Source organism: Oncorhynchus masou, chromosome 10 (assembly GCF_036934945.1).
Source record: "Oncorhynchus masou masou isolate Uvic2021 chromosome 10, UVic_Omas_1.1, whole genome shotgun sequence".
In the NCBI taxonomy this organism is placed as follows: domain Eukaryota; kingdom Metazoa; phylum Chordata; class Actinopteri; order Salmoniformes; family Salmonidae; genus Oncorhynchus; species Oncorhynchus masou.
The window spans coordinates 52,728,823-53,017,180 of NC_088221.1; the positions used below are offsets into that span (position 1 = coordinate 52,728,823).

The 288,358-nt window shown below is 44.2% G+C and overlaps 5 protein-coding genes across 15 annotated transcripts in view; 2 read left to right on the forward strand and 3 right to left on the reverse strand.

Annotated features, from left to right (window-relative positions):
* The window catches only part of dip2a (disco-interacting protein 2 homolog A), a 238,573-nt gene extending 195,762 nt beyond the window's left edge, over nt 1-42,811 (forward strand). For all 7 annotated transcript variants that reach the window (XM_064976987.1, XM_064976988.1, XM_064976991.1 and 4 more), the window contains 13 exons: nt 43-166; nt 4,928-5,049; nt 16,281-16,392; nt 18,723-18,832; nt 19,184-19,314; nt 19,545-19,713; nt 19,866-20,036; nt 26,877-26,938; nt 27,375-27,432; nt 28,859-28,933; nt 34,349-34,523; nt 37,054-37,177; nt 38,268-42,811. In XM_064976987.1, coding sequence (XP_064833059.1) covers nt 43-166; nt 4,928-5,049; nt 16,281-16,392; nt 18,723-18,832; nt 19,184-19,314; nt 19,545-19,713; nt 19,866-20,036; nt 26,877-26,938; nt 27,375-27,432; nt 28,859-28,933; nt 34,349-34,523; nt 37,054-37,177; nt 38,268-38,520 — 1,686 coding nt within the window. In that variant the 3' untranslated portion in view covers nt 38,521-42,811. The remainder of the gene's footprint in view (nt 1-42; nt 167-4,927; nt 5,050-16,280; nt 16,393-18,722; nt 18,833-19,183; nt 19,315-19,544; nt 19,714-19,865; nt 20,037-26,876; nt 26,939-27,374; nt 27,433-28,858; nt 28,934-34,348; nt 34,524-37,053; nt 37,178-38,267) is intronic.
* A 14,405-nt stretch (nt 42,812-57,216) lies between these two features.
* Nucleotides 57,217-66,742, forward strand: LOC135547030 (neurexophilin-2-like). The gene is made up of 2 exons (XM_064975596.1): nt 57,217-57,261; nt 65,708-66,742. The coding sequence occupies exons 1-2, from the start codon at nt 57,217-57,219 to the stop codon at nt 66,503-66,505; spliced, it is 843 nt and encodes a 280-aa protein (XP_064831668.1). The 3' UTR covers nt 66,506-66,742.
* A 29,102-nt stretch (nt 66,743-95,844) lies between these two features.
* Nucleotides 95,845-179,193, reverse strand: LOC135547742 (speckle-type POZ protein-like A). Of its 4 annotated transcripts, none has more exons than XM_064976998.1 (11): nt 178,902-179,193; nt 149,518-149,638; nt 129,862-129,983; nt 129,562-129,713; nt 128,943-129,070; nt 113,175-113,352; nt 109,108-109,163; nt 108,860-108,982; nt 99,132-99,274; nt 98,991-99,044; nt 95,845-96,912 (listed from the first exon to the last, which is right to left on the reverse strand). In XM_064976998.1, the coding sequence occupies exons 2-11, from the start codon at nt 149,593-149,595 to the stop codon at nt 96,768-96,770; spliced, it is 1,179 nt and encodes a 392-aa protein (XP_064833070.1). In that variant the 5' UTR covers nt 149,596-149,638; nt 178,902-179,193; the 3' UTR covers nt 95,845-96,767. The 4 variants fall into 4 exon arrangements, with proteins under 4 accessions (XP_064833070.1, XP_064833072.1, XP_064833071.1 ...); XM_064977000.1 differs by lacking the exon at nt 178,902-179,193 and adding an exon at nt 160,172-160,675; XM_064976999.1 differs by lacking the exon at nt 178,902-179,193 and adding an exon at nt 151,348-151,533.
* A 70,436-nt stretch (nt 179,194-249,629) lies between these two features.
* LOC135547740 (histamine N-methyltransferase-like) lies at nt 249,630-263,227 on the reverse strand. Of its 2 annotated transcripts, none has more exons than XM_064976996.1 (7): nt 263,076-263,227; nt 262,831-262,934; nt 262,649-262,701; nt 262,247-262,354; nt 261,891-262,021; nt 254,240-254,333; nt 249,630-250,200 (listed from the first exon to the last, which is right to left on the reverse strand). In XM_064976996.1, exons 1-7 carry the CDS (start codon nt 263,085-263,087, stop codon nt 249,848-249,850), a joined length of 855 nt encoding a protein of 284 aa, XP_064833068.1. In that variant the 5' UTR covers nt 263,088-263,227; the 3' UTR covers nt 249,630-249,847. The 2 variants fall into 2 exon arrangements, with proteins under 2 accessions (XP_064833068.1, XP_064833067.1); XM_064976995.1 differs by having other exon boundaries at nt 262,795-262,934.
* Nucleotides 263,228-281,428: 18,201 nt separating this feature from the next.
* The window catches only part of LOC135547741 (histamine N-methyltransferase-like), a 9,701-nt gene continuing 2,771 nt past the window's right edge, over nt 281,429-288,358 (reverse strand). The window contains exons 3-5 of the mRNA XM_064976997.1: nt 286,865-286,995; nt 283,546-283,639; nt 281,429-282,541 (exon numbers count right to left, since the gene is read on the reverse strand). Coding sequence (XP_064833069.1) covers nt 282,180-282,541; nt 283,546-283,639; nt 286,865-286,995 — 587 coding nt within the window. The 3' untranslated portion in view covers nt 281,429-282,179. The remainder of the gene's footprint in view (nt 282,542-283,545; nt 283,640-286,864; nt 286,996-288,358) is intronic.

A 288,358-nucleotide genomic window follows, 5' to 3' on the forward strand; every position in this document is an offset into this window, starting at 1 on the left:
TAAATAATTGTTTAACAATGGTACCCTGATGTTGTTGTCCAGGGCACGGTGTCCAGCACTGCTTCCTGTCTGCAGCTGCAAAAGCGGGCAGAGCGTGTTGCCATGGCACTGATAGAGAAGGGACGCCTCAACCCCGGAGATCACGTAGCACTGGTTTACCCTCCAGGTAATTACACTAACTTCTAACCCCTGACCCTCTGATAATAGCTCTCCAGACTGTTATACATGCTACTTGTTCTCTGTTGGTATCTGATGGTCTCTAAATCAAATCAATTTGCATTGGTCACATACATGTGTTTAGCAGATGTTATTGCGGGTATAGCGAAATGCCTGTGTTTCTAGCTCCGACAGTGCAGTAGTATCTAACAAGTAATATCTAACAATTTCAAAACAATACAAACAAATCCAAAGTAAAGAAATAGAATTAAGAATATGTAAATATTTGGACGAGCAATGTCGGAGCGGCATAGACTAAAAGAGAATAGAATAGTATATACATATGAGATTAGTAATGCAAAATATATGAACATTATTAAAGTGGCCAATGATTTCAAGTCTATGTATATAGGGCAGCAGCATCTAATGTGCTAGTGATGGCTATTTAACAGTCTGATGGCCTTGAGATCAAAGCTGTTTTTCATTCTCTCGATCCAGCTTTGATGCGCCTGTACTGACCTCACCTTCTGGATGATAGCAGGGTGAACAGGCAGTGGCTTGGGTGGTTGATGTCCTTGATTATCTTTTTGGCCTTCCTGTGACATCGGGTGGTGTAGGTGTCCTGGAGGGCAGGTAGTTTTCCTCTGGTGATGTGTTGGGAAGACGGTACCACCCTCTGGAGAGCCCTGCGGTTGCGAGCTGTGCAGTTGCCATACCAGGCGGTGATACATCCTGACAGGATGCTCGCAATGGTGCATCTGTAAAAGGTGGTTGAGGGTTTTCGGTGTCAAGACAAATTGCTTAAGCCTCCTAAGGTTGAAGAGGCGCTGTTGCGCGGCTGGACCATTTCAGTTTGTCAGTGATGTGTACGCCAATGAACTTGACGCTTTCCACCTGCTCCAGGTGCGGTCCCGTCGATGTGGATAGGGGGGTGCTCCCTCTGCTGTTTCCTGAAGTCCACAATCGGCTCCTTTTGTTGACGTTGATTTCCTGCCACCACACTCCCAAGGCCCTCACCACCTCCCAGTAGGCTGTCTTGTCATTGTTGTAATCAGGCCTACTACTGTAGTGTCGTCTGCAAACTTGATGATTGAGTTGGAGGCATGCGTGGCCATGCATTCATGGGTTAACAGGGAGTACAGGAGGAGGCTGAGCACACTGTTGAGGATCAGCAGTCTGCTGAGGTGTTTCCTACCTTCACCACTTGGGGGTGGCCCATCAGGAAGTCCAGGACCCAGTCCAGGACACAGTTGCACAGGGCGGGGTTCAGACCCAGGGCCTCGAGCCTAATGATGAGCTTGGAGGGTACTATGGCGTTGAATGCTGAGCTATAGGCAATGCACAGCATTCTTATTTGGGTCTAATCTTCTTTACTGGGCTCGGGTGTTCTCTACTGGTCTCTGGTGTTCTCTACTGGGCTCTACTGGTCTCTGGTGTTCTCTACTGAGCTCTACTGGTCTCTGGTGTTCTCTACTGGTCTCTGGTGTTCTCTACTGGGCTCTACTGGTCTCTGGTGTTCTCTACTGGTCTCTGGTATCCTCTACTGGCCTGTACTGGTCTCTGGTGTTCTCTACTGAGCTCTACTGGTCTCTGGTGTTCTCTACTGGGCTCTACTGTTCTCTACTGGGCTCTACTGGTCTCTGGTGTTCTCAACTGGTCTCCGGTGTTCTCAACTGGTCTCTGGTGTTCTCAACTGGTCTCTGGTGTTCTCTACTGGGCTCTACTGATCTCTGGTGTTCTCTACTGGGCTCTACTGGTCTCTGGTGTTCTCTACTGGGCTTTAAAGCCCAGTGCAAATACATAAGATGTGACTCAACGGTCTTAAGGAGTATTTGAACAGTCAATCTCATGACGTTTTAGAACATCTCATGTTGTCTGTTGGAGTTTCCAAGATTCAACATATTACGTTTAGCTCAAGTCTTGCGATAATCTATTTAGCCAATCAGAGACCAGTGCGCTAACGTTCCGTGTTTAGATGAGCAGAGAGCTACCAAGACAAGCAGCTAGCTAGCTAGAGAAGCAGAGAGTTACTTAGACAAGCAGAGAGCTACCTAGACAAGCAGCTAGCTAGCTAGAGAAGCAGGGAGCTAGTTAGACAAGCGGCTACCAAAGGGAGACAAGCAGAGACACACACGAGCAGCGAGCGAGCAGCCTGGATAAACACTCACTACCGAGTTCCAAACTGCTTCTGGTAGCAATGTCAGCACAAGACTAACCTCAACCCCATCAAACACCTTTGGGATGAATTGTGTCACGAACCGGCTCAAAGCCCATAACAAAAGGGAGACCACATGGAGATAAGGAGTAACAAAACATATATGTATTAAATAAAGTAAACTAAGTACAATATACAATGGTGAGTGTTTTGCATGCATGAATGTGATAATGCAGGGTATTGAAAGGTGCCAAAGCAAACAACCAAAAGCGACCACTATGGGGCGGCAGGGTAGCCTTGTGGTTAGAGTGTTGGACTAGTAACCGGAAGGTTGCGAGTTCAAACCCCCGAGCTGACAAGGTACAAATCTGTCGTTCTGCCCCTGAACAGGCAGTTAACCCACTGTTCCCAGGCCATCATTGAAAATAAGAATTTGTTCTTAACTGACTTGCCTGGTTAAATAAAGGTAAAATAAAAAATAAAAAAACACAACAAAATCTAGAAAGGTGTCTGCATGGAGAGAGTCTCCTCCATGAATGGGGAAGTGGTGTATTTATGCTAGGACACACCGGGCCCAGGTGTTTAATAAGGAAACAAGAACAAAGAGAGAATACGGCAGACAGAGTGGGCTGGTCGTCACCCCCCCCCCCATAGAACCGGGGACCAACAAGGACCCCGGAACAACATATCGACCTCTGCATCCCCAAATTGACACAGCCTCTGCGTCCCAAATTGACGAGGGGGTTATGTGTTCACACTTCCACTTGCCCCAGCCAACCTCCTCCTCCCCAGACCTCAGCAACCTCTGCGCACAGGAAGCAACGTTTAAGAGGAAAGAAGAACACAAGACCAGGAGGGAAAAGACAGGAAAGATAGAACATGACAACCCCAAACAATGGTCAGTCAAGTAAACATTCAGGGTCAGGGCACAAAAGACCACAACAGCTACAAACTCCAACGAAAAGAACATCAGGGTCCTTCTTAATTTTTACAACGACTCCCAACGATTCATAGTCACTTCCCAACGTAGCAGAATTTCACTAATTTCAATCATTCAACCTTGTAGTGTTCAGTGATCTTCAACAGCTGTTCTTTAGTACATAATTCTAACAGTTCCTCTGATGAAAAGCGAATGAACTCGTCTACATAAGAAAACATAGTCATAAGTAAATAATCTTGCTCAACCTGTCTGCTGAGCACATCAGACCACAACCAGAGAAATGACAATCACCCTGAGCACCACAGAAGAGAGATGAGATACGGAGCTTCCCCAAAACCTACAATAACTCAACCCTAGTCTTTGATTTGCGGTGGGTATTTACGCACTGTATCCCGCTGGCAAGAAAATAAAACTCCCCAGCATGCTGACAAATTCCACCAAGCCACAGATGTGCCCCCGAGACAACTGCTCAGTCCACAGACACCACACAAAAATAACAAACATTTATCCATGCCCAACATATTTCAAAAATGAAACAAGTCGCTAAGCCTATCAGGGGAAAGGGCTATAGGTCCGGGTAGCAAGTTCCACTACCCTACCCAAATCTCCCACTTAGGTACACAGCCGATTTACTCACATCCTCAGACCAATGTCCCAACAGCAAGTAGAACAAGAGTTTCCAGGCTGGGCAGGGCCTGAAAACTAACCATTATACTCTCTCCAATGCAGCACACAAACAAAACAACAAAGGCAACCAATACTGGGCCCATCAAACTCAAACAAACAAAATATGCAAACCAAACACCTCCACGTTCTCCCAAACCAATACGTTCAAATATCCCGGATGAACACCCACTTGTCACAAACCGGCTCAAAACCCATAACAAAAGGGATACCACGTGGAGATAAGGAGTAACAAAACATATATTTATTAAATAAAGTAAACTAAGTACAATATACAATGGTGTGTGTAATCAATAGTGTGAGTGAGTGTTTTGCATGCATGAATGTGATAATGCAGGGTGTTGAAAGGTGCCAAAGCAAACAACCAAAAGCCACCAAGATGCACAACAAAATCTGTAAAGCTGTCTGCATGGAGAGAGTCTCCTCCATGAATGGGGAAGTGGTGTGGTGGGACACACCGGGCCTAGGTGTTTCCCATGTAGCTGACGGCCCTCCCAACTCCGCCCACCAGCATCCTAATAAGGAAACAAGAACAAAGAGAGAATACGGCAGATAGAGTGGGAGGGTCGTCACAATTGGAACGCCAACTGTGAGCCTGGCCTAATCACTCAACCTGAAGCAATGTTCCAACATCTAGTGGAAAGCTTTCCCAGAACATTTGAGGCTGTTATAGCAGTAAAGGGGGGACCGACTCCATATTAATGCCCATGATTGTGGAATGAGATGTTGGACAAGTATGTCCACATACTTTTGGTCATGTAGTGTTGCTAGCCTGGCATGCTGACCTTTCTAACAAGACAAAAACTGTACCCTGTTTCTGGTGCATGTATTTCATGAAACCTGTTTGTTACAACAAGTGGCAACTTTTGACAAAGTTTCCTCATGTTAATGTAAAGAGGCACCCTTACTGTGGAAACGGTCTCAACTGCACGTCTTGATTTGAACTGGGTTTAATGGTCTCTAATGGTCTCTTTGCCCTTGTCTCTCTCCAGGTATTGACCTGATCGCTACGTTCTATGGGTGTCTGTACGCTGGCTGTGTTCCTGTCACCGTCAGGCCCCCTCATCCTCAGAACCTGGCCACCACCCTGCCCACCGTCAAGATGATTGTAGAGGTACACAGCTCTCACTAACATGGCCTAGCCTAATCTCACTAACATGGCCTAGCTTAATCTCACTAACATGGCCTAGCGTAATCTCGCCAACATGGCCTAGCCTAATCTCGCCAGAATAGCCTCGCCTAATCTCGGCAGAATAGCCTCGCCTAATCTCGCCAGAATGGCCTCGCTTAATCTCGCCAGAATGGCCTCGCCTAATCTCGCCAGAATGGCCTCGCCTAATCTCGCCAGAATGGCCTAGCCTAATCTCGCCAGAATAGCCTAATCTCGCCAGAATGGCCTAGTCTCGCCAGAATAGTCTCGCCAGAATAGCCTCGCCTAATCTCGCCAGAATAGCCTAATCTCGCCAGAATGGCCTAGCCTAATCTCGCCAGAATGGCCTAGCCTAATCTCGCCAGAATGGCCTGGCCTAATCTCGCCAGAAGGGCCTGGCCTAATCTCGCCAGAATGGCCTAATCTCGTTCAGAATGTCCTAATCTCGTCAGAATGGCCTAATCTCGCCAGAATGGCCTAGCCTAATCTCGCCAGAATGGCCTAGCCTAATCTCGCCAGAATGGCCTAGCCTAATCTCGCCAGAATGGCCTAGCCTAATCTCGCCAGAATGCCTGGCCTAATCTCGCCAGAATGGCCTGGCCTAATCTCGCCAGAATGGCCTGGCCTAATCTCGCCAGAATGGCCTGGCCTAATCTCGCCAGAATGGCCTAATCTCGCCAGAATGGCCTAGCCTAATCTCGCCAGAATGGCCTGGCCTAATCTCGCCAGAATGGCCTAATCTCACCAGAATGGCCTAGCCTAATCTCGCCAGAATGGCCTAGCCTAATCTCGCCAGAATGGCCTAGCCTAATCTCGCCAGAATGGCCTAATCTCGCCAGAATGGCCTAATCTCGCCAGAATGGCCTAATCTCACCAGAATAGCCTCGCCTAATCTCGCCAGAATGTCCTAATCTCGTCAGAATGGCCTAATCTCGCCAGAATGGCCTAATCTCGCCAGAATGGCCTAATCTTGCCAGAATGGCCTAGCCTAATCTCGCCAGAATGGCCTAGCCTAATCTCGCCAGAATGCCTTGCCTAATCTCGCTAGAATGGCCTAGCCTAATCTCGCCAGAATGGCCTAGCCTAATCTAGCCAGAATGGCCTAATCTCGCCAGAATGGCCTAATCTCACCAGAATAGCCTAGCCTAATCTCGCCAGAATGGCCTAGCCTAATCTCGCCAGAATGGCCTGGCCTAATCTCGTCTGAATGGCCTAATCTCGCCAGAATGGCCTAATCTCGCCAGAATGGCCTAGCCTAATCTCGCCAGAATGGCCTGGCCTAATCTCGCCAGAATGTCCTGGCCTAATCTTGCCAGAATGGCCTAATCTCGCCTAGAATAGTTTAGCCTAATCTCCTAGCCTAATCTCGACAACATGACCTAGCCTAATATCCTAGCCTAATCTCGTCAGAATGGCCTAGCCTAATCTTGCCAGAATGGCCTAGCCTAATCTTGCCAGAATGGCCTAGCCTAATCTCGCCAGAATGGCCTAGCCTAATCTCGCCAGAATGGCCTGGCCTAATCTCGCCAGAATGGCCTGGCCTAATCTCGCCAGAAGGGCCTGGCCTAATCTCGTCAGAATGCCTGGCCTAATCTCGCCAGAATGGCCTAGCCTAATCTCGCCAGAATGCCCTAGCCTAATCTCGCCAGAATGGACTAGCCTAATCTCGCCAGAATGGCCTGGCCTAATCTCGCCAGAATGGCCTAATCTCGCCTAGAATAGCCTAGCCTAATCTCGCCAACATGACCTAGCCTAATCTCCTAGCCTTATCTCGACAACATGACCTAGCCTAATATCCTAGCCTAATCTCGTCAGAATGGCCTAGCCTAATCTTGCCAGAATGGCCTAGCCTAATCTCGCCAGAATGGCCTAGCCTAATCTCGCCAACATGACCTAGCCTAATCTCGCCAGAATGGCCTAGCCTAATCTCGCCAGAATTGCCTAGCCTAATCTCGCCAGAATGGCCTGGCCTAATCTCGCCAGAATGGCCTAATCTCGCCTAGAATAGCCTAGCCTAATCTCCTAGCCTAATCTCGCCAACATGACCTAGCCTAATCTCCTAGCCTAATCTCGACAACATAACCTAGCCTAATATCCTAGCCTAATCTCGTCAGAATGGCCTAGCCTTATATTGTCAGAATGGCCTAGCCTAATCTTGCCAGAATGGCCTAGCCTAATCTCGCCAGAATGGCCTAGCCTAATCTCGCCAACATGACCTAGCCTAATCTCGCCAATATGGCCTAGCCTAATCTCGCTAAAATGGGCTATCTTAATATCCTAGCCTAATCTCGCCAGAATGGCCTAGCCTAATCTCGCCAACATGGCCTAGCCTAATCTCGCCAACATGACCTAGCCTAATCTCCTAGCCTAATCTCGACAACATGACCTAGCCTAATCTCGACAACATGACCTAGCCTAATATCCTAGCCTAATCACGCCAGAATGGCCTAGCCTAATCACGCCAGAATGGCCTAGCCTAATCACGCCAGAATGGCCTAGCCTAATCTCGCCAGAATGGCCTAGCCTAATCTCGCCAGAATGGCCAAGCCTAATCTCGCCAGAATGGCCTAATCTCGCCAGAATGGCCTAATCTCGCCAGAATGGCCTAGCCTAATCTCCTAGCCTAATCTCGACAACATGACCTAGCCTAATCTCGACAACATGACCTAGCCTAATATAGCCTAATCACGCCAGAATGGCCTAGCCTAATCTCGCCAGAATGGCCAAGCCTAATCTCGCCAGAATGGCCTAATCTCGCCAGAATGGCCTAGCCTAATCTCACCAGAATGGCCTGGCCTAATCTCGCCAGAATGGCCTAATCTCACCAGAATAGCCTCGCCTAATCTCGCCAGAATGGCCTAGCCTAATCTCGCCAGAATGGCCTAGCCTAATCTCGCCAGAATGGCCTAGCCTAATCTCGCCAGAATGGCCTAATCATTTACATTACATTTAAGTCATTTAGCAGACGCTCTTATCCAGAGCGACTTACAAATTGGTGAATTCACCTTCTGACATCCAGTGGAACAGCCACTTTACAATAGTGCATCTAAATCATTTAAGGGGGGGGGGGTTGAGAAGGATTACTTTATCCTATCCTAGGTATTCCTTGAAGAGGTGGGGTTTCGGGTGTCTCCGGAAGGTGGTGATTGACTCCGCTGTCCTGGCGTCGTGAGGGAGTTTGTTCCACCATTGGGGGGCCAGAGCAGCGAACAGTTTTGACTGGGCTGAGCGGGAACTGTACTTCCTCAGTGGTAGGGAGGCGAGCAGGCCAGAGGTGGATGAACGCAGTGCCCTTGTTTGGGTGTAGGGCCTGATCAGAGCCTGGAGGTACTGCGGTGCCGTTCCCCTCACAGCTCCGTAGGCAAGCACCATGGTCTTGTAGCGGATGCGAGCTTCAACTGGAAGCCAGTGGAGAGAGCGGAGGAGCGGGGTGACGTGAGAGAACTTGGGAAGGTTGAACACCAGACGGGCTGCGGCGTTCTGGATGAGTTGTAGGGGTTTAATGGCACAGGCAGGGAGCCCAGCCAACAGCGAGTTGCAGTAATCCAGACGGGAGATGACAAGTGCCTGGATTAGGACTTGCGCCGCTTCCTGTGTGAGGCAGGGTCGTACTCTGCGGATGTTGTAGAGCATGAACCTACAGGAACGGGCCACCGCCTTGATGTTAGTTGAGAACGACAGGGTGTTGTCCAGGATCACGCCAAGGTTCTTAGCGCTCTGGGAGGAGGACACAATGGAGTTGTCAACCGTGATGGCGAGATCATGGCTAATCTCCCGGGAGGAATAGCCTAGCCTAATCTCCTAGCCTAATCTCGCCAGAACATGACCTGGCCTAATCTCATAGCCAATGATAGGAGAGACAACATGACAGAGCCTAATATCCTAGCCTAGAATCGCCAGAATGGCCTAGAACAGAGCCCTGGGGGACACCTAATCACGCCACCAACATGACCAATCCAAGCGTAGCCTAATCTCTGGAGAGGAGGATCTGATGGTTCACATGACCTAGTCTAATCCAGACAAGTGAGTTAGCCTAATATCCGAGCCTAATCCGCCTTGAGAATGGCCAGGATCACGCCAATCACGCCTGGGAGGAGAATGAGTTGCCTAGCCTAATCTCGCCAGAATGGCCTAGCCTAAGAATAGCCTAATCTCGCCAACATGACCTAGCCTAATCTCCTAGCCTAATCTCGACAACATGACCTAGCCTAATCTCCTAGCCTAATCTCGACAACATGACCTAGCCTAATCTCGACAAATGACCTAGCCTAATCTCGCCAGAATATCCTAGCCTAATCTCGCCAACATGACCTAGCCTAATCTCGCCAATATGGCCTAGCCTAATCTCGCTAAAATGGGCTAGCCTAATATCCTAGCCTAATCTCGACAGCATCGCCATGGTCGCCAACATGGCCTAGCCTAATCTGGCCTAGCCTAATCTCGCCAACATGACCTAGCCTAATCTCCTAGCCTAATCTCGACAACATGACCTAGCCTAATCCCGACAACATGACCTAGCCTAATATCCGAGCCTAATCAACATGACCAGAATGGCCTAGCCTAAATCAACATGACCAGAATGGCCTAGCCTAATCTCAACATGCCAGAATATCCTAGCCTAATCTCGCCAGAATGGCCTAATCTCGCCAGAATAGCCTAATCTCGCCAGAATGGCCTAGCCTAATCTCCTAGCCTAATCTCGCCAACATGACCTAGCCTAATCTCCTAGCCTAGTCTCGACAACATGACCTAGCCTAATCTCGACAACATGACCTAGCCTAATATCCTAGCCTAATCTCGCCAACATGACCTAGCCTAATCTCGCCAATATGGCCTAGCCTAATCTTGCTAAAATGGGCTAGCCTAATATCCTAGCCTAATCTCGCCAGAATGGCCTAGCCTAATCTCGACAGCATGGCCTCGCCTATGGTCGCCAACATGGCCTAGCCTAATCTCTCCAACATGGCCTAGCCTAATCTCGCCAACATGGCCTAGCCTAATCTCGCTAATATTAGAGTAATCTCGCCAGAATGGCCTAGCCTAATCTCGCCAACATGACCTAGCCTAATCTCGCCAACATGACCAAGCCTAATCTCGCCAACATGACCAAGCCTAATCTCCTAGCCTAATCTTGCCAACATGACCTAGCCTAATCTCCTAGCCTAATCTCGACAACATGACCTAGCCTAATATCCTAGCCTAATCTCGTCAGAATGGCCTAGCCTAATCTCACTAATATGGCCTAGCCTAATCTCGCCAACATGGCCTAGCCTAATCTCGCCAACATGGCCAAGCCTAATCTCGCCAACATGACCTAGCCTAATCTCCTAGCCTAATCTCGACAACATGACCTAGCCTAATCTCGACAACATGACCTAGCCTAATATCCTAGCCTAATCTTGCCAGAATGGCCTAGCCTAATGTCGCCAGAATGGCCTGGCCTAATCTCGCCAGAATGGCCTGGCCTAATCTCGCCAGAATGCCTAATCTCGTTAGAATGTCCTAATCTCGTCAGAATGGCCTAATCTCGCCAGAATGGCCTAATCTCGCCAGAATGGCCTAGCCTAATCTCGCCAGAATGGCCTAGCCTAATCTCGCCAGAATGGCCTAGCCTAATCTCGCCAGAATACCTGGCCTAATCTTGCCAGAATGCCTGGCCTAATCTCGCCAGAACGCCTGGCCTAATCTCGACCAGAATGGCCTGGCCTAATCTCGCCAGAATGGCCTGGCCTAATCTCGCCAGAATGGCCTAGCCTAATCTCGCCAGAATGGCCTGGCCTAATCTCGCCAGAATGGCCTGGCCTAATCTCGCCAGAATGGCCTGGCCTAATCTCGCCAGAATGGCCTAATCTCGCCAGAATGGCCTAATCTCACCAGAATAGCCTCACCAGAATCTCTAATCTTGCCAGAATAGCCTCAGAATGGCCTAATCTCAGCCAGAATCTTGCCAGAATGTCCTAATCTCGACAACATGATGGCCTAATATGCTCTAATCTCGATAACATGACCTAGCCTAATCTCGCCAGAATGGCCTAGCCTAATCTTGCCTATGGTCGCCAACATGGCCTAAGCCCAACATCTTGCCAGCCAACATGGCCTAGCCTAATCTCGCCAACATGCCTAGCCTAATCTCGCTAATATTAGAGTAAGCCAGAATGGCCTAGCCTAATCTCGCCAACATGACCTAGCCTAATCTCGCCAACATGACCAAGCCTAATCTCGCCAACATGACCAAGCCTAATCTTGCCAACATGACCTAGCCTAATCTCCTAGCCTAATCTCGACAACATGACCTAGCCTAATCTCGCCAACATGACCTAGCCTAATATCCTAGCCTAATCTCGCCAACATGACCTAGCCTAATATCCTATGGCCTAGCCTAATCTTGCTCAAATGGCTAGCCTAATCTTATCCTAGCCTAATCTTGCCAGAATGGCCTAGCCTAATCTCGACAGAATGGCCTAGCCTAATCTCGCCAACATGGACCTAGCCTAATCTCTCCAACATGACCTATCTTAATCTCGCTAGCCTAATCTCGCCAACATGGCCTAGCCTAATCTCGCCAACATGGCCTAGCCTAATCTCGCCAACATGACCTAGCCTAATCTCAACATGGCCCTAATCTCGCCAACATGACCTAGCCTAATCTCGACAACATGACCTAGCCTAATATCCTAGCCTAATCACGCCAGAATGGCCTAGCCTAATCACGCCAGAATGGCCTAGCCTAATCACGCCAGAATGGCCTAGCCTAATCTCGCCAGAATGGCCAAGCCTAATCTCGCCAGAATGGCCTAATCTCGCCAGAATGGCCTAATCTCGCCAGAATGGCCTAGCCTAATCTCCTAGCCTAATCTCGACAACATGACCTAGCCTAATCTCGACAACATGACCTAGCCTAATCTCCTAGCCTAATCTCGACAACATGACCTAGCCTAATCTCGACAACATGACCTAGCCTAATATCCTAGCCTAATCTCGCCAACATGACCTAGCCTAATCTCGCCAGAATGGCCTAGCCTAATCTCGACAGCATGGCCTCGCCTATGGTCGCCAACATGGCCTAGCCTAATCTCTCCAACATGACCTATCTTAATCTCCTAGCCTTATCTCGCCAACATGGCCTAGCCTAATCTCGCCAACATGGCCTAGCCTAATCTCGCTAATATTAGAGTAATCTCGCCAGAATGGCCTAGCCTAATCTCGCCAACATGACCTAGCCTAATCTCGCCAACATGACCAAGCCTATTCTCGCCAACATGACCAAGCCTAATCTCCTAGCCTAATCTTGCCAACATGACCTAGCCTAATCTCGACAACATGACCTAACCTAATCTCGACAACATGACCTAGCCTAATATCCTAGCCTAATCTCGCCAGAATGGCCTAGCCTAATCTCGCTAATATGGCCTAGCCTAATCTCGCCAGAATGGCCTAGCCTAATCTTGCCAGAATGGCCTAATCTCGCCTAGAATGGCCTAATCTCACCTAGAATAGCCTAGCCTAATCTCCTAGCCTAATCTCAACAACATGACCTAGCCTAATATCCTAGCCTAATCTCGTCAGAATGGCCTAGCCTAATCTTGCCAGAATGGCCTAGCCTAATCTTGCCAGAATGGCCTAGCCTAATATCGCCAGAATGGCCTAGCCTAATCTCGCCAACATGACCTAGCCTAATCTCGCCAATATGGCCTAGCCTAATCTAGCCTAAACATGGCTAGCCTAATATGGCCTAGCCTAATCTCGCTAAAATGGGCTAGCCTAATATCCTAGCCTAATCTCGCCAGAATGGCCTAGCCTAATCTCCTAGCCTAATCTCGCCAACATGACCTAGCCTAATCTCCTAGCCTAATCTCGACAACGTGACCTAGCCTAATCTCGACAACGTGACCTAGCCTAATATCCTAGCCTAATCACGCCAGAATGGCCTAGCCTAATCACGCCAGAATGGCCTAGCCTAATCTCGCCAGAATGGCCTAATCTCGCCAGAATGGCCTAGCCTAATCTCCTAGCCTAATCTCGCCAACATGGCCTAGCCTAATCTCCTAGCCAAATCTCGACAACATGACCTAGCCTAATCTCGACAACATGACCTAGCCTAATATCCTAGCCTAATCTCGCCAGAATGGCCTAGCCTAATCTCGCCAACATGGCCTAGCCTAATCTCGCCAACATGACCAAGCCTAATCTCGCCAACATGACCAAGCCTAATCTCCTAGCCTAATCTTGCCAACATGACCTAGCCTAATCTCCTAGCCTAATCTCGCCAACATGGCCTAGCCTAATCTCGCCAACTTGGCCTAGCCTAATCTCGCCAACATGGCCTAGCCTAATCTCGCCAACATGACCAAGCCTAATCTCGCCAACATGACCAAGCCTAATCTCCTAGCCTAATCTTGCCAACATGACCTAGCCTAATCTCGACAACATGACCTAGCCTAATCTCGACAACATGACCTAGCCTAATATCCTAGCCTAATCTCGCCAGAATGGCCTAGCCTAATCTCGCCAGAATGGCCTAATCTTGCCAGAATGGCCTAGCCTAATCTCCTAGCCTAATCTCGCCAGAATGGCCTAGCCTAATCTCCTAGCCTAATCTCGCCAGCATGACCTAGCCTAATCTCCTAGCCTAATCTCGACAACATGACCTAGCCTAATATCCTAGCCTAATCTCGTCAGAATGGCCTAGCCTAATCTCGCCAGAATGGCCTAGCCTAATCTCGCCAACATGGCCTAGCCTAATCTCACCAGAATGGCCTAGCCTATTCTCGCCAACATGGCCTAGCCTAATCTCGCCAACATGGCCTTGCCTAATCTCGCTAACATGGCCTAGCCTAATCTCCTAGCCTTATCTCGCCAACATGGCCTAGCCTAACCTCGCCAACATGGCCTAGCCTAATCTCGCTAATATTAGAGTAATTATCAATAATCTTACCCACTGTCAAGAAGATGGTAGAGGTACACAGCTGTCACTAACATAACTATGGGTGACTTTGGCGATGTCATTTACAAAATAGCCTCCAACACTCTACTCAGCAAATTGGATGCAGTCTATCACAGTGCCATCCGTTTTGTCACCAAAGCCCCATATCTTGTTATGGCTGCAATCCCAATACCGGGATCGATATGACAACTGCCAGTGAAAATAGAGGGCGCCAAATTCAAACCACAGAAATCTCATAATTACAATTCCTAAAACATACATGTGTTTTATATCATTTTAAAGGTTATCCTGTTATTAATCCCACCAAAGTGTCCGATTTCAAATAGGCTTTTCAGCGAAAGCACTACAAACGATTATGTTAGGTCTCCACCAAAACCACAATAAGCACAGCCATTTTCCAAAAAGCAGAAATAAAGATAAAATGAATCACTAACCTTGAATTATCTTCATCAGATGACACTCATAGGACTTCATGTTACACAATACATACATGTTTTGTTTGATAAAGTTCATATTTATATAAATAAATCTGAGTTTACATTGGTTTATTAGATTCACTAGTTCCAAAAACATCAAGTGATTTTGCATAGCCACATCGTTTCAACAGAAATACTCATCATAAATGTAGATGGTAATATAAATTATACATATGAAATCATAGATATACCTCTCCTTAATGCAACCGCTGTGTCAGATTTCAAAAAAGGTTTACGGAAAAAGCAACACATGCAATGATCTGAGCCTGCTCTCAGAACAGAAGCCAAATTAGCCGCCATGTTGGAGTCAACAGAAACCAGAAAATACATGATAAATGTTTCCTTACCTTTGATGAACTTCATCAGAATGCAGTCCTAGGAATCCCAGGTCCACAATAAATGCTTGATTTGTTCGAAAATGTCTGTTATTTATGTCCAATTAGCTACTTTGGTTATCGCATTTGGTAAACAATTCCAAAGTCACAAAGCGCGTCCACTATAACGTGACGAAAAGTCCAAAAGTTCCGTAACAGTCAGTAGAAACATGTCAAACGATGTACTGAATCAATCTTTAGAATGTTGTTTACATATATCTTGAAGAATGTTCCAACCGGTGAATTAGAATGACTTCTGATGACCGGTGGAACACAGGTCCTTCCCCTGTGAATGCGCATGGTGTAAGAATGGTCAACTCGTGGCACTGGTGACTATTTCCTGTGTCATTCGACCCCCCTTCACATTAGAGTCATCAGAAAACATTCTATTGACTGTTGACATCTAGTGGAAGGCGTAGGAAGTGAAAACTCATCCATATCTTGCTGTAATTTCAATGAGAAGCTTGGTTGAAAATCTGCCACCCCAGAAAAGAAAAAAAACAGGAAGTGGAATTTCTCAGGTTTTTGCCTGCTATATGAGTTCTGTTATACTTAGACATAATTCAAACAGTTTTAGAAACTTCAGAGTGTTTTCTATCCAATACTAATAATAATATGCATATATTAGCAACTGAGACTGAGGAGCTGGCTGTTTACAATGGGCACCTTTCCATCCAAGCTACTCAAAACTGCCCCTACAGCCATAAAAAGATAAACTACCCACCACTGCGACCTGTATGCTCTCGTTGGCTGGACCTCGCTTCATATTCGTCGCCAAACCCACTGGCTCCAGGTCATCTATAAGTCTTTGCTAGGTAAAGCCTCGCCTTATCTCAGCTCACTGGTCACCATAGCAGCACCCACCCGTAGCACGCGCTCCAGCAGGTATATTTCACTGGTCACCCCCAAAGCCAATTCCTCCATTGGCCGTCTTTCCTTCCAGTTCTCTGCTGCCAATGACTGGAACGTACTGCAAAAATCGCTGAAGCTGGAGACTCATATCTCCCTCACTAACTTTAAGCATCAGCTGTCAGAGCAGCTCACAGATCACTGCACCTGTACATAGCCCATCTGTAAATAGCCCATCTACCTACCTCATTCCCATACTGTTATTTATTTATTCTTGCTCCTTTGCACCCCAGTATCTCTACTTGCACACTCATCTTCTGCACATCTATGACTTCAGTGTTTAATTGCTATATTGTAATTATTTCGCCACTATGGTATATAGACTTTTTTTGTGTTATTGACTGTGTTTGTTTGTTCCATGTGTAACTGTGTTGTTTGTGTCACTGCTTTGCTTTATCTTGGTCAGGTCGCAATTGTAAATGAGAAGTTGTTCTCAACCTTACCTGGTTAAATAAAGGTGAAATAACCAAAATAACACTGTGTGTGTGACAGGTCAGTAAATCGGTGTGTATCCTGACCACCCAAGCAATAATGAAGCTGTTGAAGTCCAAAGAGGCTGCGGCTGCTGTGGACGTCAAGTCATGGCCGATGGTACTGGACACAGGTAACAAACCCTCATTTTACTCAATCTAATTGTATAAGTCACATGCGCCGAATACAACCGGTGTAGACCTTACAGTGAAATGCTTACTTACGAGCCCCTAACCAAGAATGCAGTTTATAAAAATAAAAAAACATAAGAAATAAACAAGTAATTAAAGAGCAAAATAATAATAGCGAGACTATATACAGGGGGGTACCGGTACAGAGTCAATGTGCCGGGTCACCAGCTAGTTGAGGTAATATGTACATGTAGGTAGAGTTATTAAAGTGACTATTTATAGATGATAACAGAGAGTAGCAGCAGCGTTGAAGATGGAGGGGGGCGTGGCAATGCAAGTAGTCTGGGTAGCCATTTGATTAGATGTTCAGGAGTCTTATGGCTTGGGGGTAGAAGCTGTTTAGAATCCTCTTGGACCAAGACTTGGCTCTCCCGTTCTGCTTGATGTGTGGTAGTAGATTGAACAGTCTTTGACAATTTTTAGGGTCTTCCTCTAACACCGCCTGGTATAGATGTCCTGGATGGCAGGAAGCTTGGCCCCAGTGATGTACTGGGCCATTCTCACTACCCTTTGTAATGCCTTGCAGTCAGAGGCCGAGCAGTTGACATACCAGGCAGTGATGCAACCAGTCAGGATGCTCTCGATGGTGCAGCTGTAGAACCTTTTGAGGATCTGAGGACCCATGGCAAATCTTTTCAGTCTCCTGAGGGGGAATAGGTTTTGTCGTGCTCTCTTCACAACTGTCTTGGTGTGCTTGAATCATGTTAGTTTGTTGGAGATGTGGACACCAAGGAACTTGAAGCTCTCAACCTGCTCTACTGCAGCTCTGAGAATGAGAATGGGGGCGTGCTTGATCCTCTTTTTCCTGTAGTCCACAGTCATCTCCTTTATCTTGATCACGTTGAGGGAGAGGTTGTTGTCCTGGCACCACACGGCCAGGTCTCTGACTTCCTCCCTATAGGCTGTCTCGTCGTTGTCGGGGGGAGGTGTTTAGTCCTAGGTTACAGGGGGCGGCAGGGTAGCCTAGTGGTTAGAGCGTTGGACTAGTAACCGAAAGGTTGCAAGTTCGAATCCCCAAGCTGACAAGGTACAAATCTGTCGTTCTGCCCCTGAACAGGCAGTTAACCCACTGTTCCTAGGCCGTCATTGAAAATAAGAATTTGTTCTTAACTGACTTGCCTAGTAAAATAAAGGTAACACACAGAGATTGTTGATGAGCTTTGAGGGTACTATATGGTGTTGAACGCTGAGCTGTAGTCAATGAATAGCATTCTCACATGTCCAGGTGGGAAAGGGCAAAAGAGATTGCATCAAATGTTGGGGCGGTATGCAAATTGGAGTTGGTCTAGGGTTTCTGGGATAATGGTGTTGATGTGAGCCATGGCCAGCCTTTCAAAGCACTTCATGGATATAGATGTGAGTGCTACAGGTCGGTAGTCAGCTTGAAACATGTTGGTAGTACAGACTCGGACAGAAAGAGGTTGAAAATGTCAGTGAAGACACTTGCCAGTTGGTCAGCGCATGCTCACAGTGCACGTCCTGGTAATCCATCTGGCCCTGCGGCCTTGTGAATGTTGTCCTGTGTAAAGCTCTTACTCACATTGGCTGCAGAGAGCTTCATCACAGTCTTCCGGAACAGCTAGTGTTCTCACGCATGTTTCAGTGTTATTTGCCTGGTAGGCTTGTGTCACTGGGCAGCTCTCGGCTGTGCTTCCCTTTGTATTCTGTAATGGTTTGCAAGCACTGCCACATCTGTCAGAGCCGGTGTAGTACGATTCGATCTTTGTCCTGTATTGATGGTTCGTCGGAGGGCGTAGCAAGATTTCTTATATTTATTTATTTTATTTATCCGTTATTTATCCATTATTATAAGTTGACTGAGAATTTGCAGCAACGACCTGGGGAATAGTTACAGGGGAGAGGATGGGGATGAATGAGCCAATTGTAAACTGGGGATTATTAGGTGACCGTGAAGGTTTGATGGCCAGATTGGGGATTTAGCTAGGACACCGGGGGTTAACACCCCTACTCTTACGATAAGTGCCATGGGATCTTTAATCATTTAATCATTCGCGTTGGGCTCGTCGGACTTGTTAAAGGAAAAAAATAATTCTGCCAGTCTGTGGTGAGTAATCGCAGTCCTGAGAGACGGTAGCGGCAACATTATAAATTACAAAATATGTTACAAAATAACACAAATAAAAAACTAAAAAACATTCGGTTGGGGGCACGTAAAACATCAGCCTTCTTCTCCGGCGCCATTGTTACATGCTGCTCTGGACTGTGTGTGAAATCCATCCCTCCAAACCTATTGTTATTCTCCCAACCCCAGACGACCTCCCCAGGACGAAGAGGCTTCAGATCTACAAACCTCCCACCCCAGAGATGCTGGCATACCTGGACTTCAGTGTGTCCACCATGGGCATCCTGGCTGGAGTCAAGGTAAACTAACCCCTGACTGTACCTGGACTTCAGTGTGTCCACCATGGGCATCCTGGCTGGAGTCAAGGTAAACTAACCCCTGACTGTACCTGGACTTCAGTGTGTCCACCATGGGCATCCTGGCTGGAGTCAAGGTAAACTAACCCCTGACTGTACCTGGACTTCAGTGTGTCCACCATGGGCATCCTGGCTGGAGTCAAGGTCTGACCTACAACCTACAGTAGTTGTTCTGTTAGAGGGACCTGGGAACAGACTGTGTACTATCCATACTGTACACTGTTAGTTTGAGAGGTACTACCAGAGAGACTGTAGTGTGCCACCAGACAGTCCTTCTGTTATCTCTTCCTCCAGATGTCCCATGCTGCCACCAGTGCCTTGTGTCGCTCCATCAAGCTGCAGTGTGAGCTGTACCCGTCCCGCCAGATAGCCATCTGTCTGGACCCCTACTGCGGCCTGGGCTTCGCTCTCTGGTGCCTCAGCAGGTAAAGGACATGTACAGTGAGTGCATCACAATATTTTGGGACTGTAAACTAGCACAGTTAGTGCTCATGTGGTGAAGCAGGGAGATCCTGGTTCTCTCTCTAGAGTTGAACAATAACCTGGCCTCTCTCTCTCTGTCTTTCTCTAGTGTATACTCTGGCCACCAGTCGATCCTGGTTCCTCCTCTAGAGTTGGACAATAACCTGGCCTCTCTCTCTCTGTCTTTCTCTAGTGTATACTCTGGCCACCAGTCGATCCTGGTTCCTCCTCTAGAGTTGGACAGTAATGTTTCTCTGTGGTTGTCAGCTGTCAGCCAGTATAAAGTCAGAATCACATTCTGCTCTTACTCTGTCATGGAGATGTGTACCAAGGGCCTGGGGACACAGACTGAGGCACTACGGGTTAGTATGCACTCACACAGGCAGGAATCACACCACACACACTCACACACTGTCTGAATTGCTTCCTTTTCTTTTCTCTTCCCTGTGTGTGTGTGTGTGTGTGTGTGTGTGTGTGTGTGTGTGTGTGTGTGTGTGTGTGTGTGTGTGTGTAGTTGCGTAACATAAACCTGTCGTGTGTTAGGACCTGTATGGTTGTAGCAGAGGAGCGTCCTCGTATCACTCTGACCCAGTCCTTCTCTAAGATCTTTAAAGACCTGGGCTTGTCTCCTCGAGCAGTCAGCACCACCTTCGGCTGCAGGGTCAACATGGCCGTCTGTCTGCAGGTGAGTGCAAAATAAAGATTAGATTGATATCTGGCTTTTAGAATTGATTTGTTCTGTTTCAACTCCCATTTAGTCTTTAATGGAGACAATATAAATAGAGGAGGATATTGTGTCTGTGGTTGAGATGTACAGTGTGTAAGGAATGTATTCAGACCCCTTCATTTTTTCCAACTTTTTTTATATTGCAGCCTTATTCTAACATGGATTAAATATAACTTTATTACTTGTAGAAACGTTATCTATCCAGCTCTGTCCCTGTGGAGACGTTATCTATCCAGCTCTGTCCCTGTGGAGACGTTATCTATCCAGCTATGTCCCTGTGGAGACGTTATCTATCCAGCTATGTCCCTGTGGAGACGTTATCTATCCAGCTATGTCCCTGTGGAGACGTTATCTAGCTAGCTCTGTCCCTGTGGAGAGACGTTATCTATAGCTGTGGAGCTCTGTCCCTGTGGATGTCCCTGTGGAGACGTTATCTATCCAGCTCTGTCCCTGTGGAGACGTTATCTATCCAGCTCTGTCCCTGTGGAGACGTTATCTAGCTAGCTATGTCCCTGTGGAGCCGTTATCTATCCAGCTATGTCCCTGTGGACGCTATCAATCCAGCTCTGTCCCTGTGGAGACGCTATCTATCCAGCTATGTCCCTGTGGAGACGTTACCTATCCAGCTCTGTCCCTGTGGAGACGCTATCTATCCAGCTATGTCCCTGTGGAGACGTTATCTATCCAGCTCTGTCCCTGTGGAGACGTTACCTATCCAGCTCTGTCCCTGTGGAGACGTTATCTATCCAGCTCTGTCCCTGTGGAGACGTTATCTAGCTAGATATGTCCCTGTGGAGACGCTATCTATCCAGCTCTGTCCCTGTGGAGACGTTATCTATCCAGCTCTGTCCCTGTGGAGACGCTATCTATCCAGCTATGTCCCTGTGGAGACGTTATCTATCTAGCCCTGTCCCTGTGGAGCCGTTATCTATCCAGCTCTGTCCCTGTGGAGCCGTTATCTATCCAGCTATGTCCCTGTGGAGACGTTATCTAGCTAGCTCTGTCCCTGTGGAGACGTTATCTATCCAGCTCTGTCCCTGTGGAGACGTTATCTATCCAGCTCTGTCCCTGTGGAGACGTTATCTATCCAGCTATGTCCCTGTGGAGACGTTATCTAGCTAGCTCTGTCCCTGTGGAGACGTTATCCAGCTGGTTCTGTCCTTTGTTAATTTGCTGGCTGAAAGGTAGGGCCTGCTGTTTTTTTTCTCCCTTTGAAGCCAGACGTTCCCCTCACAGCTCCGTAGGCAAGCACCATGGTCTTGTAGCGGATGCGAGCTTCAACTGGAAGCCAGTGGAGAGAGCGGAGGAGCGGGGTGACGTGAGAGAACTTGGGAAGGTTGAACACCAGACGGGCTGCGGCGTTCTGGATGAGTTGTAGGGGTTTAATGGCACAGGCAGGGAGCCCAGCCAACAGCGAGTTGCAGTAATCCAGACGGGAGATGACAAGTGCCTGGATTAGGACCTGCGCCGCTTCCTGTGTGAGGCAGGGGCGTACTCTGCGGATGTTGTAGAGCATGAACCTACAGGAACGGGCCACCGCCTTGATGTTAGTTGAGAACGACAGGGTGTTGTCCAGGATCACGCCAAGGTTCTTAGCGCTCTGGGAGGAGGAAACAATGGAGTTGTCAACCGTGATGGCGAGATCATGGAACGGGCAGTCCTTCCCCGGGAGGAAGAGCAGCTCCGTCTTGCCGAGGTTCAGCTTGAGGTGGTGATCCGTCATCCACACTGATATGTCTGCCAGACATGCAGAGATGCGATTCGCCACCTGGTCATCAGAAGGGGGAAAGGAGAAGATTAATTGTGTGTCGTCTGCATAGCAATGATAGGAGAGACCATGTGAGGTTATGACAGAGCCAAGTGACTTGGTGTATAGCGAGAATAGGAGAGGGCCTAGAACAGAGCCCTGGGGGACACCAGTGGTGAGAGCGCGTGGCGAGGAGACAGATTCTCGCCACGCCACCTGGTAGGAGCGACCTGTCAGGTAGGGACGCAATCCAAGCGTGGGCCGCACCGGAGATGCCCAACTCGGAGAGGGTGGAGAGGAGGATCTGATGGTTCACAGTGTCGAAGGCAGCCGATAGGTCTAGAAGGATGAGAGCAGAGGAGAGAGAGTTAGCTTTAGCAGTGCGGAGCGCCTCCGTGATACAGAGAAGAGCAGTCTCAGTTGAATGACTAGTCTTGAAACCTGACTGATTTGGATCAAGAAGGTCATTCTGAGAGAGATAGCGGGAGAGCTGGCCAAGGACGGCACGTTCAAGAGTTTTGGAGAGAAAAGAAAGAAGGGATACTGGTCTGTAGTTGTTGACATCGGAGGGATCGAGTGTAGGTTTTTTCAGAAGGGGTGCAACTCTCGCTCTCTTGAAGACGGAAGGGACGTAGCCAGCGGTCAGGGATGAGTTGATGAGCGAGGTGAGGTAAGGGAGAAGGTCTCCGGAAATGGTCTGGAGAAGAGAGGAGGGGATAGGGTCAAGCGGGCAGGTTGTTGGGCGGCCAGCCGTCACAAGAAGCGAGATTTCATCTGGAGAGAGAGGGGAGAAAGAGGTCAGAGCACAGCGTTCATCCACCTCTGGCCTGCTCGCCTCCCTACCATTGAGGAAGTACAGTTCCCGCTCAGCCCAGTCAAAACTGTTCGCTGCTCTGGCCCCCCAATGGTGGAACAAACTCCCTCACGACGCCAGGACAGCGGAGTCAATCACCACCTTCCGGAGACACCTGAAACCCCACCTCTTCAAGGAATACCTAGGATAGGATAAGTAATCCTTCTCACCACCCTCCCCCCCCTTAATGATTTAGATGCACTATTGTAAAGTGGCTGTTCCACTGGATGTCAGAAGGTGAATTCACCAATTTGTAAGTCGCTCTGGATAAGAGCGTCTGCTAAATGACTTAAATGTAATGTAAATGTAAATGGTAGGGCAGTGTGAGCAGAACCAGCGGTGTCGTTTGACTTAGCAAACGAGGATCGGATGTCGTCGACCTTCTTTTCAAAATGGTTGACGAAGTCATCTGCAGAGAGGGAGGACGGGGGAGGTGTGAGGAGGATTCAGAAGGGAGGAGAAGGTGGCAAAGAGCTTCCTAGGGTTAGAGGCAGATGCTTGGAATTTAGAGTGGAAGAAAGTGGCTTTAGCAGCAGAGACAGAGGAGGAAAATGTAGAGAGGAGGGAGTGAAAGGATGCCAGGTCCGCAGGGAGGCGAGTTTTCCTCCATTTCCGCTCGGCTGCCCGGAGCACTGTTCTGTGAGCTCGCAATGAGTCGTCGAGCCACGGAGCGGGAGGGGAGGACCGAGTCGGCCTGGAGGATAGGGGACATAGAGAGTCAAAGGATGCAGAAAGGGAAGAGAGGAGGGTTGAGGAGGCAGAATCAGGAGATAGGTTGGAGAAGGTATGAGCAGAGGGAAGAGATGATAGGATGGAAGAGGAGAGAGTAGCGGGGGAGAGAGAGCGAAGGTTGGGACGGCGCGATACCATCCGAGTAGGGGCAGTGTGGGAAGCGTTGGATGAGAGCGAGAGGGAAAAGGATACAAGGTAGTGGTCGGAGACTTGGAGGGGAGTTGCAATGAGGTTAGTGGAAGAACAGCATCTAGTAAAGATGAGGTCGAGCGTATTGCCTGCCTTGTGAGTAGGGGGGGAAGGTGAGAGGGTGAGGTCAAAAGAGGAGAGGAATGGAAAGAAGGAGGCAGAGAGGAATGAGTCAAAGGTAGACGTGGGGAGGTTAAAGTCGCCCAGGACTGTGAGAGGTGAGCCGTCCTCAGGAAAGGAGCTTATCAAGGCATCAAGCTCATTGATGAACTCTCCGAGGGAACCTGGAGGGCGATAAATGATAAGGATGTTAAGCTTGAAAGGGCTGGTAACTGTGACAGCATGGAATTCAAAGGAGGCGATAGACAGATGGGTAAGGGGAGAAAGAGAGAATGACCACTTGGGAGAGATGAGGATCCCGGTGCCACCACCCCGCTGACCAGAAGCTCTCGGGGTGTGCGAGAACACGTGGGCGGACGAAGAGAGAGCAGTAGGAGTAGCAGTGTTGTCTGTGGTGATCCATGTTTCCGTCAGTGCCAAGAAGTCGAGGGACTGGAGGGAGGCATAGGCTGAGATGAACTCTGCCTTGTTGGCCGCAGATCGGCAGTTCCAGAGGCTACCGGAGACCTGGAACTCCACGTGGGTCGTGCGCGCTGGGACCACCAGATTAGGGTGGCCGCGGCCACGCGGTGTGGAGCGTTTGTATGGTCTGTGCAGAGAGGAGAGAACAGGGATAGATAGACACATAGTTGACAGGCTACAGAAGAGGATACGCTAATGCAAAGGAGATTGGAATGACAAGTGGACTACACATCGAATGTTCAGAACGTTAAGCTTACGTAGCAAGAATCTTATTGACTAAAATGATTGAAATGATACAGTACTGCTGGAGTAGGCTAGCTGGCAGTGGCTACGTTGTTGACACTACACTAATCAAGTCGTTCCGTCGAGTGTAATAGTTTCTACAGTGCTGCTATTCGGGGGCTAGCTGGCTAGCTAGCAGTGTTGATTACGTAACGTTACGTTAAAAGAACGACAATAGCTGGCTAGCTAACCTAGAAAATCGCTCCAGACTACACAATTGTCTTAGATACAAAGACGGCTATGTAGCTAGCTAGCTACGATCAAACAAATCAAACCGTTGTACTGTAATGAAGTGAAATGAAAATGTGATACTACCTGTGGAGCGAGGCGGAATGTTGACCGGGTTGTTGAAGTTCAATTCGGAAGACGTTGGCTAGCTGTTGGCTAGCTAGCTAGCAGTGACTCCTACGTTAAGGACGACAAATAGCTGGCTAGCTAACCTCGGTAAATTAAGATAATCACTCTAAGTCTACACACTCTAAACTACACAATTACCTTGGATACGAAGACAGCAAAGACAACTATGTAGCTAGCTAACACTACACTAATCGAGTCGTTGAGTGTAATAGTTTCTACAGTGCTAGTGGACGTTAGCTAGCTGCTGTGCTAGTGGACGTTAGCTAGCTGCTGGGCAGAAAGCAGTGTAGACTACGTTAGGACGACGAAATACGATAATTACGCAATTATCTTTGATACAAAGACGGCTATGTAGCTAGCTAAGAAGAAATTGCTAAGATTAGACAAATCAAACCGTTGTACTATAATGAAATGTAATGAAAAGTTATACTACCTGCGGACCGAAGTGTAGATGCGACCGCTCGCTCCAACCCGGATAGTTGTTTACTTGGTTGTATAGATGGCTGTATGGATGGCTGTATAGATGTTGTTTACTTGGCTATATAGATGGTCATTTAGATGGTTGTTTACTTGGCTATATAGATGTCCATTTAGATGGCTGTGTAGATGGTTGTTTACTTGGCTATATAGATGTCCATTTAGATGGCTGTATAGATGTTGTTTACTTGGCTATATAGATGGACATTTAGATGGTTGTTTACTTGGCTGTGTTGGTTCCACTTTTCTGGGCTCTTATTTACTTAACAAATAAGGAACACTCAAAATGTGCACTTGTAAATCATAACAATTTGAATCAAAATACAGCTGTAGACAGAAGTAAAACATCACACATACAACTGATGTCTCTCCTGAGTTCTGCAAAATAGGAAAAGTCCAAGTTACTTTTAATGTGCTTGCAGTCAACCCCTAGTGATGTAACTGCCTACATCAACACCTTCTCCTCCTTAGACCTAGCCCATGCATATAAAGTTATACAAACCTGCAGGAGAGAGCAATAGTTCCCTGAGTGCTCAGCAGTAATTTTCCACTCCCTAAGTTACTTTATAGTGGTATGTCTGACTAGTCTCTTATCTCTTTCACTCGCCTGCAGGGTTCTGTGTCTAGGAATCTCTTTTAGCCTTGAGGCGTTTTCTCACGGACACCCTGTTTTGACTGCAATAACTCGCACATCTCTCAGACCGTTTCTTATAAGAGGCAGAGACTAGAAAAGAACTGTGGACCAGTATTAAACCTTAAAATGAATATATATATATATATTGCTAATCTGTAGTCCAGGACCCTATAAATGTAGTGGGGGAGGGTCTTATAGCCCTTCCCATTCAATTAATACAACATAAACATAATCAATTATTATAATACATCAATCGTTTGGTGCAGCCCCCATCATGACCCCATCAGCTGTATTATAGATGGCCATTTAGATATTTGTTTACGTTGGCTGTATAGATGACCATTTAGATGGCTGTATAGATGGTTGTTTACTTGGCTGTATAGGTGGCCATTTAGATGGCTGTATAGATGGTTGTTTACTTGGCTGTATAGATGGTTGTTTACTTGGCTGTATATATGGCCATTTAGATGACTGTGATGGATGGTTGTATACTTGTCTGTATAGATGGTTGGTTACTTGTCTGTATAGATGGTTGTTTACTTGGCTGTATAGATGGTTGTTTACTTGGCTGTATAGATGCTTGTTTACTTGTCTGTATAGCTGGCAATTTAGATGGCTGTGTAGATAGTTGTTTACTTGTCTGTATAGATGGCAATTTAGATGGCTGTGTAGATAGTTGTTTACTTGTCTGTGTAGATGGTTGTTTACTTGTCTGTATAGATGGCCATTTAGATGGCTGTGTAGATAGATAGTTGTTTACTTGGCTGTATAGATGGCTGTTTTGATGTCTGTCTCCCTGCTTTGTCAATAACTCTCCCATCGCAGTGATATCATCAGCTTCCACTTTCCCGCCATTCAGTACTGGGTCTGAAGCATCAGGTCTGTCATGGTCAGAACCAGCTCTCTGTCTCTCCCTGTGTTGTTCACACCTGTCTGTCTCTGTAGGGTACGTCAGGACCAGACCCTACCACAGTCTACCTGGACATGAGAGCTCTGAGACATGAAAGGTATGATTCCACTGACCTCACCTTTACCTCACTATATTATATAGGTCTTTATGTCCAGGACTATATTATATAGGTCTTTATGTCCAGGACTATATTATATAGGTCTTTATGTCCAGGACTATATTATATAGGTCTTTATGTCCAGGACTATATTATATAGGTCTTTATGTCCAGGACTATATTATATAGGTCTTTATGTCCAGGACTATATTATATAGGTCTTTATGTCCAGGACTATATTATATAGGTCTTTATGTCCAGGGCTATATTATATAGGTCTTTATGTCCAGGGCTATATTATATAGGTCTTTATGTCCAGGAAGGCCTTAAGACCTGAATTACAAAAACAAATCAGTTGATTGGCTAATGTTGTGTTGTGTAATCTGATGTGTTATTGGTTGACTAATAACAGTTATTGTGTGTGTGATATCACCAGGGTTCGTATGGTAGAGAGAGGCTCTCCACACAGTCTGTCTCTCATGGAGTCTGGCAAGGTAAGACACCTACCTCATGGATAGATTCTTATATTATACTGGACTGAAATATTTAGTGTTTGCACTGTGTTATCTGATTGTTGTGTCAACCAGATCCTACCTGGGGTGAGGGTTACCGTAGTAACAATGTGATGTGTTACACAGATCCTACCTGGGGTGAGGGTTACCATAGTAACAATGTGTCGTGTTAAGCATACCCTACCTGGGGTGAGGGTTACCGTAGTAACAATGTGTTGTGTTAACCAGATCCTGCCTGAGGTGAAGGTTAGGGTTACCGTAGTAACAATGTGTTGTGTTAACCAGATCCTTCCTGGGGTGAAGGTTAGGGTTACCGTAGTAACAATGTGTTGTGTTAACCAGATCCTGCCTGGGGTGAAGGTTAGGGTTACCGTAGTAACAATGTGTTGTGTTAACCAGATCCTTCCTGGGGTGAAGGTTAGGGTTACCGTAGTAACAATGTGTTGTGTTAACCAGATCCTGCCTGGGGTGAAGGTTAGGGTTACCGTAGTAACAATGTGTTGTGTTAACCAGATCCTTCCTGGGGTGAAGGTTAGGGTTACCGTAGTAACAATGTGTTGTGTTAACCAGATCCTTCCTGGGGTGAAGGTTAGGGTTACCGTAGTAACAATGTGTTCTGTTAATCAGATCCTTCCTGGGGTGAAGGTTAGGGTTACCGTAGTAACAATGTGTTGTGTTAACCAGATCCTTCCTGGGGTGAAGGTTAGGGTTACCGTAGTAACAATGTGTTGTGTTAACCAGATCCTGCCTGGGGTGAAGGTTAGGGTTACCGTAGTAACAATGTGTTGTGTTAACCAGATCCTTCCTGGGGTGAAGGTTAGGGTTACCGTAGTAACAATGTGTTGTGTTAACCAGATCCTTCCTGGGGTGAAGGTTAGGGTTACCGTAGTAACAATGTGTTGTGTTAACCAGATCCTTCCTGGGGTGAAGGTTAGGGTTACCGTAGTAACAATGTGTTGTGTTAACCAGATCCTTCCTGGGGTGTGTAACAATGTGTTGTGTTAACCAGATCCTTCCTGGGGTGAAGGTTAGGGTTACCGTAGTAACAATGTGTTCTGTTAATCAGATCCTTCCTGGGGTGAAGGTTAGGGTTACCGTAGTAACAATGTGTTGTGTTAACCAGATCCTTCCTGGGGTGAAGGTTAGGGTTACCGTAGTAACAATGTGTTGTGTTAACCAGATCCTGCCTGGGGTGAAGGTTAGGGTTACCGTAGTAACAATGTGTTGTGTTAACCAGATCCTTCCTGGGGTGAAGGTTAGGGTTACCGTAGTAACAATGTGTTGTGTTAACCAGATCCTGCCTGGGGTGAAGGTTAGGGTTACCGTAGTAACAATGTGTTGTGTTAACCAGATCCTTCCTGGGGTGAAGGTTAGGGTTACCGTAGTAACAATGTGTTCTGTTAATCAGATCCTTCCTGGGGTGAAGGTGGTTATCGCCAACACAGAGACCAAAGGACCTCTAGGAGACTCCCACCTGGGAGAGGTGAGACAAATTCTACAGGTCATATTACATGGCTATATGTCCCCTATCTGTCCTACTATGAGGCAGATGTATGGCCCTGGAGGATAGCTATGGTATACAATACCAGTCAAAATTTTGGACACCTGCTCATTCCAGAGTTTTTCATTATTTTAACGATTTTCTACATTGTAGAATAATAGTGAAGACATCAAAACTATGAAATGACACATCATGTAGTAACCAAAAAAGTGTTGAACAAATCTACATTTATTTGAGGTTCTTCAAAGTAGCCACCCTTTGCCTTGATGACAGCTTTGCACACTCTTGGCATTCTCTCAACCAGCTTCATGAGGTAATCATCTGGAATGTATCTGGAATGTATTTCAATTCAATTTGAAAGTTTCTTGAACTGCAGTCGCAAAAACCATCAAGTGCTGTGATGAAACTTGCTCTCATGAGGACCACCACAGGAAAAGAAGACCCATAGTTTCCTCTGCTGTAGAGGATAAGGTCATTAGAGTTACCAGTCTCTCATCTCATGAGGACCACCACAGGAAAAGAAGACCCATAGTTTCCTCTGCTGTAGAGGATAAGGTCATTAGAGTTACCAGTCTCTCATCTCATGAGGACCACCACAGGAAAAGAAGACCCAGAGTTTCCTCTGCTGTAGAGGATAAGGTCATTAGAGTTACCAGTCTCAGAATTTTGACCCCAAACTTTTGAACAGTAGTGTGCATATAAACTCAGCAAAAAAAGAAACGGCCCTTTTTCAGGACTGTCTTTCAAAGATAATTAGTAAAAAGCCAAATAACCTCACAGATCTTCATTGTAAAGGGTTTCAACACAGTTTCACATGCTTGTTCAATGACCCATGAACAATTAATGAACATGCACCTGTGGAACGGCCGTTAAGACGTTAGCTTACAGACGGTAGGCAATTAAGGTCACAGTTATGAAAGCTTAGGACACTAAAGAGGCCTTTCTACTGACTCTTAAAAACACCAAAACAAAGATGCCCAGGGTCCCTGCTCATCTGCGTGAATGTGCCTTAGGATTATCCAAGATGGCGTAGCAGTCGGACATGTGTTTTGTCTTGTCCCAAGTAAATATAGTTTTCTTCCTCGTTTTTTTTCGTATAGATTTCATATATATTCTAATCTCACTTTCAATCTACAGACTGAATATACTCTCCTGCATCCCGCCTCATCCAATGTGGTTAGGATCTGCTATTTTTATACTTTAGAACCTGAACCCCCATCAGAAGCTAGCCAGCTACTGGCTAGTAGTCAGTTAGCCACTTCTAGCGGTCTTCACTCTTAACTCAGACACAAGCAAGCCTCCGCTTGGTTAATACCTGCCAGTCTGCACAGAGCGATATCAACCCAGAGCATATCGGACTGCTTTTTCTCTACCACATCTCCAGATTCCTACCGCAAGCCCTGAACCTTTACACCGGATCATTGCAGCTAGCTAGCAATCTGAGTGGCTACCTCTGGCTAATGTCTCTGTCCCGAAACAAGCACCAGTTAGCCTTGAGCTAGCCTCCCTAAAACACTTCAGCGAGCAGGCCTTTCTAATCGACCTGGCCTGGGTATCCTGGAAGGATATTGACCTCATCCCTTCAGTAGAGGATGCCTGGTTGCTCTTTAAAAGTGCTTTTCTCACCATCTTAAAAAGCATGTCCAGTTCAAAAAATGTAGAACTAAGAACAGATATAGCCCCTGGTTCACCCCAGACTTGACTGCCCTTGACCAGCACAAAAACATCCTGTGGCGTTCTACATTCACATCGAAAATGTCCCCCCCCCCCCCGATTTGCAACTTTTCAGGGAAATCAGGAACCAAAATACACAGTCAGTCAGGAAAGCAAAGGCTAACTTTTTCAAACAGAAATGTGCATCCTGTAGCACAAACTCCAAAACGTTTTGGGACACTGTAAAGTCCATGAAGAATAAGAGCACCTCTTCCCAGCTGCCCACTGCACTGAGGCTAGGAAACACTGTCACCACCGATAATCGAGAATTTCAATAAGCAATTTTCTACGGCTGGCCATGCTTTCCACCTGGCTACCCCTACCCCGGCCAACACCCCCCACAGCAACTTTCCCCGAGCCCCCGCTTCCCCTTCACCCAAACACAGACAGCTGATGTTCTGAAAGAGCTGCAAAATCTGGATCTCTACAAATCAGCTGGGCTCGACCCTCTCTTTCTAAAAATGATCTGCCAAAATTGTTGCAACCCCTATCACTAGCCTTTTTTATTTATACGTTATTTTACCAGGTAAGTTGACTGAGAACACTTTCTCATTTTGCAGCAACGACCTGGGGAATAGTTACAGGGGAGAGGAGGGGGATGAATGAGCCAATTGTAAACGTGGGTTTATTAGGTGACCGTGATGGTTTGAGCGCCAGATTGGGAATTTAGCCAGGACACCGGGGTTAACACTCTTACGATAAGTGCCATGGGATCTTTAATGACCTCAGAGATTCAGGACACCCGTTTAACATCCCATCCGAAAGACTGCACCCTACACAGGGCAGCCCTACACAAGGCAGTGTCCCCAATCATCATATTTATTTTTTTAGACCAGAGGAAAGAGTGCCTCCTACTGGCCCTCCAACACCACATCCAGCAGTGTCTGGTCTCCCATCCAGGGACTGACCAGGACCAACCCTGCTTAGCTTCAGAAGCAAGCCAGCAGTATGCTGCTGGCATATGGGTGGTATGCTGCCTGTTCAACCTCTTTCATATTGTCTGAGATCCCCAAGGATTGGAAAGCTGCCGGGGTCATCCCCCTCTTCAAAGGGAGAGACACTCTAGACCCAAACTGTTATAGACCTATATCCATCCTGCCCTGCCTTTCTAATGTCTTTGAAAGCCAAGTTAACAACACAGATCACCGACCATTGCGAATCCCTCCGTACCTTCTCCACTACGTAATATGGTTTCTGAGCTGGTCATGGGTGCACCTCAGCCACGCTCAAGGTCCTGAACTATATCCTAAGCTCCATCGATAAAAGACAGTACTGTGCAGCTGTCTTCGTCGGCCTGGCCAAGGCTGTCAATCACGGCATTCTTATCGGCAGATTCAATAGCCTTGGTTTCTCAAATGACTGCCTCACCTGGTTCACCAACTACCTCTCAGACAGAGTTTAGTGTGTCAAATCGTAGGGCCTGTTGTCCAGACCTCTGGCAGTCTCGATGGGGGTGCCACAGGGTTCAATTCTCGGGCTGACTCTTTTCTGTGCTGACTCTTTTGTGCTGACTCTTTCAATGATGTTGGTCTTGCTGCTGGTGATTCTCCATTCCACCTCTACGCAGACGACACCATTCTGTATACATCTGGCCCATCTTTGGACACTGTTTTAACAAACCTCCAAATGAGCTTCAATGCAATACAAAACTCCTTCATTGGAGTGCAGCTCACAGATTGGGTGCAGCTCACAGATCACTGCACCTGTACACAGCCAATCTGTAAATAACACACCCAACTACCTCATCCCCATATTGTTATTTATCTTCTTGCTCTTTTGCACCCCGGTATCTCTACTTGCACATTCATCATCTGCACATCTATCAATCCAGTATTAATGCTAAATTTGAATTATTATGCCTCTATGGCCTATTTATTGCCTTACCTCCCTACTCTTCTACATTTACTGTACATACATTCTTCTATTTTTATTTTATTTTGTGTTATTGACTGTGCGTTTGTTTGTGTAACTGTTGTTTGTGTCGCACTGCTTTGCTTTATCTTGGCCAGGTCAAAGTTGTAAATGAGAACTTGTTCTCAACTGGCATATCTGGTTAAATAAAGGGTTATATATATATATATAATTACCTGGTTAAATAAAGGGTTATATATATAAATACCTGGTTAAATAAAGGGTTATGGTTGTATATATAAATATCTGGTTAAATAAAGGGTTATATATATAAATACCTGGTTTAATAAAGGGTTAAGGTTATATATATATAAATACCTGGTTAAATAAAGGGTTATATATATAAATACCTGGTTAAATAAAGGGTTATATATATAAATACCTGGTTAAATAAAGGGATATATATATAAATATCTGGTTAAATAAAGGGTTATATATATAAATACCTGGTTTAATAAAGGGTTAAGGATATATATATAAATACCTGGTTAAATAAAGGGTTATATATATATATAAATACCTGGTTAAATAAAGGTGTAATAAAAATGCTGCAGGGAGACATGAGGACTGCAGATGTGACCAGGGCAATAAATTGCTATGTCCGTACTGTGAGATGTCTAAGACTGCGCTACAGGAAGACAGGACGGACTGCTGTTCATCCTCGCAGTGGCAGACCACGTGTAACAACACCTGCTCAGGATCGGTACATCCGGACATCACACCTGCGGACCAGGTACAGGATGGCAACAACAACTGCCCGAGTTACACCAGGAACACACAATCCCTCCATCAGTGCTCAGACTGTCCTCAATAGGCTGAGAGAGGCTGGACTGAGGGCTTGTAGGCCTGTTGTAAAGGCAGGTCCTCCCTCAACCGACATCACCGACAACAACGTCGCCTATGGTCACAAACCCACCGTTGCTGGACCAGACAGGACTGGCAAAAAGTGCTCTTCACTGACGAGTAGCGGTTTTGTCTCAACAGGGGTGATGGTAGGATTTGCGTTTTTCGTTGAAGGAATGAGCGTTACACCGAGACCTGTACTCTGGAGCAGGATCGATTTGGAGGTGGAGACTCCGTCATGGTCTGGGGCGGTGTGTCACAGCATCATCAGACTGAGCTTGTTGTCATTGCAGGCCATCTCAATGCTGTGCGTTACAGGGAAGACATCCTCCTCCCTCATGTGGTACCCTTCCTGCAGGATCATCCTGACATGACCCTCCAGCATGACAATGCCATACTGCTCATTCTGTGCGGGATTTCCTGCAGGACAGGAATGTCAGTGTTCTGCCATGGCCAGCGAAGAGCCCGGACCACAATCCCATTGAGCACGTCTGGGACCTGTTGGATCGGAAGGTGAGGGCAAGGGCCATTCCCCCCAGAAATGTCTGGGTACTTGCAGGTGCCTTGGTGGAAGAGTGGGGTAACATCTCACAGCAAGAAATGGAAAATCTGGTGCAGTCCATGAGATGCACTGCAGTACTTAATAATGCAGATGGTGGCCACACCAGATACTGACTGTTACTTTTGATTTTGACTCCCCCTTTATTCAGGGACACATTATTCAATTTATATTAGTCACATGTCTGTGAAACTTATTCAGTTTATGTCTCAGTTGTTGAATCTTGTTCTGATCGTACAAATATTTACACATGTTCAGTTTGCTGAAAATAAACGCAGTTGACAGTGAGAGGACGTTTATTTTTTTGCTGAGTTTATATATATAATCTTCCCCTGTCTCTCTGCTAACACCTCTCCATCTTATTGTATCAGGTGTGGGTGAGCAGCCCCCACAATGCAACAGGTTACTACACGGTGTATGGAGAGGATGCTCTGCATGCGGACCACTTCAACACCAAGCTGAGCTTTGGAGACACGCAGACGGTCTGGGCCAGAACAGGATACCTGGGTTTCCTACGACGTACTGAGCTAACCGACGCCAGCGGAGGTTAGAGTCCAGACATCAGATCAATCAAATCACATTATATTTGTCACATGCTTCGTAAACCAGTGTAGACTAACAGTGAAATGCTTACTTATGTCTCCTTTTCCATCAATGCAATATTAAATAAATGTAATAAAAAATAGAACTAGTGACAGGAGGAATATAGTGACTAGGCAACGAGATAGATAATAGACAGTAGCAGCAATGTGCTGTAAGTAGGGGCAAAGGATAGATAATAGACAGTAACAGCAGTATACTGTAGTTGTAAGGGTAAAGGATAAATAATAGACAGTAACAGCAGTATACTGTAGGTAGGGGTAAAGGATAAATAATAGACAGTAACAGCAGTATACTGTAGGTAGGGGTAAAGGATAGATAATAGACAGTAATAGCAGTATACTGTAGTTGTAAGGGTAAAGGATAAATAATAGACAGTAACAGCAGTATACTGTAGGTATGGGTAAAGGATAGATAATAGACAGTAATAGCAGTATACTGTAGGTAGGGGTAAAGGATATATAATAGACAGTAATAGCAATATACTGTAGGTAGGGGTAAAGGATAGATAATAGACAGTAATAGCAGTATACTGTAGGTAGGGGTAAAGGATAGATAATAGACAGTAACAGCAGTATACTGTAGGTAGGGGTAAAGGATAGATAATAGACAGTAATAGCAGTATACTGTAGGTAGGGGTAAAGGATAGGTAATAGATAGTAACAGCAGTATACTGTAGGTAGGGGTAAAGGATAGATAATAGACAGTAATAGCAGAATACTGTAGGTAGGGGTATTGGAGGCCATGGCCATGGAGTCCAGTGCGTGGCCATGGAGTCCAGTGCGTGGCCATGGAGTCCAGTGCGTGGCCATGGAGTCCAGTGCGTGGCCATGGAGTCCAGTGCGTGGCCATGGAGTCCAGTGCAAGATAGTTAGTTCAAAAAAGTTAGTGTTCAGTGCAGGTAGTCTAGGTTAGCCATTTGATAAGCTATTTAGCCGTCTTCTTCAGCAGTTTTATGGCTTGTGCTAGAGAAGGTTGTTCAGGGTCCAGTCGGTTCCAGATTTGGTGCATCTTTACGGCTTGCCCTGCGGGTAGCAGAGAGAACAGTCTATGACTTGGGTGGCTGGAGTCTTTGACAATGGGCCTTCCACTCACACCGCCTGGTATAGAGATCCTGGATGGCAGGGAGCTCTGCCCAGTGATGTACAGGCCATATACAATAGCCTCTTTAGCGCCGTCGCGGTACGGTACCTTGCAGTTGCCTTACCAAGCGGTGGTGCCACAACTAAGGTCGGAACTATACCAGTTTTGCAATATTTTTTTCCATGGCAAAATTTAAAACACGAAGCGAACCAAACATGAAGCAGGTTATTATTATTATTTATTTTTTTGCCCACACTATAGACGGCAAAATCTGTCCTCAAGACTAGTAAAGGTCTGTTAATCCAGGACTAGTAAAGGCCCAAAGTTACAGACTGCTATATCAGTCCTCTAATACAGGACTAGTAAAGGCCCAGAGTTACAGACTGCTATATCAGTCCACTAATACAGGACTAGTAAAGGTCTGTTAATACAGGACTAGTAAAGGTCTGTTAATACAGGACTAGTAAAGGTCTGTTAATACAGGACTAGTAAAGGTCTGTTAATACAGGACTAGTAAAGGTCTGTTAATACAGGACTAGTAAAGGTCCTCTAATACAGGACTAGTAAAGGTCCTCTAATACAGGACTAGTAAAGGTCCTCTAATACAGGACTAGTAAAGGTCTGTTAATACAGGACTAGTAAAGGTCCTCTAATACAGGACTAGTAAAGGTCCTCTAATACAGGACTAGTAAAGGTCCTCTAATACAGGACTAGTAAAGGTCCTCTAATACAGGACTAGTAAAGGTCCTCTAATACAGGACTAGTAAAGGTCCTCTAATACAGGACTAGTAAAGGTCCTCTAATACAGGACTAGTAAAGGTCTGTTAATACAGGACTAGTAAAGGTCTGTTAATTAATCAAATCAAATTTATTTATTTAGCCTTTCGTATATCAGCTGATATCTCAGTGCTGTACAGAAACCCAGCCTAAAACCCCAAACAGCAAGCAATGCAGGTGTAGAAGCACGACTAATACAGGACTAGTAAAGGTTTACCTAGAGGAGAGTTAACAAACATTAACAATGACCCCTACTGACGTTAACCTGTTCCAACACTATTCTAGATTACTGAGAAGAGACTCCTATACCAACACCTACTGTACTCAGACACCATTCAAATCATATCAAACTTTCTTTATCATGTGCGCCGAATACAACAAGTGTAGACCTTACAGTGAAATGCTTACCGGTACTTACAAGCCCTTAACTAACAGCGCAGTTCAAGAAGAGTTAAGAAAATATTTACCAGGTGGACTAAAATAAAAAGTATTAATTTCAAGTAACACAACAATAATGAGGCTCTATACAGGGGACGCCGGCACCGAGTCAGGAAGTAGTTTTTGAAATGCTGTGTAATATCTAGTTCTTATTGGACGTTGCTAACCTGTGTTGCAGAACGTCATGATGCTCTCTATGTGGTGGGGTCTCTGGATGAGACATTGGAGCTGAGAGGGATGAGGTATCATCCCATCGACATTGAGACATCCGTTATCCGCTCACACAAGTGCATCGCTGAATGGTGAGGCACATTAATCTATACCCACATTTCTGTAGTCTTACATCTACACACAAGAGACTCTAGTCCCACAACTACACACAGGAGACTCTATAGTCCCACATCTACACACAGGGGACTCTATAGTCCCACATCTACACACAGGGGACTCTATAGACCCACATCTACACACAGGGGACTCTATAGTCCCACATCTACACACAGGGGACTCTATAGACCCACATCTACACACAGGGGACTCTATAGACCCACATGTACACACAGGGGACTCTATAGTCCCACATCTACACACAGGGGACTCTATAGACCCACATCTACACACAGGGGACTCTATAGACCCACATGTACACACAGGGGACTCTATAGTCCCACATCTACACACAGGGGACTCTATAGTCCCACATCTACACACAGGGGACTCTATAGACCCACATCTACACACAGGGGACTCTATAGTCCCACATCTACACACAGGGGACTCTATAGACCCACATCTACACACAGGGGACTCTATAGTCCCACATCTACACACAGGGGACTCTATAGTCCCACATCTACACACAGGGGACTCTATAGTCCCACATCTACACACAGGGGACTCTATAGACCCACATCTACACACAGGGGACTCTATAGACACACATCTACACACAGGGGACTCTATAGTCCCACATCTACACACAGGGGACTCTATAGTCCCACATCTACACACAGGGGACTCTATAGTCCCACATCTACACGCAATATACAGATTAACTCAGAGACTCGTGATATCTTTCAATATCAGGTGTTGTGCAGCATGTATTCGAAAATTATTTATGTAAGGTCAAACTTGATCAGTTCTATATCAGACCACTGAACTCCTGTCTTCCCTGCCTTCCCCTTTTCCCGTCTCTCCTCCTCTGTCTCCCCTTTCTTCCCCTGTCTCTCCCCTGCCTTTCCCCGTCTCTCTTCCCTGCTTTCCCCCATTTCTCTCCCCTGCCTTCCCTGTTTCTCCCCCTCTCTGTTCTGTTTTTACTTGCTAGTAGTGGAGCTCACACTGTTAATGCTGACGTTATAATCTGAACTTCTCTCCCTCTCCTCCCTGTCTCAGTGCTGTGTTCACGTGGACCAACCTCTTGGTGGTAGTAGTGGAGCTGTCTGGGTCAGAGCAGGAGGCTCTGGACCTCGTTCCCCTGGTGACTAACGTTGTTCTGGAGGACCACTACCTGATAGTGGGTGTAGTGGTGGTGGTAGATCCAGGGGTTATACCTATCAACTCAAGAGGAGAGAAACAGAGGATGCACCTACGGGATGGCTTCCTGGCTGACCAGCTGGACCCCATTTATGTGGCCTACAATATGTAAACAACAACATATCAACAAGATGTAAACACCTGGACTCCGTCTATGTAACATGTAAACAAAGGAGGAGGAGGAGGGAGAGCCGCTCAGAGAATGAGAAATGGACTATGGACCACACAGCAGAAACCTCTTGGTGTCTCTTTCTCCCTGTTTGAGTCCCAGCAGAATAGTGATGGGTCTTGGTGGGGCTGTACAGTCAGAATAGTGATGGGTCTTGGTGGGGCTGGACAGTCAGAATAGTGATGGGTCTTGGTGGGGCTGGACAGTCAGAATAGTGATGGTCTTGGTGGGGCTGTACAGTCAGAATAGTGATGGGTCTTGGTGGGGCTGTACGGTCAGAATAGTGATGGTCTTGGTGGGGCTGTACAGTCAGAGTAGTGATGGGTCTTGGTGGGGCTGTACAGTCAGTATAGTGATGGGTCTTGGTGGGGCTGGACAGTCAGAATAGTGATGGGTCTTGGTGGGGCTGTACAGTCAGAATAGTGATGGGTCTTGGTGGGGCTGTACAGTCAGTAAAGTGATGGGTCTTGGTGGGGCTGGACAGTCACAATAGTGATGGGTCTTGGTGGGGCTGTACATTCAGAATAGTGATGGGTCTTGGTGGGGCTGTACAGTCAGAGTAGTGATGGTCTTGGTGGGGGCTGTACAGTCGGAATAGTGATGGGTCTTGGTGGGGCTGTATAGTCAGAATAGTGATGGTTCTTGGTGGGGCTGTACAGTCAGAATAGTGATAGTCTTGGTGGGGCTGTACAGTCAGAATAGTGATGGGTCTTGGTGGGGCTGTACAGTCAGAATAGTGATGGGTCTTGGTGGGGCTGTACAGTCAGAATAGTGATGGGTCTTGGATGGGTCTTGGTGGGGCTGTACAGTCAGAATAGTGATGGGTCTTGGTGGGGCTGTACAGTCAGAATAGTGATGGGTCTTGGTGGGGCTGTATAGTCAGAATAGTGATGGTTCTTGGTGGGGCTGTACAGTCAGAATAGTGATAGTCTTGGTGGGGCTGTACAGTCAGAATAGTGATAGTCTTGGTGGGGCTGTACAGTCAGAATAGTGATGGGTCTTGGTGGGGCTGTACAGTCAGAATAGTGATGGGTCTTGGATGGGTCTTGGTGGGGCTGTACAGTCAGAATAGTGATGGGTCTTGGATGGGTCTTGGTGGGGCTGTACAGTCAGAATAGTGATGGGTCTTGGTGGGGCTGTACAGTCAGAATAGTGATGGGTCTTGGTGGGGCTATACAGTCAGTATAGTGATGGGTCTTGGTGGGGCTGTACAGTCAGAATAGTGATGGGTCTTGGTGGGGCTGTACAGTCAGAATAGTGATGGGTCTTGGATGGGTCTTGGTGGGGCTGTACAGTCAGAATAGTGATGGGTCTTGGATGGGTCTTGGTGGGGCTGTACAGTCAGAATAGTGATGGGTCTTGGATGGGTCTTGGTGGGGCTGTACAGTCAGAATAGTGATGGGTCTTGGTGGGGCTGTACAGTCAGAATAGTGATGGGTCTTGGTGGGGCTGTACAGTCAGAATAGTGATGGGTCTTGGTGGGGCTGTACAGTCAGAATAGTGATGGGTCTTGGTGGGGCTGTACAGTCAGAATAGTGATGGGTCTTGGTGGGGCTGTACAGTCAGAATAGTGATGGGTCTTGGTGGGGCTGTACAGTCAGAATAGTGATGGGTCTTGGTGGGGCTGTACAGTCAGAATAGTGATGGGTCTTGGTGGGGCTGTACAGTCAGAATAGTGATGGGTCTTGGTGGGGCTGTACAGTCAGAATAGTGATGGGTCTTGGTGGGGCTGTACAGTCAGAATAGTGATGGGTCTTGGTGGGGCTGTACAGTCAGAATAGTGATGGGTCTTGGTGGGGCTGTACAGTCAGAATAGTGATGGGTCTTGGTGGGGCTGTACAGTCAGAATAGTGATGGGTCTTGGTGGGGCTGTACAGTCAGAATAGTGATGGGTCTTGGTGGGGCTGTACAGTCAGAATAGTGATGGGTCTTGGTGGGGCTGTACAGTCAGAATAGTGATGGGTCTTGGTGGGGCTGTACAGTCAGAATAGTGATGGGTCTTGGTGGGGCTGTACAGTCAGAATAGTGATGGGTCTTGGTGGGGCTGTACAGTCAGAATAGTGATGGGTCTTGGTGGGGCTGTACAGTCAGAATAGTGATGGGTCTTGGTGGGGCTGTACAGTCAGAATAGTGATGGGTTTTGGTGGGGCTGTACAGTCAGAATAGTGATGGGTCTTGGTGGGGCTGTACAGTCAGAATAGTGATGGGTCTTGGTGGGGCTGTACAGTCAGAATAGTGATGGGTCTTGGTGGGGCTGTACAGTCAGAATAGTGATGGGTCTTGGTGGGGCTGTACAGTCAGAATAGTGATGGGTCTTGGTGGGGCTGTACAGTCAGAATAGTGATGGGTCTTGGTGGGGTTGTACAGTCAGACCAGGAAGGCAAGGGACTAGATGGGACTGGAAGAGCAGGCAGGGGACTAGACTGGAGGAGCAGGCAGGGGACTGGAGGAGCAGGCTAATGCCAACACTGTGGAGGAGATGGGAGGGACTGATTGTTTATTCCAGCTGGGTTCCTTTAACAATGTTATGTTACAATTTTATATCATACACTTATTAATACTTTATGGCATGAAGAGTTGAAGACACATTTCATGTCCTCCTTCGTCTCAGTAGTCCATTCCAAAAATAACTGTTGAAACAGTCCAAAACAGAGAACTTTAACGTATAAAATATGTCATATATTATTCCAACACTAATTGTTTCAGACTTCATGTAATCAGTTGATACTCTGGCAAAGAACATCATTGGAATTTAACATGATCAACTTGCCACATGTTTTAAATGAGGCCTTAAGTATTCCCAGATGCCTGTTCCTGTCTGATTTTACTTGTGTTGATGTGAGGCAGCTGGTTGGCTGAGGAGGAGGTCAGGTTGAATGATTAGCCCTTGTGCACGTCCCAATATCTCCTGAAGTGTGCGCTTGTTCACTACTTCCCACAAATCTAAAAGCATTGTATTGGTGGAGGCATGGTCTACTGGGAGTTTCCACCGTATTTGTTATACCAGTCATTTCCTTTCTAATCAGTGGAGGGATGTGAACACGTTCACACTTTAAACATTTGGAGTATAGCCCTTCTCTCTGTGTGGCTGAATACTCTTTCATTGTTTGTATCTAGTGGAATCTGGAGGTATTTTTGCTGAATATATTATGAATAAAAAGCTCACAGATCACATGGAGCCATGGGGTCTGATGAGGGCCAGGCGGTGACATATTACATGATTCTCTCAGAAGACTTCTCTAATGAGTGAGAGGTTGCAGTACATGTTGTTCCTCTACTGTCATCCATCATACCTGCTATGTTAAGACCACTCCTCTGTATCCATAGTGCATCCTGTTGGCCCAGGCAACAGCCTGCTGTAAGTATGTGCAGAGTTATGTAAGTTAATAGTATTGGGCCCCAGATAGAGCCTCTTGCTCTGGGTACATGGTTCATGTGTGGGAAGAGACTGAAGATGTTTCAGATGAACCTCCTCACTAACCACATATTAACATGTTACTGTCTGAAGACAACAGAACAAAAGGAAAGAAGCCGTGTAATATGTATTGTATGAACACTGAGGACTGGCTACTGCAGGGAGGCAACACCCTGGGGACTGGCTACTGCAGGGAGGCAACACCCTGGGGACTGGCTACTGCAGGGAGGCAACACCCTGGGGACTGGCTACTGCAGGGAGGCAACACCCTGGGGACTGGCTACTGCAGGGAGGCAACCAAGCAACACCCTGGGGACTGGCTACTGAAGGGAGGCAACCAAGCAACACCCTGGGTACTGGCTACTGCAGGGAGGCAACCAAGCAACCCCCTGGGGACTGGCTACTGCAGGGAGACAACCAAGCAACACCCTGGGGACTGGCTACTGCAGGGAGGCAACCAAGCAACCCCCTGGGGACTGGCGACTGCAGGGAGGAAACCAAGCAACACCCTGGGGACTGGCTACTGCAGGGAGACAACCAAGCAACACCCTGGGGACTGGCTACTGCAGGGAGGAAACCAAGCAACACCCTGGGGACTGGCTACTGCAGGAAGACAACCAAGCAACTCCCTGGGGACTGGCTACTGCAGAGCGACAAACAAGCAACTTTCTGACAGACTGTTCTGATGAATGGTGACATCTGTCATCCTGGAGATATTTTGAGGACATTCTGTTTGTGTAAAGATTCACGTGTCTATGGTTTGTTGTCATTATTTTCACAACATGCTTTCTTAATAAATACAATACTTTTATCACATGATGATGTTTATACTTGGAGACTGAAAACCTGATTAATCAATTGTAGACTAATGGTGAAATGCTTACTGACCCTTCCCAGCAATGCAGAATAATAATAGAAACAAATAACAACACAACACATTTAATCTAGTAAAAATTGCCTGTTTTAGGTCAGTTAGGATCACCACTTTATTTTAATAATGTGAAATGTCAGAATAATATTGGAGATAATTATTTATTTCATCACATTCCCAGTGGGTCAGAAGTGTACATACACTCATTTAGTATTTGGTAGCATTGCCTTTAAATTGTTTAACTTGGGTCAAACGTTTTGGGTAGCCTTCCACAAGCTTCCCACAATAAGTCAGGGTGAATTTTGGCCCATTTCTGACAGAGCTGGTGTAACTGAGTCAGGTTTGAAGGCCTCCTTGCTCGCACACTTTTTCAGTTCTGCCCACACATGTTCTATAGGATTGAGGTCAGGGCTTTGTGATGGCCACTCCAATACCTTGACTTGGTTGTCCTTAAGCCATTTTGCCACAACGTTGGAAGTATGCTTGGGGTCATTGTCCATTTGGAAAACCCATTTGTGACCAAGCTTTAACTTCCTGATGATGCTGCCACCCACATGCTTCACGGTTGGGATGGTGTTCCTAGGCTTACAACTCTCCCCCCTTTTCCTCCAAACATAACAATGGTCATTATGGCCAAACAGTTATATTCTTGTTTCATCAGACCAGAGGACATATCTCCAAAAAGTACAATCTTTGTCCCCATGTGCAGTTGCAAACCGTAGTCTGGCTTTTTTATGGCGGTTTTGGAGCAGTGGCTTCTTCCTTGCTGTGCGGCCTTTCAGATTATGTCCATATAGGAATCGTTTTACTGTGGATATACAGTGGGGCAAAAAAGTATTTAGTCAGACACCAATTGTGCAAGTTCTCACACTTAAAAAGATGAGAGAGGCCTGTAATTTTCATCATAGGTACACTTCAACTATGACAGACAAGATTAGAAGAAAAAAATCCAGAAAATCACATTAGGATTTATGTGCAAATTATGGTGGAAAATAAGTATTTGGTCACCTACAAACAAGCAAGATTTCTGGCTCCTGTAACCTGTAACTTTGTTAAGAGGCTCCTCTCCTCCACTCGTTACCTGTATTAATGGCACCTGTTTGAACTTGTTATCAGTATAAAAGACACATGTCCACAACCTCAAACAGTCACACTCCAAACTCCACTATGGCCAAGACCAAATCAGATACCACCTGGAGCGTCTCCCCTGACACATAGACATCTGGCTCAGTAGCATCAGATACCACTTGGAGCTTCTCCCCTGACACATAGACATCTGGCTCAGTAGCATCTGTTGCCCTCTTTGTGAAGAACATGCAAACAGTTTTTTTCACATTGAGATGCAAACACGAGTCACTGAGCCACTTTGTAACCTGGACCATTACAGTAGTGAGTTCTTGTGCAGCTTGTTGTTTGCACATATATCACTGTATCATCTGCATACACTTGAACTTCAGACCCAGTACAGACAGAAGGCAGATCATTAATGTACAGGCTGAACAGGAGGGGTCCCAGTATTGACCCTTGGGGCACGCCCACATCATAGCGAAGAGTGGGCGACAGCTCATTGCTCACTCTGCCTTCAATGTATGATTTCATCCATCTCAAGGCATTGGGGGAAAAGTTGAACTTGGACTATTTTGTGATGAGAATCTCATGGTTAACAGTATCAAAAGCCTTCCTTATCTCCAGAAACATAGCCCCAACAACGCCCCCTTTGTCCATCTTGGACTTCACATTTTCCAGAAGAAAGCTGTTGGCCGTTTCTAGGTAGTCTGGATAGTCTGGGAATTCTGGATGGTTTGGAATGTCTGGGTGGTCTGAGTATTCTGGATGGTCCGATTGGTCTGGATAGGCTGGATTGGTTGGTTAGACTGGATATTCTGGGTGTTCTGGATGGTCTGGATTGGTTGGGTAGTCTGGATTGTCTGGGTATTCTGGATGGTTTGGGTATTCTGGATGGTCTGGGAAGTCTGGATGCTCTGGGTATTCTGGATGGTCTGAGTAGTCTGGATGGTTTGGGTGGTTTGGATAGTCTGGGTGGTCTGAGTAGTCTGGATGGTTTGTTTGGTTGTCAGGGTATTCTGGATAGTCCGGATGGTCTGGGTAGTCTTGATGGTCTGGGTATTCTGCATGTTTTGGGTAGTCTGGGTAGTTTGGGTTATCTGGATAGTCTAGGTAGACTGGATGAACCCCACATAGCCTAGTTCCTGGATGGTTTTTCCTAGGTTTGGATTTCTGGAGTTTTTCTAGCCACCGTGCTTCTGGATGTTTGTTTGCTGTTTGGGGTTTTAGGTCTGGATTTCTGGGTACAGCACTTTGAGATCTCAGTATTCTGATGTTTTGGGTATATAAATAAATTTGATTTGATTTGATTTAGTCTAGGTAGACTGGATGGTCTGAGTAGTCTGGGTGGAGTGGATGGCTTGAGTTGTCTGGGTGGTCTGGATAGTCTGGATTGTTTGTGTAGACTGGATTGTCTGGGTAGTCTGGATGGTCTAGGTATTCTTTATGGTTTGGTTAGTCTGGATAGTCAGGATGGTCTGGATTGTTTGGATAGTCTGGATGGTCTGAGGGGTCTGGGTGTGAAGTCTGGATGTTTTGGGTAGTCTGGATCTTCTTGATAGTCGGGATGGTCTGAACTGTCTGGCTAGTCAGATTCATCTGTATAGTATTGATGGTCTGGATGGGTAGTCTGGACAGTCTGGATTGTCTGAATAGTCTCTATGGTTTGGGTAATCTGGATAGTCTGGATGGTAAGGATGTTCTGGATGTTTTGGTTTGTCTGGATAGTCTGGGTAGTCTGTTTGGTTGGGTGGTCTGGATGATCTAGATAGTTGGGGTAGTCTGGATAGTATTGATGGTTTTTTAGTCTGGATTGTTTGGGTAGTCTGGATGGTCTGGATGGTTTTAGTAGTCTGGATGGTCTGGATTGACTGAATGCTTTGTTTGGGTATTCTGGATAGTCTGGATGGTTTGGGTAGTCTGGAATGTCTGCTTATTCTGGATGGTTTGGGTAGTCTGGATGGTCTGAATGGTATGGGTAGTCTAGATAGTCCGGGTAGTCTAGATAGTCCGGATGGTCTGGATAGTCTGGATGGTTTTGGTTGTCTGGATATTCTGGATGGTCTAGGTAGTTTGCATGGTCTGGGATGTCTGGATGGTTTTGGGTAGTCTGGATGGTCTGTATGGTTTGTGTTGTCTGCATTGTCTGGGTATTCTGGATGGTTTGGGCTGTCTGGATGGTCTGGATAGTTAGGATGGTTTAGGTAGTCTGGATGGTCCGGATGGTTTGGTAGTCTGGATAGTCTGGATGGTTTTGGTAGTCTGTATGGTCTGGGTAGTCTGGATGGTTTGTGTAGTCTGGATGGTTTGGGTGATCTGGATGGTCTGGGTGGTCTGGGAAGTCTGGATGGTCTGGGAAGTCTGGGTGGTCTGAGTAGTCTGGATGGTTTGTTTGGTCGTTAGGATAGTCTGGGTAGTCTGGATGGTCTGGGTGGTCTGGATTGTTTGTGTAGACTGGATTGTCTGGGTAGTCTTGATGGTCTGGGTATTCTGCATGTTTTGGGTAGTCTGGATAGTTTAGATTGTTTGGGTTGTCTGGATAGTCTGGGTAGACTGGATGGTCTGGGTGGTCTGGATTGTTTGTGTAGACTGGATTTTCTGGGTAGTCTGGATGGTCTAGGTATTCTTTATGGTTTGGTTAGTCTGGATAGTCAGGATGGTCTGGATTGTTTGGATAGTCTGAGGGGTCTGGGTGTGTAGTCTGGATGTTTTGGGTAGTCTGGATCGTCTTGATAGTCGGGATGGTCTGAACTGTCTGGCTAGTCAGATTCATCTGGATAGTATTGATGGTCTGGATGGTTTGGGAATTCTGGATGGTTTGGGTAGTCTGGATGGTTTTGGTAGTCTGGATGGTTCAGGTAGACTGGATAGTCTGGATGGTTTAGGTAGTCTGGATAGTCTGAATGTTCTGGATGGTTTGGGTAGTCTGTATGGTTTGAGTTGTCTCCATTGTCTGGGTATTCTGGATGGTTTGGGTTGTCTGGATGGTCTGGATAGTTAAGATGGTTTGGGTAGTCTGGATGGTCTCTATGGTTTAGGGTTAGGGTTAGGGGGAGTGATGATCTCTACACCAGTCTCACAACTCAATCGCTGGTTGAAAACGTTTTTCTGACACTCCCAAAAGATAGAATTTGTAGATTTTTTAAATTTTTTTATTTAACCTTTATTTAACCAGGAAGGCAAGTTGAGAACAAGTTCTCATTTACAATTGCGGCCTGGCCAAGATAAAGCAAAGCAGTTTGACGCATACAACAACACAGAGTTACACATGGAGTAAAACAAACATACAGTATAAACAAGTCTATATACAATGTGAGCAAATGAGGTGAGAAAAGGGAGGTAAAGGCAAAAAAAGGCCATGGTGGCAAAGTAAATACAATATAGCAAGTAAAACACTGGAATGGTAGATTTGCAATGGAAGAATGTGCAAAGTAGAAATAAAAAATAATGGGATGCAAAGGAGCAAAATGAATCAATTAATTAAATACAGTAGGAGAAGAGGTAGTTGTTTGGGCTAAATTATAGGTGGGCTATGTACAGGTGCAGTAATCTGTGAGCTGCTCTGACAGTGCTTAAAGCTAGTGAGGGAGATAAGTTTTTCCAGTTTCAGTGATTTTTGTAGTTCGTTCCAGTCATTGGCAGCAGAGAACTGGAAGGAGAGGCGGCCAAAGAAATAATTGATTTTGGGGGTGACGAGAGAGATATACCTGCTGGAGCGTGTGCTACAGGTGGGAGATGCTATGGTGACCAGCGAGCTGAGATAAGGGGGGACTTTACCTAGCAGGGTCTTGTAGATGACATGGAGCCAGTGGGTTTGGCGACGAGTATGAAGCGAGGGCCAGCCAACGGGAGCGTACAGGTCGCAATGGTGGGTAGTATATGGGGCTTTGGTGACAAAACGGATTGCACTGTGATAGACTGCATCCAATTTGTTGAGTAGGTTATTGGAGGCTATTTTGTAAATGACATCGCCGAAGTCGAGGATTGGTAGGATGGTCAGTTTTACAAGGGTATGTTTAGCAGCATGAGTGAAGGATGCTTTGTTGCGAAATAGGAAGCCAATTCTAGATTTAACTTTGGTTTGGAGATGTTTGATATGGGTCTGGAAAGAGAGTTTACAGTCTAACCAGACACCTAAGTATCTTTTTTTATTTACCTTTATTTAACTAGGCAAGTCAGTTAAGAACAACTTATAACTTATTATTTTCAATGACGGCCTAGAAACAGTGGGTTAACTGCCTGTTCAGGGGCAGAACGACAGATTTGTACAGCTTGGGGGTTTGAACTTGCAACCTTCCAGTTACTAGTCCAATGCACTTAACCACTAGGCTACCCAGCCACCCCAATTTGTTGTTGTCCACGTATTCTAAGTCAGAGCCGTCCAGAGTAGTGATGTTGGACAGGCGGGCAGGTGCAGGTGGCGATCGGTTGAAGAGCATGTATTTAGTTTTACTTGTATTTAAGAGCAATTGGAGGCCACGGAAGGAGAGTTGTATGGCATTGAAGCTTGCCTGGAGGGTTTTTAACACAGTGTCCAAAGAAAGACCAGAAGTATACAGAATGGTGTCGTCTGCGTAGAGGTGGATCAGAGACTCACCAGCAGCAAGAGCGACATCATTGATGTATACAGAGAAGAGAGTCGGTCCAAGAATTGAACCCTGTGGCCTCCCCTTAGAGATTGCCAGATGTCCGGACAGCAGACCCTCCGATTTGACACACTGAACTCTATCAGAGAAGTAGTTGGTGAACCAGGCGAGGCAATCATTTGAGAAACCACGGCTGTCGAGTCTGAGGATGTGGTGACTGACAGAGTCAAAAGCCTTGGCCAGATGAATGAATACGGCTGCACAGTAATGTTTCTTATCGATGGCGGTTAAGATATCGTTTAGGACCTTGAGCGTGGCTGAGGTGCACCCATGACCAGCTCTGAAACCAGATTGCATAGCAGAGAAGGTATGGTGAGATTCGAAATGGTCGGTAATCTGTTTGTTGACTTGGCTTTCGAAGACCTTAGAAAGGCATGGTAGGATAGATATCCTATGGCAAAACGCCATAGGATGTTTTTGTGTTGGTTAAGGGCAGTCAGGTCTGGGGAGAACCAATGGCTATATCTGTTCCTGGTTCTAAATTTCTTGAATGGGGCATGCTTATTTAATATTGTTAGGAAGGCTTTTTTTTAAACATCCAGGCATCCTGTACTGATGGGATGAGATCAATATCCTTCCAGGATACCCCTGGCCAGGTCGATTAGAAAGGCCTGCTCACTGAAGTGTTTCAGGGAGCGTTTGACAGTGATGAGTGGAGGTCGTTTGACCGCTGACCCATTACGAATGCAGGCAATGAGGCAGTGATCGCTGAGATCTTGGTTGAAGACAGCAGAGGTGTATTTAGAGGGCAAGTTGGTTAGGATGATATCTATGAGGGTGCCCGTGTTTAAGGCTTTGGGGAGGTACCTGGTAGGTTCATTGATAATTTGTGTGAGATTGAGGGCATCAAGCTTAGATTGTAGGATGGCTGGGGTGTTAAGCATGTTCCAGTTTAGGTCGCCTAGCAGCACGAGCTCTGAAGATCGATGGGGGGCAATCAGTTCACATATGGTGTCCAGAGCACAGCTGTACTCTTTCTGGGACTCACCCACAAACAGGGCCAAGCCTGGCCTGTTGAAGAGTGATAGACTCCATCCTAGCTGGAGGGGTGCTCTCATCTTATCAACTAACATAGATAGGGCTCAAACTCCACAATGAAATAGAGTGCAGGCCAGGCAGCAGGCTGTTAGCCTGCCTGCCAGCTTAGCGGAGTCTGCCACTAGCACGGTCAGTGTAGTCAGCTCAGCTATCCCCATTGAGACCTTGTCTGTGCCTCGACCAAGGTTGGGCAACACTAAACATGGCGGTGTTCACCTTAGCAATCTCACTAGAATTAAGACCTCCTCCATTCCTGCCCTTGTTGAAAGAGATCGTGATACCTCACATCTCAAAATAGGGCTACTTAATGTTAGATCCCTCACTTCCAAAGCAGTTATAGTCAATGAACTAATCACTGATCATAATCTTGATGTGATTGGCCTGACTGAAACATGGCTTAAGCCTGATGAATTTACTGTGTTACATGAGGCCTCACCTCCTGGTTACACTTGTGACCATATCCCCTGCGCATCCCGCAAAGGCAGAGGTGTTGCTAACATTTACGATATTAAATTTCAATTTTCACAAAAAAATATGTTTTCGTCATTTGAGCTTCTAGTCATATAATCTATGCAGCCTACTCAATCACTTTTTATAGCTACTGTTTACAGGCCTCCTGGGCCATATACAGCATTCCTCACTGAGTTCCCTGAATTCCTATCAGACCTTGTAGTCATAGCAGATAACATTCACATTTTTGGTGACTTTAATATTCACATGGAAAAGTCCACAGACCCACTCCAAAAGGCTTTCGGAGCCATCATCGACTCAGTGTGTTTTGTCCAACATGTCTCTGGACATACTCACTGCCACAGTCATACTCTGGACCTAGTTTTGTCCCATGGAATAAATGTTGTGGATCTTAATGTTTTTCCTCATAATCCTGGACTATCGGACGACCATTTTATTACGTTTGCAATCGCAACAAATAATCTGCTCAGACCCCAACCAAGGAGCATCAAAAGTCATGCTATAAATTCACAGACAACACAAAGATTCCTTGATGCCCTTCCAGACTCCCTCTGCCTAACCAAGGAATGTCAGAGGACAAAAATGAGTTAACCACCTAACTGAGGAACTCAATTTAACCTTGCGCAATACCCTAGATGCATTTGCACCCCTAAAAACTAAAAACACCCTGGTATACAGAAAATACCCGAGCTCTGAAGCAAGCTTCCAGAAAATTGGAACGGAAATGGCGCCACACCAAACTGGAAATCTTCTGACTAGCTTGGAAAGACAGTACGCGTAGTATCGAAGAGCTCTCACTGCTGCTCGATCATCCTATTTGTCCAATTTAATTGAGGAAAGAACAATCCAAAATGTCTTTTTGATTCTGTCGCAAAGCTAACTAAAAAGCAGCATTCCCCAAGAGAGGATGGCTTTCACTTCAGCAGTAATAAATGTATGAACTTTGAAGAAAAGATCATGATTATTAGAAAGCAAATTACGGACTCCTCTTTAAATCTGCGTATTCCTTCAAAGTTAAGGTGTCCTAAGTCTGCACAACTCTGCCAGGACCTAGGATCAAGGGAGACACTCTGTTTTAATACTATATCTCTTGACACAATGATGAAAATAATCATGGCCTCTAAACCTTCAAGCTGCATACTGGACCCTATTCCAACTAAACTACTGAAAGAGCTGCTTCCTGTGCTTGGCCCTCCTATGTTGAACATAATAAATGGCTCTCTATTCACCAGATGTGTACCAAACTCACTAAAAGTGGCAGTAATAAAGCCTCTCTTGAAAAAGCCAAACCTTGACCCAGAAAATATAAAAAACTATCGGCCTATATCGAATCTCTCATTCCTCTCAAACATTTTAGAAAAAGCTGTTGCACAGCAACTCACTGCCTTCCTGAAGACAAACAATGTATACGAAATGCTTCAGTCTGGTTTTAGACCCCATCATAGCACTGAGACTGCAATTGTAACCTGTTGTGACTCGGGGGCAGTATTTTCATTTTTGGAAAAAAAATGTTCCCGTAGTAAACGGGATATTTTGTCAGGACAAGATGCAAGAATATGCATATAATTTACCGCTTAGGATAGAAACCACTCTAACGTTTCCAAAACAGTAAAAATATTGTCTGTGAGTATAACAGAACTGATGTTGCAGGCGAAAGCCTGAGAAAAATCGAATCCGGAAGTGCTCCATGTTTTGAAAGCGCTGCGTTCCAATGAGTCCCTATTGAGCAGTGAATGGGCTATCAACCAGATTATGCTTTCTACGTATTCCCCAAGGTGTCTACAGCATTGTGACATAGTTTTACGCATTTTGTTTTACGCAATAGCCGTAGGCGGCTACATTGCGCAAGTGGTCACCTGGTGCCCCCAGAGAGATTCTCGCGTAAAATACAGAGGTAGCCATTACTCCAATCGGTCCTACTGAAAAACTAATTGTCCCGATGGATATATTATCGAATAGATATTTGAAAAACACCTTTAGGATTGATTATAAACAACGTTTGCCGTGTTTCTGTCGATATTATGGAGCTAATTTGGAATATTTTTCGCCATTTTCGTGACTGCAATTTCCGCGCGATTTCTCAGCCAAACGTGAAAAACAAACTGAGCTATTTCGCCTACAAAAATAATATTTTGGGAAAAAAGGAACATTTGCTATCTAACTGGGAGTCTCGTGAGTGAAAAATCTGAAGCTCATCAAAGGTAAACGATTTAATTTGATTGCTTTTCTGATTTCCGTGACCAAGTTACCTACTGCTAGCTGGACAAAATGCTATGCTAGGCTATCGATAAACTTACACAAATGCTTGTCTAGCTTTGGCTGTAAAGCATATTTTGAAAATCTGAGATGACAGGGTGATTAACAAAAGGCTAAGCTGTGTCTCAATATATTTAATTTGTGATTTTCATGAATAGGATTATTTTCTAGGGATATTTATGTCCTTGCGTTATGCTAATTAGTGTCAGGCGATGATTACGCTCCCGCATGCGGGATGGGGAGTCAGTAGAGGTTTTAAGGTGGTAAATTACCTTTAATGGTGTCAGACCGAGGCTCTGCATCTGTCCTCGTGCTCCTAGACCTTAGTGCTGCTTTTGATACCATCGTTCACCACATTCTTTTGGAAAGATTGGAACCCCAAATTGGTCTACACGGACAAGTTCTGGCTCTTATCTGTCGGAAAAATATCAGTTTGTCTCTGTGAATGGTTTGTTCTCTGACAAATCGACTGTAAATGTCGGTGTTCCTCAAGGTTCCGTTTTAGGACCACTATATTGTTTTCACTATATATTTTACCTCTTGGGGATGTCATTCGAAAACATAATGTTAACTTTCATTGATATGCGGATGACACACAGCTGTACATTTCAATGAAACATGGTGAAGCCCCAAAATTGCCCTCGCTGGAAGCCTGTGTTTCAGACATTTGGAAGTGGATGGCTGCAAACATTCTACTTTTAAACTCGGACAAAACAGAGATGCTTGTTTTAGGTCCCAAGATAAAAAGAGATCTTCTGTTGAATCTGACAATTAATCTTGATGGCTGTACAGTCCTCTCAAATAAAACTGTGAAGGACCTTGGCATAACTCTGGACACTGATCTCTCTTTTGACGAACATATCAATACTGTTTCAAGGACAGCTTTTTCCATCTATGTAACATTGCAAAAAATCAGACGTTTTCTGTCCAAACATTATGCAGAAAAATTAATCCATGCTTTTGTCACTTCTAGGTTAGACTACTGCAATGCTCTACTCTCTGGCTACCCGGATAAAGCACTACATAATCTTCAGTTAGTGCTAAATACGGCTGCTAAAATCCTGACTAGAACCAAATAATTTGATCATATTACTCCAGTGCTAGCCTCCCTACACTGGCTTCCTGTTAAGGCAAGGGCTGATTTCAAGGTTTTACTGCTAACCTACAAAGCATTACATGGGCTTGCTCCTATCTGTCTTTCCGATTTGGTCCTGCAGTACATACCTACACGTACTCTACGGACACAAGACGCAGGCCTCCTAATTGTCCCTAGAATTTCTAAGCAAACTGCTGGAGGCAGGGCTTTCTCCTATAGAGCTCTATTTCTATGGAATGGTCTGCCTACCCATGTGAGAGACGCAGACTCGGTCTCAACCTTCTAAGTCTTTATTGAAGATCTCTTCAGTGGGTCCTATGATTGAGTGTTGTCTGGACCAGGAGTGTGAAGGTGAACGGCAAGGCACTGGAGCAACGAACCGCCCTTGCTGTCTCTGCCTGGCCAGTTCCCCTCTCTCCACTGGGATTCTCTGCCTCTAACCCTATTACAGGGGCTGAGTCACTGGCTAACTTGTGCTCTTCCATGCCGTCCCTAGGAGGGGTGCGTCACTTGAGTGGGTTGAGTCACTGATGTGGTCCTCCTATCTGGGTTGGTGCCCCCCCCCTTGGGTTGTGCCGTGGCGGAGATCTTTGTGGGCTATACTCGGCCTTGTCTCAGGATGGTAAGTTGGTGGTTGAAGATATCCCTCTAGTGGTGTGGGGGCTGTGCTTTGGCAAAGTGGTTGGGGTTATACCCTGCATGTTTGGCCCTGTCTGGGGGTATCATCGGATTGGGCCACAGTGTGTCCTGACCCCTCCTGTCTCAGCCTCCAGCATTTATGCTGCAGTAGTTTGTGTCGGGGGGCTAGGGTCAGTCTGTTATATCTGGAGTATTTTTCCTGTCTTATCCGGTGCCCTGTGTGAATTTAAGTATGATCTCTCTAATTCTCTCTTTCTTGCTTTCTCTTTTTCGGAGGACCTGAGTCCTAGGACCATGCCTCAGGACTACCTGGCATGATGACTCCTTGTTGTCCCCAGTCCACCTGGCCGTGCTGCTGCTCCAGTTTCAACTGTTCTGCCTGCAGCTATGGAACCCTGACTTGTTCACTGTGTGTTCACTATTATTTGACCATGCTGGACATTTATGAACATTTGAACATCTTGGCCATGTTCTGTTATAATCTCCACCTGGCACAGCCTGAAGAGGACTGGCCACCCCTCATAGCCTGGTTCCTCTCTAAGTTTCTTCCTAGGTTTTGGCTTTCTAGGGAGTTTTTCCTAGCCATCGTGCTTCTACACATGCTTGCTGTTTGATGTTTTAGGCCGGGTATCTGTACAGCACTTTGATCTATAATGGATGGATGGTCTGGGTAGTCCGGATGGTCTGGGTAGTTTGGATGGTCTGGGTAGTCTGGATAGTCTGGATGGTCTGGGTAGTCTGGATGGTCTGGGTAGTCTGGATAGTCCTGGTGGTCTGGGTTGTCTGGATGGTCCAGGTGGTCTGGATGTTCCTGTTGGTCTGGATGGTCCTGTTGGTCTGGATGGTCTGGGTGGTCTGGGTAGTCTGGATGGTCTGAGTAGTCTGGATGGTCTGGGTGGTCTGGGTAGTCTGGATGGTCTGGGTAGTCTGGATGGTCTGGGTTGTCTGGATGGTCCAGGTGGTCTGGATGGTCCTGTTGGTCTGGATGGTCCTGTTGGTCTGGATGGTCCTGTTGGTCTGGGTGGTCTGGATGGTCTGAGTAGTCTGGATGGTCTGGGTAGTCTGGATGGTCCAGATAGATTCTCTACAGATTACTTTCTATCAAACTTTGTTTGGATAGTGGATTGTCTGGATGGTTCTTGTTCCCCTGTGGTTGGAAGGTAGGGTTGGCTCGTGAGAGACAAATTCTCGGAGAATATTATGAAAATAAATGTTTAGATTAATTTTAGCCTTAAGCTGAAAACACCCAAACTTGACAGACTCCATCCTAACAGATCCACAGGAGATCTGACAATAGTTTCTATCGCTTTCCTTTTTCCATGATGGTACATGAAGGATCTACATAATATCCCCCTCTTTTCCCATGTTTCCTTATCAGCAGTCCAAACCAGACACTGCCAAGTCTACTGCGCCATCTATTGGTGGGATGGTATAATGATATACTACAAACCAACAGCTTTACTATACCACATGGTGGTGCAGAAGACACACCAATATCTGGTTTGATCATGCAGTATATTCATAACTACAGTATATCTCAGTGGTTCATAGATCAGAGTGTGTATGAACGAAGACCTCACTATTATTTAGATCATTGTGTCTGACATGAGACAGACTTCCAAAAGACATCAGGTAAATATGTAAAACATACTGGCCACAGTAATGTGTTGGTCCAACTATTCTGATGTTATCTGAAATAGCCTGGACCGACAATATAATGGGCAGACAGGCTAACTGTCACACTGTTACAACAGTTACAACCTTTAAGTGGTTGAGATATTGTACTCATATAGGCCACTTCTGGATATGGAATATGGCAGGAGTTCTGGAATATGGCAGGAGTTCTGGAATATGGCAGGAGTTTTATTAGTGATCTGAATCAAATGTGTCATTATGACGGTACAAAAAAAAACATGTATTTTTTTCTCTTTGTATTATCTTTTACCAGATCTCATGTGTTCTATTCTCCTACATTCTATTCACATTTCCACAAACTTCAAAGCTTTTCCTTTCAAATAGTATCAAGAAAATGCATATCCTTGCTTCAGGTCCTGAGCTACAGGCATTTAGATTTGGCTATGTCATTTTAGGTGAAAATGCTTAACTGACTTGCCTAGTTAAAAAAATATGAAAACAGACGTAAATAGCCATACATGCAGAAACTGAATGGGTTAATGGGTTAAAGAAATTGATTTGATCCTAAACAGAAGTTGAGAACCATGACATCTAGCTCCTTACATGCTCAATTCCTCCTAGGTAGACTTCAAAGGGAGACCTTTTTCTCTCCATGCACTCAGACAGCAGAGCGAACCTCGGAACATGGGGCAGATAGTACGCATTGTGACAACTACAGGGGAGAGCATATCCACAAACCGCGCACTCCAGATTGCAGTAGTAAGTAGGTTCTAGGTTCTTCAGTGCAACACCGGGTTGTTCTCTGCTGAAAAACAAAATTTCCCCAAGACAATGTGTAATGGCATTATGACATTGCTGCTTGGGCAAATATATAAATACATTTCTTTTAAGCAGATGCAAATCGGCTTCAAGGCTGATTTGTCTCAATCAAGACACTGAATACAGTCACTGGAAATGTATTTGGGCAGAATTCTCTGTTTTTTCCCGGATAGAAAATAGGTTTCTGCTTCAGAACAATAAACCCAGTTAAGTCTGAGCACTGTGGTGACTGAGGAGACTGCTTGCCCGAAGTGCATGGAGAGGATGGATTCACTGTCTGTTCCGAATTGACGGAGAGAGCCTAGCCTACTGCATTGACAAAAAGGTAAGGTGCATTTTTAATGTCTTTATAGTAATGCATGTAGCTTATTCATACACAGTTTGCAACAAATATTGCAAGGATATTTTTACTCAAAATGTATTTATGAGCATAAGCATTCAAACTCAGAATACTTTAGTGTTTCTGCTTATTATACCATGAACGTTATGATTGACAGTAATGCCGGGATACATATGAAATGCCATGTGGTTATCATTTTTAATGATATTATGACTCTATATCTACAAAGTGTTTGTCTGTGTATCCTCCACAGCTGATGGCACTAATGGCATCCTCCTTTCCCAAAACATTCCGAAGGGGATTCCATGGCCATTCATCCTAAATAAAGTCTGAGAGCAGAGAGCAACCATGAAAACACCAAGATCATTCCTGTTCATTTTCCTCCTATATCATGTGAGTTCTTTAATATAAACTAAACTGTTTTTTCTCGGGTATGAGGAATAGCCTACAGTCACAAATTTCATTATTTTGTTAATTTAATGCAATCTTTTCAAAGATAGTTTAGGATCTGATTAGTATGATTTATCTGCTAAATAAATCAACTGTCAAAACACTTTGCAAGACATGGCAAATACATGCAAAAAGATATTCATGCAGGTGACATTAAATAGGAGTTAAGTTTCAAATCAGTACATTATTTTAAAGCATACTTGACAATGTTTTTACACACCACCTCCAAAACAAAATAAAAAAGTATCTATTCAATATATTCATATAGAGAAATAAAGACTGGCCCCACTGTGACTGTGCTATAGAGAAATAAAGACTGGCCCCACTGTGACTGTGCTATAGAGAAATAAAGACTGGCCCCACTGTGACTGTGCTATAGAGAAATAAAGACTGGCCCCACTATGACTGTGCTATAGAGAAATAAAGACTGGCCCCACTGTGACTGCTATAGGGAAATAAAGACTGGCCCCACTGTGACTGTGCTATAGAGAAATAAAGACTGGCCCCACTGTGACTGTGCTATAGAGAAATAAACTGTGACTATAGGGAAATGGCCCCACTATGACTGTGCTATAGAGAAATAAAGACTGGCCCCACTGTGACTGCTATAGAGAAATAAAGATTTGCCCCACTGTGACTGTAGAGAAATAAAGACTATGACTGAGAAATAAAGACTGGCCCCACTGTGACTGCTATAGAGAAATAAAGACTGGCCCCACTGTGACTGTGCTATAGAGAAATAAAGACTGGCCCCACTGTGACTGCTATAGAGAAATAACACATTCAGGATGAGTATAGGCTATACAGTAGAAGTATATTTAATACAATTACAATTATAACTGTCATTATTTATAAATTGTTGGAATTAATCTGTGTCGATAAAGTTGAATTTCATATAGCAGACCAATGGGGACAGGCATGGTCCACATGAACATATATAGCAGAGCTATGGGGACAGGCATGGTCCACATGAACATATATAGCAGAGCTATGGGGACAGGCATGGTCCACATGAACATATATAGCAGAGCTATGGGGACAGGCATGGTCTACATTAACATATATAGCAGAGCTATGGGAACAGGCATGGTCTACATTAACATATATAGCAGAGCTATGGGGACAGGCATGGTCCACATGAACATATATAGCAGAGCTATGGGGACAGGCATGGTCCACATGAACATATATAGCAGAGCTATGGGGACAGGCATGGTCCACTTGAACATATATAGCAGAGCTATGGGGACAGGCATGGTCTACATGAACATATATAGCAGAGCTATGGGGACAGGCATGGTCCACTTGAACATATATAGCAGAGCTATGGGGACAGGCATGGTCTACATTAACATATATAGCAGAGCTATGGGGACAGGCATGGTCCACATGAACATATATAGCAGAGCTATGGGGACAGGCATGGTCCACATGAACATATATAGCAGAGCTATGGGGACAGGCATGGTCTACATGAACATATATAGCAGAGCTATGGGGACAGGCATGGTCCACATGAACATATATAGCAGAGCTATGGGGACAGGCATGGTCCACATGAACATATATAGCAGAGCTATGGGGACAGGCATGGTCTACATGAACATATATAGCAGAGCTATGGGGACAGGCATGGTCCACATGAACATATATAGCAGAGCTATGGGGACAGGCATGGTCACATGAACATATATAGCAGAGCTATGGGGACAGGCATGGTCCACATGAACATATATAGCAGAGCTATGGGGACAGGCATGGTCTACATGAACATATATAGCAGAGCTATGGGAACAGGCATGGTCCACATGAACATATATAGCAGAGCTATGGGGACAGGCATGGTCCACAAACAACACCATTATATCCAGAGCTATTGGGACAGGCATGGTCTACATGAACATATATAGCAGAGCTATGGGAACAGGCATGGTCCACATGAACATATATAGCATGTGGGAATCATGCGGGAATCATTTTAGAAAGAGAGGGTCCAGATTGTCTAGCCTGGCTGATTTATAGGGGTCCAGATTTTGACGCTCTTTAAGAACATCCGCTATCTGTATTTGGGTGAAGGAGAGATGGGGAGGCTTGGGCAAGTTGATGTGGGGGGGGGGGCAGAGCTGTTGACGGGGGTAGGGGTAGCCAGGTGGAAAGCATGGCCAGCCGTAGAAAAATATTTATTGAAATTCTCGATTATCGGTGGTGACAGTGTTATCGAGCCTCAGTGGAGTGGGCAGCTGGGAGGATGAGCTCTTATTCTCCATCGACTTAGCAGTGTCCCAGAACGTTTTGGAGTTTGTGCTACAGGATACAAATGTCTGTTTAAAAAAGCTAGCATTTGCTTTCCTAACCAAGTCCTAAAGCAATGGGACACCATCAATCGTTCTCAGATTATTACCAATCCCACAAGGTATAATTTTTAACATCCAGAAAAGGCTACTCTTATTGATGTTATCCTCACAAACAATCCTAACAGGTATCAGTCTGGTGTTTTCTGGAATGACCTTGATCACTGTTTTTACAGCCTGTGTTCGTAATGGCTGCTCAGTGAAACGACCTGTCCTGACTTGTCATAGACGCTGGCTAAAAAACTTTACTGAGCAAGCCTTCCTTCATGAACTGGCTTCTATAAGATGGTATAGAATCAGCTTGATCCCCTCTGTCGAAGACGCTTGGACCTTTTTTTTTTTTTTTTTCAGTGGTATTGTTAACACACCCCCATAAAGAAAATGAGAATTAAAAACAGGTTCAGCCCCTGGTTCGACCGTGATCTTGCAGAGTTACTCCTCCTCCTCACAGCTGCCCCTAGAAGTTGATGATGTGGTTGTTACTGACAAGAAGCACATGGCTGAAATCTTTAATCGCCACTTCATTAAATCAGGATTCCATGCCTCCTTGCCCATCCAACATTTCCTCCTCTCGCACCCATTCTAATGCTACTGTCCCTGATGCTTCTCTCTCTTTTTCCTGTGCACTGCTACAAAGATTCTCCCTGCAGACAGTCAGACAGTCACAGACAGTCACTGAGTACGAGGTGATTAAGGAGCTCCTGAAACTTGAAACCCTTTCTTCTTTAAGGTTGCTGCCCATATCATCGCCAAGCCTATCTCCAACCTTTTAACCGATCTCTCCTTTCTGGGGAGGTTCCCATTGCTTGGAAGGCAGTCACGGTTCGTCCTTTATTTAAAGGGGAGATCAAGCTGATCCTAATTGTTATAGGCCTATTTCTATTTTTCCCTGTTTATCAAAAGTGTTGGAAAAACTTGCCAATAATCAGCTGACTGGCTTTCTTGATGTCTATAGTATTCTCTCTGGTATGCAATCTGGTTTCTGCTCAGGTTATGGATGCATCACTGCAACCTTAAAGGTCCTTAATGATGTCACCATTGCCCTTGATTCTAAGCAATGTTGTGCTGCTATTTTTATTGACTTGGCCAAAGCTTCAGATACGGTACGCCATTCCATTCTTGTGGGCCGGCTAAGGAGTATTGGTGTCTCTGAGGGACCTTTGGCCTGGTTTGCAAACTACCCCTCTCAAAGAGTGCAATGTTTAAAGTCCGAACATCTGCTGTCTCAGCTACTGCCTGTCACCAAGGGAGTACACCAAGGCTCAACCCTAGGCACCACACTCTTCTCAATGTACATATGTACGGTGCATTCAGAAAGTATTCAGACCCCTTGACTTTTTCCACATTTTATTACGTTACAGCCTTATTCTAAAATGGATTAAAAAAACAAACATTTCCCTCGTCAATCTACACCCATAATGACAAAGCAAAAACAGATCTTTAGACATTTTTGCAAATGTATATAAATAAAATGAAATCACATTTTCATAAGAATTCAGATCCTTTACTCAGTACTTTGTTAAAGCACCTTTGGCAGATATTTAAGCCTGGAGTCTTCTTGGGTATGATGCTACGAGCATGGCACACCTGTATTTGGGGGGTTTTTCCCATTCTTCTCTGCAGATCCTCTCAAGCTCTGTTAGGTTGGATGGGGAGCATTGCTGCACAGCTATTTTCAGTTTTCAGGCCTCTCCAAAGATGTTCGATCTGGATCTGGCTAGGCCACTCAAAGACATTCAAAGACTTGTCCCGAAGCCACTCCTGCATTGTTTGGCTGTGTGCTTCGGGTTGTTATCCTGTTGGAAGGGGAATCTTCGTCCCAGCCTGAGGTCCTGAGCACTCTCAAATCAAATTGAATCAAAATGTATTGGTCACATACACACGGTTAGCAAATGTTATTGCAAGTGTAGCGAAATGCTTGTGCTTCTAGTTTCGACAGTGCAGCAATATCTAACAAGTAATCTAACAATTCCACAACAACTACCTAATACACACAAATCTAAGTAAAGGAATGGAATAAGAATATATAAATATATGGATGAACAATGACAGCGCGGCATAGGCAAGATGGTATAAAATACAGTATATACATATGAGATGAGTAATGCAAGATATGCAAACATTTTAAAGTGGCATTATGAAAGTGACTAGTGATCAATTCATTAAATTGGCCAATGATTTCAAGTCTGTATGTAGGCAGCAGCCTCTCTGTGTTAGTGATGGCTGTCTAACGGCCTTGAGATAGAAGCTGTTTTTCAGTCTCTCAGTCCCAGCTTGGATGCACCTGTACTGACCTCGCCTTCTGGTAGCGGGGTGAACAGGCAGTGGCTCGGGTGGTTGTTGTCCTTGATGATCTTTTTGGCCTTCCTGTGACATTGGGTGCTGTAGGTGTCCTGGAGGGCAGGTAGTTTACCCCCAATGATGCGTTGTGCAGACCGCACCACCCTTTGGAGAGTTAGTTTGTCTGGAAGCAAGATCTCGGTGTCCATGACGTGGCTGGTGTTCCTTTTGTAGTCCGTGATTGTCTGTAGACCACATATGTCTTGTGTTGAATTACGGCTCCACTTTGTCTCTATACTGACATTTTGCTTCTTTGATTGCCTTGCGAAGTAAATACCTACACTGTTTGTATTCAACCATACAGTATTCCCAGTCACCTTTCCATGGTTAAATGAGGTGGTTCGTGCTTTCAGTTTTGTGCAAATGCTGCCATCTATCCACGGTTTCTAGTTAGGGTAGGTTTTAATGGTCACAGTAGTGACAATATCTCCTATACACGTCCTTATAAACTCACTCACCGAATCAGCGTATTCGTCAATGTTGTTGTTTGACGCAATACGAAACATATCCCAGTCCACGTGATGGAAGCAGTCTTGGAGCTTTGGAATCAGATTTGTCGGACCAGCGTTGAACAGACCTGTGCAATTGGGTACTGGACTTCCTGACGGGCCGCCCCCAGGTGGTGAGGGTAGGTAACAACATCTCCACCCCGCTGATCCTCAACACTGGGGCCCCACAAGGGTGCGTTCTGAGCCCTCTCCTGTACTCCCTGTTCACCCACGACTGCGTGGCCACGCACGCCTCCAACTCATTCATCAAGTTTGCAACGACACTACAGTGGTAGGCTTGATTACCAACAACGACGAGACGGCCTACAGGGAGGAGGTGAGGGCCCTCGGAGTGTGGTGTCAAGAAAATAACCTCACACTCAACGTCAACAAAACTAGGGAGATGATTGTGGACTTCAGGAAACAGCAGAGGGAACACCCCCCTATCCACATCGATGGGACAGTAGTGGAGAGGGTAGTAAGTTTTAAGTTCCTCGGAGTACACATCACAGGCAAACTGAATTGGTCCACCCACACAGACAGCATTGTGAAGAAGGCACAGCAGTGCCTCTTCAACCTCAGGAGGCTGAAGAAATTCGGCTTGCTACCAAAAGCACTCACAAACTTCTACAGATGCACAATCGAGAGCATCCTGGCGGGCTGTATCACCTGTAGTACGGCAACTGCTCCAACGGTAAGGCTCTCCAGAGGGTAGTGAGGTCTGCACAACACATCATTGGGGGCAAAGTACCTGCCCTCCAGGACACCTACACCACCCGATGTCACAGGAAGGCCATAAAGATCATCAAGGACAACAACCACCCGAGCCACTGCCTGTTCACCCCGCTATCACCCAGAAGGCGAGGTCAGTACAGGTGCATCAAAGCTGGGACCGAGAGACTGAAAAACAGCTTCTATCTCAAGTCCATCAGACTGTTAAACAGCCACCACTAACATTGAGTGGCTGCTGCCAACACACTGACTCAACTCCAGCCACTTTAATAATGGGAATTGATGTAAAATATATCACTAGCCACTTTAAACAATGCTACTTAATATAATGTTTACATACCTTACATTATTCAACTCATATGTATACGTATATACTGTGCTCTATATTATCTACTGCATCTTTATGTAATACATGTATCACTAGCCACTTTAAACTATGCCACTTTGTTTACATACCTTACATTACTCATCTCATATGTTTATACTGTACTTGATACCATCTACTGCATCTTGCCTATGCCGCTCTGTACCATCACTCATTCATATATCTTTATGTACATATTCTTTATACCTTTACACTTGTGTGTATAAGGTGGTAGTTTTGGAATTGTTAGTTAGATTACTCGTTGGTTATTACTGCATTGTCGGAACTAGAAGCACAAGCATTTCGCTACACTCGCATTAACATCTGCTAACCATGTGTATGTGACAAATACATTTGATTTGATTTTTGATTTGTTTTTCATTTGATTTACGTCAATATTATTCTCTGAGGCAACCCGGAACATATCCCAGCCTGCGTGATCAAAACAACCTTGAACCGTGGATTCCGATTGGTCAGACCAAAGTTGAATAGTCCTTAGCACGGCTACTTCCTGTTTGAGATTCTGCCGATAGGAAGGGAGGAGCAAAATGGGAGGTGTGTTCAGATATGCTGAAAGGAGGGGGGGGAGGACCTTGTATGCATTGAGGATGTTAGAGTAGCAGTGATCCAGTGGTTTTCCAGCACGAGTGCTTCAGTTGATATGTTGATAGAATTTCAGTAGCCTTGTTCTCAAATTTGCCTTGTTAAAATCCCCAGCTACAATAAATGCAGCCTCAGGATACATGGTTTCCAGTTTGCATAAAGTCCAGTGAAGTTCCTTGAGGGCCATCGTGGTATCAGCTTGAGGGGGGATATACATGGCTGTGACAATAACCAAAGATAATTCTCTTGGAATATAATACGGTCGGATTTTGATTGTGAGGAATTCTTGGTCAGGTGAGCAGAAGGACTTGAGTTCCTGTATGTTGTTACAATTACACCACGAGTCATTAATCATGAAACATATACCCCCGGCCTTCTTCTTCCCGGAGAGATGTTTATTCCTATCTAGGTGGCTGTACAGACTCCGACAGCAAATACATACCGAGAGAGCCATGTTTCTGTGAAACAGAGTATTTTACAACCCCTGATGTCTCTCTGGAAAGCAACCCTTGCCCTGATTTCATCAACCTTGTTATCTAGAGACTGGACATTAGTGAGTAATATACTCGGAAGCGGTGGGTGGTGTACAAGCCTCTGAAGTCTGACCAGAAGACCGCTCTGTCTTCCTCTTCTCCCTGGCAACGTTGTTTTGGGTCAGCCTCTGGAATCAGTTCAAATGCCCTGGGTGGTTCGGACAATTTAATGAATATATATATATATTCATTAAATAAACACAGATGTATTAGGGATGATTTAAACATACATTTAAAAAGACTTCATGTGGCTTTATGTTCTGGGTCCATACATACAGGACATGTTAAGAGGTCAAAAATGCTAGAATGAAGAGCGAAACCGGAATGAGGAGTCCACTTTCCCTCTTTTCAAGTTATGGTCCGAATATCTCCTTCTCTTCCTAAATATGAAAAGATGTTACAACCTGCTAAATCTTGATTTGTCTAAATAACACAGGAACTACTGCTCATTTTATCCTACATGTCCCATTCAGCCGCATTCAGCCCATTCAATTGTTTCACGAGAGATTACTCATAACGTAGTTTCGCATAGCCACACCTCCAAACCACGTTGTTGTCACTTATAGTGGGTCTCTATTTTCATTATTTGAAATTGAATATTATTTTGCACATACAGATGTAGGATCTTAATTTGAGACAGTTTGCTACAGCAGGAACATAATTATGCAGCCACAGAATGTGAATTATTATGTGAATTATAGTTAAGGGACATTTTTGTAAGGGTTGATACATTTTTTGTTAGGGCAAATCAAGTCTGAAATTTCAAAGTGGAAATGACAAACTTTTGAATCTTTTTAAAAACTCAAATACACTATGTTTGCATTTCCTGCTCTTCAGGAAAATTCTCAGCAACAAAAGAGTGATCAAATTAAGATCCTACATCTGTATGCATCCAGTTACTATGCTGTCTGGAATAATATGGCACAGTTCATGTCCTCTAACCTTTCCCTCTGTGTCTTTTTCTTTGTTTCTCTGTAGGTGTGGTGCAGGAAAGCCAAACAGCAGTTCCAAACAGCAGCAGAGACAGAGCTGATAGAATGGGGGGAGGGGGACCATGAGGAGGAGTTCTCCCCCAGCGGAGCCGGGGCCAATCCCAGAGTTCTCAAGCCCCTGAGGTTGTTCGCTAGGGGTGTCCCTGGAGCCCCCGGGGCCGTCGGGACCCCCAGCCTTAAACGCAACCCCATCAGGGACATGACATACCTAGAGAGCATGGAGGACTTCTGGGATTGGTTATCCAACCGGACAGATGTTCAGGCCAGCCAGGCCAGAACCAAGCGACGACCCATCATCAAGACAGGCAAGTTTAAGAAGATGTTTGGCTGGGGAGACTTCCATTCCAACATTAAGACTGTCAAACTCAACCTGCTGATCACCGGGAAGATCGTGGACCACGGTAACGGAACGTTCAGCGTTTACTTCCGCCATAACTCCACTGGCCTGGGGAACGTGTCGGTGAGTCTGGTGCCGCCGTCTAAAGTGGTGGATTTTGAGATATCTCAGCATTCCACACTGGAGACCAAAGACTCTAAAGCTTTCAACTGTCGTATCGAGTATGAGAAGACGGACCGCAACAAGAAGACGGCTCTGTGCAGCTTCGACTCCTCCAAGGTGTGTTACCAGGAACAGACACAGAGCCACGTCTCCTGGCTCTGCTCTAAGCCCTTTAAAGTCATCTGCATCTACATCGCCTTCTACAGCGTGGACTACAAACTGGCGCAGAAAGTTTGCCCGGACTACAACTACCATAGTGACACTCCCTACTCTTCCACTGGCTGAAGGTCTGCCGGACTACAACTACCATAAGGACACTCCCTACTCCTCCACTGGCTGAAGGTCTGCCCGGACTACAACTACCATAATGACACTCCCTACTCCTCTACTGGCTGAAGGTCTGCGAGACTACAGTGACCATAATGACACTCCCTACTCTTCCACTGACTGAAGGTCTGCCCTGGTCTACAGCTACCATAATGACACTCCCTACTCATCCACTGGCTGAAGGTCTGCCGGACTACAACTACCATAATGGCACTCCCTACTCCTCCACTGGCTGAAGGTCTGCCCGGACTACCATAATGGCACTCCCTACTCCTCCACTGGCTGAAGGTCTGCCCGGACTACAACTACCATAGTGACACTCCCTACTCTTCCACTGGCTGAAGGTCTGCCGGACTACAACTACCATAAGGACACTCCCTACTCCTCCACTGGCAGAAGGTCTGCCCGGACTACAACTACCATAATGACACTCCCTACTCCTCTACTGGCTGAAGGTCTGCGAGACGACAGCGACCATAATGACACTCCCTACTCTTCAACTGACTGAAGGTCTGCCCTGGTCTACAGCTACCATAATGACACTCCCTACTCATCCACTGGCTGAAGGTCTGCCGGACTACAACTACCATAATGACACTCCCTACTCCTCCACTGGCTGATCCCGTCTGTAGCATGTACCTGGATCTCCCTGAGAGTTAGTTTGACCAAGTATGACCAACCCTGTTTGACTTTTGATAAGAAAAAGTTTATAACCAACCCTGCTTCTGTTCCGGTTGACCGTTGGCCCCGACCGTTCTGTTAGTTTGACCACAATATGGCCTACCATTCTCTTCGTTTGAATACAATATGACCAACCCTGGCCAAACGTTCTGTTAGTTTGACCACAATATGACCAACCCTGGCCAACCGTTCTGTTAGTTTATCCACAATATGACCAACCCTAGTCGACCGTTCTGTTAGTTTGACCACAATATGACCAACCCTGGTTCGATTGGCCAAGCCAATCCTTCTGTTCCTCCTCCTCATCACCACAATGTGTTCTTAGTAAATCCCAGTCCATTAGAACAGTCCAGGTGTGTGATAATGGGGTAGACCATAGACTCTCACTACTACATGACACCCTGCAGATCTGTACAATGTCAATGTCAAATCACTTCTCAAATCACATTTTAATCACATATACAGTTGAAGTTTACATACACCTTAGCCAAATACATTTAAACTCAGGTTTTTACAATTCCTGACATTTACTCCTAGTAAAAATTCCCCGTCTTAGGTCAGTTAGGATCACCACTTTATTTTAAGAATGTGAAATGTCAGAATAATAGTAGAGTGATTTATTTCAGCTTTCATTTATTTCATCACATTCCAGTGGGTCAGAAGTTTACATACACTCAATTCGTTTTTTATAGCATTGCCTTAAAATTGTTTAACTTGGGTCAAACGTTTCGGATATCCTTCCACAAGCTTCCCGCAATAAGTCGGGTGAATTTTGACCTGTCAGGTTTGTAAGACCTCCTTGCTCGCACACACTCTAAGTTCTGCCCACAAATTTTCTATAGGATTGACGGCCACTCCAATACCTTGACTTTGTTGTCCTTAAGCCATTTTGCCACACTTTGGAAGTATGCTTGGGGTCATTGTCCATTTGGAAGACCCATTTGCGACCAAGCTTTAACTTCCTGACTGATGTCTTGAGATGTTGCTTCAATATATCCACATAATTTTCTCATGATGCCATCTATTTTGTGAAGTGCACCAGTCCCTCCTGCAGCAAAGCAACCCCACAACATGATGCTGCAACTCTCGTGCTTCACAGTTGGGATGGTGTTCTTCGGCTTGCAAACCTCCCCCTTTTCCCTCCAAACATAACGATGGTCATTATGGCCAATCAGTTCTATTTTTGTTTCATCAGACTAGAGGACATTTCTCCAAAAAGCACGATCTTTGTCCCCATATGAAGTTGCAAACCGTAGTCTGGATTTTTAATGTCAGTTTTGAAGCAGTGGCTTTTCCTTGCTGACTGGCCTATCAGGTTATGTCTATATAGGACTTGTTTTACTGTGGCTATAGATACTTTTGTACCTGTTTCCTCCAGCATCTTCACAAGGTCCTTTGATGATGTTTTGGGATTGATTTGCAATTTTCGCACCAAAGTACGTTCATCTCTAGGAGACAGAACACGTCTCCTTCCTGAGCAGTATGACGGCTGCATGGTCCCATGGTGTTTATACTTGCGTACTATTGTTTGTACAGATGAACGTGGTACCTTCAAGCATTTGGAGATTGCTCCCAAGGATGAACCAGACTTGTGGAGGTAAACAATTGTTTTCTGAGGTCTTGGCTGATTTTTTAAAATGTTCCCATGATGTCAAGCAAAGACTTTGAAGGTTGTCCTTGAAATACATCCACAGGTACACCTCCAATTGACTCAAATGATGTCAATTAGCCTATCAGAAGCTTCTAAAGCCATGGCATAATTTTCTGGAATTTTCCAAGCTGTTTAAATGCACAGTCAACTTAGTGTATGTAAACTTCTGACCCACTGGAATTGTGATACAGTGAATTATAAGTGAAATAATCTGTCTGTAAACAATTGTTGGAAAAATTACTTGTGTCATGCACAAAGTAGATGTCCTAACAGACTTGCCAAAACTATAGTTTGTTAACAAGACATGTGTGGAGTGGTTGAAAAACGAGTTTTAATGACTCCAACCTCCAAGGACATGTAAACTTCCAACTTCAACTGTATATAACAACATGAGTTATGGGAGAGGTGTCTGATAACAATAGAAGATACAGGGGTTATAGGAGAGGTGTCTGGTAACAATAGAAGATACAGGAGTTATGGGAGAGGTGTCTGGTAACAATAGAAGATACCAGAGTTATGGGAGAGGTGTCTGATAACAATAGTAGATACATGAGTTATGGGAGAGGTGTCTGATAACAATAGAAGATACAGGAGTTATGGGATAGGTGTCTGATAACAATAGAAGGTACATGAGTTATGGGAGAGGTGTCTGATAACAATAGAAGATACAGGAGTTATGGGAGAGGTGTCTGGTAACAATAGAAGATACAGGAGTTATGGGAGAGGTGTCTGATAACAATAGTAGATACAGGAGTTATGGGAGAGGTGTCTGATAACAATAGAAGGTACATGAGTTATGGGAGAGGTGTCTGATAACAATAGAAGATACAGGAGTTATGGGAGAGGTGTCTGATAACAATAGAAGGTACATGAGTTATGGGAGAGGTGTCTGATAACAATAGAAGATACAGGAGTTATGGGAGAGGTGTCTGATAACAATAGAAGATACAGGAGTTATGGGAGAGGTGTCTGATGACAATAGAAGATACAGGAGTTATGGGGAGTTATGGGAGAGGTGTCTGATAACAATAGTAGATACAGGAGTTATGGGAGAGGTGTCTGATGACAATAGAAGATACAGGAGTTATGGGAGAGGTGTCTGATAACAATAGAAGATACAGGAGTTATGGGAGAGGTGTCTGATAACAATAGAAGTTACAGGAGTTATGGGAGAGGTGTCTGGTAACAATAGAAGATACAGGAGTTATGGGAGAGGTGTCTGATAACAATAGAAGATACAGGAGTTAGGAGTTATAGGAGTTATGGGAGAGGTGTCTGATAACAATAGAAGATACAGGAGTTATGGGAGAGGTGTCTGATAACAATAGAAGATACAGGAGTTATGGGAGAGGTGTCTAACAATATACAGGAGTTATAGGAGAGATAACAATAGAAGTTACAGGAGTTATGGGAGAGGTGTCTGGTAACAATAGAAGATACAGGAGTTATGGGAGAGGTGTCTGATAACAATAGAAGATACAGGAGTTATGGGAGAGGTGTCTGATAACAATAGAAGATACAGGAGTTAGGTGTCTGGTAACAATGGGAGAGGTGTCTGATAACAATAGAAGATACAGGAGTTATGGGGAGTTATACAGGAGTTATGGGAGAGGTGTCTGATAACAATAGAAGATACAGGAGTTATATGGGAGAGGTGTCTGATAACAATAGTTAAGATACATACATGAGTTATGGGAGAGGTGTCTGATAACAATAGAAGATACAGGAGTTATGGGAGAGGTGTCTGATAACAATAGATGATACAGGAGTTATGGGAGAGGTGTCTGGTAACAATAGAAGATACAGGAGTTATGGGAGAGGTGTCTGATAACAATAGAAGATACAGGAGTTATAGGAGAGGTGTCTGATAACAATAGAAGATACATGAGTTATGGGAGAGGTGTCTGATAACAATAGAAGATACAGGAGTTATAGGAGAGGTGTCTGGTAACAATAGAAGATACAGGAGTTATAGGAGAGGTGTCTGATAACAATAGAAGATACAGGAGTTATAGGAGAGGTGTCTGATAACAATAGAAGATACAGGAGTTATGGGAGAGGTGTCTGATAACAATAGAAGATACAGGAGTTATAGGAGAGGTGTCTGATAACAATAGAAGATACAGGAGTTATAGGAGAGGTGTCTGATGACAGGTACAGGTTTTGGACAGATATACAGTTCAAAAGTTTTGGTCACTTAGAAATGTCCTTGTTTTTGAAAGAAAAGCACATATTTTTGTCCATTAACATAACATCGAATTGATCAGAAATACATTGTAGACATGGTTAATGTTGTAAATGACTATTGTAGCTGGAAACTGCAGATTTTTAATTGAACAGAGGCACATTATCAGCAACCATCACTCCTGTGTTCCAATGGCACGTTGTGTTAGCTAATCCAAGTTTATCATTTTAAAAGGCTAATTGATCATTAGAAAACCCTTTTGCAATTATGTTAGCACAGCTGAAAACTGTTCTTCTGATTAAAGAAGCAATAAAACTGGCCGCCTTTAGACTAGTTGAGTATCTGGAGCATCAGCATTTGTGCGTTCGATTACAGGCTCAAAGTGGCCAGAAACAAGTCTATTCTTGTTCTGAGAAATGAAGGCGAGAACTTGCCAAGAAACTGAAGATCTCGTACAATGCTGTTTCCTACTCCCTTCACAGAACAGTGCAAACTGGCCCTAACCAGAAAAGAAAGAGGAGTGGGTGGCCCCACTGAGCAAGAGGACAAGTACATCAGAGTGTCTAGTTTGAGAAACAGACAGTTGAGGACTTGTGAGGCGTTTGTTTTTCAAACTAGACACGCTAATGTATTCCATTAACATTTGTTAGAGAGGGGAATGATCAAATACTCCAAGTTAAAATACTTATTTTCTGGAATGACAACATGACAGTGATCATGGAGCAGATAACTAGCGATATTGTGAGATATGACATGAGGTGTGTGGGGTCGTCCTGATGTTACAGTTCTGCTCTCAAGGACACACATGCACACATGCCCCTGAGAGTTATTTCCCCAAACTCTCAAAACAAACTCTCAAAACACTGACAATAATAAAGACAGATGGTACTCTGTCCGCTACTCTGTCCGCTGCTTTTCCTCTTCACACACTAGACTGCCTCCAAGGCAGAAGGATAAAGGGATTCTATCACCTCATGTAATGTACAGTGCGTGGCAAAAGTATTCAGACCTCTTCGATTTCTTCACATTTTGTGTTACAATGCGAGATTAAAATGTATTTCATTGTCAACAATCTACTCAAAACAGTCTGTCAAAGTGTAATAAAAATGTGATAACTAAATATATGTTAATTGCATAAGTATTCAGCCCCTTTGTTTCGGCCTAAATTAGTTCAGGAGTAAAATTTGTCTTAACAAATCACATGGACTAACTCTGTGTGAAATCATAGGGGTTGACATGATTTTTGAATGGCTAACCCTTCCTCTGTCCCCCATACATACATCTGTAGTGAATGTCCCTTCCTCTGTCATACATCTGTAGTGTCTAGTATGACTAACCCTTCCTCTGTCCCCCATACATACATCTGTAAGGTCCCTTAGTCTAGTAGTGAATGACTAACCCTTCCTCTGTCCCCCATACATACATCTGTAAGGTCCCTTAGTCTAGTAGTGAATGACTAACCCTTCCTCTGTCCCCCATACATACTTCTGTAAGGTCCCTTAGTCAACTATTGAATTTCAAGCACAGATTCAACCACAAAAACCAGGGAGATTTTGGAAAGCCTCATAAAGAACCACAGTGAATGGCTAACAATAAATCAGACATTGAATATCTCTTTAAACATGGTCATGTTAATTATTATGCTGTGTATTATGTATTAAACCACTCAGACACATCAAAGATACCGTTGGACTTCTGAACTGAGCTGCAGGACAGGAGTGAAACTGCTCAGGGATGTTACCATGAGGCCATTGGTGATTTTAAAACAGTTAGAGCTCGATGGCTGCGATGAGAAAACTGAGGAACAGAAAATAAGAATACAAAACAAGATGTATATATTCCAAAACATGTTTTGTTTCAAGGCACTAAAGTAATAATGTAACTACAAAAAACAAGGCAAAGGGATTCATTTTTTGTCCTAAATACAAATCCAACACTGAGTAACTGCCTCCTTATTTTCAAACATGGTTGTGTTTGCATTATGTTATGGGTATGCTTGTCTTTGGCAAGGACAAGGGAGTTTTTAGGATAAAAATAAATGGAATAGAGCTAAGCACAGGCAAAATCCTACAGGAAAACCTGCTTCGGTCTGCTTTCCACCAGACACTGAGAGAAATTAATCTTGAGTGGCCAAGTTACAGTTTTGACTTAATTCTGCTTAAAAATCTATGGCAAGATTTGAAGAATTAGGCAAAGAATAACGGGCACAATTATTATTGCACAATCCAGGTGTGCGAAGCTTTTGGAAACACCCAGAAAGTGAGAAGTAGAGGGAGGGTGTGACAGGGGCAGATGTACCAGAAAGACAGCTTTTGGAGACTGACCCAGCTGTAATCACTGCCAAATGTGTTTCGAACATGTATTGATTCGTGGAGCTTAAAAATAAGTATTTCACTTTGACTTTACAGAATATTTTGTGTTGACTGCTGACAAAAAAATTACAATTAAATGCATTTTAATCCCACTTTGTAACAATAAAATGTGAAGAAATCCAAGGGTTATGAGTACTTTTGCAAGGCACCCGATGTCAATCACTGGAGTCAAAGACATGTTGGTTGAGTCTAAAAAACTGTAAATTAATCTCTAACATTATACAAATGACAAGAAGTGTATTATAATGAGCAAACTAAATCTAAGTTAATCTATGTTAATATTTTAGTTCTAATCCTTTGTGCAATGCAAAGTGTGTTCTATATTTGTCTGTCTCAGTAAAGATATAAAATATATGTACAATAAATTATGTCCATTTCTTTTTATCTTTCATAAATATAGATATGAATTGTTCCTTAGTTTGTGTTTGGCAGCAATATTAAGTAGACATAGTCACATGTTATTTACTGCGGAGATAACATTAATAGTTATTAATGTTTTATTTTTATTTCTACTTTGCACATTCTTCCATTGCAAATCTACCATTCCAGTATTGTATTTACTTTGCCACCATGGCCTTTTTTTGCCTTTACCTCCCTTATCTCACCTCATTTGCTCACATCGTATATAGACTTGTTTATACTGTATTATGGACTGTATGTTTGTTTTACTCCATGTGTAACTCTGTGTCGTTGTATGTTTCGAACTGCTTTGCTTTATCTTGGCCAGATCGCAATTGTAAATGAGAACTTGTTCTCAACTTGCCTACAAGGTTAAATAAAGGTGAAATAAAATAAATAAATTATTTGTTTTTCTGCGTCATCTTGTTTCTAGTTATTGTTATGTAAGATACACTATATCCTATTTTCTAAGTCAAATGTTAAATATTTACTTTAAGGGATTGTTTTATAAAAATTACATACCTTAAAATCTATTTAGGTTTTTATGACATTAAACATGAACTTAGCACACAGAATGAGGTGGAATTGGTTATTTTTCTGCTTACTGTAAACTATGATGATTTCTAGCAATGGTGTATGTTTTATTTTATTTGCTATAAATAGGTGTCCAGAAGAAAGGTGTGATGAACTCCATACATTATATCTTCCATCAGGATGATCTGATTCCTCTCAGACAGCACAGCCAACACACAGCGCAGCCAACACAACACAGCCAAAACAGCACAGCCAACACACAGCGCAGTCAACACACTGCACAGCCAACAAACTGCACAGCCAACACACTGCGCTGCCAACACAGCAGAGCCAACACACTGCGCTGCCAACACACTGTGCAGCCAACACACTATGCAGTAGTTATGTAGGGCACCTTAAGATAAAAACGTAATATTCAATATCGATATGTTAGACTAAATATTAGCACTACACACTCTGGTGGATGATAACCTTCAATCTGGATAACAACACAAAACAAATCTTAAGACTAGAGAAATGTATCGACAAATATTACAAAAACAAGTAACACCCCAACATTTTACCTTTATTTTACTAGGCAAGTCAGTTAAGAACAAATTCTTATTTTCAATGATGGCCTAGGAACAGTGGGTTAACTGCCTGTTCAGGGGCAGAACGACAGATTTGTACCTTGTCAGCTCAGGGATTTGAACTTGCAACCTTTTGGTTACTAGTCCAACGCTCTAACCACTAGGCTACACTGCCGCCCCTGACAGAGAGTAAGACAGGGGAACCTATTTCAAAGCGAAAATGTGACTCTTCTACAGACACAGATGATTGAATATTTTCCCCACTGGGAATGGTAAAGGTCGAAACCGATCTGTTAAAATCAATAAATGACAATATACTTGAATGGGTATCCTTGAATTAGTCAGTAAGGATATAAAAGATTTGAAGGCCTCGAGGTGAGTGATGAAGAAGCTGCGACATTGGAGAAAGATACAAACCAGCTAAAAGGGACAGTCAATAAGATTGAAACCGAAGTGAATGAACTTAAAAAGTTCAGAGACACAAAGATGGCTATATTAAACATTACAAAGTTATTATAGACGAGGAAAATAATGAAACAATTCTAGCCTGGTTATGGATTGTAATAATACAACAAAAAATATAGCTTTTCTATTTATCTTCACATATAACTAATTGGAACACAAAAGCACTAATTCAACACGGTGAAGATAAAAACTCAGTAAACAGAAGGCACAGTATGTGTGGATGGTGTGGTGTGTGTTTCTTTTATGTTTGGGAAAGTGTGGCGGTGAGTGAGAAAGGAAATGTTTGCATATCCCAGAACCAATGTATTGCTGTGAGCCGGGGTGAGAGAGAGCTTTCAATGTTGTTCAGATGATGGATATACTTTTATAATGAATTATACATTTAATTTATTTATTGTCCTATCATGGGGAACTCATTTTTTTAAAGAAATTATACATGTAATTTATTTATTTATGATCCTATGTTGATGGAACGGTCCACAGCCCTATACCCTAGACACCCACCTGAATGACCCAGATACTAAGGAGAAGTCCCTAACTGTTTTATGGTCCTGCTGTAAGCGGTCTAAAATGCAGTCAGAGACCAAGAGCAGCACTGCCCCGTCAAGATTCTGAGCCTGCTTGGCAGGGTTGGTCCTGCAAAGCCAAAGCCCCCTAAAGGGAGAGCATAATCTACAAGGAAATTCTCAAAGCTGCTAATGAGAAACTTGACGACCTTGTACCGAGCCGGTGGGGATTCCGGTGGGGTGCCCCCACACAGGCAGTGGCGGTGCTGGCAACACTAGCTGTAGTAACCCATGGAGAGGGGGTGACACTCAGACATTCAGAGAGGGGGTATATTATTGTGACCCTGGTGGCACAAAATCCGACACAAAGTCTGACTGCATGGAGATGCTTGGGAATATGGACAATAAGGGGGACCGTCTTGTGGGTGTTTCAGGGAAAGGTGTGCATTTGACCTCCATCATCTAGGATGTGACAATGGGTAATAAAATCGCTCAATTTCTGCCCATTTTTTTGCAAGGTTTTGCAGGCCTTCTCATACAGCTGCAACTGTAAATGCATTTGTAAATCAGGACCTTTCTTGAGTTTGGCTCTGGGATGGTGCAACTGTTGAGAATGTGAGCCTATGGTTGTGTGGGGGGAAAGGGTTGAGTGTGTGTGAGTGTGTGGGTATATGTTCGTGTCATGTCTTTGGCTATGCCGGAATAATTGCTATGACATGTTATTCTATAAAATACTTTCTCCGTAATTAATATCACCTGATTGAGCTAATCAGGTAAATGTAATTAACTAGAGAGTCAGCACCACAAAATAATATTTATAGAGCTGTTATCTTCCGAATGAACTCTTAAAGATTTAGCAATATATTACATCAATAGCAGTCAACATTAATCGTCTTCTTACTTCAGTCTCATATTCTGAAAGTTGTAAATTTTTGGTTATCTGCAAGAATCCTGGCTAACAATCAGCAATACAAAATTGTGTTTAATTATTTATGTACTAAATACCTAACTAATCACACAGATATGGATGTGTATTATTGTTTGTACAGATGAACGTGATATTCAGGCGTTTGGAAATTGCTCCCAAGGATGATGTCTTGGCTGATTTATTTTGATTTTCCCATGATGTTAAGCAACGAGTCATTGAGTTTGAAGGTCGGCCTTGAAATACATCCACAGGTACATCTCCAATTGACTCAAATTATGTCAATTAGTCTATCAGAAGCTTCTAAAGCCATGACATCATTTGCTAGAATTTTCCAAGCTGTTTAAAGGCACAGTCAACTTAGTGTATGTAAACTTCTGACCCACTGGAATTGTGATAAAGTGAATTATAAGTGAAATAATCTGTCTGTAAACAATTGTTTGAAAAATTACTTGTCATGCACAAAGTAGATGTCTTAACTGACTTGCCAAAACTATAGTTTGTTAACAAGACATTTGTGGAGTGGTTGAAAAACTAGTTTTAATGACTCCAACCTAAGTGTATGTAAACTTCCGACTTCAACTGGAATTGGCATATATATTAATCTTACAGAATTTCCACGTGGGCGAGGATATTGGAAATGTAATCAAAGCCTACTAGATGATACATTGTTTAGAACCAGGACAGAAGAATTTATAACTGACTTTTTCAGACTTCGGTACAGAGATCCCCTTACTGTATGGGACACTTTTAAATGTGCCTTTAGAGGCAATGCAATTCAGTACTCATCCTCATATATAAAACAAAAGCAATTTAGATCAAAAGAGTCCATATTAACAAAGGAAATTGAAGGACTAACAGTACAGTTAGATAGCAATAAAAACTGTAACCAAGAGGCACAGAATAACACAAATACACGGAGGAACTAATTCAAGAAAGATCCAGTGTAATATATTATATAAAATAAAGCAAACTGGGTGGAATATGGAGAAAAATGCACCAAATTATTTTTCAGTCTTCAATATAGAAATGCTTCCAAACGTTTTTTATTGAAACTTGTTACAAATGATGGAGTCACGCATGATTCACCGAATGATATTTTGAAAGAGGAAGTAAAATTCTTTAAGAACATGTTTTGGTTTCAGTCTCCATCTCCACTAACTGAAACTAATTGTCTGGATTTTTTTCCTTATAATAATAATGTAAAATTAACAGCTGTACAGAAAGACTCATGTGAAGGCAAATAACAGAGGAGGAACTTCTTGATGCAATTAAAGCCTTTAATGATGGGAAAACTCCAGGGCTGGATGGCATACCAGTGGAAGTTTAACAAACCTTTTTGTGATATACTCAAAGGACCGTTATTAGCATGTTTTAACCACTCCTATGTAAATGGTAGATTATCGAGCACACAACAAGGTCTGATATCATTATTACTGAAACAGGACCCAAGTGGTATATATAAAGATCCAGTCCATTTAAACAATTGGAGGCCCCTTACACTTCAGTGTTGTGATGCAAAAATCCTAGCAAAATGCTTAGCAGATAGAATTAAAAAAGTATTGTCAGATATTATTCATCCTAATCAGACAGGTTTTTTTTACATGGACGATACATAGGAGATAATATAAGACTAGTACTGGAGACAATAGAATATTATGAAATATTGGGGACACCAGGCCTGGTTTTCATAGCTGATTTAGAAAAGGCTTTTGATACAGTACAACTGGAGTTTATATATAAATGTCTGGAATATTTCAATTTTGGGTTTTTTGGTAAAACTATAAGATGGGTTAAAGGTATGTATAGGAACCCGAGGTGTAAAATAGTAAACATCTCAGAAAGTGGTGATAAATAAAAACAACCAATTTCATTTAAGGACCGAAAAACTGACAGCTGTGCCATATAAATTGCAAAATAGTTGGGAAGAGATTTTCGATGTACCATTGTACGTGGTTTATGAATTGACAGGCAAAACAACGCCGGATTCAAAACTTCAAATATTTGAATTTAAATTACTATACAACATTCTTGCAACCAATAGAATGTTATGTATATGGGGGATACAATCTTCCCAGCTCTACAGATTCTGCTGTGAGGAGGCAGAGTCATTAGGTAATTTATTTTGGTCACAAGTCCAGGAATGGCTGAAGAATTGCAACATTTGCCTAGAACTAACGCTGCAGATAGCAATACTGGGAGATTTGAAAAGCCATAGTCAATCAATAATGATGTTTAATAAACACATTTTTTATTTTTTTATTTACAATCTGTAGAAGCTATGAGAATAGAAAGGTTCAGTACTCTTGTCAAGTATCACAGCACAGTTGAAAAGTATATTGCAAATAGAAATCCAAAATGGATGATGTTGAGAGATAGATGGGAGGGGTTGAATGGAGCTGCAGGGTGGGTCTAATAACAAGATAACCAATATAAAACATGCGGGGTCTGTAAAATGTATATAGGTTCAGAAGTTTTGTGAAATAACACAGTTACAAATAAAAATCAAACTGGATGGACATCAGAAATAGAGGAAGGACTAAAAACAAACAAAATATAACTATTGTAAAATAGATAATACAGTTGTCTGCAAAATGTGTGAAGGATATTTAATCTGAAGGAAGAAGCCTAAGTGTTTATTAGTTTACTCCAATTGGGGGAAGGGTGGTAGGGTTTGGGGAATAATAAAGGTATATTCTAAAAAGGCATGTAATGTCCTTATAGGTATGTGTATGTACAGTGGGTAGAACAAGTATTTGATACACTGTCGATTTTGCAGGTTTTCCCACTTACAAAGCATGTAGAGGTCTGTAATTTTTTTATCATAGGTACACTTCAACTGTGAGAGATGTAATTCATTTGCATTTTATTGCATGACATAAGTATTTGATACATCAGAAAAGTAGAACTTAATATTTGGTACAGAAACCTTTGTTTGCAATTACAGAGATCATACATTTCCTGCCGTTCTTGACCAGGTTTGCACACACTGCAGCAGGGATTTTGGCCCACTCCTCCATACAGACCTTCTCCAGATCCTTCAGGTTTTGGGGCTGTCGCTGGGCAATAAGGACTTTCAGCTCCCTCCAAAGATTTTCTGTTGGGTTCAGGTCTGGAGACTGGCTAAGCCACTCCAGGATCTCGAGATGCTTCTTACGGAGCCACTCCTTAGTTGCCCTGGCTGTGTGTTTTGGGTCATTGTCATGCTGTAAGACCCAGCCACGACCCATCTTCAATGCTCTTACTGAGGGAAGGAGGTTGTTGGCCAAGATCTCACGATACATGGCCCCATCCATCCTCCCCTCAATAAAGTGCAGTCGTCCTGTCCCCTTTGCAGAAAAGCATCCCCAAAGAATGATGTTTCCACCTCCATGCTTCACGGTTGGGATGGTGTTTTAGGGGTTGTACTCATCCTTCTTCTTCCTCCAAACACAACGAGTGGAGTTTAGACCAAAAAGCTCTATTTTTGTCTCATCAGACCACATGACCTTCTCCCATTCCTCATCTGGATCATCCAGATGGTCATTGGCAAACTTCCGACAGGCCTGGACATGCGCTGGCTTGAGCAGGGGGACCTTGTGTGCGCTGCAGGATTTTAATCCATGATGTCGTAGTGTGTTACTAATGGTTTTCTTTGAGACTGTGGTCCTGCCGTGTAGTTCTGAGCTGATCCCTCACCTTCCTCATGATCATTGATGCCCCACGAAGTGAGATCTTGCATGGAGCCCTAGACCGAGGGTGATTGACCATCATCTTGAACTTCTTCCATTTTCTAATAATTGCGCCAACGGTTGTTGCTTTCTCACCAAGCTGCTTGCCTATTGTCCTGTAGCCCATCCCAGCCTTGTGCAGGTCTACAATTTCATTCCTGATGTCCTTACACAGCGCTCTGGTCTTGGCCATTGTGGAGAGGTTGGAGTCTGTTTGATTGAGTGTGTGGACAGGTGTCTTTTATACAGGTAACAAGTTCAAACAGGTGCAGTTAATACAGGTAATGAGTGGAGAACAGGGGGCTTCTTAAAGAAAAACTAACAGGTCTGTGAGAGCCGGAATTCTTACTGGTTGGTAGGTGATCAAATACTTATGTCATGCAATAAAATGCGAATGAATTACTTAAAAATCATACAATGTGATTTTCTGGATTTTTGTTTTAGATTCCGTCTCTCACAGTTGAAGTGTACCTATGATAAAAATTACAGACCTCTACATGCTTTGTAAGTAGGAAAACCTGCAGTGTATTTAATTTTTATTTATTTAACCTTTATTTAACCAGGTAGGCAAGTTGAGAACAAGTTCAAAGTATCAAGTATCAAATACTTGTTCTTCCCACTGTATATATGTGTGTATGTATGCATATGTGTATGTATATGGGTATATATACTTACTAAAAAAAGATATGGGGGATGATGAATTACAGACAATTACATTGATGGAAGCAACAATCGTTCCGCAATATTAAGCTAATCCACAACAAACACACTGGAGCCAACACCCTGCGCAGCCAACACCCTGCGCAGCCAACACCCTGCGCAGCCAACACCCCACAGCCAACACACTGCACTATGCACTAGGGTTAGTAAAATAAAATATTTAAAGAAACAACTAGGTTGCGTTTGCAAGCCAAGAGCTCTATTCAATCTGCATCACTGAAGTGTTCCGTGTGGCTCAGTTTGTAGAGCACGTCAGTGTTATGGGTTTGATTCTCACGGTGGACCACTATGCAAATGTATGCTTTCATTACTGTAGTGGCTCTGGAACAGAGCATATAACAAATGTTGTGGAGAGAAATTTAATTTTGTATTCAGCCAACATATGCAGTGTTTAACGTGAATGCAGTCTCCGCTAAGTTTCAGTGCCGCTGAACATCGGCAATACAGATTGAATAGAGCCCATCAGCTGATGGACAAGGCCACAACAGCCCATCTGATGAGTGCCTTCTATTTCCAGTGTTCCAGTTTAATACCAAAAATGTGAGGTTGAGAGGCAAAGTGTTCCAGTTTAAAACCGAAGATGAGAGGTTGAGGCATGGAGAGTATTAATACCAAGATCACAGCAGGGGGTTCCTGGGAGCTGTGGAGAGAACAGAGGATAATAATAATAATAATAATAATAAAGGAGAGAGAAGAGTGGAGAAAAGAAAACTGAGGAGAGAACCGAGGAGATACGAGGCAAGAACAGAGGGATAGAGTAGTGGAGAGTAGAGCCAAGGAGAGTGGCGTTCTTGGAGCATCGTGGAGTCTCACCACAGAGAAAGATGTTTTTGAAACACTAGCCAGCCTCCACAATGTTCACTTGAATTAGCATGATTCAGGGTCTAGAGCATATGAAAGTCAAACTTCTCAAGTGTTTCCCAGCAGAGACCCCCAGGCAGCACACTGTTCTCATCGTTCGCTCCAGGTATAAAGACAGAAACGTGTTGATGGCCACACCGCTGTTCATTGAAGATTTGACATTTCTAAACATTGTTTCCTGAGCAAATCAAGTCATGGTAAGAAGCTTTAATCATAGAAAACACCAGACATAGACTGTCAATACACACCATCTTTCCTGTGACAGATCAATGAAGCCAAGGTCCACCAGGGACCTATAGAGTTCTAAAAATATAACCCATTCATATTAGTTGCACGTTCCATATTTGTAATCAACTCAGAATGTTCTGCTGTACTCAGTGTCTCAAGTACAGTAGCATACCACCCTGCATCCCACTGTTGACTTGCTTCTGAAGCTAAGCAGGATTGGTCTTGGTCAGTCCCTGGATGGGAGACCAGATGCTGCTGGAAGTGAAGTAAAAAATTTTTTTTTAAATGTAATTCCCCAAGGCAGTGATTAGGAACATTGCCCTGTGTAGGGTGTCGTCTTTCAGAGGGGATGTTAAACAGGTGTCCTGACTCTCTGTGGTCACTAAATATCTATTGGCACTTATTGTAAGAGGAGAGATGTTAACCGTGATGTCCTGGCTAAATTCCCAATCTGTCCCACATACCATCATGGCCACCTAATCATCCCCCATTTACAATTGGCTCATTCATCTCCTCTGTAACTATTCCCCAGGTTGTTGCTGTAAATGAGAACGTGTTATCAGTCAACTTACCTGGCTAAATGACGAAATCAATACTGAATTTAATCAAATGCTATCGAAAGATGAAGTGCTGTAACCATGATGGATATTATGCTAATTATGGAAAGGAATAAGTACAACAAACTATACTGACCAAAAATAGAAACGCACATTCAACAATTTCAAAGATTTTACTGAGTTACAGATCATAGAAGGAAATCAGTCAATTGAAAAATTCATTAGGCTCTAATTTATGGATTTCACATGACTGGGCAGGAACGCACCCATGTGAGGGCATAGGTCCATCCACTGGGGAGCCAGGCCCAGCCAATCAGAATTAGCTCTGTTGGACATGACTGCAGTCAGCATGCCAATTGCACCCTCCTTCAAAATGTGAGACATCTAAGGTGTTGTGTATTTATTACGGATCCCCATAAGCTGCGACCAAGGTAGCAGCTACTCTTCCAGAAAAACTAAGGCAGTTTATACAATTTTAAAAACATTACAGTACATTGACTGTGCCCGCAGGCCCCAACAAAGAAATGTACTCTCACTGTAAACTGCGTTTACTTTCAGCAAACTTAACATGTGTTAATATTTGTATGAACACAAGTACCATGTACCTGTCCCGCAGGTGTGATGTTTGGATGTACCAATCCTGTGCAGGTGTTGTTACACGTGGTCTGACACAGCTGTCCATCCTGTAGCGTCTCACAGTATGGACATTGCAATTTATTGCCCTGGACACATCTGCAGTCCTCATGCCTCCTTGCAGCATGCCAAAGGCATGCTCACGCAGATGAGCAGGGACCCTGGGTGTTTTTTTAGAGTCAGTAGAAAGGCCTCTTTACTGTCCTAAATTTTCATAACTGTGACCATAATTGCCTACCATCTGTAAGCTGTTAGTGTCTTAATGACCGTTCCACAGGTGCATGTTAATTCATTGTTTATGGTTCATTGAACAAGCATGGGAAACAGTGCTTAAACCCTCTACAATGAAGATCTGTGAAGTTATTTAGATTTTTTTGAAAGACAGGGTCCTGAAAAAGGGACGTTTCTTTTTTGATGAGTTTATATATAGTCCATATTCTATCGTGTGTGTTGCTTCACAGTACCCGCTGTTCCATAAGATGTTTTTTTTTAATCTAATTTTACTGCTTGCGTGAGTTACTTCTTGTGGAATAGAGTTCCATGTAGTCATGGTTCCATGGGGTACTGTGCGCCTCCCATAGTCTGTTCTGGACTTGGGGACTGAAGAGACCTCTGGTGGTATGTCTTGTGGGGCATGCATAGGTGTCCGAGCTGTGTGCCAGTAGTTTAGACAGACAGCTCGGTGCATTCAACATTTTTTTATTTATTTTTTATTTCACCTTTATTTAACCAGGTAGGCTAGTTGAGAACAAGTTCTCATTTGCAACTGCGACCTGGCCAAGATAAAGCTTAGCAGTGTGAACAGACAACACAGAGTTACACATGGAGTAAACAATTAACAAGTCAATAAAACAGTACAAAAAAAGGGGAGTCTATATACATTGTGTGCAAAAGGCATGAGAAGGTAGGCGAATAATTACAATTTTGCAGATTAGCACTGGAGTGATAAATGATCAGATGGTCATGTACAGGTAGAGATACTGGTGTGCAAAAGAGCAGAAAAGTAAATAAATAAAAACAGTGTGGGGATGAGGTAGGTGAAAATGGGTGGGCTATTTACCAATAGACTATGTACAGCTGCAGCGATCGGTTAGCTGCTCAGATAGCACATGTTTGAAGTTGGTGAGGGAGATAAAAGTCTCCAACTTCAGGGATTTTTGCAATTCGTTCCAGTCACAGGCAGCAGAGTACTGGAACGAAAGGCGGCCAAATGAGGTGTTGGCTTTAGGGATGATCAGTGAGATACACCTGCTGGAGCGCGTGCTACGGATGGGTGGTGCCATCGTGACCAGTGAACTGAGATAAGGCGGAGCTTTACCTAGCATGGACTTGTAGATGACCTGGAGCCAGTGGGTTTGGCGACGAATATGTAGCGAGGGCCAGCCGACTAGAGCATACAACTCGCAGTGGTGGGTGGTATAAGGTGCTTTAGTGACAAAACGGATGGCACTGTGATAAACTGCATCCAGTTTGCTGAGTAGAGTGTTGGAGGCAATTTTGTAGATGACATCGCCGAAGTCGAGGATCGGTAGGATAGTCAGTTTTACTAGGGTAAGATTGGCGGCGTGAGTGAAGGAGGCTTTGTTGCGGAATAGAAAGCCGACTCTTGATTTGATTTTCGATTGGAGATGTTTGATGTGAGTCTGGAAGGAGAGTTTACAGTCTAGCCAGACACCTAGGTACTTATAGGTGTCCACATATTCAAGGTCGGAACCATCCAGGGTGGTGATGCTCGTCGGGCATGCGGGTGCAGGCAGCAATCGGTTGAAAAGCATGCATTTCACTCCCTCCTCTCTACATTTTCCTCCTCTGTCTCTGCTGCTAAAGCCACTTTCTACCACTCTAAATTCCAAGCATCTGCCTCTAACCCTAGGAAGCTCTTTGCCACCTTCTCCTCCCTCCTGAATCCTCCTCCCCCCCCCCCCCTCCTCCCTCTCTGCAGATGACTTCGTCAACCATTTTGAAAAGAAGGTCGACGACATCCGATCCTCGTTTGCTAAGTCAAACGACACCGCTGGTTCTGCTCACACTGCCCTACCCTGTGCTCTGACCTCTTTCTCCCCTCTCTCTCCAGATGAAATCTCGCTTCTTGTGACGGCCGGCCGCCCAACAACCTGCCCGCTTGACCCTATCCCCTCCTCTCTTCTCCAGACCATTTCCGGAGACCTTCTCCCTTACCTCACCTCGCTCATCAACTCATCCCTGACCGCTGGCTACGTCCCTTCCGTCTTCAAGAGAGCGAGAGTTGCACCCCTTCTGAAAAAACCTACACTCGATCCCTCCGATGTCAACAACTACAGACCAGTATCCCTTCTTTCTTTTCTCTCCAAAACTCTTGAACGTGCCGTCCTTGGCCAGCTCTCCCGCTATCTCTCTCAGAATGACCTTCTTGATCCAAATCAGTCAGGTTTCAAGACTAGTCATTCAACTGAGACTGCTCTTCTCTGTATCGCGGAGGCGCTCCGCACTGCTAAAGCTAACTCTCTCTCCTCTGCTCTCATCCTTCTAGACCTATCGGCTGCCTTCGATACTGTGAACCATCAGATCCTCCTCTCCACCCTCTCCGAGTTGGGCATCTCCGGCGCGGCCCACGCTTGGATTGCGTCCTACCTGACAGGTCGCTCCTACCAGGTGGCGTGGCGAGAATCTGTCTCCTCGCCACGCGCTCTCACCACTGGTGTCCCCCAGGGCTCTGTTCTAGGCCCTCTCCTATTCTCGCTATACACCAAGTCACTTGGCTCTGTCATAACCTCACATGGTCTCTCCTATCATTGCTATGCAGACGACACACAATTAATCTTCTCCTTTCCCCCTTCTGATGACCAGGTGGCGAATCGCATCTCTGCATGTCTGGCAGACATATCAGTGTGGATGACGGATCACCACCTCAAGCTGAACCTCGGCAAGACGGAGCTGCTCTTCCTCCCGGGGAAGGACTGCCCGTTCCATGATCTCGCCATCACGGTTGACAACTCCATTGTGTCCTCCTCCCAGAGCGCTAAGAACCTTGGCGTGATCCTGGACAACACCCTGTCGTTCTCAACCAACATCATGGCGGTGGCCCGTTCCTGTAGGTTCATGCTCTACAACATCCGCAGAGTACGACCCTGCCTCACACAGGAAGCGGCGCAGGTCCTAATCCAGGCACTTGTCATCTCCCGTCTGGATTACTGCAACTCGCTGTTGGCTGGGCTCCCTGCCTGTGCCATTAAACCCCTACAACTCATCCAGAACGCCGCAGCCCGTCTGGTGTTCAACCTTCCCAAGTTCTCTCACGTCACGCCGCTCCTCCGCTCTCTCCACTGGCTTCCAGTTGAAGCTCGCATCCGCTACAAGACCATGGTGCTTGCCTACGGAGCTGTGAGGGGAACGGCACCGCAGTACCTCCAGGCTCTGATCAGGCCCTACACCCAAGCAAGGGCACTGCGTTCATCCACCTCTGGCCTGCTCGCCTCCCTACCATTGAGGAAGTACAGTTCCCGCTCAGCCCAGTCAAAACTGTTCGCTGCTCTGGCCCCCAATGGTGGAACAAACTCCCTCACGACGCCAGGACAGCGGAGTCAATCACCACCTTCCGGAGACACCTGAAACCCCACCTCTTCAAGGAATACCTAGGATAGGATAAGTAATCCTTCTCACCACCCCCCCCCTTAATGATTTAGATGCACTATTGTAAAGTGGCTGTTCCACTGGATGTCAGAAGGTGAATTCACCAATTTGTAAGTCGCTCTGGATAAGAGCGTCTGCTAAATGACTTAAATGTAAATGTAAATGTAAATTTGGTTTTACTAGCGTTTAAGAGCAGTTGGAGGCCACGGAAGGAGTGTTGTATGGCATTGAAGCTCGTTTGGAGGTTAGATAGCACAGTGTCCAAGGACGGGCCGGAAGTATATAGAATGGTGTCGTCTGCGTAGAGGTGGATCAGGGAATCGCCTGCAGCAAGAGCAACATCATTGATATATACAGAGAAAAGAGTCGGCCCGAGAATTGAACCCTGTGGCACCCCCATAGAGACTGCCAGAGGACCGGACAGCATGCCCTCCGATTTGACACACTGAACTCTGTCTGCAAAGTAATTGGTGAACCAGGCAAGGCAGTCATCCGAAAAACCGAGGCTACTGAGTCTGCCGATAAGAATATGGTGATTGACAGAGTCGAAAGCCTTGGCAAGGTCGATGAAGACGGCTGCACAGTACTGTCTTTTATCGATGGCGGTTATGATATCGTTTAGTACCTTGAGTGTGGCTGAGGTGCACCCGTGACCGGCTCGGAAACCAGATTGGACAGCGGAGAAGGTACGGTGGGATTCGAGATGGTCAGTGACCTGTTTGTTGACTTGGCTTTCGAAGACCTTAGATAGGCAGGGCAGGATGGATATAGGTCTGTAACAGTTTGGGTCAGTTTGGGTCCAGGGTGTCTCCCCCTTTGAAGAGGGGGATGACTGCGGCAGCTTTCCAACATGTCAATACCTCTCATAAATACAAGTAGTGATGAAGTCAATCTCTCCTCCACTTTGAGGCAGGAGAGATTGACATGCATATTGACATGCATATTTGCTCTCTGTGTACATCCAAGGGCCAGTCGTGCTGCCCTGTTCTGAACCAATTGCAAAGTCCTTTTTTGTGGCACCTGACCACAGGAGTGAACAGTAGTCCAGGTGGGACAAAAACTAGGGCCTGTAGGACCTGCCTTGTTGATAGTGCTGTTAAGAAGGTAGAAACTAGGGACTGTAGGACCTGCCTTGTTAGTAGTGCGGTCTAGAAGGCAGAGCAGCGCCTTATCATGGACAGACTTCTCCCCATCTTAGCTACTGTTGCATCAATATGTTTTGACCATTTATTTCACTTTTATTTAACCAGGTAGGCTAGTTGAGAACAAGGTCTCATCTACAACTGCGACCTGGCCAAGATAAAGCAAAGCAGTGCGACAAAAACAGTTACACATGTACAGTCAATAACAAAATAAAAATCTATGTAGGGAGGCGGGCAATAAATAGGCCCTAGAGGTGAAAATAATTACAATTTAGCATTAATACTGGAGTGATAGATGTGCAGATATTTCCCCATTCTCATCGATGGGGCTGTAGTGGAGCAGGTCCAAACACACAAAGACAGTTGTGAAGAGGGCACGACAACGCCTATTCCCCCTCAGGAAACTAAAAAGATTTGGCATGGGTCCTGAGATGCTGCAACATCGAGAGCACAATACAACTGAACTCAATTCTGCCTTCTAAATACCAGCTGAAAGCAAATTCTGACAGAATAGACCTCACTGTATCCTTGAGACATATGTCATTAATCCCAACATGATAATACTCACTCAACTTCAAAAGCTGTTCCTCTGTAAACTGCAGAAGCAACTCTTCAAAAGGAGCACGGACAAAATCCTCAATAGACGCCATAATGCTATAACCAAAATAAACAGATTAGTAGCCCAAACTTTGAACTGCCCTAATGAGCACATCGACTACATAACAAGTACATAGCTGACGTAACAGTGCAAAAACAGATCGGTGTATCACTTGAGTTTCCCCAAATCCTATTGTTTACCCTAGTCTTCGGTGGCTATTGATGCACTAGAACCCGCTGGCACAAAGAAGGAACCAGCTTGCAGGTAACCAACCCACAGATGTGCCCCCCAAACTCTGACCGCTATCACCACACAAAAGTAATAAACGACACACAACGTGCTCCATGCAGGAACTCAACGCTATGTCTAGCCTGTTCAACCTCTCGTGTTGTCTGAGATCCCCAAAGATTGGAAAGCAGCTGCGGTCATCCCCCACTCTTGACCCAAACTGCTACAGACCTATATCTATCCTACCATGCCTTTCTAAGGTCTTCGAAAGCCAAGTCAACAAACAGATTACCGACCATTTCGAATCTCACCATACCTTCTATGCTATGCAATCTGGTTTCAGAGCTGGTCATGGGTGCACCTCAGCCACGCTCAAGGTCCTAAACGATATCTTAACCGCCATCGATAAGAAACATTACTGTGCAGCCGTGTTCATAGATCTGGCCAAGGCTTTCGACTCTGTCAATCACCACATCCTCATCGGCAGACTCGACAGCCTTGGTTTCTCAAATGATTGCCTCGCCTGGTTCACCAACTACTTCTCTGATAGAGTTCAGTGTGTCAAATCGGAGGGTCTGCTGTCCGGACATCTGGCAGTCTCTATGGGGGTGCCACAGGGTTCAATTCTTGGACCGACTCTCTTCTCTGTATACATCAATGATGTCGCTCTTGCTGCTGGTGAGTCTCTGATCCACCTCTACACAGACAACACCATTCTGTATACTTCTGGCTCTTCTTTGGACACTGTGTTAACAACCCTCCAGGCAAGCTTCAATGCCATACAACTCTCCTTCCGTGGCCTCCAATTGCTCTTAAATACAAGTAAAACTAAATGCATGCTCTTCAACCGATCGCTACCCACTCCTACCCGCCTGTCCAACATCACTACTATGGACGGCTCTGATTTAGAATACGTGGACAACTACAAATACTTAGGTGTCTGGTTAGACTGTAAACTCTCTTTCCAGACCCATATCAAATATCTCCAATCCAAAGTTAAATCTAGAATTGGCTTCCTATTTCGCAACAAAGCATCCTTCACTCATGCTGCCAAACATACCCTTGTAAAACTGACCATCCTACCAATCCTCGACTTTGGCGATGTCATTTACAAAATAGCCTCCAATACCCTACTCAACAAATTGGATGCAGTCTATCACAGTGCAATCCGTTTTGTCACCAAAGCCCCATATACTACCCACCATTGCGACCTGTACGCTCTCGTTGGCTGGCCCTCGCTTCATACTCGTCACCAAACCCACTGGCTCCATGTCATCTACAAGACCCTGCTAGGTAAAGTCCCCCTTATCTCAGCTCGCTGGTCACCATAGCATCTCCCACCTGTAGCACACGCTCCAGCAGGTATATCTCTCTAGTCACCCCCAAAACCAATTCTTTCTTTGGCCGCCTCTCCTTCCAGTTCTCTGCTGCCAATGACTGGAACGAACTACAAAAAGCACTGAAACTGGAAACACTTATCTCCCTCACTAGCTTTAAGCACCAACTGTCAGAGCAGCTCACAGATTACTGCACCTGTACATAGCCCACCTATATTTTAGCCCAAACAACTACCTCTTTCCCTACTCTATTTAATTTATTTATTTTGCTCCTTTGCACCCTATTATTTTTATTTCTACTTTGCACATTCTTCCATTGCAAATCTACCATTCCAGTGTTTTACTTGCTATATTGTATTTACTTTGCCACCATGGCCTTTTTTTGCCTTTACCTCCCTTATCTCACCTCATTTGCTCACATTGTATATAGACTTGTTTATACTGTATTATTGACTGTATGTTTGTTTTGCTCCATGTGTAACTCTGTGTCGTTGTATGTGTCGAACTGCTTTGCTTTATCTTGGCCAGGTCGCAATTGTAAATGAGAGCTGTATCACCGCCTGGTACGGCAACTGCTCCGCTCTCAACCGTAAGGCTCTCCAGAGGGTAGTGAGGTCTGCACAACGCATCACTGGGGGCAAACTACCTGCCCTCCAGGACACCTACACCACCCGATGTTACAGGAAGGCCATAAAGATCATCAAGGACATCAACCACCCGAGCCACTGCCTGTTCACCCCGCTATCATCCAGAAGGCGAGGTCAGTACAGGTGCATCAAAGCTGGGACCGAGAGACTGAAAAACAGCTTCTATCTCAAGGCCATCAGACTGTTAAACAGCCACCACTAACATTGAGTGGCTGCTGCCAACACTGACACTGACTCAACTCCAGCCACTTTAATAATGGGAATTGATGGGAAATGATGTAAATATATCACTAGCCACTTTAAACAATGCTACCTTATATAATGTTACTTACCCTACATTATGAATCTCATATGCATACGTATATACTGTACTCTATATCATCGACTGCATCCTTATGTAATACATGTAACACTAGTCACTTTAACTATGCCACTTTGTTTACATACTCATCTCATATGTATATACTGTACTCGATACCATCTACTGTATCTTGCCTATGCTGCTCTGTACCATCACTCATTCATATATCCTTATGTACATATTCTTTATCCCCTTACACTGTGTATAAGACAGTAGTTTAGGAATTGTTAGTTAGATTACTTGTTGGTTCTTACTGCATTGTCGGAACTAGAAGCACAAGCATTTCGCTACACTCGCATTAACATCTGCTAACCATGTGTATGTGACAAATAAAATTTGATTTGAACTTGTTCTCAACTTGCCTACCTGGTTAAACAAAGGTGAAATAAAAATAAAAAAATAAAAAAAACAGGAGGAAAGACCATAGCTCTGGGCAATGAGTTGTGTCTGCCTCAACTTCTCACTGTCATACATGGCAAAGACATGGCACCTTCATAATCCGATGACCCAACAGGGAACAGAACAAAGTGTCTCTAGACAATACAGGAAAAGAAACTTCGTCTTCTCTCCACTGATGCACCAAATCAAAACTTGTAATAAATAAACAAGTCATCAACCCGATACCTTAGAAGGCAATTTCTCTAAAACCAATTGAAGTGTGATTAAACACACAACTACAAAAAAGTCAACATGTAATACACAATATCGCATACAAATGGCCATACAGGCTTCTGGGACAATAGCAGAACTAAGCAATCCACTTGACCCATCAAAGAGTCGGCAATTAGCACTAACAAATTACAATATACCATGTATAGTAGGGATAATGTCAAAATAGCCAAGGCAAGAATCCCAGATGAGCCCTTGTCACAACCTGGTACTAGATGGTGACAAACAGGGGAGTCCACACAGTGGCAGTTAAGGAGGAACACAAATATTTAGGAAATAACTAAGTATAAAACTACAATGGAAAACTAACCTGTGAAGTGTGAAAGTAGGCATGTGAGGGGTGTAATGGAGATGAAGGTAAAATGGGTGTGTTAAAGGTGCACCTAATCAAAACCAATCAACCAGATAACAAAACAAAATGGTGCTTGAGGAGAGAGAGGGAGGACTGAGCACCAGTACCTTTTATCACCTAGTTGATCCCAAACCCAGGTGCAACTTGTCACCTTAACAACCCAATCAGCTCCAATCTGCAAATAAAAACACAGAGGAAGCAGGGAGAGCGTAACAAACAGACTGGACCACAGCGCTGTCCTCTATAAACAGACTGGACCATAGCTCTGTCCTCTCTGAAGATATTGTAGGACCAGGGCTCCCGAGTGGCGCTGTGGTCTAGGCGTCACTGAAGTACCTGGTTCGAATCCAGGCTGTATCACATCCGGCCGTGATTGGGAGTCAGCGTCGTCTGAGTTTGGCCATCATTGTAAATAAGAATGTGTTATTAACTGACTTGCCTCGTTAAATAAAATAAAAATTGTCCACAGTCCTGTCTTCACAACTCCTTGGTCCAGTATGAACTTTTATCTTTACGTTTGATGGAACATTATGCTTAGTTTAGTGGGGATAGATGAACCACACTTTAAAGATGCAGAACAGGACTTTGTGTTGGGCAAGTTGTACAGAAGAGATTTGTCTGGAGATGTATCTACTACTAAGGAGGCCACTGTTTCTCCAGTAACCAAGATAATTTTGCAGCTTAATTTGATCACAGGAGCAAAGATACATTCATGCTGCTGCAGTGTTAATACTGGGATGCTGGTTTGACGTGGCTTATGGAGCCCATATTCTATTAGTTAAATACACATGTATTTAGCAGTAACATGTTGATGTTAGCTCTGGATGAGGACAGGTGTGAAGACTGACTACAACAGTAACCGTTTAGGAGAAGCAGGCAGCCAGGCAGACCTGGTGAGGAAAAGGACACATCGATAGAACAGCACAGATACACTGCTAAAAAAAATAAAGGGAACAATTAAACAACACAATGTAACTCCGAGACGTCGTGGAGAACGTTCTGCTGCCTGCAACAGCCAGGCAGACCTGGTGAGGTAAAGGACACATCGATAGAACAGCACAAAGATAACAGCCAACACTTGACCACGTGATGAATGAATGGCAGGTAAATAAAGATGCATCTTTAATGAGTTAATGCAGGCATTCTCTCAGACAACAATCTTTTTCCAACATTGCAACAGAACACAGAATGACTGAGTAATTCCATGTAAAAGGATGTCACTTTCTGTCATTTACAAAATCTTCTAAATAGGCATCTGCCATACCACATAACAGCAGCTATGACACACTGTTAACGACCAACATGTGACCCACCAATACACACATCATGGCTGTACGGCCAACATGTGAACCACCAATACACACATCATGGCTGTACGACCAACATGTGAACCATCAATACACACATCATGGCTGTACGACCAACATGTGAACCATCAATACACACATCATGGCTGTACGACCAACATGTGAACCACCAATACACACATCATGGCTGTACGACCAACGTGAACCATCAATACACACATCATGGCTGTACAACCAACATGTGACCCACCAATACACACATCATGGCTGTACGACCAACATGTGAACCATCAATACACACATCATGGCTGTACGACCAACATGTGAACCATCAATACACACATCATGGCTGTACGACCAACATGTGAACCACCAATACACACATCATGGCTGTACGACCAACGTGAACCATCAATACACACATCATGGCTGTACGACCAACATGTGAACCACCAATACACACATCATGGCTGTACGACCAACATGTGAACCATCAACACACATCATGGCTGTACGGCCAACATGTGACCCACCAATACACACATCATGGCTGTACGACCAACATGTGAACCACCAATACACACATCATGGCTGTACGACCAACGTGAACCATTCATGCAGGTTCAGATCAGGAAAAGTTTACATGTCTTCCATTGATGAATTTAATCATTTGAGGTCCTGACTGCTTAGAATGTGAAGCTGGCCTGACCCCTGACCCCTATAACAAAGACAGTAATAATGGACAGTGATACTCAGCACCCTGTACACGTCCAAGACTGTTGGAGCCTAGTTTGCACTGAGACTGGAATCAATTAATTTAAATCCTTTACAGATACTTGTAGATAATTGCAGAAAAAAATACAGGACCATGCACTAGTCTTTCCCACGTTTATCTTTTGCCAAGCACAATAGATTAAGAATATACCATGAGCGTACAAAACATTAGGAACACCTTACTAATATTGAGTTGCAACCCCCTTTTGCCCTCAGAACAGCCCCAATTCTTCAGGGCATGCTCTAGAAGGCATTGAAAGAGATCCTCACTGATGCTGACTCCAATGCTTTCCACAGTTGTGTGAAGTTGGCTTGATGTCCTTTGGGTGGTGGACTATTCTTGATACACACAGGAAACTGTTGAGTGTGAAAAACCCGGCAGCGTTGCAGTTTTTGACACACTCAAACGGGTGCACCTGGCTACCATACCCCGTTCAAAGGCACTTAAATCTTTTGTCTTGCCCACTCACCCTCTGAATGGCACGCATACATAATGTCATGTCTCAAGGCTTATAAATCCTTATTTACCATGTCTCCTCCCCTTCATCTACACTGATTGAAGTGGATTTAACAAGTAACATCAATACGGGATCATAGCTTTCTCCTGGATTCACCTGGTCAGTCTATGTCATGGAAAGAGAAAGTGTTCCTAATGTTTTGTATACTCAGTGTATAAATATTTGCATGTTGGTAGTAGTATGGAAACCTAAATCTCTTGAAGTTGAATCTATAGATTGCTCTTTGCATAAGTCTCCCATCATCCAATGGGAGACTGTTTGGGGAAAGAGCCTTTCCTATTCGTCCAATACTTTTTCTAGTGTAGAGGCAGAGACTATCGTCATGTTCAAGTCTTCCATACAATAATAACAGCATCAACACAGTCTTTTAATGCCAGGAAACACCTTCTGAAGATGGTTGAACAGTCATTTACATAGAAATGGTGCCATCAATATGGGGCATACTCATCTTTTAAAAAGTGTAAAGAATTGACTGCACTGAAAGTGTTCACGATTTTTAATGTCTAGTCACAAAATGGGCTTAACATTACAAATATATAATATTTCCCATGAATCAAACGCTTAACACGTCCCTATAGAACTCCATATCAAAATTACTATGGGAACTAGTGCAATCTGGACGCAGCCTGGTCTGTGGGACGGGGCAGCCTGGTCTGTGGGACGGGGCAGCCTGGTCTGTGGGACGGGGCAGCCTGGTCTGTGGGACGGGGCAGCCTGGTCTGTGGGACGGGGCAGCCTGGTCTGTGGGACGGGGGTCTGTGGGACGGGGCAGCCTGGTCTGTGGGACTGTGGGGGGCAGCCTGGTCTGTGGGACGGGGCAGCCTGGTCTGTGGGACGGGGCAGCCTGGTCTGTGGGACGGGGCAGCCTGGTCTGTGGGACGGGGCAGCCTGGTCTGTGGGACGGGGCAGCCTGGTCTGTGGGACGGGGCAGCCTGGTCTGTGGGACGGGGCAGGTACAGAGTCAAATAGAGAGAACACAGTGGATCAGCTCCAATGGCAGATAGATTAAGGCCATTTGAAATTACAGAAAAATAGCAACAAAACTTGAGGACCAAAAGCAAACATTACTTTCTACCAGTTGGAGTCAGTCTCCCATGCTACCAGGCCTGTTCAGATAGAAACCAATAGGATGAGACGGACAGTCTATGAGGGGACTGGGGGGATCTCTTCTTCATAGTCCTGTGTCCCCATGGTGTCTCAGCTCTTTTTGGATCAGTGGGCTGCCTCAGCTCTCAGTCTGGATCAGAGGGCTGCCTCAGCTCTCAGTCTGGATCAGAGGGCTGCCTCAGCTCTCAGTCTGGATCAGTGGGCTGCCTCAGCTCTCAGTCTGGATCAGAGGGCTGCCTCAGCTCTCAGTCTGGATCAGAGGGCTGCAGTCTCAGCTCTCAGTCTGGATCAGTGGGCTGCCTCAGCTCTCAGTCTGGATCAGTGGGCTGCCTCAGCTCTCAGTCTGGATCAGAGGGCTGCCTCAGCTCTCAGTCTGGATCAGAGGGCTGCCTCAGCTCTCAGTCTGGATCAGAGGGCTGCCTCAGCTCTCAGTCTGGATCAGAGGGCTGCCTCAGCTCTCAGTCTGGATCAGTGGGCTGCCTCAGCCCTCTGTCTGGATCAGTGGGCTGCCTCAACTCTCTGTCTGGATCAGTGGGCTGCCTCAGCTCTCTGTCTGGATCAGAGGTCTGTAGCAGTCAGGACTGTTTTAGGCGTTTCCTCGGCAGGCCGAAGGGCGGGCACTGTGCCGATGCCAAGGCTCTGAAGGCCTCGGCCACTAAGTGAGGGTGGGACTGGATCATTGACTTCCAGCCTGCCGTCTCCATTATGTCCGTGGCATGACTGCAATACAACCACACAGACAGGACATTAACACAGAGACAATAAAAACCAATTTAGATGAATGGGGCTGTAATGAGAATAAATACCACCCTCCCATGCAGGTAGTCTATTAATCTCCCCCCCTTGCCTGGCTCACTCTCTCTCCTTCTCCCCCCCCCTGCCTGGCTCACTCTCTCTCCCCCTGCCTGGCTCACTCTCTCCCCCCTGCCTGGCTCACTCTCTCTCCCCCTGCCTGGCTCACTCTCTCTCCCCCCTGCCTGGCTCACTCTCCCCCCCCCCTGCCTGGCTCACTCTCTCTCTCCCCCTGCCTGGCTCACTCTCTCTCCCCCTGCCTGGCTCACTCTCACCCCCCTGCCTGGCTCACTCACTCTCTCTCCCCCTGCCTGGCTCACTCACTCTCTCTCCCCCTGCCTGGCTCACTCTCTCTCCCCCTGCCTGGCTCACTCTCTCTCCCTGCCTGCCTGGCTCACTCTCTCTCCCCCTGCCTGGCACACTCTCTCTCCCCCTCAGCCTGGCTCACTCTCTCTCCCCCTGCCTGGCTCACTCTCTCCCCCCCCTGCCTGGCTCACTCTCTCTCCCCCTGCCTGGCTCACTCTCTCCCCCCCTGCCTGGCTCACTCTCTCTCCCTGCCTGCCTGGCTCACTCTCTCTCCCCTCTGCCTGGCACACTCTCTCTCCCCTCAGCCTGGCTCACTCTCTCTCCCTGCCTGCCTGGCTCACTCTCTCTCCCCCAGCCTGGCTCACTCTCTCTCCCCTCAGCCTGGCTCACTCTCTCTCCCCCTGCCTGGCTCACTCTCTCTCCCCCTGCCTGGCTCACTCACCCCCCCTCCCCCTGCCTGGCTCACCCCCTCCCCTGCTCTCTCTCCCCCTGCCTGGCTCACTCTCTCCCCCTGCCTGGCTCACTCTCTCTCCCCGCCTGCCTGGCTCACTCTCTCCCCCCTGCCTGGCTCACTCTCTCTCCCCCAGCCTGGCTCACTCTCTCTCCCCCCTGCCTGGCTCACTCTCTCTCCCCCTGCCTGGCTCACTCTCTCTCCCCCCTGACTGGCTCACTCTCTCTCCCCCTGCCTGGCTCACCCCCTCCCCCTGCCTGGCTCACTCCTCTCCCCCTGCCTGGCTCACTCTCTCTCCCTGCCTGCCCTGCTCACTCTCTCCCCCTGCCTGGCTCACTCTCTCTCCCCCTTGCCTGGCTCACTCTCTCTCCCCCTGCCTGGCTCACTCTCTCTCCCCTCAGCCTGGCTCACTCTCTCTCCCCCCTGACTGGCTCACTCTCTCTCCCCCCTGACTGGCTCACTCTCTCTCCCCCTGACTGGCTCACTCTCTCTCCCCTCAGCCTGGCTCACTCTCTCTCTCCCCCTGACCTCCCCCCTGACTGGCTCACTCTCTCTCCCCTCAGCCTGGCTCACTCTCTCTCTCCCCCTGACTGGCTCACTCTCTCTCCCCCTTGCCTGGCTCACTCTCTCTCCCCCCTGCCTGGCTCACTCTCTCTCCCCGCCTGCCTGGCTCACTCTCTCTCCCCCTGCCTGGCTCACTCTCTCCCCCCTGCCTGGCTCACTCTCTCTCCCCTCAGCCTGGCTCACTCTCTCTCTCCCCCTGCCTGGCTCACTCTCTCTCCCCCCAGCCTGGCTCACTCTCTCTCCCCGCCTGCCTGGCTCACTCTCTCTCCCCCTGCCTGGCTCACTCTCTCTCCCCCCTGCCTGGCTCACTCTCTCTCCCCTCAGCCTGGCTCACTCTCTCCCCCCTCTGACTGGCTCACTCTCTCTCCCCCTGCCTGGCTCACCCCCATCCCCCCTGCCTGGCTCACTCTCTCTCCCCCTGCCTGGCTCACTCCCCCATCCCCCTGCCTGGCTCACTCTCTCTCCCCCTGCCTGGCTCACTCTCTCTCCCCCTGCCTGGCTCACTCCCCCCCTCCCTGCCTGGCTCACTCCCCCCCCTCCCTGCCTGGCTCTGAGGCCATAACAATGAATTATCTTTGGAAGAGATAAGAGTTTGTTATTAAGCTGGTGTCATATATGCATGTATATCAGCTAGTCACATACTCCCCATTATTATTATTATGATGATGAGGTGTTGTGTCCATACCTGCTATTCCAGTGTTTCCCATCTTTACAGCCCAGCTGTCGGAGGACGCTGCACCTACAGGAGATAACAGAGCAGCGCTGAGAGAAGGTAAACACGGCTGGCAGGAGGGATTCATCACTGGGTCTTTCTACAGATACTTGCCTGTTGATAAAATCTATGGCTTGTGCTTTGAGCTGCTCGGCACTGTGTAAGTCCGCCAGGATCAGGGTATCAGCCACGTTCTCCACAGAGAGGCTGGTGCACAGAGCCTCTTCACACATCACCTTTAAACGCTCCAAGGCATACTGGTGGAGAGAGGAGAGGGTTAGGGGTGGTTAGGAGTCGGTCTGAATAGAAGAATAACACAGTCTAACAGTTTACTGGGAGAGAAGAGAATTGACTCTGTACCAGTACCCCCTGTATATAGCACCGCTATTGTTATTTAACTGCTGTTCTGAAATTATTTGTTATTCTTATCTCTTATCTTTTTTTTAATATAGGTATTTTCTTAAAACTGCATTGTTGTAAGTCGGCAATTCACTGTAAGGTCTACCTACACCTGTTGTATCAGGCGCATGTGACAAATACAATTTGATTTGATTGTAGGGTTACAGTCATCTTGGACCTGGTCCTGGACTCTATCCACGCATTTCAAGGCTGCGTTGAAACAATGACTGGTAAATGATCCAGGAACAGCTCAGTTAATCCCTACCATTGTGACAATGAGTCGTCATAATGCGGCATTAAAAGTACATTATCCTATAGGGGCGTTGGCAGACACAATGTAAGTAACTTAACTTAGCACTGAGGTGGTGTGTCCCAGTAGGGAGACCACTGAGGTGGTGTGTCCCAGTAGGGAGACCACTGAGGTGGTGTGTCCCAGTAGGGAGACCACTGAGGTGGTGTCCTAGTAGGAAGACCACTGAGGTGGTGTCCTAGTAGGAAGACCACTGAGGTGGTGTGTCCCAGTAGGGAGACCACTGAGGTGGTGTGTCCCAGTAGGGAGACCACTGAGGTGGTGTGTCCCAGTAGGGAGACCACTGAGGTGGTGTGTCCCAGTAGGGAGACCACTGAGGTGGTGTGTCCCAGTAGGGAGACCACTGAGGTGGTGTGTCCCAGTAGGGAGACCACTGAGGTGGTGTGTCCCAGTAGGGAGACCACTGAGGTGGTGTCCGAGTAGGAAGACCACTTTATGCAGCTCACCCTGCACTATCAGCTCCAATATGAATAACATGACTTCTGATAAGCTTCCCAGTAAAGCATTTAAAAACAATCAAGCAATGAGGAAAAGTGCTAAAAATAGCCCATATTAAGAAACAAGGTCCATAAAGTGGAAAACTTGCTTGTAACAGATGACATTCATATTCTGACTATCTCTGACACTAATTTAGATAATACCTTTGATGATACAGTGGTAGCAAGACATGGTTATAACATTTTCCGAAAATAAAGAAATGCCAACGGAGACGGTGTTGCTGTTTATATTCAGAACCACATTCCTGTAAAGATTAGAGAGGATCTAATGTTACCTAAAGCCGTCACCTAAAGCCCATTCTGGTGGGAAGCTGCTATAGACAGTCAGTATCTGGATAATGTTAAATACTGTTGAAGTAATATGGCCACAGGTTCGTCACCTAAAGCCCATTCTGGTGGGAAGCTGCTATAGACCACCAAGTGACAACAGTCAGTATCTGGATAATGTTAAATACTGTTGAAGTAATATGGCCACAGGTTCGTCACCTAAAGCCCATTCTGGTGGGAAGCTGCTATTGACAAATCCAAATCAAATTTTATTTGTCACATACACATGGTTAGCAGATGTTAATGCGAGTGTAGCGAAATGCTTGTGCTTCTAGTTCCGACAATGCAGTAATAACCAACAAGTAATCTAACTAACAATTCCTAAACTACTGTCTTATACACAGTGTAAGGGGATAAAGAATATGTACATAAGGATATATGAATGAGTGATGGTACAGAGCAGCATAGGCAAGATACAGTAGATGGTATCGAGTACAGTATATACATATGAGATGAGTATGTAAACAAAGTGGCATAGTTAAAGTGGCTAGTGATACATGTATTACATAAGGATGCAGTCGATGATATAGAGTACAGTATATACGTATGCATATGAGATTCATAATGTAGGGTAAGTAACATTATATAAGGTAGCATTGTTTAAAGTGGCTAGTGATATATTTACATCATTTCCCATCAATTCCCATTATTAAAGTGGCTGGAGTTGAGTCAGTGTCAGTGTGTTGGCAGCAGCCACTCAATGTTAGTGGTGGCTGTTTAACAGTCTGATGGCCTTGAGATAGAAGCTGTTTTTCAGTCTCTCGGTCCCAGCTTTGATGCACCTGTACTGACCTCGCCTTCTGGATGATAGCGGGGTGAACAGGCAGTGGCTCGGGTGGTTGATGTCCTTGATGATCTTTATGGCCTTCCTGTAACATCGGGTGGTGTAGGTGTCCTGGAGGGCAGGTAGTTTGCCCCCGGTGATGCGTTGTGCAGACCTCACTACCCTCTGGAGAGCCTTACGGTTGAGGGCGGAGCAGTTGCCGTACCAGGCGGTGATACAGCCCGCCAGGATGCTCTCGATTGTGCATCTGTAGAAGTTTGTGAGTGCTTTTGGTGACAAGCCGAATTTCTTCAGCCTCCTGAGGTTGAAGAGGCGCTGCTGCGCCTTCTTCACGATGCTGTCTGTGTGAGTGGACCAATTCAGTTTGTCTGTGATGTGTATGCCAAGGAACTTAAAACTTGCTACTCTCACCACTACTGTTTCATCGATGTGGATAGGGGGGTGTTCCCTCTGCTGTTTCCTGAAGTCCACAATCATCTCCTTAGTTTTGTTGACGTTGAGTGTGAGGTTATTTTCCTGACACCACACTCCGAGGGCCCTCACCTCCTCCCTGTAGGCCGTCTCGTCGTTGTTGGTAATCAAGCCTACCACTGTTGTGTCATCCGCAAACTTGATGATTGAGTTGGAGGCGTGCGTGGCCACGCAGTCGTGGGTGAACAGGGAGTACAGGAGAGGGCTCAGAACGCACCCTTGTGGGGCCCCAGTGTTCAGGATCAGCGGGGAGGAGATGTTGTTACCTACCCTCACCACCTGGGGGCGGCCCGTCAGGAAGTCCAGTACCCAGTTGCACAGGACGGGGTCGAGACCCAGGGTCTCGAGCTTGATGACGAGCTTGGAGGGTACTATGGTGTTGAATGCCGAGCTGTAGTCGATGAACAGCATTCTCACATAGGTATTCCTCTTGTCCAGATGGGTTAGGGCAGTGTGCAGTGTGGTTGAGATTGCATCGTCTGTGGACCTATTTGAGCGGTAAGCAAATTGGAGTGGGTCTAGGGTGTCAGGTAGGGTGGAGGTGATATGGTCCTTGACTAGTCTCTCAAAGCACTTCATGATGACGGAAGTGAGTGCTACGGGGCGGTAGTCGTTTAGCTCAGTTACCTTAGCTTTCTTGGGAACAGGAACAATGGTGGCCCTCTTGAAGCAAGAGGGAACAGCAGACTGGTATAGGGATTGATTGAATATGTCCGTAAACACACCAGCCAGCTGGTCTGCGCATGCTCTGAGGGCGCGGCTGGGGATGCCGTCTGGGCCTGCAGCCTTGCGAGGGTTAACACGTTTAAATGTTTTACTCACCTCGGCTGCAGTGAAGGAGGGACCGCATTTTTCTGTTGTAGGCAGTGTCAGTGGCACTATATTGTCCTCAAAGCGGGCAAAAAAGTGATTTAGTCTGCCTGGGAGCAAGACATCCTGGTCCGTGACTGGGCTGGATTTCTTCCTGTAGTCCGTGATTGACTGTAGACCCTGCCACATGCCTCTTGTGTCTGAGCCGTTGAATTGGGATTCTACTTTGTCTCTGTACTGACGCTTAGCTTGTTTGATAGCCTTACGGAGGGAATAGCTGCATTGTTTGTATTCAGTCATGTTACCAGACACCTTGCCCTGATTGAAAGCAGTGGTTCGCGCTTTCAGTTTCACGTGAATGCTGCCATCAATCCAAGGTTTCTGGTTAGGGAATGTTTTAATCGTTGCTATGGGAACGACATCTTCAACGCAAGTTCTAATGAACTCGCACACCGAATCAGCGTATTCGTCAATGTTGTTATTTGACGCAATACGAAACATGTCCCAGTCCACGTGGTGGAAGCAGTCTTGGAGTGTGGAGTCAGCTTGGTCGGACCAGCGTTGGACAGACCTCAGCGTGGGAGCTTCTTTTTTAAAACTTTTGTCTGTAGGCAGGTATCAGCAAAATGGAGTCGTGGTCAGCTTTTCCGAAAGGGGGCGGGGCAGGGCCTTATATGCGTCGCGGAAGTTAGAGTAACAGTGATCCAAGGTTTTTCCGCCCTGGTTGCGCAATCGATATGCTGATAAAATTTAGGAGTCTTGTTTTCAGATTAGCCTTGTTAAAATCCCCGACAACAATGAGTGCAGCCTCCGGATAAATGGTTTCCAGTTTGCAAAGAGTTAAATAAAGTTCGTTCAGAGCCATCGATGTGTCTGCTTGGGGGGATATATATGGCTGTGATTATAATCGAAGAGAATTCTCTTGGTAGATAATGCGGTCTATATTTGATTGTGAGGAATTCTAAATCAGGTGAACAGAAGGATTTGAGTTCCTGTATGTTTCTTTCATCGCACCATGCCTCGTTAGCCATAAGGCATACACCCCCACCCCTCTTTTTACCAGAAAGGTGTTTGTTTCTGTCGGCGCGATGCGTGGAGAAACCCGTTGGCTGCACCGCTTCGGATAGCGTCTCTCCAGTGAGCCATGTTTCCGTGAAGCACAGAACGTTACAGTCTCTGATGTCCCTCTGGAATGCTACCCTTGCTCGGATTTCATCAACCTTGTTGTCAAGAGACTGGACATTGGCAAGAAGAATGCTAGGAAGTGGGGCACGATGTGCCCGTCTCCGTAGTCTGACCAGAATACCGCCACGTTTCCCTCTTTTTCGGAGTTGTTTTTTTGGGTCGCTGCATGCGATCCATTCCGTTGTCCTGTTTGTAAGGCAGAACACAGGATCCGCGTCGCGAAAAACATATTCTTGGTCGTACTGATTGTGAGTTGATGCTGATCTTATATACAGTAGTTCTTCTCGACTGTATGTAATGAAACCTAAGATGACCTGGGGTACTAATGTAAGAATTAACACGTAAAAAAACAAAAAACTGCATAGTTTCCTAGGAACGCGAAGCGAGGCGGCCATCTCTGTCGGCGCCCGAAGTCAAGTGACAACAGTCAGTATCTGGATAATGTTAAATACTGTTGAAGTAATATGGCCACAGGTTCATCTGCCTCACCTAAAGCCCATTCTGGTGGGAAGCTGCTATAGACCACCAAGTGACAACAGTCAGTATCTGGATAATGTTAAATACTGTTGAAGTAATATGGCCACAGGTTCGTCACCTAAAGCCCATTCTGGTGGGAAGCTGCTATAGACCACCAAGTGACAACAGTCAGTATCTGGATAATGTTAAATACTGTTGAAGTAATATGGCCACAGGTATCAGTCACCTAAAGCCCATTCTGGTGGGAAGCTGCTATAGACCACCAAGTGACAACAGTCAGTATCTGGATAATGTTAAATACTGTTGAAGTAATATGGCCACAGGTTCAGTGATCACCTAAAGCCCATTCTGGTGGGAAGCTGCTATAGACCACCAAGTGACAACAGTCAGTATCTGGATAATGTTAAATACTGTTGAAGTAATATGGCCACAGGTTGGTCACCTAAAGCCCATTCTGGTGGGAAGCTGCTATAGACCACCAAGTGACAACAGTCAGTATCTGGATAATGTTAAATACTGTTGAAGTAATATGGCCACAGGTTCGAAAATGACCTAAAGCCCATTCTGGTGGGAAGCTGCTATAGACCACCAAGTGACAACAGTCAGTATCTGGATAATGTTAAATACTGTTGAAGTAATATGGCCACAGGTTCGTCACCTAAAGCCCATTATGGTGGGAAGCTGCTATAGACCACCAAGTGACAACAGTCAGTATCTGGATAATGTTAAATACTGTTGAAGTAATATGGCCACAGGTTGGGGCACCTAAAGCCCATTCTGGTGGGAAGCTGCTATAGACCACCAAGTGACAACAGTCAGTATCTGGATAATGTTAAATACTGTTGAAGTAATATGGCCACAGGTTCGTCACCTAAAGCCCATTCTGGTGGGAAGCTGCTATAGACCACCAAGTGACAACAGTCAGTATCTGGATAATGTTAAATACTGTTGAAGTAATATGGCCACAGGTTCGTCACCTAAAGCCCATTCTGGTGGGAAGCTGCTATAGACCACCAAGTGACAACAGTCAGTATCTGGATAATGTTAAATACTGTTGAAGTAATATGGCCACGGGTTCATCTGCCTCACCTAAAGCCCATTCTGGTGGGAAGCTGCTATAGAACACCAAGTGACAACAGTCAGTATCTGGATAATATGTGTGAAATGGTTGATAATGTATGTGATATCAACCTGGAGGTATATTTTCTGAGTGATTTAAATACTGACTGGCTTTCATCAAGCTGCCCACTCAAGAGAAAGCTTCAAACTGTAATTAGTGCCTGCAACATGGATCAGGTTATCAGTCAACCTACCAGGGTAGATACAGCACAGGAATTAAACCATGTATTGATCACATCTTTACTAATGCTGCTGTAAAGCAGTATCCAGATCCATCGGGTGCAGTGATCACTATATAGTAGCCATGTCTAGGGAAACCAAAGTCCCAAAGGCTGGGCCTAATATAGTGTATAAGAGGTCATACAATACGTTTTGTAGTGATTCATATGTTGGTGATGTAAAGAATATTTGTTGGTCTGTGGTGTGTAACGAGGAGCAACCAGACGCTGCACTTGACACATTTAAGAAACAACTTATTCCAGTTACTAATTACCCATTAAGAAAATGACTGTAAAAATGGTTAAATCCCTGTGGGTTGATGAGGAATTGAAACATTGTATGGTCGAGAGGGATGAGGCAAAAGGAATTGCAAATAAGTCTGGCAGCCCAACTGATTGGCAAACGTACTGCAAATTAAGAAATCATGTGACTAAACTGAATGAAAATAAACTATACTATGAAACAAAGATAAATTATATAAAGAATGATAGTAAAAAGCTTTGGGGCACCTTAAACAACATTTTGGGAACAAAAGCAGACTCCATTATTCATTGAAACAGATGGCTCATTCATCACAAAGCCCACTGATATTGCAAACTACTTTAATGACTTTTTCCTTGGCAAGATAAGCAAACTTAGGGATGACATGCCAGCAACAAACGCTGACACTACACATCCAAGTATATCTGACCAAATTACTTTTGAATTCCGTAAAGTGAGTGTGGAAGAGGTGAAAAAAAATTGTCTATCAACAATGACAAGCCACATCAGTCTGACAACTTGGATGGAAAATTACTGAGGATAATAACAGATGATATTGCCACTCCTATTTGCCACATCTTCAATTTAAGCCTACTAGAGAGTGTGCCCTCAGGCCTGGAGGGAAGATAAAGTCATTACGCTACCTAAGAATAGTAAAACCCCCTTTACTGGCTCAAATAGCCGACCAATCAGCCTGTTACCAACCCTTAGTAAACTTCTGGAAAAAATTGTGTTTGACCAGATACAATGTTATTTCACAGTATACTAATTGACAACAGAATTTCAGCACGCTTATAGAGAAGGACAATCAATAAGAACAGCACTTACACAAATGACTGATGATTGGCTGAGAAAAATTGATCATAAAAGGATTGTGGGGACTGTCTTGTTAGACTTCGAATCAAATTGTATTTGTCAAATGCGCCAAATACAACAGGTGTCGACCTAACAGTGAAATGCTTACTTACAAGCCCATAACCAACAATGCAGTTTTAAGAAAATACCTAAAAAAGTAAGAGTTAAGAATAACAAATAATTAAAGAGCAGCAGTAAATAACAAGAGCGAGGCCATATACAGGGGGTACCGGTACAGAGCTAACGTGCGGGGCACCGGTGTCGAGGTAATTGAGGTAATATGTAGATAGAGTTATTAAAGTGACTATGCATAGATAATAACAGAGTAGCAGCAGAGTAGAAGACAGGGGGGAGGGAGGGGGGGCAATGCAAATAGTGGTATTGAACATGTTGTGGATATGTGGTGGTATTGAACATGTTGTGGATATGTGGTGGTATTGAACATGTTGTGGATATGTGGTGGTATTGAACATGTTGTGTTGTGGATATGTGGTGGTAATGAACATGTTGTGGATATGTGGTGGTATTGAACATGTTGTGGATATGTGGAGGTATTGAAAATGTTGTGGATATGTTGTGGTATTGAACATGTTGTGGATATGTGGTGGTATTGATTATGTTATGGATATGTGGTGGTATTGAACATGTTGTGTTGTGGATATGTGGTGGTATTGAACATGTTGTGATGTGGATATGTGGTGGTATTGAACATGTTGTGGATATGTGGTGGTATTGAACATGTTGTGGATATGTGGAGGTACTGAACATGTTGTGGATATGTTGTGGTATTGAACATGTTGTGGATATGTGGTGGTATTGAACATGTTGTGTTGTGGGTATGTGGTGGTATTGAACATGTTGTGATGTGGATATGTGGGGGTATTGAACATGTTGTGTTGTGGATATGTGGTGGTATTGAACATGTTGTGATGTGGATATGTGGGGGTATTGAACATGTTGTGTTTAGGATATGTGGTGGTATTGAACATGTTGTGGACATGTGGTGGTATTGAACATGTTGTGATGTGGATATGTGGGGGTATTGAACATGTTGTGGACATGTGGTGGTATTGAACATGTTGTGGATATGTGGAGGTATTGGACATGTTGTGTTGTGAATATTTGGTGGTATTGAACATGTTGTGATGTGGATATGTGGTGGTATTGAACATGTTGTGGATATGTGGGGGTATTGAACACGTTGTGGATATGTGGAGGTATTGAACATGTTGTGTTGTGGATATGTGGTGGTATTGAACATGTTGTGATGTGGATATGTGGAGGTATTGGACATGTTGTGTTGTGAATATTTGGTGGTATTGAACATGTTGTGATGTGGATATGTGGTGGTATTGAACATGTTGTGGATATGTGGGGGTATTGAACATGTTGTGGATATGTGGAGGTATTGAACATGTGGTATTGAACATGTTGTGGATATGTGGAGGTATTGAACATGTTGTGTTGTGGATATGTGGTGGTATTGAACATGTTGTGATGTGGATATGTGGTGGTATTGAACATGTTGTGGATATGTGGGGGTGTAGGGATTGTATATGATGTACTGTTTTATCTTTAGCTCATTTAGAACAAACAGTTCACTGTTTTGTCTGTGGTTTTATAGCTAATGGGGTTCCCTAATAAACCCCAGGAAGAGAAGCTAATAGGGATCCCTAATAAACCCCAGGAAGAGAAGCTAATAGGGATCCCTAATAAACCCCAGGAAGAGTAGCTAATAGGGATCCCTAATAAACCCCAGGAAGAGTAGCTAATAGGGATCCCTAATAAACCCCAGGAAGAGTAGCTTATGGGGTTCCCTAATAAACCCCAGGAAGAGAAGCTAATGGGGATCCCTAATAAACCCCAGGAAGAGTAGCTAATGGGGATCCCTAATAAACCCCAGGAAGAGTAGCTAATGGGGATCCCTAAAAAATACAAATACACCATCTCCCCATAACAGTAGTAGTGAGAGAGAAGATAATTGTAGGGTTACATGATCTCCCCATAGCAGTACAGGGTAGTGGGAAAGAAGCACGGCACAGAACGTAGAGTTACAGTGTCCTCACGTAATTCAAGCTCTGACACAGCATTTGAAACAGGCAGATAATTTCTTATGACTATGACTTACTTTGTCAGCAGCTGCCAGCAGGTTGTCGGCCATCTTCTCCAGGTTGGGAGCTTTCCCTGTGTAGATGAATCCCATCATCTCCTTAAACACGTCTGGCTCCACATCACTGATGTCCACACGGTTCTGAGACAGGACAATAGTGTGTTTGAAATCCCTGTGTCCACTATGTGGAGTAAAGCGGTAGTATCTTTAATCTCTGGAACGGTCATTCCGGGTCAAATAAAAGAGGTAAATATAACAAGACCCACCTTTTTACTCTCCTCCATCTCATGTTCAAACATGGCGTTAAAGACGGGGGATCTTGCTGTTAATCAAAGACAACAACAGCAGTAAGATTCGAGGCAAAAACCCCATAACATATTAACACATTTTCATGTTGCAGCTACTGGCAATATTCAATTAGGGTCAGGGGATTAAAACCCAGGTACTGCTGGAGGAAAGGTATTACCCGCTAGCATGGATTTGTGAGCCTTAAACTCCTGACCTCTCACATAACGGGAACTAGTAGTTTAGTTGTAATGGTGTAGTAGTAGTGGTGGTGGTGTAGTAGTAGTGGTGGTGGTGTAGTAGTAGTGGTGGTGTAGTAGTAGTGGTGGTGTAGTAGTAGTGGTGGTGTAGTAGTAGCGGTGGTGTAGTAGTAGCGGTGGTGTCGTAGTAGAGGTGGTGGTGTAGTAGTAGTGGTGGTGTAGTAGTAGTGGTGGTGTAGTCGTAGTGGTGGTGTAGTCGTAGTAGTAGTAGTAGTGGTGTAGTAGTAGTAGTGGTGTAGTAGTAGTAGTGGTGTAGTAGTAGTGGTGTAGTAGTAGTGGTGGTGTAGTAGTGGTGGTGGTGTAGTAGTAGTGGTGGTGTCTTAGTAGTGGTGGTGTCTTAGTAGTGGTGGTGTCTTAGTAGTGGTGGTGGTGTAGTAGTAGTGGTGTAGTAGTAGTGGTGGTGTAGTAGTAGTGGTGGTGTCGTAATAGTGGTGGTGGTGTAGTAGTGGTGGTGTAGTAGTAGTAGTGGTGTCGTAATATTGGTGGTGTTGTAATAGTGGTGTAGTAGTAGTGGTGTAGTAGTAGTAGTGGTGTAGTAGTGGTGGTGGTGTAGTAGTAGTGGTGGTGTCGTAGTAGTGGTGTAGTGGTAGTAGTGGTGTAGTAGTAGGGGTGGTGTAGTAGTAGTGGTGGTGTCGTAATAGTGGTGGTGTCGTAATAGTGGTGGTGTAGTAGTGGTGTAGTGGTAGTAGTGGTGTAGTAGTAGTGGTGGTGTAGTAGTAGTGGTGGTGTCGTAGTAGTGGTGTAGTGGTAGTAGTGGTGTAGTAGTAGTGGTGGTGTAGTAGTAGTGGTGGTGTAGTAGTAGTAGTAGTAGTGGTGTAGTAGTAGTAGTGTAGTAGTAGTAGTGGTGTAGTAGTAGTGGTGTAGTAGTAGTGGTGGTGTAGTGTAGTGTAGTAGTGGTGGTGGTGTAGTAGTGTGTAGTAGTGGTGTAGTAGTAGTGGTGTAGTAGTAGTGGTGGTGTAGTAGTGGTGGTGGTGTAGTAGTGGTGGTGGTGTAGTAGTAGTGGTGGTGTAGTAGTAGTGGTGGTGTCTTAGTAGTGGTGGTGGTGTAGTAGTGGTGGTGTAGTAGTAGTGGTGGTGTCGTAATAGTGGTGGTGGTGTAGTAGTAGTGGTGGTGTCGTAATATTGGTGGTGTTGTAATAGTGGTGTAGTAGTAGTGGTGTAGTAGTAGTAGTGGTGTAGTAGTGGTGGTGGTGTAGTAGTAGTGGTGGTGTCGTAGTAGTGGTGTAGTGGTAGTAGTGGTGTAGTAGTAGGGGTGGTGTAGTAGTAGTGGTGGTGTCGTAATAGTGGTGGTGTCGTAATAGTGGTGGTGTAGTAGTAGAGGTGGTGTCGTAGTAGTGGTGGTGTCGTAGTAGTGGTGTAGTGGTAGTATTGGTGTATTAGTAGGGGTGGTGTAGTAGTAGTAATGGTGTCGTAATAGTGGTGTAGTAGTAGTGGTGGTGTAGTAGTAGTGGTGGTGTAGTAGTAGTAATGGTGTCGTAATAGTAGTGGTGGTGTAGTAGTAATGGTGGTGGTGTCATAATAGTGGTGGTGTAGTAGTAGTGGTGGTGTCGTAGTAGTGGTGTAGTGGTAGTAGTGGTGTAGTAGTAGGGGTGGTGTAGTAATAGTGGTGGTGTAGTGGTGGTGTCGTACTAATGGTGGTGTTGTAGTAGTGGTGTAGTAGTTGTAATGGTGTCGTAATAGTAGTGGTGGTGTAGTAGTAGTGGTGGTGTAGTGGTGGTGTAGTAGTAGTAATGGTGTCGTAATAGTGGTGTAGTAGTGGTGTAGTAGTAGTAGTGGTGGTGTGGTAATAGTGGTGATATAGTAGTAGTGGTGGTGTCGTAGTAGTAGTAGTAGTGGTGTAGTAGTAGTAGTGGTGTAGTAGTAGTAGTAGTGGTGTAGTAGTAGTGGTGGTGTAGTAGTAGTGGTGGTGTAGTAGTAGCGGTGGTGTAGTAGTAGTAATGGTGTCGTAATAGTGGTGGGGTAATAGCAGTGGTGTAGTAGTAATGGTAGTAACAATGTTGGTGTCGTAATAGCGGTGATGTCGTAGCAGTAGTGATGTAGTAGTAGTGGTGGTGTCGTAATAGTGGCGGTGTAGTAGTAGTGGTGTAGTCCTGTAGTAGTAATTGTTTAATAGTGTAGTTTGGGGCGGCAGGTAGCCAGCCTAGTGGTTATAGGTTGCAAGATCGAATCCCCGAGCTGACAAGGTAAACATCTGTCATTCTGCCCCTGAACAAGGCAGTTAACCCACTGTTCCTAGTCCTGTAGTAGTGGAGCAGTTGTAGTAGTGTAGTATTAGGGTAGTAGTAGGAGGTGTATATTGGTATTGGTACTAGTGTAGTTGTAGGGTATTCGTAGGAGATGTGTATTGGTAGTAATGTAGTAGTAATGGTGTAGTAGCGTAGTAGTATTGGCGCAGTAGCATAGTAGTAGTGAAGTGGTAATGGAGTAGCAGTGTAGAAGTTGTAAATTAGTGGTGTAGAAGTAATGCATTAGTGGTGTAGTAGCAGCAGTAGTAGTGGTGGTATTGAAGTAGTATTTGTAGAAGTGGTGCATTAGTGATGCATTAGTGGTGCATTAGTAGTAGTATTGTAGTAGTACTAGCAGTAGAAGTAGTGTATTAGTGGTGTAGTAGAAGTGGTAGTGTAGCAAAAGTTAGGTAGCGGTGTATTAGTAGCAGTGTATTAGTTGTGTAGTAGTAGTAGTGTAGCAGTAGTTTAGTAGTGGTGTAGTAGTAGTAGTAATGTTGAAGTAGTAGTATTGTAGTAGTGGTGGTGTAGTAGTAGTAGTATTGGTGTAGTAGTTGTAGTAGTGTATACGTGATGTAGTAGTAGTAGTAGTAGTGGTGTAGTAGTATTATTGTAGTAGTAGTGTAGCAGTAGTTAAGTAGTGGTTTAGTAGAAATAGTGTTGTAGTAGTAGAAGTAGTAGTAGTAGAAGAAAAGTATTGGTGGTGTAGTAGTTTAGTAGCAGTAGTTTAGTAGTGGTGTAGTAGTAATAGTGTATTCGTGATGTAGTAGTAGAAGTGTCGCAGTAGAGTAGTAGCAGCAGTAGTTTAGTAGTGGTGTAGTAGTAGTGTATTAGTGATGTAGTAGTAGTAGTAGTGTAGCAGTAGTGTAATTAGTAGTGTAGCAGAGGTATCGTAGTGGTAGTGTATTAGTGATGTAGTAGTACTGTAGCAGTAGTTTAGTAGTAGTGTATTAGTGGTGTAGCAAAAGTATTGTAGTAGTAGTAGTAGTAGTAGTAGTGTAGTGGTAGTGGTAGTGTAGCAGTAGTTTAGTAATGTAGCAGTAGTGGTGTAGTAGTGTATTAGTGATGCAGTAGTACTGTAGCAGTAGTTTAGTAGTAGTGTATTAGTATTGTAGCAGTAGTTTAGTAGTGGTGCAGCAGTATTGCAGTAATGTAGCAGTAGTTTAGTAGTGTTGTAGTAGTGTATTAGTGATGTAGTAGTACTGTAGCAGTAGTTTAGTAGTAGTGTAGCAGTAGTATTGTAGTAGTGTATTGGTGGTGTAGCAGTAGTTTAGTATTGGTGTAGTAGTAGTAGTAGTAGATGTATTGTAGTAGTAGTAGTAGTAGTGTTGTTGTCACATAAGTAATGTCTTGGTGGTGTAGTAGTAGTAGTGTATTAGTGATGTAGTAGTAGCAGTGTAGTAGCAGTAGTACTATATTGGTGGTGTAGTATTAGTAGCAGTGTATTAGTGGTGTAGTAGTAGTAGTAGTCGTAGCAGTAGTAGTGTAGCAGTAGTTTAGTAGAGGGTATTCGTGGTGTAGTAATAGTAATGTAGTAGTAGTGGTGGTGTAGTAGTAGTATTACCTGCCAGGATGGATTTGTGTGCCTTGAACTCCTGCCCCCCCACATAGAGGGAACAGTCAGTGAAGCGGGAACACTGCCACAGGTTCCCCAGGTCGTCTGACAGCTGACACTCTGGTACCTTCAGCATGTTCATGTTGGACTGGCCAGAGATGTTCACAGAGTCCTGCACCACACTCACCTGTAATATAACATACAATACATGATCAATACTAAATCATGCTGGGCTGGCCAGAGATGTACACAGAGTCCTGAACCACATTCACCTTTTAATTTAATTTGTTTCATTTCACCTTTATTTAACCAGGTAGGCCAGTTGAGAACAAGTTCTCATTTACAACTGCGACCTGGCCAAGATAAAGCAAAGCTGTGTGACACAAACAACAACACAGAGTTACACATAAACAAACGTACAGACTATAACACAATAGAAAAAGTCTATATACAGTGTGTGAGGATGGTAAGGCAATAAATAGGCCATAGTAGCGAAGTAATTACAGTTTAGCAGATTAACACTGGAGTGATAGATGAGCAGATGATGGTGTGTAGATAGTGATACTTGTGTGCAAAAGTGCAGCAAAGTAAATAAAAACAATATGGGGATGAGGTAGGTAGATTGGCTATTTACAGATGTACACCTAGAATATAATATAACATACAATACATGATCAATACAGTATCCATAAATTATCTATACATTTACATGATCAATACTAAATCATGTTGGACTGGCCAGAGATGTTCACAGAGTCCTGCACCACCCTCACCTAGAACACAATACATTAATCTATACTAAAACACAAGTACTATGTGGACGGACACAATAATAGATGGTTTGGAGAGAACTTCTAAAGCCTTGTTCACACTGCAGAGGCCTTAAAATTATTAATGCTCAATCAGTTTTGGAAAACTGACTGTCCAAACAGCAAGTTAAAAGTGACATGGCTACGCTAGTTGTCAGAGTAATGATGTGTGTGTGTGCGCGCAGTAATGTAGGCTGATCGGTTGTGGTGCTCCTGCTTGCTGTCACTCAGAAGTTATGTTGCAGCCCAAGGTACAATGTCATGGACATTTTCCAGTTGCTTTGAATGATCAAAATCAGTGTAAGAACGCTTTTTTTTTTTCTTCATATCAAAGGATATGATGGTCCTTTTTGGGCGGCCACAGCAGTCAACTCTCTTGCTAGGTATAGCGTTTTAGATTTCTAGCACATTCGCTCATTTGAAAACAAATAACAAGCTAGTTAGCTATCACAAGGTCTTGTCAAACTGTCAACAGAGTAGCTAGCAAGCAACAAGATGTGCCAAATAACAGTCTAAAAACCACTTGAGTTCAAATAAATAAGATTTGACCATTCTGACTAGTTGCATGGACAGCAATCAGATTTATATCGGATTTCAAACCACTGAAAGTGGCTTCTAACTGCCAATGTGAACAAGGCTTGTTTTTACATAAACAGATCTACTACAACAGGAAACACAGCACAATGTAAACCAAATTAAACAGCACATTGTAAACCAAATTAAACAGCACATTGTAACCCAAATTAAACAGCACATTGTAAACCAAATTAAACAGCACATTGTAACCCAAATTAAACAGCACATTGTAAACCAAATTGAAACAGCACATTGTAAACCAAATTAAACAGCACATAATAAACCAAATAGAAAAGCATATTGTAACCCAACAAATTATCTTTCCAAAATGCTTAATTAATGAGGAGAGATATTCCATCATCAATTTGAATGTCATTTGTTTATGAAATTGCCATTTTCACTGAAAATGTTAGACCTGGCTGCAAACCTCGTCAGGCAAACTGGCAATTATTCCTAGCTGTATTCAGAAAAATGCAAATTCATTGGACACTTCATTTAATTGTCCCTCAAAGGAGACGTTTCAGAAAACACTTAAGCTGTGTTCGAATACTAATATTAACCTCACTATTTGCGACGTGAATTGAGTATATAGTAGGCTTATTGGTCAAAGCATGGATATAGTTAGTATGCCAAAAGCTCCAGGATGTCGTACGACATTTACATTTGCCTGGATGTCGTCCTACAGTGGACACAAGTTCCGTGCTTTTAGGACCCATAATGCAATTCTTCAGAAGGTGGGCATGGCTTCAATGTTTTCAGATTTGAAGAAAATGGCGGAAAATATGTAGCTGAAGTCCGACTTGAGTGGATACAAATTCATTGCGTTAACTAATTATGACAAATGTTAAGAAAATGTTGAGCAATGGAATGAAGTAATGACTTTTCAAATAAGTTACGTTAAACTTTATGTTGGCTACGCTGTCCTTACGAACCACATACAGTGGGGCAAAAAATGATTTAGTCAGCCACCAATTGTGCAAGTTCTCCCACTTAAAAAGATGAGAGGCCTGTAATTTTCATCATAGGTACACTTCAACTATGACAGACAAAATTAAGAAAAATATCCAGAAAATGACAATGTAGGATTTTTAATTAATTAATTTGCAAATTATGGTGGAAAATAAGTATTTGATCACCTACAAACAAGCAAGATTTCTGTCTCTCACAGACCTGTAACTTCTTCTTTAAGAGGCTCCTCTGTCCTCCACTCGTTACCTGTATTAATGGCACCTGTTTGAACTTGTTATCAGTATAAAAGACACCTGTCCACAACCTCAAACAGTCACACTCCAAACTCCACTATGGCCAAGACCAAAGAGCTGTCAAAGGACACCAGAAACAAAATTGTAGACCTGCACCAGGCTAGGAAGACCGAATCTGCAATAGGTAAGCAGCTTGGTTTGAAGAATCCACTGTGGGAGCAATTATTAGGAAATGAAAGACATACAAGACCACTGATAATCTCCCTCGATCTGGGGCTCCACGCAAGATCTCACCCCGTGGGGTCAAAATGATCACAAGAACAGTGAGCAAAAGTCCCAGAACCACATGGGGGGACCTAGTGCAGATTCAGTCTTCCCAGCCTGGTACAGGTCTACAATTTTGTTTCTGGTGTCCTTTGACAGCTCTTTGGTCTTGGCCATAGTGGAGTTTGGAGTGTGACTGTTTGAGGTTGTGGACAGGTGTCTTTTATACTGATAACAAGTTCAAACAGGTGCCATTAATACATGTAACGAGTGGAGGACAGAGGAGCCTCTTAAAGAAGAAGTTACAGGTCTGTGAGAGCCAGAAATCTAGCTTGTTTGTAGGTGACCAAATACTTATTTTCCACCATAATTTGCAAATAAATTAATTAAAAATCCTACAATGTGATTTTCTGGATTTTGTTGAAGTGTACCTATGATGAAAATTACAGGCCTCTCATCTTTTTAAGTGGGAGAACTTGCACAATTGGTGGCTGACTAAATACTTTTTTGCCCCACTGTATATCTACAGTAAAACGAGTACTATATTGACATAACCTGAAAGGCCGCTCAGCAAGGAAGAAGCCACTGCTCCAAAACCACCATAAAAAAGCCAGACTACGGTTTGCAACTGAATAAGGGGACAAAAATCGTACTTTTTGGAGAAGGTCTGAAGCAACAAAAATTTAACTATTTGGCCATCGTTATTTTTTTAATTTTACCTCTATTTCTACTTTTTTGTATTTTACCTTTATTTCTCTCATTGAGATAATATCTATTTTCCAAGAGAGCTGGTCCAATAGCAGCAGGGGGAACAACGTTTCAGACAAAACAACTTACATACACTAAGTTTTGTTTAATATTGTGTTAGTGCATGTAAACTTCTGACCCACTGGAATTGTGATACAGTGAATTTTAAGTGAAATAATCTGTCTGTAAACAATTGTTGGAAAAATTACTTGTGTCATGCACAAAGTAGATGTCCTAACCGACTTGCCAAAACTATAGTTTGTTAACAAGACATTTGTGGAGTGGTTGAAAAATGAGTTTTAATGACTCCAACCTAAGTGAATGTAAACCTCCGACTTCAACTGTACATAGTCAATGGTAGGCTTCGAGGGGACTCCTACGCTAGGTACATCTATAGCTAATCAGTAGAGTACTTTATCACGGACCCCAACCCAGTCTCTCAGAGCGTTCACAGTGAACCAACTGATATCAGATCACAGCAAAATCACAGTCTACTTTTGTATTTGTATTTATTATGGATCACCATTAGGGGGGGGGGGGGACTCCCGAGTGATGCAGCGGTCTAAGACACTGCACCTCAGTGCCAGAGGGTTCGATTCCAGGCTGTATCACAATTGGCCGTGATTTGGAGTCACATAGGATGGTGCACAATTGGCCCAGCATCGTCCGGGTTAGGGTTTGGACGGTGTGGGCCGTCATTGTAAATAAGAATTTGTTCTTAACTAACTTGCCTTGTTAAATAAAGGTTAAATAAAAAATAAAATTAGCTGCTGTCAAGGAAGCTACTCTTCCTGGGGTCCAGCGAAATTAAGGCAGTTTATACAATTTTAAAAACATAACAATGCATTCACAAATTTCACCTCAACTCCACCACTACCACATATCTACAGTACAAAACCCATGTGTACGTGTGTGCATAGTGCGTATGTTATCGTGTGTGTGCATGGATGTGTCTGTGCCTATGGTTGTGTTGCTTCACAGTCCCCGCTGTTCCAGAAGGTGTTTTTTATCTGTTTTTATCTAATTCTACTGCTGTATCAGTTACCTGATATGGAATAGAGTTCCATGTAGTCATGGCTCTATGTAGTACTGTGCGCCTCTCAAAGTCTGTTCTGGACTTGGGAACTGTGAAGAGAACTCTTGTGGCATGTCTTTTGGGGTATGCATGTGTGTCCGAGCTGTGCGCCAGTAGTTCAAACAGACAGCTCGGTGCAATCAACATGTCAATACCTCTCACAAATAGTACTGATGAAGTCAATCTCTCCTTCACATTGAGCCAGGAGAGATTGGCATGCATATTATTAATGTTAGCTCTCTGTGAACATCCAAGGGCCGGCTGTGCTGCCCTGTTCTGAGCCAAATGCAATTTTCATAAGTCGCTTTTTGTGGCACCTGACCACATGACTTAACAGTTGTCCAGGTGCGACAAAACTAGGGCCTGTAGGACCTGCCTTGTTGACAGTGCTGTCTAGAAGGTAGAAACTAGGGCCTGTAGAACCTGCCTTGTTGACAGTGCTGTCTAGAAGGTAGAAACTAGGGCCTGTAGGACCTGCCTTGTTGATAGTTCTGTCTAGAAGGTAGAAACTAGGGCCTGTAGGACCTGCCTTGTTGACAGTGCTGTTAAGAAGGTAGAAACTAGGGCCTGTAGGACCTGCCTTGTTAACAGTGCTGTTAAGAAGGTAGAAACTAGGGCCTGTAGGTCCTGCCTTGTTGATAGTGCTATCTAGAAGGTAGAAACTAGGGCCTGTAGGATATGCCTTGTTTATAGTGCTGTCTAGAAGGTAGAAACTAGGGCCTGTAGGATCTGCCTTGTTGATAGTGCTGTCTATAAGGTAGAAACTAGGGCCTGTAGGACCTGCCTTGTTGATAGTGCTGTTAAGAAGGTAGAAACTAGGTTATGTAGGACCTGCCTTGTTGATAGTGCTGTCTAGAAGGTAGAAACTAGGGTCTGTAGGACCTGCCTTGTTGACAGTGCTGTTAAGAAGGTAGAAACTAGGGCCTGTATGACCTGCCTTGTTGATAGTGCTGTCTAGAAGGTAGGAACTAGGGCCTGTAGGACCTGCCTTGTTGACAGTGCTGTTAAGAAGGTAGAAACTAGGGCCTGTAAGAGCTGCCTTGTTGACAGTGCGGTCTAGAAGGTAGAGCAGTGCCTTATCATGGACATACTTCTCCCCATCTAAGCTACTGCTGTATGAATATGTTTTGACCATGACAGTTTACAATCCAGGGTAACTTCAAGCAGTTTAGTCACCTCAACTTGCTCAATTTCCACATTATTCATTACAAGATTGAGGTTTAGTGAATGATTTGTCTCAAATACAATGCCTTTAGTTTTTAGAAATATTTAGGACTAACTTATTCCTTGCCACCCACTCTGAAACTAACTGCAATTCTTTGTTAAGTTTTGCAGTAATTTCAGTCGCTGTAGTAGCTGGCTTTACTCAAAGCCAGTGGCATGTCATTAGTAAAGATTTTTAAAAGTAAGGGGCCTACTACCCTGGGGAATTCCTGATTCTACCTGCTATTATGTTGGAGACGCTTCCATTAAAGAACACCCTCTGTGTTCTGTTAGACAGGTAACTCTTTATCCATAATATAACATGTGGTTATAATGCCAAAACACATATGTTTTTCCAGCAGCAGACTATGATCGTTAAATGTCAAAAGCTAAACTGAAGTCTAACAAAACATATTTTTACCATCAATTTCTTGAACAGAGCTGTTAGAGCCGATTTGGACATATTTGCGTAAAAGACTGAACATATGGAGCTCCATGTATATTTGTGTAAATATTAATGTAAATGATGAAATATTAGGTACGTACCATTATGATTTATATTTACCTGATTTGAGATATATTCATTTGTTGTTTGTGTAACTGTTTTTGTCCCCCCCCCCCCTCTTGCCTATTCATTGTATTGTGGTAAGTGTGTTAGGATAAAGGCAGGAAGTTGGGCCTTCGGGAGGAGGAGTCCTTGCTAGATGCGGGAGCGGTATAGTTTTTTGACCATACATACATACATACAAACATACATACAGACAGGTCATAATATGCATTTTCCATATCAAGTATTCTCTGCTTTAAGTTGATTGGAGAATAATTTATTTGTTAGATATAAGAAGAATAAACATTTTTGTTGCACCATATCCCTGGATGCCATCGAATGTTTGGCCGTTTGGGAAACCTTGAGTGTGGACTGTATGCGTACCAAACAAACCCGCTTCAGGCTTGGGCAGTGGCTATGGTAAAGGCGAAAGGAAGCCACTACAATCAAGTCAAAAAACTACGTGAAGGATTACTATCGGAAGGAAATCTCCGGTTCGGACACACGCTGGATATTGTTGTATTTGTAATTGCATTCGGATCGCAAGGACAGCTCGCTTGGAAGGATTTGAACTCCTAGAATTCGCCAGCCGTGAGTAACCACTGCGAATGAATGAGCTGCCCTGTTCAATGCGATCGTTTGATCATGCATATTATGGAAGCGCAAACGTGCTTTTAATTGGAATGTTTGATAAACTTGGGAATGGAATTCAAAACACAGCGTTGTGAAAACAATTAAGAAGTTTAAGTTTGGGTAACACTGAGATCCTACGCACAATGTAGCCTAATCTTATGTCTAATATTTGGACTAACGTGGAAATGCAATGCAACGAATGCAATCTAAGGATCTAAAGCCAACTGTGTGTTTAAACTTCATTAAAAGGACAACTGATAATGGGATGAAATGTTTAAAACGCATATAAAATGCCGAACTTGCACATGTGCAATTCAAAATGGGTCAATATGCTGAAATGGAGGACTGTTTTAAAGCATTAAAGGAGGTCTAAAGGGGCATTACGTTTAACAATCAAAAACCAACAACTGTGTCATTGTAAATTGAGTGAACTAAAAGTGAATGATGGAGGATGAAATCCCAAATAAGACTCCACTGGAGAGGGCAGAGGAGCATCTAAATTCACTCTATGCAGCCCGGAGAGGCAAACTTGGAGTGTGTACACGTAAAATGAATGAAATAAAAGCCCTTCTTGTTGATGGAGGAAACATTGAAACTGTGGATGAGAGTCTTGAAGCATTTCATGCTGTTCTCAATGACTTTAAGAATGCTCATGATTCTGTGCTAGAGCTGGTCACAGAGGAGGAACACGAACAGGAGAGCATTAACTATTATCAACCAAGAATGAGAACTTATGAACATTTCCTGAAAGAGGTGGAAATATGGAAAAAAGCTGAAATTGAGCCACAAACGCTCATTGAACCACATGACAGCATTTCCAATGTGTCAAAAACATCAAGTAAAACAAAGTATTCTAAGACTGCTTCCTCAGTGTCCTCTGCACGCCTAAAAGCTGAAGCAGAACGAGCAGCTCTACTAGCTCGCCAAGCATCATTACAGGACAAGCATGCATTGGAACTGGAGAAAGCTCAACTGGAACAACAGAAAGCTCAACTGGAACAACAGAAAGCTCAACTGAATGTTGGGATGGAAAAAATGGCACTGGAAACGGACATAGCAGCATATAATGCCAAACTGAAGGTCCTGGAGAGTGACTCAACTTCTCAATCCCATGTTGTGGCAGCCCATTTTCTAAGCCAAGAAGATGGAATGAACTCTTACTTTGAGAACCAGGAACCCGAGGTCTATAAGGAACCTGAACCATCACCTGTTGAGTTTGCTGCATTAGGTGCAGTTCCAAAGACCCCGCTACAAAGAGTTTTACAACCGACCACAAAGCCATCAAAACCTATTCAGAAAACAGCCATAAACCACACCCTTCAGCAGCCAACATCAAGGTCTAGCAATCAACACGGAATCAACACTGCGGGTATCAGCCATGATAACCTCTCTACTGTCATGCAAAGGCAGAATGAAATTGCTGACCTCCTTGTACTACAGCACAAACAGGCCACACTCCCTGTTAGGGAGATACCTATGTTTGACGGTGATCCTCTAAACTTTAGGCCATTTATGCGTGCATTTGAGCATGGTATAGAAGATAAGACAAGCAGTCACCAGGATAGGCTCTATTACCTGGAACAGTACACCTCTGGTCAGCCCAAGGATCTGGTCCGTAGTTGTCTGCATATGGAAGCCAGAAGAGGCTATGCAGAGGCTAAGAGGTTGTTAAAGGAACACTTTGGCAATGAAATCAAAGTCACCACTGCTTACATGGAAAAAGCTTGGAACTGGACAAACATCAAACCGGATGATGGAAAGGGACTGGGTGGCTATGCACTCTATCTTAGAGGATGCTGTAACGCTATGCAAGACTTACAGAACATGGAAGAGCTTAATCTTCCCTCCAACATAAAGTTGATCATGTCAAAACTTCCCTACAAACTAAGGGAAAAATGGAGGTCTACGGCATGTGATATTTTAGAGAGAAGCCACCTGAGAGCCCAGTTCAGTGACCTTGTGACGTTCATGGAAAAACAGGCCAAAATACTGCAGGATCCTTTGTACGGAGATATCCAAGATCCCCTGATCAACAAAAGGTTTTTAAAACCAAAACAGAAGCTGACTTTAAGCAGCAGTTCAAGTCCAAGAGTAGGGGAAGCAGCTTTGCCACTGCAGTAGCTGTAGTGGCAGATTGTGACCCTGAAAAACCTCTAAAAGAACAAACATTCAAAGTCAAGAAACCAGGCACCTACCCTTCTTATTCTCCCAGTATCTCATGTGTATTTTGCGCTGGTGAGCATTTCCTGGTCGACTGCCAACAGGTGAAGGCACAGCCACACGAAGCCAAGGTTGAGTTTCTGAGATCAAAAGGCCTTTGTTTTGGCTGTTTGATGAGAGGACACTTAAGCAAAGAATGTAAAAGAAGGATGACCTGTCAGAAATGTCAAAGAAAGCACCCCACGATCCTGCACATTGAAGGAAGAGAGATTTAGATCTCTGAAGGCCGGTACGAGGGGTGTAGCAGTAAAGCGGGAGGAGACTGTCAGCAGTGCTCTTGTTTCACTGGAAGCTGGTGAAGATACCGGGGCCGGTACAGATTGTGCACTTGCGATTGTGCCAGTTCAAGTAAAGATGGCAAATGGAAGCAGGTCTACGTTAACCTATGCATTTCTCGATTCTGGTAGCTCAGCAACATTTTGTACAGAGAGACTCATGAGGCAGTTGCAAGCTAAAGGCAGTGAGACTGAAATTCTGCTACGCACAATGGGGCAGGAGAGTCCTACCAAGAGCTTTGAGATATCTGGATTAGAGATTGGCAATGTGGAAGGTGACACATTTCTTGCATTACCAAAGGTCTACACCCAAAATAAGATCCCAGTGACAAGAGAAAATATTCCCACTCAGAAAGATCTCAAAAGGTGGCCATACCTGAAAGAGGTTCAGTTGAAGGAAATTGACGCCGACGTCGAACTCCTGATTGGCGTAAATGCTCCAAAGGCAATGGAACCCTGGAAAATCATAAATAGTCAAGGCAACGGACCGTATGCAGTGAAAACCCTCTTTGGATGGGTGATGAACGGTCCTCTTAACAATTGTACCATGGCAGAAGAATCTGGGCATCCTACGGTGATGGCCAATCGTATCTCAATGGCCGACCTGGGGGTTCTTCTTGTAAATCAGTACAACCATGACTTCCCTGAGAGAGGGTATGAAGAGAAAAGTGAGATGTCAGCTGAGGATCGTAGGTTTATGGAGATCGTATCAAGCTCCATAACCCTCAAAGACCATCACTACTACTTACCATTGCCCTTTCGCAAAAAAAGATGTAGTCCTGCCAAACAATCGTGACATGGCAAAGCAGCGGGCTCTAAATATTATCAGGAAGTTCAAGAAGGACAAAGGTTACACTGCAGAGTACAAAGGCTTCATGGAAGAGATGATAACAAAAGGTTACGCCGAGAAGGTACCACAAGAACAGCTCCTCAGAGAGAAAGGCAAGGTATGGTACATACCACACCATGGCGTTCACCATAAGCGCAAAGGAACGATACGAGTAGTGTTTGACTGTTCATCATCCTATAAAGGTACATCTCTTAACAGTGAACTCCTTCAAGGCCCTGACCTGGCAAACACGCTTATAGGAGTCTTGCTAAGATTTCGGCAAGAGCACATTGCCATGATGGCAGACATCGAAGGAATGTTCCATCAAGTACGTGTCCATGAAGATTACTTAGACTTCCTGCGATTCCTATGGTGGCCGGACGGTGATACTAACAAAAGATTGGAGGAGTACAGAATGAAGGTTCATCTTTTCGGTGCTATATCCTCTCCAAGTTGTGCAAACTTTGCACTGCGAAAGACTGCAGAAGACAACTGTGAGAGGTACAATGAAGAGGTGATTCAAACAGTCAAGTCCAACTTCTATGTTGATGACTGCCTCAAGTCAGTGGCCACAGAAGAACAAGCCATAGCACTCACAAAAAACCTCAGGGTTGTGTGCTCTCAGGGTGGGTTCAAATTGACCAAGTGGGTCAGCAACAGCCGCACTGTGCTGGCTTCTATCCCTGATGAATACAAAGCCAAGCAGATAAAGGAATTGGACCTGGACAGAGAAAAGCTGCCTGTTGAAAGAGCACTTGGAATCCGATGGAACATTGAAAGTGATGCGTTTACCTTCAGAGTCACTGTCAAGAACAGACCCCTTACAAGAAGAGTTATTCTCTCAACTGTCAGCTCTATTTAGGATCCATTAGGTTTCCTCGCCCCATTTGTATTAAAGGCAAAGCAAATTCTTCAAGTGCTCTGCAAGCTAAAGTGTGGATGGGACGAAGTCATCCCTGAAGAACACTCTATTTCATGGCAGAGATGGCTCTCAGAGCTGGACCAGCTCTCCAGATTCCAGATAGACAGGTGCATGAAGCCTGAGAACTTTGGTCAAGTCATGACGGCACAGCTGCATCACTTCGGTGATGCAAGTGAACAAGGTTATGGCACGGCAAGCTACCTTAGGTTCACAAACGGTACGGAAAAGGTTCACATTGCATTCATACTGGGGAAATCAAGGGTGACTCCACTCAAGCAGATGACAATCCCCAGACTGGAACTTGCTGCAGCAACATTGGCAGTGCGAGTGGACAGGATGTTAAGGTTGGAGCTCCAGATTGAACTTGAGGAGTCAACTTTTTGGACTGACAGCCAGTCTGTGCTAAAATACATCCACAATGATACCAAAAGATTCCATACCTTTGTGGCTAATAGGGTTGCTATGATCCGTGACCTATCGAAAGCAAAACAGTGGAGGTATTTGAACTCCAAACACAACCCAGCCGATGATGCCTCAAGAGGATTACATGTTGAAATGTTCCTGAACTCAAAGAGATGGCGCAATGGACCAGAATTCCTGGAGGAACCAGAAACTCAATGGCCGAAAGTCCCCGAGGAGCTTAACTCCATCCCTCCGGATGATCCAGAGGTGAGGGAAGACGTAATCGTAAACAGTACAAGTGTGGAAGAAAAGAGTCCAACCAGCAAACTGATTGAGTACTATTCAACATGGAACAGCTTGAAGAAAGCAGTTGCCTGGATGCTGAAACTGAAGAAACGTCTTCTACAGTTAAGCCAGAAAAGGAAAATTCTCTCTCAAACTGATCCAGATCAGAGTCTGACAAACTCACTGAAGGAACAAATTGACAAGTTCAAACTGACGTTTGGAAAAGAAAGTCTGTCTGTGGATGACCTAGATGAAGCAGAAAAGGTCATCATCCGATTTGAACAACGACAGCACTTTAAACAAGAAATTGCACTAGTTGTGAAAGGAAAACAATGTGCCAAGAGAAGTGGCTCAATCTGTAAGCTTGATCCAATTGTTGACAATGGCATTCTGAGAGTAGGAGGAAGGTTAAGCAAAGCTGCTATGCCTACGGAACTAAAGAATCCTATGATCCTTCCAAAAGACTCCTACATCTCTAGACTGATCTTACTCCATATCCATGAGCAGGTTGGCCACTCTGGGAGAGGTCACATGCTTTCTAGACTTCGCCAGCGATATTGGATACCCTGTGCCAACTCTTTAGCAAGGAAGATCCTTAAGAGCTGTGTCTTTTGCAGGCGGATGCAAGCTAGAGCTGGAGAACAGAAGATGGCCGACCTTCCACAAGATCGGGTGTCACCTGATTTGCCGCCTTTCACCCATGTGGGCATAGATTACTTCGGCCCCATAGAGGTGAAGCGAGGCCGCGTTCATGTGAAGCGGTATGGTGTGATCTTTACTTGCCTTGTGAGTCGAGCTGTCCATCTAGAAGTTGCTAGTTATCTGGATACTGATTCCTGCATCAATGCCCTGCGCAGGTTTATCTGTCGAAGGGGCCCAGTAACAAGTATCAGAACAGACAATGGCACCAACTTTGTTGGAACACACAGAGAGCTAGAAGAAGCTATGAAAGAGCTGGATCACAGCAAGATTCAAAATGAATTACTGAAGGAAGGAGTGACATGGTCATTCAACCCTCCCTCTGGAGCCCACCATGGGGGGGTATGGGAGAGGTTGATCCGACTGGTGAAAAAGATCCTCTATTCAGTCCTTAAAGAGCAAGTACTGGATGATGAGGCTTTGCAGACCGCCTTGTGTGAAGTTGAGGCGATTATGAACGACAGACCAATCACTACTGTAACAAATGACCCTAATGATTTAGAACCCCTGACTCCGAACCATCTGCTTCATCTGAAAGCTAAGCCAGTCCTGCCACCAGGACTATTCCAGAGAAGCGACCTATACACACGAAGGAGATGGAAGCAAGTACAATATATCACTGACCTCTTCTGGAAGAGATGGATCAGGGAGTATCTTCCACTTATGCAGGAGCGGAACAAGTGGAACAAAACTAAGAGAAACTTCAGTCCTGGTGACCTCGTGGTCATCGTCGATGACACCGCCCCAAGGAACTCCTGGCTAATGGGGCGTGTGGTGGAGGCCTTGCCAGGGGCCAAAGGTCTTGTCCGGAGCGTCATGGTTAAGACTAAGACCAATATCTTACAGAGACCTATCAATAAACTCTGTCTGCTCCTTGAGGCGACTGAGTGAAACACACACACACACACACACACACACACAGTGCTCCATCTTAGAATCACGTGCACCTCTGATTCTTGATGTCGTACTCTTACATTCTTTGATGTCATACATTTTTGGACGTCAAACTCTTGACATTTTTGGAAGTTGAACACCTTTACACTTCAACTCAGACTGAGATCTATGGACTTTTTCTATATGGCACCTTGTATACTTGTATATAGCTATCAACTGTAATAGTGCTCTGGTATAGAATGTTGTGTATTGGCTCTACGTTTGAATATTAAGTAATTGTTGTGCATTCAGTGCAGTCAACAATTAGGGGCCGGTATGTTAGAGCCGATTTGGACATATTTGCGTAAAAGACTGAACATATGGAGCTCCATGTATATTTGTGTAAATATTAATGTAAATGATGAAATATTAGGTACGTACCATTATGATTTATATTTACCTGATTTGAGATATATTCATTTGTTGTTTGTGTAACTGTTTTTGTCCCCCCCCTCTTGCCTATTCATTGTATTGTGGTAAGTGTGTTAGGATTAAGGCAGGAAGTTGGGCCTTCGGGAGGAGGAGTCCTTGCTAGATGCGGGAGCGGTATAGTTTTTTGACCATACATCCATCCATACATACATACAAACATACATACAGACAGGTCATAATATGTATTTTCCATATCAAGTATTCTCTGCTTTAAGTTGATTGGAGAATAATTTATTTGTTAGATATAAGAAGAATAAACATTTTTGTTGCACCATATCCCTGGATGTCATCGAATGTTTGGCCGTTTGGGAAACCTTGAGTGTGGACTGTATGCGTACCAAAAAAACCCGCTTCAGGCTTGGGCAGTGGCTATGGTAAAGGCGAAAGGAAGCCACTACAAGAGCTATGCTCAACCATTATGCATCAAAGCTAAAGGAACTGAATAATATTAAGAAATGCTATAGATGAAAGGAAAGTAGTGTGGAAACCTACCAAAAAAACAATTAGGCAAACAACAAATTCCAACCCTTTTAGACAACTTCTTGGACAAAAAAATGCCACTGTAATAGTGAAGGTGTAAACTTGGGAGTAGAGAACCTAAACAGTATATTTGACCTATCAGCTTCAAATCAAATCAAACTTTATGAATTACCTGTTGCACAACATTCGGCTCAGGTGTTGGTAACTGTTTCGCCATAAACTTGCGCCAAACGTTGTGCAACAGGTCATTCATAAGTTTACCTAAGTAGTTAGATGGTTTGTCATTAATTGTATTAGATAGACATACCTCTAATATCCGTACATTATTGACCCGTGACTGACAATTTTGAAGTACGTTAGCTAAAACAGTCTATTTAAGTCGGCAATAGAAAAAATGCCTGTCTTTCATGTTCCTTGATTGGGTAAAGACAAACCGTCACTCCAAAACTAGTGGACCAATGAAGATTTATTGTCTACGCATCCCTCTAAACCCCGCCCTTCACGGAGAAATAATGCCAAAACTCACAATCAAACAGACTGGCAGTGAAAACAAAGAAACAGACATCGAAAGCAAAGATATGAGTAGCGTAACCAAAAGGGTAGTGCATTCAGGCAAGAGAGTAGGCAAAATGTATTCAATAGGATTGTTTGCAAGGAAAGTTTAACCAAAAACTACTTTGGAAATATATATTTTTTAATCGTCTGTCATAGTGTTTTGCTCTCGCTTTAAAATGATTTGCTTACAAGTTTTGGGGTTTTGCATTTGATGTCTTATTTTTGTTAACAACTCTATACATTTTGCTTTCGAATGTTTGGTTTTTGATTTCAACATCCATTATTTCACCTGTCCTCGAAAACATGTTTACATTCTCAACTTTATTTTTCATGTTCCCGATTTAGTTAATTTTGAATTCAATACATATGGCGTGAAATTGACCCCATACCATGTAGACTGTGTCAAAGAGCATCCTAAATAACTTCACCCTACACACACACACAAAAAAAACTAACATTTTGGAACCAACTTCCCCCTAAAGCTAGGACAAAAGAGTCCATGCCCATCTTCTGAAAACATCTAAAACCCTACCTCTTCAAAGAGTATCTTTCCCCCCTTACCATCTCTGACTCTGCTTACTATGACTGTGATGCGTGGTTGTCCCACCTAGCTATCTGAAGATGAATGCACTAACCGTAAGTCACTCTGTATATGTGTCTGCTAAATGACTCAAATGTAAATGTCTTACCTCACAGAACAGGGTGAGTTTGTCATCAGGTAACAGCCCATTGGCTTCATCAAGCAGGAAATCTCTTCTAATAAACTTTTTGAAGCCCCAGTCTTTCCCCTGGACAAACCGATAGGCTCTTTGGCTTTCTGCAGGGAGGAGGAAGAATCCAAAACACACTTAGTTTGTGTCTATAAGGCTCTCACTAGGAGAATACAAGTAAATAGTATGTTATTTGAATGATGTGCTGGGGATGAATCAGAATTAGTTGGGTAACATAAGATGTTTTATTTTCATTATATGCTTGTGAGTTTCTTGTCATTTAGAATATATCTTGTTGCACTATAGTGGTGGCCATTTGCAGTTATACTTTCTCTGTCCTGGGTTCAGTTACTTGGGCCGCAGAAGGGAGAGGTCATAAAAGATCCCAGTTGCCATTATGTTGGCCACTCTCAACTTTTCATTAAAGATACTGAAATGTTGAAAGTCAAAATGCTATTACAAAAGCTTAATTATTATTAAAGGTGAAGTATAAGCATAACTCTGACTGGTGTGTGATTTGCTCTCTCATCATTTGGTAATTAAGGAAATTTCCACGACAGATGATATCCATAAAGTAACAGTTTTGTCTGTTACTTACCCATAGCTTTAGTCTCTTCTCTTTTAGTGTTCAATAAGGAAAACTTGAACTTTGCTCTGACTTCACTTTTTGGACAACTAACAAGAAGTAAATACAACGACAGATAATCTTTGCTTTCATCATCCAGTCCTTTTGGGTTGACTCTCAGACACCTGGGCAGGAAACAGGAGGAACCAAACAGAATATTAGTTCAGCGGAGGCTGTATCACTTCAGTCGTTATTCACAAAGAAACAACAAGCTGTTGAGATCAAGATGATACTCTTTCTCCTGACTATAAGCAAGTTATAATGAAAGTTTACCATTTCATCTTGTCGTTGGGTCCAGAGGAGAAGGTGGAACTCTTTAAGACCTCCCCCATCTCCTCTCTACAGAAACTGAAGTTGTTGATGGTCCACATGTAGGAGAACTTGACTACTTTCACCTGAAACAAAAAGGCAACAATCACAATGCTTCCATCCACTTCAAAAGACAGCCTTTCTTTTTTATTTAGATCCTGTGATGCAGTTGGAATCAGTTGCTGGGACTGCTAGTCTCTGTCCAGTGATCCTGCCAACCAAGGCCAGGTCTGAGGAGCTATTTGGCGTAGCAGCTAGCCTAGCTGCTAGCTAGCGGGGTTTCCTTGAGGGCTAGAACACAACCCACTACGCGGTTAGCCATTGTGGCTGGGACTGGGGATTGGGTTTATGGCTGTCTAGTTCCCTGCTGTTTGTTGTTTTCCATCTTCCCTGTGACCTGCCCTGTCTGGAACTGAGAGGAGTAACAGTATAACCTACGTTGCTAGCTTCCATGACAAAGACCAAAGCCAGTGGGAGTATCGTTGAGGACAGTGGTGTCTATCATACGTGAAGGATTTTTTAAACAAACAAAAATAGTTCTACAAGCAGTTGTTACAACAAGAAAATAGCTTCAAGTGTTTTGTCCAAATACTGGTGGATTCAACTAATAAAAGAATGGATGACCTGACCAGAGGTCCAAGACCTGAAGAACAGGTTGCAGTTCTCCCAGTATCAACTCAATGAGTGGAAACAGGAGAACAGCAAGATGACAGCAATCTGTAAGTCATTGAGAGAGTTCAAGGCGGAACAACATGGTTGAGGATAAAGTGAGGGGAAATGGACCACAGGAAGATTGAGGTGGAACGCGAACACAGGACTGTAAAACCCACCACTATCCAGGTGACAGGCCCAGGCCGATAGTGGTCAAGTTCCTGAGGTTGAAGGACAAGATAGCTGTTCTTTAAAGAGCCAAGAACTTGAGAGGAACATATATCTTCCTGAAAAAGGACTAGCCTGAAACCGAAGAGGAAAGAACTTATCCCAGCCACAGAGTGCGTGGGGACATTGCTTACATCCGTAACCACAGGCTCATTGTCCACCCTCCCGTCCAGACGCCAGGAAGGGATGAGAGAGCCAAGTCTATGTGTTCATAGCTTCAACTCCGCAGCACAGACACTAACTGATTAATGGACTGCTGAATGTATATTTTTTCTCTTGCTTTGTTTGTTCTTTTTAGTGTTAAGTCTAACTCTGATAAGCTACCCAGGAAAGGGCTTAAAATAGCCCATATTAATATATGTAGCCTTAGAAATAAGGTTCATGAAATCAATAACTTGCTAACACCACATAACATTCATATTACCTACTATATATATGTATATACAGTATATATACAGTGGGGAGAACAAGTATTTGATACAAATTCGAATTCGAGTATGATAACTAAGGAGATGGAGAAAACACCAGTCTGGATTACATCGTCTAACTAAGGCAACCATGCATGGCATCAGACAGGAGACCCGTCCAACCATGATGTATACTGGTAAGATTTTCAGATATTACAATTTCTAGTTTTGACAGAAAGTGGTTTAATTTCAAGTGTCCTTCAACGTTATGTGTATGATCTTATTCTTCGTATCTCAGACACATGCTTGAATAGTTATAGTCATAGGACCTGGTTGGTTAGCTACCTGTAGATTCATGCAGGGGAGTAATGTCATAAGTTGTGATTATGGTCCATTGTTTAGCTAGCTAGCTAGCTAGCTATCTAGCTACATGTCTTAAAAAAACACACATTTTGACAAAGGATTTTCATTTCAAGTTAAAGTGTACTGTTAGCTAGCTAGCTAACAGTAGCTAGCTGGCTCACTAAGTAATGTTACGTCATGCGTTGGGATTCATTGTTTACCTAGCTAGCTATCTAGCTACATTTCTTAACAAAAGACTCTCGGCTTAGTGTGCCAGAGCGCAAAATAAATGAATAAGTAATGAACGCTCAATACCCGTTGAATATGACCGGTGTCAGTAAACGTCGGCAACAAAGCATGGTCAGGGGGTTAAATGGTCAGAGTGGGGTGTCCTCTCATTATGTGTCTGGAAGTAGCTAGCCAACGTTAGCCAGTTAGCTTGGGTGCTTGACTGTAGTTGTGAGGTCAGAGCTTTCGGAACAACTCATTGTGCCAGAGCGTCCAGTGTGCACTCTGAACGTGAAACTATAAATAGAGCGATAGGGCGAGTAATGTTCAGTGAGCTGTTCTCTCTCTCTCATAGATGTCTGGAAGTAGCTAGCAAGTTAGTACAGAACGCTCAGACAAACCCTTAAACGAGATGGGTGGGGCTAAGTCTTGAGAGGTTGTGAACAATGCTGAATGGCTGTAAACAAATAAGGGCTTTCCAATTGTAGTACCAAAACATTGAAAGACGGTTTCCTCAAAAGTGAGTTTACAAGTTGATCAAATAGTGTATAATAGAGCATACAAATATGTTGATGTGACTCGTGGATTCTGTTAAAAATATTTGTTGGTGTGATGTGATTAATGAGGAGCATCCAGACGCTGCACTTGATGAATTTATGAAATTGCTTCTTCCAATTATTGATAAAAATGAACCTGTTAAGCAATTGACAGAACTGTTAAGGCTACATGGGGCAAAGGAGTGGCTAATAAAACTGTCTGTACATCTGACTGGCTGATTTACTGCAAACTGAGAAATTATGTGACTGAACTCAACAAAAAGAAGAAGAAACTGTATTATGAAGCCAAGATCAATGATATAAAGAATGATGGAAAAAAAAATTAAGTACTTTTAATGAAATTATGGGCAGAAAGACAAATTCAACTCCATCTTTCAACGAATCAGATAGCTTATTCATCACAAAACCATTTGATGTTGCAAATAATTTTAATGCTTACTTCATTAGCAAAGTGGGCAAACTTGAGCAGGAAATGCCAACAACGAACAGTAAACCATCGTAGTCATGCATTAAAAAAACTAATAATGAAGGAAAAGCATTGCAAGTTAGAATTTTGTAAAGTTAGTGTGGGACAAATGATTGTTATCGATCAATAATGACAAATCTCCTGGCATTGACAACTTAGAAGGAAAGCTACTGAGGATGGTAGCTGACTCTATAGCCACCCCTATCTGTCATATCTTTAATCTGAGCCGAGAGGAAAGTTTTTGTCCTCAGGCCTGGAGGGAAGCCAAAGTAATCCCGCTACCCAAGAGTGGTAAAGCAGCCTTTACTGGTTCTAACAGCAGACCTATCAGCTTGCTGCCAGCTCTTAGCAAACTGTTGAAAAAAATGGTGTTTGACCAAATACAATGCTTTTCCTCTAAACAAATGAACAGACTTTCAGCATGCTTATAGAGAAGGGCACTAAACATGTACTGCACCAACACAAATGACTGATGATTGGTTGAAATAAATTGAAAAACTTTCCACGAAGTGAAACCCAGGCTCCAAAGCGGTTGCATCTACACTTCGGTCCGCAGGTAGTATAACTTTTCATTACATTTTCATTACATTTCATTATAGTACAACGGTTTGATTTGTCTAATCTTAGCAATTTCTTCTTAGCTAGCTACATAGCCGTCTTTGTATCAAAGATAATTGCGTAATTATCGTATTTCGTCGTCCTAACGTAGTCTACTCTGCTATCTGCCCAGCAGCTAGCTAAGCAGCTAGCTAACGTCCACCGTCCACCAGCACTGTAGAAACTATTACACTCAACTGAACGACTCGATTAGTGTAGTGTTAGCTAGCTACATAGTTGTCTTTGCTGTCTTCGTATCCAAGATAATTGTGTAGTTTAGAGTGTGTAGACTTAGAGTGATTATCTTAATTTACCGAGGTTAGCTAGCCAGCTACTTGTCGTCCTTAACGTAGGAGATACTGCTAGCTAGCTAGCCAACAGCTAGCCAACCTCTACCGAATAGAACTTCAACTACCCGGTCAACATTCTGCTTCGCTCCACAGGTAGTATCACATTTTCATTTCACTTCATTACAGTACAACGGTTTGATTTGTTTGATCGTAGCTAGCTAGCTACATAGCCGTCTTTGTATCTAAGACAATTGTGTAGTCTAGAGCGATTTTCTAGGTTAGCTAGCCAGCTATTGTCGTTCTTTTAACGTAGCGTAACGCAATCAACACTGCTAGCTAGACAGCTAGCCCCCGAATAGCAGCACTGTAGAAACTATTACACTCGACGGAACGACTTGATTAGTGTAGTGTCAACAACGCAGCCACCGCCAGCTAGCCTACAAAGTCAACAACGCAGCCACTGCCAGCTAGCCTACTCCAGCAGTACTGTATCATTTCAATCATTTTAGTCAATAAGATTCTTGCTACGTAAGCTTAACTTTCTGAACATTCGAGACGTGTAGTCCACTTGTCATTCCAATCTCCTTTGCATTAGCGTAGCCTCTTCTGTTGCCTGTCAACTATGTGTCTATCTATCCCTGTTCTCTCCTCTCTGCACAGACCATACAAACGCTCCACACCGCGTGGCCGCGGCCACCTAATCTGGTGGTCCCAGCGCGCACGACCCACGTGGAGTTCCAGGTCTCCGGTAGCCTCTGGAACTGCCGATCTGCGGCCAACAAGGCAGAGTTCATCTCAGCCTATGCCTCCCTCCAGTCCCTCGACTTCTTGGCACTGACGGAAACATGGATCACCACAGATAACACTGCTACTCCTACTGCTCTCTCTTCGTCCGCCCACGTGTTCTCGCACACCCGAGAGCTTCTGGTCAGCGGGGTGGTGGCACCGGGATCCTCATCTCTCCCAAGTGGTCATTCTCTCTTTCTCCCCTTACCCATCTGTCTATCGCCTCCTTTGAATTCCATGCTGTCACAGTTACCAGCCCTTTCAAGCTTAACATCCTTATCATTTATCGCCCTCCAGGTTCCCTCGGAGAGTTCATCAATGAGCTTGATGCCTTGATAAGCTCCTTTCCTGAGGACGGCTCACCTCTCACAGTCCTGGGCGACTTTAACCTCCCCACGTCTACCTTTGACTCATTCCTCTCTGCCTCCTTCTTTCCACTCCTCTCCTCTTTTGACCTCACCCTCTCACCTTCCCCCCCTACTCACAAGGCAGGCAATACGCTCGACCTCATCTTTACTAGATGCTGTTCTTCCACTAACCTCATTGCAACTCCCCTCCAAGTCTCCGACCACTACCTTGTATCCTTTTCCCTCTCGCTCTCATCCAACACTTCCCACACTGCCCCTACTCGGATGGTATCGCACCGTCCCAACATTCGCTCTCTCTCCCCCGCTACTCTCTCCTCTTCCATCCTATCATCTCTTCACTCTGCTCATACCTTCTCCAACCTATCTCCTGATTCTGCCTCCTCAACCCTCCTCTCTTCCCTTTCTGCATCCTTTGACTCTCTATGTCCCCTATCCTCCAGGCCGGCTCGGTCCTCCCCTCCCGCTCCGTGGCTCGATGACTCATTGCGAGCTCACAGAACAGGGCTCCGGGCAGCCGAGCGGAAATGGAGGAAAACTCGCCTCCCTGCGGACCTGGCATCCTTTCACTCCCTCATCTCTACATTTTCCTCCTCTGTCTCTGCTGCTAAAGCCACTTTCTACCACTCTAAATTCCAAGCATCTGCCTCTAACCCTAGGAAGCTCTTTGCCACCTTCTCCTCCCTCCTGAATCCTCCTCCCCCTCCCCCCCTCCTCCCTCTCTGCAGATGACTTCGTCAACCATTTTGAAAAGAAGGTCGACGACATCCGATCCTCGTTTGCTAAGTCAAACGGACACCGCTGGTTCTGCTCACACTGCCCTACCCTGTGCTCTGACCTCTTTCTCCCCTCTCTCTCCAGATGAAATCTCGCTTCTTGTGACGGCCGGCCGCCCAACAACCTGCCCGCTTGACCCTATCCCCTCCTCTCTTCTCCAGACCATCTCCGGAGACCTTCTCCCTTACCTCACCTCGCTCATCAACTCATCCCTGACCGCTGGCTACGTCCCTTCCGTCTTCAAGAGAGCGAGAGTTGCACCCCTTCTGAAAAAACCTACACTCGATCCCTCCGATGTCAACAACTACAGACCAGTATCCCTTCTTTCTTTTCTCTCCAAAACTCTTGAACGTGCCGTCCTTGGCCAGCTCTCCAGCTATCTCTCTCAGAATGACCTTCTTGATCCAAATCAGTCAGGTTTCAAGACTAGTCATTCAACTGAGACTGCTCTTCTCTGTATCACCTAGGCGCTCCGCACTGCTAAAGCTAACTCTCTCTCCTCTGCTCTCATCCTTCTAGACCTATCGGCTGCCTTCGATACTGTGAACCATCAGATCCTCCTCTCCACCCTCTCCGAGTTGGGCATCTCCGGCGCGGCCCACGCTTGGATTGCGTCCTACCTGGCAGGTCGCTCCTACCAGGTGGCGTGGCGAGAATCTGTCTCCTCGCCACGCGCTCTCACCACTGGTGTCCCCCAGGGCTCTGTTCTAGGCCCTCTCCTATTCTCGCTATACACCAAGTCACTTGGCTCTGTCATAACCTCACATGGTCTCTCCTATCATTGCTATGCAGACGACACACAATTAATCTTCTCCTTTCCCCCTTCTGATGACCAGGTGGCGAATCGCATCTCTGCATGTCTGGCAGACATATCAGTGTGGATGACGGATCACCACCTCAAGCTGAACCTCGGCAAGACGGTGCTGCTCTTCCTCCCGGGGAAGGACTGCCCGTTCCATGATCTCGCCATCACGGTTGACAACTCCATTGTGTCCTCCTCCCAGAGCACTAAGAACCTTGGCGTGATCCTGGACAACACCCTGTCGTTCTCAAATAACATCATGGCGGTGGCCCGTTCCTGTAGGTTCATGCTCTACAACATCCGCAGAGTACGACCCTGCCTCACACAGGAAGCGGCGCAGGTCCTAATCCAGGCACTTGTCATCTCCCGTCTGGATTACTGCAACTCGCTGTTGGCTGGGCTCCCTGCCTGTGCCATTAAACCCCTACAACTCATCCAGAACGCCGCAGCCCGTCTGGTGTTCAACCTTCCCAAGTTCTCTCACGTCACCCCGCTCCTCCGCTCTCTCCACTGGCTTCCAGTTGAAGCTCGCATCCGCTACAAGACCATGGTGCTTGCCTACGGAGCTGTGAGGGGAACGGCACCGCAGTACCTCCAGGCTCTGATCAGGCCCTACACCCAAACAAGGGCACTGCGTTCATCCACCTCTGGCCTGCTCGCCTTCCTACCACTGAGGAAGTACAGTTCCCGCTCAGCCCAGTCAAAACTGTTCGTTGCTCTGGTCCCCCAATGGTGGAACAAACTCCCTCACGACGCCAGGACAGCGGAGTCAATCACCACCTTCCGGAGACACCTGAAACCCCACCTCTTCAAGGAATACCTAGGATAGGATAAGTAATCCTTCTCACCCCCCTAAATGATTTAGATGCACTATTGTAAAGTGGCTGTTCCACTGGATGTCAGAAGGTGAATTCACCAATTTGTAAGTCGCTCTGGATAAGAGCGTCTGCTAAATTACTTAAATGTAAATGTATAAGAAGATTGTGGGAGCTGTACTGTTTGATTTCAGTACAGCCTTTGATATTATTGACTATAGCCAGTTGTTGAGAAAACGGAAAGTATGTGTTATGGCTTTTCAACATCTGCCGTATAGTGGATCCAGAGCTATCTATTGGATAGAACTCAAAGGGTTTTCTTTAATGAAAGCTTCTCTAATGTCAAACATGTAAAGTGTGGTGTACCGCAGGGCAGCTCTCTAGGCCCTCTACTCTTTTCTATTTTTACCAATGACCTGACACTGGCATTAAACAAAGCATGTGTATCCATGTATGCTGATAATTCAACCATATACGGATCAGCAACCACAGCTAATGAAGCCACTGAAACTCTTAAAGAGTTGCAGTCAGTTTTGGAATGGGTGGCCGGTAATAAACTGGTCCTGAACATCTCTAAAACTAAGAGCATTGTATTTGGTACAAATCATTCCCTAAGTTCTAGACCTCAGCTAAATCTGGTAATGAATGGTGTTGCTTGTAACGATGGGGAGAGGTCTGTCTGTAATAAAGAGATGCTTTGCTTTTTTGACACCAGACTCCAAAAAGCAAGTCCTGCAGGCTCTAGTTTTATCTTGATTATTGTCCAGTTGTGTGGTCCAGTTCTGCAAGGAAAGACCTAGTTAAACTGCAGATGGCCCAGAACAGAACGTCTTGCTCTTAATTGTAATCAGAGGGCTGATATTAACACTATACTGCCAGTCTCTCTTGGCTAAGAGTTGAGGAGAGACTGACTGCATCACTTCTTCTTTTTATAAGAAACATTCATGTGTTGAAAATCCCAAATTGTTTGCATAGTCAACTTACACACAGCTATGACACACACACTTATCCCTTGAAAATAAAAGAGAGCCGCACACTCTAGGAGCTGCGGATGCAATAATTTAATTTACACACACTTATCCCACCAGACATGCCACCAGGGGTCTTTTCATAGTCCACAAATCCAGAACAAATTCCAGAGAGTGTACAGTATTATATAGACCCCTTATTGCATGGAACTCAGTTCCATCTCATATTGCTCAAATAAACAGCAAACCTGTTTTCAAAAAACAGATAAAGCAACACCTCACGGCACAACGCCTCTCCCCTATTGGACAGTTTGTGTCTATGTATTGATATGCAGGCTGTGTGTGCCTTTAAAAAATCATAATAATAATTGTAGTTTGTCCTTGAGATTTTCTTGTCTATTAATGTTCTGTATTATGTTTCATGTGGACCCCAGGAAGAGTAGCTGCTGCTTTTGCTACAGCTTATGAGGATCCTAATAAAATACCAAATACTAAAATCAAAACAATATGAGGACAAACCAAAAATGGTTGGTGATCGGAGCTGGTGAAATAGTCTAACAAATTTCTGCCATGTCTGAGAGCATACAGCGACAGTATTCACACCTGTGTTACAGCCTCAAAACGGATTTAACATATTTTTTCCCGACAATTCTACACACAATACCCCATTTATCTCAATCTCGTCATTCAAAGACTCAGTCATGGACACTCTTACTGACAGTTGTGGATGTTTCGCAAGATGTATTGTTGTCTCTACCTTCCTGCACTCTGTGCTGTTGTCTGGGCCCAATAATGTTTGTACCATGTTTTGTCCTCCTACCATGTTGTGCTGATGCCGTGTTGTCATGTTGTGTTGCTACCATGTTGGGTCGTCATGTGTTGCTGCCTTGCTATGTTGTTGTCTTATAGGTCTCTCTTTATGTGGTGTTGTGTTGTCTCTTGCTGTGATGTGTGTTTTGTCCTATATTTTTATTTGATTTATTTTTAATCCCAGCTCCCGTCCCCGCAGGAGGCTTTTGCCTTTTGGTAGGCTGTCATTATAAATAAGAATTTGTTCTTAAATAAAATAAAAATAATGACAAAGTGAAAACATGTTTTTAGACATTTTTGCTAATTCATTTTAAATGAAATGTCATTCCTTTACATAAGTATTTACACCCCTGAGTCATACATGTTAGAATCACCTTTGGCAGTGATTACAGCTGTGAGTCTTTCAGGGCAAGTCTCTAAGAGCTTTTCACACTTGGATTGTACAACATTTGCACCTTATTATTTTTTTTAATTATTCAAGCTCTGTCAAGTTGATTGTTGATCATTGCTAGGCAGCCATTTGCATGTCTTGCCATAGATTTTCAAGCCAATTTAATTAAAAACTAACTATGCCACTCAGGAACATTCACTGTCTTCTTGGTATACAACTGCAGCATAGATTTGGCCTTGTGTTTTAGGTTATTATGCTGCTGAAAGGTGAATTAATTTTCCAGTGTCTGGTGGAAAGCAAACTGAACCAGGTTTTCCTTTAGGATTTTGTCTGTGCTTAGCTCCATTCCATTTCATTTTATCCTCAAAAACTCCCCAGTACTTAACGATTACAAGCATACCCATAACAGAATGCAGCCACAACTATGCTTGAAAATATGGAGCGTGGTAGTCATGTATTGTATTGTATTATCCCCATACATAAAACTTTGTATTCAGGACAAAAACGTAATTTGCTTTGCAACGTTTTTTTGCAGTATTATTTTAGTGCCTTATTGCAAACAGAATGCATGTTTTGGACTATTTGCATTCTGTACAGGTTTCCTATTTTACACTGTCAATTGGGTTAGTATTTTGGAGTAACTACAATGTTGTTGATCCACCCTCAGCTTTCTCCTATCACAGCCATTCAACTCTGTAACTGTTTTAATCCTTAAAAACCTCTCTGGGATTTATTTTTATTTTTATTTTATTTCACCTTTATTTAACCAGGTAGGCTAGTTGAGAACAAGTTCTCATTTACAACTGCGACCTGGCCAAGATAAAGCATAGCAGTGTGAACAGACAACACAGAGTTACACATGGAGTAAACAATTAACAAGTCAATAACACAGTAGAAAAAAAAGGGGAGTCTATATACAATGTGTGCAAAAGGCATGAGGAGGTAGGGGAATAATTACAATTTTGCAGATTAACACTGGATTGATAAATGATCATGTACAGGTAGAGATATTGGTGTGCAAAAGAGCAGAAAAGTAAATAGATAAAATAAAAACTGTGGGGATGAGGTAGGTGAAAATGGGTGGGCCATTTACCAATAGATCATGTACAGCTGCAGCGATTGGTTAGCTGCTCAGATAGCTGATGTTTGAAGTTGGTGAGGGAGATAAAGGTCTCCAACTTCAGCGATTTTTGCAATTCGTTCCAGTCACAGGCAGCAGAGTACTGGAACGAAAGGCGGCCGAATGAGGTGTTGGCTTTAGGGATGATCAGTGAGATACACCTGCTGGAGCGCGTGCTACGGATGGGTGTTGCCATCGTGACCAGTGAACTGAGATAAGGCGGAGCTTTACCTAGCATGGCCTTGTAGACGACCTGGAGCCAGTGGGTCTTGCGACGAATATGTAGCGAGGGCCAGCCGACTAGAGCATACAAGTCGCAGTGGTGGGTAGTATAAGGTGCTTTAGTGACAAAACGGATGGCACTGTGATAAACTGTATCCAGTTTGCTGAGAAGAGTGTTGGAAGCAATTTTGTAGATGACATCGCCGAAGTCGAGGATCGGTAGGATAGTCAGTTTTACTAGGGTAAACTTGGCAGCGTGAGTGAAGGAGGCTTTGTTACGGAATAGAAAGCCGACTCTTGATTTGATTTTCGATTGGAGATGTTTGATATGGGTCTGGAAGGAGAGTTTGCAGTCTAGCCAGACACCTAGGTACTTATAGGTGTCCACATATTCAAGGTCGGAACCATCCAGTGTGGTGATGCTAGTCGGGCAAGCGGGTGCAGGCAGCGATCGGTTGAAAAGCATGCATTTGGTTTTACTAGCGTTCAAGAGCAGTTGGAGGCCACGGAAGGAGTGTTGTATGGCATTGAAGCTCGTTTGGAGGTTAGATAGGACAGTGTCCAATGACGGGCCGAAAGTATATAGAATGGTGTCGTCTGCGTAGAGGTGGATCAGGGAATCGCCCGCAGCAAGAGCAACATCATTGATATATACAGAGAAAAGAGTCGGCCCGAGAATTGAACCCTGTGGCACCCCCATAGAGACTGCCAGAGGACCGGACAGCATGCCCTCCGATTTGACACACTGAACTCTGTCTGCAAAGTAATTGGGGAACCAGGCAAGGCAGTCATCCGAAAAACCGAGGCTACTGAGTCTGCCGATAAGAATATGGTGATTGACAGAGTCGAAAGCCTTGGCAAGGTCGATGAAGACGGCTGCACAGTACTGTCTTTTATCGATGGCGGTTATGATGTCGTTTAGTACCTTGAGTGTGGCTGAGGTGCACCCGTGACCGGCTCGGAAACCAGATTGCATAGCGGAGAAGGTACGGTGGGATTCGAGATGGTCAGTGACCTGTTTGTTGACTTGGCTTTCGAAGACCTTAGATAGGCAAGGCAGAATGGATATAGGTCTGTAACAGTTTGGGTCCAGGGTGTCTCCCCCTTTGAAGAGGGGGATGACTGCGGCAGCTTTCCAGTCCTTGGGGATCTCAGACGATATGAAAGAGAGGTTGAACAGGCTGGTAATAGGGGTTGCGACAATGGCGGCGGCGGATAGTTTCAGAAATAGAGGGTCCAGATTGTCAAGCCCAGCTGATTTATACGGGTCCAGGTTTTGCAGCTTTCAGAACATCTGCTATCTGGATTTGGGTAAAGGAGAACCTGGAGAGGCTTGGGCGAGGAGCTGCGGGGGGGCCGGAGCTGTTGGTCGAGGTTGGAGTAGCCAGGCGGAAGGCATGGCCAGCCGTTGAGAAATGCTTGTTGAAGTTTTCAATAATCATGGATTTGTCGGTGGTGACCGTGTTCCCTAGCCTCAGTGCAGTGGGCAGCTGGGAGGAGGTGCTCTTGTTCTCCATGGACTTCACAGTGTCCCAGAACTTTTTGGAGTTGGAGCTACAGGATGCAAACTTCTGCCTGAAGAAGCTGGCCTTAGCTTTCCTGACTGACTGCGTGTATTGGTTCCGGACTTCCCTGAACAGTTGCATATCGCGGGGACGGTTCGATGCTATTGCAGTCCGCCACAGGATGTTTTTGTGCTGGTCGAGGGCAGTCAGGTCTGGAGTGAACCAAGAGCTATATCTGTTCTTAGTTCTGCATTTTTTGAACGGAGCATGCTTATCTAAAATGGTGAGGAAGTTGCTCTTAAAGAATGACCAGGCATCCTCAACTGACGGGATGAGGTCAATGTTCTTCCAGGGTACCCGGGCCAGGTCGATTAGAAAGGCCTGCTCACAGAAGTGTTTTAGGGAGCGTTTGACAGTGATGAGGGGTGGTCGTTTGACTGCGGCTCCGTAGCGGATACAGGCAATGAGGCAGTGGTCGCTGAGATCCTGATTGAAGACAGCGGAGGTGTATTTGGAGGGCCAGTTGGTCAGGATGACGTCTATGAGGGTGCCCTTGCTTACAGAGTTAGGGTTGTACCTGGTGGGTTCCTTGATGATTTGTGTGAGATTGAGGGCATCTAGCTTAGATTGTAGGACTGCCGGGGTGTTAAGCATATCCCAGTTTAGGTCACCTAACAGAACAAACTCTGAAGCTAGATGGGGGCAATCAATTCACAAATGGTGTCCAGGGCACAGCTGGGAGCTGAGGGGGTCGGTAGCAGGCGGCAACAGTGAGGGACTTATTTCTGGAGAGAGTAATTTTCAGAATTAGTAGTTCGAACTGTTTGGGTATGGACCTGGAAAGTATGACATTACTTTGCAGGCTATCTCTGCAGTAGACTGCAACTCCTCCCCCTTTGACAGTTCTATCTTGACGGAAGATGTTATAGTTGGGTATGGAAATCTCAGAATTTTTGGTGGCCTTCCTGAGCCAGGACTCAGACACGGCAAGGACATCAGGGTTAGCGGAGTGTGCTAAAGCGGTGAGTAAAACAAACTTAGGGAGGAGGCTTCTGATGTTGACATGCATGAAACCAAGGCTTTTTCGATCACAGAAGTCAACAAATGAGGGTGCCTGGGGACATGCAGGGCCTGGGTTTACCTCCACATCACCCGCGGAACAGAGAAGGAGTAGTATGAGGGTGCGGCTAAAGGCTATCAAAACTGGTCGCCTAGAGCATTGGGGACAGAGAATAAGAGGAGCAGGTTTCTGGGCATGGTAGAATATATTCAGGGCATAATGCGCAGACAGGGGTATGGTGGGGTGCGGGTACAGCGGAGGTAAGCCCAGGCACTGGGTGATGATGAGAGAGGTTGTATCTCTGGACATGCTAGTTGTAATGTGTGAGGTCACCGCATGTGTGGGAGGTGGGACAAAGGAGGTATCAGGGGTATGAAGAGTGGAACTAGGCGCTCCATTGTGAACTAAAACAATGATAACTAACCTGAACAACAGTATACAAGGCATATTGACATTTGAGAGAGACATACAGCGAGGCATACAGTAATCACAGGTGTTGAGTTGGGAAAGCTAGCTTAAACAGTAGGTGAGACAACAACAGCTAATCAGCTAGCACAACAACAGCAGGTAAAATGGCATTGACTAGGCAACGGGGCCGACAGATAAAACATAAACAAGCAGAATGAGGTACCGTGATTAATGGACAGTCCAGCGTGCATCAGCTATGTAGCCAGGTGATCAGTGTCCAGGAGGCAGGGAAGCTGGATTAGTGAGTGTTATCCAGGTAAAAAAAAAACTAACAATGACTAAATAGCTTGTAGCTAGTTAGCTTCTGGAGGTTCTTGAGTGTGTTCTAAAAATTAACAATAATAGCGATTCCGTATCACATTGGGTGAGGCAGGTTACCGGAAGGTATAAACAAATTAAAAATCGGAAAGAGATAAAGAGTAAATATGGGTCCAGTGAGTGTTTGGGACGAGGCGATTCAGACGGGTTAGCAGGCCTGTGCTAACAAGCTAACAGTTAGTAGGCCGGGGCTAAACAAGGTAGCAGTTAGCAGGCCGAAATAGCAAGCCAGGGGATAGCAAGGGCTAGAGAGTTAGCCTTTGGGGGACGTCGCGATGGGGTGAGTCTGTTTATTCCTCTTCATGCGGTGACATCGATAGACCGGTCGTGGGTCCGGGTAATTGTGGCCCAGGAGTATGCTACGGTGGTAGGTATTGTAGCCATGGAGTATCCTACGGAGGTAGCACAGGTGCTCTGGCGGGGCTAGCTTCAGGCTAAGTGGGTGGAAGCGCTAGCCAGCAGTAATCGTCCGGGGTTGCGGTTTAGCTAAATAACTAGTTGTGAAGATCCAGATGTTCCGTTTGCGGCGGGAATCCGGGGGTAAAAAAAATAAAAAAATAAAATAATATAAAAAAATAAATAGGTCCGCTATGCTCTGGTTAGAGTCGCGTGAGCTTTTCGTGCTAAAGGTTAGCTGATGACCGGTTAGCTGAAGACCGCTAGCATAGCTGGTAGTTAGCTGGCTAGCTTCAGTTGAGGGGTTCCGGTTCCGAGGTAAATATAAATACTAAATACTTTAGGAAAAAAGAAAAATAGCTACATTGGGTGAGGCGGATTGAAGGAGAGTATTTGGAAGCTGAGGTTTAGCGAAATGTTTTAAAATAATGCGAAGAAATTTTTTTGTAAAAACGAAAAAAGACGAAATATACACGGGACAAGGGACACGACACGTCTTACTGCTACGCCATCTTGGATGGGGTCTAGTTTCCTGAATTTCCGTCTGTCTGACGTGCCCAAGGTAAACTGCCTGTTACTCAGGCCCAGAAGCTAGGATATGCAAATAATTGGTAGCATTGATAGAAAAAACGTTGAAGTTTCTAAAACTGTTAAAATAATGTATGTGAGTATAACAGAATTGATACGGCAGGCAAAAATCTGAAGAAAATCCAACCTAAACAAAAGAAATTGGAGCTCCCAGGCTCTTTCAATGTAAAGCTATTGCTCATATATACACTGCACAAAAAAATAAAGGGAACACTTAAACAACACAATGTAACTCCAAGTCAATCACACTTCTGTCAAATCAAACTGTCCACTTAGGAAGCAACACCGATTGACAATCAATTTCACATGCTGTTGTGCAAATGGAATAGACAACAGGCGGAAATTATAGGCAATTAGCAAGACCCCCCCAATAAAGGTTTGGTTCTGCAGGTGATTACCACAGACCACTTCTCAGTTCCAATGCTTCCTGGCTGATGTTTTGGTCACTTTTGAATGCTGGCGGTGCTTTCACTCTAGTGGTAGCATGAGACGGAGTCTACAACCCACACACGTGGCTCAGGTAGTGCAGCTCATCCAGGATGGCACATCAATGCGAGCTGTGGCAAGAAGGTTTGCTGTGTCTGTCAGCGTAGTGTCCAGAGCATGGAGGCGCTACCAGGAGACAGGCCAGTACATCAGGAGACGTGGAGGAGGCCGTAGGAGGGCAACAACCAAGCAGTAGGACCGCTACCTCTGCCTTTGTGCAAGGAGGAGCAGGAGGAGCACTGCCAGAGCCCTGCAAAATGACCTCCAGCAGGCCACAAATGTGCATGTGTCTGCTCAAACGGTCAGCAACAGACTCCATGAGGATGGTATGAGGGCCCGACGTCCACAGGTGGGGGTTGTGCTTACTGCCCAACACCGTGCAGGACATTTGGCATTTGCCAGAGAACACCAAGATTGGCAAATCCGCCACTGGCACTCTGTGCTCTTCACAGATGAAAGCAGGTTCACACTGAGCACATGTGACAGACGTGACAGTCTGGTGACGCCGTGGAGAACGTTCTGCTGCCTGCAACATCCTCCAGCTTGACCGGTTTGGCGATGGGTCAGTCATGGTGTGGGGTGGCATTTCTTTGGGGGGCCGCACAGCCCTCCATGTGCTCACCAGAGGGAGCCTGACTGCCATTAGGTACCGAGATGAGATCCTCAGACCCCTTGTGAGACCATATGCTGGTGCGGTTGGCCCTGGGTTCCTCCTAATGCAAGACAATGCTAGACCTCATGTGGCTGGAGTGTGTCAGCAGTTCCTGCAAGAGGAAGGCATTGATGCTATGGACTGGCCCGCCCGTTCCCCAGACCTGAATTCAATTGAGCACATATGGGACATCATGTCTCCCTCCATCCACCAACGCCAGACTGTCCAGGAGTTGGCGGATGCTTTAGTCCAGGTCTGGGAGGAGATCCCTCAGGAGACCATCCGCCACCTCATCAGGAGCATTCCCAGGCATTGTAGGGAGGTCATACAGGCACGTGGAGGCCACACACTCTACTGAGCCTCATTTTGACTTGTTTTAAGGACATTGATGTAAAGTTGGATCAGCCTGTAGTGTGGTTTTCCACTTTAATTTTGAGTGTGACTCCAAATCCAGACCTCCATGGGTTGATAAATTTGATTTCCATTGATCATTTTTGTGTGATTTTGTTGTCAGAACATTCAACTATGTAAAGAAAAAAGTAATTAATAAGAATATTTCATTCATTCAGATTTAGGATGTGTTATTTTAGTGTTCCCTTTATTTTTTTGAGCAGTGTATTTCCGTCTCCCAGATTGCAGTACCTATGGATTCCACTAAATGTCAGTCTTTATACAAGGTTTCAGGCTTGTTTCTTGAAATATGTACAAGTAATTTGAGTTTTTCTGAAGGTAACGCCAACTCCTCTTAAAAGCTAGTAAAACCAAATGCATGCTTTTCAACCGTTCGCTGCCTGCACCCGCACGCCCGACTAGCATCACCACCCTGGATGGTTCCGACCTAGAATATGTGGACATCTATAAGTACCTAGGTGTCTGGCTAGACTGTAAAGTCTCCTTCCAGACTCATATCAAACATCTCCAATCTAAAATCAAATCTCGAGTCGGCTTTCTATTCCGCAACAAAGCCTCCTTCACTCACGCCGCCAAACTTACCCTAGTAAAACTGACTATTCTACCGATCCTCGACTTCGGCGATGTCATCTACAAAATAGCTTCCAACACTCTACTCAGCAAACTGGATGCAGTTTATCACAGTGCCATCCGTTTTGTCACTAAAGCACCTTATACCACCCACCACTGCGACTTGTATACTCTAGTCGGCTGGCCCTCGCTACATATTCGTCGCCAGACCCACTGGCTCCAGGTCATCTACAAGTCCATGCTTGGTAAAGCTCCGCCTTATCTCAGTTGACTGGTCACGATGACAACACCCACCCGTAGCACGCGCTCCAGCAGGTGTATCTCACTGATCATCCCTAAAGCCAACACCTCATTTGGCCGCCTTTCGTTCCAGTTCTCTGCTGCCTGTGACTGGAACAAATTGCAAAAATCGCTGAAGTTGGAGACTTATCTCCCTCACCAACTTCAAACATCTGCTATCTGAGCAGCTAACCGATCGCTGCAGCTGTACATAGTCTATCGGTAAATAGCCCACCCAATTTTACCTACCTCTTCCCCATACTGTTTATATTTATTTACTTTTCTGCTCTTTTGCACACCAATATCTCTACCTGTACATGACCATCTGATCATTTATCACTCCAGTGTTAATCTGCAAAATTGCCTACCTCCTCATGCCTTTTGCACACAATGTATATAGACTCTCTTTTTTTTCTACTGTGTTATTGACTTGTTAATTGTTTACTCCATGTATAACTCTGTGTTGTTGTCTGTTCACACTGCTATGCTTTATCTTGGCCAGGTCGCAGTTGCAAATGAGAACTTGTTCTCAACTAGCCTACCTGGTTAAATAAAGGTGAAATAAAAAAAAATAAGAAAAAAAAATAAGAAAAGTAGTCTTTCAGGGTACGTGAATGAGGGTGCGCTCTTCTTTATTTTTCTTTCCTATTGAACATACTACTTTCCGTGTTAAATATTATAGTTTATTTACATTTTAGAGTACCTGAGGATTAATTAGAAATTTGTTTGACTTGTTTGGACAAAGTTTACCATAGCTTGTTGGATTCCTTTGTTTGCATGTTGAACATGTGGATTACTGAAATCAATAGCACCAACTAAAAATACTTTTTGGGAAAAAAAAGGACTTCATCGAACAAAACAACCATTCATTGTGTAGCTGGGACCCTTGGGATTGCAAACAGAGGAAAATCTTCAAAAGGTAAGTGATTTATTTAATCGCTATTTGTGATTTTGTGAAGCCTGTTGTGGTTGAAAAATATTTTGTGGAGCGCCGTCCTCAGACAATCACATGGTATGCTTTCGCCGTAAAGCCTTTTTGAAATCTGACAACGCAGTTGGATTAACAAGAAGTTAAGCTTTTAAATGATATAAGACACTTGTAAGTTCATGAATGTTTAATTTTACAAATATTTATTTGAATTGCGCACCCTCCAATTTCACCGGTAGCGGGACGCCTATCCCTATTAAGAGTCTAGCATTACTGCTATTAGCCCATAGAAGCGCATTGATTAACTAATTCATACATGGAAAAATTTCAATAAATAAAAGGAAGTTTATTTTAATGTCTGTCCTATATCTGAGAGATACAGTGCATTTGGAAAGTATTCAGACTTTTTCAACAAAGTACTGAGTAAAAGGTCTGAATACTTATGTAAATGTGATATCAGTTTTTATTTTTTATAAATCTGTAAAAATGTCTAAAAACTTGTTTTCACTTTGTCATTATGGGTTATTCTGATGTCATTATGGGGTATTCTGATTTCATTATGGGGTATTGTGATGTCATTATGGGGTATTGAGTGAAGATTGATGAGGAAAAAACAAACTTAATCAATTTTAGAATAAGGTTGTAAAGTAACAAAATGTGGAAAAGGGGAAGGGCTCTGAATACTTTCCAAATGCACTGTATAAGAAATATTAATAATGAATTATTTTATTTAACAACAAAAAGAAATAAGAAAAATCGCACTAAACCCCTTCCATATACACCTTCCTGATATTGAGTTGCACCCCATTCTGCCCTCAGACCTTACAGATAAATTGTATGTGTGGGGTACAGAGATGAGGTAGTAATTTAAAAAAATAAAGGTAAACACTATTATTGAACATGGAATGAGTCCATGCAACTTATTATGTAATTTGTTAAGCACATTTTTACTCCTGAACGTATTTAGGCTTGCCATAACAAAGGGGTTGAATACTTATTGACTCAGCTTTTCATTTTTAATTACCTTGTAAAAATTTCTAAAAACATAATTCCACTTTATAATTCTAGTGGGTGTGAATACTTTCTTTGGGCACTAGATGTTAATAAACGAGAGACAGTGGACAGACACACACCTACCTGTGTGTAACACCAGCTCTCTGCCACAGGTCCAGTAGACATGTCTCCTGGTGGAGGAGGGGTAGGAACCCGTGACATGGCCAGCTTCCCCCTCAGCAGCAGCTTTAACACTTAACCTTTCCTACAGGGGAGCAGAGGAGAGGTTAAGACTAATAAACAACCTTCTAAACCTAAACATCAAACTGGGACTGGGCCATCAGCACTCCATTACCACATCAGATGACAAGTCACAACATTCTACTGAAACCAGGTTAAAGGTTAAGGAACAGGGTTTGAAGAGGGGAAGGGAAGAGAGAGATGGGGAAGAGGAGAGAAAGGGAAGAGGGAAGGGGAGAGAGCGGGGAGAGAATGATAGAAAGAGAGGGGAAGGGGCGAGAGAGCGAGAAGGGGGAAAGGGGAGAGAGAGGGAAGGGGAGAGAGAGGGGGAAGTGAAGAGAGAGGGGGAGGGGAGAGAGTGAGAGAGGGGAAGGGGAGAGAGATCGAGAGAGAGAGGGGGAAGGGGAGAGTGTGAGAGGGAAGGGGAAGGGGAGAGATCGAGAGATGGTGGGAGGGGACATAGAAAGGAGAAAGGGGGAAGGGGAGAGAGACCGACCGGGAGTGACCGAGACCGAGAGAGAGACAGAGAGAGAGAGAGAGACAAAGACCGAGAGAGAGACAGAGAGAAAGAGACAGACAGACCGAGAGAGACAGACAGACAGAGAGAGAGACAGACAGACAGACAGACAGAGAGAGAGACAGACACAGACAGAGAGTGACAGAGAGAAGGGGAGCAAAATCCCAATCTACTTGAACGGAGCAAAAATCAACCATGAGGCATCGAAGCCAAACAGTTAAGAAATTATATAGATGGAAGGTGTAGAAACCAAAAAACTATTGACCAAGAACAAATAGAATCCCTACGACAAAACTTCCTGGACAAAATATTTTCCTGCAATAGTGAAGGTGTAAACTTAGCAGTAAAATACATTTGTATTTCATATACCTTTGACTATTGGATGTTCTTATAGGCACTTTAGTATTGCCAGTGTAACAGTATAGCTTCCGTCCCTCTCCTCGCTCCTCCCTGGGCTCGAACTAGGAACACAACGACAACAGCCACCCTCGAAGCAGCGTTACCCATGCAGAGCAAGGGGAACAACCACTCCAAGTCTCAGAGCGAGTGACGTTTGAAACGTTATTAGCACGTACCCCGCTAACTAGCTAGCCATTTCACATCGGTTAAACAAGCCTAATCTCAGGAGTTGATAGGCTTGAAGTCATAAACATAGACTTAGTTATGACATAATAACACACAGAAATACGAGCCTTAGGTCATTAATATGGTCAAATCCGGAAACTATCATCTCGAAAACAAGATGTTTATTCTTTCAGTGAAATATGGAACCGTTCCGTATTTTATCTAAGGGGTGGCTTCCATTAGTCTAAATATTCCTGTTACATTGCACAACCTTCAATGTTATGTCATAATTACATACAATTCTGGCAAATTAAGCGGCCCAAACTGTTAAATATACACTGACTCTGCGTACAATGAACGCAAGAGAAGTGACACAATTTCACCTGGTTAATATTGCCTGCTAACCTGGATTTAATTTAGCTAAATATGCAGGTTTAAAAATATATACTTGTGTTTATTGATTTTAAGAAAGGCATTGATGTTCATGGTTAGGTACACATTGGAGCAATGATACGCACCGCATCGATTATATGCAACGCAGGACATGCTAGATAAACTAGTAATATCATCAACCATGTGTAGTTAACAAGTGATTATGATTGATTGCTTGATTGTTTTTTATAAGATAAGTTTAATGCTAGCTAGCAACTTACCTTGGCTTACTGCATTCGCGTAACAGGCAGTCTCCTCGTGGAGTGCAATGAGAGGCAGGTGTTTAGAGCGTTGGACTAGTTAACTGTAAGGTTGCAAGATTGAATCCCCCGAGCTGACAAGGTGAAAATCTGTCGTTCTGCCCCTGAACAAGGCAGTTAACCCACCGTTCCTAGGCCGACATTGAAAATGTGAATGTGTTCTTAACTTACTTGCCTAGTTAAATAGGGATTAAATAAAGGAGTAAAAAAAAATAATAATAATAATTTTTTTTTTAAATCTGCCAAATCTGTGTTTAAAAATACTGATTTCCGATTGTTATGAAAACTTGAAATCGGAATGGGTCGAAATGGGTCTGTGGTCAAACGACCACCCCTCATCACTGTCAAACGCTCCCTAAAACACTTCAGCAAGCACAGCTTTCTAATCGACCTGGTTATTATTTTAAAGTGCCTTCCTTACCATCTAAAATAAGCATGCCCCATTCAAAAAATGTCTAACTAAGAACAGATATAGTCCTTGGTTCACTCCAGACTTGATTGCCCTTAAACCTCTTGCGACGAGCAATCCCGTATCTGGGAGCGTAATCATAGCCTCAAACGCATTAGCATAACGCAGCGGACATAAATACCCCTGGTAACTTTTCCTATTAATGAAAATCGCAAATGAAATGAAATAAATATATTCAAACACAAGCTTAGCCTTTTGTTAACAACACTGTCATCTCAGATTTTCAAAATATGCATTACAGCCAACGCTAGACAAGCATTTGTGTAAGTTTATCATGGCATAATGCTGTGCTAGCTCTGCTGGCAGCAGGCAACATTTTCACGAAAATAAGAAAGGCAACCAAATTAAATAATTCACCTTTGAAGAACTTCAGATGCTTTCACTCAGGAGACTCCCAGTTAGATAGCAAATGTTCCTTTTTTCCCAAAATATTATTTTTGTAGGCGAAATAGCACCAGTTTGTTCATCATGCTTGGCTGAGAAATCGACCGGAAAATGCTACCATTACAACGCCGAAGTTTTTTCAAAATGAACTCCATAATATCGACAGAAACACAGCAAACGTTGTTTAGGATCCATCCTCAAGGTGTTTTTAACATATATTCAATAATATATCCGTCGAGGCAATTGGTTTCTCATAAGAAGCGATTGGAAAAATGGCTACCTCAGTATTTTACGCAAGATTTTCTGCGGGAGACACCATGTGACCACTTGCTAAATATACTCCTCTACGGCTATTCTTCAATGGAAATGCGTAAAAAGACGTCACAATGCTGTAGACACCTTGGGGAATACGTGAAAAACGTAAGCTCATTCGTAGTTCATTCACAGCCATATAAGGAGTCATTGGCATGAGGCGGTTTCAAAAAATGCGGTACTTCCTGGTGGGATTTTTATCTGGGTTTCGCCTGTAACATCAGTTCTGTGGCACTCACAGACAATATCTTTGCAGTTTTGGAAACGTCAGAGTGTCTTCTTTCCAAAGCTGTCAATTATATGCATAGTCGATATGCACATCTTTTTGTGACAAAATATCTTGTTTAAAACGGGAACGTTTTCATCCAAAAATTAAAATAGCGCCCCCTAAATCCAAGAGGTTAACCAGCATAAAAACATTCTCTGGCCTACTGCATTAGCATCAAATAGCCCCCGCGATATGCAACTTTTCAGGGAAGTTAGGAACCGGAAAGCAAAGGCTAACTTTCTCAATCAGAAATTACTTCTCAGATAGAGTTCAGTGTGTCAAATCGGAGGGCCTGTTGTCCGGACCTCTGTAAGTCTCCATGGAGGTGCCACAGATTTCAATTCTCGGGCCGACTCTCTTTTCTGTATACATCAATAATGTCGCTCTTGCTGCTGTTGATTCTCTGATCCACCTCTACGCAGACGACACCATTCTGTATACTTCTCGCCCTTCTTTGGACACTGTGTTAACAAACCTCCAAATGAGCTTCAATGCCATACAACACTCCTTCCGTGGCCTCCGACTGCTCTTAAACACAAGTAAAGCTAAATGCATGCTCTTCAACTGATCGCTACCAAGACCCGCACACCCATCTAGCATCACTACTCTGGACAGTTCTGACTTAGAATACGTGGACAACTACAAATACCTAGGTGTCTGGTTAGACTGTAAACTCTCCTTCCAGACTCACAATAAGCATCTCCCATCCCAAATTCAATCTAGAATCAACATCCTATTTCGCAACAAAGCATCCTTCACTCATGCTGCCAAACATACCCTCATAAAACTGACTATCCTACCGATCCTTGACTTCGGCGATGTCATTCACAAAATACCCTCCAACACTCTACTCAGCAAATTGGATGTAGTCTATCACAGAGCCATCCATTTTGTCACCAAAGCCCCATATACTACCCACCACTGTGACCTGTATGCTCTCATTGGCTAGCTCTCGTTTCATATTCGTCACCAAACCCACTGGCTCCAGGTCATCTACAAGTCCATGCTATGTAAAGCTCCGCCTTATCTCAGTTCACTGGTCACGATAACAACACCCACCCGTAGCACACGCTCCAGCAGGTATATTTCACTGGTCATCCCCAAAGCCAACTCCTCGTTTGGCCGCTTTTCCTTCCAGTTCTCTGCTGCCATTCATAATGCGTTCCAGTCAGACTCCAGCTTCAGTGATTTTTACATTTCCCACACAAACTTGGTACAAACAGCACAAAACATGGTACAAACATTATTGGGCCCAGACAACAGCACAAAGGGAAAGAAGGTAGAGACAACAATACATCACGCAAAACAGCCACAACTGTCAGTAAGAGTGTCCATGATTGAGTCTTTGACTGAAGAGATTGAGATAAAATCGTCCAGTTTGAGTGTTTGTTGCAGCTCGTTCCAGTCACTAACTGGAGCGAACTGAAAAGAGGTGCGACCCAGAGATGTGTGTGCTTTGGGGACCTTTAACAGAATGTGACTGGCAGAACGGGTGTTGTATGTGGAGGATGAGGGCTGCAGAAGATATCTCAGATAGGGGGGAGTGAGGCTTAAGAGGGTGTTATAAATAAGCATCAACCAGTGGGTATAGAGTGCAGTGATGTGACCTATAAGGAGCATTGGTGGCAAATCTGATGGCCGAACGGTAAAGAACATCTAGCCATTCGAGAGCATCCTTACCTTAATACCTACATTTCTATCAACATGTTAAATGTGCAACCAGAGGAAAAATTGAGATCACCTGTACTTCACACACAGAGATGCGTACAAGGCTCTCCCTCGCCCTCCATTTGGTAAATCCGACCACAACTCTATCCTCCTGATTCCTGCTTACAAGAAAAATTAAAGCAGGAAGCACCAGTGACTCAGTCTACAAAAAAGTGGTCAGATGAAGCAGATGCTAAACTACAGGACCGTTTTGCTATCACAGACTGGAACATGTTCCTGAATTCTTCCGATGGCATTGAGGAAGGAGTACACCACATCAGTCACTGGCTTTATCAATGAGTGCATCGAGGACGTCGTACCCACATTGACTGTACGTACATACCCCAACCAGAAGACATGGATTAACAGGCAACATTTGCACTGAGCTAAAGGGAGAGCTGCAACTTTTGAGGTGCGGTACTCTAACCCGGAAGCTTACAAGAAATCTTGCTATGCCCTGCAACGAACCATCAAACAGGCAAAGCGTCAATATAGGGCTAAGATTGAATCATAGTACACCTGCTCTGACGCTTGTCATATGTGGCAGGGCTTGCAAACTACAAAGGGAAGCACAGCCACGAGCTGCCCAGTGACACGAGCCTGCCAGAAGAGCTAAATCACTTCTATGCTCGCTTCGAGGCAAGCAACACTGAGGCATGCATGAGAGCATCAGCTGTTCCGGACGATTGTGTGATAACAATCGCCGTAGCCGACGTGAGTAAGACCTTTAAACAGGTCAACATACACCAGGCCACAGGGCCAGACGGATTACCAGGACGTGTGCTCCGGGGATGTGCTGACCAACTGGCAGGTGTCTTCACTGACATTTTCAACATGTCCATGATTGAGTCTGTAATACCAAATGTTTCAAGCAGACCACCATAGTCCCTGTGCCCAAGAACACAAAGGCAACCTGCCTAACTGACAACAGACCCGTAGCACTCACATCCGTAGCCATGAAGTGCTTTGAAAAGTTGGTAATGGCTCACATCAACACCATTATCTCAGAAACCCTAGACCCACTCCAATTTGCATTCTGCCCAAACAGATCCATAGATGATGCAATCTCTATTGCACTCCACACTGCCCTTTATCCACCTGGACAAAAGGAACACTTATGTGAGAATGCTATTCATTGACTACATCTCAGAGTTCAACACCGTAGTACCCTCACAGCTCATCACTAAGCTAAGGATCCTGGGACTAAACACCTCACTCTGCAACTGGATGCTGAACTTCCTGACAGGCCGCCACCAGGTGGTGAGCGTAGGTAGTAACACGTGCCATGCTGATCCTCAACACGGGAGCTCCCCAGGGGTGCGCGCTCAGTCCCCTCCTGTACTCCCTGTTAACCCACGACTGCATGGCCAAGCACGACTCCAACACCATCATCAAGTTTGCAGACGACACAACAGTGGTAGGCCTGATCACCGACCATGATGAGACAGCCTATATGGAGGTGGTCAGAGACCTGGCCGGGTGGTGCCAGAATAACAACATATCCCTCAACGTAACCAAGACTAATGAGATGATTGTGGACTACAGGAAAAGGAGGACTGAGCATGCTCCCATTCTCATCGGCGGGGCTGTAGTGGAGCAGGTTGAGAGCTTCAAGTTCCTTGGTGTCCACAACAACACGAAACTAGAATGGTTTAAACACACCAAGACAGTCATGAAGAGGGCACGACAAGCCTATTCCCCCTCAGGAAACTAAAAAGATTTGGCAAGGGTCCTGAGATCCTCAAAAGGTTCTACTGCTGCAACATTGAGTATAAATCACATTTATTTATATACAGTGGGGCAAAAAAGTATTTTGTCAGCCACAAATTGTGCAAGTTCTCCCACTTAAAAAGATGAGAGAGGCCTGTAATTTTCATCATAGGTACACTTCAACTATGACAGACAAAATGAGAATTTATTTTTCTCCAGGAAAACACATTGTAGGATTTTTAATGAATTTATTTGCAAATTATGGTGGAAAATAAGTATTTGGTCAATAACAAAAGTTTATCTCAATACTTTGTTATATACCCTTTGTTGGCAATGACAGAGGTCAAACGTTTTCTGTAAGTCTTCACAAGGTTTTCACACACTGTTGCTGGTATTTTGGCCCATTCCTCCATGCAGATCTCCTCTAGAGCAGTGATGTTTTGGAGCTGTTGCTAGGCAACACGGATTTTCAACTCCCTCCAAAGATTTTCTATGGGGTTGAGATCTGGAGACTGGCTAGGCCACTCCAGGACCTTGAAATGCTTCTTACAAAGCCACTCCTTCATTGCCCGGGCGGTGTGTTTGGGATCATTGCCATGCTGAAAGACCCAGCCACGTTTCATCTTCAATGCCCTTGCTGATGGAAGGAGGTTTTCACTCAAAATCTCACGATACATGGCCCCATTGATTCTTTCCTTTACACGGATCAGTCGTTCTGGTCCCTTTGCAGAAAAACAGCCCCAAAGCATGATGTTTCCACCCCCATGCTTCACAGTAGGTATGGTGTTCTTTGGATGCAACTCAGCATTCTTTATCCTCCAAACACGACGAGTTGAGTTTTTACCAAAAAGTTATATTTTGGTTTTATCTGACCATATGACATTCTCTTCTGGATCATGCAAATCCTCTCTAGCAAACTTCAGACGGGCCTGGACATGTACTGGCTTATTAAGCAGGGGGACACGTCTGGCACTGCAGGATTTGAGTCCGTGGTGGCGTAGTGTGTTACTGATGGTAGGCTTTGTTACTTTGGTCCCAGTTCTCTGCAGGTCATTCACTAGGTCCCTCCGTGTGGTTCTGGGATTTTTGCTCATCGTTCTTGTGATAATTTTGACCCCACGCGGTGAGATCTTGCGTGGAGCCCCAGATCGAGGGAGATTATCAGTGGTCTTGTATGTCTTTCATTTCCTAATAATTGCTCCCACAGTTGATTTCTTCAAACCAAGCTGCTTACCTATTGCAGATTCAGTCTTCCCAGCCTGGTGCAGGTCTACAATTTTGTTTCTGGTGTCCTTTGACAGCTCTTTGGTCTTGGCCATAGTGGAGTTTGGAGTGTGACTGTTTGAGGTTGTGGACAGGTGTCTTTTATACTGATAACAAGTTCAAACAGGTGCCATTAATACAGGTAACGAGTGGAGGACAGAGGAGCCTCTTAAAGATGAAGTTACAGGTCTGTGAGAGCCAGAAATCTTGCTTGTTTGTAGGTGACCAAATACTTATTTTCCACCATAATTTGCAAATAAATTCATAAATAATCCTACAATGTGATTTTCTGGATTTTTTTTCTCATTATGTCTGTCATAGTTGAAGTGTACCTATGATGAAAATTACAGGCCTCTCTCATCTTTCTAAGTGGGAGAACTTGCACAATTGGTTGCTGACTAAATACTTTTTTGCCGCACTGTAGCCCTTCTTACATCGGCTAATATATCAAACACTGTACAGAAACCCAGCCTAAAACCTCAAACAGCAAGCAATGCAGGTAAAACTATCATCTGCATGTAAATGGATGGGAGCGCTTCCTACTGCCTGAGCTATGTCATTGATGTAAATTGAGAAGAGCGTGGGGCCTAGGATTGAGCCTTGGGGTACTCCTTTGGTGACAGGCAGTGGCTGAGACAGGAGATTTTCTGACTTTATACACTGCACTCTAGTGTAGAATCAAGGGCAATGGTGACATCATTAAGGACCTTTACGGTTCCAGTGACACATCCATAACCTGAGTGGAAACCAGATTCCGTACCCAAACGAATACTATAGACATTAAGAAAGCCAGTCAGTTGATTATGGACAGGTTTTTCCAACACTTTTGATAAACCGGGTTTTTTGGGGGTCAAGTTTAGGCACCTTAGACTCAGTAACGGGGAAGGGGAAAAAGAGGGAGAATCATCGGGGATAGTCGCATTATAAGTGGTGGGAGATTAGGAAATGTTGGACGGGCAAGGAGACATGGCTCCTCAAATAGGAATCCTGACTTAATGAAATGGTGATTAAAGAGCTCAGCCACGTGCTTCTTGTCAGTAACAACCACATCATCAACATTAATGGACATGGGCAGCTGTGAGGAGGAGGGTTTATACTCCAGATCTAAAACCGTTTTCCAGAACTTCTTGGGGTTAGACCCACAGAGAGAACTGCTCCTTAAAGTAACTAACTTTGGCCTTCTGGATAGCCTGAGTGCACGTATTTCTAATTTGCCTGAACGAGAGCCAGTCAGACTGAGTATGCGTGTGCCGATCCTTTCACCAAATGTCATTCTTGAGGTGGAGAAACTCTGCAAGATCACGGTCGAACCAGGGGCTGAAACTGTTTTTAATTCTCATTTTCTTTATGGGGGCGTGTTTGGTAACAATACCACTGAACACATCAAAAAGGTCCAAGCGTCTTCGACAGAGGGGATCAAGCTGATTCTATACCATATTATAGGAGGCCAGTTAAAAGGTTTTTAGCAAGCGGTCTATGACAAATCCGAACAGGTTGTTTCACTGAGCAGCCATTACGAACACAGGCTGTAAAACAGTGATCACTAAGGTCATTACAGAAAACACCAGACTGATACCTATCAGGATTATTTGTGAGGACAACATCGAGGAGAGTAGCCTTTTCTGGATGTTTGGAGTCATACATTGTGGGATTGGTAATAACCTGAGAAAAACTTAGGAGTCCCATTGCTTTAGGACTTTGTCAGGTGGTTTAAGCATATCTCAGTTTAGGTCACCTAGCAGGACAAATTCATACTCTGTGTAAGGGGCCAGGAGAGAGCTTAGGGCAGGTAGGGTACAGCCCAGTGCTGATGAAGGACGATTGCACCCAGCAACAGTCAACAAAGAGCTATTTAAAAGTTGAATGCTTAAAACCAGCAAATCAAATTGTTTGGGGACAGACTTGGTGGAGACAACTGAGCACTGAAGGTGATCCCTGGTAAAGATTGCCACTCTTGTAGTGTGTGGTGGGGGTACTCGCCCACCTTTGGAAGATCTGTCTTGCCAAAAAAGGTAATAACCAGAAAGGTTCTTTCTTAACCACGTGTCAGTAATGACCCAAATCTGGATTGGAGCTGTGAATCCACTTTCAATTGATCCATTTTAGGTAATAAGCTTCTAGTGTTAACATGCAAAAAAAACAGGCTTTTACAAGAGCAGAAATCAGTGAAACAGATATCAGAGCACAAGTCAGAATTGGGGCTAGCAACAGTAGATGGGCCAGGGTGTACATGCACATTTCCAGATATCATCAACAGTAATATAATCAAGGCACGGCAGAGGACAGGGATAGCTCTGCGGTGTTGATTTATGACATCTGAATGTGCATCAGATGGCAAAAAGATTATGTTGAACAGCAATTTCATCAGGTAACATGAATACAAAGCCAGTGAGAGGTGATTAGAATAGGATGGGAGGCCAAAAGTCTGTGTAACCAATAGAGAGTCAGAGTCCCGAATGTGGGAACAAACATAGTCTATCTCACGGTTGGGTACAGAAAATTCATAGTCAACAAAGCATGCAGGAGTCATGAGGCAAATAGCAAAATACATGTTTTTAATATATAACGACTTGGGGCTAGCCATTGTAAGTTCAGAGTCACTCACCCCAACAGGTGTGTGTGCTAGAGGTGAGCGAAAGCTCGGGAGAAAGGGGGAAGTGTGGTGGGCGTACCTGTACCAGACAGGGGGAGACAGGCCAGGGCAGACGGTGAACAGATCGCCAGAACAGATCCAAGCAGCAGTGCAGCAGGTAATGGGAGTAGGTGTCACACCCACTTGGGGAAGCTTATATTTCTGGAGGCAGAATTCTTGTAGAAAATGCCAGTGAATGGTCTTAAACAGGAGGGCGCTTAAAAGGGCGCGTCAAAGACTCCTGCCACTTGTTGGGCCCAAAGGCCTCGACACCTTTTACTTCACACCTCGGTGCTAATGGAAGTTGTATCTGGTCTGTCCTTTCAAGCCTGGCAGCTCAGTTCCAGGTTGGATGGTGTCCTCAGGTCTCTGCTGTTTGTTAGCTAAAGCACCGTCGGTGTAGCTTGGAAAAAGGAAACCTTTGAAGCTATAATCTCTCCGGTTAATTTGGGTCAAATATGCGTTGTAGGTTATGAGTTTTGATCTGGAGCGAAAGGCCATGCTGTGGAGGGTAGCATCCTGCATATGTCCCTGCCGAAAGTTTATCCAACTCCAAATCTATCCTTTTGTAAAACAAAAAACATGTTGAGAAAGGGTGAGAGCTCAAATGCAGCTGTGTCTCTCTTTCTGAGCAGAGTGGGACTGTTTAAGACAACTTAAAACTATGAGAAATGGTTTATTGAAGAATGCAAAAACCTAAGAAAGAAATTGAGAAAACTATTCAACCAAAAGCATAGAGACCCAGAAAACCTGAGCCTATACCTTAACTATGGTGAATCACTAAAACAATACAGAAATACACTACAGAAAAAAAAGGAACAACACATCAGAAATCAGCTCAAAGTAATTGAAGAATCCATAGAATCTAACCACTTCTGGGAAAATTGGAACAGTCAAAATGAAGATGTACGGATTAACCACTTATACAAACTTTTTGGCTCTTGAACAAAGAAAGACACACCTGTAAAAAGCTTCGAATCAGCTATTAAAGACTACCAGAAGCCACTAGAATCTCCAATTTAATTTACTACAGCATAAAATACAAATCCTCCAACCCCAAAAGGCCTGTGGGGTTGATGGTATAATAAACAAAAGGGTAAAATATACACAACAAAATTGACCCCCCCCCCCAACTCTTACTTAGCTGACCTGCTACTCCCCCAATGGACATTATTTCTCCTGCCGCCCCTCCCCCCCTCTCCCTATGGATATCTCCCCCCAACGGACTTTACTCTGCCCCCACCCCGACAGACTTTATTCTGCACCAACGACATTCATCAGTGTTGCTGTTAATATGTATATTATTCATTTTTTGTTTTATTTCACTCAATGCTGCTGCTCCCCCTATGGTCATTATTTCTCCTGCTGCTCTCCCTATGGTCATTAATTCTCCTGCTGCTCCCCCTATGGTCATTAATTCTCCTGCTGCTCTCCCTATGGTCATTAATTCTCCTGCTGCTCCCCCTATGGTCATTATTTCTCCTGCTGCTCCCCCTATGGTCATTATTTCTTCTGCTGCTCCCCTATGGTCATTATTTCCCCTGCTGCTCCCCCTATGGTCATTATTCCTCCTGCTGCTCCCCAATGGTCATCATTTCTCCTGCTGTCTATGGTTATTATCATGCTGCTCCTCTATGGTCATTATTTCTCCCTGCTCCCCATGGTCATTATTTCTCCTGCTGCTCCCCAATGGTCATTATTTCTCCTGCTGCTCCCCTATGGTCATTATTTCTCCTGCTGCTCCCCTATGGTTATTATTTCTCCTGCTGCTCCTCTATGGTCATTATTTCTCCTGCTGCTCCCCTATGGTCATTATTTCTCCTGCTGCTCCCCCTATGGTCATTATTTCTCCTGCTGCTCCCCTATGGTCATTATTTCTCCTGCTGCTCCCCTATGGTCATTATTTCTCCTGCTGCTCCCCTATGGTCATTATTTCTCCAGCTGCTCCCCTATGGTCATTTCTCCTGCTGCTCCCCTATGGTCATTCCACCCCACACCATCAGTCTTTACTCTGCCTCTACCCCAATGGACATGTATTCATCACTACTACAGTTATGATGTACAGTTGAAGTCGGAAGTTTACTTACACTTAGGTTGGAGTCATTAAAACTTGTTTTTCAACTAAGCCACACATTTCTTGTTTACAAACTATAATGTTTGCAAGTCGGTTAGGACATCTACTTTGTGCATGACACAAGTCATTTTTCCAACAATTGTTTACAGACAGATTATTTCACTTAGAATTCACTGTATCACAATTCCAGTGGGTCAGAAGTTTACATACACTAAGTTGACTGTGCCTTTAAACAGCTTGGAAAATTCCAGAAAATGATATCATGGCTTTAGAAGCTTCTGATAGGCTAACTGACATAATTTGAGTCAATTGGAGGTGTACCTGTGGATGCATTTCCTTGACATAGGAAAATCAAAAGAAATCAGCCAAGACCTCCGAAAAAATATCGTAGACCTCCACAAGTCTGGTTCATCCTCGGGAGAAATTTCCAAACGCCTGAAGGTACCACATTCATCTGTACAAACAATAGTACACAAGTATAAACACCATAAGATCACACAGCCGTCATACCGCTCAGAAAGGAGACTTCATTCTGTCTCCTAAAGATGAATGTACTTTGGTGCAAAAAGTGAAAATGAATCCCAGAACAACAGGAAAGGACCTTGTGAAGATGCTGGAGGAAACTGGTGCAAAAGTATCTATATCCACAGTCAAACGAGTCCTATATCAATATAACCTGAAAGGCCACTCAGCAAGGAAGAAGCCACTGCTCCAAAACCACCATAAAAAAGCCAGACTACGGTTTGCAACTGCACATGGGGACAAAGATCGTAATCTTTGTAGAAATGTCCACTGGTCTGATGAAACAGAAATAGAACTGTTCGGCCATAACGACTATCGTTATGTTGAGGAAAAGGTTGAGGCTTGCAAGCTGAAGAACACCATCCCAACCGTGAAGCACGGGGGTGGCAGCATCATGTTGTGGGGGTGCTTTGCTGCAGGAGGGAGTTATTTTTTTTTTTTACCTTTTTACCTTTTTTATTTAACTAGGAAAGTCAGTTAAGAACAAATTCTTATTGTACCTTGTCAGCTCGGGGGTTTGAACTTGCAACCTTCCGGTTACTCGTCCCAATGCTCTAACCACTAGGCTACCCTGCCGCCCAATAAGTGGTGGCAGGGTAGTGGTGCACCTTACAAAATAGATGTTATCATGAGGAGGAAAATTACATGGATATATTGAAGCAACATCAAGACATCAGTCAGGAAGTTAAAGCATGGTCGCAAATGTGTCTTCCAAATGGACACTGACCCCAAGCATACTTCCAAAGTTGTGATAAAATGGCTTAAGGACAACAAAGTCAAAGTATTGGAGTGGCTATCACAAAGCCCTGACCTCAAGCCTATAGAAAATGTGTGAGTGTCACGGATGTGAAATGGCTAGCTAGTTAGCGGTGTTCGCGCTAAATAGCGTTTCAATCGGTGACGTCACTGATTGAAACGCTATTTAGCGCGCACCGCTAACTAAGCTAGCCGTTTCACATCCGTTACACTCACCCCCCTTTTGACCTCCTCCTTTTTCTGCAGCAACCAGTGATCCGGGTCAACAGCATCAATGTAACAGTATAACTTTAGACCGTCCCCTCGCCCATACCTGGGCGTGAACCAGGGACCCTATGCACACATCAACAACTGACACCCACGAAGCATCGTTATCCATCGCTCCACAAAAGCCGCGGCCCTTGCAGAGCAAGGGGAACTACTACTTCATGATCTCAGAGCAAGTGACGTCACCGATTGAAACGCTATTTAGCGCGCACCGCTAACTAAGCTAGCCATTTCACATCCGTTACATGGGCATAACTGAAAAAGTGTGTGCGAGCAAGGAGGCCTACAAACCTGACTCAGTTACACTAGCTCTGTCAGGAGGAATGGGCCAAAATTCGCCCAACTTATTGTGGGAAGCTTGTGAAAGGCAACCTGAAATGTTTGAGCCAAGTTAAACTATTTAAAGGCAATGCTACCAAATACTAATTGAATGTATGTAAATTTCTGACCCACTGGGAATGTGATTAAATAAATAAAAATTGACATATATCATTCCCTCTACTATTATTCTGACATTTCTCATTCTTAAAATGAAAGTGGTGATCCTAACTGACCTAAGACAGGGAATTTTTACTTGGATTATATGTCAGGAATTGTGAAAAACTGAATTGAAATGTATTTGGCTAAGGTGTATGTAAACTTCCGACTTCAACTGTATATAGTGTTACAGTTGTTCTGATTTATATAGTGTATTTATTCATCACTACTACAGGCGTTATGTATTTTGTGTATTTATTCATCACTACCACAGGTGTTATGTATATAGTGCTATATCTATTTCAAAAATCTCATTTTATTTCACTCGTCCTGCATCTTGGAGCTCGAAACCTAAGATTTTCACTGTACACTGCAATCACGCCTGCAACCATGTACATGTAACTATTAAACACTCAATGTGAATCTGAAAGCCTCCTTCAATTGTATGACCACATTAGAGACACATACAGTGCACTCTACTACAGCCTCCTTGATATTAATGGGGGTGTGTTCGGCCCTCCTTTCCTGTAGTCTACGATCAGCTCCTTTGTCTTGCTCACATTGAGGGAGAGGTTGCTGTCCTGGCACCACACTGCCAGGTCTTTGACATCCTCCCTATAGCCTGAGTTCAATTTTGAGTCTATTAGCAAAGGGTCTGAATACTAATGTAAATAATGTCCTTTTTATTTTATAAGGTGAATTCACCAATTTGTAAGTCGCTCTGGATAAGAGCGTCTGCCAAATGACTTAAATGTAAATGTAAAATGTATATACACATACGCAAACATTTATAAAAACCTGTTTTCACTTTGTCGTTATGGTGTAGTGTGTGTAGATTGATGAGGCAAAAAATTATTTGATCAATTTTAGAATAAGGTAACAAAATGTGGAAAAAGGGAAGGGGTCTGAATACTTTCCGAATGCCCTGTATTTCCCACAAATAGCACCAACCCACAAAGAATTTGAAAACAAGTCAAATATTGATCAACTATCATATCTGTTAGGTGAAATAGCAGTGTGCCATCACCGCAGCAAGATGTGTCCAGTTGCTATGAGAAAATGCAACCAGCGGAGCACATTGTAAATACAACATTTATCTGTTTATTTTCCTTTTCATACTTCAACTATTCACACATTTTTACAATGTTGGAGACATTGCTACTCAGTGTTCCTCAGGCTATAAGGAAAGTGTACTGCCATCAATCAAAAATAAAATGTTAAACGGGGCCAGGACTCAGGTGGAATCATCATTTGGCATAAGCAGGACTGGACTAAAACTTAACAAAAAGGTACAATCTATTGTAACAATGATGTATACATATGTGCAGCTTATGCTCCTCCTTCAGATTCATCATATTACGATGATCAGTTTGACGACAATCTCCTTACAGAAATCAATCAATTTCAGGCAGAGGGTAAAGTGCTTCTTTGTGTTGATTTGAACCTGCAAGAACAGGTTCTGAGCCTGACTACACTGATGAGCGAGGTAACCACCGCATATTTGAACACCCCTCCTTGTACAGTAGCCCTATTATAAATAAGAGAAACATTCCTGACCAAATACTGAACAAAAACAGGAAGGAGTTAGTGCATCTCTATCGAGCCTTACGCCTGTACATGCTTAATGGTAGAATCAGAGGGGACTCTTTAGGTCAGTTTACTTACTGCTCAGATTATGCCACCACTGGCATCGACCCCTCCTCCCTTAGTGCATTTACTGTTCGACCACAGACACCATTGTCAGATCACAGTCAGATCGTGTTTCTGAAGAAATTAACCAGCAATACTAATTTAAAAAAACAGCCCAATAAACTCTACATAAACCAATCGTACAGATGGGCTCCAAACAGTGCAGAGATTAATTGAAACATTGAACTCAAATTAAATGTTGAACTCTATACAGTTCTTCAATAAGTCACAATACCAAAACAATAAAGAAGGTGTCAATTCGGCTACTCAAAACATCAATTGCATATTCCAAAAAGCAGCATCAAAAGCAAATTTGAGAAAACCAGAGAATGCATCAGTAAAAAAAAAAAATCTGAAAAAATGGTTTGATAATGAATGTAAAACAATTAGAAAACACCTAAGACAAATGTCAAATGAAAAACATAAGCAGCAAAACAACCCAGAACTACACTATGAATACTGTGAAACTCTGAAACAGTATAAACATACACTGAAATAAATTAATTTGGAAAACGTATTTTGATAATCTATACAAAAACATCCCACAAAAAGACTTACAACATAACCAATTAGAAATTCAAGAAATATTGAACATCCTTGAATCAGTCATTGTAAACCAAAATCCATTAGATTACCCAATAACCCAACAGGAACTAAATGAAAAGCTCAAATCTATAAAACCAAAGAAGGCTTGTGGTCTAGATAACATCAGAAATGAAATGCTGCACACCTGAGTTGCAAAATGCTGTGCTTAAATTGTTCAACATGGTACTAACTTCTGGCTGCTTTACTGATGTCTGGAACCAGACATCTCCCCTATCCACTTTTTTATCCACAAAAGTGTAAACAGCCACCTGGGAAAGGTTTTCTGAAGCATTTTGACTTCAAACCTTTCTTCAAGAAAGAAATGTAATAAGTAAATGTCAATTTGGCTTTCTCCCCAACCAAGGTGTGAGACAAGGTGGCAGTTTGAGTCCAAACCTTTCTAACATTTATATCAATGAATTAGCAGACATGTTGGACCAATTTCAGCCCCAGGACTGAACTATTTGAGGTAGAGAGGTAAAATACCTGCTATATGCTGAAGATTTGGTTCTTATATCACCAACCAAAGGTCTTCATCAGAACCTTAACATTCAGCAATATTGCCATAACTGGGCCCTGGCAGAAAATTATTTTCCAGAAAACGTCAGAAACACAAATATAAATTCACCCTGAACAACACCATTATCGAACACACAAAAAATGACTAATTCCTTAGTCTGACCATATGTGCATGGGGAAACTTTAATATGGCAGTGATTAAAAAAAAAAAAAACTTTATTTAACCAGGCAAGTCAGTTAAGAACAAATTCTTATTTACAATGACGGCCTACACCGGCCAAACCCGGACGACACTGGGCCAATTGTGCACCACCCTATGGGACTCCCAATCACGACCGGTTGTGATAGAGCCTGGATTGGAACCAGGGTGTCTGTAGTGAAGCCTCTAGCACTGAGATGCAGTGCCTTAGACCGCTGCACCACTCTGGAGCCCAGTCAATGCACTGAAGAAAAAGCCTGCAGAGCATTGTATGAAATTATTAAAAATCAACAAACCATTTGGAATTTGGATCAAAATATTTGAGAGTGTAATCCTACCTCACTACCTCAAAGGAAGTGAGGTTTGGGGGCCACTCAATAAACTGGACTTTAAAATGTGGGACAAACATCCAATTGAAGCCCTCCCTACATGCAGAATTCTGTTGGAAAATTCTAAAGAAGTCCAAAGAAATACACCAACTAATGCATGTAGGGCAGAATTGGGAATGAAGTGGTAATGAAAATGCAGAAAAATATTGGAAAGATGAAACAAAATCCCAAAGCCGACTAAATTGCTATTTGGCACTAAACAGAGAATATGAATTGGCTGATTAGCTCTACTCTGTCAGAGATACGAAGCAGAGACAGATCCTTACCAAGTACAGGCTGAGTGACCACCAATTGGCAATAGAAACCGGCAGACATAAAAAGACACGGCTCCCCAAAGAGGAGCGTGTATGTGGTCACTGCCGAACAGGGGAGATAGAAACAGAGATACACTTTCTCCTTTACTTTAATATTCTTCACCAAGAGATTCATTATTCACAGAAATGAATAAATTTATTCCACATTTTAATTTATTAAACCCAGAGGAAAACCTAAAAATACTCATGGGCGAAGGAGCAATGGTTCCTATGTAATAAGACTTGAGATTTCCTGGGGTAATATTGTAAGAAATAATACATAAAAAAATCAAAATACTGCATAGTTTCCTAAGAACGCAAAGCGATGCGGCAATCTCTGTCGGCGCCTGAAGTCTGGTACAGCCACCTGGTTTCTTCACGCATCGCGCCGACAGAAGCAAACATCTCTCTGGTAAGAAGAAGGGCGGGGGTGTATGCCTTATGATTAATGAGTAGTGGTGTGATCATAACAACATACAGGAACTCAAGTCCTTGTGTTTACCTGACCAAGAATTAATTACAATCAAATGCCGACCACATTATCTACCAAGAGAATTCTCTTCGAATCCCCCCCCCCTCCCAGCCTAAAGACAGGAAACAGGAAACGCCCATTCTCAGGTCTGTTCAACGCTGGTCCGACCAATCTGATTCCACGCTTCAAGATTGCTTCGATCACGTGGACTGGGATATGTTCAAGATAGCGTCGAACAACAACAACATCGATGTATACGCTGATTCGGTGAGAGAGTTTATTAGCAAGTGTATCGGTGATGTTGTGCCCACGGTGACTAATAAAACCTTCCCCAACCAGAAACAGTGGATTGATGGCTGTATTCGCGCAAAACTGAAAGCTCAAACCACTGCTTTTAATCAGGGCAAGGAGACCGGAAACATGATCGAATACAAACAGTGTAGCTATTCCCTCCACAAGGCAATCAAACAAGCTAAGCATCAGTATAGAGACAAAGTAGTCGCAATTCAACGGCTCAGACATGAGAGGTATGTGGCAGGGTCTACAGTCAATCATGGACTACAAAAAAGAAAACCAGCCCTGTCGCGGACCCCGATGTCTTGCTCCCAGACAGACTAAATAGCTTTAATTTGACACGACAGGTGGATTAACAAAAGGCTAAACTGTGTTTTCCTATATTGCACTTGTGATTTCATGAATATAAATATTTGTGGTAATATTTATTGAATGTAGCGCTATGCTATTCAGCGGTTGTTGATGACACTTATCCCGATATCGGGATTGTAGCCATAACAAGTTAAACAATGCCACTTTATATAATGTTTACATACCCTACATTACTCATCTCATGTATATACTGTACTCTATACCATCTACTGCACCATGTCTAAGCCGTCCGGCCATCGCTCATCCATATTTATATGTACATATTCTTATTCATTCCTTTACACTTGTGTGTATAAGGTAGTTGTTGTGAAATTGTTCGATTACTTGTTAGATATTACTGCATGGTCGGAACTAGAAGCATAAGCATGTCGCTATACTCACATTAACATCTGCTAACCATGTGTATGTGACAAATAAAATGTTATTTGATATGTGATTATTATTCCAAATAGTAGTGGTACGGTAGTAGGGGTGATGGTAATGATAGCAGTTTAGTGATGGTGGTGGTAGTAGTAGTAGTAATGATGATGGTAGTTTTAGTACTTATGTAATGTTGAGGATGACAGTTTCATTTTCCATGTTTAGCTTTTTATATATTATATTTCTACTATTTGACTGTGACCATTTTTTATTATTATTATTATTATTAACTACCATTTTATTTTATTATTTGTTATACTTGATTATTTTATTACAATGTATATTGTATACATTGTTGTTATTAGAGGTTGACCGATTAATCGTAATGGCAGATTAATTTGGGCCAATTTCAAGTTTTCATAACAATTGGAAATCGGTATTTTTGGGCGCCGATATAAAAATAAATTATATTTTTAATACCTTTATTTAACTAGTTAAGTCAGTTAAGAACACGTTCTTATTTTCAATGACGGCCTAGGAACGGTGGATTAACCTGCCTCGTTCAGGGGCAGAACGACATATTTTCACCAATTACTTGACACATTGGAAGGAAATTACCAAAAAACAGAGCAGGCTATAATGCTATTTGGCCCTAAACAGAGAGTACACAGTGGCAGAAAACCTGACCACTGTGACTGACCCAAACTTAAGGAAAGCTTTGACTATGTACAGACAGTGAGCATAGCCTTGATATTGAGAAAGTCCGCCGTAGACAGACATGGCTCTCAAGAGAAGACAGACTATGTGCACACTGCCCACAAAATGAGGTGGAAACTGAGCTGCACTTAAACTCCTGCCCAATGTATGACCATATTATAGACACATGTTTCCCTCAGATTACACAGACCCACAAAGAATTTGAAAACAAACCCGATTTTGATAAACTCTCATATCTACTGGGTAAAATTCCAGTGTGCCATCACTGCAGCAAGATTTGTGACCTGTTGTCACAAGAAAAGGGCAACCAGTGAAGAACAAACACCATTGCAAATACAACCCATTTATGCTTATTTATTTTCCCTTTTGTACTTTAAGCATTTGTACATCGTTACAACACTTGTAATGTCTTTATTCTTTTGAAACTTCTGTGAGTGTAATGTTTACTGTTCATTTTTATTGTTTATTTCACTTATGTATATTATCTACCTCACTTGCTTTGGCAATGTTAACACGTTTCCCATGCCAATAAAGCCCATTGAATTGAATTGAGAGAGAGACAGACAAAGAGAAGTCATGCAGAAGAACAGCGCCTTCCATGTTATAACTTTCTGGTTAACAAGATTAAATTCACAAAAAATATATAGCTAATCAAACTGTACAACCGAAGATCAACCCAGGAGAAAAAAATACTTTTAACTCACTCTCTGTCAATCTTCATCGTGCTAGCTAGCCAAATCAAATCTGTCAACTAGCTTAGCGTCTTGCTCCAACTGTTTACTGCTGGTAAACATAGCAACATGGCCACAGGCAGCAGCAGCAGAAACTGAGACTTTCCCCCCTTTAAACATTTCTTTCCATCAGAAATCAAATCAGAGCAGGGAAGAATCCATTTTCAACACAGAATTCAGAGGGAGAAGCCAGCAACTTTGTTAGCCAACTGCTCACAAAACAGGACTGTTACAAACCTGTTATTTTACACAGACAACACTACTGCCTGGCATACAGCTAGGTAAAGTCCCCCCTTATCTCAGCTCGCTGGTCACCATAGCATCTCCCACCTGTAGCACACGCTCCAGCAGGTATATCTCTCTAGTCACCCCCAAAACCAATTCCTTCTTTGGCCGCCTCTCCTTCCAGTTCTCTGCTGCCAATGACTGGAACGAACTACAAAAAGCACTGAAACTGGAAACACATCTCCCTCACTAGCTTTAAGCACCAACTGTCAGAGCAGCTCACAGATTACTGCACCTGTAATATAATACTAATATATCCCATTTAGCAGACGCTTTTGTCCAAAGCGACTTACAAGTCGGCTGGGGCCACTACTTTTTACATATGGGTGGTCCCAGCGGGAATCGAACCCACGACGCTTGGCGTTGCAAGCGCCATGCTCTACCGACTGAGCCACACAGGACCCGTACATAGCCCACCTATATTTTAGCCCAAACAACTACCTCTTTCCCTACTGTATTTAATTAATTTATTTATTTTGCTGCTTTGCACCCCATTATTTTTATTTCTACTTTGCACATTCTTCCATTGCAAATCTACCATTCCAGTGTTTTACTTGCTATATTGTATTTACTTTGCCACCATGGCCTTTTTTTGCCTTTACCTCCCTTATCTCACCTCATTTGCTCACATCATATATAGACTTGTTTATACTGTATTATTGACTGTATGTTTGTTTTGCTCCATGTGTAACTCTGTGTCGTTGTATGTGTCGAACTGCTTTGCTTTATCTTGGCCAGGTCGCAATTGTAAATGAGAACTTGTTCTCAACTTGCCTACCTGGTTAAATAAAGGTGAAATAAAAAATAAATAAACAGCTGTAACCAGGCATTTCAGCTATACCACAAAGAAAGGCCTCTGCAAGGGAAGGCAAATCCACATGTTTGAGGACAGCGATAAGGACCAGGAAAACAGGTTTCTGACAGTAAACATGTATCAGAATGGCACTGTCATGGTCCAGGGCAGTGGGGCTGCACTCAGCTCTTTTGTGCTGGACTTCCCCACCCTGGGATAGATGGAGGAAACCAAAAAGGACAAGGACAGCCCCCCGACCTCTCCCCTCACCTCAGGCACCCCAACAGCAGGACTATCCTCCCCCCTGCCTGGATACAACCACCAGAGCCAAGACCACACTACCATCAACCTGCTGAGAGACAGGCTGGCTCTGTTAGAGGTATGGGTTACTGAGCTAAAGGAGCAGCGCCCCAGCTACACAACCTCCAGACTGCTGAGAGACATGCTGGCTCTGTTAGAGGTATGGGTTACTGAGCTGAAGGAGCAGCCCCCCAGCTACACAACCTCCAGACTGCTGAGAGACAGGCTGGCTCTGTTAGAGGTATGGGTTACTGAGCTGAAGGAGCAGCCCCCCAGCTATACAACCTCCAGACTGCTGAGAGACATGCTGGCTCTGTTAGAGGTATGGGTTACTGAGCTGAGCAGGAGCTACACCACCTCCACAGCTGAGAGACCCCCCAGCTACACCACCTCCAGACTGCTGAGAGACAGGCTGGCTCTGTTAGAGGTATGGGTTACTGAGCTGAAGGAGCAGCCCCCCAGCTACACCACCTCCAGACTGCTCACCTATTGCTCATCTCTTGGCCACAGTACAGTAGATTACAGACATTAACCCTTTCTCTCTCAGCTCATTCACCATGAAGCCACTAACACTGTCTGATCACAGCTAAATTACTTTGTTCCTCAAAAGAACAGACATGGACACAACCACACATTCACAGCCCAGTAAGCTGTACAACATCAGAAATTCACACAGATGGGCCCAAAACAGCACAGAAGAATAACAGAAAGCAATCTGTAACCAAAAGAAAACAGAACACTATCCAACCAAAAGCAGAGACCCAAATAATGGTGAATTACAGCTTCAGTACTGTGAGACTTTAAAACTCTATAAACGTATATTCAGAACCAAAAAAAGCAAGAAAGCATGCAGGGCAATCTACACCATGAAAAAACAAATTCAAATACCTGTTAATACCTACTAAAACAAGACCCCATTGAAACCCTGCATGCAGAGCTCTATAAGATTCTCCTACATGTCCAGAGGAAAACTACAAACAATTAGGCCAATATCCACTAATAATAAAGACTCAAAAAAGAGCAATTAAGTTTTGGAAACATCTAAAATACAGTGAGCCCCTCTCATATCATTACCAAGTCCTGCAATGCCAAGAGCTGAGCAAAGAAAAGAGTTCTCTCATCCAGCTGGTCCTGGGGCTGAGTTCACAAACCTGTTATACTAACACACAGAAGCCTCAGGACCAGAACATCCGATCAATTAGAATAAATCAAATTACAACATAGTCAAAAAAAATACATTACTTATTGGGAAACACAAGCACAAAGAAAATGCAGTGCTATCTGGCCCTAAATTGACAGTACACCGTGGCAAACTATTTGACCATGGTTACTCAACAAAACCTAGGAAATCACTAGCCACTTTAAACAATGCTACCTAATATGTTTACATACCCTACATTATTCATCTCATATGTATACGTATATACTGTACTCTATATCATCTACTGCATCTTTATGTAATACATGTATCACTAGCCACTTTAACTATGCCACTTTGTTTACATACTCATCTCATATGTATATACTGTACTCGATACCATCTACTGTATCTTGCCTATGCTGCTCTGTACCATCACTCATTCATATATCTTTATGTACATATTCTTTATCCCCTTACACTTGTGTGTATAAGACAGTAGTTTTGGAATTGTTAGTTAGATTACTTGTTGGTTATTACTGCATTGTTGGAACTAGAAGCACAAGCATTTCGCTACACTCGCATTAACATCTGCTAACCATGTGTATGTGACAAATACAATTTGATTTGATTTGAACAAAACCTAAAAAAAAGTACAGGCTCAGTGAGCACAGCCTTGAAAACATGGCTCCCTGTAGAGGAAAGGCTGTACAACCACTGCAAACTCCCACTAGTCCATGCCTTCACCAATCCAATTCTTTCAGATGTGGAAAGTAGTGAACGAATGCACACTTTGGGTGAAAGGAGTTAATATTGGGATGCACCCCTAATCTCAACTGTCTCCTCAGCATCTAGCGAGTTGTTTCATGATCTGTCTCAACTATCTCCTTAGCATCTAGCTAGTTTTTTAATGGCCTGGCTCCTTAGCATCTAGCTAGTTGTTTCATGGCCCGTCTCCTTAGCATCAAGCTAGTTGTTTCATGGCCTGTCTCAACTTCCTTCTTAGCATCGAGCTAGTTGTTTCATGGCCTGTCTCAACTTTCTCCTCAGCATCTAGCTAGTTGTTTCATGGCCTGGCTCCTTAGCATCGAGCTAGTTGTTTCATGGCCTGTCTCCTCAGCATCTAGCTAGTTGTTTCATGGCCTGTCTCAACTTTCTCCTTGGCATCTAGCTAGTTGTTTCATGGCCTGTCTCAACTTTCTCCTCAGCATCTAGCTAGTTGTTTCATGGCCTGGCTCCTTAGCATCGAGCTAGTTGTTTCATGGCCTGTCTCCTCAGCATCTAGCTAGTTGTTTCATGGCCTGTCTCAACTTTCTCCTTGGCATCTAGCTTGTTGATTCATGGCCTGTATCCTTAACATCTTGCAAGTTGTTTCATGGCCCGTCTCCTTAGCATCTAGCAAGTTGTTTCATGGCCTGTCTCCTTAGCATCAAGCTAGTTGTTTTATGGCCTGTCTCAACTTTCTTCTTAGCATCTAGCTAGTTGTTTCATTGCCTGTCTCTTTAGTATCTAGCAAGTTGTTTCATGGCCTGTCTCAACTTTCTCCTCAGCATCTAGCTAGTTGTTTCATGGCCTGTCTCCTTAGCATCTAGCTAGTTGTTTCATGGCCTGTCTCAACTTGCTCCTTGGCATCTAGCTAGTTGTTTCATGGCCTGTCTCCTTAGAATCTAGCTAGTTGTTTCATGGCCTGTCTCCTCAGCATCTAGCAAGTTGTTTCATGGCCTGTCTCCTTAGCATCTAACTAGTTGTTTCATGGTCTGTCTCCTTAGCATCTAGCAAGTTGTTTCATGGCCTGTCTCCTTAGCATCTCGCTAGTTGGTTCATTGCCTGACTCCTTAGCATCTAGCTAGTTGTTTCATGGCCTGTATCAACTTTCTCCTTAGCATCTAGCTAGTTGTTTCATGGCCTGTCTCCTTAGCATCTAGCTAGTGGTTTCATGGCCTGTCTCCTCAGCATCGAGCTAGTTGTTTCATGGCCTGCCTCCTCAGCATCTAGCTAGTTGTTTCATGGCCTGTCTCCTTAGCATCTAGCTAGTTGTTTCATGGCCTGTCTCCTTAGCATCTAGCTAGTTGTTTCATGGCCTTTCTCCTTAGCATCTAGCTAGTTGTTTCATGGCCTGTCTCCTTAGCATCTTGCTAGTTGCTTCATGGCCTGTCTCCTTAGCATCTAGCTAGTTGTTTCATGGCCTGTCTCCTTAGCATCTACCTAGTTGTTTCATGGCCTGTCTCCTTAGCATCTACCTAGTTGTTATCATGCCCTGTCTCCTCAGCATCTAGCTAGTTATTTCATGGTCTGTCTCAACAGACCTGCCACCACTCTAGATATGCCTGGAAGACAACACTGATTCTGCTAGACTATTGCACCTGTTACTTTCAAACTTCTTCTTATTTGCCTGTACATACTAGTTTAATATAGACAAGTGAGACAGTAATACAAATACACATTAATGTGAATAACTGGATAAATGCATAGTGACATATTTGCTAACATTGCTAAGAAATTGTGAACTACAGATCTAAAATGAGGATAAGTTGTTAAGAAATCAGACCTGGCCCCTTACTTTTTCCAATCTTTACTAACAAGTAGCCAGTGTGTCTGTGTATGCAGATGACTCAACAATATACATGTAGCTACTAAAGCAACTGAAATGACTGCAACACTTAAAGAGCTGCAGTTAGTTTCGGAATAGGTAGCAAGGAATAAGTTGGTCCTAAATATTTCTACCTACTTAACAACACTATCAACAAGGCAGGTCCTCCAGGCCCTAGTTTCTACCTTCTTAACAGCACTATCAACAAGGCAGGTCCTACAGGCCCTAGTTTCTACCTTCTTAACAACACTATCAACAAGGCAGGTCCTACAGGCCCTAGTTTCTACCATCTTAACAACACTATCAGCAAGGCAGGTCCTACAGGCCCTAGTTTCTACCATCTTAACAACACTATCAGCAAGGCAGGTCCTACAGGCCCTAGTTTCTACCTTCTTAACAACACTATCAACAAGGCAGGTCCTACAGGCCCTAGTTTCTACCTTCTTAACAACACTATCAACAAGGCAGGTCCTACAGGCCCCAGTTTCTACCATCTTAACAACACTATCAACAAGGCAGGTCCTACAGGCCCTAGTTTTGTCGCACCTGGACTAATGTTCAGTTGTGTGGTCAAGTGCCACAAAGAGGGACTTGGGAAAATTGCAATTGGCTCAGAACAGTGCAGCATGGCTGGCCCTTTAAAGTACAGGGAGAGCTAACATTAATGACATGCATGTCAATCTCTCCTGGATCAAAGTTGAAGAGAGATTGACTTCATCATTACTTGTTTTTGCAAGCTGAATGTACCAAGCTGTCTGTTTAAAATACACTCACGCATACCCCACAAGACATGTCACCAGAAGTCTCTTCACAGTCCCCAAGTCCAGAATAGACTATGGGAGGCGCACAGTACTACATAGAGCCATGACTACATGGAACTCTATTCCACATCAGGTAACTGATGGAAGCAGTAGAATCAGATCAAATAAAAACATAAAATACACCTTATGGAACAACAGGGAGTGTGAAGAGACACAAAAGTACATGCATATGCACACATTGTGATATTGTTGTATGGTGGTATCAAACAGTTTGTATTGTAGATATGTAGTAATGTAATAATTGTATTTGATGTACTGTTTTATCCTTTGTTTTATATGTAAGTATTTTAACATGTTTGGACCCCAGGAAGAGTAGCAATTGGAATCCATAATAAACCCAAGGAAGAGTAGCTGCTAATGGGAATCCATAATAAACCCCAGGAAGAGTAGCTGCTACCTTGGCAGGAACTAATGGGGATCCATAATAAACCCCAGGAAGAGTAGCTGCTACCTTGGCAGGAACTAATGGGGATCCATAATAAACCCCAGGAAGAGTAGCTGCTGCCTTGACAGGAACTAATGGGGATCCATAATAAACCCCAGGAAGAGTAGCTGCTGCCTTGGCAGAAACTAATGGGGATCCATAATAAACCCCAGGAAGAGGAGCTGCTGCCTTGGCAGGGATCCCCATGTCATACTATTTATGGTATCCCATGTGTGCACCTCTCAGGCAGGATGATCTAATTAATAGGAATGATTCAGTCTTCCCTAGGACCTAGTTCATCACTGACTGCTTCATGGTCCAGTCTGGAGGCCCCACTCTGAGGACAGAACATTCAGACATTTGTTGGAACCAATCAACAATTAGTTTGATATAAAACTAATGGGCTCCCAAGCGGCACAGCGGTCTAAGGAACTGGTTCGATTCCAGGCTGTATCACAACCGGAGTGATTGGGAGTCCCATAGGGCTGCGCACAATTGGCCCCAGCATCATCCGGGTTTGGCCAGGGTAGACCGTCATTGTAAATAATAATTTGTTCTTAACTGACTTGTCTTGTTAAATAAAGGTTACAAAACCCTTTGCTGTCTGACCCTGAACTGAAGTGTCTTTCAAATAGCAGCACTGACCTGATATGGCCACAGATCAAGCAATGCCCAGATAATAGCCAACAGAAATGGTCAGAATAAGTTAATTCTATTCCATGTATGTTAGCATTTTGTTTATGATGATGTAGCTATGACTTACTGTCAAATGGCACAGCTTGTCTGATACTCTTGAGCTAGCTAACTAACTTGCTGAAGTTAGTTCTCAAAATGATCCACGTTTACCTTGATCATCAGGCATCCCACATGTAACTATTTTGGGGGGGCTTTATTAATGTAATTTGATGTGACTAATTTTACTATATATATAATGCCACATATTTCAGGCAAAACTAGCTAATGTTAGCTAGCTAGTCGAGGAGCATTGCTAGCCAGACAGCTACCGGTCTTTTTTTGTTTTTATTAGTGAAATATCAACTGTGAAGAACGAAGTATTGTCTGTCCGTCTACGATTAATTTGACACTATGAGCCAGAAGATGTCCTTGGTTTGGCCCAGATTCGGTTCTGATGTTTTTGTTGACTAACAACGTTAACTGGTTTTGAAGTTAACCAACGAGATTCAAAATAGCTAACTAGCCAGTGTCCTCAATAACAAGTTAAAAGGCTGTTGATACGGACTGTTAGCTAGATGGTGAAGCTGTATTCTGCCTTGCTAGGTAGAAAGATAGTTATTTAACTAATTAACTGGTTTACTAGTAACAATACCATGATGGTATAACTCATGGATAACTAAATGGAAAGTGTAGCTAGCTAACAAGGTTGCTCTGCTTGACCAGGCCTGGCTAACCAAGTTAGCTTGCGATAGCTAAAATCAATGGTCAATATCAAGCACCGTTTGAAACAAAAGGCCCCTCACCGTAATATATATATTTTTAAACTCACTGGTGTTGCCAACTATCATCGTACAAGTTGGTTCGAGATGCTAAAAAAAGTCATGATTGAAATGAGCTACAAGGCATGTTTGCGCATATTGTTTTAGAAATACATCGGCGTCCAACGACATGTTTATTCTTTGAGGGGAAAACATAGTACTGGTAGCTAGCTAGCTACGGGAAATGGAAAAATATGTTTAACTACGAACCTTTCATTTCCATGCTTCCACTAAAAGGCAACGAATCTTATCTCAGCCGTTCATTTCCACCATCAGTTATTTAACTAGCTAAACAATGGAAAACTGCGTTGTAACCATTCTCAGGCTCAGTGCTATGTAAAAACGTATATGTTTTTCAGAGTCTAACATCATAGGCTACTTTACTAGGTAGGTGGAGGCAGATTAGTAAGCAGCTTCCCAGATGACAAAAAATGTCCTCCCGCTTCCCATTTGACGCTTTCCTTACGCCCAGGTCAACATCAAGTCTCGGACCACCTGTCCCAAATCCAGTCTCTGCCACAAGACTGCCCCAACAGCTGAACTCTGGGCTGACTCCTGCACCCTACCACACACTTATTAACATTTATTCATATTCTTTACACACTGAAGTCAGTTTTGTCTACCTGACCAATGCAATAGTTCTGTCACCTTACTGCACTACTAATGTATATACTTACATATAATATCATTATATGCTGCAACTGCATTGTACTGAGGGCCACAACTTTCATTGGCGATGGGGGACATGACCACCCCAACCATATTCTGAAATTTCATTTTTGTCACCCCCTAGTTTTATCATGCAGTGATATAAAATGCGGCATCGGTGTGCTTTAGGTTGTGTTGAGGAGTCGACTCCAAAATAATCGATTCCTCAACTCCTTTGCGGTCGACTTGCATTTCTGGGCGTCAAGCTTGACTCCTAAGATTCAGTATTTTTGCAACGGAGGAAACTATTTGCCGCAGTCTACTTCGGGCTCCCGAGTGGTGCAGCGGTATACGGTAATGCATATCTGTGTTAGAGGGGTCACTACAGAACCAGGTTCGACTCCAGGCTGTATCACAACAGGTTTGGCCGGGGTAGGCTGTCACTGACTTGGCTAGTTAAATAAATAAACACAAACTATCTGATCTTTTACAGATAAGAGTGAGCTAGTGAGGGAGGGGGTCGGGGCATAGGTAGGTGTGTCAACCACCAGGCTGAACTGTGCATCATTAGTCAAATGATTTAGGGTGTAGACTACAACAATTGTGCAATTTCTTGGCTTGCAATGTCTAAAGTAGGGGCTATCAATGAGGAGGCTGAGCTATTCTACCTGCAACAGACCGAAGACCAAACACACATGAAAACCCTGGCTGGCTGTTGATGTCCTAAATTAGGGCTCTAAAACCCTGTTCCTGGAAAGCTACCTTCCTGTAAGTTTTTGCTTCACTCCCAGTTGTAACTAACCTGATTCAGTTTATCAACCATGATTATTTAATCAGATGCGATAGATTAGAGTAGCTGGGTCAATTGATGCTCAAAACCTTTGGGGGAAAATGTTTTTTTTTTGTATTCTATCAGAAAAAAGACATGTTTGACTTTAAGAAAAACATATTGGTCAAGCTCAGGCACAGAGTTTTGGGCGCATTTTCCAATTTGTGCATAATTCTAACAGGGTGGATGAAATTTTGAGCCTAAATTAGCCATAGCTCTGTGAGTAAGCGAGATTGAGCTAGCATAATAGTGAAAACTTCTCAATCAAACATATTTTAACGTTTAAAAAAATTTTTCTATATAATTTTGCCTAACAGGGTGGAAATGTATGAGTGGGACATACAAACTAACAACATGAAACATGGACAAATACAATGCCTTCTGAAAGTATTCAGACCCCTTGACCTTTTCCACACTTATCCAAGATGGCGTAGCAGTCTTTGTCCTGTCGTGTCCCTTGTATATATCTTTTTCTTTGCATATCTTTTAAAAGTATTTTCCTAAACCTTAACTTCTAAATACTCTCCTGCAACCCGCCTCACCCAATGTGGCGTGGATCTGTTTTTTTCTAAAGTATTTCTATTTACTTCGGATCTGGAATCCCTCAACTGAAGCTAGTCACTAACTACCTACCAGCTATCAGTCAGCAAACTACTGCTCGCGGTCATCAGCTAACCTTTAGCTCAGAAAGCTCTCACCAGTTCGTACAATCGTGACTCAAACCAGAGCATAACAGACCTATTTTTTTGCTCCCCGTATCCCCGGATTCCTACCGCAAACTCTGAACATTTTCATCTGGATCTTCGCAACTAGCTAACCGCAATCCCGAGTGACTATTAGCCTGAAGCTAGCCTGGCTAGGGCTCCTGGGCTACAATATCTGGACCCCTCCTACTGCCGGTACGGTGCACGGAACCCCGCCGATCCTCTACGACTGGAATACCGACATAATCTGCCCGAGGATTCCTCAGGCGAGACGTCCGCTGAAGGCCCATTCTGCTAACCCCGGCCTGCTAGCTACCTAGAGCTACTTGGAACCTTACTAATCCACGACTGGTCTATCGACGTCACCGAACGAAGAGGCAAAAATAGACTTACCTTACTTGAAAAAGCTTGCCTTAGCTTTCCTAACTGCCTGTGTATATTTGTTCCTAACTTTCCTGAAAAGTTGAATATCACGGGTGCTATTCGATGCTAGTGCAGAACGCCACAGGATGTTTTCGTGCTGGTCAAGGGCAGTCAGGTCTGGAGAAGGGCTATATCTGTTCCTGGTTCTAATTTTTTTGAAAGGGGCATGCTTATTTAAGATGGTGAGGAAGGCACTTTTAAAGAATGACCAGGCATCCTCTACTGACAGGATGAGGTCAATATCTTTCCAGGATACCCGGGCCAGGTCGATCAGAAAGGCCTGCTGGAAGTGTTTTAGGGAGCGTTTGACAGTGATGAGGGGTGGTCTTTTGACCGCAGACCCATTACGGATGCAGGCAATGAGGCAGTGATCGCTGAGATCTTGGTTGAAAACAGCAGAGGTATATTTGGAGGACAAGTTGGTTAGGATAATATCTATGAGGGTGCCCGTGTTTACAGATTTGGCGTTGTACCTGGTGGGTTCATTGATAATTTGTGAGAGATTGAGAGCATCAAGCTTAGATTGTAGGATGGCTGGGGTGTTAAGCATGTCCTAGTTTAGGTCATCTAGCAGCACGAGCTCTGAAGATAGATGGGGGGGCAGTCTGTTCATTAATGGTGTCTTTGGCACAACTGGGGGCAGAGGGTGGTCTACACTATGCGGCAACAGTGAGAGACTTGTTTCTGGAAAGGTGGATTTTTAAAAGTAGAAGCTCGAATTGTTTGGGTACAGACCTGGATAGTAAGACAGAACTCTGCAGGCTATCTCTGCAGTAGATTGCAACATCGCCCCTTTGGCAGTTCTATCTTGTCGAAAATTTTTATAGTTAGGGATGGAAATGTCAGGGTTTTTGGTGGTCTTCCTGAGCCAGGATTCAGACATAGCTAGGACATCCGGGTTGGCAGAGTGTGCTAGGGCAGTGACTCGGGTGATGAAGATGGAAATCTTGATTTCTAAGCAAGCGGAAGAAATCTCCTCACTGAATATCTCGCCCCGTACTCAAGACCTCTATCTGCAAACCATGACAGATAAGTTTGAGACCGAAAGGAGCAAGTGCGACACTCACATGTCCAAAATCAGTACTCTAAGTGCTCAAGTGGACTCTGCAATGCAGCAGAATACCACCCTTAGGGTACCATCTGGAGGAAGTGCATGGTGCTTGCCTACGGAGCTGTGAGGGGAACGGCACCGCAGTACCTCCAGGCTCTGATCAGGCCCTACACCCAAGCAAGGGCACTGCGTTCATCCACCTCTGGCCTGCTCGCCTCCCTACCATTGAGGAAGTACAGTTCCCGCTCAGCCCAGTCAAAACTGTTCGCTGCTCTGGCCCCCCAATGGTGGAACAAACTCCCTCACGACGCCAGGACAGCGGAGTCAATCACCACCTTCCGGAGACACCTGAAACCCCACCTCTTCAAGGAATACCTAGGATAGGATAAGTAATCCTTCTCACCCCCCCCCCCTTAATGACTTAGATGCACTATTGTAAAGTGGCTGTTCCACTGGATGTCAGAAGGTGAATTCACCAATTTGTAAGTCGCTCTGGATAAGAGCGTCTGCTAAATGACTTAAATGTAAATGTAAATGTAAGTCCAGAATGGTCACGCTCTACAGCATGAATATCCATCCAAGCAACCGGAGCCCTGTACTCAAAGGAGTGAAGATGATAGGATTCAGACCTTGCCTCCATTAAGTGCCCCTCCGTCTTCTCCTCTTGGCCATTCGGCACCGAGTAATATGGCGCCTCTTGGTCAACAAAGCCAAAGCTTGGCTTCTCCTCTTGGCCTTTCGGCCCCACTTTCCCTACAGGATGAAGCCAACCCTCTCCGCTCGCTTGACGCGAAATACCTTCACAAACTCGTCAAGAATTTCCCCACCTTTGACCCCGTTCCTGGTCAGCCAAACGATACTGAGATGTTCCTAGCTGACATGGAGGACGCGTTGGATGGCTACCTGAACGCTACAGGTTCTGACGTGAAGCGCACGTCGAATAGACACGTGACAAGGTTAATTAGCCTACAACAGCAACACATGCTAAATGACTACGCTAAACTTACCATAGCTTTGAAATTAGAATTTAGTGGTTCTGCAACTCACAAACACAATAGCTCATTGGCTAACACGGTCAAACAAGCTCGGAATGAACACCCACAAGCTTACTATCATAGGCTTCGTTCAGCTTACTTTGGCCTACTCACTGAAACAGGCTTGGAAGACCTGTTACCATTTAAACAGATGTTCCTGTTGAACATGTATCCCACATTACCTACTTGGGCCCTGCAGCCCACGTTGGCTTGACTATCTTACAACTCAGAGAGCTTGCAAGCACAGCTTTTGAGGCATCAAAAGCTCGCAATGCTAAGAGCCCTGACCACTCGGTTTTGAAGTTTGACCAGGAGCACTCACTCCAGTTAGAGGGTGAATTATCAGGTATTTGAGCATTAAGAGATGACGCGCAACAACAGTTTCTACCACGAAACCATGATTCCAATAACCTCCGCGGTCGAAATAGCTGTAAAGTACGTCGCCATCAAAACGACTACTGTTACAATCGACCTGTTCACTACGTTCCTGCACCCAACCCACACAAAGTGTCAGAGCACAAGTGTAACAAAGGGTTGAAGGATGATCAAAACGTAGACCAATGTTCTCCAGAAGATCCACTACGTGAAGAACTAAAGCGAGAAACATTTGAGAAAGGGTAAAAGATAAGTCACAAGGACTAGACGGGGAATTACCGGACACCAGGTCTGCAGGAATTAACACCCATATTGAGGACGTTAAAATTCAAATCTCTCCCGCTCTCACTCAAGACCCGATCCAGGGCCTGCTTGATCAAGAAACAAGACCACAGGCTTTGTCTATAGACTCTGATACAAAGGTTGCGAAGAAAAAGCACAAACGCTTCGTTAAAACCAAGCCCATTCAAAATCTGAAAAGTCGATCTGCTTCCACCTTGAACAGAATTGACACATCACGTCGTTGTGAACGACCACTCCACTTTGTGGGGAATATGTCCACTAAACACGAATCGAAACGACCATACCTGGAAACAGTCCTGGAGGACTGCTTATTAACTTGTCATGCGCTAATTGATTCTGGTGCGACAATATCACTCATCTCTCAAACATTGTTTGATGATCTCAAAAAGGCTTTGAAACCAACTAAACGTTGGTTAAAAGTGGAACGATGCGACACTACACTTCGAGATGTCACTCAGACTACCTCGTCTCTCACATTGAGAGTCATGCTGAAACTACACTTCAAGGACGTATCCCTCGTTCACCTTGTGTATGTTACCAGCCTCGAAACTGTAACCCTGCTACTTGGAGCAGACTTGATGGATCGGTTACTCCCATTGATGGATTGGAAAACCAACCAGGAATGGTCACAGGCCACCGTGCCTCCTCCACTGACCACACTGTCTTCCCCTAACGCTAGCTGCAACGCAATCATTCATGAGGAGTATCTCTTAAAAGAACCCCTTGGGAAAAATACTTTTAGAAACCTCTTGGGGCAGAATCTGATCCAAGGAGATATTACGATATCTCGACACATTCCATCAGCCAATCTGATTGACCATTCCTGTCATGATTTCGAGCCAGCTGTCTCTGTGAATGAGCAACTTCCCTCCTCCTTGCAGTCGTGCAATACGGTAGTTGAGATGAACTTCTCTTTCCCTTCGGACACTTCCGCAAGCACTGCGGCCGTCTCAGCAAGAAAAACATTGATGCGCAGAGTATACTCTGCTTCCGATGATACACCTTCCACTTTGTGGGGGACTATCAACCCTTACAATGACACTAATGGCGTCAGTCCAGCAACTGACCCGATGACTCCCACTGGTGAAACACTTTGCGATATCACAGACCGATATCCTCGTCTCAGTTTGCAGGTACTGAAGAGGTTGCCACACGCAGATGCGGTGGTGACTGACAGACCTCGACAGCCACTGAGGGTGTTGAAGCACAAACACCAGGAGATTTGGTTGAAAGGTTACAGCCACTCTCATAATAACGCAGCCACTGACAGCTCGTACATAGGGTCCGAACCTTTCGTTTGCGCCTCGGATACCAACACCACATGCTGGTCGGGGGGTCCCGAGACACAAAGGGGGGGAATAGTAGCCCAGACCCATGATGAGCCTTATTGAGGCCGGTGGGGAGGTCGAGACTATGGACAACACCGTACGAGGCCGCCAGAGCATAAATCAAATCTAGTTGTTAACTCCCATTTGAGAACAGCGAGGAGCAGACAGGCCCCTAGACGGGGATTATCTTAGAACACATCTAAGATAGTACTGAGGCGAACCACACTGGTCGTAAAGGAAGTCCAGTGGACTTGTCCACCTCCAAAACAAATGGCAACAATAATCATTCCTTGCCATGTGTAGTAGTCACTACAAGACAACGAGTAAAATGCTCTAATCGTGTATTACTGTAGGATAACATTTCAGAATAAATCGGTAAGACAACTGGACCCCTTGAGTACCAGTACCAATACCACAGTCAGTCCAGCAACACTAAGTAAAAGGATTAGTAACCTCACAAGTTAAATTGCTATTGATAATAGCAACATAGGAGTCACTCAGAGTGCAACACGGGGAAGGGAATCTTCATTGCACTCTTCCAATGGTTAACACACGCCACTAGAAATAGAACCCTCCTTCAGGAGAAAAGTTATTAGAAGTCATGAACCACGATCACACCATGTACGACTGGTGTAATACTTAGAGTATTTCCATCATGAGGTTAGCTCCTCCGTGGATAACATAGCTATGAAGCATACTTCTTCATACCTACCACCACTACAATAGTGGAAGACAGTGACTGGTAGTAAAACCACTACAGACTCTCTCAACACCAATTCTGACTGACCTCCAGGCATTGACCAGAAAATTACCTGACTACGTCAGAAACATTTCGAACAAGCTGTAATCTGCCAGGATACTTGGTTTCCTTCCCTTGACATGTGTGCTTGTGTAAGCATAAACGCACATGCACAACGGAACATCCAATTAGGATTTATGCTAGGATCACTTAAGGGCCTGAGCAAAATACAAGCCTTAGTAAAGTTGAGCATTTATTTTGAGGCCTTTAAATCTACAGCTACAGTACTCACCAGTTTTCTTCTCAGAACTCCATAGGTCATCCCTGTAGACTGCCCAAAACTAGTGCCTTACAGCTGTAGACTTATCATATAGTTATCAACTTAGGATAGTACCCTAAGCAACACCCCGCAAATTAGGAAAGCCCTAGATATGACATTAGACAATGCCATGATCGGGTCATTTTGCCAAGACCTTGGACGTAGATAGAATACAGTCTAATTAGATGATTAAGGTGGCATAACTATATTTTGTTTGTTTATGTTTTCATTCATTTTGTTTCATTTTATTCGGCACGAAGAACTTCCCCATACAAACATCAGTTAGTGCCACAACGCCGCTCATTTGGGAGGAAATGTAATGATATATTGCATGAGTGTGTGTGTGCGTTGTTAACATCTGCCTAAGTTACTGCCCAGATCTTCCAGTCTGGACGACCAGACGACGGGTCCGGAACGGCGATCCCAATCCGGACATCCGCTGCCCAGCCATGGAGCGGACTTCTTCATTTGCAGAAACCCTATCCGGGTCGACCACCAGATAGGGACCACAATGATGGTCCACAACTAGGACAACCCACTGTCATTTTTATGTTGGTTTGCAACATGCAGGTTAATCGCAAGATTGAACCCAACATGGGGGGACTGTCATGACGTTTGCCTGGGGGTAGGTTTATGACAGTCATAAATACCTCTTCCCCCCTTTTTCCTCTCTCTACCCTACTGAGGTTACATTTGCAAAACCCTTGGTTAACACAGAGATTCTGGGAACATCAGAAGGTGGGGGGAAATGAACTATATTCTGGTAATCTGACCAATTGAACATATGCGGTGGTACTTAATGAATATGATGTCAGTTCAGTTGTCATCTGAGACATTCTCATCAATGATAAGATGACATAAACTCTACAGTGGAAAGTCTACACATCAGAGTTATCGGATTCACATGGAATTGTTGTTCAATTTAAATGTTTGAATATTAAATTATTCATGATGGGATGAAACGTGATTTTAGCTTCAAAAATGTGAGATTTGGGTTTTCATAAGGTAGGGCTCTGCTCAATAAGTGGCCCGCCCCTGTGAAGGGACATGGGCTATAAAACTTTTCAAACACGCCCTCCTCTCCCTTCCTATATAAAGCCTTGACGACAATATAACCTCCTGTTCCGAGAACGTGAGGACGACGGTCCGATGTTAGAATCCTGACTAGAACCAAAAAATTTGATCATATTACTTCAGTGCTAGCCTCCCTACACTGATTTCAAGGTGTTACTGCTAACCTACAAAGCATTACATGGGCTTGCTCCTATCTGTCTTTCCGATTTGGTCCTGCAGTACATACCTACACGTACTCTACGGTCTCAAGACGCAGGCCTCCTAATTGTCCCTAGAATTTCTAAGCAAACTGCTGGAGGCAGGGCTTTCTCCTATATAGCTCTATTTCTATGGAATGGTCTGCCTACCCATGTGAGAGACGCAGACTCGGTCTCAACCTTCTAAGTCTTTATTGAAGATCTCTTCAGTGGGTCCTGAGTGTTGTCTGGACCAGGAGTGTGAAGGTGAACGGCAAGGCACTGGAGCAACGAACCGCCCTTGCTGTCTCTGCCTGGCCAGTTCCCCTCTCTCCAATGGGATTCTCTGCCTCTAACAGGGGCTGAGTCACTGGCTTACTGGGGCTCTCTCATGCCGTCCCTGGAGGGGGTGCGTCACCTGAGTGGGTTGATTCACTGATGTGGTCATCCTGTCTGGGTTGGCGCCCCCCATTGAGTTGTGCCATGGCGGAGATCTTTGTGGGCTCAGCTTTGTCTCAGGATGGTAAGTTGGTGGTTGAATATATCCCTCTAGTGGTGTGGGGGCTGTGCTTTGGCAAAGTGGGTGGGGTTATACCCTGCCCGTTTGGCCCTGTCTGGGGGTGTCCTCAGATGGGGCCACAGTGTCTCCTGACCCCTCCTATCTCAGCCTCCAGTATTTATGCTGCAGTATTTTATGTGTCGGGGGGCTAGGGTCAGTTTGTTATATCTGGAGTACTTCTCCTGTCCTATTCGGTGTCCTGTGTGAATCGAAGTGTGTGTTCTCTAATTCTCTCCTTCTCTCTCGGAGGAGGACCTGAGCCCTAGGACCATCTGACATGATGACTCCTTGCTGTCCCCAGTCCACCTGACCGTGCTGCTGCTCCAGTTTCAACTGTTCTGCCTTATTATTATTTGACCATGTTGGTCATTTGAACATGTTCTGTTATAATCTCCACCCGGCACAGCCAGAAGAGGACTGGCCACCCCACATAGCCTGGTTCCTCTCTAGATTTCGGCCTTTCTAGGGAGTTTTCCCTAACCACCGTGCTTCTACACCTGCATTGCTTGCTGTCTGGGTTTTTTTCCTCTTTATTTTACTAGGCAAGTCAGTTAAGAACAAATTCTTATTTTCAATGATGGCCTAGGAACAGTGGGTTAACTGCCTGTTCAGGGGCAGAATGACAGATTTGTACCATGTCAGCTCGGGGATTTGAACTTGCAACCTTTCGATTACTAGTCCAACGCTCTAACCACTAGGCTACCCTGCCTCCCCAGGCTGGGTTTCTGTACAGCCCTTTTAGATATCAGCTGATGTACGAAGGGATATATAAATACATTTTATTTTATTTGATATTAATTACGGAGAAATTATTTTATATAGCATGTCATATCACTTAATCCGGCATAGCCAAAGACACGACAGTGTTCAAACTGTCACTACATTTCAAAAGTTGCCACTCATGTCAGATAACCCTGAGTTTAATGGTCTGTTGAAACAAATCTACATCTCTAGCATTCTTTATGTTTGGAGTATTTAAATGTTCCCTATTATGGTGCACTGTTATTACATTCTAAAAGCATGTTTATCCCTTAGGATCACCGTACCATTCTACAGTATGTCTACCATTTGGAGATATTTAATCCTATCTTTAATCTCATTTGTTGACTTTAACAGCAGATTTGGAAAGTGTTTACCAGTATATTTGAACATCACATTATGGGACAGACAGGTGCGTCCCTCCACACGTTACAGCCAGCATCATTTAGTGTTGATTCATGCAGATGCCTTCCACTTGGCTCTCACAGGCTACCTGGAGTCTATTTGGTGTGCATTACTGATGCCATTTCACTGGGTCAGAGTGGCTCTGTCCAATAAACTAGAGTCTGGGAGCGGTCTGGCTCAGAGTGGACCTGTCCAATAAGCTAGTGTCCGGGAGCGATCTGGGATCAGGCTGGGGCCCCACACCACTCATCTGATGGCAGGAACCACTAAAGCTTTTAATTGCCTTCTGTGCAAATGGTTCTTCTGCACTTGATCAAGAGTCTGGGAAGTTGGGCACGCCTACCGTCTGTGTGTGAGGGAGAGAGAGGGAGAGAGGGAGACAGAGAGAGAGGGAGGCAGAGAAAAGGGAGGGGGAGAGGAGGCAGAGAGAGAGAATGACAGAGGGAGGGAGAGAGAGAGGGAGGCAGATAGAGAGAGAATTAGAGATTACAGTCAGGTCTAAATCGTGTTCTACTAAATTCCTGATTGCATTACATTAAAGGGAAACTTCACCTCTAGACAAGGGTCACGTTGCATTCATCAACACATGGTTGCGTTCCACATCATTGACTGTGTCATCGACTGACAGATTGCTATAACATACTGATACATAAAATACCTATCCAGGCGGTGTAAGATCTGGCAGGGAGTCAGTAACGGCTGGGCATACGAATGCACCCACTATTAGGGGTGGTTGTCCAGTCTCCCTACATAATTACGAGTGATGAGAGGGTGTTTCAGACATAATTATGAGTGATGAGAGGTGTTTCAGAGATAATTCAAAAATAGAGCTATAGTGTATAATTTTCCCACAATTTTTGTGGCCTTTGTGTTTCGCAGATTGCATGGTCACGCTGGCAGCGAGTAGATATGGTTGTCCTTGTTCAATAGAGACATTGGACTTATTCTATCTGTCAGGACATTGCAGGTTGACTCATTTTCCCTGGCTTTGTAAAGAAGGGAGCCCTACTTCTTTGTCCAGTTGTGTTCCCACCCTCGTTTCAAAATGGGGACAGTCTATTTTCTAGTTTCATGGAAGCGATGTTACATTGTCTATCCGAGACAGGTAAATAACTACAATGGCTGCTTCTGATGTTCCAAGAAGAGCTGGACAACTAAACATTTATTTATGTTCTTTTATGCTGAACAAAGACATAAACACAACATGTAAAGTATTGGACCCATGTTTCATGAGCTGAAATAAAAGATCCCAGAAATTTTCCATCCGCAAAAAAAGCTTATTTCTCTTAAATTTTGTGCAGAAATTTGTTTACATCCCTGTTAGTGAGCATTTATCTTTTGCCAAGATAATCCATCCACCTGACAGGTGTGGCATATCAAGAAGATGATTTAACAGCATGATCATTACACAGGTGTGCACCCCGTGCTGGGGTCAATTAAAGGCCACTATAAAATGTGGAGTTTTGTCATACAACACAATGCCACAGATGTCTCAAGTTTTGAGTGGGCCGTGTAATTGGTGTAATGACTACAGGAATGTACAACAGAGCTGTTGCCAAAGAATTTTATGTTAATTTCTCTACCATAAACTTCCTCCAGTACGTCCAACCACCCTCACAACCACAGACCACGTGAAACCACGCCCTCCCAGGACCTCCACATCTGGCTTATTCACCTGGGGGATCGTCTGAGACCTGCCACCTGGACAGCTGGTAAAAGGAGGAGTATTTATGTCTGTTATAAAGCCCTATTGTGGAAAAAAAACATTCTGATTGGCTTGGCCTGGCTCCCCAGTGGATGGGCCTGGCTCCAGAGTGGATGGGCCTGGCTCCCCAGTGGGTGGGCCTGGCTCCAGAGTGGATGGGCTCCAAAGTGGATGGGCCTGGCTCCCCAGTGGGTGGACCTGGCTCCGGAGTGGATGTGCCTGGCTCCCCAGTAGATGGGCCGGGCTCCCCAGTGGATGGGCCAGGTTGTCGAGTGGATGGGCCTGGCTCCCCAGTGGGTGGGCCTGGCTCCAGAGTGGATGGGCTCCAGAGTGGATGGGCCTGGCTCCCCAGTGGATGGGCCTGGCTCCCCAGCGGATGGGCCTCTATCACAGTGCCATCCGTTTTGTCACCAAAGCCCCTTACATTTACATTACATTTAAGTCATTTAGCAGACGCTCTTATCCAGAGCGACTTACAAATTGGTGAATTCACCTTCTGACATCAGTGGAAGAGGCACTTTACAATAGTGCATCTAAATCATTTAAGGGGGGGGGGGGTGAGAAGGATTACTTTATCCTATCCTAGGTATTCCTTGAAGAGGTGGGGTTTCAGGTGTCTCCGGAAGGTGGTGATTGACTCCGCTGTCCTGGCGTCGTGAGGGAGTTTGTTCCACCATTGGGGGGCCAGAGCAGCGAACAGTTTTGACTGGGCTGAGCGGGAACTGTACTTCCTCAGTGGTAGGGAGGCGAGCAGGCCAGAGGTGGATGAATGCAGTGCCCTTGTTTGGGTGTAGGGCCTGATCAGAGCCTGGAGGTACTGCGGTGCTGTTCCCCTCACAGCTCCGTAGGCAAGCACCATGGTCTTGTAGCGGATGCGAGCTTCAACTGGAAGCCAGTGGAGAGAGCGGAGGAGCGGGGTGACGTGAGAGAACTTGGGAAGGTTGAACACCAGACGGGCTGCGGCGTTCTGGATGAGTTGTAGGGGTTTAATGGCACAGGCAGGGAGCCCAGCCAACAGCGAGTTGCAGTAATCCAGACGGGAGATGACAAGTGCCTGGATTAGGACCTGCGCTGCTTCCTGTGTGAGGCAGGGTCGTACTCTGCGGATGTTGTAGAGCATGAACCTACAGGAACGGGCCACCGCCTTGATGTTAGTTGAGAACGACAGGGTGTTGTCCAAGATCACGCCAAGGTTCTTAGCGCTCTGGAAGGAGGACACAATGGAGTTGTCAACCGTGATGGCGAGATCATGGAACGGGCAGTCCTTCCCCGGGAGGAAGAGCAGCTCCGTCTTGCCGAGGTTCAGCTTGAGGTGGTGATCCGTCATCCACACTGATATGTCTGCCAGACATGCAGAGATGCGATTCGCCACCTGGTCATCAGAAGGGGGAAAGGAGAAGATTAATTGTGTGTCGTCTGCATAGCAATGATAGGAGAGACCATGTGAGGTTATGACAGAGCCAAGTGACTTGGTGTATAGCGAGAATAGGAGAGGGCCTAGAACAGAGCCCTGGGGGACACCAGTGGTGAGAGCGCGTGGCGAGGAGACAGATTCTCGCCACGCCACCTGGTAGGAGCGACCTGTCAGGTAGGACGCAATCCAAGCGTGGGCCGCGCCGGAGATGCCCAACTCGGAGAGGGTGGAGAGGAGGATCTGATGGTTCACAGTATCGAAGGCAGCCGATAGGTCTAGAAGGATGAGAGCAGAGGAGAGAGAGTTAGCTTTAGCAGTGCGGAGCGCCTCCGTGATACAGAGAAGAGCAGTCTCAGTTGAATGACTAGTCTTGAAACCTGACTGATTTGGATCAAGAAGGTCATTCTGAGAGAGATAGCGGGAGAGCTGGCCAAGGACGGCACGTTCAAGAGTTTTGGAGAGAAAAGAAAGAAGGGATACTGGTCTGTAGTTGTTGACATCGGAGGGATTGAGTGTAGGTTTTTTCAGAAGGGGTGCAACTATCGCTCTCTTGAAGACGGAAGGGACGTAGCCAGCGGTCAGGGATGAGTTGATGAGCGAGGTGAGGTAAGGGAGAAGGTCTCCGGAAATGGTCTGGAGAGGAGAGGAGGGGATAGGGTCAAGCGGGCAGGTTGTTGGGCGGCCAGCCGTCACAAGAAGCGAGATTTCATCTGGAGAGAGAGGGGAGAAAGAGGTCAGAGCACAGGGTAGGGCAGTGTGAGCAGAACCAGCGGTGTCGTTTGACTTAGCAAACGAGGATCGGATGTCGTCGACCTTCTTTTCAAAATGGTTGACGAAGTCATCTGCAGAGAGGGAGGAGGGGGAGGGGGAGGATGATTCAGGAGGGAGGAGAAGGTGGCAAAGAGCTTCCTAGGGTTAGAGGCAGATGCTTGGAATTTAGAGTGGTAGAAAGTGGCTTTAGCAGCAGAGACAGAGGAGGAAAATGTAGAGAGGAGGGAGTGAAAGGATGCCAGGTCCGCAGGGAGGCGAGTTTTCCTCCATTTCCGCTCGGCTGCCCGGAGCACTGTTCTGTGAGATCGCAGTGAGTCGTCGAGCCACGGAGCGGGAGGGGAGGACCGAGCCGGCCTGGAGGATAGGGGACATAGAGAGTCAAAGGATGCAGAAAGGGAAGAGAGGAGGGTTGAGGAGGCAGAATCAGGAGATAGGTTGGAGAAGGTATGAGCAGAGTGAAGAGATGATAGGATGGAAGAGGAGAGAGTAGCGGGGGAGAGAGAGCGAAGGTTGGGACGGCGCGATACCATCCGAGTAGGGGCAGTGTGGGAAGTGTTGGATGAGAGCGAGAGGGAAAAGGATACAAGGTAGTGGTCGGAGACTTGGAGGGGAGTTGCAATGAGGTTAGTGGAAGAACAGCATCTAGTAAAGATGAGGTCGAGCGTATTGCCTGCCTTGTGAGTAGGGGGGAAGGTGAGAGGGTGAGGTCAAAAGAGGAGAGGAGTGGAAAGAAGGAGGCAGAGAGGAATGAGTCAAAGGTAGACGTGGGGAGGTTAAAGTCTCCCAGGACTGTGAGAGGTGAGCCGTCCTCAGGAAAGGAGCTTATCAAGGCATCAAGCTCATTGATGAACTCTCCGAGGGAACCTGGAGGGCGATAAATGATAAGGATGTTAAGCTTGAAAGGGCTGGTAACTGTGACAGCATGGAATTCAAAGGAGGCGTTAGACAGATGGGTAAGGGGAGAAAGAGAGAATGACCACTTGGGAGAGATGAGGATCCCGGTGCCACCACCCCGCTGACCAGAAGCTCTCGGGGTGTGCGAGAACACGTGGGCGGACGAAGAGAGAGCAGTAGGAGTAGCAGTGTTATCTGTGGTGATCCATGTTTCCGTCAGTGCCAAGAAGTCGAGGGACTGGAGGGAGGCATAGGCTGAGATGAACTCTGCCTTGTTGGCCGCAGATCGGCAGTTCCAGAGGCTACCGGAGACCTGGAACTCCACGTGGGTCGTGCGCGCTGGGACCACCAGATTAGGGTGGCCGCGGCCACGCGGTGTGGAGCGTTTGTATGGTCTGTGCAGAGAGGAGAGAACAGGGATAGATAGACACATAGTTGACAGGCTACAGAAGAGGCTACGCTAATGCAAAGGAGATTGGAATGACAAGTGGACTACACGTCTCGAATGTTCAGAAAGTTAAGCTTACGTAGCAAGAATCTTATTGACTAAAATGATTGAAATGATACAGTACTGCTGGAGTAGGCTAGCTGGCAGTGGCTGCGTTGTTGACTTATACCTCCCACCACTGCGACCTGTATGCTCTAGTCGGCGGGCCCTCGCTACATATTCGTCGCCAGACCCACTGGCTCCATGTCATCTATAAGGTTATGCTAGGTGAAGCTCTGCCTTATCTCAGCTCACTTGTCACGATAACAACACCCACCCATAGCACGCGCTCCAGCAGGTATATCTCACTGGTCATCCCCAAAGCCAACACCTCATTTGGCCACCTTTCCTTCCAGTTCTCTGCTGCCAGTGACTGGAACGAATTGCAAAAATCGCTGAAGCTGGAGAATTATATTTCCCTCAATAGCTTTAAACATCAGCTATCTGAACAGCTAACTGATCGCTGCAGCTGTACATAGTCCATCTGTAAATAGCCCACCCAATATACCTACCTCATCCCCATATTGTTTTTATTTACTTTTCTGCTCTTTTGCACACCAGTATGTCAACTTGCACATCATCACCTGCTCATTTATCATTCCATTTTTAATCTGCTAAATTGTAATTAATTCGCTACTATGGCCTATTTATTGCCTACCTCCTCACGCCATTTGCCCACACTGTACATAGACTTTCTTTTTTCTATTGTGTTATTGACTGTACGCTTGTTTATTCCATGTGTAACTCTGTGTTGTTGTTTGTGTCGCACTGCTTTGCTTTATCTTGGTCAGGTGGCAGTTGTAAATGAGAACTTGTTCTCAACTAGCATACCTGGTTAAATAAAGGGTTAGGGTTATATATATAAATACTGTACCTTGTTAAATAAAGGTGAAAAAAAAGAAAGAAAAAAACTCCCTGTTCACACTCATGACCTCACGGCCAGGCATGACTCCAACACTATCATTACATTTGCAGATGACATAACAGTGTTAGGCCTGATTACCGACAACGATGAGACAGCCTATAGGGAGGTGGTCAGAGATCTGGCTGTGTGGTGCCAGGACAATAACCTCTCCCTCAACGTGATCAAGACGAAGGAGATGATTGTGGACTACAGGAAAAAGAGGACCAAGCACGCCCCCATTCTCATTCTCGGAGCTGCAGTGGAGCAGGTTGAGAGCTTTAAGTTCCTTGGCGTCCACATCACCAACAAACTAACATGGTCCAAGCACACCAAGACAGTCGTGAAGAGGGAACAACAAAACCTATTCCCTCTCAGGAGACTGAAAACATTTGTCATGGGTAATCAGATCCTCAAAAGGTTGTACAGCTGCACCATCGAAAGCATCCTGACTGGTTGCATCACTGCCTGGTATGGAATCTGCTCGGCCTCCGACCGCAAGTCACTACAGAGGGTAGTGCAAACGGCCCAGTACATCACCGGGGCCAAGCTTCCTGCTATCCAGGACCTCTATACCAGGCGGTGTCAGAGGAAGGCCCTAAAAATTGTCAAAGACTCCAACCACCCTAGTCATAGACTCTTCTCTCTGCTACCGCATGGCAAGCAGTACCGAGTGCCAAGTCTAGTTCCAAGAGGCTTCTAAACAGCTTCTACCCCTGTCATGGGATTTTTATCAATAATGACTAAATGAGGTATACTGCACTATAACTGGCAAGAATTCTACCCTGTCTTTCTTGTAGTATTAAATAATGTTTGTCCATTAGGAAGGGGTTATATGGCATGGACCTAGGAAGAAAGTAATGTATGTGGAGATAAGAGAGGACAGGGAGGGCTCCTCCAGAGTTATTGTGTCTGGGGGAGCCTGGAACGGTCAGTTGAGGGGTTATAAACTGTGGTTAGACTCATGAGAAAATCCATGTTGGTGTGTATGTGTGTGCGTAGTTTAGGATGATATAAGAAGGAATGGATTTGTGAAAACTTTGGAGCTCTCGCAAATAAATTGGAACCTGATCAATTGTGAGCTGGGAATTCTGTCTGTTTTATTTAAGACCAGAACTTTACAAACTCTGGGTATCAGACAGATAAATATAATTGGAATTTATGAACACTGATTAAATAATTACTTGACAACCCCCAAGCCATAAGACTCCTGAACATCTAATCAAATGGCTACCTAGACTATCCCCCTCTTTTACACGGCTGCTACTCTTTGTTGTTATCATCTATGCATAGTCACTTTAATAACTCTACCTGCATGTACATATTACCTCATCGAACCGGTGCCCCCGCACATTGACTCTGTACCGGTAGGTAATAAAATTTTATGTTATTTGCCGACCCCATTCTTTGATGTTTGTGTGCTGTGCCTTTTTTTCTCCACACATAGTGTTGTGTGTTACTTCCAAACAACACAACTTTTGTTTCATATGTCCACATAATATTTTGCCAGTAGTGCTGTGGCACATTTAGGTGCTCTTTTGCAAACTTCAGACGTGCAGCAATGTTTTTCTCTGGACAGCAGTGGCTTCTTCCATGGTGTCCTCCCATGAACACCATTCTTGTTGAGTGTTTTATGTATTGTAGACTCGTCAACAGATATGTTAGCATCTTCCAGAGATTTCTGTAAGTCTTTAGCTGACACTCTAGGATTCTTCTTAACCTCATTGAGCATTCTGTGCTGTGCACTTGCTGTCATCTTTGCAGGGCGGCCACTCGTAGGGATATCTCCATTTATACACAATTTATCTCATCGTGGACTGACTTTTAGAGCTACTTTTGTAACCCTTTCCAGCTTGCCACCCCTGTGTTTCACAGTTGGGATGGTGTTCTTCGGCTTGCAAGCCTCCCCCTTTGTCCTCCAATCATAACGATGGTCATTATGGCCAAACAGTTCTATTTTTGTTTCATCAGACCAGAGGACATTTCTCCAAAAAGTACGATCTTGGTCCCCATGTGCAGTTGCAAACCATAGTCTGGATTTTTCATGGTGGTTTTGGAGCAGTGGCTTCTTCCTTGCTGAGCAGCCTTTCAGGTTCTGTCGATACAGGACTCATTTGACTGTGGATATAGATACAGTGCCTTGCGAAAGTATTCGGCCCCCTTGAACTTTGCGACCTTTTGCCACATTTCAGGTGTCAAACATAAAGATATAAAACTGTATTTTTTTGTGAAGAATCAACAACAAGTGGGACACAATCATGAAGTGGAACGACATTTATTGGATATTTCAAACTTTTTTAACAAATCAAAAACTGAAAAATTGGGCGTGCAAAATTATTCAGCCCCTTTACTTTCAGTGCAGCAAACTCTCTCCAGAAGTTCAGTGAGGATCTCTGAATGATCCAATGTTGACCTAAATGAATAATGGTGATAAATACAATCCACCTGTGTGTAATCAAGTCTCCGTATAAATGCACCTGCACTGTGATAGTCTCAGAGGTCCGTTAAAAGCGCAGAGAGCATCATGAAGAACAAGGAACACACCAGGCAGGTCCGAGATACTGTTGTGAAGAAGTTTAAAGCCGGATTTGGATACAAAAAGATTTCCCAAGCTTTAAACATCCCAAGGAGCACTGTGCAAGCGATAATATTGAAATGGAAGGAGTATCAGACCACTGCAAATCTACCAAGACCTGGCCGTCCCTCTAAACTTTCAGCTCATACAAGGAGAAGACTGATCAGAGATGCAGCCAAGAGGCCCATGATCACTCTGGATGAACTGCAGAGATCTACAGCTGAGGTGGGAGACTCTGTCCATAGGACAACAATCAGTCGTATATTGCACAAATCTGGCCTTTATGGAAGTGGCAAGAAGAAAGCCATTTACATTTACATTTAAGTCATTTAGCAGACGCTCTTATCCAGAGCGACTTACAAATTGGTGAATTCACCTTCTGACATCCAGTGGAACAGCCACTTTACAATAGTGCATCTAAATCATTAAGGGGGGTGGTGAGAAGGATTACTTATCCTATCCTAGGTATTCCTTGAAGAGGTGGGGTTTCAGGTGTCTCCGGAAGGTGGTGATTGACTCCGCTGTCCTGGCGTCGTGAGGGAGTTTGTTCCACCATTGGGGGGCCAGAGCAGCGAACAGTTTTGACTGGGCTGAGCGGGAACTGTACTTCCTCAATGGTAGGGAGGCGAGCAGGCCAGAGGTGGATGAACGCAGTGCCCTTGCTTGGGTGTAGGGCCTGATCAGAGCCTGGAGGTACTGCGGTGCCGTTCCCCTCACAGCTCCGTAGGCAAGCACCATGGTCTTGTAGCGGATGCGAGCTTCAACTGGAAGCCAGTGGAGAGAGCGGAGGAGCGGGGTGACGTGAGAGAACTTGGGAAGGTTGAACACCAGACGGGCTGCGGCGTTCTGGATGAGTTGTAGGGGTTTAATGGCACAGGCAGGGAGCCCAGCCAACAGCGAGTTGCAGTAATCCAGACGGGAGATGACAAGTGCCTGGATTAGGACCTGCGCCGCTTCCTGTGTGAGGCAGGGTCGTACTCTGCGGATGTTGTAGAGCATGAACCTACAGGAACGGGCCACCGCCATGATGTTGGTTGAGAACGACAGGGTGTTGTCCAGGATCACGCCAAGGTTCTTAGCGCTCTGGGAGGAGGACACAATGGAGTTGTCAACCGTGATGGCGAGATCATGGAACGGGCAGTCCTTCCCCGGGAGGAAGAGCAGCTCCGTCTTGCCGAGGTTCAGCTTGAGGTGGTGATCCGTCATCCACACTGATATGTCTGCCAGACATGCAGAGATGCGATTCGCCACCTGGTCATCAGAAGGGGGAAAGGAGAAGATTAATTGTGTGTCGTCTGCATAGCAATGATAGGAGAGACCATGTGAGGTTATGACAGAGCCAAGTGACTTGGTGTATAGCGAGAATAGGAGAGGGCCTAGAACAGAGCCCTGGGGGACACCAGTGGTGAGAGCGCGTGGCGAGGAGACAGATTCTCGCCACGCCACCTGGTAGGAGCGACCTGTCAGGTAGGACGCAATCCAAGCGTGGGCCGCGCCGGAGATGCCCAACTCGGAGAGGGTGGAGAGGAGGATCTGATGGTTCACAGTATCGAAGGCAGCCGATAGGTCTAGAAGGATGAGAGCAGAGGAGAGAGAGTTAGCTTTAGCAGTGCGGAGCGCCTCCGTGATACAGAGAAGAGCAGTCTCAGTTGAATGACTAGTCTTGAAACCTGACTGATTTGGATCAAGAAGGTCATTCTGAGAGAGATAGCGGGAGAGCTGGCCAAGGACGGCACGTTCAAGAGTTTTGGAGAGAAAAGAAAGAAGGGATACTGGTCTGTAGTTGTTGACATCGGAGGGATCGAGTGTAGGTTTTTTCAGAAGGGGTGCAACTCTCGCTCTCTTGAAGACGGAAGGGACGTAGCCAGCGGTCAGGGATGAGTTGATGAGCGAGGTGAGGTAAGGGAGAAGGTCCCCGGAAATGGTCTGGAGAAGAGAGGAGGGGATAGGGTCAAGCGGGCAGGTTGTTGGGCGGCCGGCCGTCACAAGAAGCGAGATTTCATCTGGAGAGAGAGGGGAGAAAGAGGTCAGAGCACAGGGTAGGGCAGTGTGAGCAGAACCAGCGGTGTCGTTTGACTTAGCAAACGAGGATCGGATGTCGTCGACCTTCTTTTCAAAATGGTTGACGAAGTCATCTGCAGAGAGGGAGGAGGGGGGGAGGGGGAGGAGGATTCAGGAGGGAGGAGAAGGTGGCAAAGAGCTTCCTAGGGTTAGAGGCAGATGCTTGGAATTTAGAGTGGTAGAAAGTGGCTTTAGCAGCAGAGACAGAGGAGGAAAATGTAGAGAGGAGGGAGTGAAAGGATGCCAGGTCCGCAGGGAGGCGAGTTTTCCTCCATTTCCGCTCGGCTGCCCGGAGCTCTGTTCTGTGAGCTCGCAATGAGTCATCGAGCCACGGAGCGGGAGGGGAGGACCGAGCCGGCCTGGAGGATAAGGGACATAGAGAGTCAAAGGATGCAGAAAGGGAAGAGAGGAGGGTTGAGGAGGCAGAATCAGGAGAAAGGTTGGAGAAGGTATGAGCAGAGGGAAGAGATGATAGGATGGAAGAGGAGAGAGTAGCGGGGGAGAGAGAGCGAAGGTTGGGACGGCGCGATACCATCCGAGTAGGGGCAGTGTGGGAAGTGTTGGATGAGAGCGAGAGGGAAAAGGATACAAGGTAGTGGTCGGAGACTTGGAGGGGAGTTGCAATGAGGTTAGTGGAAGAACAGCATCTAGTAAAGATGAGGTCGAGCGTATTGCCTGCCTTGTGAGTAGGGGGAAGGTGAGAGGGTGAGGTCAAAAGAGGAGAGGAGTGGAAAGAAGGAGGCAGAGAGGAATGAGTCAAAGGTAGACGTGGGGAGGTTAAAGTCGCCCAGGACTGTGAGAGGTGAGCCGTCCTCAGGAAAGGAGCTTATCAAGGCATCAAGCTCATTGATGAACTCTCCGAGGGGACCTGGAGGGCGATAAATGATAAGGATGTTAAGCTTGAAAGGGCTGGTAACTGTGACAGCATGGAATTCAAAGGAGGCGATAGACAGATGGGAAAGGGGAGAAAGAGAGAATGACCACTTGGGAGAGATGAGGATCCCGGTGCCACCACCCCGCTGACCAGAAGCTCTCGGGGTGTGCGAGAACACGTGGGCGGACGAAGAGAGAGCAGTAGGAGTAGCAGTGTTATCTGTGGTGATCCATGTTTCCGTCAGTGCCAGGAAGTCGAGGGACTGGAGGGAGGCATAGGCTGAGATGAACTCTGCCTTGTTGGCCGCAGATCGGCAGTTCCAGAGGCTACCGGAGACCAGGAACTCCACGTGGGTCGTGCGCGCTGGGACCACCAGATTAGGTGGCCGCGGCCACGCGGTGTGGAGCGTTTGTATGGTCTGTGCAGAGAGGAGAGAACAGGGATAGATAGACACATAGTTGACAGGGTACAGAAGAGGCTACGCTAATGCAAAGGAGATTGGAATGACAAGTGGACTACACGTCTCGAATGTTCAGAAAGTTAAGCTTACGTAGCAAGAATCTTATTGACTAAAATGATTGAAATGATACAGTACTGCTGGAGTAGGCTAGCTGGTAGTGGCTGCGATGTTGACACTACACTAATCAAGTCGTTCGTCGAGTGTAATAGTTTCTACAGTGCTGCTATTCGGGGGCTAGCTGGCTAGCTAGCAGGTTGATTGCGTTACGTTACCTTAAAAGAACGACAATAGCTGGCTAGCTAACCTAGAAAATCGCTCTAGGCTACACAATTGTCTTAGATACAAAGACGGCTATGTAGCTAGCTAGCTACGATCAAACAAAACAAACCGTTGTACTGTAATAGTTACTACAGTGCTGCTATTCGGGGCTAGCTGGCTAGCTACGTTAAAAGAACGACAATAGCTGGCCAGCTAACCTAGAAAATCGCTCTAGGCTACACAATTGTCTTAGATACAAAGACGGCTATGTAGCTAGCTAGCTACGATCAAACAAAACAAACCGTTGTACTGTAATAGTTACTACAGTGCTGCTATTCGGGGGCTAGCTGGCTAGCTACGTTAAAAGAACGACAATAGCTGGCCAGCTAACCTAGAAAATCGCTCTAGACTACACAATTGTCTTAGATACAAAGACGGCTATGTAGCTGGCTAGCTACGATCAAACAAATCAAACCGTTGTACTGTAATGAAGTGAAATGAAAATGTGATACTACCTGTGGAGCGACGCGGAATGTTGACCGGGTAGTTGGAGTTCAATTCGGTAGAGGTTGGCTAGCTGTTGGCTAGCTAGCTAGCAGCATTTCCTACGTTAAGGACGACAAATAGCTGGCTAGCTAACCTCGGTAAATTAAGATTCTTAAAGATATCCATAAAAAGTGTCGTTTAAAGTTTGCCACAAGCCACCTGGGAGACACACCAAACATGTAGAAGGTGCTCTGGTCAGATGAAACCAAAATTGAACTTTTTGGCAACAATGCAAAACGTTATGTTTGGCGTAAAAGCAACACAGCTCATCACCCTGACAGCACCATACTCACTGTCAAACATGGTGGTGGCAGCATCATGGTCTGGGCCTGCTTTTCTTCAGCAGGGACAGGGAAGATGGTTAAAATTGATGGGAAGATGGATGGAGCCAAATACAGGACCATTCTGGAAGAAAACCTGATGGAGTCTGCAAAAGACCTGAGACTGGGACGGAGATTTGTCTTCCAACAAGACAATGATCCAAAACATAAAGCAAAATCTACAATGGAATGGTTCAAAAATAAACATATCCAGATGTTAGAATGGCCAAGTCAAAGTCCAGATCCAGACCCGAATCCAATCAAGAATCTGTAGAAAGAACTGAAAACTGCTGTTCACAAATGCTCTCCATCCAACCTCACTGAGCTCGAGCTGTTTTGCAAGGAGGAATGGGAAAAAATTTCAGTCTCTCGATGTGCAAAACTGATAGAGACATACCCCAAGTGACTTACAGCTGTAATCGCAGCAAAAGGTGGCGCTACAAAGTATTAACTTAAGGGGGCTGAATAATTTTGCACGCCCAATTTTTCAGTTTTTGATTTGTTAAAAAAGTTTGAAATATCCAATAAATGTCGTTCCACTTCAAGATTGTGTCCCACTTGTTGTTGATTCTTCACAAAAAAATACAGTTTTATATCTTTATGTTTGACGCCTGAAATGTGGCAAATGGTCGCAAAGTTCAAGGGGGCCGAATACTTTCGCAAGGCACTGTACTTTTGTAACCATTTCCTCCAGCATCTTCACAAGGTCCTTTGCTGTTGTTCTGGGATTGATTTGCACTTTTCGCACCAAAGTATGTTAATCTCTAGGAGACAGAACATGTCTCCTTCCTGAGCGGTATGACGGCTGTGTGGTCCCATGGTGTTTATACTTGCGTACTATTGTTTGTACAGATGGACGTGGAACCTTCAGGCGTTTGGAAATTGCTCCCAAGGATGAACCAGCCTTGTGAAGGTTTACAATTTCTTTTCTGAGGTCTTGGCTGATTTCTTTTTATTTTCCCATGATGTCAAGCAAAGAGGAACTGAGTTTGAAGGTATTCCTTGAAATACATCCACAGGTCCACCTCCAATTGACTCAGATGATGTAAATTAGCCTTTCAAAAGCTTCTAAAGCAATGGAATTTCCCAAGCTGTTTAAAGGCACAGTCAAGTTAGTGTATGTAAACTTCTGACCCACTGGAATTGTGATACAGTGAAATAATCTTTCTGTAAACAATTGTTGGAAACATTACTTGTGTCATGCACAAAGTAGATGTCCTAACCGACTTGCCAAAACTATAGTTTGTTAACAAGAAATTTGTGGAGTGGTTGAAAAATGAGTTTTAATGACTCCCTAAGTGTATGTAAACTTCCGACTTCAACTGTACATTACTCTTACTGAATTTCCACGTGGGCGAGGATATTGGAAATTTAATCAAAGCCTACTGGATGATTACTAGGACAGAAGATATTATAATATAATTTTTCAGAAATAACATCGGTACAGCAAATCCCCTTACTATATGGGACACTTTTAAATGTGCCTTTAGAGGCCATGCAATTAAATTCAGTTAAATCAAAAGTCATTTCAGTCAAAAGAGTCCATACTAACAAATTAAATAAAATGTCTGACAGAACAGATCGACAGCAATAAAAACTATACCATAGAGGCTCAAAATAAGTTAGAGGGGGGAACAAATGGAGGAACTTTTTCAAGAAAGATCAGGTGTAATATACTTTGAAAAGAAAGCAAACTGGATGGAATATGGGGGAAAAATGCACCAAATTATTTCTTAATCTTCAACATTGAAGTGCTACCAAAAATACATTTACTGAAACTTGTTACAAATGACAGTCACCCATGATTCACCAAATTATATTTTGAAAGAGGAAGCAAAGTACTTTAAGCATACGTCTGTGACGTAGAAGTCCGTCACTGGCCGCGGGCAGCATTTGGTTCTTTAACGCACACACATTCATCACTCCTCCCTGCGCCATTATAAGATAAGTTAACAATGTGGGTCGACACACAAATTAACTTCTGTCTTGGTGCATGCATTTCACACTTGTCAATGTTCATATTTGAGAGATACAATAATTATTTTACTTATCAATATTGTGGATGAGCGCATTGTTTGTTTGTTCTGTTCCTCTCTCTCCATCTCTGTAGCTTCCGGGTATGCTGGAAAAGGACCCGAGCTAAGGGAATTGGGTTGGCTTTATAGTGCCTGTCCCAAATGGCTCATAAATGCATATGGGCATATTGAAAGATATTGTCAGTAGTGATGTAATGTATTAAATGTTATGTTGGGATATTGTTTAAAACTGTGTTGCAATGTATATCCTTTAGTATGTTTAGTTCATGGAAAATGTAGGTTTCTATTGTTAATTGATTAATTAATTAGGGTTAATTGTTCTGAGGGGAGGGGCTAGCCCTACAAAAGGAGCCTCTCTTTCAGTCATGGAGGGGCAGTTTGGATTGAGCTGTGGATGGGGCAGCATTGTTTTTAAGCTGTCCCATAAGGTAGATGTTGATGGCAGTACTGTTGTTTTTTGTTCCGGAATCACTTGTAAATAAACACCTTTGCACAGAAGAACTTTTGCGGTTCCGCCATCTTTTTATTTTGATAGAGGTTAGGTTATCCAGTTTAGCCTTCTGGCCTACTCTACGTGACAACGTCTCAGCCTCCATCTCCTCTCACCGAAGCTAATTTTATGTATTTTTTTCCTATTAACCTCTTACACTTATGGTGGCGCTATTTCATTTTTGGAAGAAAAACGTTCCCGTTTTAAACAAGATATTTTGTCACAAAAAGATGCTCGGCTATGCATATAATTGCTACTGTTCGAAAGAAAACACTCTGACGTGTCCAGAAATACAAATATCTTCTCTGTGCGTGCCCTTTAACGTGAGCTTCAGGCAAAACCAAGATGACTTGGCATTCAGGAAATGACAAGGATTTTTGAGGCTCTGTCTTTCATGATCTCCTTATATGGCTGTGAACGCAAGAGGAATGAGTCTGCCCTTTCTGTCGTTTCCCCAAGGTGTCTGCAGCATTGTGACGTATTTGTAGGCAGATTGTTGGAAGATTGACCATAAGAGACCACATTTACCACGTGTCCGCCCGGTGTCCTGCGCCGAAATTGGTGCGCAAAAGTCACCTGCCAGTATTTTTCCATGGGGCACAGAGGGAGAAGCAAGCTTCCACGAACTGCATGTCAATGAAGAGATATGTGAAAAAACACCTTGAGGATTGATTCCAAACAACGTTTGCCATGTTTCGGTCGATATTATGTAGTTAATCCGGAAAAAGTTTCACGTTGTAGGTGACTGCATTTTCGGTTCGTTTCGGTAGCCAGGCGCAATGTAGAAAACGGAACGATTTCTCCTACACACAGACGCTTTCAGGAAACACTGCGCATTTGGTATGTGGCTGGGAGTCTCCTCATTGAAAACATCAGAAGCTCTTCAAAGGTAAATGATTTTATTTATTTGGTTATCTGGCTTTTGTGAAAATGTTGCGTGCTACATGCTACACAAAATGCTATGCTAGCTTTGCATACTCTTACACAAATTAGTCAATTTCTATGATTTAAAAGCATATTTTGAAAATCTGAGATGACAGTGTTGTTAAGAAAAGGCTAAGCTTGAGAAGCAAATGCATTATTTTAATTTTATTTGCGATTTTCAGAAATCGTTAACGTTGCGTTATGCTAATGAGCCTGAGGCTTAGTCACAATCCCGGATCCGGGATGGGGAGTTTCAAGAGGTTTAATACTGTCAAATTAACAGCCGAACAGAAAGACTAATGTTGAGGCGAAATTACAGAGGAGGAACTTCTTGATGCAATTAAAGACTTTAAGGCTGGGAAAACTCCAGGGCTGGATGGCATACCAGTGGAAGTATACAAAATTTTTTTTGATATACTCAGAGGACCTTTATTAGCATGTTTGAACCACTCCTATATAAATGGTAGATTATCAGATACTCACAAGAAGGTTTGATTTCTTTATTACTGAAACAGGATGGGAAAGATCCAATCCATAAAAAAAAATGGATGCTACACATGCTTTTTACATGGACGATACATTGGAGATATTATAAGGTAAGTACTGGAAACAATAGAACACAAATCTGGGAAACCAGGCCTGTAAATGCCTCAAATATTTACATTTTGGAGAATCTCTTATAAAATGGGTTAAAATCATGTATAGTAACCTTAGGTGTTAAAAAGTAAGTAATGGCTTCTTCTCAAAAAGTTTTAAATTAAAACAAGGTCGTCCACTATTGGCATATCTATTTATTATGGCCAACGAAATGTTAGCTATTAAAATCAGATCCAACAATAATATCAAGGGATTAGAAATCCACTGCTTAATTAAAAACAAAGGTGTCAAGGTAAGCTGATGATTCATGCTTTCTTTTAAATCCACAACTTGGATCCCTCCACAGCATCATAGATGTAAAGTGTGGTATACCACACATGTAAAGTGTGGTGTACTGTAGGGCAGCTCTCTGGGCCCTGTACTCTTTTCTATTTTTACCAATGACCTGCCACTGGCATTAAGCATGTTTGTCCATGTATGCTGATGATTCCACCATATACGCATCAGCAACAACAGCTAATGAAGTCACGGAAGCCCTTATCAAGGAGTTACAGTCTGTTTTGTAATGGGTGGCCAGTAATATGCTGGTCTTGAACATCTTTAAAACTAAGAGCATTGTATTTGGTACAAATCATTCCTTAAGTTCTAGACCACAGCTGAATCTGCTAATGAATAGTGTTGCTGTTGAACAAGTTGAGGAGACTAAATTACTTGGCATAACCTTAGATTGTAAAAGGTCATGGTCAAAACATATAGATTTCATGGTTGCAAAGATGGAGAGAGGTCTGGCCGTAATAAAGAGATGCTCTGCTTTTTTGACACCACACTCCAAATAGCAAGTTCTGCAGGCTCTAGTGTTGTCTAATCTTGATTATTGTCCAGTTGTGTGGTCCAGTTCTGCAAGGAAATACCAAGTTAAGCTGCAGCTGGCCCGGAACAGAGCAGCACGTTCTGCTCTTCATTGAAATCAAAGGGCTGATATAAATACTAGGCATGCCAGTCTCTCTTGGCTAAGAGTTGAGGTTAGACTATCTGCATCACTTCTTCTTTTTATAAGAAATATTAATATGTTGAAAATCCCAAATTGTTTGCATAGTCAATTTACACACAGCTCTGACACACTGTCACGAATTACTAAGGTGGGTGGAATCAGGCGCAGAGAGCAGGTTTCAGTTATTAGACAGTTTATTCTCCGGCGCACAAAACGACGGTCAACCCAACACACAGGGTGAATAATCCAACGCAGGACCAAAATAGTCCGGAGAATAAAACACATGAACACCACCAAATAACAGGAAAACAAAAACAATCCCGCACAAAACAAGGGCGGGACAACCTACTAAATATAAGGACGCTAATTAAACTAAAATACACAGGTGAAACTAATAAGACAAAACCAACAGACAAACGAAAAAGGGATCTGTAGTGGCTAGTAGGACGGTGACGACGACCGCCGAGCACCACCCGAGCAGGCAGGGGAGCCAACTTCGGTGGAAGTCGTGACAGTCCCCCCTCCTGACGCGCGGCTCCCGCAGCGCGCCGCCACCGGCCTCGAGGACGACCCGGAGGACGAGGTGCCGGGCGATCCGGGTGGAGGCGGTGAAAATCTCTCAGGAGAGAATGGTCCAAAATGTCCCCCACCGGAGCCCAGCATCTCTCCTCCGGACCGTACCCCTCCCAGTCCACGAGGTACTGTAGGCACCCCACCCGGCGTCTCGAATCCAGAATGCCCCGAACTGTGTACGCCGGGGACCCCTCGATGTCCAGAGGGGGCGGAGGGACCTCAGGCACCTCACCTTCTTGCAGGGGACCAGCCACCACCGGCCTGAGGAGAGACACATGAAACGAGGGGTTAATATGGTAATACCTAGGAAGTTGTAACCTGTAACACACCTTGTTTATTCTCCTCAGGACTTTGAACGGCCCCACACACTGTGGTCCCAGCTTCTGACAGGGCAGGCGGAGGGGCAGGTTTCGGGTCGAGAGCCAGGCCCTGTCCCCCGATGCAAACACGGGGGCCTCACTGCGGTGCTGGTCAGTGCTCCTCTTCTGCCATTCTCCCGCTAACCGTAGTGAGTCCTGAACGGCTTTCCAGGTGTCCTTGGAGCGCTGTACCCATTCCTCCACCGCAGGAGCCTCGGTCTGGCTCTGATGCCATGGGGCCAGGACCGGCTGGTAACCTAACACACACTCAAAAGGGGACAAGTTAGTTGAGGAGTGGCGTAGGGAGTTCTGAGCTAGTTCTACCCGGGGAACATACCTTTCCCACTCATCAGGCCGGTCCCGGCAATAGGACCGCAGAAACCTGCCCACATCCTGGTTTACGCGCTCCACCTGCCCATTACTCTCGGGGTGAAAACCTGAGGTTAAGCTGACCGAGACCCCCAGTCTCTCCATAAACGCCCTTCACACTCTGGACGTGAATTGGGGACCCCGATCAGAAACGATGTCCTCAGGCACCCCATAGTGCCGGAAGACATGGGTAAACAAGGCCTCCGCAGTCTGCAGGGCCGTAGGGAGACCGGGCAATGGGATGAGACGACAGGACTTAGAAAACCGATCCACAACGACCAGGATCGTAGTACTTCCCTGGGACGGGGGAAGGTCGGTAAGAAAGTCCACCGATAAGTGTGTCCACGACCGTTGTGGAACGGGGAGGGGTTGTAATTTCCCTCTAGGCAGGTGCCGAGGAGCCTTGCTCTGAGCACACACTGAGCAGGAGGAGACATAAAATCTCACGTCTTTAGCCAGTGTTGGCCACCAGTATCGCCCTCTCAGACTCCGCAATGTCCTCTCGATGCCAGGATGACCCGAGGAGGGGAGAGTATGAGCCTACCGGATCAGCTTGTCCCGGACCCCCCTCGGCACGTATTGAGTCCCCACTGGACAGTTAGCGGGGGCCGGCTCTGACCGTGAGGCCTCCTCTATCTCCGCGTCCACCTCCCATACCACCGGTGCCACGAGACATAACGGTGCAATGATGGGAGTTGGCTCAACGGACCGCTACTCGGTATCATAGAGGCGGGACAGCGCATCGGCTTTGGTGTTTTGGGAGCCTGGTCGGTATGAGATGGTAAACCGAAACCTGGTAAAAAACAAGGCCCATCTAGCCTGACGTGGATTTAGTCTCCTCGCTGCCCGGATATACTCGAGATTACGATGGTCAGTCCAGATGAGAAAAGGGTGTTTAGCCCCCTCAAGCCAATGTCTCCACACCTTCAGAGCCTTGACTACAGCTAACAACTCCCGGTCCCCCACGTCATAGTTTCGCTCCGCTGGGCTGAGCTTGCTCGAAAAGAAAGCACACGGGTGGAGCTTGGGTGGCACGCCCGAGCGCTGGGACAGCACGGCTCCGACCCCAGCCTCGGACGCATCCACCTCCACTATGAACGCTAAAGAGGGGTCCGGATGCGCCAACACGCGCGCATTGGTGAACAGCTCTTTCAAACGACTGAAAGCTCTGCCCGCCTCTGCCGACCAACGCAAGCGCACCAGTCCTCCCTTCAGCAGTGAGGTGATGGAAGCAGCCACCTGACCAAAACCCCGGATAAACCTCCGGAAGTAATTGGAAAACCCTAAAAACCGCTGCACTTCTTTCACCGTGGTTGGAGTCGGCCAATTACGCACGGCTGTAACGCGGTCATCCTCCATCACCACCCCGGAGGTGGAAATACGATACTCCAGGAAGGAAACGGACTGTTTGAAAAACTCACATTTCTCCGCCTTGCAATACAGGTCATGCTCCAGCAGTCGCCCAAGTACCTTACGCACCAGAGACACATGCGCCGCGCGTGTGGCAGAATAGATCAAGATGTCATCGACTCCCTGCCCGAGCAGGTCTCTGAGAATCTCATCTACGAAGGATTGGAAGACGGCTGGAGCATTCTTCAACCCGTATGGCATGACGCGGTACTCATAATGACCAGATGTAGTACTAAATGCGGTTTTCCACTCATACATTTACATTTACATTTAAGTCATTTAGCAGACGCTCTTATCCAGAGCGACTCCCCGGATACGCACCAGATGATACGCGCTCCTCAGGTCCAGTTTTGTGAAGAAGCGCGCCCCGTGAAATGATTCCACCGCCGTAGCGATGAGAGGTAGTGGGTAACTAAACCCCACTGTGATGGAATTTAGACCTCTATAATCAATGCACGGACGCAGACCTCCATCCTTCTTCTTCACAAAAAAGAAGCTCGAGGAGACGGGTGATGCGGAGGGCCGAATGTACCCCTGTCCCAGCGATTCAGCAACATATGTTTCCATCGCTACTGTCTCCTCCTGGGACAATGGATACACGTGACTCCTAGGAAGTGCAGCGTTCTCCAGAAGGTTTATCGCGCAGTCCTCTCGACGATGGGGTGGTAATTGGGTCGCCCTCTTTTTACTGAAGGAGATATTCAGAGGCATATTCAGAGGGAATGCGCACGGTGGAAACTTGGACTCTGGACTCTCCACCATAGTCGCACCAACGGCAACTCCTATACACCGACCTGAACACTCCTCTGACCACTCCTTAAGCGCCCCCTGTCGCCAGGAAATCCCCGGGTTGTGTTGAGCTAACCAGGGAACCCCCAACACCACTGGAAACGCAGGTGAATCTATAAGGAACAGACTAATCTGCTCCTTATGATCCCCCTGCGTTACCATGTCCAGCGGCACCGTAGCCTCCCTAATTACTCCTGACCCTAATGGTCGGCTATCTAAGGAGTGCACGGGGAAAGGTAGGTCTAACGACACCAGGGGAATCCCTAGCCTTAACGCAAGCCCACGATCCATGAAATTCCCAGCTGCGCCTGAATCGACAAAAAAACACATACACATGACCGACAGGAAGCTCTGGGTGAGTCTGGTGCTTACTCACCTGGGGTGATCGAGCAGTGCTCCGCCTGCCCCCCCGACTCCCAGACGAGTTCCTCCAGCACCGGTCGGACGTGTGCCCTCGTCGACCACAACTGGTGCAGGAGGACACTCCTCCTCCGGTCCCCCTCGAAGCCGCCCCACCTAATTCCATAGGGGTAGGGGCAGGAGGGCTGGGAAGTGGAAACGACAGGGCCTGATCCAAACGCCCGCGGGCAGCCAGCAGGTTGTCGAGACGGATAGCCAAGTCAATGAGTTCATCCAATGTGAATGTGGTGTCCCGACATGCCAGCTCCCTGCGGACGTCCTCCCTGAGACTGCATCTGAAATGATCGATCAAGGCAATGTCGTTCCACCCTGCTCCTGCGGCCAAGGTCCTGAACTCCAGAGCAAAGTCCTGTATGCTCCTCGTCTCCTGATGCAAGTGGAACAGCCGTTCACCCACCGCCCGACCCTCTGGTGGATGGTCAAACACAGCTCAGAGTCGGCGGGTGAACTCTGGGTAATTATCCCTCGCCGAGTCCGGACCATTCCACACTGCGTTGGCCCACTCGAGGGCTCGCCCAGTCAAGCAGGAGACGAGGGCGCTCACGCTCTCCTCTCCGGAGGGAGCAGGACGCACGGTAGCCAGGTATAGCTCCAGTTGAAGAAGGAATCCCTGGCACCCAGCCGCCGTTCCGTCATACTCCCGTGGGAGCGTCAGCCGAAGAGCCCCGGAGCCAGATGTGGTCGCAGGAACAGGAGGTGCTGAAGAAGGGGGTGCTGGAGATGAGGTGGGAAGGCCACTCCTCTCCCATCGATACATCCTCTCCATCATTTGGTCCATGGCCGAACCAATCCAGTGAAGCACGCTGGTGTGATGGAGGACCCTCTCTTCCATCGATGGGAGAGGAGACGCGGCTGCTCCTGCTGATTCCATTGTGGTGCGGGATTCTGTTATCTCGTTCTGTATTATGTTTCATATTTTGTGTGGAACCCAGGAAGGGTAGCTGCTGCTTTTGCAGCTAATAGGTATCCTAATAAAATACCAAAATAGATGATATAGATCATTTTTCTAACCTCTCTGGATTAAAACCAAATTATTAGGTATTGGATTAATAAAAAATACAACTTTTACATTATCGTGTAGTTTACCAATAAAATGGTCTGATGGTGATGTGGATATACTCGGTATACATATCCCGAAATAAATACATTTTCTCACTACAATAAATTGTAAAAATAGATATGATCTTGCTACCATGTCTATTTGTGGAAAAATCACCCCGATTAACTCTAAACATATCCCTGTTTACCTATTTGCTTATGGTCTTGCTTACACCTAGCAAACCGTTTTTTTTGTATTATTTGAGAGAAAAATGTTCAAATGTTTTACGTGGAACGGCAAGCCAGACAAAATTAAACAGACCTATTTGTATAATGAATATGAATTTGGAGGGCAGAAATTATTAAATATTAAAGCATTAGACCTCTCACTAAAGGCTTCAGTCAAACAAAAGTTATACTTAAATCCAAACTGGTTCTCAAGCATATTAGTAAAAATGTCTCACCCTATGTTCAAGAATGGCCTTTTTTCCTTTATTCAGATTACAACCTCTCACTTTCAGTTATTTGAAAAGGAAACCATCTCCCAAATATCGCTATTTTTAAAACAAGCCATGGAAAGTTGCAATTTCAGTTTAATCCACCAGAAAACACAGAACAATTAATACAACAAATATTGTGGTTAAACTCAAAAATACTAATTGATAAAAAAACAATTTTTAAATGAAAATTTACAAAAGGTATAATCTTCATAAATATTATAAATAGGACTGGTGGAGTTGTCACACATGCAGCTAACTAAAACATGGAAATGTCTGCTCTCCCCAAAATTACAACCAACTAAATGCAGCATTACCACAAAAATGGAAGAAGAAAGTGGAAGGGGGAAAAAGTAAGGAACTTGTCTGTCGACACTGCATTAAAGACCATAATTGGTTAAATAAAGAAGTATACCAGTTTCATTTAAGAACCAAAAAATTGACAGCCGTGCCATATAGATTGCAAAATAGTAGGGATGAGATTTTTGACGTACCGATTCCATGGCACATGGTTTACGAACTGATACACAAAATGACGCCGGATTCAAAACTTAGAATTTTCCAATTTTAATTATTATACAAAAATTCTTGCAACCAATAAAATGTTATTTATATGGGGGATACAACCTTCCCAGCAGATTTTACTACGAAAAGACAAAATAATTAGATCATTTGTTTTGGTATTGTCCATTGTCCATGTAGCTTGTTTTTGGTCACAGGTCCAGGAATGGCTGAAGAATTGCAATATTTACCTGGAGCTAAACCTGCAGATAGCACTACTGGGCGATCTGAAAAGTCATGGTCAATCGATCAATAATATAATAATACTTTTAGCATAATTTTTATTTTTTTCAATTTACAATCTGTAGAAGCTATGAGAATAGAAAGGTTCAGAACTTTTGTGAAACATCACAACACAGTTGAAAAATATATGGCAAATAGAAATCCAATATGGATGGTGTAAAAAGATAGAAGGGAGGGGTTGAATGGAGCTGAAGTTTGGGACTAATAACAACAAACCAAGCTAACTAATGTAAAACATACCGCACTGAACCGCAAGGCTCTCCAGAGGGTTGTGCGGTCTGCACAACGCATCACCGGGGGCAAACTACCTGCCCTCCAGGACACCTACACCACCCGATGTTACAGGAAGGCCATAAAGATCATCAAGGACAACAACCACCCGAGCCGCTGCCTGTTCACCCTGCTATCATCCAGAAGGCGAGGTGAGTACAGGTGTATCAAAGCTAGGACCGAGAGATTGAGAAACAGCTTCTATCTCAAGGCCATCACACTGCTAAACAGCAATCACTAACTCAGAGAGGCTGCTGCCCACATTGAGACCCAATCACTGGACACTTTAATAAATTCACTCCTTTAGATTTGTATGAATTAATAGTGCATTGGGAATTGTTAGATTATTTATTAGATTTGTGTGTATTAGTTAGTTGTTGGGAATTGTTCGATTATTTGTTAGATATTACTGCACTGTTGGCAGTAGAAGCAAAAGCATTTCGCTACACTCGCATTAACATCTTCATGTGACCAATAACATTTGATTTGATTTGATTTGAAGTAGTCTTGTTTAGGGATTTGATCAGTGTCAGGAAAGGAATTATCATTCTGCATCGTTTTAGAGCTTTTTGTTGGTCGGGTGCTATTTACTGGGTAACAAGTTCATCTGAAGGTGAAAGAAACGCACACCTGTTGAGGCAAGCCAAAGGTTAGCAAAGTAGAACACTTGAAAAATAAAAGGAGAGCCGCATACTCTAGGAGCTCATAACCAACATTTTGACAGACAAGCTGTCTTCATCAGGGTATAACGACAAACACTACGGGTCACTAGTATATAGAGTATAGTGTCAAAGGGCACACAACAGGTGTCTGTAATCATGGCCGGTGTGGCTTGACATCATTGGTTAATTTACAGATATAAATAGAACATATAAAAAACATTGTGCTGTTGACTTTGCCCAATAATGTTTGTACCATGTTTTTGTGCTACTACCATCTTGTGTTGCTACCATGTTTTGTGCTGCTACCATGTTGTGCTGCTACCATGTTGTGTTGCTACCATGTTGTTGTCATGTTGTGTTGATTCCATGCTGTGTTGTTATGTGTTGCTGCCTTGTTATGTTGGTGTCTTCGGTCTCTCTTTATGTGGTGTTGTGTCTCTCTTGTTGTGATGTGTGTTTTGTCCTATATTTCCCCGCAGGAGGCCTTTTGGTGGTAGGCCGTCATTGTAAATAAGAATTTATTCTTAACTGACTTGCCTAGTTAAATAAAGGTTAAATAAGAATAAAGAAATTGAACCAGATGGCTCATTCATCACAAAACCCACTGATATTGCCAACTACTTTAATGATTTTTTCATTTGCAAGATTAGCAAAGTTAGGCATGACATGCCAGCAACAACCGCTGAAACTACACTTCAGTCCTATATGTCCCAAAAACATCACAAATGGTCCTATTGTTCGATTAATTCTGTCGATATATATCCAAAATGTCCATTTATTTGGCACGTTTGATCCAGAAAAACACCGCTTCCAACTTACGCAACGTCGCTACAAAATATCTCAAAAGTTACCTGTAAACCTTGCCAAAACATTTCAAACTACTTTTGTAATACAACTTTAGGTGTTTCTAAAAGTATATAATCGATCAAATTGAAGACGGGATGATCTGTGTTCAATACAGGAGCAAAACAAACGCTACTTTTCTGGTTACGCGCCTCTATCAAAAGGTACACATGAAGTGACTCTTGTTCTGAGCTATGGTACTTCTTCATTACACAAAGGAAAACCCTCAACCAATTTCTACAAACTGGTGACATCCAGTGGAAGCGGTAGGAAATGCAGGAAAGTCAATTAGAATCCTGGATTCCCCATGAAAATGTATTGAAAAGACAGTGACCTCAAAAAAGTTTAATTTTGAATGGTTTGTCCTCGGGGTTTCGCCTGCTAAATAAGTTCTGTTATACTCACAGACATGATTCAAACAGTTTTAGAAACTTCAAAGCGTTTTCTATCCAATACTAATAATAATAGGCATATATTAGGATCTGGAACAGAGTAGGATGCAGTTCAGTTCGGGCACGCTATTTATCCAAAAGTGGAAATGCTGCCCCTTACCCCAAACAGGTTAACAAAGAGCTGCAGTTAGTTACAGAATGGTTGGCAAGGAATAAGTTAGTCCTAAGTATTGAGAAAACTTAAAGCATTGTATTTGGGACAAATCATTCACTAAACCCTAAACCTCAACCAATTCTTGCAATTAAATTGATTACGTTGAGGAGACTAAACTGCTTGGAGTAACCCTGGATTGTAAACTGTCATGGTCAAAACATATTGCTACAACAGTAGCTAAGATGCAGCACTACAAACAAAGAAGGTCCTACAGGTCCTAGTTTTGTCGCACCTGGACTACCGCTCAGTCGTGTGGTCAGGTGCCACGAAGAGGGACTTAGGAAAATTGCAATTGGCTCAGAACAGGACAGCACGGCTGGCACTTGGATGTACACAGAGAGCTAACATTAATAATATGCATGTCAATCTCCCTTGGCTCAAAGTGGAGGAGAGATTGACTTCATCACTACTTGTATTTGTGAAAGGTGTTGACATGTTGAATGCACCGAGCTGTCTGTTTGAACTAATGGAACACAGCTCAGACACCCATACACACCCCACAAGACATGCTACCAGAGGTCTGTTTAAACTACTAGCACACAGCTCAGACACCCATACACACCCCACAAGACATGCTACCAGAGGTCTGTTTAAACTACTAGCACACAGCTCAGACACCCATACATACCCCACAAGACATGCTACCAGAGGTCTGTTTAAACTACTAGCACACAGCTCAGACACCCATACATACCCCACAAGACATGCTACCAGAGGTCTGTTTAAACTACTAGCACACAGCTCAGACACCCATACATACCCCACGAGACATGCCACCAGAGGTCTGTTAGCACACAGCTCAGACACCCATACATACCCCACGAGACATGCCACCAGAGGTCTGTTTAAACAACTAGCACACAGCTCAGACACCCATACATACTCCACAAGACATGCCACCAGAGGTCTCTTCACAGTCACCAAGTCCAGAACAGACTACGGGAGGTGCACAGTACAACATAGAGCAATGACTACATAGAACTCTATTCCACAACATGTAGCTCATGCCAGCAGGAAAATCTAATTTAAAAAAACATAAAAAATACACCTTTACGGAACAGCGGGGACTGTGAAGCAACACAAACAAAGACACACGCATACAAACACACAATAACACAAGCACTATACATGTACACATGGATTTTGTGTTATAGATATGTGGTCATTTTGCTGGACCCCTTGGCAGCAGCTAATGGGGATCCATAATAAATAAAAATTATATATGTATGGTGTATGGTATATATGTATGGTGTATGGTGTGACACCGTGTTGTAGTAGTAGATGTATCTGGGGTGACACCATGTTGTTGTAGTAGGGGTATCTGGTGTGACACCGTGTTGTAATATTAGGTGTATCTGGTGTGACACTGTGTTGTAGTAGTAGGTATATCTGGTGTGACACTGTGTTGTAAAGTAGGTGTATCTGGGGTGACACTGTGTTGTAGTAGTAGGTATATCTGGTGTGACACTGTGTTGTAAAGTAGGTGTATCTGGTGTGACACTGTGTTGTAATAGTAGGCGTATCTGGTGTGACACCGTGTTGTAATAGTAGGTGTGTCTGGTGTGACACTGTGTTGTAGTAGTAGGTGTATCTGGGGTGACACTGTGTTGTAGTAGTAGGTGTTAATAGGAGACTGACTGATTTGTGTAGCTCCACATTAGGAGAGATTATTCCTGTTAAGATTCCTATCACTCCGATAATGTTCTTCCAAAGTCACTTTTCCCAGGCTTTTGTCCTGGGAATTTTGCTGCCATCAATTAGGGGGCTGTCAGTTCCAATCTGGCTGGTGTTTCTCTGGTCTCCTCCTAATACGTTCCCCTCTACTCTCTCTCTCATCTTTGTCCTCTCATCCTCTCCCCTCTCTCTGCCCCCTCCACTCCTCTCATCCTCTCTTCCTCCTTCACTCCTCTCATCCTCTCCCCTCTCCTTTCCTCTCCCTCTCTCTGCCCCCCCCCCCCTCCTCCCCTGGCCCCCAACCCCATGCAGTGATACTGATCTACCATCTACCATGCTATAGAGGAGACATAGAGGGGACGATCATTAGAGGTGGCATTTACTCCCAGTCACACACGTAGGCACACTTAGGACTCACACACACTTCCAGTCAGCCTCTCTCTCAGAGATCTGAATCTGCAATTACCTCCCAGTGAATAGTGTTGTCCGAGCAGGCCAGTGTTAATAATGGCTCATCCCAGAGTGGATACAGAACCAATCATTTCCACTGATGCCGTTCTTTGATTGTTTATCGCTCCCCACTACCCAGGGTTATCAGGCACTACTGTAACAAATACAGGAAGAAATGTATTTGAGACATATCCTGCATCACAACTTTGATATCACACACTTTAAAGGGACATTTCCTCACTGCTCTATATGTCCATTAATGTGTTACTAACATATCATGTGTTATAAAAATCTAGAATTTCCTCACTATTCGCAATACGAGCATTTCTGCATCTCACCAGTAGAAACGGGCCATCTACATTTCCTGGTTGTAAGCAAACCACAATATCCAGGTGGATCCCGTTTATGTGAATACTCCCCTGGAGAAATATCAAAACATCTGTGTTTGTCGCCAGCATTTTCAGCAGGAGAATTTCGAAATGGACCTGAAGTCACAAATGATGGGGGTGACAGGACGTCGAACTTTGAAAAGTTATGTTATTCCAGCGATTTTCCCCTTCACTTAAAAGAGGACGGCATCCGATCAGACAACATCAGGTCAGCAGAAAATAAGTTGAGCTGGGGTAACGTAGCTAACTACATTTATTTATCTGAACCAACATCTAGCAGCTAGCTTTCATAATACGCTGGCTAGACATTCCAAATCAGTGTAATTAGCCAGCTTCCATCTGCGATGTGATTTGTAACTTTTCAATCTAAAGTTAGCTACGTCAGGTTACGTTAGCTACAGCCATCCAAACCATATCCAACCGCTAACTAGCTAGCAACTACAACTATCTACCAAACAAAATAGGCTAACATGACTATGTGTTCTATTTACAAGGTCCGATCCCATCAACATCTGCAGCTGTATCATCATCAAGCTCGGCACCAGGAACGAGTCTAAGTCACTTTTGCTAAATCTTTCCATGACTAAATCTTTCCATGACTAAATCTTTCCATGCAAATAAAAACTGTATCTAGGCATAAACATGATCCGTGTCTTGTAATAGTTGATGTGTTTTCAAGTAGGCTACCGCTTCTACTGTAGTTTTCTCTGTATTACAAGGCTTGAAGTCTAATTCGGAGAAAGGTATTAGTAAGGAGGGGATGGTGTGGGTCAGGGTTTCCCAAACTTGCTCCCGGGTCCCTCCGGGTGCACGTTTTGGTTTTTGCCCTAGCACTACACAGCTGATTCAAATAATCAAAGCTGGATGATGAGTTGGTGATGAGTCGGTTATTTAAAATAGCTGTGAAGCTATGTAGTCAATCAATCAAAATGTATGACTTTCGCGAAGCGGATCCTGTGTTCTGCCTTTCACCCAGGACAACTAAATGGATCCCAGCCGGCGACCCAAAAAAACGACTTCGTAAAAGAGGGAAAAGAGGCGGTTTCTGGTCAGACTCCAGAGACGGGCACATCGTGCACCACTCTCTAGTATACTTCTCGCCAATGTCCAGTCTCTTGACAACAAGGTTGATGAAATCCAAGCAAGGGTAGCATTCCAGAGGGACATCAGAGACTGTAACGTTCTTTGCTTCACGGAAACATGGCTCACTGGAGAGACGCTATCGGAGTCGGTGCAGTCAGCTGGTTTCTCCACGCATCGCGCCGACAGAAACAAACATCTTTCTGGTTAGAAGAGGGGCGGGGGCGTATGCCTTATGGCTCACGAGACGTGGTGTGATCACAAAAACATACAGGAACTCAAATCCTTCTGTTCACCTGATTTAGAATTCCTCACAATCAAGTGTCGACCACATTATCTACCAAGGGAATTCTCTTGGATTATAATCACAGCCGTATATATTCCCCCCCAAGCAGACACATCGATGGCTCTGAACAAACTTTATTTGACTCTTTGCAAACTGGAATCCATACATCCTGAGGCTGCATTCATTGTAGCTGGGGATTTTAACAAGGCTAATCTGAAAACAAGACTCCCTAAATTGTATCAGCATATCGATTGCGCAACCAGGGCTGGAAAAACCTTTTATCATTGCTATTCTAACTTCTGCGATGCATATAAGGCCCTGCCCCGCCCTTCTTTCGGAAAAGCTGACCACGACTCCATTTTGTTGATCCCTGCCTACAGACAGAAACTAAAACAAGAAGCTCCCACCCTGAGGTCTGTCCAACCCTGGTCCGACCAATCTGATTCCACACTCCAAGACTGCTTCCATCACGTGGACTGGGATATGTTTCGTATTGCGTCAGACAACAACATTGACGAATATGCTGATTCGGTGTGCGAGTTCATTAGAACGTGCGTTGAAGATGTCGTTCCCATAGCAACGATTAAAACATTCCCAAACCAGAAACCGTGGATTGATGGCATTATTCGCGTGAAACTGAAAGCGCGAACCACTGCTTTTAATCAGGGCAAGGTGACCGGAAACATGACAGAATACAAACAGTGCAGCTATTCCCTCCACAAGGCAATCAAACAAGCTAAGCGTCAGTATAGAGACCAAGTAGAACCGCAATTCAACGGTTCAGACACGAGGTATGTGGCAGGGTCTACAGTCAATCACGGATTACAAAAAGAAAACCAGCCCCGTCACGGACCAAGATGTCTTGCTCCCAGGCAGACTATATAACTTTTTTGCCCGCATTGAGGACTATACAGTGCCACTGACACGGCCTGCAACGAAAACATGCGGACTCTCCATCACTACAGCCGAGGTGAGTAAAACATTTAAACGTGTTAACCCTCGCAAGGCTGCAGGCCCAGACGGCATCCCCAGCCGCGCCCTCAGAGCATGCGCAGACCAGCTGGCTGGTGTGTTTACGGACATATTCAATCAATCCCTATTCCAGTCTGCTGTTCCCACATGCTTCAAGAGGGCCACCATTGTTCCTGTTCCCAAGAAAGCTAAGGTAACTGAGCTAAACGACTACCGCCCCGTAGCACTCACTTCCGTCATCATGAAGTGCTTTGAGAGACTAGTCAAGGACCATATCTCCTCCACCCTACCTGACACCCTAGACCCACTCCAATTTGCTTACCGCCCAAATAGGTCCACAGACGATGCGATCTCAACCACACTGCACACTGCCGTAACCCATCTGGACAAGAGGAATACCTATGTGAGAATGCTGTTCATCGACTACAGCTCGGCATTTAACACCATAGTACCCTCCAAGCTCGTCATCAAGCTCGAGACCCTGGGTCTCAACCCCGCCCTGTGCAACTGGGTACTGGACTTCCTGACGGGCCGCCCCCAGGTGGTGAGGGTAGGCAACAACTTCTCCACCCCGCTGATCCTCAACACTGGGGCCCCACAAGGGTGCGTTCTGAGCCCTCTCCTGTACTCCCTGTTCACCCACGATTGCGTGGCCACACACGCCTCCAACTCAATCATCAAGTTTGCGGACGACACAACAGTGGTAGGCTTGATTACCAACAACGACGAGACGGCCTACAGGGAGGAGGTGAGGGCCCTCGGAGTGTGGTGTCAGGAAAATAACCTCACACTCAACATCAACAAAACTAAGGAGATGATTGTGGACTTCAGGAAACAGCAGAGGGAACACCCCCTATCCACATCGATGGAAGAGTAGTGGAGAGGGTAGTAGGTTTACAAGTATCCAGTAAGTTCCTCGGCATACACATCACAGACAAACTGAAGTGGTCCAAGGGCTTTATAAATCAAATCAAATCAAATGTTATTTGTCACATACACATGGTTAGCAGATGTTAATGCGAGTGTAGTGAAATGCTTGTGCTTCTAGTTCCGACAATGCAGTAATAACCAACAAGTAATCAAACTAACAATTCCAAAACTACTGTCTTATACACACAAGTCTCCACTGGCTTCCAGTTGAAGCTCGCATCCGCTACAAGACCATGGTGCTTGCCTACGGAGCTGTGAGGGGAACGGCACCACAGTACCTCCAGGCTCTGATCAGGCCCTACGCCCAAACAAGGGCACTGCGTTCATCCACCTCTGGCCTGGTCGCCTCCCTACCACTGAGGAAGTACAGTTCCCGCTCAGCCCAGTCAAAACTGTTTGCTGCTCTGGCCCCCCAATGGTGGAACAAACTCCCTCACGACGCCAGGACAGCGGAGTCAATCACCACCTTCCGGAGACACCTGAAACCCCACCTCTTTAAGGAATACCTAGGATAGGATAAAGTAATCCTTCTCACCCCCCCCCTTAAATGATTTAGATGCACTATTGTAAAGTGGCTGTTCCACTGGATGTCATAAGGTGAATTCACCAATTTGTAAGTCGCTCTGGATAAGAGAGTCTGCCAAATGACTTAAATGTAATGTAAATGCAGTAGAGAGAGTTGTAAACTGCAGGTCTGAGACAGGTAGCACATCCAGTGAAGAGGTCAGGGTTCCATAGCCTCAGGTGGAACAGTTGAAACTGGAGCAGCAGCACGACCAGGTGTACTGGGGACAGCAAAGAGTCATCAGGCCAGGTAGTCCTGAGGCATTGTCCTAGAGCTCAGGTCACCCGAGTGAAGAGAGAAAGAGAGAAAAAGAGAGAGAGAAAATTAGAGGGAGCATATTTAAATTCAAACAGGACACCGGATAAGAAAGGAGAAATATTCCAGATATAACAGACTGACCCTTGCCTCCCGACACAAACTATTGCAGCATAATTACTGGAGGCTGAGACAGGAGGGGTCTGGAGACACTGTAGCCCTGTTCGACAATACCCCCGGACAGGGCCAACCAGGCAGGATATTACCTCACCCACTATGCCAAAGCACAGCCCCCACACCACTAGAGGGATATCTTCAACCACCAACTTAATACCCTGAGACAAGGCCGAACTATAGACCACGAATATCTCCCCCACGGCATGAACCCGAGGTGGGCGCCAAACCAGACAGGGAGATCACGTCAGTGACTCAACCCACTCAAGTGACGCACCACTACAAAGGACGGCAAGATAGAGCACCAGTAAGCCAGTGACTCAGCCCCTGTAATAGGGTTAGAGGCAAAGAAACCCAGTGGAGAGAGGGGAACCAGCCAGGCAGAGACAGCAAGGGCAGTTCATCGCTCCAGTGCCTTTCCGTTCACCTTCCCACCCCTGGGCTAGAATACATTTTTTATTAAATGTAACCTTTATTTAAATAGGCAAGTCAGTTAAGAACAAATTCTTATTTACAATGACGGCTTACTGGGGAACAGTGGGTTAACTGCCTTGTTCAGTGGCAGAACCACAGATTTTGACCTGGTCAGCTCGTGGATTCGATCTAGCAATCTTTTGGTTACGGTCCCAACACTCTAACCACTAGGCTACCTGCCACCACAAATAAAGACTTAAAGGTTGAGACCAAGCCTGTGTCTCTCACATGGATAGGCAAACCATTCCATAAAAATTGAGCTTTGTAGGAGAAAGCCCTGTCTCCAGCTGTTTGCTTAGAAATTCTAGGGACAGTTAGAAGGCCTGCTTCTTGTGACCGTAGCGTACGTGTAGGTATGTACGGCAGGACCAAATCGGAAAGATAGGTAGGAGCAAGCCCGTGTTTTATAGGTTTGCAGTAAAACCTTGACATTTTTGTAGTGCTAGGGGGAAACCAAACGTGCCCCAGGAACAAGTTTGGGAAACCCTGGTGTGGGTGACTGACTGGTGTCTGTTAAGGGTGTGTGAAGGTTAGTATGTATGATCTATTGACATGAGGGGGTAGGTGGATATATTACCTTGTTTGAGTGTGTATTGACTGGAACAAAGTTGTAAAATGTTGGCTAATCCCTGACTACTGTGTTTCCTACAGACTAATCCTGCTGCTGCTGACCTGAACACCAGCTTTAGTAGTACAGAGCCTGTAGACCCATTGGATGAAAACGTTCAGCTTGGAATAAGCTGAAGCTCAATATCCTCTGACTTGAATACAAGTTATTTATAAAAGCACAATCGCCAATCCTGCCGGGGCGGCAGGGTAGCCTAGTGGTTAGAGCATTGGACAAGTTCGACTCCCCGAGCTGACAAGGTACAAATCTGTCGTTCTGCCCCTGAACAGGCAGTTAACCCACTGTTCCTAGGCCATCATTGAAAATAAGAATTTGTTCTTAACTGACTTGCAACGAACCGCCCTTGCTGTCTCTGCCTGGCCGGTTCCCCTCTTTCCACTGGGATTCTCTGCCTCTAACCCTATTACAGGGGCTGAGTCACTGGCTTACTGGGGCTCTCTCATGCCCTCCCTGGAAGGGGTGCGTCACCTGAGTGGGTTGATTCACTGATATGGTCATCCTGTCTGGGTTGGCGCCCCGCCTTGGGTTGTGCCATGGCAGAGATCTTTGCGGGCTATACTCAGCTTTGTCTCAGGATGGTAAGTTGGTGGTTGAAGATATCCCTCTCGTGGTGTGGGGGCTGTGCTTTGGCAAAGTGGGTGGGGTTATATCCTTCCTGTTTGGCCCTGTCCGGGGGTGTCCTCGGATGGGGCCACAGTGTCTCTTGGCCCCTCCTGTCTCAGCCTCCAGTATTTATGCTGCAGTAGTTTATGTGTCGGGGGGCTGGGTTCAGTTTGTTATATCTGGAGTACTTCTCCTGTCCAATTCGGTGTCCTGTGTGAATCTAATCTTCTCTAATTCTCTCCTTCTCTCTCTCGGAGGACCTGAGCCCTAGGACCATGCCCCAGGACTACCTGACATGATGACTCCTTGCTGTCCCCAGTCCACCTGGCCGTGCTGCTGCTCCAGTTTCAACTGTTCTGCCTTATTATTATTCGACCATGCTGGTCATTTATGAACATTTGAACATCTTGGCCATGTTCTGTTATAATCTCCACCCGGCACAGCCGGAAGAGGACTGGCCACCCCACATATGCTCTCTCTAATTCTCTTTCTTTCTCTCTCTCGGAGGACCTGAGCCCTAGGACCATGCCCCAGGACTACCTGACATGATGACTACTTGCTGTCCCCAGTCCACCTGGCCGTGCTGCTGCTCCAGTTTCAACTGTTCTGCCTTATTATTTGACCATGCTGGTCATTTATGAACATTTGAACATCTTGGCCATGTTCTGTTATAATCTCTACCCGGCACAGCCAGAAGAGGACTGGCCACCCCACATAGCCTGGTTCCTCTCTAGGTTTCTTCCTAGGTTTTGGCCTTTCTAGGGAGTTTTTCCTAACCACCGTGCTTCTACACCTGCATTGCTTGCTGTTTGGGGTTTTAGGCTGGGTTTCTGTACAGCACTTTGAGATATCAGCTGATGTATGAAGGGCTATATAAATAAATTTGATTTGATTTGCTTTTGCCTAGTAAAATAAAAATAAACTACCAGGAACCAAAAAGGGTCCTTCAAAGGGTTATCTTATGGGGACAGCAGAAGAACCCTTCTAGGTTCTAGATATATAAAAGGTGCTAAGAGTTGTTATGTTCCAGAGCAACAAAATGTTGCTCAAACAGAAGGGGAAACTAACAAAGAGTCATTGACAACAACCAAAACGAAACAGGTGTGGTTTTAGGAGGGTTTCTGAAAGACACTCATTGGGGTGTCTACTGAAAGTTGACTAGCAACACCAAATGGGACCAAAAAGACACCCACCATGAGCGCCCACTAAATTTGCTCACTAAGAGGCAAACAAAAGAAAAACCCACACCAAACTTAAAGACAGGAAGCAAACCAAAATGTGAAGCAATCTTCACCCAGTTTCCCAGGAAGGAAAGCAGATGGTGGACAGAAGATGGCAGTGCTGAATACCTCATGAGAAATCGCAATATTCAATATCTCTAAAATTGACTAAATAGTAATACTACACTGATCTATTTACTCGTGGACAATAACATTCAAGCTGGATAATAACCCCCCAAAATGTCTTAGGCTAGTGTAGTGTCTTTACTCTCATTAACTGAAGACTGATAGTTTATCAAAGATCCTCTGTAATTAGTTACTACGTGATCAACTGATTAATCACGTAATTAATTAACTAGGAAGTAGGGGCACCAAGGAAAAATATTCCGATTACAAAGTTATCATTTCCTAAAATAACTTTTCAGATATTTTATCTGATCAATTAGTCTTCAAATTAATTAATTATTTACTTTACCTCACGTTAGTCTCATTCCAAACGTTGTAAATTGTTGGTTATCTGCACAAACCCAGTCTTCACTATGAGTCATCCATACATCAATTTGTCACGCCTTGGTCTTAGTATTTTGTGTTTTAGTTAATTAGTTGGTCAGGCCAGGGTGTGACATGGGTTTATGTTATTGTATTTCGTATTGGGGTTTTGTAGTTATTGGGATTGCGGCTGAGTAGGGGTGTTGCATAGGTTTGGCTGCTTGAGGCGGTTCTCAATCAGAGTCAGGTGATTCTCGTTGTCTCTGATTGGGAACCGTATTTAGGTAGCCTGGGTTTCACTTTGTATTTCGTGGGTGATTGTTCCTGTCTCTGTGTAGTGTTCACCAGATAGGCTGTAATTAGTTTTCACGTTCCGTTTGTTGTTTTGTATTTATTTAAGTTATTGCATGTATTGCTATCTTCTATATTAAAGACATGAGTAACCACCACGCTGCATTTCGGTCTGACTTTCTTTCAACAAACGAAGAACGCCGTTACACAATGGTCTTAAATCATTTATTTATTACTAACTAAGTAATTCACAGAAATGCATAAACAAACAAATAAACAAGGTAAATGTAATGATAGGAGAATGTGCCCTAGTGGGCTAACCAAAATGGCGGCTTGTTAGACAAAAGGGGTAGTGGGGGTCGACTAAGAAGTCACTACAGAGTGATAATTATAACAATTGAAATGCTAATCCTTTACACATGAACTGTCACTAATTCAGGAACAATTGCGATCAATATATATATTTACTCTCAGTGTGTCGTCTTGGTCGCTGGTGAAAAGTTTGTGTCTTTTGTAGAATTGTCTATCTCTCTCCCTCTCACTCGCTGTCTTGGTTAGAGGGGATAGTTCAAAGTGACATTCATTACAGAATGGATGTTTCGGCGGTTGTTGTTCTTCGCGTTCAATGATACCGAATTCCTAGCTGCAGACTAGTAATCAATATCAAAGACTTGTTCTTATTCTGTCGGTATCGATAGTCTAAGAGTTTAACCCCGTGGTATGGTTAAAAGATTCAGCAATGGTCTTCAACCTTTGTCCTCCTAATGGAGAAAATATGGTCTGCAACCATTAGCCATCTCATAATTGAGGTAAGCTTGGTCTGCTGATTGAAAACCCGAGTGGGTTTTTTATTGGGAATGGCAGAAAAGGCTGTCTCAGGATATCTGACCCTAACTGGGCTCAGGGGCGGTCCTCTGATTTAGTTCAAAATCAAAAGGGAATTGTATTTTTCTTCATTAAACAGTCCAAAATCATATTACACAATTATACAAACAGTATCATACTCACTCATTCATCTTATACAAGGATTAGATGTAAACCTCATATCTGAGGCTATTAAAAAACAGCGTTATGGTAATGTGGCCACACCGTCTCCCATGAGCTTCCCCAAGTTGTAACAAACGGACCAGTTCATAGCTGGATTCTTCAACGATCTTTTATAACTTCTCTCGAACATGAGGGGGGGGGGGGGCAGAGAGAGGGGGATGGGGCATGCTGTACCCAAAGAGGGCAACGTCGTGACAGGATAGATTCCATTCCGTTACTGGAAGGGATAGAACACAGTCTGTTTCTGGTAGTTATGGAACCCAGTCTGTTTCGGTGGTGATAGAACCCTGTTTGTTTCTGGTGGTGATAGAACCCAGTCTGTTTCCGGTGGTGATAGAACCCAGTCTGTTTCTCATAGTGATAAAAGCTACTATTTTTCTGGTAGTGATAGAAGCCAGTCTGTTTCTGGTGGTGATAGAACCCAGTCTGTTTCTGGTAGTGATAGAACCCAGTCTGTTTCTGGAAGTGATAGAACGCAGTCTGTTTCTGGTAGTGATAGAACCCAGTCACTTTCTGGTAGTGATAGAGCCCAGTCTGTTTCTGGTAGTGATAGAACCCTGTTTCTTTCTTGTGGTGATAGAACCCAGTCTCTTTCTCATGGTGATAGAACCCAGTCTCTTTCTCGTGGTGATAGAACACTGTCTGTTTCTGGTGGTGATAGATTCCTGTCTGTTTCTGGTGGTGATAGAACCCAGACTGTTTATGGCAGTGTTAGAACTCAGTCTGTTTCTGGTAGTGGTAGAACCCAGTCTGTTTCTGGTAGTGATAGAACCCAGTCTGTTTCTGGTAGTGATAGAACCCATTCTGTTTCTGGTCGTGGTATTACAAGTTATTTTTCTGGTGGTGATAGATTCCTGTCTGTTTCTGGTGGTGATAGAACCCAGGCTGTTTATGGTAGTGTTAGAACCCTGTCTGTTTCTGGTAGTGATAGAACCCAGTCACTTTCTGGTAGTGATAGAGCCCAGTCTGTTTCTGGTAGTGATAGAACCCTGTTTCTTTCTCGTGGTGATAGAACCCAGTCTCTTTCTCGTGGTGATAGAACCCAGTCTCTTTCTCGTGGTGATAGAACACTGTCTGTTTCTGGTGGTGATAGATTCCTGTCTGTTTCTGGTGGTGATAGAACCCAGACTGTTTATGGCAGTGTTAGAACTCAGTCTGTTTCTGGTAGTGTTAGAACCCAGTCTGTTTCTGGTAGTGATAGAACCCATTCTGTTTCTGGTCGTGGTATTACAAGGTATTTTTCTGGTGGTGATTTCTGTCTGTTTCTGGTGGTGATAGAACCCAGGCTGTTTTTGGTGGTAGAACCCAGTCTGTTTCTGGTAGTGATTCCAGTCTGTTTCTGGTGGTGATAGAACCCAGGCTGTTTATGGTAGTGTTAGAACCCAGTCTGTTTCTGGTAGGGATAGATCCCAATCTGTTACTGTTAGGGATAGATCCCAGTCTGTTTCTGGTAGTGATCGAACCCAGTATATTTCTGTTTGTGATAGAACCCAGTCTGGTTCTGGTAATTATGGAACCCAGTCTGGTTCTGGTAGTGATAGAACCCAGTCTGCTTCTGTTGGTGATAGAACCCAGTCTGTTTCTGGTAGTTATGGAACCCAGTCTGTTTCGTTGGTGATAGAACCCTGTTTGTTTCTGGTGGTGATAGAACCCAGTCTGTTTCCGGTGGTGATAGAAGCCACTCTGTTTCTGGTAGTGATAGAACCCAGTCTGTTTCCGGTAGTGATAAAAGCAACTATTTTTCTGGTAGTGATAAAAGCCAGTCTGTTTCTGGCAGTGATAGAAGCCACTATGTTTCTGGTAGTGATAGAACCCAGTATGTTTATGGTAGTGATAGAACCCAGTCTGTTTCTGGAAGTGATAGAACGCAGTCTGTTTCTGGTAGTGATAGAACCCAGTCTGTTTCTGGTAGTGACAGAACCCTGTCTCTTTCTCTTGGTGATAGAACCCTGTCTCTTTCTCGTGTTGAAAGAACCCAGTCTCTTTCTCGTGGTGATAGAACCCAGTCTCTTTCTCGTGGTGATAGAACCCTGTCTGTTTCTGGTGGTGATAGTACCCAGGCTGTTTATGGTAGTGTTAGAACACAGTGTGTTTCTGGTAATGATAGAACCCAGTCTGTTTCTGGTAGTGATAGAACCCATTCTGTTTCTGATTGTGATATTACCCTGTCTGTTTCTGGTGGTGATAGAACCCTGTCTGTTTCTTGTGGTGATAGAATCCTGTCTGTTTCTGGTAGTGATAGAATCCAGTCTGTTTCTAGTGGTGATAGATCCCCGTCTGTTTTTGGTCTGTGGTATTACTAGGAACCCAGTCTTTTCTGGTGGTGATAGAACCCACTCTTTTCTTGTGGTGATAGAACATTCAGTATTTTTCTTGTGGTGAAAAAACCCTTTTCTAGTGGTGATAGCCCAGTCTGTTTCTGGTAGTGATAGAACCCAGTCTGTTTCTGGTCGTGATATAACCCAGTCTGTTTCTGGTAGTGAAAGATCCCAGCCTGTTTCTAGGGTATCCCAATCTGGGATAGATCCCAGTCTGTTTCTGGTAGTGATCGAACCCAGTACATTTCTGTTTGCGATAGAACCCAGTCTGGTTCTGGTAATTAAGGAACCCATTCTGGGTCTGGAAGTGATAGAACCCAGTCTGCTTCTGTTGGTGATAGAACCCAGTCTGTTTCGGTTGTGATAGAACCCTGTCTGTTTCTGGTGGTGATAGAACCCAGTCTGTTTATGTTGTTGATAGGACCCATTCTGTTGCTGGTGTTGATAGAACCCAGTCTGTTTCTGGTAGTGATAGAACCCTGTAGGTTTCTGGTAGTGATAGAACCCGGTCGGTTTCTGGTAGTGATAGAACCCAGTCTGTGTCTGGTAGTGATAGCAGCCAGTCTTTTTCTGGTAGTGATAGAACCCAGTATGTTTCTGGTGGTGATAGAATCCAGTCTGTTTCTGGTAGTTATAGAACCCAGTCTGTTTCTGGTAGTTTTAGAACCCAGTCTGTTTCTGGTCGTGATATAACCCAGTCTGTTTCTGGTAGTGAAAGATCCCAGCCTGTTTCTGGTAGGGATAGATCCCAATCTGTTACTGTTAGGGATAGATCCCAGTCTGTTTCTGGTAGTGATCGAACCCAGTACATTTCTGTTTGCGATAGAACCCAGTCTGGTTCTGGTAATTAAGGAACCCATTCTGGGTCTGGAAGTGATAGAACCCAGTCTGCTTCTGTTGGTGATAGAACCCAGTCTGTTTCAGTTGTGATAGAACCTGTCTGTTTCTGGTGATGATAGAACCCAGTCTGTTTATGGTGTTGATAGGACCCATTCTGTTGCTGGTGTTGATAGAACCCAGTCTGTTTCTGGTAGTGATAGAACCCTGTAGGTTTCTGGTAGTGATAGAACCCTGTCTGTTTCTGGTAGTGATAGAACCCAGTCTGTGTCTGGTAGTGATAGAATCCTGTCTGTTTCTGGTGGTGATAGAATCCTGTCTGTGTCTGGTAGTGATAGAATCCAGTCTGTTTCTGGTGGTGATAGAATCCTGTCTGTTTCTTGTAGTTTTAGAACCCAGTCTGTTTCTGGTAGTGATAGAACCCAGTCTGTTTCTGGTAGTGATAGAACCCATTCTGTTTCTGATGGTGATATAACCCTGTCTGTTTCTGGTGGTGATAGAACCCTGTCTGTTTATGGTGGTGATAGAATCTTGTCTGTTTCTGGTGGTGATTGAACCCTGTCTGTTTCTAGTGGTGATAGAACCCAGTCTGTGTCTGGAAGTGATAGAACCCAGTCTGTTTCTGTTGGTGATAGAACCCAGTCTGTTTCTGGTAGTGATAGAACCCAGTCTGTTTCTGGTAGTGATAGAACCCAGTCTGTTTATGTTGTTGATAGAACCCATTCTGTTTCTGGTGTTGATAGAACCCAGTCTGTTTCTGGTAGTGATAGAACCCTGTAGGTTTCTGGTAGTGATAGAACCCAGTCTGTTTCTGGTAGTGATAGAACCCAGTCTGTTTCTGGTAGTGATAGAACCCAGTCTGTTTCTGGTAGTGATAGAACCTGTCAGTATGTCTTTCTGGTGGTGATAGAATCTAGTGGTGATAGATCTGTTAGAATCAGTCTGTTTCTGGTAGTGGTGATAGAACCCAGTCTGTTTCTGGTAGTTTGATAGAACCCAGTCTGTTTCTGGTCGTGATATAACCCAGTCTGTTTCTGGTAGTGAAAGATCCCAGCCTGTTTCTGGTAGGGATAGATCCCAATCTGTTACTGTTAGGGATAGATCCCAGTCTGTTTCTGGTAGTGATCGAACCCAGTACATTTCTGTTTGTGATAGAACCCAGTTTGGTTCTGGTAATTAAGGAACCCATTCTGGGTCTGGAAGTGATAGAACCCAGTCTGCTTCTGTTGGTGATAGAACCCAGTCTGTTTCTGGGTTGTGATAGAACCCTGTCTGTTTCTGGTGGTGATAGAACCCAGTCTGTTTATGGTGTTGATAGGACCCATTCTGTTGCTGGTGTTGATAGAACCCAGTCTGTTTCTGGTAGTGATAGAACCCTGTAGGTTTCTGGTAGTGATAGAACCCTGTCTGTTTCTGGTTGTTGGTAGTGATACAGTCTTTTTCTGTAGTGTATGTTTCTGGTAGTGATAGAACCCAGTCTGTTTCTGGTGACAGTCTGGTATCCAGTCTGTGTGTGTAGTGTTGATAGAACCCTGTTTTCATGGTGGTGAAAGAACCCAGTCTGTTTCTCTGGTGGTGATAGAACCCAGTCTCTTTCACAGGATAGAAAATCAGTCTGTTTCCCCAATCAACATCAGTCTGTTTCTGGTAGTGAAGAACAGCCTGTCTGTTTCTGGTAGTGATAGAACCTATCACAGTTCTGTTTCTGATGGTCTGTTTTTAGTGGTGAAAATCCAGTCTGTTTCCCCATCTGAGGTCTTTTTTGGTGGTGATAGAGTCTTTTCACCCAGTAGGTCTCTCTGTAAATGCCAGCCTGTCTGTACTGTTAGGGATAGATCCCAGTCTGTCTTTGTGATAGAACCCAGTAATTTGATCTGTTTTGTTTAACTGTTTCAGTTATAGCACTTTGTCATCTGTTTCTGTAGTGAGAATTGTCTGTTTCTGGTTATGGTGTTTGTGTTTGATTGCTGGTGGAAAAGGTGGGAACCCAGTCTGTTTCTATGGTGATAGAACCCTGTCTGTTTCTGGTGGTGATCTACCCATTTGTAGGTGATAACCCAGTCTGTTTTGGTGTTAGAACTGTCTGTTTCTAGTTAGTTTCTGGGGTGATAGAACCCAGTCTGTTTCTGATAGAACCCTGTCTGTTTTTTGTGATTCCTGTCTGTTAGAACCCTGTCTGTTTTAGCTGTTGGTGATAGGTATTTTTCTAGAGCTTAGGGGTGTTTTTGAATACTTATTTCTGGTGGGTCCAGCTAGCTGTCTTTTCCTGATAGAACCCTCCCCCATTACCTGTGTGTTTATAAATAAACCTAGAGTTTGATAGAACCAGTCTGTTTAGATTTAACCCAGTTGTCGTGATAGCTTATTTCGTTCACACTTTTCCTTTGTCACAATCTGTTAATTTGCATGAGTTATTTCTGAGTCTCATTACCATCCCCTGTTCTAGACTGTCGGGCCAAAAGGGATTCGTGAACATAAGAGATTGAGTCTGTTTCTGGTCAGGGGTATGATTCTCGTCTGTTTTCTGGTAGTGATAGAGAGGTCGGGTTCAGATCCTGGATGAGCCCCCACTTATGTTACGAATCCCTGTTTCTTTGGCCCAGTCTGTTTCTGGGGATGTAATGAGTCTCTGGTAACATAACTCATGCAAATTATTATTGTGACAAAGGAAAAGTGTGAACGAAATAAGCACTGACAACTGAAATCTACCGTCAAACTCTAGGTTTATTTATAAACACACGGTAATGTGGGAGCAGGAAAAGTCTGTTTCTGGTGGTGGGCTGAGCTGGACCCAAGGAAAGAAACAATACGTTTCAAAAACACCCTGTGTCCCTAAGCTAGACTAGCCTACTTTAACAACAGCTAACTAACTAACCAAAAATACAGTGGGTGGAACCCGCCCAGTTCTAACTAGTGTTGGTGAAAGTCCCACCTGTTACTGGTAGTGATATGCCCATGGGCGACTTGTCTTGGTTTAGAACCCAGTCTGGTTCTTTTCCACCAGCAATCAAACACAAACACCATAACCAAAAACAATACTCACAGGTGATGACAAAGTCTATGAGGTGCTTAAACAAAAGAGAGGTTCTGGTGACACAATCCTGTCTGTTTCTGGTGGTGATAGATCCTTGTCTGTTTCTGGAAACACAGAGACCTACAGACATGGCATTTACAGAGAGCTGAGCTCAAACAAATGATGGGGTTTTTTTAAACCATGGGGAAAGAACTGTGATAGGTTTAGGAAATATGAGGAACCCAGTCTGTCTTCTGATTGATGACCCAGTCTGGGGAGTGATGAACCCAGTCTGTGAGGGGAGAAGGAGTGAAAAGAAACACAGTCTGTTTATGGTGTTGTTTCAGGATACACACACACACATGATAACTGTATCCGTAACACTGGTAGTGATAGAACCCAGTCTGTGTCTGGTAGTGATAGCAGCCAGTCTTTTTCTGGTAGTGATAGAACCCAGTATGTTTCTGGTGGTGATAGAATCCAGTCTGTATCTGGTAGTTATAGAACCCAGTCTGTTTCTGGTAGTTTTAGAACCCAGTCTGTTTCTGGTAGTGATAGAACCCAGTCTGTTTCTGGTAGTGATAGAACCCAGTCTGTTTCTGATGGTGATTGAACCCTGTCTTGTTCTAGTGGTGATAGATCCCTGTCTGTTTCTGGTGGTGATAGAATCTTGTCTGTTTCTGGTGGTGATTGAACCTGTTCTGTCTGTTTCTAGTGGTGATAGATCCCAGTCTGTTTTTGGTAGTGATAGAACCCTAGGTCTTTTCTGGTGGTGATAGAACCCTGTCTGTTTCTGTGGTGATAGAACACAGTCTTTTCTTGTGGTGAAAAACCCAGTCTGTTCGGAACCCAGTCTGTTTCTGGTAGTGATAGAACCCAGTCTGTTTCTGGTAGTGATAGAACCCAGTCTGTTTCTGGTAGTGAAAGAACCCAGTCTGTTTCTGGTAGTGATAGAACCCAGTCTGTTTCTGGTTGCGATAGAACCCAGTCTGTTTCTGATGGTGATAGGAACCCAGTCTGTTTCTGGTAGTGATAGAACCCAGTCTGTTTCTGGTGGTGATAGAACCCAGTCTGTTTCTGATGGTGATAGAACCCTGTCTGTTTCTGGTGGTGATAGAACCCAGTCTGTTTATGGTGGTGATAGAACCCATTCTGTTTGCTGGTGTGATAGAACCCAGTCTGTTTCTGGTGGTGATAGAACCCTGTCTGTTTCTGGTAGTGATAGAACCCTGTCTGTTTCTGGTGGTGATAGAACCCAGTCTGTTTCTGGTGGTGATAGAGCCAGTATTTTTCTGGTGGTGATAGAACCCAGTCTGTTTCTGGTGGTGATAGAACCCAGTCTGTTTCTGGTAGTGATAGAACCCAGTCTGTTTCTGGTAGTTTTAGAACCCAGTCTGTTTCTGGTAGTGATAGAACCCAGTCTGTTTCTGGTAGTGATAGAACCCAGTCTGTTTCTGGTAGTGATAGAACCCAGTCTGTTTCTGGTAGTGATTGAACCCTGTCTTGTTCTAGTGGTGATAGATCCCTGTCTGTTTCTGGTCAGTGGATCGAACTAGGTATTTTCTGGTGGTGATAGAACCCAGTCTGTTCTTGTGTTGAAAGAATTCCTGTTCTGAACCCAGTCTGTTTCTCATAGTGATAGAACCTAGTCTGTTTCTGGTAGTGATAGAACCCAGTCTGTTTATGGTAGTGATAGAACCCAGTCTGTTTCTGGTAGTGATAGAACCCAGCCTGTTTCTGGTAGGGATAGATCCCAATCTGTTTACTGTTGGTGATAGAATCCCAGTCTGTTTCTGGTAGTGATTAGAACCCAGTCTGTTTCTGGTTGTGATAGAACCCAGTCTGTTTCTGGTAATTAAGAACCCAGTCTGTTTCTGGTAGTGATAGAACCCAGTCTGTTTCTGGTAGTGATAGAACCCAGTCTGTTTCTGGTGGTGATAGAACCCTGTCTGTTTCTGGTGGTGATAGAATCCTGTCTGTTTCTTGTTGTTTTAGAACCCAGTCTGTTTCTGGTAGTGATAGAACCCAGTCTGTTTCTGGTAGTGATAGAACCCATTCTGTTTCTGATGGTGATATAACCCTGTCTGTTTCTGGTGGTGATAGAACCCTGTCTGTTTATGGTGGTGATAGAATCCTTGTCTGTTTCTGGTGGTGATAGAACCCTGTCTGTTTCTGGTGGTGATAGAATCCCTGTCTGTTTTTGGTCGTAGTTTTAGAACTAGTCTGTTTCTGGTAGTGATAGAACCCAGCTCTGTTTCTGGTAGTGATAGAACCAGCCTGTTTCTTGTGGTGATAGAAAAGCCTGTTCGATAGCCCAGTCTGTTTCTCATAGTGATAGAACCCAGTCTGTTTATGGTAGTGATAGAACCCAGTACATTTCTGTTTTGGTGTTGATAGAACCCAGTCTGTTCTGGTGGTGATGAACCCTGTCTGTTTCTAGTGGTGATAGAACCCATTCTGGGTCTGGAAGTGATAGAACCCAGTCTGCTTCTGTTGGTGATAGAACCCAGTCTGTTTCTGGTTGTGATAGAACCCTGTCTGTTTCTGGTGGTGATAGAACCCAGTCTGTTTATGGTGTTGATAGGACCCATTCTGTTGCTGGTGTTGATAGAACCCAGTCTGTTTCTGGTAGTGATAGAACCCTGTAGGTTTCTGGTAGTGATAGAACCCTGTCTGTTTCTGGTAGTGATAGAACCCAGTCTGTGTCTGGTAGTGATAGAGCCAGTCTTTTTCTGGTAGTGATAGAACCCAGTATGTTTCTGGTGGTGATAGAATCCAGTCTGTATCTGGTAGTTATAGAACCCAGTCTGTTTCTGGTAGTTTTAGAACCCAGTCTGTTTCTGGTAGTGATAGAACCCAGTCTGTTTCTGGTAGTGATAGAACCCAGTCTGTTTCTGATGGTGATTGAACCCTGTCTTGTTCTAGTGGTGATAGATCCCTGTCTGTTTCTGGTCATGGTATTACTAGGTATTTTTCTGGTGGTGAACGAAACCTGTTCTGCCCAGTCTGTTTCTCATAGTGATATAACCCAGTCTGTTTCTGGTAGTGATAGAACCCAGTCTGTTTATGGTAGTGATATAACCCAGTCTGTTTATGGTAGTGATAGAACCCAGTCTGTTTCTGGTAGTGAAAGATCCCAGCCTGTTTCTGGTGGGATAGATCCCAATCTGTTTCTGGTGGGATAGATCCCTGTCTGTTTCTGGTAGTGATAGAACCCAGTCTATTTCTGTTTGTGATAGAACCCAGTCTGGTTCTGGTAATTAAGAACCCAGTCTGGGTCTGGTAGTGATAGAACTCAGTCTGTTTGGTTGTGATAGAACCCAGTCTCTTTTCGTGGTGATAGAACCCTGTCTGTTTCTGGTGGTGATAGAATCCTGTCTGTTTCTTGTAGTTTTAGAACCCAGTCTGTTTCTGGTAGTGATAGAACCCAGTCTGTTTCTGGTAGTGATAGAACCCATTCTGTTTCTGATGGTGATATAACCCTGTCTGTTTCTGGTGGTGATAGAACCCTGTCTGTTTATGGTGGTGATAGAACCTTGTCTGTTTCTGGTGGTGATAGAACCCAGTCTGTTTCTAGTGGTGATAGAACCCTGTCTGTTTCTGGTAGTGATAGAACCCAGTCTGTTTCTGTTGGTGATAGAACCCTGTCTGTTTCTGGTGGTGATAGAACCCAGTCTGTTTCTGGTTGTGATAGAACCCTGTCTGTTTCTGGTGGTGATAGAACCCTGTCTGTTTCTGGTTGTGATAGAACCCTGTCTGTTTCTGGTGGTGATAGAACCCTGTCTGTTTCGGTTGTGATAGAACCCTGTCTGTTTCTGGTGGTGATAGAACCCTGTCTGTTTCTGTGGTGATAGAACCCAGTCTGTTTATGGTTGTGATAGAACCCTGTCTGTTTCTGGTGTTGATAGAACCCAGTCTGTTTCTGGTGGTGATAGAACCCAGTCTGTTTCTGGTTGTGATAGATCCCAGTCTGTTTCTGGTGGTGATAGAACCCAGTCTGTTTATGGTGTTGATAGGACCCATTCATTTCTGTTTGATAGAACCCAGTCTGTTTCTGGTAGTGATAGAACCCAGTCTGTTTCTGGTAGTGATAGATCCCAGTCTGTTTCTGGTAGTGAAAGATCCCAGCCTGTTTCTGGTAGGGATAGATCCCAATCTGTTACTGTTAGGGATAGATCCCAGTCTGTTTCTGGTAGTGATCGAACCCAGTACATTTCTGTTGGTGATAGAACCCAGTCTGTTTCTGGTGGTGATAGAACCCAGTCTGTTTCGGTTGTGATAGAACCCAGTCTGCTTCTGTTGGTGATAGAACCCAGTCTGTTTCGGTTGTGATAGAACCCTGTCTGTTTCTGGTACTGATAGAACCCTGTATGTTTCTGGTGATGATAGAACCCAGTCTGTTTCTGGTAATGATAGAACCCAGTCTGTTTCTGGTAATGATATAAACCTGTATATTTCTGGTGGTGATAGAACCCTTTCTGTTTCTGGTGGTGATAGAATCCTGTCTGTTTCTAGTGGTGATAGAACCCTGTCTGTTTCTAGTGGTGATAGATCCCTGTCTGTTTCTGGTCGTGGTATTACTAGGTATTTTTTCTGGTGGTGATAGAACCCAGTCTTTTTCTGGTGGTGATAGAACCCAGTCTTTTTCTTGTGGTGAAAGAACCCTGTTCTGCCCAGTCTGTTTCTCATAGTGATAGAACCCAGTCTGTTTCTGGTAGTGATAGAACCCAGTCTGTTTCTGGTAGTGATAGAACCCAGTCTGTTTCTGGTCGTGATGGAACCCAGTCTGTTTCTGGTCGTGATGGAACCCAGTCTGTTTCTGGTAGTAATGGAACTCAGTCTGTTTCTGTTAGTGATACAACAGTGTCTTTCTGGTAGTGACAGAACCCAGTCTGTTTCTGGTAGTGATAGATTCCATTATGTTACTCATATGGATAGAACCCAGGCTGTGTTAGCTGGGGGTGAGCTACGCTAGCTGGGGCTGTGTTAGCTGGGGGTGAGCTAGTTGGGACTGGGCTAGCTGAGGGTGAGCTAATGTAGCTGGGGGTGAGCTACTGTAGCCGGGGGTAAGCTACTGTAGCTGGGGCTGTGTTATCTGGGGTTGAGCTAGCTGGGGCTGAGCTACGCTAGCTGGGGCTGTGTTAGCTGGGGCTGATCTACTGTAGCTGGGGCTGTGTTAGCTGGGGCTGTGTTAGCTGGGGCTGAGCTAGCTGGGGCTGATCTACTGTATCTGGGGCTGAGATACTGTAGCTGTGGCTGAGCTACGCCAGCTGGGGGTTGCATTCAGTTAGTCAGTGTCAGCATGATATTAAAGATTGTCGCAATCATGGAGAGTATCGCAATCATGTTTCGCAATCTATCGTAATCATGGAGAGTAAAGTGTTGGAGAGTAAAGTGTAGACTTGCATGAGGCCACATTTTTTTGTGATCCTGATAAATAATGTCCCTCTAGCTGGGGCTGGGGCTGAGCTACTGTAGCTGAGGGTGAGCTAGCTGGGGCTGGGCTAGCTGGGGCTGGGCTAGCTGTGGGTGAGCTACTGTAGCTGTGGGTGAGCTACTGTAGCTGTGGGTGAGCTAGCTGGGGCTGGGCTACACTAGCTCGGGGTGAGCTACGCTATCTGGGGGTGAGCTACTGTAGCTGTGGCTGTGTTAGCTGGGGGTGAGCTAGCTGGGGCTGGGCTACTGTAGCTGGAGCTGAGCTACGCTAGCTAGGGGTGAGCTACGCTAGCTGGGGGTGAGCTACTGTAGCTGGGGGTGAGCTACTGTAGCTGGGGGTGAGCTACTGTAGCTGGGGGTGAGCTACTGTAGCTGAGGAGAGCTACTGTAGCTGGGGGTAAGCTACTGTAGCTGGGGCTGGGCTAGCTGGGGCTGGGCTAGCTGGGGCTGGGCTAGCTGGGGCTGAGCTACACTGGGGCGGCAGGGTAGCCTAGTGGTTAGAGCGTTGGACTAGTAACCGGAAGGTTGCGAGTTTTTATTTTACCTTTATTTAACTAGGCAAGTCAGTTGAGAACAATTTCTTATTTTCAATGACGGCCTAGGAACAGTGGGTCAACTGCTTGTTCAGGGGCAGAACGACAGATTTGTACCTTGTCAGTGTGGAAAGGAGAAGAAAAGCAGAATAGTATTTTTTGCGAACAGAGTCTGTTATATTATTAGTCTAATTTATGACTATGCAATCTACTCATCACATTAGGAATAGTAGGCTCTCTTACGTTAGTCTGTGAATGTGATAGATGCATTCAACTGGGCACACACTGGTTGAATCAATGTTGTTTCCACATCATTTCAATGAAATTAACCCATGTGGAATAGAAAATGAATTGAGGTCTGTGCCCAGTGGGATGAAATGCTTTATAAAGGTGTTTTTTCCCCTTGGATTTATTTTAGTTTCCACCAAAAAATTATAGTGTATGATTTGTGTCTAAAGTACATATATTCTGTATGATATGTGCATAATTAAGAAATTAGGCCCAAGGGGGTGTGGTAGCAGCAGCCCTTGGCCGTGGTAGCCCTTGGCCGTGGTAGCCCTTGGCCGTGGCAGCCCTTGGCCGTGGCCATAGTGATCCAAGATGGCGTAGCAGTCAGACGTCTTGTCCTGTCGTGTCCCTTGTATATATCGTTTTTACATATTTTTCTTCGCATATCTTTTAAAATATTTTGCTAAACCTCAACATCTAAATACTCTCCTGCAACCTGCCTCACCCAATATAGCGTGGATCTGCTTTTTTTCTTCTAAAGTATTTATATTTACTTCGGATCTGGAATCTTTCTAATGAAGCTAGCCAGCTAACTAACAGCTATAAGTCAGCAAACCATTGCTAGCGGTCATCAGCTAACCTTTAGCTCGGAAAGCTCTCGCCAGTCGAACAACGCGTCTCTAACCAGAGCATAACTTTTATCCCCGGATTCCCACCGCAAACGGAACATTTTCATCTGGATCTTCACAACTAGCTAACCGCAACTCCGGATGACTACTCCTGGCTAGCGTTTCCATCCACTTAGCTTGAAGCTAGCCTGGCCAGAGCTCCTGTGCTACCACCAAAGCATACTCCTGGGCTACAATATCCGGACCCACGTCCGGTCTATCGATGTCACCGCATGAAGAGGCATAAACAGACTTAACCCCATCGCGACGTCCCCCAAATGCTAACTTTCTAGCCCTTGCTATCTGCTTTCTTGCTAATTCGGTCTGCTAACTGCTAGCCTGCCCTGGTCTACTAACCGCTAGCTTGTTTAGCCCCGTTTTGCTAACTGCTAGCTTGTTTAGCCCCGGCCTACTAACTGTTAGCTTGTTAGCACAGGCCTGCTAACTGTCTGAATCGCCGTGTCCCCAACTAGCCCAACCACTCACCGAACCCATATTTATTTTCAATATCGCAGGGTAACCTGCCTCACCCAATGTGATACGGAATCACAATTATTTTTAATTTTTAGAACACATTCAAGAACCTCCAGAAGCTAACCAGCTAACTAGCTGGCCACTGCTAGCGGCTTTACCTTCTGCACAGCCAGCCAGTTTTTTTTAGCCTGGATAACTGTCTCTCCACAACAACGCCGGATTCCTGCCGTAATCCCTGGACCACTACTTCTGATCTTCACAGCTAGCTTGCACGCAGTACCGAAGCTATCCCCGAGGCCCACTTCCCGGCCTACTCAGCTGTTCACCCGAACCACACTCATACACGGCTAGAGCCCAATACTCCACTGGATCCTTGCTGTAAACTTGGCTACATTGCTGATGCCTGCTGGACACTGTGATCACTTGGCTACATAGCTGATGCCTGCTGGACTGTCCATTAATCACGGTACTCCATTCTGTTTGTTTATGTTTTTATCTGTCGGCCCCAGCCACACTCAGGCTCTGTGTGTAGTTAATCTGACCCTCTCTGCCTAGTCAACGACATTTTACCTGCTGTTGTTGTGCTAGCTGATTAGCTGTTGTCTCACCTGCTGTTTTAGCTAGCTCTCCCAATCAACACCTGCGATTACTGTATGCCTCGCTGTATGTCTCTCAAATGTCAATATGCCTTGTATACTGTTGTTCAGGTTAGTTATCATTGTTTTAGTTTACAATAGAGCCCCTAGTTCCACTCTTCATACCTCTGATACCTCCTTTGTCCCACCTCCCACACATGCAGTGATCTCACCCATTACAACCAGCATTTCCAGAGATACAACCTCTCTTATCATCACCCAGTGCCTGGGTTTACCTCCGCTGTACCTGCACCCCACCATACCCCTGTCTGCGCATTATGCCCTGGATATATTCTACCATGCCCAGAAATCTGCTCCTTTTATTCTTTGTCCCCAACGCTCTAGGCGACCAGTTTTGATAGCCTTTAGCCGCACCCTCATACTACTCCTCCTCTGTTCCGCGGGTGATGTGGAGGCAAACCTAGGCCCTGCATGTCCCCAAGCACACTCATTCGTTGACTTCTGTGATCGAAAAAGCCTTGGTTTCATGCATGTCAACATCAGAAGCCTCCTCCCTAGGTTTGTTTTACTCACTGCTTTAGCACACTCTGCTAACCCTGATGTCCTTGCCGTGTCTGAATCCTGGCTTAGGAAGGCCACCAAAAATTCTGAGATTTCCATACCCAACTATAACATTTTCCGTCAAGATAGAACTGCCAAAGGGGGAGGAGTTGCAGTCTACTGCAGAGATAGCCTGCAAAGTTATGTCATACTTTCCAGGTCCATACCCAAACAGTTCAAACTACTAATTTTAAAAATGACTCTCTCCAGAAATAAGTCTCTCACTGTTGCCGCCTGCTACCGACCCCCCTCAGCTCCCAGCTGTGCCCTGGACACCATTTGTGAATTGATCGCCCCCCATCTAGCTTCAGAGTTTGTTCTCTTAGGTGACCTAAACTGGGACATGCTTAACACCCCGGCAGTCCTACAATCTAAGCTAGATGCCCTCAATCTCACACAAATCATCAAGGAACCGACCAGGTACATCCCTAAATCTGTCAACAAGGGCACCCTCATAGACATCATCCTGACCAACTGGCCCTCCAAATACACCTCCGCTGTCTTCAACCAGGATCTCAGTGATCACTGCCTCATTGCATGTATCCGCAATGGATCCGCAGTCAAACGAGCACCCCTCATCACTGTCAAACGCTTCCTAAAATACTTATGCGAGCAGGCCTTTCTAATAGACCTGGCCCAGGTATCCTGGAAGGATATTGACCTCATCCCGTCAGTTGAGGATGCCTGGTCATTCTTTAAAAGTAACTTCCTCACCATTTTAGATAAGCATGCTCCGTTCAAAAACTGCAGAACTAAGAACAGATATAGCCCTTAGTTCACTCCAGACCTGACTGCCCTCGACCAGCACAAAAACATCCTGTGGCGGACTGCAATAGCATCGAATAGTCCCCGCGATATGCAACTGTTCAGGGAAGTCAGGAACCAATACACGCAGTCAGTCAGGAAAGCCAAGGCCAGTTTCTTCAGGCAGAAATTTGCATGCTGTAGCTCTTACTCCAAAAAGTTCTGGGACACTGTAAAGTCCATGGAGAACAAGAGCACCTCCGCCCAGCTGCCCACTGCACTTAGACTAGGTAACACGGTCACCACCGATAAATCCATAATTATCGAAAACTTCAACAAGCATTTCTCAACGGCTTCCTCCTGGCTCCTCCAACCTTGGCCAACAGCTCTGCCCCCCCCTGCAGCTACTCGCCCAAGCCTCTCCAGGTTCTCCTTTACCCAAATCCAGATAGCAGATGTTCTGAAAGAGCTGCAAAACCTGGACCCATACAAATCAGCTGGGCTTGACAAACTGGACCCTCTATTTCTGAAACTATCCGCCGCCATTGTCGCAACCCCTATTACCAGCCTGTTCAACCTCTCTTTCATATTGTCTGAGATCCCCAAGGATTGGAAAGCTGCTGCAGTCATCCCCCTCTTCAAAGGGGGAGACACCCTGGACCCAAACTGTTACAGACCTTTATCCATCCTGCCCTGCCTATCTTAGGTCTTCGAAAGCCAAGTAAACAAACAGGTCACTGACCATCTCGAATCCCACCGTACCTTCTCCACTGTGCAATCTGGTTTCTGAGCCGGTCACGGGTGCACCTCAGCCACGCTCAAGGTACTAAACTATATCATAACCGCCATCGATAAAAGACAGTACTGTGCAGCCGTCTTCATCGACCTGGCCAAGGCTTTCGACTCTGTCATTCACCATATTCTTAACGGCAGACTCAGTAGCCTCGGTTTTTCTAATGACTGCCTTGCCTGGTTCACCAACTACTTTGCAGACAGAGTTCAGTGTGTCAAATCGGAGGGCATGTTGTCCGGTCCTCTGGCAGTCTCTATGGGGTTGCCACAGGGTTCAATTCTCGGGCCGACTCTTTTCTCTGTATATATCAATGATGTTGCTCTTGCTGCGGACGATTCCCTGATCCACCTCTACGCAGACGACACCATTCTGTATACTTCCGGCCCTTCCTTGGACACTGTGCTATCTAACCTCCAAACGAGCTTCAACATCATACAACACTCCTTCCGTGGCCTTCAACTGCTCTTAAACGCTAGTAAAACCAAATGCATGCGTTTCATCCGCTCCCTGCCTGCACCCGCACGCCCGACTAGCATCACCACCCTGGATGGTGCCAACCTAGAATATATGGACATCTATAAGTTCCTAGGTGTCTGGCTAGACTGTAAACTCTCCTTCCAGACTCATATCAAACATCTCCAATCTAAAATCAAATCTCGAGTCGGCTTTCCATTCCGCAACAAAGCCTCCTTCACTCATGCCGCCAAACTTACCCTAGTAAAACTGACTATCCTACCGATCCTCGACTTTGGCGATGTCATCTACAAAATAGCTTCCAACACTCTACTCAGCAAACTGGATGCAGTTTATCACAGTGCCATCCGTTTTGTTACTAAAGCACCTTATACCACCCACCACTGTGACCTGTATGCTCAGGTCGGCTGGCCCTCGCTACATATTCGCCGCCAGACCCACTGGCTCCAGGTCATCTACAAGTCCATGCTAGGTAAAGCTCCGCCTTATCTCAGTTCACTGGTCATAATGGCAACACCTACCCGTAGCACGCGCTCCAGCAGGTGTATCTCACTGATCATCCCTAAAGCCAACACCTCATTTGGCCGCCTTTCGTTCCAGTTCTCTGCTGCCTGTGACTGGAACGAATTGCAAAAATCGCTGAAGTTGGAGACTTTTATCTCCCTCACCAACTTCAAACATCTGCTATCTGAGCAGCTAACCGATTGCTGCAGCTGTACATAGTCTATCGGCAAATAGCCCACCCAATTTACCTACCTCATCCCCATACTGTTTATATTTATTTACTTTTCTGCTCTTTTGCACACCAGTATCTCTACCTGTACATGACCATCTGATCATTTATCACTCCAGTGTTAATCTGCAAAATTGTAATTATTCGCCTACCTCCTCATGCCTTTTGCACAAAATGTATATAGACTATCTTTTTATTTTTCATTTTTTTTCTACTGTGTTATGGACTTGTTAATTGTTTACTCCATGTGTAACTCTGTGTTGTCTGTTCACACTGCTATGCTTTATCTTGGCCAGGTTGCAGTTGTAAATGAGAACTTGTTCTCAACTAGCCTACCTGGTTAAATAAAGGTGAAATAAATAAAAATAAAAATATTTTTTTGCATAATATGCTTATGTTAGATACTTGTCATTATAATGTATCCCTTTGGACTATTGGGTTGGCAGTTGCGCATTTCCCTTGGCTGGGGCTCAGTCACCTGGGGCCCAGAGAGGGGAGAGGTCAGGCTTGTCTTTCACAAAGCTTATTATTATTATTAAAGATGTAGTTTAAGTATAACTCTGACTGGTGTGTAGTTTGTAACTCTCCTCATTTGGGTAAAGCAGAAATATGCCACCACACTTATTGCTGTTATAAACGGGTTACCAAAGTAATTAGAAGATTAAAAATAAATGTTTTGTCACACCTGTGGTATACGGTCTGATATACCACAGATGTCAGCCAATCAGCATTCAGGGTTCAAACCACCCAGGTTATAAAGAACATTTTATTCTGTATGAGGTGTGTTTAAGTAACATTGTATTGAGTAAGGGTTGTGTCTAGTTCTGTCTGAAGAGCATTCGAACATTACCATGCCTCCTTGAGGTTTATTATCTGGTTGACAAGTGCTCTGTCACTTCCTGATGGATTTCCCCCAACATGGACCCTGGGTAATGGAATCCTAGCGAGGAATCTGGGTAATGGACATGAGCAGGTGCTGCTAGCCCGATGACATTACAGGGGAAGACGCCAAGACAATAATTATAATGAATTTCAATTAATGGAATATTAAAGCTAATGAGGAAAACGATCATCCAGAAGACATGTACTCGACAGAGAGACAAGACAAGGGCCTTACTGCAGGGTGGACTTGGGATGCAGACAATACGTGTGGGTACAAAAGTTGGAGTAATGCTGTAGTACTCAACAGCTGTAGGACACATAACAGATGTAGTACACATAACATATGTGGTATATATAACAATTGGAGTCATCCTGTAGTACATATAACAGTTGGAGTTATGGTGTGGTACATGTAACAGCAGTAGTACATATAACAGCTGTAGAAATGGCTTTGTAACCCTTTCCAGACTGATAGATGTCAACTACTTTGTTTCTCATCTGTTCCAGAATTTCTTTGGATTGCGGCATGATGTCTTGCTTTTTGAGCTCTTTTGGCCTACTTCACTTTGTCAGACAGGTTCTAGTTAAGTGATTTCTTGATTTAACAGGTCTGGCAGTAATCGGGGCCTGGGTGCGGCTAGTGAAATAGGGCCATGAAGGTTCAGATAGGTTTTTTTCCCTTAATAAATAAAATCATCACTTAAAAACGGCATTTTGTGTTTACTTGGGTTATCTTGTGTAATATTAACATTTGTTTGATGATCTTAAACATTTAAGTGTGACAAATGTGCAAACAAATAAGAAATCAGGAAGGGGGCACATACTTTTTCACAGCACTGTATAACAGCTGTAGTAAATATAACAGGTGGAGTTTAGATGTATTAGCCTACATGTACATCCTATGTTTGACAGTAAATTGAGTTAAAATTTCAATTCAATCCTTAATTACTACTAATTCTCTATTAACCAAGATAAAAAGCGATTCCAGATGTTAGACCTTTTCCATACATAACAACAGTGACATGACCTCTGCTCGTCTAATGATCAGCTCAGGATAAAGAAACCAATAACTGATCAACATAATATTATTCTATGATTGTTTGAATGTTTGCTATAACCACTTTAAAAAAATGTTTCTGCGAGTATATACTTTGAGGATTCGCCAGAAACACTAACATCCGTTTTTTCCGGGATGCAGTATTTCCAACAACTTAATTTCCCCTTGAAAAAAGGAAATGGGAATTCTGCTCAGGTGTCTTTCTATGCCTGCTACATGAGGTTACTGAGAGTATTAGACAAATTAAGTGCCATAAGAGATAGTAGAAACTGCAGTATCATCAGCGGGGGGTCATGATATGAGCATGCAGAAGAGCCAATACTGCTATCTGGACTAATGGCTCCATCTACTGGCCTGTTATCTGGACTGATGCCTCCATCTACTCGCCAGCTGTTCCCCGGCCGCCGAAGACAAGGATGTCGATTAAGGCAGCCCCTCGCACCTCTCTGATTCAGATTGGTTAGGTTTAATGTGGAAAACACATTTCAGTTGAAGTCATCTCCCTTTCCCTTGCTATCTGGACTAATGACTCGATCTTCTGATGTGCTATCTACTGACCTGCTGTCTGGACTAATGGCTCCATCTTCTGATGTGCTATCTACTGACCTGCTGTCTGGACTAATGGCTCCATCTTCTGATGTGCTATCTACTGACCTGCTGTCTGGACTAATGGCTCCATCTTCTGATGTGCTATCTACTGACCTGCTGTCTGGACTAATGGTTCCATCTACTGATATGCTATCTACTGACCTGCTGTCTGGACTAATTGCTCCATCTTCTGATGTGCTATCTACTGACCTGCTGTCTGGACTAATGGCTCCATCTACTGACCTGCTATCTGGACTAATGGCTCCATCTACTGACCTGCTGTCTGGACTAATGGCTCCATCTTCTGATGTGCTATCTACTGACCTGCTGTCTGGACTAATGGCTCCATCTTCTGATGTGCTATCTACTGACCTGCTGTCTGGACTAATTGCTCCATCTTCTGATGTGCTATCTACTGACCTGCTGTCTGGACTAATGGCTCCATCTACTGACCTGCTGTCTGGACTAATGGCTCCATCTACTGATGTGCTATCTACTGACCTGCTGTCTGGACTAATGCTCCATCCATCTATCTACTGACCTGCTGTCTGGACTAATGGCTCCATCTACTGACCTGCTGTCTACTGACCTGACCTGTCTGGACTAATGGCTCCATCTACTGACCTGCTCCATCTTCTGATGTGCTATCTACTCTGATGACTAATGGCTCCATCTTCTGATGGCTATCCTGACCTGCTGTCTGGACTAATGGCTCCATCTTCCATCTACTGACCTGCTGTCTGGACTAATGGCTCCATCTTCTGATGTGCATCTACTGACCTGCTGTCTGGACTAATGGCTCCATCTTCTGATGAATAATGGCTCCATCTACTGACCTGCTGTCTGGACTAATGGCTCCATCTTCTGATGTGCTATCTACTGACCTGCTATTTGGACTAATGGCTCCATCTTCTGATGTGCTATCTACTGACCTGCTGTCTGGACTAATGGCTCCATCTACTGACCTGCTATCTGGACTAATGGCTCCATCTACTGACCTGCTGTCTGGACTAATGGCTCCATCTACTGACCTGCTGTCTGGACTAATGGCTCCATCTACTGACCTGCTGTCTGGACTAATGGCTCCATCTACTGACCTGCTGTCTGGACTAATGGCTCCATCTTCTGATGTGCTATCTACTGACCTGCTATTTGGACTAATGGCTCCATCTTCTGATGTGCTATCTACTGACCTGCTGTCTGGACTAATGGCTCCATCTTCTGATGGGCTATCCATCTGTTCTAATGGCTCCATGATGGCTATCTACTGACCTGCTGTCTGGACTAATGGCTCCATCTACTGACCTGCTATCTGGACTAATGGCTCCAATGACCTGCTCTGGACATCCATCTACTGACCTGCTGTCTGGACTAATGGCTCCATCTACTGACCTGTTGTCTGGGCTAATGGCTCCATCTTCTGATGTGCTATCTACTGACCTGCTGTCTGGACTAATGGCTCCATCTTCTGATGCTATCTCTGACCTGCTGTCTTAATGGCTCCATCTTCTGATGTGCTATCTACCTGTCTGGACTAATGGCTCCATCTTCTGATGTGTTATCTACTGACCTGCTGTCTGGACTAATGGCTCCATCTTCTGATGTGCTATCTACTGACCTGCTGTCTGGACTAATGGCTCCATCTACTGACCTGCTGTCTGGACTTATGGCTCCATCTACTGACCTGCTGTCTGGACTAATGGCTCCATCTACTGGCCTTGGCGTGTATCTGATATTTGTAACAAAATAGAGCATGATATTTGAAAGAATGACAGGGCACTTTTATTGAAAACACTGAAAAACAATTTGGTTTGAAGATAGAAAGCTAACATGTTGTATTGTAGAAGATATATAGGTATAGCCTTTGCTACATAGTGCACTCTAGCCACTTAGCCAGGTGATAATCAATGAACATAGACAAACTCAGAGCCATATACTGTGTACGGTATGACTCTGGGCACTCTCATTAAACTGGTTTAAATGGTTCAGGAGTAAACCAGGAGACAACTCAAGCTGCAGTCGAACAGTATCCTGCCCTCTTTCTCTGTGCTGCATCGATTCCGGAGAAGGTCCAGGATGCTTGCTCTAAGATCAGGGGTCAGAGACTGGTGGAAGTGGTCCTGTTCTGTCATGAAGTCCAGCAGCAGCTCTCCCATCTCATCCCCATCAGTGAAGCAGTCTGTGATGTCCAGGGTGTTAGGGATGAGGTGCTCATCATACTTAAGCTCCAGCCGCTCCAGGTGAACCTTGATGTCTCCAGCAGACAGGTAGTCAGAGATGGACTTGGTGCAGAGCTCATTCCTGTAGGTCTTCCACAGGGTGTCCCAGCCGCTGCCAGCTGGAATCAGTATGATAGAGAACAGGGAAATAATGGAGGATATATTTTCATATTTATAACCATCTGAATAAATCCCAGAACATTTGTATAAATCTGCAACCAATACTATAGGTTACTACCCTGCTAAAAAGTCTGTAGCCCATGTTACTGTACTGTATATTATGCATTACAAGTTACTGTACTGCATGTTATACATTAGATGTTACTGTATATAATGAATTATATGTTACAGTACTGTATATTGTACATTTTGTTACTGTACATTATATCTTACACATGATAATGCACTGTACATTATATATCACAAGTTACTGTATATTATCAATTGTGTTAATGTGTTGTATATTATACATTGCCATTGTACTGTATATTATGTATTATATGTTACTGTATATTAAACATATGTTACTGTACATTATACATTGTTACATTATGCATTATATTTTACTGTACATTATACAGTATATGTTCATTTATATTATACAGTATGTTACTTTACTGTGTATTATACATTATATGTTACTGCATATTATACAATATACAGTGTGTACGCATAGACCCCTTGACTTTTTCCACATTTTGTTAAGTTACAGCCTTATTAGAAAATGGATATAATTTTTTTTTTCTGTTATACATTATATGTTGCTGAACTGTATAGGATGTTACTGTACTGTATATTTGGGATTATATGTTACATGATATGTTACCGTACTGTATATTATATGTTAATGTACAGTACCAGTCAATAGTTTGGACACACCTACTCATTCAAGGGTTTCTTTATTTTTACTATTTTCTACATTGTAGAATAATAGTTAAGACATCAAAACTATTAAATAACAGATATGGAACCAAGTAATAACCAAAAGAGGGGTTAAACAAATAAACACATTTTAGATTCTTCAAAGTAGCCACCCTTTACCTTGACAGCTTTGCACACTCTTGGCATTCTCTCAACCAGCTTCATGAGGAATGCTTTTCCAATTGTTGGCTGCTTATCAAATCAAAGTTTATTTGTCACGTGCGCCGAATTCAACAGGTGTAGAACTTAGTGCAATGCTTACTTACAGGCTCTAACCAATAGTTCAAAAAAGGTATTATGTGAACAATAGCTAAGTAAAGAAATAAAACAACAGTAAAATGACAGTGAAAAACAGTAGCGAGGCTATATACAGACATCGGTTAGTCAGGCTGATTGAGGTGGTATGTACATGTAGATATGGTTAAAGTGACAATGCATATATGATGAACAGAGAGTAGCAGTAGCAGAAAGAGGGGTTTGGGGGTGGCGGGACTCAATGCAGATAGCCCGGTTAGCCAATGTGCGGGAGCATAAATGTGCGGGAGCATAAACCTAACCAGAATGACAAATATTAATTTTCACAAAGTCTGCTGCCTCCGTTTGTATGATGGCAATTTGCATATACTCCAGAATGTTATGAAGAGTGATCAGATGAATTGCAATTAATTGCAAAATCCCCCAAAAATATTTCCACTGCATTTCAGCCCTGCCACAAAAGGACCAGCTGTCAGTGATTCTCTTGTTAACACAGGTGTGAGTGTTGACGAGGACAAGGCTGGAGATCAGTCTATCATGCTGATTGAGTTCGAATAACAGACTGGAAGCTTCAAAAGGAGGGTGGTGCTTGGAATCATTGTTCTTCCTCTGCCAATCATGTTTACCTGCAAGGAAACATGTGCCATCATTGTTGCTTTGCACAAAAAAAGACTTCACAGGCAAGGATATTGCTGCCGGTAAGATTGCACCTAAATCAACCAGTTATCGGATCATCCACAACTTCAAGGAGAGCGGTTCAATGAAGAAGGCTTCAGGGCACCTAAGAAAGTCCAGCAAGCACCAGGACCGTCTCCTAAAGTTGATTGAGCTGCGGGATCGGGGCACCACCAGTACAGGGCTTGCTCAGGAATGGCAGCAGGCAGATGTGAGTGCATCTGTATGCACAGTGAGGTGAAGAATTTTGGAGGATAGCCTGGTGTCAAGAAGGGCAGCAACGAAGCCACTTCTCTCCAGGAAAAACATCAGGGACAGACTGATATTCTGAAAGGTACAGGAATTGGACTGTTGAGGACTGGGGTAAAGTAATTTTCTCTGATGAATCCCCTTTCTGATTGTTTGGGGCATCCGGAAAAAAGCTTGTCCGGAGAAGACAAGGTGAGCGCTACCATCAGTCCTGTGTCATGCCAACAGTAAAGCATCCTGAGACCATTCATGTTTGGGGTTGCTTCTCAGCCAAGGGAGTGGGCTCACTCACAATTTTGCCTAAGAACACAGCCATGAATAAAGAATGGTACCAACACATCCTCCGAGAGCAACTTCTCCCAACCATCCAGGAACAGTTTGGTGAGAACAATGTCTTTTCTAGCATGATGGAGCACCTTGCCATAAGGCAAAAGTGTTAACAAATTGGCTTGGGGAACAAAACATCGATATTTTGGGTCCATGGCCAGGAAACTCCCCAAACCTTAATCCCATTGAGAACTTGTGGTCAATCCTCAAGAGGCGGGTAGACAAACAAAACCCCACAAATTCTGACAGACTCCAAGCATTGATTATGCAAGAATGGGCTGCCATCGGTCAGCATGTGGCCCAGAAGTTAATTGACAGCATGCAGAGGTCTTGAAAAAGAAGGGTCAACTCTGCAAATATTGACTCTGCATCATCAACTTCATGTAATTGTCAAGAAAAGCTTGCCTATAAACTTTGCCAAAATATTTCAAACTACTTTTGTAATACAACTTTAGGTATTTTTAAACGTTAATAATCGATCAAATTGTAGACGGGGCAATCTGTATTCAATAGAGCAAGTAAACAAACCATGTACCTTTTTTCATCTTGTGTAACTCTCAATAGTGTAACGTTGTTCCAGGATGTGCTTCTTCTTCGTTGCACCAATGATTAACTTCAACCCAATTTCAAAGACTGGTGACATCCTGTGGAAGTTGTAGGAACTGTAAAATGGTCGCTATCAAATATCCCTTGGCAAAGACAACTGAGGGAACGGTCAGAGGCAAAAAAAAAAAAAAAAAATCTGAACAGTTTTTCCTCTGGGTTTTGCCTGCTACATAAGTTCTGTTATAGTCACAGACATGATTGAAACAGTTTTAGAAACTTCAGTATATTCTATCCACACATACTAATCATATGCATATAATATATTCCTGGCATGAGTAGCAGGAAATTGAAATTGTGCACGCTATTTATCCAAAAGTGAAAATGCTGCCTCCTATCCCTAAGAAGTTTTAACAGTTGATTTTGAGATGTGTCTGTTACTTGAACTCCGTGAAGCATTTATGTTGTCTGTTATCTGAGGTGTCATTAACTCTAATGAACTTATCTCATGCAGAAGAGGTGACTCTGGGTTTTCCTTTCCTGTGGTGGTCCTCATGAGAGCCAGTTTCATCATAGCGCTGGATGGTTTTTGTGACTGCACTTGAAGAACCTTTCAAAGTATTGACTGACCTTCATGTCTTTAAGTAATGATGGACTGTCATTTATCTTTGCTTATTTGAGCTGTTCATGCCATAATGCCATGTCTTTCACCAAATAGGGCTATCATCTGTATACCACCCATACCTGTCACAACACAACTGACTGTCTCAAACGCATTAAGAAGGAAAGAAATTCTACAAATAAACTTTGAACAAGGCACACCTGATAATTAAAATGCATTCAAGGTGATTACCTCATAAAGCTGGTTGAGAGAATGCCAAGAGTGTGCAAAGCTGTCATCAAGGCAAAGGGTGGCTACTTTGAAGAATCAAATATAAAATATATTTTAATTTGTTTAACACTTTTCTGGTTACTACATGATTCCATATATGTTTTTTCATAGTTTTGATGGCTTCTCTATTATTCTACAATGTAGGAAAAATTAAGAAAAACCCCGGTGTGTCCAAACTTTTGACTGGTACTGTACATTATACATGTTAATGTCTACTATACATTATATGTTACTGTACTGTATATTATAAGTTACTGTATATTATACAGTTTATGTTACTGAACTGGTATACTAACCTGCTTCATGAACTATGAGCAGTTTGCTGTTTTCCTTCAAAAGATTGTGGAAGAACTTGATGGTTCCTGGATAGTCATCTACGTAGTATAACATCTATGGGGTTAAATAAGGATGTATGTGAGGTTGAGGATGGAAGAGGAATACTGTTATCACTTAGACTAGTGGCCAATTCTCTCACTTTCAGATATTTTAAAAGGAAATCATCTACTAAATATCTCTATTTTTAAAACAAGCCATAGAAAGTAGGTTGCAATTTCAATTTAATCAGAAAAGACAGAACAAATAATACAACAAATATGTGATTAAAGTCAAATTTACTAATTGATCAAAAAAAACGTTATTGGTTGTACTAGATTTTAATCCAACACAGTGTTAGGGAGGTTAAACTCAAATATACTAATTGATTAAAGAAAATGTATACTCTTTGTAAATTCTATCATAAATAGGAAAGTGGAAGGGGGAAAAAGTAAGCAACTTGTCTTTCGGCCCTGCATTAAAGACCAGAATTGGTTAAAGAATATTGTGATAAATAAAAAATACAAAATAATTAACATCTGGTGATGTTGAGGTTAATCCAGGCCCTGCAGTGCCTAGCTCCACTCCTATTCCCCAGCCGACGAGAGCATAGAGGTCGCAGTGGTGGGTGGTATAAGGGGATTTGGTAACAAAATGGATGACACTGTGAAAGACTGCATCCAGTTTGCTGAGTAGAGTGTTGGAAGCTATTTTGTAGATGACATCGCCGAAGTCGAGGATCGGTAGGATAGTCAGTTTTACTAGGGGAAGTTTGGCGGCGTGAGTAAAGGAGGCTTTGTTGTGAAATAGAAAGCCGATTCTAGATTTGATTTTGGATTGGAGTTGTTTAATATGAGTCTGGAAGGAGAGTTTACAGTCTAGCCAGACACCTAGGTATTTATAGTTGTCCACATATTCTAGGTCGGAACCGTCCAGAGTAGTGATGCTAGTCAGGCGGGCGGGTGAGGGCACCGAAAAAATTAAAAGCATGCATTTGGTTTTACTAGCGTTTAAGAGCAGTTGGAGGCCACGGAAGGAGTGTTGTATGGCATTGAAGCTCGTTTGGAGGTTAGATAGCACAGTGTCCAAGGACGGGCCGGAAGTATATAGAATGGTGTCGTCTGCGTAGAGGTGGATCAGGGAATCGCCCGTAGCAAGAGCGACATCATTGATATATACAGAGAAAAGAGTCGGCCCGAGAATTGATCCCTATCGTACCCCCATAGAGACTACCAGAGGTCCGGACAACATGCCCTCCGATTTGACACACTGAACGCCTTCTGCAAAGTAGTTGGTGAACCAGGCGAGGCAGTCGTCAGCAAAACCAAGGCTATTGAGTCTGCCGATAAGAATACGGTGATTGACAGAGTCGAAAGCTTTGACCAGGTCGATGAAGATGGCTGCACAGTACTGTCTTTTATCGATGGTGGTTATGATATCGTTTAGTACCTTGAGCGTGGCTGAGGTGTATCCGTGATCGGCTCTGAAGCCAGATTGCACAGCCGAGAAGGTACGGTGGGATTCGAAATGGTCAGTGATCTGTTTATGGATATAGGTCTGTAACAGTTTGGGTCTAAGGTGTCACCCCCTTTGAAGAATGGGATGATCGCGGCAGCTTTCCAATATTTAGGGATCTCAGAAGATACGAAAGTGAGGTTGAACAGGCTGGTAAAAGGGGTTGCAACAATGGCGGAGGATAATTTTAGGAAGAGAGGGTCCAGATTGTCTAGCTCAGCTGATTTGTACGGGTCCAGATTTTGCAGCACTTTCAGAACATCCGCTGTCTGGTTATGGTTGAAGGAGGAGCTGGAGAGGCTTGGGTGGGTAGCTGCGGGGGGGGGGGGGGGCTGTTGGCCAGGGTTGGAGTAGCCAGGAGGAAGGCATGAAGAGAAATGCTTATTGAAATGTTCTATTATCATGGATTTATCAGTGGTAACCGTGTTCCCTAGCCTCAGTGCAGTGGGCAACTGGGAGCAGGTGCTCTTGTTCTCCATGGACTTTATAGTGTCCCAAAACTTTTTGGAGTTAGAGCTATAGGACGCGAATTTCTGAAAAAGCTAGCCCTTCCTGACTGACTGCGTGTTTTGGTTCCTGACTTCCCTGAACAGTTGCATATCGTGGGGACTATTCGATGCTATGGCAGTCCGCCACAGGATGTTTTTGTGCTGGTCAAGGGCAGTCAGATCTGGAGTTTACCAGGGGCTATATCTATTCTTAGTTCTGCATTCTTTGAACGGGGCATGCTTATCTAACATGGTGAGGAAATTACTTTTAAAGAATGACCAGGCATCCTCGACTGACGGGATGAGGTCAATATCCTTCCAGGATACCCGGGTCAGGTCCAATAGAAAGGCCTGCTCACAGAAGTGTTTCAGGGAGCGTTTGACAGTGATGAGGGGTGGTCGTTTGACCGCGGACCCGTAGCGGATACAGGCAATGAGGCAGTGATCACTGAGATCCTGATTGAAAACAGCAGAGGTGTATTTCGAGGGCAAGTTGGTCAGGATAATGTCTATGAGGGTGCCCATGTTTATGGATTTAGGGTTGTACCTGGTGGTTTCCTTGATGATTTGTGTGAGATTGAGGGCATCTAGCTTAGATTGTAGGACTGCCGGGGTGTTAAGCATATCCCAGTTTAGGTCACCTAACAGAACGAACTCTGAAGCCAAATGGGGGGGCGATCAATTCACAAATGGTGTCCAGGGCACAGCTGGGAGCGGAGGGGGGGGTCGATAGCAGGCGGCAACAGTGAGAGACTTATTTCTGGAGAGGTACATTTTTTAAATTAGAAGAATTCAATTGTAATTACTTCGCTACTATTCAATCAATACTATTATGTCTCAGACTAGTGGCCAAATTCAAGCAATACTGTTATCACTGCGATTAGGGGCCATATTCAATCAAATCTGTTAACACTGAGACTAAGTGTTATATTCAATTAATACTGTTATCACTGAGAATACTGTCCAAGTTCAATCAATGCTGTTATGTCTGAGACTAGAAGCCATATTCAATCAATAATATTATTTCTGAGACTAGGAGCCTTATTCAATCAAAGCAGAGACTAGTGGACATACTGAATCAATTATTTTGAGACTAGGGACCATATTCCGTTTAATCAATACTGTAATCACAGAGACTACGGGCCATATTTAATCAATACCGTAATCACTGAGACTACGGGCCATATTTAATCAAAACTGTAATCACTGAGACTACGGGCCATATTTAATCAATACTGTAATCACTGAGACTACGGGCCATATTTAATCAATACTGTAATCACTGAGACTACGGGCCATATTTAATCAAAACTGTAATCACTGAGACTACGGGCCATATTTAATCAATACTGTAATCATTGAGACTACGGGCCATATTTAATCAATACTGTAATCACTGAGACTACGGGCCATATTTAATCAATACTGTAATCACTGAGACTACGGGCCATATTTAATCAAAGCTGCAGCAGTGTTTATGTAGTATTTGTTTACAAACTACAAATACATTCTAATCTTTGCTATACACAATAAATCAAATCAATGTTATTGGTCACATATAAGGTTAGCAGATGTTATTGGGAGTGTAGCGAAATGCTTGTGTTTCTAGTTCCGACTGTGCAGAAATATCTAACATGTAATCTAACAATTACACAACAGCAACCTAATACACACAAATCTAAGTAAGGAATGGAATAAGAATATTTACACATAAATATATGGATGAGCAATGACAGTGGCATAGGCAAGATGCAATATATGCTATAAAATACAGTATATACATGATGAGTAATGCAAAAGATGAGTAATGATGAGTAATGCAAAAAAAGTGGCATTATTAAAGTGACTAGTGATCCATTTATTGAAGTGGCCAATGATTTCAAGTCGGCAGCAGCCTCTCTGTTAGTGACGGCTGTCTAACAGTCTGATGGCTTTGAGATAGAAGCTGTTTTTCAGACTCTCAGACCCAGCTTTAATGCAGGGTGAACATGCAGTGGCTCGGGTGGTTGTTGTCCTTGATGATCTTTTTGGCCTTCCTGTGACATCAGGTGCTGTAGGTGTCCTGGAGGGAAGGTAGTTTGCCCCCGGTGATGCGTTGTGCAGGCCACACCAACCTCTGGAGAACCCTGTGGTTGCAGGCGGTTATACAGCCGGACAAGATGCTCTCAATTGTGCGTCTGTAAAAGTTTGTGATCGTTTTAGGTGGCAAGCCAAATTTTTTCAGACTCCTGAGGTACTTCACCACACTATCTGTGTGGGTGGACCATTTCAGTTAGTCTGTGATGTGTATGCCGAGGAACTTAAAACGTTCCACCTTTTCCACTGCTGTCCTGTCGATATTGATAGGGGGGTGCTCCCTCTGCTGTTTCCTGAAGTCCACGATAAACTCCTTTGTTGATGTTGAGTGAGAGGTTGTTTTGCTGACACCACACTTTGAGTACCCTCACCTTCTCCCTGTAGACTGTCTTGTCGTTGTTGGTAATCAAGCCTACTACTGTTGTGTCGTCTACAAATTTGATGATTTAGTTGGAGGCGTTCATGGCCACGCAGTCAAGACCCTGCCACATACGTCTCGTGTCTGAGCCGATGAGTTGCGACTCCACTTTGTCTCTTATCTGACGTGTTGCTTGTTTGATTGCCTTGCGGAGTGAATAACTACACTGTGTGTATTCGGCCATATTCCCAGTCACAATTTTGGACTCTTGCTAAAGCCACAATGGTTAATTGCTGTGGTTTGCGCTTTCAGATTTGCACGAATGCCGCCATCAATCCACCGTTTCTGGTTAGAGTAGGTTTTAATAGTCACAGAGGGTACAACATCTACACACACCGAATCAGTGTACAAGTCAATATTATTCTCCGAGGTTACCCGGAACAGATCGAGTACTTTAATATGCTGATAGAATTTCGGTAGCCTTGTTCTCAAATTTGCTTTGTTAAAATTCCCAGCTACAATAAATACAGCTTCAGGAAATATGGTTTCCAGTTGTATTTTTTTCTCTCTCTAGGGCCTTCCTCTGACACCGCCTGGAATAGAGGCTTGGGATGGCATGAAACTTGGCCCCGGTGATGTACTGGGCCGTGAGCACTCCCCTCTGTAGTGCCTTGCGGTCAGAGGCCGAGCAGTTGCCATATAAGGCAGTGATGCAACCCGTCAAGATGCTCTCGATGGTGCAGCTGTAAAACCTTTTGAGGATCTGAGGACTCATGCCAAATCTTTTCAGTCTCCTGAGGGGGAATAGGTTTTGTCGTGCCCTCTTCACGACTGTCTTGGTGTGCTTGGACCATGTTAGTTTGTTGGTGACGTGGACACCAAGGAACTTGAAGCTCTCAACCTGCTCTACTACAGCCCCGTCGATGAGAATGGGGGCGTGCTCGGTCCTCCTTTTCCTGTAGTCCACAATCTCCTTTATCTTGATCATGTTGAGGGAGAGGTTGTTGTCTTTGCACCACACAGTCAGGTCTCTGACTTCCTCCCTATAGGCTGTCTCATCATTGTCAGTGATCAGGCCTACCACTGTTGTCATCGGCAAACGTAATGATGGTGTTGGAGTCATGCCTAGCTGTGCAGTCATGAGTGAACAGGGAGTACAGGAGAGGACTGATTGCGCACCCCTGGGGAGGATCAGTGCAGCGGATCTGCTGTTGCCTATTCTTACCACCTGGGGGCAGCCCGTCAGGAAGTCCAGGATCCAGTTGCAGAGTGAGGTGTTTAGTCCCAGGGTCCTTAGCTTAGTGATGTGCTTTGAGGGCATTATTGTGTTGAACGCTGAGCTGTAGTCAATGAATAGCAATCTCACATAGATGTTCCTTTTGTCCAGGTGTGAAAGGGCAGTGTGGAGTGCAATAGGGATTGCATCATCTGTGGATCTATTTGGGTGGAATGCAAATTGGAGTGGGTCCAGGGTCTCTGGGATAATGGTTTTGATGTGAGCAATGACCAGCCTTTCAAAGCACTTCATGGCTACAGACATGAGTGCTACGGGTTGGTAGTCATTTAGGCAGTGTACCTTAGTGTTCTAGAGCACAGGAACTATGGTGGTCTGCTTGAAACATGTTGGTATTACAGACTCAGTCAGGGAGAGGTTGAAAATGATGTCAGTGAAGACACTTGCCAGTTGGTGAGCACATGCTCGGAGTACACGTCCTGGTAATCCGTCTGGCCCAGTAGCCTTGTGAATGTTGACCTGTTTAAAAGGTTTTACTCACATCGGCTGCGGAGAGCGTGATCACACAGTCGTCCGGAACAGCTGATGCTCTTGCATGTTTCAGTGTTACTTGCCTCGAAGCGAGCATAGAAGTGATTTAGCTAGTCTGGCAGGCTCGTGTCACTGGGCAGCTCGCGGCTGTGCTTCCCTTTGTAGTCTGTAATAGTTTGCAAGCCTTGCCACATCCGACGAGTTACGGAGCCGGTGAAGTACAATTAGATCTTAGTCCTGTATTGACACTTTGCCTGTTTGATCGGAGAGCAGAGCGGGATTTCTTATAAGCTTCCGGGTTAGAGTCCCGCTCCTTGAAGGCCGGAAGCTCTACCCTTTAGCTCAGTGCGAATGTTGCCTGTAATCTATGGCTTCTGGTTGGGGTATGTATATACAGTCACTGTGGGGACGACGTCATCGATGCACTTATTGATAAAGCCAGTGACTGATGTGCTGTACTCCTCAATGCCATCCCAAGAATCCCAGAACATGTTCCAGTCTGTGATAGCAAAACAGCCCTGTACTTTAGCATCTGCTTCATCTGACCACCTTTTTAATGACCGAGTCACTGGTGCTTCCTGCTTTAATTTTTGCTTGTAAGCAGGAATCAGGAGGATAGAATTATGGTCAGATTTGCCAAATGGAGGGCGAGGCAGAGCTTTAAAAGTGTCTGTGTGTGTGGAGTAAAGGTTGTCTAGAGTTTTTTCCCCCTCTGGTTGCACTTTTAATAACATGCTGATAGAAATGATTTCAAACTGTACCGACTCCAACGGCATATCCTGAGAAAGCCATGTTTCCGTTAAATAGAGTCTGTTACAATCCCTGATGTTTCTCTGGAAAGCAACTCTTGCCCTAATTTCTTCGACCTTGTTATCTAGGGACTGGACATTAGCGAGTAATATACTCGGAAGCGGTGGGTGGTGTGTGCGCCTCCGAAGTCAGACTAGAAGACCGCGCCGTCTACCTCTCTGGCGGCATTGTTTTGGGTCAGCCTCCGCAATCAGTTCAAATGCCTCTTTGGGAAAGTCGTATTCCTGGTTGTAGTGCTGGTAAGTTGACGCCGCTCTGATACCTAATAGTTCTTCCCGGCTGTATGCAATAACACTTAAGATTTTCTGGGCTAGCAATCTAAGAAATAATACACAAAAATACTAAGGACTAGAAGCGAGGCAGCCCTCTGTTGTCACCATTGTTGACTGGTTAAAGATCACTGGGGTATTTCCAAAGCAACTTCAAGCCTTTCACCTGAATCATGTGTATTAAGTCAAGCCGTTTACATTAATCATTTGTATATAGTCAAGCTTTTTACCTGAATCACGTGTATTGTCAAGCCTTTTACCTGAATTGTGTATATCGTCAAGCCTTTCACTTGAATCATTTGTATTAAGTCAAGCCGTTTAACTGAATCATGTTTATATAGTCAAGCCTTTTACCTGAATCATGTGAATGAAGTCAAATCTTTTGATCTCTCTTTTGTCTTTGACCTGTTTCTCATATTCTCCACACATCACGGTGTGCCAAGAGAACGGGATCTTCTGAAGGCTGGGAGTCTTTTTCACTAACGCTACAAAACAGTTACAAGACAAACAGGCAAAACATCTAGTGAGAGTATTTGATCAAAGTCATGACTCTGTATGGTATCATAATAACTCCTGGAACAGATGACATTGCAGACGTGAATCTGCAGCTCTTTGACCTGTAGCTCTTTGAGAATCAGTTCTCCCTAGCAAAAGAGACACCAATCTCAATGTGACGTCCCCACATAAATAAATGTGAAATAAATCAGTACCTTTGAAATTGTCAGTGAGTTGGATGCTGGGTTCCACTATGTCTGCAGTAAGAGGGGTGGCTGGCAGTTTAGACTGTAGAATAGACAGGATGTGGGCATCCATCTCCCCTGAAATGCCATAATACTTTAACTAGAAGACCATAGCATTATAACCATGAAGCCATAATCAGTCCACCGCAGGACGCGATCGTAGAATGTGCTGCAAAATCAACAATTCTCTGCATATTATGTGAAGGCTTGCACATTTGACCAATCACCGCTCTATTACCATATAAAACTGGAGGGACTGTATAATTCTATATTATTATTACTAGGACTATATAGACTGTCACTTTAGTGGTATAAATCTGGAGAAACAGTTGAGTATTAATAGTTGAGTGCAACTCAGATTAAATGACGTACCGCCACCACTTCCAACACCTAGAACATCCATTTTGGATTTCCCCTCTCCAATTCTGCAGAAATCAAAGAGAACATTTTACTGTAAATACATCCCAGATGATCATTAGTAATGTACTAACCAAACTAGATGAGTTATAAATCATTACCTGGTGAACTCTCCAGGGAGAACCTTGTCAACATACCCAAGGATGGCCTTGTGTTCCTCCGAGTGTTTCAAGTAAAACTGGAACCCCTGAACATAACGGCCCTCGTACCCCGCTGGCTTCACAGTGTTCATGGCTGCAGCCTGTTGATGTAAAGACATTAACCTCAGTATGCAGTAGGCATCATCATAGAATCCTGTTATTTTAAGTTCTACATCTATATGTCACAATTCAACATAACACATTTCATATAAATCATCAAGATCAATCAAATGAGAAAGTACCGTGAGAAGCATTGATTGCCTTGCCGTAGTGTACAGAAAAATGAGAAGCCTTCCTGAGTAGACCTGAAAGCCCTCCCTCGCTCCCTCTGGCAGGGTGGACTCTGTCCCCAATAATATAACTAGACAGACTGTCTGTATGCACAGTACTGGTCTGTTCATAGAGTCCATGCAGCTGTGCTGTCACATTCCATTCCCATGCAGTCTATGAGTCAAATATTCATGGATCCATTTCCAGAATCAAAGTGCCCGGAGCACAACCTCTCTCAAGGTTAATCAATCTTTCAACCACATCTACATTATTTCTTTATTTTTCCAACAAACAATCATTTCACACACTGAAAGGCTATGTTAAGCATCTTGAAGGACACAAGGATTGGATTGAGAACAAATGCATTGGCTTATTTTAGCTGACATGTTATACTATACATAAACTATACTTTACAGTGGTAAGTCTCAGACGAACCGATGTCTGTATGTAGCCTCGCTATTTGTATAGCCTTTTTATTGTTGCTTTATTTCCTTATCTACCTATTGTTCACCAAATACCCTTTTTGCACTATTGGTTGGAGCCTGTAAGTAAGCATTTCACAGTAAGGTCTACACCTGTTGTATTTAGTGCACGTGACAAATAGACTTTGATTTGACTTCTGCAACACGGATTGAATAGAGCCCATACTGCCCTCCTCTACCTTTGGCTGGCATCCAAACATAGCCTGCTTCTATTGGATGGACCCAGACTGTTTCAAGGAACCCACACATTAGTAAACAACCAAAGGGCATCCTTAGTTCCCATTATCAATTCACTCTCTATTCACAGCGCTCTGTGAACCTCTTTCCCCCATAGAGGGAATCCAGCACTGATAACAGCTAACTAAGGAATAGCTGTGTATTAATGTGAGCAGTGCATTGTGCTTACAGACTATGAACACACAGATCTCTTAGGATTTACATGTCTCCTATTTGAAGAGCAACATCTGAAAATTGTATCAAAACATTAGATATCTACATTTTAAACATGGAAGGATAAAAGAGCTGGCTGTACAGTGTTATATAAGCATGAATTTGATACCTGTGACCCAGATTGTCACGTTCTGACCTTTATTTCCTTTGTTTTGTCATTATTTATTATGGTCAGGGCGTGAGTTGGGGTGGGCAGTCTATGTTTGTTTTTCTATGATTTGGGTATTTCTATGTTTCGGAGGCAGGTGTCATTAGTTGTCTCTGATTGAGAATCATACTTAGGTTGCCTGGGTTTCACTGTGTGTTTGTTCCTCTCTCTGTGTTTGCACCAGATAGGGCTGTTTTTGGTTTTTCCACGTTTTGTAGTGTTCGTGTTTAACTTTTTTTTTTATTAATCATGAATCAATATAACCACGCTGCGTTTTGGTCCGCCTCTCCTTCACACCAAGAAAACCGTTACACAGATAGAACTGGTAGACCAATGCAAAGGTTTTACTGAGTATAAAACTAAAGACTACTAATCATCATTATTCATTACAGTGCAGGTATATTATGTACATCAATGCATGTACTAAACAAAAATATAAACGCAACATTCAACAATTTCAAAGATTTTACTGAGTTACAGTTCATACAAGGACATCAGTCAATTTAAATGAATTAATTAGGCCTTTATCTATGGACTTCACATGAATGGGAATATAGATATGCATCTGTTGGTCATAGATACCTTATAAAAAAGATAGGGGCGTGGATTAGAAAACATACATGTAAATGCATAAAGAGGGCATAGGTTAGAAATACTTACAATATGTCACTTATTCAACAGCACTGCCCCAGAGACTCCAACCACAGCTGACATGTCACAGCACTGCCCCAGAGACTCCAACCACAGCTGAAATGTCACAGCACTGCCCCAGAGACTCCAACCACAGCTGACATGTTACAGCACTGCCCCAGAGACTCCAACCATGGCTGACTTGTTACAGCACTGCCCCAGAGACTCCAACCACAGCTGACATGTTACAGCACTGCCCCAGAGACTCCAACATGGCTGACATGTCACAGCACTGCCCCAGAGACTCCAACCATGGCTGACGTGTTACAGCACTGCCCCAGAGACTCCAACCACAGCTGACATGTTACAGCACTGCCCCAGAGACACCAACCACAGTTGACGTGTTACAGCACTGCCCCAGAGACTCCAACCACAGCTGACATGTTACAATGTTACAGCACTGCCCCAGAGACTCCAACCACTGCTGACGTGTTACAGCACTGCCCCAGAGACTCCAACCACAGCAGACATGTTACAGCACTCCCCAGAGACTCCAACCACAGCTGACGTATTACAGCACTGCCCCAGAGACTCAAACCACAGCTGACATGTTACAGCACTGCCCCAGAGACTCCAACCACAGCTTACGTGTTACAGCACTGCCCCAGAGACTCCAACCACAGCTGACGTGTTACAGCACTGCCCCGAGACTCCAACCATTACTAAAAAAAATCTAACTTTCATGAAATCACACATAGCAATAGCAAATTAAAGCTACACTTGTTGTGAATCCAGCCAACATGTCAGATTTCAAAAAGGAATTGCGGCGATAGCAAAAGATGCTATTATCTGAGGACAGCACCCAAGTAAACAAAGAGAAGCATATTTCAACCTTGCAGGCGCGACACAAAACGCAGAAATAAAAGTATAATTCATGCCTTATCTTTGACGAGGTTATTTTGTTTGCACTCCAATATGTCCCATAAACATCACAAATGGTCCTTTTGTTCGAATAATTCCGTCGAAATATATCCAAAATGTCAATTTATTTGCCGCGTTTGAATCAGAAATACACCGGTTCCAACCTGCGCAACGTGACTACAAAATATCTCAAATGTTACCTGTAAACTTTGCCAAAACATTTCAAACTAATTTGTAATACAACATTAGGTATTTCTTTTACGTAAATAAACAAAAAAAATTGAAGACGGGATGATCTGTGTTCAATACAGGAGGAAAACAAACTGTCGCTAGCTTTCTCTGTAGCTAGCTTTCTGGTCACGCGCCTCTATCTAACAGTACACTACAAGTGACCCTCGTTCTGAACAAGGCTAATTCTTCACTACACAAAGGAAAAACCTCAACCAATTTCTAAAGACTGTTGACATCCAGTGGAAGCAGTAGGAACTGCAAGAAGGTCCCTTAGAAATCTGGATTCCCAATAAATACCCATTGAACAGTGACCTCAAAAACAAACAACAAATCTGAATGGTTTGTCCTCTGGGTTTCTCCTGCTAAATACGTTCTGTTATACTCAGAGACAATGATTCAAACAGTTTTAGAAACTTCAGAGTGTTTTCTATCCAAATATACTAATAATATGCATATCTTATCTTCTGGGGATGAATAGCAGGCAGTTGAATTTGGGCATGCATTTCATCCGGCCGTGAAAATACTGCCCCCTGTCACCAAGAAGTTAATGAACATGATATCAGATCAGTTGGCGTCTGAGACATTATTACTATAGGACAACACAATGTATCTTGGAAAGTCTACACATTCTAGTTATCAGATTCACATGGAATTGTTGTGCAATTTCAATGTTTAAATATGATACAATTTGTGGAAAGATGAAATGTAATTTTAGCTTCTTAAATGAGACCGGTTTGTCAGAGAAACTCTGCTCACTCAGAGGCCCCGCCCAAGTGAACAGACACTGGTTGTAAACTATGAAACACGTCCTTCTTTCACCACTTTATAAACCTGTTGATGAAAATTCAACTTCCTCTTCCAAGGACGTGCGGACTTGCGGCCCCCACATTGAAAGGACAAAGATCACCTACAGAACTAAGCCAATCTCAGCGCTCTGGTTGAACGACAAGAACATAACAAAATTAGAATCGAATTTCAACGTGAAGATGACGATCCACACGCCGAAAAGATGAATTAACTATACCAGCAAGAATATAGCATGAGCTTAAAAGTATGCAACTTGGTATGAACTTTGAACTCCTATTCACTAAAGAAGTGATGCCCTCTCCGCCCGCTAAACGTGGGCTAGGAGAGGACGGACAGAGTATTCATTCTACCACACTCCAGTTCACCACTAGACATTCCATGCTGGACCACCCCGCCTTCTATCTACTACCAATCTACCGAAGCGCAGCTCAGAGTAAATATTTATTGCATTTTCCTTTTTCAAATGGGCGGTTATTTAGAATGCATAAGATACTGTATTTATGATAGCATAGCTGCCTACGGGCCGATAAAGAGACAAAACCTTTTTTGCTCCTCAGTCTTCCCACACTTTCACTCAAACCCAACCTCCTTTCTTTGTGTAACCAGCCGTCATATCTGTTCCGTCCGCTAGGGACGTTTTCCTTTATGACATAATTTGTAATCAATGTATGATCCATTATGTGTGATGTGTTTATTTAGTAAATACATAATTAAACCAAATTTTGCATTGCTGATTCAATTTGTGAGCCAGGGTTCGTGAAGATAACCAAGAATTTACAACTTTCAGATGAGTCTAGGATTAAATATTGACTGCTATTGATGTAAAATATTACAAGGTCTTTAAGAGTTTATTCAGAAGATAACAGCTCTATAAACATTCTTTCGTCGTACCCCGACTCTCTAGTTAATTACGCTTACCTGATTAGCTTAATCAGTGAAGCTACAAATGAAACCTATGCTAACACAAGCCACTAACATAGACAATCACCCACAAACAAACAGTGCAACCCAGGCTACCTAAGTATGATTCTCAATCAGAGACAACTAATGACACCTGCCTCTGATTGAGAACCATACTAGGCTGAAACATAGAAATCCCAAATCATAGAAAATCAAACATAGACTGCCCACCCAACTCACGCCCTGACCATACTAAATAAATACAAAACAAAGGAAATAAAGGTCAGAACGTGACAATATCTGGTCAAACATTTTTTTCCAGAAGTTTACTAAGGGTTGGTAACAGGCTGATTGATTGGCTATTTGAGCCAGTAAAGGGGGCTTTACTATTCTTAGGTAGCGGAATGACTTGCTTCCCTCCAAGCCTGGGGACACACACATTCTCGTAGGCTTAAATTGAAGATGTGGCAAATAGGAGTGGCAATATTGCTATTATCCTCAGTAATGTTCCATCCAAGTTGTCAGACCCCGGTAGCTTGTCATTGTTGATAGCAGTAATTTTTCATCCAAGTTGTCAGACCCCAGTGGCTGTAACCAGGTTGCAGGCACTGGTTACAGTTTGAAGCTTTTTCTTGAGTGGGCAGCTTGATGAAAGCCAGTAAATTTTTAAATCACACCTCTCTGATATCACATGCATTTCCCACTTCTTATCCAGATACTGACTGTTAGCTCTTGGTGTTCTATAGCAGCTTCCCACCAGAATGGGCTTTAGGTGAGGCAGATTAACCTGTAGCCATATTACTTCAACAGTATTTAACATGAGATCCTCTCTAATCTTTACAGGATTGTGGTTCTGAATATAAAACAGCAACACCTCTACCTTTGGCATTTCTGTACTTTCTGTAGATGTTATAACCATGTATTGCTACCACTGTTTCATCAAGGTATTATCTAAGTGAGTTTCAGAGATAGTCAGAATGAATGTCACCTGTTATTAGTAAATTATTGACTTCGTGAACCTTGTCTCTTAAGCTACATATGTTAACATAGGCTATTTTGAGCACTTTTCTTCTGGAATGCTTGCTTGTTTTCATTGCTTTACTGGGAAGTTCAGCAGCAGTAGATCATGTTCTTTATGTTAGTGCAGGGTGAGCTGCACACAATGGACTTCCTCCTGGGGCACACCAGCTCAGTGCTAATAGTATACATCTGTTTCATAGGCACATGATTACTGCATGCAGTATCTGTAGGTTCAGCAGAGGCATTCAGGGCAGTTAGAAGGACATAAATTAGGTTACTTATATTGTCTACCGACGTGCCTGGTGTAATGTACAACTCTGCGCCACAATGGTAGGGATTAGCTGGGCTTGGGTCATTGATAATTGTCTCAATGCAGCCTTATAGTGCAGTGAGCGGATCCAGGAACCCAAATGATTTGGGTGGATCCCATCCTTATAAAACATGTTTTGTTTCCAAAAGGTATCAAAATTGTCAACAAAAGTTACCCATTGAGCTGCAATAATCACGTAACCAGTTGTGAAGAGAAGGAATCTTTCTAAAGTGTTCAATGCCATGATTCAGAGAGACAGAGGGCATAGGGTCAGATATGATGGGTCTTTTGTTAGTGTCTAGCAGAGATTCAATCAGCTCTTTAAAATTCAGTTTCAACTGTTCAGAGCTTCCCTTCAATGTCATTAAAACCAACATGGACTACGATAGAATCGATTTCCATATCCTGACGTAGTCCATTCGGGAGCAGCTAAGTAATGTAAAATCATGGCTGGTGAGAAGGACGAGAAAATCTGCCCACTCCCACACGTCACAGGTTTCCTTTATGGACAGGCGAGAGGCAGGATGACTTGAGCCTGTAGGTCCCGGTGCCTGGTGCAGGCTTTCCAACAGATGGGGACGCCCCGCTCGATCCAGAGCAGGGACAGAAGGTTGCCGACGTCAACTTCAAAATCGTAGTAGTAGACACTGTGGTTGCTGACACAGACCCCCCCAGCGACGAAGATGCAGGAAGATCAGGCTACAGGACAGCAAAGCTATTAGTTGTTTGTATCTGCTCCATGCCTCTTGTTGGAAGTGTATAGTCATGGCCAAAAGTTGAGAATGAAACAAATATTAATTTCCACAAAGTTTGCTGCTTCAGTGTCTTTAGATATTATTGTCAGATGTTACTACGGAATAATGAAGTATAATTACAAGCATTTCACAAGTGTCGAAGGATTTTATTGACAATTACATGAAGTTGATGCATAGAGTCAATATTTGTAGTGATGACCCTTTTTCAAGACCTCTGCAATCCGCCCTGGCATGTTGTCAATTAACTTCTGGGCCACATCCTGACTGATGGCAGCCCATTCTTGCATAATCAATGCTTGGAGTTTGTCAGAATTTGTGGGTTTTTGTTTGTCCACCTGCCTCTTGAGGATTGACCACAAGTTCTCAATGGGATTAAGGTTTGGGGAGTTTCCTGGCTATGGACCCAAAATATTGATGTTTTGTTCCCCGAGCCACTTAGTTATCATTTTTTCCTTATGGCAAGGTGCTCCATCATGCTGGAAAAGGCATTGTTCATCGACTTCAATGTTCGGGAGAAGTTGCTCTCGGAGGATGTGTTGGTACCATTCTTAATTCATGGCTGTGTTCTTAGGCAAAATTGTTAGTGAGCCCACTCCCTTGGCTGAGAAGCTACCCCACACATGAATGGTCTCAGGATGCATTACTGTTGGCATGACACAGGACTGATGGTAGCGCTCACCTTGTCTTCTCCGGACAAGCTTTTTTCCGGATGCCCCAAACAATCGGAAAGGGGATTCATCAGAAAAAATGACTTTACCCCAGTCCTCAACAGTCCAATCCCTGTACCTTTTGCAGAATATCAGTCTGTCCATGATGTTTTTCCTGAGAGAAGTGGCTTCTTTGCTGCCCTTCTTGACGCCAGGCCATCCTCCAAAAGTCTTCACTCACTGTGCGTGCAGATGCACGCTGCCTGCTGCCATTCCTGAGCAAGCTCTGTACTGGTGGTGCCCCGATCCCGCAGCTGAATCAACTTTATGAGACGGTCCTGGTGCTTGCTGGACTTTTTTGGGCGCCCTGAAGCCTTCTTCACAACAATTGAACCGCTCTCCTTGAAGTTGTTGATGATCCGATAACTGGTTGATTTAGGTGCAATCTTACTGGCAGCAATATCCTTGCCTGTGAAGTCTTTTTTGTGCAAAGCAACAATGACGGCACATGTTTCCTTGCAGGAAACCATGATTGACAGAGGAAGAACAATGTTTCCAAGCACCACCCTCCCTTTGAAGCTTCCAGTCTGTTATTCGAACTCAATCAGCATGACAGAGTGATCTCCAGCCTTGTCCTCGTCAACACTCACCTGTGTTAACGAGAGAATCACTGACAGCTGGTCCTTTTGTGGCAGGGCTGAAATGCAGTGGAAAGGTTTTTCGGGGATTCAGTTAATTTGCATGGCAAATAGGGACTTTGCAATTATTTGCAATACATCTGATCACTCTTCATAACATTCTGGAGTATATGCAAATTGCCATCATACAAACTGAGGCAGCAGACTTTGTGAAAATGAATAGCTTTGTCATTCTTAAAACTTTTGGCCATGACTGTAGACTGTCTTCGGCTTCCATGGCTTGTGACATGCGACCATCGTTGATATTCTTGCTCCTCTTGCTTTGCTTCTTCTTCTCCGCTATCAGATGGAGGAGCTCCGGCAACACCAGCCAGTCAGATAACGACAAACGTCAAAGTGGAGATTTATCCAGCAAGCGCGAACACCATCCAGCAACCGGAGTCAAAAATGTAAACATTCAATCCTGCGTTTTCCCCAGTTTCTTACATAGGCTGGCGACCTGCATGATCAAGGAAGCCACCACAAGCCTATAATCCTTGGCAATTGCCGCATTGGAACTGAGTGATTCGGTTTATCCCGAAACAAAGTGTAATTTATACAGCTCCAACAGCGCTGGAACCGTCATTTATTTCTCCAGACAAAGAGGCCTCCATTGCAAAACGAATCTGGTACCAACCTTATTAGCATGATGGCTAGCATGATGGCTGCTCTGTCAAGCAGTCTTCAACCTGTCTGTTAAGCGGGATTCTGGGACAAGAAATAGCGTTAAAAGTTAACCGCTTGGCAGATTTTGTTTTAATCAAAACATATCAAACCACGTTTTTTTCCAGCATAAATGTTCAGCTGCACACTGTGGTGGTTAATTGCTTTACTATCAAATGAGGTGAGACAAAATTATCACCAGGGGTGGAAGTAACGAATTATTGTCAGGAGAATTCTATACTCCTGTTCATTTATCAATTCAATTAAGTAACCCTTAGTCTGTTATATTAGGATTTGTAAGATACTGATAGAAAGGAAACAGACAGAGGCCCAGTCTACCAAAATTAAATGTTTATTCACGGGAACGTTCTGAAGTCAAGAATACAAATCAATTAATTTTATACTGACTTCTCACGCCCACAAATACACATACGCACACACATACATACATACATACACACACATAAACACAAACATACGCACACACTGTCTGTCTCACTTCCCAGCCGACAGAGATAGTGACCTTGTCCTTGAGACGTACTCCCCGTTCTCTCCCAAATCTCAAGTCAGGTCGGCACCAAACTCAGACAGTCTGTGTTTAAAATACCATAAAGACATTGTTTTACCCTAATTCTGACTAGGACTACACATTTGGGGTGGGGCAGGGCAGGGCAGGGCGTCAGGGTAGCCTAGTGGTTAGAGCGTTGGACTAGTAACCGAAAGTTTGCAAGTTCGAATCCCTGTGCTGACAAGGTACAAATCTGTTGTTCTGCCCCCAAACAGGCAGTTAACCCACTGTTCCTAGGCCGTCATTGAAAATAAGAATTTGTTCTTAACTGACTTGCCTAGTAAAAAAGTTAAATAAAATAAAACATTTATTGATTATGATTTCATACATTATAATCCATTCCATACAATTATATGTTTCAGAGTGGAATATTCTAATCATTCAATTAACAGACAATTCTCACCTATCAACTACTCACATTCCTGTACTTTAGTAGCTTTTCTGTGTACTTGTACTTTTTTGAATGAAGTAAAGTACTTAAAGTACATTTTCAAAACCATCCGTTACAATCTAGAAAAAGGATACACATTGTCATGGCAGGCACAAAGTTTGCACCTTTTTGTAGCAGCGAGAACTTACTGTTCACTTGAACTTCCTGACCAATACAATTTGATTTCCCACGTCGTGCAAAAATGGCCCAATTACAGCTGTGTATGCAAACCAAATGATGATCGGTAGCAGGTAAAAAAGTTTTTAAAAAAGGAAGCTACATGACATGAAAAAAGGTTTCCTAATCAACTTGAAAAATAAAATGGAGCCTAATGAGATTGAGCAGGTTCAGGAGACAATATAGACACACAGAGACAGAGCCAGTGGCCGGGTCTTCTGAAGACCATGAGGAAGGAAATCCTTATTTCCAGCAACATCTGGATGGAGTTTCAAATAATAGCCAGATATCATGTTTGGTAAAACTATAGTTCTTACAGTGCCTTGCGAAAGTATTTGCCCCCCTTGAACTTTGCGACCTTTTGCCACATTTCAGGCTTCAAACATAAAGATATAAAACTGTATTTTTTTGTGAAGAATCAACAACACGTGGGACACAATCATGAAGTGGAACGACATTTATTTCAAACTTTTTTAACAAATCAAAAACTGAAAAATTGGGCGTGCAAAATTATTCAGCCCCTTTACTTTCAGTGCAGCAAACTCTCTCCAGAAGTTCAGTGAGGATCTCTGAATGATCCAATGTTGACCTAAATGAATAATGGTGATAAATACAATCCACCTGTGTGTAATCAAGTCTCCGTATAAATGCACCTGCACTGTGATAGTCTCAGAGGTCCGTTAAAAGCGCAGAGAGCATCATGAAGAACAAGGAACACACCAGGCAGGTCCGAGATACTGTTGTGAAGAAGTTTAAAGCCGGATTTGGATACAAAAAGATTTCCCAAGCTTTAAACATCCCAAGGAGCACTGTGCAAGCGATAATATTGAAATGGAAGGAGTATCAGACCACTGCAAATCTACCAAGACCTGGCCGTCCCTCTAAACTTTCAGCTCATACAAGGAGAAGACTGATCAGAGATGCAGCCAAGAGGCCCATGATCACTCTGGATGAACTGCAGAGATCTACAGCTGAGGTGGGAGACTCTGTCCATAGGACAACAATCAGTCGTATATTGCACAAATCTGGCCTTTATGGAAGAGTGGCAAGAAGAAAGCCATTTCTTAAAGATATCCATAAAAAGTGTCGTTTAAAGTTTGCCACAAGCCACCTGGGAGACACACCAAACATGTAGAAGGTGCTCTGGTCAGATGAAACCAAAATTGAACTTTTTGGCAACAATGCAAAACGTTATGTTTGGCGTAAAAGCAACACAGCTCATCACCCTGAACACACCATACCCACTGTCAAACATGGTGCTGGCAGCATCATGGTTTGGGCCTGCTTTTCTTCAGCAGGGACAGGGAAGATGGTTAAAATTGATGGGAAGATGGATGGAGCCAAATACAGGACCATTCTGGAAGAAAACCTGTTGGAGCCTGCAAAAGACCTGAGAACAAGACAATGTTCCAAAACATAAAGCAAAATCTACATTGGAATGGTTCAAAAATTAACATATCCAGGTGTTAGAATGGCCAAGTCAAAGTCCAGACCTGAATCCAATCGAGAATCTGTGGAAAGAACTGAAAACTGCTGTTCACAAATGCTCTCCATCCAACCTCACTGAGCTTGAGCTGTTTTGCAAGGAGGAATGGGAAAAAAATTCAGTCTCTCGATGTGCAAAACTGATAGAGACATACCCCAAGTGACTTACAGCTGTAATCGCAGCAAAAGGTGGCGCTACAAAGTATTAACTTAAGGGGGCTGAATAATTTTGCACGCCCAATTTTTCAGTTTTTGATTTGTTAAAAAAGTTTGAAATATCAGATAAAATGTCGTTCCACTTCATGATTGTGTCCCACTTGTTGTGGATTCTTCACAAAAAAATACAGTTTTATATCTTTATGTTTGAAGCCTGAAATGTGGCAAAAGGTCGCAAAGTTCAAGGGGGCCGAATACTTTCGCAAGGCACTGTATAACTGGGAAAAGAAAGAACAATATTCCCCAACATCCGTATGTATTTGGACATTGACATTATTTGAAACCAAACTGGTCAGGCTATATACATTTTGCCCAGATTGATGCACTAATTTTGTCCACAGAGGAAACATCCATTAAATCATGAAAAACTACAATATGCTCACCTCTGCAGCCACAAACAAACAAACCAAGGAATTATCAAACAGCTCAACTTGCAAGCAAGCAAAGATGTCTGAAATTATGGCAGTGGGAGAAGCCAGGTGCGTCTCACAGGCAATTGTTGACAAGCTTGTTATTAATTTGATCTGTGAGGGCCAACAACAATTCTCTGTGGTCAAACAACCAGCTTTTAAAGACTTGGTAACCATCCTCAATGCAAAGTCATCTGCAGACCTATTGTTCGTTCAAGAATACATGAAGCTGACAATCACATGAAGACCGTTATGGCACACCTTGGCAGGGTAAATTATGTTGCCACCACCACTGATTGTTGGACATCAAAGGAGTTACATCGGGGTCAAATGTCACTGGATAGATAAAGAAACTCAGACATTCTGCTGCACTTGCTTGCAAGACATCCATTGTGCATACAGGATCAGGGGGAAAGTGGTAAGAACCACGAAAGACAGTGGCATTCTATGTCAAAGCATTCAATGTTTTTGGTGAGCAGAGCCGGGCAGTTAAGTCAGCCGACTGAGACATAGATGTTGAAGAGCCAGCAGAGTAGGTTGAATACCAAGAAACTTATTCCATCCTGGAAAATGACAGTGGCCTAGAATATCAACTACCTCAGCGACAACGGTGTGCATGTCACCTGCTGACATGTCACTCACTATTTTTATGTTTGGAAAAATAACGTTCCCAAAGTAAAACAGCCTATTTCTCAGGACCAGATGCTAGAATATGCATATAATTGACGGATTAGGATAAAAAAAACTCTAAAGTTTCCAAAACTGTCAAAATATTGTCTGTGAGTTAAACAGAACTGATATTGCAGGCTAAAACCTGAGGAAAATCCAATCAGTAAGTGCCCCTGTTTTTGAAACCTCTCTGTTTTTATGCATCCCTATTGCCCATTTAAAGGGATATCAACCAGATTCCTTTTTCTATGGCTTCCCTAAGGTGTCAACAGCCTTTAGACAAAGTTTCAGAATTTATTTTGAAGAATGAGCGTGAATGACCACATTGCGTAATTTTTATTTTATTTAAACTTTATTTAACTAGGCAAGTCAGTTAAGAACAAATTCTTATTTTCAATGACGGCCTAGGAACAGATTTGAGAAAGACTTCCGGCGCCGACAGAGATGGCCACCTCGCTTCGCGTTCCTATGAAACTATGCAGTTATTTGTTTTTTTTTACGTGTTATTTCTTACATTGGTACACCAGGTCATCTTAGGTTTCATTACATACAGTCGGGAAGAACGACTGAATGTAAGAGCAGCGGCAACTCACCATCAGTACGACCAAGAATATGACTTCCGCGAAGCGGATCCTGTGTTCTGCCTTTCACCCAGGAAAACAGAATGGATCCCAGCCAGCGACCCAAAAAAACGACTTTGGGGGGGAAACGAAGCGGTCTTCTGGTCAGACTCCGGAGACGGGCACATCGTGCACCACTCCCTAGCATTCTTCTCGCCAATGTCCAGTCTCTTGACAACAAGGTTGATGAAATCCGAGCAAGGGTAGCATTCCAGAGGGACATCAGAGACTGTAACGTTCTTTGCTTCACGGAAACATGGCTCACTGGAGAGACGCTATCGGAGTTGGTGCAGCCAGCTGGTTTCTCCACGCATCACGCCGACAGAAACAAACATCTTTCTGGTAAGAAGAGGGGCGGGGGCGTATGCTTCATGCTAACGAGAGGTGGTGTGGCCACAACATACAGGAACTCAAGTCCTTCTGTTCTCCTGATTTAGAATTCCTCACAATCAAATGTCGACCACATTATCTACCAAGGGAATTCTCTTCGATTATAATCACAGCCGTATATATTCCCCCCTAAGCAGACACAGATGGCTCTGAACGAACTTTATTTGACTCTTTGCAAACTGGAATCCATATATCCTGAGGCTGCATTCATTGTAGCTGGGGATTTTAACAAGGCTAATCTGAAAACAAGACTCCCTAAATTGTATCAGCATATCGATTGCGCAACCAGGGCTGGAAAAACCTTGGATCATTGCTATTCTAACTTCCGCGATGCATATAAGGCCCTGCCCCGCTCTCCTTTCAGAAAAGCTGACGACTCCATTTTGTTGATCCCTGCCTACAGACAGAAACTAAAACAAGAAGCTCCCACGCTGAGGTCTGTTCAACGCTGGTCCGACCAATCTGATTCCACACTCCAAGACTACTTCAATCACGTGGACTGGGATATGTTTCGTATTGCATCAAACAACAACATTGACGAATGTTGGTTGCGCAATCGATATGCTGATACAATTTAGGGAGTCTTTTTTTTCAGATTAGCCTTGTTAAAATCCCCAGCTACAATGAATGCAGCATCAGGATATATGGATTCCTAACCTAACTAGCACCGCCTGGAGCACTAACCAGAATACAGGGGATGGTCGCGCAGGTCTTACCTAATGTGTATAGACAGACATATACTATGGGTATATGTATGCCCGCAGGCCTCTTGCCTAACCACTCCCAAGGTGCCCTTCACCCCTGGGAACAAATGAAACAATAAACATAAGCACACAATTTCAATAATCAACAACACTGCGTCCTATTGGCACACGCATACCTTAGAAGCAGCGGCTAAAAAAACATACGTAACAAAATCTGTCTGAGCAACCAACAGGACATCAAAGAAGCTCTCTGAGCAACAACCAACACACGACATACCAATAAGCTCTCTCTGAGCAACACACAACATATCAATCAGCTCCCTCCGAACAAGGGAACTCTGGCTGTTCTAGCTTCAGAAGGAGTCGGTAATTGAAGACAGCTGTATCTCCTGATAAGAGGGCGGGGTCAGATCTCCAGTCATCGATGGGGCTGACCAATCAGCTGCTTAGAATTTCAGGAAGCCATCCTGAAACACACACATACAAACAATACCACAACACAGAAACTGGAGAACACAACAGCTTCCTATTTCGCAACAAAGCATCTTTCACTCATGCTGCCAAACATACCCTTGTAAACTGACTATCCTACCGATCCTTGACTTTGGTGATGTAATTTACAAAATAGCCTCCAACGCTCTACTCAGCAAATTTTATGCACTCTATCACAGTGCCATCTGTTTTGTCACCAAAGCCCCATATACTACCCACAACTGTGACCTGTATGCTCTCGTTGGCTGGCCCTCACTTCATATTCGTAGCCAAACCCATTGGCTCCATCGATAAGTCTTTACTAGGTAAAGCCCCGCCTTATCCCAGCTCACTGGTCACCATAGCAGCACCCAGCCGTAGCACACACTCCAGCAGGTATTTTTCACTGGTCACCCCCAAAGCCAATTCCTCCTTTGGCTGCCTTTCTTTCCAGTTCTCTGCTGCCAATGACTGGAACGATTTGCAAAAATCACTGAAGCTGGAGAACTATTTCTCCCTCACTAACTTTAAGCACCAGCTGTCAGAGCAGCTGACCGATCACTGAACCTGTAAATAGGCCATCTGTAAATAGCCCAACCAACTACCTCATCCCCATAATGTTATTTTGATTTATTTTTTTGCTCCTTTGCACATTCATCGTCTGCACATCTATCACTCCAGTGTTTAATTGCTAAATTGTAATTATTTCGCCACTATGGCCAATTTATTGCCTTACCTCCCTTATCTTACCTCATTTGCACACACTGTATATATACTTTTTCTATTGTGTTATTGACTATGTTTGTTTATTCCATATGTAACTCTGTGTTGTTTGTGTCGCACTGCTTTGCTTTATATTGGCCAGGTCACAGTTGTAAATGAGTACTTGTTCTCAACTAGCCTACCTGGTTAAATTAAGGCTAAATAAAAAATAAATAGAAACAGTCTATATACAGTGTGTGTAAATGAGGTAAGATAAGGGAGGTAAGGCAATAAATAGGCCATAGTGGCAAAATAATTACAATTGAGCAATTAAACACTGGAGATAATCATAAGGCATACACCCCCGCACTTCTTCTTACCAGAGATGTTTCTGTCGGTGCGATGCATGAAGAAACCGGGTGGCTGTACCGGCTCTGATAACGTATCCCGAGTGAGCCATGTTTCTGTGAAACAAAGAATGTTACAATCTCTGATGTCTCTCTGGAAGGGAACCCTTGCTCGAATTTTGTCTACCTTGTTGGGTGGCTACTTCAAAGAATCTCAAATATAAAATATATTTTGAATTATATAAGACTTTTTTAGTTACATGATTCCATATGTGTTATTTCATAGTTTGGATATCATCACTATTATTCTACAATGTAGAAAATAGTAAAATAAAGAAAAACCCTTGAATGGGTCAGTGTCCAAACTTGACTGGTACTGTATATAATATCTTTGTCATGTGAATGCTCTATATAAAAGTAACATCTATTTAAAATGTATATGCAAATTATTTTTGTTAACGTAAAAAAAAGCAGCTCTATGAGATGAATCATATGGAGGATGTGCTGTTTGTGTGTTAATGTATATGTACAGGTGTTATTTATTTTTTTAAATTTCAAACCTTTTCCTTGGGAACAAAATTTTTTTTTGAAGGAAATTGGGTTGGGAAAGAGTTGAGTTATTGACTAGACTGGTGGGGGTTAGGGAGAGAGTTGAGTTATTGACTAGACTGGTGAGGGTTAGTTGGATTGACTAGACTGGTGGGGGTTGAGTTATTGACTAGACTGGTGGGGGTTAGGGAGAGAGTTGAGTTATTGACTAGACTGGTGGGGGTTAGGGAGAGAGTTGAGTTATTGACTAGACTGGTGGGGTTAGGGAGAGAGTTGAGTTATTGAGTTGAGTTATTGACTCGACTGGTGAGGATCAGGGAGAGAGTTGAGTTATTGACTCGACTGGTGAGGATCAGGGAGAGAGTTGAGTTATTGACTAGACTGGTGGGGGTTAGGGAGAGAGTTGAGTTATTGACTAGACTGGTAGGGGGGGTTACTGGTGAGGAGGGAGAAAGTTGAGTTATTGACTCGACTGGTGAGGGTCAGGGAGAGAGTTGAGTTATTGTGAGGGTCAGGGAGAGAGTTGAGTTATTGACTAGACGACTGTTATTGTGACTGGTGAGGGTCAGAGTTGGTTATTGAGACTGGTTGAGTTATTGACTAGACTGGTGAGGGTTAGGGAGAGAGTTGAGTTATTGACTAGACTGGTGGGGGTTAGGGAGAGAGTTGAGTTATTGACTCGACTGGTGAGGATCAGGGAGAGAGTTGAGTTATTGACTAGACTGGTGGGGGTTAGGGAGAGAGTTGAGTTATTGACTAGACTGGTGAGGATCAGGGAGACAGTTGAGTTATTGACTAGACTGGTGAGGATCAGGGAGAGAGTTGAGTTATTGACTAGACTGGTGAGGATCAGGGAGAGAGTTGAGTTATTGACTAGACTGGTGAGGGTTAGGCGTGCATGCGGTTGGTTGTTCGGTCTGCCTGAAATTTGATATAGATGATGTCTTAAAGATAAAAAAATAAAGTACAAAGACTTTTGATTAAGTCTTGTTCATTTGTTAGACTATTGGTTAAAGGTGCAACACAATATTGATTATTAAATGACCTTGCATCGAGTTCAGTTTTATCAATGTCACGCCCTGGTCTTAGTATTTTGTGTTTTCTTTATTTATTTTGGTCAGGCCAGGGTGTGACATGGGTTTTGGTATGTGGTGTGTTTTGTCTTTGGGTTTTTCATAGGTATTGGGATTGTGGCTTACAGGGGTTTGCTAGCAAAGTCTATGGCTGTCTGAAGTGGTTCTCAATCAGAGGCAGGTGTTTATCGTTGTCTCTGATTGGGAACCATATTTAGGCAGCCATATTCTTTGAGTGTGTCGTGGGTGATTGTCCTGGTTGATTGTCTCTGTGTTCTGTCTCTGTGTTCTGTCTCTGTGTTCTGTCTCTGTGTTGATTGTCTCTGTGTTGATTGTCCTGGTTGATTGTCTCTGGTTGATTGTCCTGGTTGATTGTCTCTGGTTGATTGTCTCTGTGTTCTGTCTCTGTGTTCTGTCTCTGTGTTCTGTCTCTGTGTTCTGTGTTCTGTCTCTGTGTTACTTTGCACCAGTATAGGTTGTTTTGGTTTTTGTGTTACGTTTAGTTGTTTTTATTAAACATGAATCTAAATAGCCACGTCGCATTTTGGTCCGACTCCTTCACATGAAGAAAGCCGTGACAATCAGTCACTTAAAACATATTTAATAATTATCTCTTATCTTGCTTGATGACTGTGGGCATTTTTGCTTACTTTTCCAACTTCTAAAACTAAAGTAGCGCCCCTGAAAGCAACTGTGTATCATGTTTTAGGTTCTGATGTGTTGTTAAAGTAAGGTAAAACAAATTGTTTTCACGTAACAAACATTATTTGTGATGGATGAAATACTGACTTCATACACTGATTATACCACACATTAGGAACATTTCCCCCCCGAAATAATAAATGGTCTTTCCACATGTTTGGAGACAATGTCTTTCTTTGACGTATGTTTAATGTGTTTCATCTCTGTCATTGTGTTGTACAGTGATCGGCTTCAACATGGAGACAGTGACGTACAAGAACCTGAAGTTCCAGGTGTGGGATCTTGGTGGGCAGACGGGAATCAGGTAATTAAATGAATACCACAACAAGCCTTTCATGCATACACTGAATATACCAATCATTAGGAACACCTTCCTAATAATTAGTTGCACCTCACAGAACAGCCTCAATTCATCGGGCACAGACTCTACAAGGTGTCGAAAACGTTCCACAAGGATGCTGGCCCAGGTTGACTCCAATGCTTCCCGCAGTTGGCTGGATGTCCTTTGGGTGGTGGACCATTCTTGAAACACGTGAAAAACCCATCAGCATTGTAGTTCTTTACATGAACCGGTGTACCTGTTACCTACTACCATACCCCATTCAAAAGCACTTAAATATTTCATCGAGCCTATTCACCCTCTGAATGACACACACAAAAATACATTTAACATTTAAGTCAAAATCCATTGCCTCAATTGCCTCAAGGCTTAAAAATCCTTATTTAACTTGTCTCTCCCCCTTAATCTACACTGATTGAAATGGATTTAACAAGTAACATCAATAAGGGACCATAGCTTTCACCTGGATTCACCTGGTCAGTCTATGTCATGGAAAGAGTTTAATGTTCCTAATGTTTTGTATACTCAGTGTTTATCAGTGATACACATTGTTGCTACAGCATTTTGAGATCTATTCATGTGTTACTGTAGAGGGTCAACCACCAGCACCTCCAAGGTGTTATTGAAGATGACCCTCCCATCCACCTCCTTGCTACAGTCTGGGGTTTTCAGCAGGTCTAGAACTCCTCTCTTCAGCTCAGGAGGAGCAGTGGAGCTGAAGTCTAATATCTCAGTCAGGAAGTCCAGAAGCAGTTCTCCTCTCTGGTCCCCCTCAGTGAAACACTCGGTGATGTCCATCTGAGACGGCAGCTTGTAGCTCTGGTAACTCACTGTCTTAGAGTCCAGGTAGGCTTTAATATCACCTGTAGTCACACACTGAATGATCTCTGTGTTACACAGCTGGGTCCTGAAGGTCCTCCACAGCTTTCCCCAGCCACTCTCATCTACAGACATGATACACATTATAACCTCCCATAGTAACAGAACCCCACAGTGTAACAACCACATATAAGCTATTAAATGACTTAGTTCTAATAGTAACTCATTATGAATTAGTTGTAATATGTAATTCTATGTTAACCACCTAAAGTAAGTATAACAGAGCTCTGGCATGGAGTCTGGTAACACTACAGGTGCAATGCTTGTACATATACAGTACTAGTCAAAAAGGCCAAGTCCTCTGATGCAGCACTCCATCACTCTCCTTCTTGGTCAAATAGCTATTACACACCCTGGGGGTGTGTTGGGTCATTGTCCATGTGACAAATAAAATTAGATTTTGTTTTATTTGATTTATTTGGGCTGCAATCGGAGGTGCAGTTAACTCTGCAGCAGAGGTAACTCTGGGTCTTCTTTCCTGTGGCAGTCCTCATTAGTGCCAGTTTCAACATAGCGCTCGATGATTTTTGCAACTGCACTTGAAGAAACTTTCAAAGTTCATGAAATTTTCCAGATTGACTGACCTTCATGTCTTAAAGTAATGATGGACTGTCGTTTCTCTTTGCTTAAATTGTGCTGTCCTTGCCATAATATGGAATTGGTCTTTTACCATATAGAGCTATCTTCTGTTTACCACCCCTACCTTGCCACAACACAACTGATTGGCACAAACACATTAAGGAGGAAAATAAATTCCACAAATTAACTTTTAATAGGGGTTGGTCAGGATCCACTTGTACGAAAAGCATGTTTGTACACGTGAAATGCATTCCAGGTGAGAGAATGCCAAGAGTGTGCAAAGCTGTCAAGGCAAAGTGTGGCTACTTTGAAGAATCTAAAATCTAAAATATATTTTGATTTGTTTACTACATGATTTCATATATGTTATTTCATAGTTTTGATGTCTTCACTATTATTCTACAATGTAGAAAATAGTAACATAAAGAAAAACCCTTGAATGAGTAGGTGTGTCCAAACGTTTGACTGTACATGAACTCAACTGACTCACCAGACACCAGAATTACAAGAAGTTTTCCATTCCTGTCCAGGAGGCTCTGGTAGAATGTGACTGTGGCACCTGGATCCTTCACGTAATACAACATCTGGATGGAGTACAGGGGAACTCTCATGTTATTGTGATATAAGACTGAATATGACAAAATAAATACACTGATATACAGTGGGGAGAACAAGTATTTGATAACCTGCAAAATTGGCAGTGTTTCCTACTTACAAGCCCTGAAACCTGAAGGATCTGGAGAAGGTCTGTATGGAGGAGTGGGCTAAAATCTCTGCTGCAGTGTGTGCAATCCTGGTCAGGAACTACAGGAAACGTATGATCTCTGTAATTGCAAAAAGGGTTTCTGTACCAAATACTAAGTTCTGCTTTTCTGATGTATCAAATACTTATCTCATGCAATAAAATGCAAATTAATTACTTAAAAATCATACGATGTGATTTTCTGGATTTTTGTTTTAGATTCCGTCTCCCACAGTTGAAGTTTACCTATGATAAAAATTACAGACTTCTACATGCTTTGTAAGTAGGAAAACCTGAAAAATCGGCAGTGTTACAAATACTTGTTCTCCCCACTGTATAAAAATGCAACATGCAACAATTTCAAACATTTTACTGAGTTACAGTTCATAAGGAAATTAGTCAATTTAAATAAATAAATTAGGCCCTCGTCTGATCTATGGATTTCACGACTGGGAATAGAGATCTGTGACCAACAGATGCATATACAGTACCTTAAAATAAAAAAGGTACGGGTGTGGATCAGAACACCAGTCATTATTCGGTGTGACCACCTCATGCAGCGTGACACATCTCCTTCGCATGGAGCTGATCAGGCTGTTGATTGTGGTCTGTTGAATGTTGCTCCACTCCTCTTCAATGGCTGTGTGAAGTTGCTGGATATCGGCAGGAACTGGAACATGCTTTCGTACACGTGGATCCTGACCAACCCAAACATGCTCAATGGAGGAGTATGCAGGCCATGGAAAAACTGGGACGTTTTCAGCATCTAGAAATTGCATACAGATCCTTGTGACATGGGGCCATACAATATCATGCTGAAACATGAGGTGATGGCAGCGGATGACTGGCACGAAAATGGGCTTGAGGATCTCGTCACGGTATCTCTGTGCATTCAAATTGCCATAGATAAAATGCAATTGTGTTCGTTGTCCGTAGCTTATGCCTGCCCAAATCACCCGGTACAGTTGAGAAAAGGATTAATCCGTGAAGGGCACACTCCAGCATGTCAGTTGACATCGAAGGTGAGCATTTGCCCACTGAAGTCAGTTACAACGCCAAACTATAGTCCGGTCAAGACCCTGGAGAGGACGATGAGCAGATAAGCTTGACGGTTTGTGCTGAATTTGGTTGAATAAATCCACAGTTTCATCAGCTGTCCGGGTGGCTTGTCTACGACGATCCCGCCGGTGAAGAAGCCGTATGTGGCGGTCCTGGGCTGGCATTGTTATATGTTGTCTGTGGTTGTGAGGCTGGTTGAGCATACTGCCAAATTCTATATAACAACACTGTAGGTGGCTTATGGTAGAGAAATGAACATTCAATTCTCTGACAAGCTCTGGTGGACAATCCTGCAGTCGGCGTGCCTATTGCACACTCCCTCAACTTGAGACATCTGTGGCATTGTGTACATTTTAGAATGGCCTTATTGTCCCCAGCACAAGATGCACCTGTGTAATTATCAGTGGCGGCCTGCCATTCAAGGCAGGTGGGACAGAGCTGGATGTAAACAAACAGAGCAATAAGCGTTTTGTGCATATGGAACATTTCTGGGATGTTTTATTTCAGCTCATGAAACACTTTACATGTTGCGTTTATATTTTTGTTCAGTGTAGCAATGTATTGCACTTATTGTAGTATACACACTATCCCCTATATACAGTTGAAGTCAGAAGTTTACATACACCTTAGCCAAATACATTTAAACTCAGTTGCACAATTCCTGACATTTAATCCTAGTAAAAAATCCCTGTTTTAGGTCAGTTAGGATCAGCACTTTATTTTTAATAATGTGAAATGTCAGACTAATAGTAGTGATTTATTTCAGCTTTTATTTATTTCATCACATTCCCAGTGGGTCAGAAGGTTATATACACTCATTTAGTATTTGGTAGCATTTCCTTTAAATTGTTTAACTTGGGTCAAATGTTTTGGGTAGCCTTCCACAAGCTTCCCACAATAAGTTGTGTGAATTTTGGCCCATTCCTCTTGACAGAGCTAGTGTAACTGAGTCAGGTTTGTAGGCCTCCTTGCTCGCACACGCTTTTTCAGTTCTGCCAACAAATGCTCTAGGATTGAGGTCATGACTTTGTGATGGCCACTCCAATACCTTGACTTTGTTGCCATTTTGCCACAACTTTGGAAGTATACTTGGAGTCATTATCCATTTGGAAGACCAATTTACGACCAAGCTTTAACTCCCTGACTGATGTCTTGAGATGTTGCTTCAATATTCCCACCTACGTTTAATTCTTCATGATGCCATCTATTTTGTGAAGTGCACCAGTGCCTCCTGCAGCAAAGCACCCCCACAACATTATGCTGTCACCCCCGTACTTCACAGTTGGGATGGTGTTCTTCGACTTGCAAGCCTCCCAAACATAATGATGGTCATTATGGCCAAACAGTTCTATTTTTGTTTCATCAGACCAGAGGATATTTCTCCAAAAAGTACCATCTTTGTCCCCATGTGCAGTTGCAAACCGTAGTCTGGCTTTTTTATGGCGGTTTTGGAGCAGTAGCTTCTTGCTTGCTGAGCGGCCTTTCAGATTATGTCAATATAGGACTCGTTTTACTGTGGATATAGATACATTTGTTCCTGTTTCCTCCAGCATCTTCACAAGGTCATTTGCGATTGCAAATCAATCCCAGAACACTTTCATCTCTAGGAGACAGAACGCGTCTCCTTCCTGAGCAGTATGACGGCTTCGTGGTCCCATGGTATTTATACTTGTGTACTATTGTTTGTACAGATGGACATGGTACCTTCGGGCGTTTGGAAATTGCTCCCAAGGATGAACCAGACTTGTGGAGGTCTACAATTTTCTTCTGAGGTCTTTGCTGATTTCTTTTGATTTTCCCATGATGTTAAGCAAAGTGGCACTGAGTTTGAAGGAAGGCCTTGAAATACATCCACAGCATGCGCAAACTAGATGCCCTAATCGACTTGCCAAAACTATAGTTAGTTAACAAGAAATGTGTGGAGTGGTTGAAAAACTAGTTTAATGACTCCAAACTAAGTGTATGTAAACTTACAACTTCACCTGTAACTCCATCTGGGTAGCTCTACCTGTATCATGTGAATGAAGTCCATCTTCTTGGTCAAATGGTTCTCTCTCCAGTGCTTCTCAAACTCAGTAGCCGTCATCTTGTTCCAAGTGAATTTAATGTAGTCTAGGTTTGGTTTCTGGGACACCAACACTACACAAGATAAAGATATATGAAGTAACAGTACATTCATTTAATTACAGAGCTAATCATCCTGAACTACACTACTGGTCAAACATTTTAGAACACCTAATCATTCAAAGGTTTTTCTTAATTTTTTTACATTGTAAAATAATAGTTAAGACATCAAAACTATGAAATAACGCATATGGAATCATGTACTAACCAAAAAAAGTGTTCAACAAATCAAAATATATTTGAGATTAGACAAATAGCCACCCTTTGCCTTGATGACAGCTTTGCACACTCTTTGCATTGCACACCTTTTTGGTTACTACACAATTCCATGTGTTATTTCATAGTTTTGATGTCTTAACTATTATTCTACAATGTAGAAAATAGTAAAAATAAAAACCTGTGTAATCACACTGAACTACATGCCCGTGTAATCACACTGCACTACATGCCCGTGTAATCACACTGCACTACATGCCCGTGTAATCACACTGCACTACATGCCCGTGTAATCACACTGCACTACATGCCCGTGTAATCACACTGAACGACATGCCCGTGTAATCACACTGAACTACATGCCCGTGTAATCACACTGAGCTACATGCCCGTGTAATCACACTGCACTACATGCCCGTGTAATCACACTGCACTACATGCCCGTGTAGAGGTGTAATCACATTGAACTACATGCCCGTGTAGAGGTGTAATCACACTGAACTACATGCCCGTGTAGAGGTGTAATATAAATGCAACATGTAAAGTGTTGATACCATGTTTCATGAGCTGAAATAAAAAATCCCCAAAACGTTCTATACACAAAAAGCTTATTTCTCTCCAACTTTATGCAGAAATTTGCTTACATTAATGTTAGTGAGCATTTCTCCTTTACCAAGATAATCCATCTACCTGACAAGTGTGGTATATCAAGATGCTGATTAAACAGCATGATCATTACACAGATGCACCCTGGGGACAATGAAAAGCCACTCTAAAATGTGCAATTTTGTCAGAACACAACAGATGTCTCAAGTTTTGAGGGAGCGTGCAATTGGCATGCTGACTGCAGGAATGTCCACCAGAGCTGTTGCCAGAGAATTGAATGTTCATTTCTCTACCATAAGTCGCCTCCAACTTCGATTTAGAGAATTTGGCAGTATGCCCAACCGGCCTCACAACCACAGACAATGTGTAACCACGCCACCCCAAGACCTCCCCATCCGGCTTCTTCACCTGCAGGATCGGTGTTGCATGTTGATTTATATTGTTGTTCAGAGTATATACAGTGGGGCAAAAAAGTATTTAGTCAGCCACCAATTGTGCAAGTTCTCCCACTTAAAAAGATGAGAGGCCTGTAATATTCATCATAGGTACACTTCAA

Coding starts and splice junctions, on each gene's coding strand:
- LOC135547740 (XM_064976995.1), bottom strand. Junction 262,355..262,648: donor AGGTGTTGGAAGTGGTGGCG/GTACGTCATTTA, acceptor ATGGCATTTCAG/GGGAGATGGATGCCCACATC. Junction 250,201..254,239: donor GCTCATAGTTCATGAAGCAG/GTTAGTATACCA, acceptor TACTGATTCCAG/CTGGCAGCGGCTGGGACACC.
- LOC135547742 (XM_064976998.1), bottom strand. CDS start 149,595: ATGTCACGGGTTCCTACCCCTCCTCCACCAGGAGACATGTCTACTGGA. Junction 129,071..129,561: donor AGAAGAGACTAAAGCTATGG/GTAAGTAACAGA, acceptor TCCTCCCTGCAG/AAAGCCAAAGAGCCTATCGG. Junction 113,353..128,942: donor AACTCACCCTGTTCTGTGAG/GTAAGACATTTA, acceptor GTTATATTACAG/GTGAGTGTGGTGCAGGACTC.
- LOC135547030 (XM_064975596.1), top strand. CDS start 57,217: ATGAAAACACCAAGATCATTCCTGTTCATTTTCCTCCTATATCAT. Junction 57,262..65,707: donor TCATTTTCCTCCTATATCAT/GTGAGTTCTTTA, acceptor GTTTCTCTGTAG/GTGTGGTGCAGGAAAGCCAA.